Source organism: Vulpes lagopus, chromosome 19 (genome assembly GCF_018345385.1).
Source record: "Vulpes lagopus strain Blue_001 chromosome 19, ASM1834538v1, whole genome shotgun sequence".
Classification (NCBI taxonomy): Eukaryota; Metazoa; Chordata; class Mammalia; order Carnivora; family Canidae; genus Vulpes; species Vulpes lagopus.
Genome location: NC_054842.1, coordinates 27,465,103 through 27,684,972, shown reverse-complemented (window position 1 = coordinate 27,684,972; position 219,870 = coordinate 27,465,103). Strand labels below are relative to the sequence as shown.

Below are 219,870 nucleotides of genomic sequence, written 5' to 3'. Positions count from 1 at the left end.
CGGAAACTGTCCAGAGAGGGACAAGCTCAGTCAGCTGCTTGGATTCTCAGTGAAACTCGGAACTGCTCAAATACCCACTGGAACAAATGGTTTCTCAACAAAGTGGATATACATATGGCAAAACAAAACAAAACAAAAAAGCTTTAGTACGAAATACATAAAAAGGCTTAGATTTAAAACAAATGCTGATGTGACATGAAGATCTGTGAGCAGGACTGCTGTGGAGGCCTTTGGTCTTACTGCCATGTCTCCCTCCCTGTGTTAGTTGCCTATTCCCTCACAGCAAATCACCCCAAAATTTAGTGGCTTAACACAGTCACGAACATTTTTAGCTCACAGTTTCTGTGGGTCAGGAATCTGGGAGTGGCTTGGCTGGGTTGTTCTGGCTCAGGGTCCTGTGAGGCTGTAGTCAAGATGTGAACTGGGGCTCTAGTCAGCTGAAGGCTGCACTGGTGTTAGAGGATGTTATTGATAATTGTGTTCCCCAAAAAGATATGTTGAAGTCTTAATCCCCAGGAACTTGGAATGTAACCTTATTTGGAAATAGGGTCCTTGTGGATATGATTAAGATGAGGTCATAGCAGAGTAGGCTGGCCCCTTAATCCAATGTGACTGGTGTACTTGTAAGGAGAGAAGGTACAGACACACAGGGAGAGGACGGCCATGTGACAACAGAAGTGAAGATCAGAGGAATGCATCCATGAGCCAAGGAACACCAAGGATTGCTGGCAAACACCAGAAGCTAGAAGAGTCAAGGAAGGCTTCTCCCTTACAGGTCTCAGGAGGAGCATGGCCCTGTTAACACCCTGATATTAGATGTTGAGCCTCCAGAACTATTGAGGCCCCAGAATTGACTCCAGTCAATCTCTGTTTTTAGGCCCAATTGGTGGTACTTTTTAAAGGCAACCCTGGGGCAGCCCAGGTGGCCCAGTGGTTTAGCGCCGCCTTTGGCCCAGGGTGTGATCCTGGAGACCCGGGATCAAGACCCACATGGCGCTCCCTGCATGAAGCCTGCTTCTCCCTCTGCCTGTGTCTCTGCCTCTCTCTCTCTCTCTCTCTCTCTCTCTCTCTCTCATGAATAAATAAGTAAAATCTTAAAAAAAAAAAAATAAAGGCAACCCTGGCAAACAACTAACTACCCATCAGGTTGGTGCTGGTTACTGGCAGGAGGCTCTGTTCTTCAACACAGGGTCCTTTCTGTAGGGCTATTTGTCTGTCTAACTTGACAGCTGGCTTCCCCTGGAGCAAGTGGTCCAAGGGAGGGCAAGGTGGAAGCCACAATGTCTATTACGACCCACCCTCAGAAGTCACACTTTATCATTTCCATCCTATGTTTGCTGTTGGGTTACACAGATCAGCCTTGCTCACTGAGGGAGGGGACACTTCACACAGGTGAAGATCACTGGGCACCATCTTGGAGCTGGTTACCACTCTCCTTCGTCCAAATCCCACTTCTGCTTTGTACCTTCCTGAAGTTTATAGGCCTACCCAGCCTGCCCCCTGCCTGTGCTGAGCCCCATGCTGACCCCTCACTGTGAATCTAGCTCCCTGGTCCAGCCATAGCCAAATTCCCTCAACTCCACAATGTGCTGAGCATAATCTGGACTCAGCCCTGTTGTCTCTGCTTGAAATGGCCTCTTTTGAGGAGCAAACACTCTTAAAGTCCACTCCATCAGAAGCACTTTGTGAATCATCTCCCACTGAACTGACTTTTCCTGTTCCCAGAGCCCTTCCTCACTGGGCCATAATACTTATCCAGGTCCTCCTCTCTGCCAGAACATGAGCTGCACCAAGAGTGGCTGCTCCACGGTGAGTGACAGCTCTGTGCTGGATGTGGCACATAAATAGCTCCCTTAACCTTCTCCCTGAGCCTTAAAGAAGGCTTGATGCAATGGTGGGTTATCTTTGAGATTAGGTTATAAAAGATCCTGTGGCTTCTGTCTTGGTTTCCTACTTTCTATCTTGGATTACTTGCTCAGGGGAAAGCCAGCTGCCCTGTCCTACAAAGCCCTATGGAATGGTCCATTTAGTAAGAAACTGAAGCCTCCTGCCACCAGCCCCATAAAATGAGCCATGTTGGAAGTGGATCCTCCAGCCCCAATCCAGTCTTTAGATGACTGCCACCCTGGCCGATGTCCTACAGCAATCTCATGAGAGACCTTGAGGCAGAACAACCCAGCTATACCATTCTCAAATCCCTAACCCTCAGAAACTGTAAGATGATAAATGTTTGTTGTTTTGTAAGTTTCCAAGTTTGGGGTAATTTATTATACAGCACTAGATAACTAATGCAGTAATCTTCCTGACAGCACCTCAATCCCCTGCCAAAATTCAAATCCATCTGACACTCAGTCTTCCAACTGTCCTGACTGCCCCTTTATAGGTCTCTCCCATGATACATGATACAAGTACTACTAGCAATTATTTGTTGGACTACACGAGCTCAGAAGTAATCTTCTCTTTCTCACATTTTTGAAGAGTGAAGTACACCCAGGCAATATTCTCATATGGAGGAAGAAAGCCACACAGAAGGGTACACACTGAATAGACCTTGGTTGCTTTGAAATTGGAAGTTCTAGAGGAGGCATTCTGAGAGTGGCCAGGAAAATCTCCTGTCTCTAGAATTTACCTAACCCACCTCAGCCTGGCATGATAAAGATAATGATTTTCAAGGGTAGTCTCAATCCAACAACGGGCATTACTTGGAAACTTTTTGGGAACACAAATTCTTGGGATTCAGATCTTCTGGATCAGAAACTCTGGGGACAGGACCTTTCAACCTGTGTTTAGAAAGCCTTCAGGTGATCCTGATAAAATGTGTGACCACCACTCTAAAAATGTGCATTTTTCAAAGCATGTGTGCCAGCCTTAGTCATCAGCTCCCCACATCAATCCTCTGAAACAGGCAAGTGTGCCGATTTTACAGAAGAGGGAATTGAGGCTTGGATGGGAAATGCCCTACCCAAGACTCAATAGCACCCTAACATCACAGCTAGAGCCTGGAATCCCCACCCCAGGACCAAGCCATAACAAGTTTCTATATCACTGGCTCTCCTCCTGTTCTCATGCTAGTCTTCAACCCATTATTACTCTTTTTCTGGGACTCTTTGTCACTCAGATACATTACTTTTATTTGACCAAAGATAAATCAATGGGAGAAGACGACCTATAGTTAAGTAATTATTTTTTAACTGGTTCTGTGTAATTTTGAAATTTCACAAAAGGCTTCAAGGGAATGCAAAAATCTTGTTGAAACTATTTATCGGCAGGTATTTTTTTTTTCATTTTTTAATGGAAGTTCGATTTGCCAACATATTGTATAACACCCAGTGCTCATCCCATCCAATGCCCTCCTCAGTGCCAGTCACTCGGTTACCTCAACCCTCCGCCCATCTCCCCTTCCTCAACCTTTTGTTCATTTCCCAGAGTTAGGAGTCTCTCATGGTTTGTCTCCCTAATTTTTCCCACTCAGTTCCCCTCCTTTCCCTTACAATCCCTTCCACTATTTCTTATATTCCCTGTATGAGTGAAACCATATGATGATTGTCCTTCTCCAACTGACTTACTGCACTCAGCATAATACCCTCCAGTTCCATCCACGTTGAAGCAAATGGTGGGTATTCGTCGTTTCTAATGGCTAAGTAATATTCCATTGTATATATAGACCACATCTTCTTTATCCAGTCATCTGTCGAGGGACATTGAGGCTCCTTCCACAGTTTGCCTATTGTGGACATCGCTGCTATGAACATTGGGGTGCAGGTGTCCTGGCTTTTCATTACATCTGTATCTGGGGTAAATACCCTGTAGTATCTGCAGGTATTTTGAGTATAATCCCTTTATTTGGTTCCAATGGGAAAAAAATTGGCAAGGGATGCTTTTAAAAATCTTTTAATCTGGAGCTTCAACTTTAAAAAAAAATATTTTATTTATTTATTCATTCATGAGAGACAGAGAGAGAGAGAGAGAGAGAAGTAGAGACATAGGCAGAGAGAGAAGCAAGCTCCATGCAGGGAGCCTGACGTGGCACTCGATCCCGGGACTCCAGGATCACACCCTGGGCTGAAGGCAGCACTAAACCACTGAGCCACCAGGGCTGCCCAGCGCTTCAACGCTTTGAATAAAATACATAAAGTCGTTGCTTGTTATGCTTAGTGGACATGTCTGTACTGAACCTTCCATACAAGTCAGGTGATTGGTTTTATCAACAATACTTTCAGTGTATAAATTTTCTGAAATATTATCACCTAATTTGGCAGAATAAAATTTTTGATACTGTGCCTTTAACTTGGAGGCACAAAACTACTTGTTTTGTAGTTTATCTTATGAATGCTGAGTTTATTGCCATAGGGTCCTGATGTGATAAAGATACTACTATATTGAAAGTAAAAACACCACTTTTCTCATTTCCACACTCTAAATATTCCTACAGAACATGTATATGGTCAGCATTTTACATTTTCTCTGAGTATTGGAATGTAACAGTTGAAATCATACATACCATCAATCTGGAAGACATGTAGGGTTCTAAAATGATCCCAGAATAATCAATAAAGATAAAATTATGCACAATGTGATTTTAAGATAAGATATATTTGGGGGTTCTAATTCTTCAAAAATTATTGATTCATCTATGCATATTTTGCAGCTGTCAGAACATTAGGTATGAAATTTAAGTGTTAACTCCACGTAAAACACTGTGCTAGAAATCATACAGTTTGTAGTTACATAAGAAAACACTATTACTTTTAGAGAGAGCTTACCATCTAGGGCTCATTTTAACATAGGATTTATACACACACCCTAAAACAAATCCGTGAAAGATATTGTGGCAATTTATTTTTCAAAATTGGCTGCAACTACATTTCCAGTCGCACTTTTTTCCCCAAAACTTTCCCCATCAGAGAAGTGGGGTCTATGCTCCTTCCCTTGACCCTGAGCAGGACTTTGTGACTGCTTCCATGATGGCAGGCTGGCAGATGTGACACTGCATGACTTCCAAAGCTAGGTCATAAATGAAGATATGGCTCCTGTCTGCTTCTCTGTCTTGGGGATTTCGCTCTTGGAACCCAACTACACTCCAAGAAACACAAGCCACATGGGAAGATTTATGTGAAGAGAAATTAAGGTCCCTAACCCTTACAGCCCCTGTTGAGCTCCCAGCTGACAGTAGAGCCGGTTTCTCAACCGTCTGACAGAGTCCTTAGATCCAGTAGCCCTCAGATAACAGCCCCAGTGAGCCGAGCAGAGACAGGCCTCCTCCACCCTGCACTGACAAAGCTGCAGATTCACAAGTAAAATAAGTGAGTAAAGCCATTATATTTTGAGGTGGTTTGTTATTTATGATAGAATGATTTAAATCAACCATAGAAGTTTGCCAAACTTTAGAATGTACAGGCCTGCAGACTGTGGCAGGAGTTTGGGTTTATTTGGGAAGCAGTTAGGAGGTATTAAGAGGAGAATGGCATGGTCAATTAAATGACTCCTTCCTGAGCCAGTCACATCTCACGACCAGCCACGAGGACTCATCAAGGAATTATGATAAATGGCAATTTAATGGAAAAGTTACATTTAAAATTTATAATAAAACAAATAGCAATGTAAGGGGAAAAGTAATTCTTTGGGATTATCCATTTGGAGATTTTCTGATATAATCCTGCATCAGTTTTTAGAAGACTATTGTATATGTCAAAACAAAGCGGGAAAGAGGATCCCTACGTTTGCAGATAACAGAAAGGCATTTGCTTTTAGTAAAATACACATCTTTGAAGAATGGTTGTGGTCCAAATTTTTCAGCAACCATCAGAAAAACAAAGGATATGTCCTCTGAATCGTAACATGCTAAATACTGGGGGGGTGAATCATACAGGGAGTGTGAAATATATCAGGATAATTACTGGGTTGATGGAATACAGACACAAAAAGATATAATAAAAGCCACTCTTTTGGCACTACAAATGAATTTGAAAGGGTAAAGAATTCCACTGTTTGGCAATTAGTATACCACATTTGGCTCCTATATTACACAGGCCCTGATAAAATTCTGTTTCAGACCTTTCCTAGGACACAGGCAATGTATGCTGAATGTAAAATGGCTGTGTGTCACAAAACAGATTTGCTTTTGCAAGGGAGCACAACAAAAATGCAAATAATCAAGAAATAAAATTTTTAGAGTTCTGGCTTACAAGTGCAGAATTAGGCCCGCTAACTTGCTGCAAGACCTGGGGTACCTCCTCTCCCTCTTCAGATCTAAGGTCCTGTCCTCAAAAGGAGGTTAAACTAGATGATTTCAGCTCAAACCCACCTGGAAACTCTTTTTCCTGTATTCTTTCAAGTAGTAAATAAGGAAATAAACAGCAACCACATATGACAGGGAAGCTCTTATAGGATACTTTGTAAAACAAACAAAAATGAAGACTCAATTTGTAGTATGAATCATCTTTCCCCCAAGCTTCTTCCCAACCCGTTCATTTGTTTAGTGTTTAGCTTTTTATCATCAGTGTTGCTATTAACTATTGCTAAGTAATGGAACTACTCTGAAATGTAATAACTTGATATAACCATTTTAATTTGCTCATGGTTTTGTGTGTCAGGAATTTGGAAAGGACTTAGGTGTACAGCAACTTGTCTCTCTAGAGCTAGAGTGGGTGGGGCTAGAGACCCACTTCCAAGACAGTCCTTCCACTCACGTGTCTAGTATAGCGATGGGGGCAGCCGGCAGGCTCTGCTGGGTCTCTCCATGTCTACCTCCAGTGTGGTGGTCTTAGGGTAGTTCACAGGACATCTGTTAGAAGAGACAGGAAGGAGGAGTTGTCACTTTCTGAAGGCTGGGGCAGCAGCTCTTCCACCAAATCCTATTGCTAAAGTTGCTACAGAGCCCATCTACATTTAAGAAGAAATATAGACACCCCCCATTGGCGGGAACAGCATACAAGAATCTGTGGCTATTCTAAATCTACCTCAAAAGAGGTATGTTGGTATTTTAGTTTATTGAGTATTGTTGGGCATAGTGACTCATTTAATCCTTCCCGTAACTCCATGAAATAGAAATCTGTCATCCAAATATCATAGGTGAGGAAACTGGGACAAAGAGGTTAAACCACTGGCTAAGGCCACTCAGCTGTATGTGAGCCAGGTTTGCAATGCAGGCAGTGTATGCATGGTAGATTAATGAATTAACTAGGCTATTTCTTACCACAACTTCATGTAATTTTAACAGAAGTATAAGGTATATTGCAAGCGCTATGCAAGAGTGTGGACTTTCTATATTTCAGGTAAACACCCCTTCTCTGGTGTGGATGGTCCCAGTTGCCTTTTTGCTGGGGTTGGGGGGTGTCTATGGGTCTGGATGGTGTCTGGGGGTGAGAAAGGGGTTGCTAAAAGCCAACTCCTGCAGTAATCTTTCTTTCCCCACAGTATATGTTGGTACTCTTATTGAAATCTATTAGCCATAGATGAATGGATTTATTTCTAGACTAAATTCTATTCCATCTTTATCTGTCTATCCTTAAGCAAGTACCACATTGTCCTGATAACTGTAGCTTTGTAGTAGGTTTAGAAAGTAGGAAGGGAGTCCTCTTTGCTCTAGTTTATTAAAACTGTTTTGGTATTTGAGTCCTTTGCAGTCTCATATGAATTTTGGGGTCAGCTTGTCAATATGTCAAAAAGGCAATGGAATTTTCATAGGGACTGCATTTAAAATATTATTAAAATATCAATATTTCCTAAGTTGATCTACCATTTTTACAACTAAGTCTTCCAATTCATGAACACAGTATGTCTTCTCATTTATTTAGATATTATTTACTTTTTCAATGATGTTTTTTATAGTTTTCACTATAAATGTATAGTTTTATACATTTTTGTTGAATCTATTCTCAAGTGGTTTTTATTTTTCTGGATGTTATCATAAATTAAATAGTTTTAACCTCATTTTCGGAATGTTCATTGCAAGTGTAAAAAAATATAATTGATTTTTCTATCTAGGAACCTTGCTGAACTTAGCACTAGTGCTTTTTTGGTGGATTCTTTAGTATTTTCTACATACAAAATCATGTCATTTACAAATAGCTTAACTTCTTTCTTTTTTTTATTTAAAGATTTTATTTATTCATTTATTCATGAGAGACACAGAAAGAGCGAGTGAGAGAGGCAGAGACACAGGCAGAGGGAAAAGCAGGCTCCATGCAGGGAGCCTGATGTGGGACTCTATCCTGGGACTCCAGGATCACGCCCTCGGCTGAAGGCAGGCGCTAAACCGCTGAGCCATGGATCCCTCACTGAGGGATCCCTAACTTCTTCCTTTTCAATATGGATGTCTCTTTTTTTTTTCCTCTGTTGAATTGTTGTGGCCTGAACCTCTAGTACAATGTTCAATACATGTGATGAGAATGGACATCTTTAACTTGTTTCTGATCTTAGATGGTAAGTTTTCAGTTGTGCACCAATAAGGACTATGTTGGCTGTGGGTTTTTCTTTTTTAATTTTTTAAAAATATTTATTTATTTATTCATGAGAGACACACAGAGAGAGGCAGAGACATAGGCAGGAGAGAGAAGCAGGATCCATACAGGAAGTCTGATGTGGGACTCGATCCCGGGACTCAGGGATCATGCCCTGAGCCAAAGGCAGACGCTCAACCACTGAGCCACCCAGGCATGCGGCTGTGGGTTTTTCACAGATGCTCTGTATCAGGTTGAGAAAGTTGGCCTTATTTCTGTTGTTTTTATCATAAGTATGAGATTTTTGTCAAGTGTGTTTTCTCCATCAAAAGAGAAAATCTAGCGTCTCTTCCTCTTTATTGTATTGATCCTGTATTGTGTTTTACATTGATTTAGTTTTTGTGTTGAGATGTTTTATCTTGCATTCCTTGGATAAATCCCAATTGGTCATGGTGTGCAATGATTTAATGGGCTGATGGGATTCTATCTGGTAGTATGTTTTGACGATCTTCACATCTGTACTCATAAGGGAGATGTACGGTGTACAATCCTTTCTAGATACTGATGGATTTGGTTTGATAGAATTGTTAAAGATTTTTATGACTATAATCAGAAGAGATGTTGGTCCGGTGTATTCTTTTCTTGTGATAGTTTTGTTTAGTTTTAATACCAACGACGCAAGAGTGAGTTGTAAAAGTGTTCCTAAATTCTTAAAAAAAAAATGTTTGTGAAACAAGACCTGGCATTTTTTGTTGTTGTTGTTTTGGTTGGAAAAGGGAAGAATATTTTATTAGCTTTAGCATATTTTCTTTTTCAACTACATAAAATTCAGTATGTGGTAGTCTTTCCTTTCTTTCTTTAAATTCATTTAACATATAGTGTATTATTAGTTTCAGAGGTAGAGGTCAGTGACCCATCAGTCATATAAGAAATGAGTAGGAAATATCAGAAAGGGAGACAGAACATAAAGACTCCTAACTCTGGGAAACGAACTAGGGGTGGTGAAAGGGGAGGAGGGCGGGGGGTGGGGGTGAATGGGTGATGGGTACTGAGGGGGACACTTGATGGGATGAGCACTGGGTGTTATTCTGTATGTTGGCAAATTGAACACCAATAAAAAATAAATTATTAAAAAAAAAACACCCAGTGCTCATTACATCACGTTCCCTCTTAAATGTCCATCACCCAATTAACCCATTACTCCCGCCACCCCACCTGCCTCCAGCAACCTTGTTTGTTTCCTATAATTAAGAGTCTCTTATGGTTTGTCTCTCCCTGTCTTTATTTTTTCCTATTTTCCCCTATGATCCTGTTTTGTTTCTTAAATCCCACTTACATATGAGTAAGATCATATGACAACTGTCTTTCTCTGATTGACTTATTTCACTTGTTATAATACCCTCTAGTTACATCCATTTGTTGCAAATGGCAAGATTTTTTTGGATGGCTGAGTAGTATTTCATTTTGTACGTTTATCACATCTTTATCCATTCATCTGTTGATGACATCTGGACTCTTTCCATAGTTTGGCTATTGTGGACATTGCTGCTATACACATTAGGGTGCAGGTGCCCCTTCAGATCACTACATTTGTATCTTTAGGACAAACCCCCAGTAGTGCAATTGTTGGGTCATAGGGTAGCTCTATTTTCAACTTTTTGAGGAACCTCCATACTGTTTTCCAGAGTAGCTGCACCAGCTTTCAATCCCACCAGTAGCATAAGAGTGTTCCCCTTTCTCTGAATCCTTACCAACATCTGTCATTTCCTCACTTTTTATTTTAGCCATTCTGACTGGTATGAGGTGGTATCTCAGTGTGGTTTTGATTTGTGTTTCCCTGATGCTGAGTGATGGTGAGCATTTTTTCATGTGTCTATAGGCCATTTCTACATCTTCTTTGGAGAAATGTCTGTTCAAGTCTTCTGCCCATTTCTTGATTGGATTCTCTGTTCTTTGGGTGTTGAGTTTGATAAGTTGTTTATAGATTTGGGATACTAGTTTCTTATCTGATAAGGCATCTGTAAATATCTTCTCCCATTTTGTAGGTTGTCTTTTGGTTTTGTTGACTGTTTCCTTTGCTATGTAAAAGATTAAAAAAAATTTTTATTCATGAGAGATACAGAGAGAGACAGAGACACAGGCAGAGGGAGAAGCAGGCTTCCTATGGGGAACCCAATGCAGGATTGGCTCTCAGGACCCTAGGATCATGACCTAAGCCAAAGGCAGATGCTTAACCACCGAGCCACCCAGGTGCCCCTGTGTAAAAGCTTTTTATCTTGATGAAGTCCCAATGATTCATTTTTGCCTTTGTAGACATGTCCAACAAGAAGTTACTGCAGCCAAGGTCATAGAGTTTGCTGCTTATGTTCTCTAGGATTTTGATGGGTTCTTGTCTCACATTTAGGTCTTTCATCCATTTTGAGTCTATTTTTGTGTATGGTGTTAGAAAATGGTTGAGTTTCATTCTTCTGCATGTGGCTGTCCAATTTTCCCCAATACCATTTGTTGAAGAGATGGTCTTTTTTCCATTGGATATTTTTCCCTGCTTTGTCAAAGATTAGTTGACCATAAAATTGAGGATCCATTTCTGGGTTCTCTATTCTGTTCCACTGATCTGTGTGCCTGTTTTTGTGTCATACCATACTGTCTTGAGGATTACAGCTTTGTAACAGAGTTTGAAGTCCGGGATTGTGATGCCATCAGTTTTGGGGTTTCTTTCAACATTCCTTTGGCTATTCAGGGTCTTTTCTAGTTCCATACGAATTTTAGAATTATCTTTTCTAGTCCTTGAAAAAAGTTGATATTTTGATAGGGATTGCATTTAATATATAAGTTGCTTTGGGTAGCATAGATATTTTAACAATATTCTTCTGTGAGAATGTATCCTTTTTCCATTTCTTTGCATCTTCCTCAATTTCTCAGAGTACAGATCCTTGACCTCTTTGTTAGGTGTATTCCTAGTTATCTTATGATTTTTGGTGCAATTGTAAATGGGATCGACTCCTTAATTTCTCTTTCTTCAGTCTCATTGTTAGAGTATAGAAATGCTACCAACTTCTGTGTATTGATTTTATATCCTGCCATTTTGCTGAATTCCTGTAGGAGTTCTAGCAATTTTGTGGTGGAGTTTTTTTTGGGGTTTTCCACATAGTTTCATGTCATCTGTGAAGAGTGAGAGGTTGACTTTTTGCCAATTTTGATGCCTTTTATTTCTTTTTGTTGTCTGATTGCTGAGGCTAGGATTTCTAGTACTGTGTCGAACAACAGTGGTGAGTGGGCATTCCTACCATGTTTCTGACCTTAGGGGAAAAGCTCTCAGGTTTTCCCCACTGAGAATGATATTCACTGTGGGCTTTTCATATATGGGTTTTATGACAGTGAAGTATGTTCCTTCTATCCCTATACTGTGAAGGGTTTTAAACCAAAATGCTATACTTTGTTGAATGCTTTTTCTATATCTATTGAGAGGCTCAAAGGGTTCTTGTCCTTTCTTTTATTAATATAGTGTGTCACATTGATTTGCAGATGTTGAACCACCCAGGAATTATTATTATTGCAGCCCAGGAATAAATTCCACTTGGGCATGAATAATCCTTTTTACTGTTGGATCCTATTGGCTAGTATCTTGGTGAGAATTTTGCATCCATGTTCATCAGGGACGTTGGTCTGTAATTTTCCTTTTTGGTAGGGTCTTAGTCTAGTTTTGGGATCAAGGTAATGCTGGCCTCATAGAAAAAGTTTGGAAGCTTCCCTTCCATTTCTATTTTTTGAAACAGCTTCAGAAGAATAGGTATTAATTTTTCTTTAAATGTTTGGTAGAATTCCCCTGGGAAGCCATCCAGCCCTAGAGTCTTTGTTGGGAGATTTTGGATTACTGCTTCAATTTCCTTCCTTTCTTCCAAGTTATGGGTCTGTTCAGGTCTTCTATTTCTTCCTGTTTACTTTTGGTAGTTTAAGCATCCCCAAGAGGGCATTCGTTTCTTCCAGATTGCTTAATTTATTGACATATAATCACTCACAATATGTTCTTATAATTGTATTTCTTCAGTGTTGGTTGTGATCTCTCCTCTTTCATTCCTGATTTTGTTTGGGTCTTTTCTTTTTTTGATAAATCTGGCCAGTTTATTCATCTTAGTAATTCTTTCAAAGAACCAGCTCTTAGTTTCACTAATCTGTTCTACTGTTCTTCTGGTTTCTATTTCATTGATTTCTGCTCTATTCTTTATTATTTCTCTTCTTCTGCTGGGCTTAGGCTTTATTTGCTGTTCTTTCTCCAGCTCCTCCTGGTTAAGATTGGGTTGTGTATTTGAGATCCTTGTTTCTTGAAAGAGACTTCTGTCACTAAAATACTTCCCTCTTAGGATCGACTTCATTGCATCCCAAATATTTTTTTTTGTTTTTTAAGATTTTATTTATTTATTTATTCGAGAGAGAGAGAGAGAGAGAAAGAGAAAGAGAGAGAGAGAGAAAGAGAAAGAGAGAGAGAGAGAGAGAGAGAGAGGCAGAGACACAGGCAAAAGGAAAAGCAGGCTCCATGCAGGGAGCCCAATATGGGACTCGATCCCAGGTCTCCAGGATCACACCCTGGACTGAAGGCAGAGCTAAACCGCTGAGCCACCGGGGCTGCCCATCCCAAAGGTTTTGAACAATGAAAACTCAGTTTTCACTTTTATTTGTTTCCATGATTAAAAAAAAAACTTCTTTAATTTCCTAGTTAACCCATTCAGTCTTTAGTAGGATGCTCTTTAGCTTCCACCTAATTTGTGTTCTAAATTTCCTCTTGTGATTGAGTTCCAGTTTCAAATCATTGTGGTCTGAAAATATGCAGGGAATGATCCCAATCTTTTGGTACTAATTGAGACCTAGTATATGATCCATTCTGGAGAATGCTCCATGTGCACTCAAGAAGAATGTATATTGTTGCTTTAGGATGGAATGCTCTGAATATATCTGTGAAGTCTGTCTGATCCAATGTGTCATCCAAAGCCCTTTCCTTGCTGATCTTCTGTTTAGATGATTTGTTCAATGCAGTGAGTGGAATGTTAAAGTCCCCTGGTACTACTGTATTATTATCACTATATTTCTTTAATTTTCTTATTAACTAGTTTAAATAATTGGCTGTCCCCATGTTAGGGGCATAAATACTTAATGATTTTTACATCTTGTTGGATAGGACCCTTTAATTATGACATAGTATCCTTCCTCATCTTTTACTACAATCTTTGGTTTAAAATCTAATGTGTTTGATATAAGGATTGTCACCCCAGCTTTCTTTTGATGTCCATTAGCATGATAAATGGTTTTCCATGCTCCACTTAAAATCTAAATTTTTGTGTCTAAAATGAGTCTCTTGCAGACAGCATATTGGATCTTGCTTTTTTCTCCAATCTGATGCCCTATGTTTTTTCATTGGGGCATTTAGCCCATTTATTAATTATTGAAAGATATTAATTTAGTGCCATTATATTACCTATAAAGTCGTTTCTGAATACTGTCTGTGTTCCTTTCTGGTCTATTTACTTTTGAACTCTCTGTTTAAAGGATCTCTTTTAATTTCTCGCAGGGCTGGTTTAGTGATCACAAATTCTTTTGGTTTTTGTTTGTCCTGGAAGCTTTTTATCTCTATTTTGAATGACATCCTAGCTGGATAAAGTATTCTTGGCTGGATATTTTTCTCATTTAGCACCTGGAATATGTCATGCCAGTCCTTTCTGGCCTGCCAATTCTCTGTGGATAGGTTTGTTGCCAGCCTATGGTTTCTACTCTTCTAGGTTATAGAACTCTTGTTCCCAGCTGCTTTCAGGTTTTTTTCTCTGAGATTTGCAAATTTCATTATTATACGTTGGGGTGTTGACCTATTTTTATTGATTTCAAGGGGCTTCTGTTTCCTGGAGTTGGATGCCTAGTTCCTTCTTCAGATTGGGGAAGTTCCCCACTGTAATTTGCTCCAATATACCTTCTGTCCCTCTCTTCCCTCTTCTTCTGGGGTCCCAACTATTTTAACATTGTTCCGCTTTGTGGTATCATTTATCTCTTGAATTCTCCCCTGGTGATCCAGTAGTTTATCTTTTCCTCAGCTTCTTTATTCTCCATCATTCTGTTTTCACTATCTCTAATTCTTACTTCTGCCTCATTTATCCTAGCAGTTAGAGCCTCCATTTTTTTAATTGCATCTCATTAATAGCCTTTTTAAATTTCAAGCTGATTAGATTTTTCTTTTGTTTCTCCAAAAAGGGATTTTCTAGTGCCTTCTATGCTTTTTCTCAAGCTCCGCTAGTATCTTTGTTATTCTGAACTCTAGTTCCAACATCTTACTTATGTCCATACTGATTAGGTCCCTGACAATCAGTACTGCCTCTTGTTCTTTTTTTGAGGTGAGTTTTTGTCTTGTCATCCTGTCCAGAGAAGAATGAAGGAGAGAACAAAATACTAAAATAGCAACGACCCCAGAGAAATACACTAAACAAATCAGAAAAGACTCCAAAAAAAAAAAAAATATATATATATATAAAATCAGACAGGTGAACAGAACAGAGCAATACATTGAATCCTGTGTGTATTTTAGTTAGAAAACTAGATCCGTATTGTGGGAATAAAAACCATGAATTATGTATGCTATACTCTCTGGTGCTGAAGTTTTGCATTTCTCAGTGATCGGTAAACTTGGGTCTTAGCTGATGTTCTTGCTGATCATCTGGGGGGGGGGGGGGGCGGTGCCTATTGTACTGATTCTCAGGTGTCTTTGCTCTGGGCTGAACTGTACTGTCCTTTCCCCAGGGGCCAGGCTAAATGAGCTCCAGATTGTTCTATGTGGCTTTTATTCCCTGCAGGCCTTCTGAGCAGCTTTAGAGGAGGAGAGTAAAGATGGTGGCCTCATGATCTCCGGTCCCGAAGATGAAAGCTCAGGGCCCCACTCCTCAGTGTGCTCTCAGGGAAAAGCAGTCTATCACTCCTGTCTCCCTGGTCTCTGACTGCACTCTGTGCTCCCCTAGTCTGTGACTGAGAGATTCTATCTCAGGCACACAACCCTGCTTTGAGCCTCTAAATCCTGTAGACTCCTGTGGCTTGCCCCTGTGCCACTCCTCCTCCAGAGTTAGGTGAGAGTTTCATCAGGGTTCTGCTGCTTGCTGGGCCCCAGCTCCGAGAGCAGTCATGCTGACTGTGCTCTGGTTCAGTTTATGGCAACCCAGAGCTGAGAGCCCACTCCTGCGCTTGTTGATTGCAACTGGCTTCCCCACTCCAATGCCTGGGAACTCTGTTGCACTCAGGCATCCCTGGTCTTCCTGGGGATCCTGAGAACACACTGTCCCATTGAACACAATTCTGCCCCCACTTCACCACCTGAGTACCTTTCAGGCAGACTTCTAAAAGTTCCTTATTGTGCTCCGCTGCTCTATCACTTTCTCTGGTGCAGATTGCTGGGAGACTCCCTCCCTTCTCAAGGTCTATCTTCCCATATATTGCCTCAGATTTAATTTTTCGCACCTCCTACCTTGCAGAAAGTGGTCATTTTTCTATTTGTAGACTTGCAGCAATCCTTAGATCTCCAGTTGAGTTCGCAGCTGTTCAGAATTTGATAGCTATACTAGCTGAAATCCTGGAATCTCGATGAAACTAAGGTCTCCTACTCCACCATCTTGGACTCTTCTCATTTTAAAATATTTGAGAGAGAGCATACATGTGCACACACCAGCAAGGGGTGGGGGGGCAGAGGGAGAAAAGCGGACTCCCCACCGAGCAAGGAGCCTGATGCAGGACTTGATCCGAGGACCCGGATATCATGACCTGAGACGAAGGCAGATCTTTGATTGAAACACCCAGATGCCCCAGATTTTCTGTATCTTCTTGAAACAGTTATCATAGTTTGCCTAATAATTTGTCCCCTTCGTCTGGATTAGCAAGTGTATTGGTATATAATAATACATATTATTCTGATTCTTTTTATTTGTATGAAGTCAGTAGAATGTCCCCTCCCCTTTTCATTGATTTCAGTAATTTGAGTGTTCTCGTTTTTCTTGATTATTTGCACTACAGATTTATCAACCGTGTCAATCCTTTCAAAGGAACAACTTTTTTTCCTCTATGTTTTTGAATCTCTACTTCATTTCTGCTCCAATATTTATTATTTTCTTTCTTTTGCTTGCTTTAGGTTTAGTCTGTACTCCTTCAATCTACTTTTTCAAGGTCAAGGATTACATTATAGATTTAAGATCTTTCTTCCTTTTAACTGCTTACAGCTAGATTTCCCTCCAAGCATGGCTTTCACCTCATCTCGTAAGTTTTGGAATGTTCTAATTTTGTTTTCATTTATCTTGAAATATTTTTCTAATTTATTCCTTGATCCATTGGTTACTTAGAAGTGCAGCCGCCACAGGTCTCTTTTGGTTGCTGCTTACATGGTATTTATCATCTTGCTACTTTCAACTTCTGTTCTTGAATGTAAAGCATGTCTCTTGCAGACAGCATACAATTGGATGTTTTATATCCATTTGATTAATCTCTATCTTGTAATTAGAGTTTAACCTATTTGCATTTAATGTAATTACTGGTAAGGTAGCCATTGTGCTCTTAATTTTCTGTCTGTCTTGTGTCCTTTCTGTTTCTCTAGTCCACCATTCCTGCCTTATTCTGTGTTAGATATTTTCTAAGGTACCATTTAATTTTCTGGTCTTTTGTGTATTTTACAGTTATTTTCTTATTTTTTATTCTGGGGACTTACAACTAAGATCTTAATTTATAACAATTTAATTCAGATTAATAAAACAAAAGTACTACACAAACATTTTCTAAATAACTCTATTTCCTGTACTTTTGTGGTTTCACAAATTATATTTTTATGCAGTGTCCCTACCAACATAGATTTATAATTACAGCTTTATGCAGCTATCTTTTAAATCAGGTAAGAGTAAAAAAGAGTTACAAAAATACATTTACATATTGCCAGAGCTTTCCAAAGCTCCTATGGATGTGGTTTCCCTCAGCTTTTCCTGTTAAACTCTTTGGTTAGTCTATTGCTTGCTTCAGCTCTTATTAATCACCTAAAGCAAGTGCAACATTAAAACTCTTGCCTATAATTGTTTTCAACAAACACCTGTCCAGGGAGAATATTTTTCATACTGGGTCCACTCTGAGTTAGCCCAACTACAGATAGCTTTGTGAAGCATTCCAGGGAACCATTAGGCCAAATAATGGCAACTGTTTGGAAACGAGGCTTTAAAAGAGCTCTAGCTTTGTTTTGTTCTCTCTTGTGACTACTAGGCTGTACCAGGATTGTGGACTGTTAGCTGCCAACACTAGTGCAGAGCTGAAATGAGGAATGCCACTAAAGCAAGTTAAAATGCCACAAAGATCAGTGTTCTTACTGAGATTCAGAGGTTCTTTCTCTGCCATTTTCACTGAGATCAGTTGGTAAAAGCTATTGGACCACTTACAGTATCTATTCCTATTTGTGGCCTAACTGCAGGCAATTGATGGCCTTTTCTCCCATTCCCCTATACATATTGTTACCTACATGTGGATAAAGACAAAACTCTTTTCTAGATGTCCCTATACCTTAAATTGTCTTCATTCACATTTTCTTGGATTTTGCCATTTCTTCCTATGAATATCAGAACCACAAGCAACTTTTCTCTCATACATGCCAGGTCCTGCCACCTTTGTGGTGTAATACATAAAGGCTCAAAAGCAGGTTGCACAAGAAGCAGGCTATCAAGTAAAAAATTTACTATCAACATAAAAAATACATTTCGATTATTTCTACTAGGTTTCAAACAGTGTTACTTATAGCACCTGCTGTTATTTTGAGTATCAGAAATAAACCAACTTCCCATTGGGGGGGGGGGTAGCCAACTATTACATTAGCATGAAGCTCAAATATTAGAGCTTAGTGCTTACCTGTCCAATCCTAAGCATTGTACCATCTCCATTTCTAGCTAAAGATGAAGCAAGTTACATGTCATGGAATGGGGATGGCTGACCCAGCAGGCCTCTAAGAAACACTTTCCATCAACCTAGATCAAATGACAACTGATCCCTGGATGATACATGACATGGTTTTGGGTTAGGGTAACCTCAGCAAAAATCTTCAGGTTTGCCTTTGTGGATTAGTTCACCCTCTCAATCTATTCTTTCCTGCCTTTATTAGTTTGTTACTTCAACATTCTTCCACATTCTCAGCAAAGTATGTGTCTCCCATCAGAGTTTTGGTGTAATCCCCCTAGTGCACAGACAAGGTATTCTTTATCTTCAAGGACTTCTCCCAAATACCAAAATCTCAAATAGCTATCAAGTTATTCTCACAAATCTTTCTTTACAGAATAATCACCATTGTCTTCTTTCCTGTCTCCCCAACTAAAACATAAGCTTCCTTATGGCAGGAACCTCGCCAGGTTCATTGCTATAACTCTGGTGAAGTTCCAGTATTTACACAGTGCTTGTCACAGGATATGTACTCAATAAGTGTTTGCTCAAGGGCTAAATAGGTCTTATTATTATTTTTTTTTTTTTGCTAAATAGGTCTTAAAAGTAAAAATGCATTTTTTCTTAAAGTTTAGAGAAAGACAGGAAAATATATTTTAAGATTAAATTATGGACTTTTCTAATTAAGGAAATACTACTTCAGCCTGTATTTCAGTCCTAATTTCAGATAAGACCAATAAATATCTTAAGAAGGGCAAGAGGAGTAAAATAACCACAAAGAAATGAGAGCACAAAAAAGAGGAATTAAGTGGAGAAATGGAGACTTCTACAAATATGGGAGGGGACGCCTGGCTGGCTCAGTCAGTAGAATGTGTGATTTTTGATCTTCTGGTTGTGGGTTTAAGTCCCACATTGGATGTAGAGATTACTTAACGATAAATTTAAAAAGAGTGTTGGAGAGGGGGAGATGGAGAAATGATCTTGATAGAGTGGGGTGCTTTATGCATCAGTGTCTTTCTGTTTTAAAAGTAGTCACTAGCCAAGCTTTACTTTCCATCTTCTATTAGACTGAGCTCTGGTTTAAAAGGGATGGTCACAGTAAGACAGACACCAGAGGGGATTCCTGTTACATTCTTTTTTTTTTTTTTTTTAAGATTTTATTTATTAGGAGAAAAAAAGATTTTATTTATTCATTCATGAGAGACAGACAGGCAGAGACACAGGCAGAGGGAGAAGCAGGCTCCGTGCAGGCAGCCCGATGCCGAACTCGATCCCGGGCCTCCAGGATCAGGCCCTGGGCTGAAGGCGGCGCTAAACCGCTGAGCCACCTGGGCTGCCCTCCTGTTACATTCTTGTGGAGTTTTGGTAGGCAAAGGAAAGGGTTCTTTACCTTTGGAAAAGAGCAAATCCAACACCTATCCAATCAGTTCTACACTGTCAAAGAACTTTACAATTCAAGATATATTTTTGCTACTGTTTTACATCTGAACCACCTACACCAGAAGGGATACAAGAAAGGAATGAATAGGCAGAAAGCAAAGACTACTAAGAAAGTATGAACAAACTGAAAACAATGTCTGGTTGGTTCATCATTTCAGTGCTAAGTGAATTGTGGAAACTGAACTCAAAACTATTCTTCCCCATAGGCAGAGCCAAAATGGCCCCATCCCATTGAGGTTGGGCCTGGTCATATGATTTGCTCTAGCCAGGGGTATATTAGCAGATGTGATGCATGCAGAAGCATAAACTGTGTTTGTGTGAGTGGGCTTGCCTTCTTGTGCTTTTGTCATCATCACAGAGAATTTCCAGACAACTTCAGCAGTCTAGTCCAAGTCCGAAGAGGAATAGAGATGGCGCAGACCCAAGCCCAACTCATGGCAAATAGTTAAGCCCAGCCAGATCTCCAAGTGTGAAGCAGTCACCCAGCCAAGCCTGTCAGCCAACCTGCAAAAGCATGAGTGAGAATTATTAAATTATTTAAAGTTGAAGAGATTTGGTGCAACAACAGCAACTGAAACATAAGTATGCCTTTTTCTTAGACTCATTGTAAGGGTAAATCTTGTTTTTCCTTCACTGCTACATGCTCAGGACGTAGCAGTTTCTGGTAATTAGCAGATGTTCAATAAACATGTTGCAGTCATATTTATGTTTCTTCTAAAATTAGTGACTTAGAATAAAATTGAAAGGAACTTACATAGTTCAGTTGTCAAGCATGTGGTTGAACTTCAAAATCACCAATTTCAACAAGGATCAGAAAGCATATTAGAGGTCTTTAGGTGGTTAAGAGCACTGACTATAGAAATAACTGCCTGGATTTAAATCCAGGCTTTGTGAATTACTAGGCAGCCGATCTTGGGCAAGTTACTTCACCTTTTTTGCCTTACTCCTCATCTGTTACATGGTACTATTAATAGTACCTACCTCACAGGATAGTTGTATAGGTTGAGATGTAGTTCAATCACTTACAACCCTACCCAATACATGACAAATACTTATAGGCATTTTATTATTACCAGCATAAGAGGATTTTGAGCAAGGTTATGAAAATCCTCTTTGCTTGCTCCTCCAGTTCACCTATTTATATCTTTTTGTTCTCACTTTTGTTATCTCATCTCTGTACAAATGTATAATTAGCTCTTTTGTAGGTTCACATGGTCTTTTTGTGCTCTGGAGTGCTAAATGCTGACACCTATTCCACTCTCTCTCTTCCACCAGCCATTTTACAAACCACTGATTTTGTTCCTTTCACCTAGGATAGCATCTGCCCCTTCTTCACCTGCTCAAAGCATAGTTGTTCCTTAATGTCCAACCTAAATGTCATCTCTCCCAGAAAGTCTGTTCTTTCCAAAGTCATCTTTTGTTCTCTGACCTTCCTTAGCAGTTCATCTGTACCTCAATTATAATTTTATACTTTCTATTTTCAGGTATATGCATTTCCATGATGAGACTATAACTCCTAGAGGACACAGCTTCTAGGCTCACTTTCTGCCCATTCCCACCCTCAAGTATATGGTAGGCAAGCAATAAATATTTGTTGAACTAATACATTTGAGAAGCCCACTCAGGTTTCATCTAAAATCTAAAACAGCTTTGTCAAGAAGTCATCAAGTTTTTAAGAAAGGTAAAAATGAGTTAGAATACTAATTAGACATTAAAAGATAAAGAAGTTTATATGTAAAAAAGAAAGACACTTGATTTATTGCATTAAAAAAACCTTTATTTCATTTAAAAGGTCCAATATAAGCCAAATTAAACCCCAAAATGACAGCTACACTTAGAGATCTCCTGAACTAAATGGCACTGTTTGAGTTGAGTGTCTTGTTAAAGGAAGTCATTTGCTATTACGACCATTTCCCCCAAAGTAGTTCTAGAGCAGAAGCTGGTATTACTATAATACACATCAGATATTTCAGATGTCATCTTTCATGCAGAAGTTAAAAAAGCAAACAGGCTTTTCTATTCTGTATGAGGATAAAAACCACTACAGAGCAGGGCCTGAATGCTTTTGACATACAAGGTGTAACTATAAAGGAACTTACTGTGCTGCTGTGTTCATTCATTGAAGTTGTCCATGTACATACTCCAACAATACTAGGGCTGCTCAAATACTATTTGGACCAGCAGTTTGGGATTTCCCCTCATTAGGTGCAGACCAAATGAAGTGGCTGATCAAGCTGGGGACAGACTGTCACAAAATGCGATCACAAAGCAATGAAACAGATTTCCTAGTGGGCAAGCAATTGAAAGGACCATCTCACAAATATTTTCAGTAATAGCCTCATTTATATAGAGTGATACAAGATTTAAGTTCTGGCATGTGTGAGGATAAGTTAAAAACAGCTTGTTACTTTATAGCTACACCTTGGATTTCATTAGATGGGTAATCTAACTGTGTTTAATGAGTCCTTCTGGAAATCACTTCAGCAGATAAGTCAAACAGCCTGTAAAAGAGAAGACATGGCAGAGGGCGTGAGATTCATCCTTCCAACGTTCATGTTCTCTTGGAGGACAGACCCGGGCCCAAGGACAGAAGTTACCGGGAGGGAGGCTTCAACTCCATCTAAGGAAGACCTTTCTAACAGTTAGAGCTGCTCAACAATTGAATGGACTGCTTGGTGAGGTAGAGTCACTGGAAGTGTTCAAGGTGGAAAGATCACCCTTGTAGAAGGGACTCCTGTATTTGTTAAGAGGTTAGACTGGATGAACCTCAGGTCTCTTTCAATTCTGAGATTCTAGAAAATTCCCTCAGGGAATTCAGAAGAGAATTCCTAAAAGGAAAGAGAAAGCACACATATGTATACTTTTAGAATCCTCTTGAGTTTTTTTTTTTTTCAAAAGGTACAATAGAAAATGTAGTCCACTGTCTTTAAAATGCAAATTTCACCTTCCTACCATTAATAATTAGGAAGGGTCCATTATGACTTCTTTATATTATAAAGAAAAGATGAAGGATTACATTTATAATTTCTGTAAATATTTTAGAAAAAAATGCTTAAAATCTAGTAGTCAATGCCCTAGAAACTTTATAGATTTTTAGGTAATATGCACAGATACAAATACATTATTCATTAAATACAACTCACATCTGTGTTTTATTATACTCTAAAATATACAGGAATCTTGATGTACTGAAAGAGTGCAAGTAAATACAGTATTCAAGCAGTCACTATTTCTATGTACATGCTCATTAATTCTTCAAAAACCCCACAAAATTATCAAATAGATCAAAATACTGTTCTGTGTTTTCACACTTTATATTCAGAAAAACCAGCTGAAATTTACAATGTCATAAAGTTTCCAGTTTCACAATACAAAAAGATAAAATGAAATTGGGTATCATTTTGTGAAAATTTATGGAACTTGACCCAGATCTGTAAGACCCCCTACATATGTGAAATCATTCTTACTGGGAAAGTGACAGTTACAGTAAAAGCAGAACCATATAAATTGTTATTTAAAAGCCTAAAGATCAGCCTTTCTCCCTCTCTCTCTCTCTGTTATTTGAAAGGCAGTCTTCCAATTCGGCAGGCAATTGTTTTTTTCCTCAAGTAGTAGCATATTTAAATCTTGAATAAGACCCAGTAGAGAAATGCCTTCCAAGAGGCCTGATGATGCTAACTTACCAATAATAAGGGATTTTTTTCCTTTTGATTATTCACTAAACAGTGAAAACAAAATCCCCCAATTCATTGTGGAGGCACAAAAGTAACATAAGTGATGAAGGTGTACCATCCAAAGTAGTGAGGTCGAAAATTCCATTCCCCAGGACCACTTAGCTGCAATAGGGTGAAAATAATCTACTTTCTGATTTCATGAAATTTTCTTCTAGGAAATTCTTTACATTTTCAAACAAAAATAGTTCAATTTTAAACCTAAACCATTCAAAACTGGTCAACAACCACCCGACCCCAATCTAGCTCATGTCTACATCACAAGTATTTTCACCCTGACTGCACTCAGCCAGCTGGTTTTTAATTCTAATATTATAAAAGTTGGAATTTTTAAATTTTTATGTAAAAGAAAAAATGTAAAAATACATCTGCTTTCTCTCATGGTTTAATACAGTATTCGAAGGCTTTCAGATGTTTTCTTTAAAAAAAAATCAACATTTAAAACCAAATCTCAGCTTCATTTTCAGAAATATTAAAGTTTGGTTTAGATAATGTCTCATTTCACCTATTCTTGTTTCCACAAAATGGCATTCTATTAAAAAAACTTTTAAGTTACTTGGTCCTTTGGCAATTTGCTGTGCACATAATGCCTAATGTACCAAACTTTTATTGCCCTTAAACTTAGTTGTAGTTTTATTGGTAAAATTTAAATCTAGTGTCCTTATCTCTTCTTTTACAATAGTGTTGCTTGTATAAGCAGATTAGGGTGCAGTGTCTCAAATTATTCCTGGCACTGCAAAACCAAATTAAACAATTCCACAAAGTAATTTGACATCAAAGTGTTTTCCTCTGGTCAAGTCTATTTCAAGATTCTAGAAGTTCCTTTTGCAAAACTTGCCTTTAAAACTCTTCTTCCTAATGTCATCACATTTCTCATATTTGCTCACTCTGCGATCTTTCTTTCTTCTCATGTTGAATTTGTATGTGAATAAGAAAGTGCCTTTTTTCCTGAAAAAGCACAATCTGAAGCATTAGTGTCAGAACTCCTCATTTAGACCTCTGGCTCAGCCTCTTAGTAGGTCTCAGAATCAGAGTCATTGAGCTCGTCCACATCAGTGTATATGTACTCCTGTTCTCCGCCAATGTTGTTGAAACTGCAATAGGAGCTAGGTTCATTCCTCATGATGGGCAAGGCTTCAAAGCTGACTGTTTTTGAGGTGTTGGTGTAACGGTTAATGGCATTGAATGTCAGGGATGACAAAGGGCTACTTGATGAGACAGGCATCATGGTGGCCAAAATGAGAGCTAGGCAATCAGCCACATCCTTATTGGGAGCACAGGCCAAAGCTGGGGTATAGCCTAGAATTAAAAATAAAATTTAAATAATTAAACATCCTGAGATAAGGAAATAAGTCTAATGGTCTTCAATTTTAGACACACTTTAAATTACTTGGCTTATAATAAATTGGCTTAATTAGAATGATTCAGAAATTTCCCAACAGTAGAAAAAAGTTCTAGGGTGGGAGAATATATATATACACACACACACTGTATTATAGAAGAGGAAACTGAGGCCCAGAGATGGACGATTTCTCCAAGATCTCAAAACTTATCCATATACACCTGAATTCACAGAAGATATTGAGCTAGAATGGAAAAAATACAAGCAAACAAAAACCCTCAGACTGATCAAGCTTCCTTCAGAGTGGTGGAAGAATCTGTTAACTTGTAGTTATACTAAGTGCTTACATGCTGAGAAATCTAAATGTGTACAGTTTCATGAATGAGGCACAGAAGTGATCAAAGATGTTCACTGAATGAATGGCATCTGGCTGTTGACCAACTTTTCTCTAAGGGACACAGAACACTGATGAAAAACAGGAGTTTTTATTTTTATTATTTTTTTTTAATTTTTTAATTTATTTATGATAGTCACAGAGAGAGAGAGAGAGAGAGGCAGAGACACAGGCAGAGGGAGAAACAGGCTCCATGCACCGGGAGCCTGACGTGGGATTCGATCCTGGGTCTCCAGGATCGCGCCCTGGGTCAAAGGCAGGCGCCAAACCGCTGCGCCACCCAGGGATCCCAAAAACAGGAGTTTTTAAAGTTTACCTGTTTATTTCATAAGTCAAAACCCAATGTTTCCTTTTCAACTCTTCCTTTCTTTAGAAGCCTGATCTTACCATTAAGGTACCACAAAGTATCAACAAACTGAGTAAGTAAACATTTGTTACCTTGGCTGGTACAAGACCCTGTCTTGAGGATGAAGTGAAATAGAAGATGGTGAGAGCACACCATATGATGCCAAGTTTAGATCACCCCCAACTGGAATTCTAGCAGCAAATGTCTTAGAAGTTTTAACTTACAGCTTCATTTCTCCATTGCATATCTAGATACATTCTTCCCTATTGCTATATATATAAATGCTTTAGCTTTTACACTCATATATGTGACTCTTGAACAATGTAGGGGTGGGGGGACAGGGAGGGTGCCTAAAGGAATGAAACCCTGCATAGTCGAAAATGTGTGTATAACTTTTGACTCCCCAAAACTTAACTACTAATAGCCTACTGTTGACTGGAAGCCTTACCAATAACATAAAACAATATATATTTTGCATATTGTATGTATTATAAGCTGTATTCTTATAATAAAGCTAGAGACAAGTCATAAGAAAAAATACATTTATAGTACCATTAAAAAAAAATCCATGTATTAAATGACCCATGTAGTTCAAACCTGTGTTGTTCAAGGGAAAACTGTATGTATTTTATAATGTCACATTTTTTTTACATAGCTAAATGATTTATCAAAAAACAAACCTTCACGTAATCACTACTCAGATTAAGAAAGAATATTACCAGCATACCTTACTAATCACTATCCCTGTTCTCTTCCACAAAAGTAACCACTATCCTGACTTACGTGGTAATCATGGCTATGAGTTCCTTTCTAGTTATATTCATAAATGCTACGGTTCAGTGTTTTTTTGAACCAAATGTAAACGGAATCATATAGTATGTATTATTTTATATCTGGCTTCTTCTGCTTAACATTATGCTTGCAAGATTTACCCATGTTGTTGTATATAACTGTAGTCAATTCATTTTTATTGTTGTACATTCCATTACTGTGATTATACCATGGTTTGATTACCCATTCTAACTACTAGACCTTTAACTGTTTCCAGTTCTCCTATATATTTTTATCCATGCCATGTTATCCTTGAGAAAGAAGAAATGTTTTTTTTTTTTCCCTTCTTAAATCTCCCCCTTTTTTAGAGTCAAAGGGAACAGCTGATGCCCCTGAAAATTTGGCAGGAGTGACTGAAGGGTGTGCATTTTTAAAAATTAAACCTGTTTACTGAAAATGAGGAGAGTGCTTCAATGCCCACACTTCAAGAGATCTTCTGAAAGCCTGAGGGTGCCTGTTATACTCTGTAGGCAGAACAACCCCTTAGACAGGTCATGATGCCTGAATGAGAGTAAGGTAGGGGGAGAAGAGCATCGCAGGTGTGTTATATAGTTGGAATATGACAGAAAGCAGGCTCCTCTCTTCTGCATGGAGTTGATATGGTCAGCTAAAGATAAAAGAGAAGCAAATTGTCTGAAGACAAGGGTCTAATCTAACTCATGCAAGTATAAAATATTTTGCTTCCTCCAGAAAAATCCATGGAAATATATGGCTCTGACTTGTCAATTTTGGACCCTGATTACTCTCTCACATTGCAAAGTGTGTTAGAAGATACCCAGGTGGTCACAGATGACCTTCCTTATCTTGTTATATTATCCCTTCTGTTTATTTATAAGGAAAAATCTATATAAAATATTGAAAATGATCAACAAAATTTGAGTATTAGCTTATGATTCAGAGTCTCATAATGTGGCCAAACATCTAAGGTTAGCATTTTAGGCTGTTCATTTTAATCTATATGTAATAACTGTATCTCTAGAAATGTAATTTGCTGATAATGAAAATTTATTTTAAAGCTATATGAGGGGATCCCTGGGTGGCGCAGCGGTTTAGCGCCTGCCTTTGGCCCAGGGCGCGATCCTGGAGACCCGGGGTCGAATCCCACGTCGGGCTCCCGGTGCATGGAGCCTGCCTATGTCTCTGCCTCTCTATAGCTCTCTCTGTGTAACTACCGTAAAGAAGTAAAAAATTAAAAAAAAAAATCTCTAAAAAAAAAAAAAAAGCTATATGAGTCTGAACTTATAGATGCCATCATTTACTTCTTTGGATTTCATGACTTACACATTCTTATGGTTCCCAAATCTTTATATCCAACCTAGATCTTGCTTTTGGTCTCTAGGTCCGTATGTCCCATTATCCACTTGGGGTTTCCACTGAAATTTTCTCATGTCCCCAAATGAATCTAGCTCTTCCTCCTACATTCCAATTTTAAAAGCATTTCCATCATCCACACAGCACTCCAAGCCAGATGGTGTGAGATTTATTCCCATACAAAGTCTCACTGAGTTCCTTCATAAGATCTCTAGAAACATGTATCTTTTCATCTTCAGTGCTTCTACCATAATTCTAGTTACCACCTTCTCTCACCTGTAAATGTTACTTTGTTTTCCCATTCTAATCTTGCTCCCCTCAAACTGCTAGCTTCCTACTGCACCGATCCCTTGCCATTTGATTTAAGAGACTCTGGCACAACTCCAATATTTACAATATCCTGTGTTTTCTCTCTAAATATGCCACTCTCTGCTTAGAAAGCTCTCTCCCCACTTTTTTATTTGTCCTTTGGATTTTGGCTTATAAGCCACATTTTTGGGATGCCTTCCCTGATCCTGTAAGAAAGAGTTTGAACTCTCTTATGTGTTCTTACAGCATTTTAAGTTTTCTCCAAATGAACCACTTTCAGTGTGTTGTAGTAGCCTGTTTATACTCCTCTCCATTTAAGGAAGTAGATGGTCTTAGTCACATCCTATCTTCAGAACTGAGCATAGTGCTTGGCACAGTCACTCAACAAATAACCACTCATTATGTCCAGGCACTTTCCTAAGTACTTAGCATATAACAGTGAAAGCAACTGATAGAAAGTCCCTTTCTCCATGGAGCTTATATTCATTTACTGGGGGACATATGCAATCATAATAAAAAATTCAATTACATACAGAAGATAAGCTTTATGGAAAAGAAGAAAGAAGAAAGGAAAGAGCAGGTAACAAGGACTGAAAATGCCATAGTAGAGGTCAGTAGCAGGTTGTAGTATATATAATAGGCTTGAGAAGATAAAACCTGAGTAAAGATTTGAAACAGTTAAAGGATTTAGTCAAAGACTTGCTTGGGGACAGAGTGTTCCAGTCAGGGAAAAGAAGCCAGAACAAAGAATCACAATGCACATATACATTCCTAGTGAGCATGGGCTGGCATGGTAGAATGGAGAGAAGGAAGAGTAGAAGATGAGGTTAGAGAGGTAATAGGGCAACAGATTGTGTAGGGCCTTGAAGATCACTGTAAGTGAAGGGAGATTTAAATTAGTATCTTCTCATATTTTAAAAGGATCCAGGCCAGGGTGGTAAGAATAGAAAAAGTGGGTCTATTTTGGATATACTTTGGAGGTGCATCAGTTGTATATGAAGGATTATACACTGGATGTGAGAAAGACGAGTCAAGGACAACCCAGGTTTTTGTCCTGAGTAATTATAAGGATCGGAATTGTCATCAACTTAAGATCAGGAGGCTGTGGGGAGAACAGGCTTGGCAGGAAAAGAGACAGAGTCAGTTCAATTCTGGACAGGTTAGGTTTGAGCTTTATTAGATATTCATACAATACTGTCAATTAGGCAGCTGGATCTGTAAATGGATCACATCTCTATATAGACTCTGAGAGGTCTGGGCTGGAGATATAAATCCAGAAATTCTCAGCATATAGGTAGTATCAAAGAACCAAAGGACTACATATAGATAGGGAAAGCAAAAAGAACCAAAGATGGAGTCCTACAGCTCTCTAATATTAAGGATATGGGGAGAAGAGGGAGAAACTTCGCAGAAGAAACTAGGAAGGAGTAACTAGTAATATAGGGTGAAAAACCAAGAAAGTGTAAAGTCCTAAAAGTCAAGTAAACAAAGTTTAACAAAGAAAAAAGTATATACCTGAAACTTATCTAATGTTGCATGTCAATTATGCCTCAATTAAAAAAAATAAAATAAAAAACATATTTCAATTCCAGTGAATTTGGTTATTACTTAATCCAACCATTAAAATAGCACCCTACGGACCCTCCCCCAGTTATTAGTTGAAGGAACCAAGTATTTGTGAATGAAGGCAGATTGGATTCACCCATAGAAGGGTACTGTAATCAAACTCTTAAGACTCCTCTCTTACCCTGACCTAAAGTGATCTATACCTATTTATCTATGTAACAGTATGTAGCATAAAGAAAAATATAGAGATTGTTTGGGGAAATATTGGACACTTGCTATGCCACACTGCAACGTTCACATCCCCACTTACTCCCTTATTCCTGTATATTTTAAATTCTTTATTAAAACCCTTACTCCTACTTAAAAAAAGAAAAGAAAAAGGAATAATCAATTGTGCCAAATTCTGATACACGAGGTACAATGAGAACTAAGAACTGATTCAATATCATGAAGATCACTGGTGATCTTAAGGACAGTATAGCTGTGTGGTGGGAGCAAAAGTCTGACCAGAGGGGCCTCAGGAGAGAATGAAGGGGGGGGAAGAACTGGGGACAGCAGGAGAGCCAACACTTGAGTAATTATGCTAACAAAGGGGAAAATCAAGAAATATGGCAGTAGTTGCAGAAGTAGTTAGATTAATTGAAGATTTTAAGATGAGGGAAATAATGTTTATATATGCATGGGAATAATCTAGGAAGGTTCCTACAAAAAGTCCTTATTACAGGAAACAATGAAGAATTGTAAAGTGACAGTCTCAAGTAGGCAAAAGGGAATAGGATCCAAATAGTGGGAAGATTAACTTAGATAAGAACCTGGTTCTTAAGGGCCTTGGTAAGTATTTGCTGACAGAACAAATTCTTTGAATACTAAGATGAATGAAGGTGATAACACTAAACCAAAGTTAGTGAAATCAGAAGTTTATTTGTTACATAGATTTTTCTTATTTTTTTTTTTACCCTTATCCACTTTGCCAAAGTATGATTCAATGTTTATTTCAGTTCTCCTTTTTGACCAATATAAAATACCCACATTTCTTCACTTCAAATATGGATCAAAAGATAAAAGCCTCTAGTAAAATCCAGGTTAACGAAAGAAACTACAGAACTACTTACCATTTTCGTCTACTGCAAGCACACTTGCTCCTTTCCCCAAAAGTTCCTGAACCACCATTGTCAGCCCATTTCGGGCAGCAACATGCAGAGGTCTGAGGGGGGGAAAATATTATAAATGTACATGCACACAGGTATGTGGCTCTGAGTATATACATGTACACACACACACACACACACTTTCTCAATTCTGGTTAAAGAGCTTTTTTGGTAACTTGTGATGACCCAAAAATACAAAATTGAGGCATTCAGTCCTAAGAGCAATGAAGATAGACATGAGGGACAACAAAATCAATGTGCAGAGTATACTATCAAACCTTGCCAAGGTGCGTGACCATAGCATTGCCCCCGCCCAAGCAATTCACCTTCACCAATACCTTTTGTTTACTCCTAAGATTCAATGTTTAAAAAGATTTTAATAACTAAACTGCATTCTTATTTTAAGAAATGAGTTTGGCAAGTATATATATAATAAAAACCTTTAATTGCAATAGCACAAATTTCAATAAACTCTGAAAATAATTTACAGGTGACTAGTTTTGGGACCCTCAAGAAATCTGATTGATACATGAATGGGAACTGTTATAAAATTGTTTTTTTTTTTTAAGCCAAGACTCAAAGTAGAATAGCAAACAGAAATTGGGAGAGAAAAATGGGAGACTTTGATCTAAGAGGTCACTTGAAAGATGGCTGTCACACTAAGAACTTGATTCTTTCTGAACTCTCTCTAGTTTACAGACACATATCAAGCTTTTCATTTATTGCTAGAGTCAAATAACATATTATTCCAGTTGATTTCCATAAACACACAGAATAGTACTATCTTCTTACAAAAAATTATGTAATTAGATCAAGGAAAAAACACAGTATTTTCAATATAAAGTTTCAGTACAAAACCTTTTTAAATAATAAGCCTTTTAATTGTGATGAGTTTTGTCAATTATAAAAACAGTTCTTTACTTTTTAACTGCTTCTGTGGCTGAGACTGATTCCAATGGTCTCATGTTAGAAAAATAACTATGAATCATATTTATAATTATAGGTCACAAGATTTACACCAGACATGAAAATACTCACGTTTGCAAGGCTGCATTGGTTGCATTGATGAGGTTTCTATCTGTTATCTTTTCCAGTATTAACAAGGCACTAGTTTCATGACCCTAAAATTATGGCAAATAACTTTTAAAAACTTACATATCATTAAAGATAAATATATAAACTCAATAAACCTCAACTCTTATTCAAACAATATGTACATTACCATATATATGCCATGAATTTTCTTAGCTAATAATACCTTGAATATTTGTTCAAATGTGTTGGTAGAGTAGGGTCAGGGGAGAGGGAAGGAATATTTAAGACTGGAGAGATTAAAGGAAGACAAAAATTAAATTTAGGCTTACACTCCAAAACTTACTTAGCCCATTGGAGATTTTCATACATCATGGTGCCTAACATGTCAGTGTTTTTTTTTCCCCTCAAGAAATCTGATGTCAGTCATCATTAGAGAGGTTCTATCTCTAGCTGTGTTCATTTTAGTAAAGTAGAAAAACTTTACTAAGTTTGGGGAAAATGCCATTATTAATATAAACAATGAAAACATACCCTTAAAACGTGTACCTACCTTGCTACAAGCCAAATGGAGGGCGGTGTTTTTACTGTTATCTTGTAAAGTCAGATCTGCACTAGCACTGCTAACCAGCATCTCTGGGAGGAAAAATTACATCAGGTTTTATATTTATGAACACTCAGATTACTAATAAACTCACTGTAGAGAAATAAAGATATAAAGCAACAAGATCCCTCAAGTGATAGTTTAAGTACAAGAAAAATACTGTAACCTAAAATGTATATACACTATATCATCATATTATCCTGTAAGTCACAGACACAATGGCAACTAACATTTACGCTGTAAGAGCTTACTAAACTCCAAATACTGTGTTAAGTGCTCTGGATTCATACTCTCATAATAACCTTAACAAAGTAGGCATGGTTACTTTTCTCAATTTTAAAGGTGAAAAAAATTAAGGCATAAGGTCACTTAATCGGTAGATCTAGGACTCATATGCAGTCCATCTAACTCCAGAGCCAGTGTCTTTTTTTTTTTTTTTAAGATTTTATTTATTTATTCATGAGAGACATACAGAAAGAGAGAGAGAGAGAGAGAGAGAGAGAGAGAGAGAGAGAGAGAAAGGCAGAGGCACAGGCAGAGGGAGAAGCAGGCTCCACGCAGAGAGCCCGATGTAGGACTCGATCCCCAGTCTCCAGGATCACGCCCTGGGCTGAAGGCGGCGCTAAACTGCTGAGCCACCCGGGGCCCCCCAGAGCCAGTGTCTTAATCGCTATCCTATACTGCCTCGCTGTAGTAAGACTGTGCTATCAGTAAGAGCAAATGAAAACATTGTGTGGTCCTAGATAAAAATATGGGTTGAAAGCAGGCTAAGGGTTTTAAATCTTAGGACTAGGGAGATAACTGGCAAATTTTAGAGTCAGAAGTTTGGGGTCTAAGTTTTCCGTAAGTTAAACATATAGAAGCAATATAGCATTACAGTATTAGAATAATACAAGCCTTAACCAGTGTCTTTACCAACTGTATTTGTCTGTCCATTTTCTGCAGCCATCATGAGAGGTGTTTTCCCAGAAGAGTCAATAGAATTGACTTGAGCATTATGGCTGAGCAGCAGCTGTAAACACTCTACGTGGTCTGTGAAGGCGGCTGCATGGAGAGGGGTTCTGTAATAAAAAGAAATGGGAAGGCTTCACTAAATTTGTACATTGTATACTCTAGAAAAAATTATTCCTAAATTTATGACAAGCAATTTTCAAAGGTTTACATATTAGGCTATAAAATCATTGCCTGGATACAAATAGGTTTAATGATTTACTTATTTCTACCAGAGTAATTTGTATTTCTAATAAAAGGTCCTTAATTAAACTAATATAACATAAAATTGCTAAAAACAAATTACATCATTAAAGAAATTTTTGAAGAAATAAATCCTGACCCAATATTGGCACCTATTACAAAATGGCAGGCTCCCCTCTCCAGCCTTTACTGTTATTTAGAAAACTTTTAACAATAATCTTTGGGTAACAAACATACCTTTTAAAAGGGAGTGGAGGGACCTTTACATTTTACAAGTTTTAAAGAGGAAGACTAAATATCAAAATAATAAAGCTTTTTATAACGAGAACATAAAATTTTATAACAATTTATACTTGCAAATATAAAAATCAACTATTAATTAATAATGGGTTCTCTGTTAATTCTTCCACACTAGCCAGTAGTTAAAATTTTTTCCTATTGCAAGTTAAGCTATTTCCTACATAGTTGAATTCCTACCTTCCTTTTGAATCTGTGGCGTTCACAATGCTGGCACCTAAAGTATCAATTAACATTTCAGCAGCACCTTCGTTGTCATTTATCCTGTGTAAGGTAACAAAGTGATCACTCTTACAGCAATGGTGTATTTCTTAAATAGTCAACCAAATCTGATTCATCTGCCTTTACTTACACAGCACAATGCAAAGGACTGAATGCATTTCCTTCCGTTTTCTGGAAAACTTCCTGTTCTAAGAGAAGTTCTACACATGTCTCATGACCTAAATAAGTAAATGAGATCAGATATTAAAATCCAAAAAAAAAAGGATACTGAAATGCCCAATTACATCCACATATCCCTAACACAAATAAGAAGAAACTTTACGTGGATTAAAAATAACTAGAATGGGGGATCCCTGGGTGGCTCAGCAGTTTAGCGCCTGCCTTTGGCCCAGAGCGCGATCCTGGAGTCCTGGGATCGAGTCCCACGTCAGGCTCTTGGCATGGAGCCTGCCTCTCTATGTCTATCATAAATAAATAAATCTTTAAAAAAATAAACAAAAAAAAATAAAAATAGAATGTTATTCACTGAATGTATTAAACATCACATTTCTAGGAATTTTAATTAATTAATTAATTTTTATTTATTTTTCTAGGAGTTTTAAAATCCAAAGTATAACCTTAAGACCTGAAATTCAGAAGCCTCTTGTAATTTTATAGAAATTTATTATTGACACAATAAATATTTGTTTTGTGGGGAAAAAATTTAGTCTCTTTTTCATGATGATCAGTTAGAAATACCATTTTTTGAAAAGTCATTTATATAGCATACTATAAAGTATATTTATATAGCATAATTAACTTCAAAATGTAAATATTTTCTAATTTTAGTAATGAGGCAATGATAAAATCTCAAATACTATAGTAGTGTCTATAGGGAAAAAGTACACAACCCTGTCCCCACCACCATCTCCAGCCCTACTTTTTAGACTGTAACCACTATTAACTTAATAGTTCCAGGAAATTTGTAAGCATATATAACTGCATGCACAAACATGTACTTCCTTTTAAAATTTTTATGCAAATTTTAAATGCTACAACTTGTTTTTCATTTAATAAACTGTATACATCCTTCCACTATAGCATATATACAAATCTTATTCTTGAATGTTTAGAAAAACTTCACAGCATTAAAGTGTATCATAAATAATTTAATTTCTAATTATGTATTTCAAAGTGATTGCTAATTTGTTTCTTATATTACCAATATGCTGTAATGAAATATTCCAGTACTTTAAAAAGTTTTTGTTTTTCTAAGTCAATTTCCTAGAAATGAGATTGCTAGGTTGAAGGACAAGTATATAGATTACTGACAGGTATGGGGTGCACAGTTTGTATTTATTTATTAAGATTTTATGTATTTATTTGAGAGTATGCATGTGTGCACTGTGCACTCACAGGAGTCAGAGGAGGAGGGAGAGAAAATCTCAAGCAGAGTTGAGGCTCAGTGCAAAGCCCAATGTGGGGCCCAATACCACAACCCCAAGACTGTAACCTGTGTTGAAATCAAGACTTGGAAGCTCAACCGAATAAGCCACCCAGGAGTTTTTGAAGACAGGGAAAAGCCTAAACCTCAGATTTTCTTTACCTAATTTTCAAAGCCAAGATGTTAGTTAAAACGCCTCAACTGCCATACTAATTTCTGCAAATGAAATGTTCCATCTTTTATTTCATTAGTCATTTGGGACCTGCTTTAGGAAAAAATTAGATTCTTATTACAAGGTCTGCATTTATTTCCATGGCTTAATATTTGGCTAACAAAGTGATGCTATATTTCTTTTCTTTTTAATTACTCTAACATTTTCAAATACTAGCTCAACTTAATCCTTATTCCTTACTAGGAAAAGAAGGTAAGTTTTAGGAAAACCTTTAATTGTTCCATCTTCTGTTAGCTCTTTTCTTTAATCCAGTGGTTCCTAACTAGAGCAATTTTGCCTTTCAGTAGACATTCAGCCATATCTGGAGACATTTTTGCTCATCACAACTAGCCATGGGGTAAGAGAATGCTGTCATTTAGCAAGTAGAGATTAGGGATACTTCTAAACACCTTCAACCCACATAGCAGTGCCTCACAACAGAATTTTTGCCAAAATGTCAACAGTCCTGAGGTTGAGAAGCCTTGCTTTAATTCTCTCTAACTGTCAACTCATTAACAAGAAGTAGCCAGGGAAAGTTATCCAGTACAGATTTAAGAGTTTCCTATTTTCCTAGGATAGTTCTCAAGGTGTGGGTCTGGGGAACCTTGGGATGCCATTGCAAACTAGGCTTCTCCTAAAGTAGCCAGTAAAGAAATTTGCCATCCTTCTCACTAAAATTGTTATTTATATTAATATTTAATGATTATTATTTTAAGGTAAAGTAACAAATATCCTTAAATTTCTCAGTTCTCATTTCTAGTACCATAAATATTGACAGCTCTAAATCCCAGATCTTGAAACTGAAAGGTTTGAGAATTACTATCCGAGTAGACTGCATACTCCAAAAAGAGAGGTCTGGGCTACTGATTACCGCCAATAATTGTATCAAGCTGAAAACTTATCATTTTGCATCCTAGCTTATGAAAAGATGATAGAACTGGTCTCCTTCATGTTTCAGAGGGATATTTTGAGGACACTTATAGCTTCATAAAAATTTATCAGTTTTTAAAAGAAACAGGGATAATGTAAGTACTCTTAAGTTCTGTGATTGAATGATTACATAACTGAAAATGTGAACTTTAAAATTTAGTATTATAACCAATTCTCTTCTAAAACTTTGTCATCATTTCATCTTACTTTTGAGAGAAAGGTTGTTTTTTCTGGCTGGTTAAGAGTGCTTCCAATTTTGTTTTTGGCCATACACTAATTAGTAGTGGAAGCAAAACCATTTTACATCTTCTATTCTCAGAATGTCAAATTATAAAATAGTTTTGACTATAAATATGGTATTAGACTGCCTGTATAATCTCTTATTGCATATAGCCAACACACATCAAATTCTTTTCAGCTCAATTCAGAATCATCACAAATTTGCTATGTTCTGGAAGTTAGACATACCTGTTATGATCTTTAAATGGGAACCAGGCACGTAGTTCATGCAAAATTTTGTCTGTTTTGTCTCTTATACATATTGTGCTCAGAGAATCTAAATTTAGCAATAACCGAGTAGGAACTCATTTTAGAGAAACAGTGTTTTCCATAAAGACCTGATAAATTTTGTAATAGATAGCAACTCTCCAAAGGGCATGTACAACAGTAGTGTATTTACAACTAAATGCTCTGCTTGAAGAAAGATAGCTTAGTGTGTGATTTTTCTAATGGTTAACTCTTACTGACATATTAAAAAAAAAGAATCAAAGCAATAAAAGTCCGCTTAAAAATGGTTTCATTTCTTGGAGTGGCTAGGTGGCGCTCAGGCAGCATCCAATTCTTGATATTTGCTCAGGTTATGATCTCAGGGTCATGAGAATGGGTGTGGAACCTGCTTAAGATTCTCTCTCCTTCTCCCTGTGCTCCTCTCTCCCTCTCCTCTAAAAACAAAAACAAAAAGACAAAAACAAAACAAACCAATAAACCAAAAAACCCAGTTTCATTTCTTAAATAAAATTCACATCTGTACGTGTTTCCCTACAATATTAGACGGTTTTCGTTTTCCTCATACTTGTAAAATGCCAAGTTACATTATAAAAACAAATCAAATTCTAATGGTATAATACAGTATCTTTTTAAATTCAGGACTACTCTTTGGCCACTTCACTATATTCATTAAATACCAACTTTATTGAGTAGAAAAGGAGAAAAGAGAAGTTGAAATCCAAAGGTTTTTAATCTTCAAAACTGTTCTGGCTCAGGATCTCAGGTAGTAAAAATGAAACAGACTAAACTAAGCTTATGAATTAGCAATACATTTTACTGTTCAAGTTTTGATAGTACAATCAGTACTCAGAAATGATGGATGCCCAATCACAGAACAATTCTCAAGAAGAAACCAAAACTTCCTTATAGCAAAAGGTTAGAACTCAATTCTGACACAAGGATTAATATGAAAATCAAAATTCTGCATCTCGAAAATACTTATGAAAACATTTAATTAAATTATAATTTTGCAAGATTCAGGTTTCTTCCCTTTTACAGTAACTCAACAGTATTTGTCAAAATGGCTCCAGTCAAAGAACTACGAAGCAGCACATTACAGAAAGAAACCTCAACTCTCTGGTAAGGCAGTCAGCTGGATTTTAGAACAGATACTATATTTTTTAAGCAAGTCAATATTTATATCAAGAGGCAATTTAAATTTTCTTAATATTTTGAGGGAAAGTTGTCAGAATTGTGAACTAGTTTTCCAGGTATGCTCTCACAACTAACAGTAATCTAAATGCTACAATGAAATTCAAATCGAAAAAAAAAAAAAGAAAAAAAGAAATTCAAATCGAATTAAAAACCTCATATTCCTAAGATTCTAAACCTAAATTTTGACAAAGCTGTTTACAATGTATATAATGCACCTTAGCATTTTTCTTTTTAAAAAAGATTATTCATTCATTTATTCATGAGAGACACACACAGAGAGGTGCAGACAAAGACTGAGAGAAAAGCAGGCTCCTCAGGCTCAGGCCTGGAAAAAAGCAGTCCTGATGCAGGACTCCACCCATGGACCTGGGATATGTCCTGAGCCAAACGCAGACGCTCAACTGCTGAACCACCCAGGCGTTCCACCTTAACATTTTCTAACATGATAAAATCTGTGGTCTTACACAAGGAAAAAATCATTATCTCTCAACATGCCTCATTACTTAAATTATTTTAATTAGTGACATGTCATAAGCTGAACTTCATTTTGAACATTTATATCTTAAACATAGCTTTATATTTCTGAGTGACCGTTAGGGAGCCTACCTATAGATGGATTGACTAGCTGTAATCTTCTTGGAAGTCAATGGTCAGTATGTTCTAATCATGCAGCAAAGTTAACCATAAAAGTTTCTAAGTTTCTCAAATTTCTAGTTCTGTGATCTTCTAAGATTTTATTCCCTTAAAATGCTAAGCATACATGTTACAGTTGATATAAGGATCTACCTTACAATGTGCTCAGAAAATAGATTTCAGTTTAGAATGCGATGCGTTTTTATTTTCTGCTACCTGTCTTTTTTCCCCAATACAAATACACTTAGAAAGTAAAAGAACATAATCAAACTACAAGCATAGTATATTAAAGACATTGTAAACATTACAAAAGTATGTTAAAAATGCAAAAATTTCAAATTTAATGAAACCCTACCTCAAAAGATCTTTGGCAAACTAGTACCTTGGCTTTACCACGATAAGTGATAGGAGTAAGCTAAAATTATGTAGTACAGTATTTTTTAGCTTCCTACTGATCTTGTAGTTATCTAATAAATATTCACAAATATCAGAATGTGTTATAGTTTGTTGTCTCTACTTGGTACATTAACAACATCTAATGTAGATTTGTATCTGTATACTCAACCGTTGTAGCAAGCCCAGTGAAGTGCTGTATATCCATGATTGTCTGCTATGGCTGGATTTGCATCCACAGATGCTGCTGACTGCAAAAGGGCTCCAAGAACACCAATATGTCCGCAGGCAGCTGACAAGTGTATAGGTGTCCGGCCCCTGCTATCTCGAAATAAGCACTTAGCACCATGTTGAAGTAATGCATCTACACATTCTTCATGGCCTGTAACTGCCTGAAAGAAAAAGTATTTGCAAGTAGTTGAATATATTATCTTGGGTACTATCTGCCAATTTTAGCTAATTAAAAAAAATTTAAGCCTGTATTCCTCATATTTGTCCATCAAAGTATTTATCATTTTTTGAATAATTCAGTATTTTTATTGGAATTGGCTTAAAAACCCATGAGCAGTAACTCTGTCAAAATACAAGTATTATGAAAAACAGGAATAAAGAACTTATAAATCTGTGAAAATAAAAAAGAAAAAGGTGAAAGGTTTCAAAGGTGAAAGAAGGCAAAAATGTATAAGAAAACAGTTGTGATACTGAGAAAAAGTAAAACTGACATTAATTCTACTTAAGGTCTTACTTAGGGTTTTCAAATTTTGTTCCAACAGTATTGTTTCCTGGATTAAGTTGTGTTTCAGTAGTTTAAAATTATTATTCAAAAACTATTTGGTAAAAATCTGATGAAGAAACATAAACATAGCCTAGTTCAGTTTTAGGCAAAATGAGATCCTAAGAAATTTTTGAAAGGCAATGAGAATATTTTTACTTACCCCTCTATGCAATGCTGTCCTTCCCCATTTATCTTTGGCATCTACATTTGCTCCTTTGTTCAGCAATGAGTAAACACAGTCTGTGTGCCCGTTGAGAACAGAAAGCATCAAAGGAGTCCTGAGCAACAACAGAATAGGTTCAGTGTTACTACCTAAGACTCCACTTTATGAAAAACAAACAGTTGTGCTGGCCTGTTTTCTAAACATGCTTTTTTGTAATGCAACTTTAAAGTATAATTAAATGGGAAAACTAAACTTGCTGTTATTTAGTTACATACCATAAGAGACTTACTAGAATAGAGGCAAAAGTATGAAGATTAACACACATCTTAAAATTAATTTAAAAATTATTAAAACTTACTGTCCGTTTCCATCTTGAATGTCTACTGCATTCTGTGGTTCTGCATTTCCTATAAGTAGCCTCAAGCACTCTGAATGACCATTTGTTGCTGTAAAGTGATATTTTAATGTTTCAGAAATTACAATGGTAAAATAGAAAATTTCCATCTTAGGGCACATCTTCTAGATATAACTGTGGGATAGTTTCATTGAATTTAATAGTCAAAGAAAAAATACACACATACAAAGGTTTCTATTGCCTTTGTTGGTGAAACTGAATAGATATAAATTCCTCATGGTAAATTACAGCCATCTGCCCTGCTAATAGAATGCTCATTTTATTTGGCTCTCTGGGGGTGGCAGAGTGATCAAGGGAAGGTGGCCTGCCTTCAGCCAAGGGATGAAACTGTGATTAGGTAAGTCCATCACAATTCTGTTCTTTGCCAGTGACTGGTTTTAAGATGAGTGCTGGTCCAGTTCTGGCCACTGAGATGCTAAGAAGTTTGAGGGCTTGTGGGAAATATGTTTATCCCCAATAATGACAAATCCTTCTCATACTGTGCCATGACTGAAAAGGCAAAAGAACAGAGTGTTCTGACACCACTGCTTAATCAATCAATCGTGGAGCTGACTCTACCTCTGAACATCTTATGTGAGAGGGTAAACACTTGTCATTTAAGCTACCTTTTAGTTGGGTACTATGAAAGAATCTCAACTGATAACATGTATAATAAGAAGAAATGATCTACCTAAAGACGGCATTTATATGTCCAAACACATAAAAAATGGGCAAAGGTATAAAACAGAAGTAGCCTAAAGAAAACAGTAAGCTTTTAAGGTAAGTTAATCCTCTGCAAAATTCAGATACTTCCCATAATACAATAAAATTTGAAGTTTAAAGTAATAATAAGTCACATAATGATGCAGAAAGGAATATCTATCACTGTTCTTCCTAATTAAAATAAGACAAAATAAAAAAAAATAAAATAAATAAAATAAGACAAAATAATGAAAGCAAGCTAGGTGCCCTAATATGCCACAGTACCTTCTAACAGCTATATTAAATTCTAATAGTTATTAATTAAAACAAAATCACTCCTATCTATATGCTACACTTTGCCAGCAGCTCTCATAGTGATCAGTAACAGCTGTCACTGAAGCATCTCACTTGGGGATGCATGAAGGAAACTGTTTGTCCCGGCACTTCTTATTGGACCCATGTGTACTCAGTACATAGTAGCTCCTGAGGAGTTTTGTGTTTTCTAAACTCAATACCTAAAACATCATGTCTAATACCAATATAGGAGAAAACTTTTTTTCCCTTTTGGAAAAAAAAAATTGCAATGTCCTCTTCATGACTTATGAATAAAGTGCTCCATAACAATCTCCAAATTTAAAAGGTATCTATAAAACCAGGTTTGCATTTATTATATAGGTAGGCATCAATAATAACCTGTAGCAGCTAGCTTTTCCAGCAGATGAGATGTACAGACTATCTGACATTGGTCAGCCACTGAGGGACTGGCTAGCGTCTTGATTCAATACTGACCAATTAAGTGTGCACCACTCCACGAAAGCTTTATAAATCACCTCTGCAAATGATCTGTGGTTACAACATAATTTTTCAAGTTGCAGAATGATATATAAACTTCATTTTTTTCAGAATAAGATAATAGAAAATGATTGCTTTTTGACATAATTCTGAACATATAGTAGTTTTTTGGTTGTTTTGCTTTTTGAAAGATTTTATTGATTCATAAGAGACACAGAGAGAGAGGCAGAGACATAGGCAGAGGGAGAAGCAGGCTCCCTACAGGGAGCCCGATGCAGGACTTGATCCCAGGATCCTAACCTGAGCCAAAGGCAGAGGCTCAACCACTGAGCCATCCAGGCATCCCAACATATAACAGTTTATATATACACATTTATTAGGAATTTTAATCCATTTAAAAATTTTTTGGTTTTGAGCCCTGCTTGAATATCTAATAGTTTCTGAAAGGCTACTTTGGAGCAACAGCTGGTGTTACCTTTAGGAAAATGCAAGTTTCCTAAAGGAATAGAAGTCTAAGACCCATATTAAAATATGTCCTTAAAAATCACTCTATAAAAACAGACCAAGTGAAATGAATGTAATCATATAAAAGAGGCCTACTGGATGTGAAAAAAAATACTTAGCTAGGATTTCTTCCAGTATATCACAGTCTTAGATATTTAAGATAAATACTGATTTGCTAATTCTCGTATAGAGTTGTGAAACTGAAATACAGCAGTACCAAGTCATATAATGACATGGTTACATAATTTTGCATTTTCACATATTTACATCACAAAATCATATGGTAGAATAGATCTTGCATAAAGTAGGTGCTCTGTAACTCCTGTCTGACTACATGTTTAACATAGCACTCTGGTGCAATAAGCCAGCATGTTCACCAATTGTTCAATGAAAGCATGTACCAATCCAAAATAACTTCCATCAAAAAGTAGTAAAAAAATTTGCATTGTGTTGATAAAGTATTACAGAAGTCACACAACTATATAAATTTACTATATATAAATTTCTAAGGTAGATCATGATTTTTTAAAGCAATCATAATCTTGCTGTTGGCTTTTCTTTGAAAGAAGAATCATTTGATCTCTTTAATTTTTTAAGATTTCACTATTCATTCATTCATTTGAGAGAAAAAGAGAGAGAGAGAGAACACAAGAGAAGGGAGGAGCAGAGGCAGAGAGACAAGTAGACTCCGTGTTAAGTGCAGAGCCCAACACAGGGCTCAATCCAGGACCCTGATATCATGACCCAAGCCTAAATCAGAGTCAGGCACTTAACCAACTGAGCTATCCAGGCACCCCTCAATTGACCTTATAAAGTCAACATTATAAAAATAATTACCACAGGATGCCTGGGTGGCTTAGTGGTTGGGCGCCTGCCTTTGGCTCAGGTCATGGGATCGAGTCTTGCATCAGACTCCCTGCGAGAAGCCTGCTTCTCCCTCTGCCTAGGTCTCTGCCCCACCCCTCCTTAGTCTGTGTCTCTCATGAATAAATAAATAAATCTTTAAAACAAAATTAAAAAAATTAAAATAATTACCAGAGTATAATACACACAAAAACTGAAAAAGGCTAGAATATTAGATGGAAAGTGGTAACTAAATTCACGCATATTTGACATACCTGCTGCATGTATAGGTGTTCTTTTCAAAATGTAGTCTTTTACTAAAATTGAGGCTCCCTGATTAATGAGTACATCCACACATTCAACATGGCCCTTAAATGCTGCAAGATCTAAGGGTGTTCTTCCACTACTATTTCTCACATCAAGATCTAACAAAGACTGTACCAACACTTCCAGTGCTTGATGGTGACCATGATAGGCCTAGGAATAAATAAAAATATAAATTAAAAAAATATATATTTAGATTTACTTCTCATGCCTTATAAAACATAAAGGAAGCAAACTTGTCTTCACACTATTATTACATTTGAAATAAAAAACTTGCCTATGAAGAGTTCAGAAAAGTATAAATTTTTCTAATAAACAAATGTAGGCTATGGTGTTAGAGAATGTGTATTCTGCAAAGAATAAATGTTCAAATGACAGGTGACTTTATCACTAACATACAATGGTCTGGTTCCTGGCATTTAATGAATGTGTAACATAGATTCAGTTAAACCTGCCATTCTAAGTCTATGATGGTAAAGCCTGTGCTATTAATCACAGTTCAGTGCTCCACTTAACTCCCTGATAAAATTTTACTATACTTAAATTATAGAGCTAGCCAGCAACTGAAGTTAGTATTTGAGTCTTCTGGTTTTTCAATCTGAAATGACTATCTTCATTCCGTAACATGCTGTACCTAAGAAATAAACATCTTTTAGCACAAAAATACTTAAGACTGAGCCCAGCTTAAGTAACTGCTATGTGCTATACAACAGAGGACGAAAATTTAAATGTCTGTCAGACTGAAGTTCCCTTCTTTACCACAGCCTCTGATAAAAAGGCTTTCCAAACATAATTCATTTCAAAAACCAACATGTCAACTGAACATCTATTACTGTTGTTGGACTAGATGTGAACAAGACAAAGCAATCAACAAGACCCACTTGTGGCACACAAGGAATGTCCTCTCTAGTTCAAATTACCATTTTGTCGCTAAAAGGACTTTCATACGTCATTTCTGATACCATTCAGACCTACAGCTTAGCAGTTTGTTATTACATGTAAACTTTTCACCGGGAACTGAAAAATGTAAAATTATACCATTCTTGAGCTAAATCTGAAAAAAGATATATAGCTAGAAGAAGGCCCCACATTACAGCAAAGGGCTGTAAAGTTATTTCTTATAGAAAATGTCAGAAAGTACCAGGAAGACATAAAGTTGCTCTGGGCCTTACTGATGACCTCTGATGTTTCTGACTACCTACAGAGATTTTCAACCACCTTAAATATTAAAGTAACTTGAGATTATGGAACTCTACTGTCCTAGGATTATATTTAATCTTGTTCCTCAACACTGGGTCAATGAAATCATGCTACTAATAGAAAAAACTTTGAGAAAAACAGTATATGCAGAGGATAGTTTATAACAAGAAGACACAAAGTAAGGATGACAAGAAGCTGTAATGGTTTGCTAGAGAGGTCTGCCCCTCATGATATCCTTGTGTAGGACCAAGACAAGGAATTTGTACATGTACTATGTGCAAAGACAAGAACCAAGACCTCAAACTACCGTGTTTTCACAGCATCAAGGTGTCCTAGATTGGGAGAGTTTGGAAGGAAAAAAAATAATCACCTCAAGTTAATTTCTGGAAACCTCCTAGGAAGAGATACAAAATGTAAAAAGTAGTGGTATAATCAGTTCACCGAGCCTAATTACCAAGTTACAAAATTGTTTCCACTTCAGCTTAAAAACATTCAGCACAGCCAAGTTCATATAGAGCACTACTATTCAAAATGGCCATAGGAAAAAAAAAAAACAAACAAAAAAACAAAATGGCCATAGAGTAAAAAACTAGTAAAAAAAAAAAAAAAAAAAAAAAAAGTAAGTTTCTGAGATAACATGTTCAAGAACTAGTGTTTAAACAAGTGTTTAGCCTGGCACCTAGTAAGTGCTCAGGAAATGGCAGTGATAGTATAAGAACGATGGTGATGATATAAGAAAAGCTGTCTAGTCATCTGCTCAGATGATTTTATTTCTTACCACCAACAGTAAAATGGCTGTTTTCTCCATGCTGATTTTGCCCTTTCAGATGACTTATTTCCTATGCAAGTGTGGGAGAGTAGATAGCATTTCCAAAGACCCAAAGGGCAAGGAAGCAGGAAGCCGCAGCATACTTCCTTAGTTATTCAGAAAATGGTAGGAAGTATTAGTGGGGAGAAAGGGGCAGAAAATTCAATGCAGATGCATCAGTGTTAGAAGATATGCAGGATATGATAAAAAATAATAGCATACGTGAGAAGAAACAAAGGGATCACTGAACTTGTAGTGATCCCCTCATTAACTAAAAGTATATACCCTTATAAGCATTTACTTATTTTGGGAGAGAAATCTCCCAAATAGCTAGTGACTATATCTGAGTCTCCTGATTCTCAGTCTTCCTCTCAGCCTTAACAACTGTTAACATGCTCTGTTCCAAAAACAGATTCTTCTTTCAGCACAAAAAGAACAAGATTGGGCCCTGCTTGAAATTTCCTAAAGCAATTCATTCACACAACTGATTTAAAGAACTGTTATACTTCACTAACCTTCTCCTCTTAGTGACTGACATTACGAGGAAATATTTAGAGGCATCTTAAGCTAGAAGGGACATTACAGATCACAGAGCCAAATTCCACGGCATGAGCAACTGAGGGACCAGTAAACACATAGTGCTCCAAGATAAAAAGTTGTAGAAATACCTCAGAAAATATAGTTCTGCTCAGCAAGTTAAGGCTACTTCATTAGAGCAGTGCATTTTAAAATTCACATCACAGGTATATTCTCTTCCTTAGAGTAGTCTTTGGCGGAAACCCAAAGACCACTATTTGTGTTTTAAACGAAATAAAACATAACAAGTGCATTCAGGAAGTCTCTGAATGAAAAAAAGTTGTTATGAAGTTTAATTTTATGATCACACCCGGCCCAAAAGTTCTGGGTACTGTTTGAGTCAAACAACCATACAGATATTTTCAGTAAAGCAGCCATCAAGTTGGCTGTGAAGGCAGTACTCACGGCCAAATGTAAAGGGCTTATTGTTGCTCTATTGTCTGAATCATTCAGCATGTCTGTCCCAGAGGTTTCCATTAACTGGGAAAGAAAAGTATTTGAATGTCAGAAATGGTACTTCAGATATATTATAGCAGTTATTCCTGTTCCCCTTCTTCCAAGTTTAAATCCATTTTAGAATGAAAACTGATACTTGAATATGAATTTTTAAATCTCAGACCAAACTGCACTCAGCAAGCTTATACAACAGATCATCATGATAGGGTGGTGAGGACCACAGAATAAGAGCTCTGAGCCATGGCTGGCTATAAACTAGCTTGAGGGAAATGCTATTTATTCACCCCCAAGTAAAAACCACCAACCTCATCCCCTAAATATATGGTTTCTGTCACTGTCTTTGTTCCCAGGAATGCATATAACAGGTTTCAGCTCTAGTGAGAGCAAATAAATAATTAAAATACTCTGAATAGTAGGGGAGAAAATTGATTATTACTTACAACATCTAAAGGAGTTTCACTTGCAATCTGAAATAAAATTTAAAATAAGAATATTTAGCTTAGGAAGTATTCACATATATTAGAGATAAATATTAACTACAGGTCTCTATTTATAGAAGGCTCTGTTAAATCTTATTTTTAACTTGTGCTCTGACTCCAAAAGTTAAGTCTTTTAAATAAACAAGTGTACAATAGACCACAAATCTATACTCGTGGGTCTAAGATTTTAGTATACAACATATCACAATAACCTAAAGAAATATTATTTTTGATAGCAGAGTTTTAAGTTCCATATTAAATACGTCAATCTGCTTTTTCTATTTTTAATACTCACTCTCCTTTGAAAGGAAGCAAAGTTTAATATAATTTGTAAGGTAAGTCTAAATAAAAAAACCTTTAACTTGAATCATCTGTTACAGACGTGAGAATCTTTTAACTTGTCCCTTGCTTTCTCTTTGGTTTGGCAAAGTGGGGTGAAAGGCATGTATATTCAAGAATGAGATCACAGTTGAAATGAAAAGTTCCCTTGCAGAAGTACTGCCTCCTCTATGAGGGACTGTAAAAAGAATGGGCCTTTCAGAAATCTCTGAGTATATGGAAAAAACTCTCACAGGACATTTCTCATATAAGAAATGGATATAGTTCTTTAGAAATTTCTGGAAAACATTTATTTAAAGGAAAAGGAAAAGAAATGCTATATCAACATGGGGTATTATAAGGGAAGGACATTAAGTAGACCTCTCCAGAGATCTAATTGTCTTTCTCTTTTTGAAAGGGAAAAGAGAATGAGAGATATCTTACTGAGGCAAGTATGAATTTAAAAGGGGGTTTAGGGATCCCTGGGTGGCGCAGCGGTTTGGCGCCTGCCTTTGGCCCAGGGCGCGATCCTGGAGACCCGGGATCGAATCCCACATCGGGCTCTCGGTGCATGGAGCCTGCTTCTCCCTCCGCCTGTGTCTCTGCCTCTCTCTCTCTCTCTGTGACTATCATAAATAAATAAAAAATTTAAAAAAAAATAAAAAATAAAAAAAATTGGAGTTTTAAAAAAAAAGGGGGTTTATATATATATAGGTTCTAAAAATATTAAAAAGCAATAGTGTTTGTTTCTTGATTCATTTATTTCCATTTTCATTATGTTATTAGAATATAAAATCACTTAGTCTTTCCACAATTCAGGAATCTTACCAGCTGAAGACATAGACGGTGACCATAAGCAGCTGAATAATGAACTGCATTGTATCCCTGCTTGTCACGGATCCCTGGATTTGCATCATTTCTCAATAAGTACTCCAGGCACCTATATATAGTAATAACATTCAAAATTCTAAATCTTGCATTTTAACAAATGGCACAGACAGCCTGAAACTAAAAACTGACAATTTTTCTTACAATTTCTTGCAATTTTTTTTTTGAGTAACGTAAAAACCACAAACATATCTACACTATACAAATTTATCATTTAAATGACATTGACTGTAACTATCATATGAATACAAGCAAAATGTTCATAAGAGAATTTTCTTCATTCAAAGTGAGTATCTCCAAAGTCTGTCAATAAGCTAGGTATACCTGAGGGCTGTCTTTTACAGTCACTATGTATGGCACCACCTATTCCACTCAAACAATATTTGACAGGATTAAATTTAGTGGTGGTGAGCATCCAATGTTGGCAATATTACTGCTGACGTATCTGGAACACATAGTGAGTGTAATATCTCTTGAGGAAGCTGAAGAAAGAATATAAAAAAAAAACTCAAGATAACAAGGTCAGAATTCAATGATCTTGAAACAGAGGACTGAGAAGGGTGTAAATAAAATAAAATGGTATGTAGGTAACAAGAAAGATCTTCCCATAGATTTACTTCATTCCTGTGCTATCAAAATGTTAGAAAAATAATTTTAAAACATTTTGCTACTGCAGCAAAAAAAGAGCAACGAATTAGAAATTAAAAGTCTGTAGAACCAGTTTGATACCAGTGATTTTGAGCAAATCAAATCATTTTGCCTTTATGGTAAAATGGCCTCTGTTTATTCATTTGCTAGATGGAATGGGAGATAGAAATCCAACTAAGTATGCTAAACTCCACTCATGCTCAAATTCCAAGTCCATAATTATTTGTTGGTAATTTGTCTAATATTGTAATATGTCTAACTAAATATTAATTCAGCTACTAGGGAGAAAACTCATAATCAAATACACTTTGTTAAAAACTTAAGTTTCCTTATTAAGGAGTGCACTTGTGATGAACATTGGGTGACAGATATATGGAACTGTTGAAACACTATACTGTACACCTGAAACTACTCTAACACTATGTTTAACTATACTGGAACTAAAAAAAAAAAATAAAGACTATAAAGAAATTCTCAAGTTTCCAAAAGCATACTAAAGTTATATCAAAACAAACAAAAAGAACTCTAAAACAATGTAACTGATCTTTCAGGAACTGTATCACACATATATATAAAATTTATCATATATATAACTGTATCATTTATGTATCTGTATATTACCTATCAATCAATCAGATATCTACTTACCTATCTACCTATAAGGGCCATTCTTTTCAATACCAACACTTTTTTTTAACCTTTTTTAACCTATAAAGTTAATAAACTAAGATCACAGCAAAATTGATTAGAAAGTACAGAGAATTCCCATATACCCCGTCCCAACACAGGCCCAACTTCCCTATAAGTATTACACATCAAAGTTGTACATTTGTTACAATCAATAAAACTACATTAGCACAACATTATCAACAAAGTCCATAATACACATTAGGATTCACTCGCAGGCCAACACTTATTTCTTTAATGCTGAATTGCTTAACATCTTTTCAATCTCTTAGGAATTACTTGCAGAATCTATATTTATTATAATATCATCAATGGCAGCAAATGTCTATCCATTTAAGCAGGACTTTGATATTTATATACAGTTAAAATTATTAGTCAAACATGGTCAATCACTATGATGAAAAAAACCCCCAAATCACACTGAGAAGTGACAAAGCTGGTGTTTTTTAGTGTTCATTAACTAGCTCTGAGGGCCCTGTACAAAGTGTTCCAGACGGTATATAATTGTGTCCAGTTTTCTTTCCTAGGTGTTTAACTCAGAGGTCAATGCTCACTGGAATGCATAAAAGACCTGGAGGACAAACAGATTCATTGCTATGTAGGCACAAACATTTCACCCGAGGGCATATCTTTTTATCTTTAATCAAGTTCTCTAGATGAGAGAGATGAAGCAGAAATAGTTAAGACCTGAGGACAAGACAGATTCTATCAGTGGAACAAACTATTTTAAGATAACTTGCTGATACATGAGTACTGAAAAAAAGATTTATTTAAGGAAAGCAAAACAAGTAGGTAAGTTCATGTTTACTTTCTAAAGTAGGAGAGCACATCTCAATGCATTATTTATAGTGACTAGTCCAAGTGTACAGCAATAAATGATTTCAAATAATTTGTTATACATGCAGTTCTTATCAGATCATATTATTTTATATTTTTACATTCACATTATTCAGATAATTGGTCTCCTGCAACAAAACAAAGACTAAGAGTTGATTTGAAATGATAAAATTCCTTTTATTGGCCTGCCTTTTAGATTTTGCTAGGTAGGCAGTATCAACTTTTATAACTACTTTGTAAGATAAAGCATTATCTTTAACAAATGGAAAAAAATTACGGACTCTCAGGAAAATCAAATCACTTACTCAAAATCTTTTGCCTAGCATATGGCAAAGCAAGGACTAGACCTTAGGTCTCTTCTCGTCATCCAGTGTTCTTTTCATGCTACCAAATAACTTCAAGATAGGGATTAATGAGTTAGAGTGATACTTTATTTTATTGATTGATTGATTGCAGTTTTATACCTTTGACATTCAGCGATTACTTCTCATCCACATTAACAATCTGTAGATTTTTTAAAGTGGTAATAGGTACATAGCAGAGTGATACTTTAACCTGAGTACTTATAAAATACTGAACCACAAAATTACTTGATCTTGAATATCTGGACCTCACATTTAGTTTGCAAATAAGGTGGAGGAGAGAGACTCAATTCTTTTTTTTTTTTTTTTTCATTCTAAGTTGACATACACTGATTTTAATAAAAGTCAGAAAATTAAGATATGGATATTCTCTTTAATCTCTCCTTTCCCCTAAAATAAAATGTATGCAAAATCTGGAGGAATTATTCATGGCTAAATAGCTAAGTAATAAGCTATACTACTGTTATATTTAATGTGTTAGACAAATTAAGTATCATTCCAATTAAGCATATAAATTTAAATCAGAGTGCATTTCAAACTATTTAAATTTCACCTACTCCACGGGCAGCCCGGGTGGCTCAGCGGTTTAGTGCCGCCTTCAGCCCAGGGTGTGATCCTGGAGACCTGGGATCGGGGCCCGCGTTGGGCTCTCTGCATGGAGCCTGCTTCTCCTTCTGCCTGTGTCTCTGAGTCAGTCTCTCTCTCTCTCTCTCATGAATAAATAAAATATTTTTTAAAAAATAAATTTCACCTACTCTTCCCTACCACCCATGAGTCCCATGGCTGATCAGAGTTCTGGGTAAGGAACACCCAGCCCGGGTAGGGAATGTGGTATTGTTACCAGAGGCCTTCTTTCCTCTACTCTCTCTCATTTTAGTTTATAATAGTGTTTGTTCTTACCAAATAAAAAAAAAGAAAAAAAGAAAAAAAATACAGTTAATCCTTAAGATTATGGGTACTGTTCTAAGCAATTCAGATATCCTATAACTCATTTGGTTATATGAGTTAGGTTAGACTATTTTCCCCATTGCACAGACAAAATGAACACAGAGATGTAAACTATGCCCAAAGTGTTACAACAAGGGGCAGAGCCACTAAACCCAATGTTATATTATAGACATATCCAAATCAAGTTATAAAAGGCTGCTGAAAATAAAGTCATATACAAAAGTCCAATGTATTTCTCTGTATCACAACAAAAGGAAATTTAAAGATAGGTTTATTTTGGCAATAAAATATTAACCACATAGGAATAAATCTAAGGATTTTAAACCTCCAAACAAAAAATTGTTATGATTCCATTTATATCAAGTTCAAAACTGACAAAAATACACAATGCTATTTGAAGTCAAAATATGATCCCATTTTTGTGAAAAATGCCAACTATCACCATAAAAGTAGATCTAGGTGAAATATATCTATATACTCATAAATATATTTATGTATTCAATTACATGAACATAGAAAAGGCTATGGAAAGGCATATACCAAGTCATTCATTCTTTAATTCATTTGAGACACAGAGAGAGGCAGAGACATAGGCAACAGGAGAAGCAGGCTCCCTGGAGGGAGCCTCACGTGGGAGTCGATCCCGGACCCCGAGATCATGACCTGAGCTGAAGGTAGATGCTCAACCGCTGAGCCACCCAGGTGACTGGCATATACCAAGTCTTTAACTTTGATTAGACTATGACAGACGTGAAATGATCTATATACACGTACAGAAACAGCTATGTTTACAGTGGATATCTTAACAGAATAGGCATGAGAAGGATTTCTTCTTTACGTATAATCAGAAAAAAACCATCTCAGTCTTCTTCTCCTATACACACACATTGGTATGGGGAAGATCCTTAACCATCTTGCTCAAAGCCAGTCCTATTTCGTTTGAACTGGTGAAGAGAATTTTATTTATTAATATTTAGCGCATTAAACATGTTTCTTGTGACCATGTATTTGCTTGAGTCATGATTGTCTATAAAGAATGCAGCCACTGGGGTGTCTTTGACATTCAGCGAATGTCAAATAGAATAGAGCAATCTGTTAAGCACCTGACTCTTGGTTTCGGCTCAGGTTGTGATTCGTGGCTATGAGACTGAGACTGGTGGCAGGCTCAGCATGGAGTCTGCTTGAGATTCTCTCTCCCTCTCCCTCTGCCCCTCTGGCTCCTGCTGTCTCTCTCTAAAATATAAATGAATGAATGAATGAATGAAGGCATTAGGATAATTGGGGGGGGGGGACTAGAATGAGAATGAGTTAGGAAAGATTTCATGTATTTCTCCAATTACTCAAAGTGAAGACTGAGGGACACAAGGCAGAGGAGAGTTATAATTACTTATGTCACTCTTGAATAGCAGAAAAGCAATGTCAAAAATTAACATATAAACAACTTTCCCTGGGGATGCTGACATGGGATTAGTAAATGATCATTAAAAAAACAAACCAACAAATATACGTTATTGAATAATAGTAATTTGATACTACGGGGATTTTGTTTTCTTTTAGAAAATATTTCACACTTGTTTTGCCAGAAGTAGGAGTTAATCATGTGAGATTCTTTTATGATCCAACCTCTACCTGGGAATTAAATCAGTGTAACTTAGAAAAATAAATTGACATCTTAAAATTTTTTGTAGGGGGAAGAGGGGCAGAGGGACGGGGGAGAATCTTTTTTTTTTTAAGATTTTATTTATTTATTCATGGGAGACACACACACACACACACACACACACACACACACACACACACACAGAGGGGGTGGGGCAGAGACACAGGCAGAGGGAGAAGCAGGCTCCATGCAGGGAGCCTGATGTGGGACTTGATCCCGCGTCTCCAGGATCATGCCCTGGGCCAAAGGCAGGCACCAAACCACCGAGCCGCCCAGGGACTGACGGGGGAGAATCTTAAGCAGGCTCTGTACATAGCATGAAGCCCCAAACGGGGCTTAATCTCACAGCCCTGAGATCATGAGGTGAGTTGAAATCAAGAGTCAGATGCGTAAGCAACTGAGCCACCCGAGTGGCCCAATGTTTTATCAACATTTTAATGCTACTATTTAAGCCACCAAAACAATCATTTATTGAAAAGAAGCCTCTGGTATCCTAAAATGGTTACTGTAGCTTATAGCTTCCAGAAAGTTCTCAGGGAACATATCATTGAGTTAATAAGTGATGGCATTAGACATGACCTCTGGGATTCTGATTCTTTAAAGAAATAGGCTCTAAGAAACAGTGCTAGAGAGACGGGATCCCTGGGTGGCGCAGCGGTTTGGCGCCTGCCTTTGGCCCAGGGCGCGATCCTGGAGACCCGGGATCGAATCCCACGTCGGGCTCCCGGTGCATGGAGCCTGCTTCTCCCTCTGCCTATGTCTCTGCCTCTCTCTCTCTCTCTCTCTCTCTGTGACTATCATAAATAAATAAAATTAAAAAAAAAAAAAAAAAAAAAAGAGAGACACCTGGGTGGGTTAAGGTTAAGTATCCGACTCCTGGTTTCAGCTCAGGTCATGATCTCATCCTGAGATTGAACCCTGGGTCAGGGTCCATGCTCAGCAGGGAGTCTGCTTGAAGATTCTCTCCCTCTAAACCCACTCACTCACACTCTCTCTCTAAAATCTTAAAAAAAAAAAAAAAAAAAAAAAAAAAAAAAAAAAAAAAGGCAGTGCTAGATTGTTTTATACACCTAATTTCAGTTTTTCCCACAATTCTAAGTAGGTTTCTTTGCAAATTTACAGATAAAGAAGATTTTACTTGGCAATTACCTGCTCAGGCTCAAAAAGGTATAATATAAAACCCCCAAGATTTAAACTGGGTCTTTTGGGATCCCAAAGCTCATGTTTTTTTTTAGTACATCGGGTTGCTTTGTGTAGATCTGAGAATTAACTGTTTAAGTAATAAATATCACTAGCCTATTGCTCAAAACAGTTTATATTAGGTGAGAAAACTAATGATTTTATCTCTTTAGTACTAATATACTTCTACAAAAAATAGTAGGTTGGTTTAAAATAAAACCAAATCCCAAACAGAATGGGTTGAACACTGTTATTCTTCTGATTTTTGCATAAAAATTCAGGTTTAATATAATTGTCTAAGGGCAAGAGGATCTTGGGTAATCTCTATGTGCATGTATTATGTGTGTGATCTTTCAGTGGAATTTTTAAAGATTTTATTTATTTGACAGAGAGACCATGTTTAACTGCATGCACACAAATAGGCAGAATGGTAGGCAGAGGAAGACAGTGAGGCAGGCCCCACACTGAGCAGGTGGCCCGATGTAGGGCACAATTCCAGGACCCTAGGATCAAGACCTGAGCCCAAGGCAGATGCTTAACCAACTGAGCCACTCAGGTGTCCCACTCTCAGTGGAATTTATGTAGATCTGGCTGAACTACAGCTAATAATTAGTGTGTGGGAATAGTAGTAAAGGATTATTTGTGGTGATATACACATTTTGGGTATAACCTATTTTAAGAAAATCTATAAATCAAATCCTGAAGCTATAAAATTTATATATCAACAGATGATCTATTTAACTATTTACCAAAATATATATATATTTTTTACAAAGTCTTTACCACAGATTTTCTTTAAAGAACTACTATCTAAAAACATATTTCAAATAATTTAACTTCTCCCAAAATCTATCTGTACCTAACTATTCTGGGCATATATAAAATTCTACAAAGTGATAGATTCTTGTAAACAAAAAGTACATTTTACTAGTGCTTTCAAGATTAGAGTTTTAGCTATGAATCCAACATAACAAAATGCCACTGATAGAAATGGCTTTGGTATTAGTTATAGAATTTATAATACTCTCAAATTATGCATTTTATTTTGAGGGTAAAAAGCAAGTATTAAAAACCAAAGAAATAGTTCTATGTTAATTAAAACTTCTTGAAGTATATTTTATAAAATTCTCCCCTACAAACCACTCTTTGTTTTTCCTTAAAGGTATTTTTCCTCTTAACTGACCCAGACACATGGAAAATACCACAGACAAAGATCTCTGTCTCCAATGAATTTATTTTCTTTAGGAGCTATAAATGGTTCTGATCAACTTTAGGTGAATATTAATTATAAGAATAATTTATACATCTCTTATTCTTTTGTTCTTATTCAGGCATTCTTGGCCAATATTTAGTTATTCCATTATCTCATTTACTTATTTAAGCAATATTTGGTACCAAATAAGTGCCAGATTCTGTCATTTTGGTTATTCCCTTTTTGGAAACCAATTTATAAGGATCTCTTAGAAATATAAAATCTCTACCTCTGATGGATACTGGTGTCCAATCTCTGCCCACCTTCTATTGGCATCATCCACATCTCCTCTCGGACCCCTTCCCTATGACAAACTCAAGACTGCCGCCTCTGAGAAATCAGAGGGAGAAAACATGGAGAAGATACTAGGGTGTGCTTTTGGCAGGGAGGACAAGAAGAAGTCTTTGTTTCTTCTACCAGATCAGTCAGTAAGGCAGGTTGCTAAGTAGAAATAGGTAGTAAGAGGATTACGATTTAGGAATAATTATGAAACCAATTTATTTCCCACACTAGAGACTCAGGAAAAGACAACAAAAAGTACAAAAAGAAAATATAAATTTTCAATAAAAACAGCCATCCACATGGAAGATTCTAGTTTATAGAAATAATACTTTATTCTCACCACATGATACTTACTTGCCATCTGTGTCTGATGTGGCTGCATAGTGCAGGGGTGTGCATCCTCTTTCATCAAGGTCATTCACACTTGCTCCTGATCCCACAAGAGCAAACAGGCACTGGTAATTGCAGTTGGCAGCAGCATAGTGCAGCGGAGATCTTTTGTGCCCAAGTTAATATAAGAAAAATAAAAGCCAGGGACATACACCAGTAAACAAGAGCACAGCTGCCTCTTACTCGATCTAGTTACAAATACTGTATTAGTGAGCCTGACATTGAATTCTACCATATGCTATGTCCTTAGAGGGCCAGAGAGCTAGTAGGAGAAAGTAAGGTGGCAGAGAGCTTCTAAGAATAGAAAATAAGATAGAAACACAATTAAATTATCTCATGGACCCCACAGTAACAATTCTAGTCTTTTGAGTGAATTATAGATACTTTCATATTCTGCTCAGAAACTTTTGAAAATTTTTAACAAATCTCCCTTTATACGAATAAAAATGTTTCATTGTACAGAGGTAGAAGTTTTGGTCATATCTCAGAGGAATAAAGGATAAGAGAAATATAGAAGCCTTAAAAAGAATGCCCTATTCTATCAACTATGCAGTAAAGCTGCATAGTAATACCAAGTCTCTCAAGCAAAAACTGCAGTTTCGAAGATAGTTCACCAATCAGAAGAGATAGAGTATTTATTGTTCTTAATTTCTAAAGGGTGAATATTTGTAGCTGATTTCTTCCCAGTTACTGAAATGCAACAGAATGTTACTAAAATTAGGAGTCCCTAACTTTGAAATGCAACTCTATGATGATTCGAGTTTTCATTAAAAACAAAAACAAAACAAAAAAAGGAAAAGAAAACAGAAAAGTGAAGGTAAATTCAGTCCAGAGTCGTCATGTTATAATTTTTTCTAAAACATTTACCTAGTGAGACGATAGTAAAACATTATTTTACTTTACTGGATAACAGTATAGTACACAGTAATAGCATTTTAAGAAAGACAATTAACCCTGAATTACTTTCAAGCTTCTAAATTCAGAATATGCTTCAGAATCCCGTTCTGCTATGTACAGTAAAAAATGCTTCAAGTACTACAAATTAACTAATATACTGAACTACAATCGTAGGTAAAAAATAGTAAAAATGCTTCAAGTACTACAAATTAACTAATATACTGAACTACAATCGTAAAAGCCAATTAACTGTAAAAATATTGCACTGCAAAGCCAAATAAATTGATTTTTGATTTTGCAGGTCATTAGTTCCTTTTATTAGTAGGCTTATGAGAGCAGTCTATTCCTCTAACTAGTTATAGGGTCAAATAGCTTTTTTTCCCTATATGCATTTCTGATTCCCTACCATACATAATTCTATTTACTTCTGCACTGATCCCATCACATGCACTGAACATACACCCATACATTTCCTTCGGATACACACACACTTTCTTGTCATAGACTTTGAGATAATTCTCAAACTCCTGACCCATTATTTTGCTCACACTGCCACCTCTATTTTTTTTTTTTTTTTAACCTAATTCAAACTGCCTTCAATCCTTTCCTGTATGGTTGGTTTTAGCACATGCTGGGTTAATTCCTACTCTAAGTTAACATAATAGATACTGGTGGCTTTAAGTACTGCTACCATAAATGCTAGTCACAGTGAGAACAAAGATTGGCTAAAAGACTACAAAGGGACTCTGTCACTTCACAGGTGCTTTCCTATCAATCATATGAAGGGATGTATAATGATATGTTGTTATGTGTATATGTTTATGTGAGGAGTTTTAGGAGGGGAGAACAACAATTTCATATATATTTGTGATCTACTTCCTTCCTATTATATAGGCACCATGGGGTTTTACATTTCCATAGTATAATTATGGGAGGAAGAAGAAGAATGATATCAAGAGATACAGAGGTGCTTTTAAGGTAAAACTGTGGCTAGCAGCCTGGGGCCGTGGCAGGGACATAAGTGGAAGAAGACTGTGGGTAAAAATGAATATTTAGAAGTTACTGACTTATTTGAGCCTCTTTTGCATAATCATAATGCAAAAGATGCTGAATTGTTAATTCTCAGAAGCTAGTTAGAAGATCATGCAAATCACTAAGTAAAATAACATTAATTAGGTTCTATAGAGGAATGGTATCATAGCCTACCTCCCAAACTTGTCCTTTTTGTTGAAGTCTGCACCAGTATTCAGCAGAAGGTTTAGGCACTCCAAATTCCTATTCAGGGAAAATACAATTAAAAGACTTCATTGTTGGGCAGCCTGGGTGGCTCAGGGATTTAGTGCTGCCTTCGGCCTAGGATGTGATCCTGGAGACCCAGGATCAAGTCCCATGTCAGGCTCCCTGCGTAGAGCCTGCTTTCTCCCTCTGCCTGTGTCTCTGCCTCTCTCTCTCTCTGTGGAGACACAGGATCAAGTCCCATGTCAGGCTCCCTGCGTAGAGCCTGCTTCTCCCTCTGCCTATGTCTCTCTCTCTCTCTCTGTGTCTCTCATGAATAAATAAAATCTTTAAAAAAAAAAAAAAGACTTAATTGTCAATATTTCATAATAAAATTGGTAGTTTAAATAAGTTATCAAAGCATGTTTTCAAATGAAGGCAAAATGAATAAAATGGTGTGATTTATATTTTATAAAAAATAAAACATTATGGGATCCCTGGGTGGCGCAGCGGTTTGGCGCCTGCCTTTGGCCCAGGGCGCGATCCTGGAGACCCGGGATTGAATCCCATGTCGGGCTCCCGGTGCATGGAGCCTGCTTCTCCCTCTGCCTGTGTCTCTGCCTCTCTCTCTATCTCTCTGTGACTATCATAAAAAAAAAAAAAAAAAAAAAAAAAAAAAAAATTAAAAAAATAAAACATTAAAATTCATATTACCTAGAATTTTATTTTATTTATTTTTTTTTCATATTACTTAGAATTTTAAAAAGTTATGTATACACATATATTGGTATGTTGACAGGAAATAACAAATAAAGCGTGTTGTCACTACTTAAAAGAAAGCTCACATTTGTAAAAAGAGTTCCTGAGAGTCGGTTAAGCAGCTGTCTTCAGCTCAGGTCATGATCTCATGCGTCCTCAGATGGAGTCCACCCATGTTTGTTGGGCTCCCTGCTCAGCGGGGAGTCTGCTTTTCCCTTGGCCACCCCCCAACCCAGGCTGCACTATCTCAAATAAATTTTTAAAAATCTAAAAAAAAAAAAAAAAAAGAGTTCCCAAGAGTTTTTAGGAACCTTTAAAATAAACTCCAAACAACATCCTTTTAATAGAATGGTTTAAATTTAAATGGTTTTTAATATTAAATTAAATGAAAATGGGTTTAAAAAAAAATCAAACCTGGAAACCCAGATAATGTTCCAATTTGCTTTCTCTTATCTTCTCCTATACTATAATTGCTTAGATGTATCCTCAGTTAAAATTATAGGAGAGTACAGTACATGTGTATTTCTGTACTTTAGTTTTCAAAAACCTGAACATCATTATTATGTTACACTAGGAACTGTGACTGCCACCTACCCAGACAGTCATGTTGTCTTTTGTCTCTCTCTCTGGAGGCAATATGGAAGCTGGGTTTTAAGGAAGGTTTTTTGGTGACCTTGGAAGAACAAAAGGACCCAGGCATACATTCACAATCCATTTCTGCATCTGAGACTGGCCTAGTGGAAGTTCAGTACATTTGTCCTCTGAAAACACTGGGAATTTTTAAGGAATTATCAAGAATAAAGTTCTTGCAAATAATGGTTTTGGTAAGTCACCATGAATTAAATGGTGTATTTTAGATTTAGGATCTAACTAATCAGAAACATTAGATTAGCAGCAAGCTTCTGGGACCAAGAGTTTTAATTGAAAGTTGATGTTTATTCAAACCAATGGCCTAGTTTCCCCTAGCAGCAGTATTTAAAACCTTGTCCAAAATCCTTCAAACTCAAATATTTCTTCCTGTATATTAGTCCTGAGTAGAGGCAAGACATAAACAAACCATTGACACTTTTCCTTCTAAAATTATGATTAAAAAGCCCTATATACCCTCTCAAAGAATACTAGGATAACTCAGAACATCCTTAATGTTTTGTTGCTCTCATTTGAGGACATATATTCTTTTCATTTAACCAGAAATAATTTCTCTTACAGAAAGCAGCACTTCCTTTTACAGTTTTGCTCCATCTCTCCCACTCACAATTTATATGACTTAGGTGGAAGAAGATTTAGAAAAAGCAATTTCTACTACTACTCTGGACTATCTTCTCCCAAACCACTCCTATTATGGTTTTCTACTTTGAGGCAGCCCAGAACTAATAAAGAGAAACAAAGATAAGAGAAAAACTGACATGACCAGCTACTTTTTTCTGAAAAAGGTAAAAATTTTGTCAACATACCCTCCAGCTGCAGCTGCATGTAGACAGGTCCTGCCAAAATCATCTGGGGTATCTATATCAAATCCTAGAAAAATGGAATACATCTTATATAGCATCACAGATAGGTTACTTCATATAAAGTACTATGTCAAGAAATGTCAAGTATCACATGCCCCCCAATCTCAAACAAAACTGATTTACAAAAGGACACAAGATTATTGAAAATAGATTAATTATGTAAAATATTACCAAAAAAACTGCCTCTAAAGGAGTGGGGCTAGTTTTAGGATAAGTGCTGGAGTACTTGTTTAAAAGCCATAGGATAAAATGGAATATTATTCAACAACAAAAAAGAAACCAAATACTGATACATGTTATAATATGGATGATCCTTGAGAACATTTCACTATGTGAAAGAAAAGACCACATCTTGGGTGATTCCATTTCTATGAACTGTCCAGAACAGGCGAATCAAGAGACAGAAAGCAGAATAGTGGTTGCTTAGAGAGGGAAAAGGAAGAAATGAGGACTGACTGCTAACAGGAGGATGAGAATATTCTAAAACTGACTAAAGGGATGTGGCTTAGTGGGTTAAGTACTCGACTTCAACTGAAGTCATGATCTCAGGGTCCTGGGATGGAGCCCCATGCCTGGCTCCCTACTGAGCAAGGAGTCTGCTTGTCCCCTCTGCCCCTCTCCCTCCCACTGCTCTCTTTCTCTCTCAAAATAAATAAATCCTTGAAAAAAAACCCAACTGTAATGATGGTCCCATACTTTTGAATATACTAACACACATTGAACTATACATACTTTAAATGGATGAATTGCATGTTACATGAATTATCTCTTACTAAAGCTGTTTTTAGGGGTTCCTGGGTGGCTTAGTTGGTTAAGCATCTGTGTAAGCTCAGGTCATGATCTTGAGGCCCTGTGATGGATCCCCAGGTTGGCTCTCTGCTCAGTGAAGAGTCTGCTTCTCCTCTGCCCCTCCCCATTGCTTGTACTTTCTCCCTCTCAAATAAAAATCTTAAGAAAACAAATAAAGCTGTTTTTAAAAAGAAGCCATAGGTGCTTTGCTATCTGTGGATTATTACTAACGCTCGAGAAATTTTAGACTTCTCTTTCATAGATAAATGGGTCATGAATACTTGTGGACATACATATGCTTTTAAAAACTTAAGAAATAACTAAAAAAAAATCACTAAGAAAAACACAGAAGGGTCTGTCCCACACAATATATTAATTTTCACTGAAACTTACCCATCATTCTTTGACCAATTGTGAGTATTAACATACAAAATATGTCTAACTTTAACACTCTGAGAAACAGACTATCATTTAAAATCAATTAAATTATATATATTCAGTAATTCTATGCATTTAAAAAAGGACCACAGTTTGTAGTATTTATAGAAAGCTATAGTCATTTTATTTCAAAATGACTATGATTATGGTATAACACAGTAATTAGATATGGTATAAATAGTTTCACAAACCTAGAAGGTATTACAGAATGGCTATCAGTTCCTAAAAAGGAAGCATGCAACTGAAGATACTATTTCTAGACATAGGGAGATGATCCAAGAAAACTATCATTGAATGAATAGAAACTGCTCTAGAAACATTCCATATCTCATTCCCCAACTAACAGACAAAAGGAAATCCTGGAAAAATAAAAGCTTTCCCAGATTTGAAGAGAAAACTGAATCTTAAAATTAAACGGGGCTTAAATCTTAGAATCTTAAATCTAACGGGGCTTAATAAATGATTCACACTTGGACACATCATCTATAAGTAATTTTGGAAAAGCAAGATAAAGAAGTTGTATTAAAATTTGGGGGGCTTTGGGAAAAACAAAAAAAAAAAGAAGAATCAATCTGTAACAGTTCCACTTACCAGAAGAAAGAAGTTTCCTGCAGCAATCTGAAAAACCACTTAAGGCTGCCAAATGGAGGGGGAACATTCCATGTATGCCACGCCTAAAGTATAAGTAAGACAGTCACCTCATTACAATACAAGAATAAACAAAAATTTAATAAAATACAAAGAAACTATTAAAGTGAGAAGATAATTAGAGGAGTCAAAACCTTTAATATTTTGAAGAGCAATTTGGAAAAAGGGTTAAGGTAGTTATAGCTTATTTATTATCCAGCAGTTTTCCTCCAGGAGCACAATTTTTCAAACTTCGCACTACTGTCATGATGGACTTTGCAGGGGGAAAGGGTGGTGGTGCGCTACCCAGTGCATGCAGGATGTTCAGCAATGCCCCCTGGCTCTATCCAAACCAGATGCCAGTAACACTCTCCTCCAAAGTATAACAATGAAAAAGGTCCCTGGACATTTGCCTAGGGTGTGAAATCCATTCTTCCTGCCTCACCACTGAGAATCATTACAATACAAAATGTTCAAAAAGACACACTGTAGTAATTTTTGTAAAATTGGAAGCAACTTAGGTTTGCAAATAAGTAGAATAAATAAACTATGAAATCTCTATATAATAATTAAACTTTATAAAATGAATAAACTACCGGTATTTGTTGAGATGTGAAAAAAAAGTCCAAATTTTTATCTACATGGCTAAATCAAAGAAGTTGCAAGAGTGTTTGGTAGCATCCCATTTACAGAAAATTTCAAAGAAGGTTTAAAACAAGTTAATGAATATATATAAATGTAATAAAATATAATAAAAACATAAAGACACACATAGGAATGATAAACTTCAACTGAAGTAGGGTGTTTACTTCTGCGGAACATGCAAGAGAATCCATCTTTCAAGACACACATAGGAATGATAAACTTCAACTGAAGTAGGGTGTTTACTTGTGCGGAACATGAAAGAGAATCCATCTTTCAAACAAAATCTTTTTTTTTTCTGTTTTTTTTTTTTTTTTTAATTTATTTATGATAGTCACAGAGAGAGAGGCAGAGACACAGGCAGAGGGAGAAGCAGGCTCCATGCACCGGGAGCCTGATGTGGGATTCGATCCCGGGTCTCCAGGATCGCGCCCTGGGCCAAAGGCAGGCGCCAAACCGCTGCGCCACCCAGGGATCCCCAAACAAAATCTTTATATAAATGGATCACAACAATGAAAAGCTCTGACCAAAACTGCATGTAATTCATAATCACTGAGGTAAAAAAAAATATAAATAAAAATATACTATACTGGCTTACCAGACAAAATCACATTAAATATCTATTCTAGGACATCACCATCACAAAAAGGAAAAAGCTCAAGCAATTAGTACCATATTGGGCACAAAATCCACACTCCTACTTGAAATCTCTGGAAAACTGCAATTCACTTTTATCTGTTTCCCTGTCATCACAGCTATCAACATTATGGTAAGTACTTACTTTGCAGTGTCAGCACCACTTGTAATAAGAGTGTTGATTAGCAGCTCATGGCCATACCTTGCTGCTATGTGCAAAGGGGTGTTTCCATTCTTATCCTCACAGTCAATTACAGCTCCTACGATAAATAATGTACTATCAGATGCTGGATTATATTAAGATCAAGTCAAATATATTACATGGAAGTAACATAAAACACTTCAAGCATAAACTAACGGATATAGTAATTTAACTAGATTTCATTCTTAGGACATTTACTGAGCCAGGCACTAGAGTTACAGATCTTACACTTAAAAACACTTTTGTGAACTAAGCATAAGCTTTTAACAGATTTTAAAACGACAAAAGGGTTTTGGGGTCTAAAAAGTCTGAAAATCACTGTATTAAAATAAAATTAAACATATTTCGTTAAAGCAAGACTTCAGAGCTTTAATGCACTCTATGTGTCATCAAAATTGCATGCAATGCTTTAGGAATCATTTGATCATGAAACTACTACTACTTCCTTGCAAAACCGAAACAACTATTATCTCAACGACTACTAACAAACAAAACAATTCCTTTGAATATGGCTTGGGAAATACTAACATAATGTACCTAAGAGTTTTTATTTAAAGGTTTAGCTTGCCTCGTACTAATTCAAATGCAAAAGAAATAAGTTCTGAAAATAAATGAAAGTTCTAAAAATAGGTCAAAATATTCAAAAGGGGAAAAGATAAACGCAACAGAATTTTGTTAACGTATAATACAAACTGTGGTGTAAAGACAAAGTTTTCTATTTAGCAATGCTTAAAAAAAGCCCACAACAACTGCTAGAGAAATTGTATTTATAATTCAGGTGAAAACAAAACAAAACTAAATGAAAAATAAATTGTGAAAGATACACATACATGGCATTTTATACTTTTATTATTTGATTTTCATAAGACCTGAAATCAAATATTAAAAATTTATAGACAGCTACAACAATTCCTCAATACCATTCATTTTGTGGATGTTTTACTACATTTAAGAAAAAAAACAAACAGAAATACTTTTTACCACTCTGGATAATGGTTTGTGATCTGGAGAATCTACCGTGGAGGGCAGTCATGTGCAGTGGAGTTTTCCCATCCTTGCTCTGAAGTAAAAAAGATTTAAAATTATTGTTATTTGTCATATGTAACCCTTAGTTTTATTTTGAATATCTTCTTGCATCTTTATTTTGTAAAACTATTATTCAAGCATTATTTTTAGTTCAAGACTATGGAGGTAAAACAGCTGTTCAAAATTATAAATATTGTATTATATTATAAAGCACAAATATACAAAACAACAATAACAAACCCACACCAAAACCCCTCAATGCCTACATTTTACAAAAAGCTCTGCATGGTAGGTACAGTGTAATCTTAGTATCATTCCTATTACATAGGTGGGAAAACTGAAGCATAAGAATATTAACAATTCAATCACGGTCGCAGTCAGTAGTGGTACAGCTGGAATGTACTTCCCATCTTTTAAAAACTTGCTCACATTGTTATGATTCTTTCATTCTAAGAAATGCTGAATCCCTCCTTCAACCAAGGAAAAGTGAAAGAATTAACTTCAACCACTACAATTTACTTTAAAAGCTTCATAATTTTATAATAATCTGCAATAAATAGTTAGCTTTTTTCTCATATTACTTAAAATAAGTAACTAGACTAGCTGTGCATGTGTGTATTTAATGTACAAACTCTGAAATTCTAAAAGACTTCATCAAAACATATGTGACTATTACAAAGGAAGGAAAGAATCTATTCTGTAATTCCTAATCCTTCAGCAATATTCAGCATATCTTTCTGTGTGTATATATATATACTTAAAACTGAAATATGACCAATGTCCTAAGTTTACACTAGAACTGTATAATGCAGATCTCTTTAAGAAATTCTCATGTCATTATAATAGTGGAGTGCTAGATGAACTTTATAATATCTATCAACATTTGATTCCATAATTTGATATTAATTTTTTCAGGCAAACAAGCTATCCAATTGGCAATTTATCTCAAAGAATTTTCAAACCTTTGGAAGCAGTGTGTGCACAGGAGGGAAAACAAAACAAAATAAACCAAAGCCAGCAAACCTAAGTGAACAAACAAGGTAGGCCCTGGAGTCAGAATGGCCTGAGCTGAATCCCAGTTCTGCCAGTTACCACAGCAAGATTTAAGAGAAGCTATGTACCTTCTTGAGCCTTCACTTCTCAGCTGAAAATGGATATGATATTACCTGTACCTGATAGGTCTGTTGTACAGAATAAATACACTAATCTTTGTAAAACATCCATATAACATACCAGTATCTGTCATATATAGTCTATACTATATTTGGTGTTTTTATCTATGTACCTAGTTTTTATCTATGTACTAGTTATTCTTCCAATCAGAAAAAAAAAAGCACAAAAGTGTTTTAATAAAGGGATTCCAGGTTGTAATGTCTTTTCAAAATGTTCCCTATATAACATATCTTGATTTTTTAATGTTAGTCTTTTACCTACAGACAAAAAAAACCTAAACTGTGCTATAAATTTGAGTTCATTGAGTTCACAAAATGATGATATTTGAAATTACAGCTAACATTTATATACATATAGCAAGCACTATCTAGGCAGTTTTAAAACTAGTAAGTTCATACATACTAGTCATTTGCTTCTTAAAACCTTATGACATATGTAGTATTGAGCCTAGCTAACAGGCCACGGGGTTAAGAAATGTATCCAGGTCTCATAGCTAGTAAGTGGAGTCCTACAGGTGGCACTGGATTAGTATTTTTACTTTCTACGTGCTTACTGATATAAAAATATTCTAAATATACTAAAACAAACAAAACCCCCCAAAAGATTCAGGTTACCAACTGAAAAGTCCACTTTAAGACATGTTAGAAAGGAGGAGAGTACATTTATTTCTCTCTGAACTGGGGAGACAATGGGTAGATTTTTTTTTCAAGTCACCTTAATTAATTTTAGACCAAATTAAGAGTTCCCTTTTTTTTTTTTTTGAGTTCCCTTTTTTTTAAGATTTATTTATTTATTTATTCATGAGAGGGGGAGAGAGAGAGAGAGAGAGAGGGAGAGAGAGGGAGAGAGAGGGAGAGAGAGGGAGAGAGAGAGGCAGAGACACAGGCAGAGAGAGAGAAACAGGCTCCATGCAGGGAGCCCGATGTGGGACTCGATCCTGGTTCTCCAGGATCATGTCCTGGGCTGACGGCAGCGCTAAACCCTGAGCCACCCAGGCTGCCCAAATTAAGAGTTTGAAACAAAAAATAAAGATCAAAATTCTAAGAGTTGGTTTCACAGGTGACCATAAACAGCAGCAAGTAAGCCAAACATATTACTTTGTACATTTAAATTTTAAATCAAATTATTCGGGCTATTTTATCTCACCAAAATTTCTTCTTTTTTAAAAAAATTAAATTCAACTAATTAACATATAGTGTATTATCAGTTTCAGAGGTAGAGGTCAGTGATTCATCAGTCTTATAGCTAGTGTTCATTACATCACATGCCCTCCTTAATGTCCATTACCCAGTTACCCCGTGCCCTCTCCCCTCTAGCAACCCTGTTTCCTATGGTTAAGTCTCTTATGGTTTGCCTCCCTGATTTCTCCTTGTTTTATTTTTTTTCTCTCTTCCCCATGATCCTCTGTTTTGTTTCTTAAATTCCACATATGAGTGAGATCATATGACAATTGTCTTTCTCTGATTGACTTATTTGGCTTAGCATAGTACCCTCTAGTTCCATCCATGTTGTTGCAAATGGCAAGATGTCATTTTTTGAAGGCTAATATTGCAGTGTGTGTGTGTGTGTGTGTGTGTGTGTGTGTATACACACATATATATATTCCAGTAATAGTACTATTCCACCCGAATAGTAATATTCCAATGTGTGTGTATATATATATATACTGATAGACATCTGGGCTCTTTCCATAATTTGGCTATTATAAACATCGGGGCGCAGGTGCCCCTTCAGACTACTACATTTGTATCTTTGGAGTAAATATCCAGTAGTGCAATTGCTGGGTCAAGAGTAGCTCTATTTTCAACTTTTTGAGGAATCTCCATACTGTTTTCTAGAGTGGTTGCACCAGCTTGCACTCCTACCAAAATTTATTCTTATTCAGGCAAAGTAGGAAAAGATGTGCATTTAAGTGATACAACCAAAGCAGTAGGGCTCATGTTAATAAACGAGATTATAAAAACCAGACCTATATTGCTTTTTCATTCATTTTAACCCTATGTAGTAGTTTGTAAGATAGCCAATTTAAAAACCTATTAATAAATAATTGAATTATTTCAAGCCTAAATTCACATTCTAATTTCTAGTCATCCACAACTTGATCAGGGACAGAAACACCAAAAAGGAGAATGAGGTAGAAGGAAAAGATGAAGCAAGGAAAAAGAGATGACTTGATAAAGAGTACATGAGGGTTACAAGTATAATTTTTTATAATAAAAGGCAAGTGTCAAAGCCTTATTAGCTCCTTAATGAAGCAACGATTTTATAGGCATAGATTTGATAAATATTTATATATATAGATAAATTTTTTTGAAAAAAAAATCGGGAATGAAGAAATATTCTTGAGTGAATATACATTCTTACTGTTTATCTGTTAATTAATTTTAATTAATTAATAGCCATGTTTGAAAACACATGGCTATTAATAATTTTTATATAATTTCAGAGCTGGAAGGTATCTTAGAGGTCATTAACAACATGGAAACTGTGTTCTAAAGGCACTGGGCTATAAGATTATTGGACAATTGCATATAAATGGGAGGTCATACACCCCAGGCAAGATTAAGGCAACTTTTTAGGAAATCTATTTCTAAACAAACATCCTAGTCTTGTAGCCATCAAGTCTACTTAACCACTGGAGTCAGGTATGTATGCACTCACATATGAATCAAATGATCATCATTAAATTATATTAAATATTCATGATTAAATGGCACTGAATAAAAGAAATAAGCCCAATTTTTACCCCTTAAAGACAGCCCTATAGAAACTAAAACATAGGTTACAGTTAATGATATCAGTAAGCCATGATACTTAATATTTAACACACAATGATGATTTAACTACAGTCACTTGATCATAACAGGTCTCATACACACTAAAAAATTTGGTTGTGATCTTTTGAGAAATGTTAAGATCTAATCTTCATTAAAAGTTACTACTAGGCATTTGAGGAAACAAGTAACAAACTTCTTTCCTTCACAAGAGTTTAGATATTGTTCTAGTTCCCAATAATCCAAACAGCTGGAATTCTTCAAATTTAGTATCAATAAATTTTTCATAATTATTTAAAATCTTAAAACTTTAGTAGGTGATTTGACTAAGAACTGGAAGCTTTAAATGTATATTCTTAGAAGAGGCATTTTAAATGTAAGCATATAATAGGAGTTCTTTATGATACCTCAGGTCCTTTCCTTCCTTAGATGTGATATCTATGAATTCTTCCTATAGCTGAGAGATGGTAATTCAGATCAATGACCTAATTATAGATGGACCTGCTGCTACTGCAGCTATCAGATGAGGTCAGTGGCATCACTAAAGGTTTCTCTAAAATTAAGAAATATAAGAAAATGTGAATGACAATGTAAAAGACACTGGCTCATGATACTCAAAAAAAGAAGTTGAAATCTTAAGTAATTAAAGCTCTGAAAAAAACATTTTAAGTTTAAATGTTCTTACTAACCCTAAACAGTTCAATTTTATTTGTGGTTTTCTTTTCTTCATAACACAAGATATAGACTGGTAAATACTTAAAGAATGAATAAATGAATTAAAACAGAAACAATCAGGGAAGCATCTTGGAAAAACTAAGATGATGATTACACATTGTAAAATACTGTTGTTCAAAACTGTGGCTGAATGCGTGTGGTTTTGCACAGAATTATATAGTGAAAGTAAATTTATTTTGGCTCCAGAATTTTTACGTATTTCTAAAATTTAAATGCTCATTCCTGAAAGTGTTTGTAACCAAAAAAACAAAAAAAACCAACTATTCCTTATATATAACATTTTTTTTCCTTATACATAACATTGATAATGGTCTTTCAATTTTTTTTTTTTTTCAATTTATATAAAACTGGAAAAAACTTCAAAACAGAAAAGCTCAAAGATTACTGTGAACATCCATATCCTGGATTCTACCACTAAGATTTTACTATATGCATATCATCATATATCAATCTCTTAATCTACCCATCTACCCAATTATCTGATGTTTTTAAAAGTTGCAGATATGACTACATATTATCTCTAAACACTTTAGTATGTTTATCATTAACTATGGCTCAACATCAGTTTGGTTTGTTACCTCCTAAGGGAAAATCTACATGCAACAAAGTGTACAAATCTTAAGTGTGCCATTTCATAAGTTATGACAAACATTTATATAACACAAAGCCTATCAAAACACAATATTACCATCACCCCAGAAAGTTTTCATCAATCCCTCCTCACAGAGGCAACTGTTTTTTCTTTTTTTTCCAACTGTAGAATCTGGAATCCCATATAAATGGAGTTTCAATTGTTCTAGAACCTTATATAAGTGGGACTAGTATTTATATTCTTGTGTAAGGCTTTTTTAAGATTCACCTGTGTACCTGTGTCAATCAGTAATTTGTTCCTTTTTATTGCTGAACGGTATTTGCTACTGATACTGTTTTAAACAGCAAACTCCTAAATACTATAGTATAGATTCTGATTTTATTTCATACCTTCATATTGACATCAGCCCCATTGCCTACTAGAAGCTCTAAACACAATGCTCCATGTGTTGATGCAGCAGCAAAGTGTAAAGGAGTAAATCCTTTTTCATTCTTTTGATTCACATTAGCACCACAGTCTATAAGTTCATTCACTACAACATCTTGTCCATTGTAGCAGGCTACATGAAGAGGTGTATTTCCATAGGCATTTGGTTCATTCATCTATTAGAAGAAAAAAATCTCAAAGTTAAAATAGTTTTGCTACAAAAATGAGACCCATTTTGGCGATGTTGTGATTGCAATCAAGTTATTAAAATGAGAAAGACTAAATACACAGATAAAGTTTGTAATTCTGAAGTCCTTTTAAAATAATGAACATTAATAACAGCATTTTAGTGTCAAGTAGATTTTGTACATTCAAGAAATATAATTTACACATATAATGTTCTACTTCATGACAAAACTGAATGATCCCAAGAGAGAAATTTTAGGAAAATGAAAACAAAGTAACGTATTTTAAAAGTCTTCAAAGTAAGGTACAGTTATAAGAATTAACTCTAAGAATCATGACAAATGAACACAAACTGAAAATTCCGAGGTATACTGAATAACATGCTTATTTTCAGCCTTAACGTTTACATTGAGAAGAGATTAAAGTTGGTAACGAAGATCAGGTTTTAAAAAAAAATAAGTGACATCTTTTTCTATTTCATTTTTGCAAGAAAGTCGGGCTGTAGATATTTTCCAGCCTTACATGTTAACATTTTACCAGAATGAATGTGCTTAAATGAATATGCTCAATACTGAGAAGTAATCCTGGAGGAATTTTCTTTCTCATTGTTTCTCACAAAATAAAATTTACACAAAACTTTTGTGTAAAGAATTTGACCTTTGCCCAATGCACTGTCTGGCTCTCACCCTTGTCTTCTGGGAGGTAATCTATGGCATACTTGATAGGAGTGTCCTTGTTTAAGGTGGGAGCTAGCTATACTGGATCTTAGAGTAGGACTGGCCACAGACAACAGTCTGGGGGTAGGATGTGACCATACTGCATAAACCAAAGATGTGATTTAGGGTGCGGGCTTTGGAGCCCTCAGTTATCATAGTGCACTTGGAAACTGAAATCAACCATGTGGGCAAGTGATCAATCAATCACACCTTTCTCAAGAGCTCCAATAAAAACTCTGAAACAAAGCTCAAATGAGCTTTCCTGGTTGGCATTACTATGTGTATATTGTCACACACTGATGCTGGAAGATTAAGAAGTCCTAACTCTATTGGGGAGAGAACAATAAATGCTCTCTGTTTAGAATACTCTTGGACTGTGCCCTAAGTGTTTTTCCCTTTGGCTGATCTTAAATTGTACATTTTTTGTATAATAAATCATGAGTATAATATCTGTCAGTGAGCTATTATTAAAAGTAGGCTCCATGTCCAGCATGGGGCCAATTAAGAGCTTGAACTCACAACCCTGAGATCAAGACCTGAGCCAAAATCAAGAGTCAGACACTTAACTGACTGAACCACCGAGGGCCCTTCAGTGAGGTTTTTGAATCCTTCTAGTGATTTATCAAACCTGAAGGTGGTTTTGGGGCATGCCTCAACCTTGTAGTTGATCAGAAGTAAGGGTGGTCTTGTTTGGAGACTGTGCCCTCTAACTCTGAAGCTGGCCCCAACTTATCACAACTCTATTTAACATTTTCTTTTCTGACATCCCTGGTAACAGAAATTCAAGAAAGTGAAAAAAATTACACTTAACTTTACTCAAAGTACCTAGATTTCATCATCAATAGCTAGGAGACATAGACTAGATTCTCCCTCAAAGTCTCCAAAACTTTGAGAAATCAAATTTAAGTCACTCACATTATGATAATTCGTTATGGAAGCCTTGGGAAACTAGTAAATCATGCAATTGGAGGCCACCATGTCACTAAATAGCTCTAAGTCTGACCATGTATTCCAAAGAACGCCGTGTCACCAGTTTACAAATGTTATTTTACTGTTAATAAGCAAATTTTAAAAACTGCACCAGAATGAATGTGAAACAGTAGTCATAAACAAGGATGCCTCATTTATCTAGATGAGGGGTACTGTAAAGTATTATGCTAACTCTAGTGAACAGCTAGAGAAAATGCTGAGAAATAAAACATCTGTTTGTACTCTACAAGACCCTACCTAACAACATGTCTTGATTTTTTGCAGTATCTCATAATACTGACATTTTCAGTAACTACTTGTTTGCTTTAGGCAAAGTGCTTCATATAATCCTTAAATTAAGAGTCTTATATTTAGCTCTCCAATTCTGCCTTACATTCCTTATTCAACCAGACTACTACCTACCTTTTTCTTGTTTGTTTTGCAGCTGATCTAAAGCCCTCCCTCTAGCAGAGCCTAAAACTCTTCTCTTTCTAATTTGCTCTTTTTAATCTGTTTTGAAGAACCAGATGAGTTGGTCAGAACTGTACCTAAAATAAGAGTAAATATACTAAGAAGGGTATAAAAGCACAAGTGCTTAAAGGATGGCCTGTGAAAGTGACAGGTATTCTTAGTTATCTCAATTCAGGAATCAAAAAGTCAGAACCCTCCTAACCAAACAAATCTATATAGTAAGGAACACTTAGAGTTGATTGGCAAGAAGCCTCTGGTTTTCCTGCCAAGCTCTTGCCAATATCCTGTAATGTGCACTGCTAGAGTCATTTAAAGGGAGTATTAAACTGAGCAAATAAGACTACTAGTAACCTAGGGAGTATTAAACTGAGCAAATAAGACTACTAGTAACCTAGCCACTTAGGAAAATAACCCAACTGTATGATCTGCTGGTTTCCACAGCTAAAATGGAGCTACAGGGCTTGGATTGTGATGAAGAAGACAGATTTGTATTATTCATTTACCTTTGAAATGTCCTTTACCTTTTAATATACTTTGACCAATTACATGATCAGATATTAGTGCACTATATATTATATAAAGAACTACAAATATCTAATTAAAAGACAAAAATATTATTGCATAAAATTATCTGTAAAATTAGAAATAACTTCTGCCAAAAATGAAATCACAAACGTATAAAATGCCCCCTTCATTTATACTGCTCAATCTATAAACCTACATCAACTCCAAGATCCAGAAGGTACTTGACTACGCTGATCATCCCACTAGAGGCTGCCGCATGAAGAGGTGTATAAGACTTCTTATCCTTGCATGTCACTTCAGCTCCATGCGCCACAAGTAATTTCACTACTTCAATGTGACCTGAAAATGTATTTATGAGAAAAAAATGAGCATAGGAAAATATGAAATATAATCCTGAATAGCTTTTTTAAAAGGTAAAAATGCAAATTAAATAATGCAGAGATCACCAATAAATCAAGTTATAACCAGAAAAAGGATGGAAGAAAAAGATAAGAACTCAGATAATTTTGAAAAATGTTGATAGAGGTAACTAATTGAAAATATATTTGATTATTTTATCCAGTGACCACCTTTTGTCTAGATAATCCTCCTTTTGTCTGGATCTTGTTTTCAAGGTTGTTTAAATACGTTTTCAAGTTCTGAAGTTTCTTATGCCTAATGTTACACATTAGTTTATGTTTCTCTTTAACATTCCTTGGTGGAATCTTCTACTTGAAAATCTGGGAGTGGCTTGGGGATGTTTCTTAAAAATGTTAGGTCTTTAGTAAATGTAGTTAAAAACTTATTTTCCTCTATTATAATTTCTACAATGTCCTTAACCAACTTAGTTTGCTATCCATTTTTATTGGGATAGGGTTATATATGCTGTGGTTAATCAATTCCTCAATCTCAGTGGCTTAACTAGAGTTTTCTTCTTATCAACACTAAAATAGCTTGGCAAGAGGGGTCTGTTCAGTCACTCAAGGACGCAGGCTCATACAATTGACACCATCTTGAACATGGCCAGTCACTGTGCCAAAAGGAGGAATAGACTGTAAAATCTCAAATCAGCAATTAAGTGCTCTGGCCTAGAGGTGATGTTGCTTTCAATTCACTAGTCAAAAATAGTACCAGGCCCTACCATACAAATAGGCCAGGAAGGGAAACATGTATGCCAAGATGGGAGAACCACTATTCTCCTTTTATATTTTTTGGTCTTTGTAAGATTAGAAGATTAGAAGATTAGATTATACAGTGCTTTCTCCTTCTTCCACAATGCTTCCCACCTCTGTGCCTTTGTTTATGGGATTCCTTCATTGCATGAAATGTTTTGCTTGAATATCTCTTTCCAAGCATTGCTACTAATCCTTCAAGGCCTACATCAGTTCCCATCTTCCCCAATAAACCCAGTCATCTCTCTTTTCTAGAAACCATCTAAGCCAAAAGCACCACATATTTGTAAAATACTAATAAGTATATAATACCTTCTGATGGGTTTTTAAACTTGGAATCATTATTTAATGCCCCTAATTACTTTTATGTAGTAACTTCCCAAATATATTATCTTCAAAGGCAAATATTGTATGCTCTTATGTTCCACAGGGCTGAGAACAGTGTTGTATACAAAAGAAGTACCCAATAAATAAATTACATTGTTACATTAAATAAATTGCTCATGACATCATTTTTTAATATCCCTTCATAGGGAACAAGTATATAAAATTAATAACTGGGTGCCTGGGTGGCTCAGTTGGTTAAGTGTCTGCCTTCAGCTCAGGTCATGATCTCAGAGTCCTGGTACTGAGTTCCACATTGGACCCCCTGCTTGGCAGAGAGTCAGCTTTTTCCTGTACCCCTTGCCCCTGCTCATGCTCTGTCATTCTTCTCCCTCTCGCAAATTAAAAAAAAAAAAAAAAAATCTTAAAAAAATACAGTTAGTAACTAAAAAAATGAGGCTTTCAAACACAGGACTCACTCCCTGACAAAATTAAGGCAGGATACAAGATGCTCAATCAAGCAGATTTTGTCGTTTATATGTAAATTACCAATTAAAACGGATACTTTCAGTTATTTTTTCTCCCAATCTTATTAAGAAATATCTACTATATTTTTAGGAAAAAATCAAAGGAATATCTATGAAATACTAGGTGCCCAGGCAAGCATAATTATCAGATAAGATTATTAACTGGTATAAAAGATCACTCACTATACATTACTGATTATGACTCTATAAAGGATAACTACTTGCATTTATTATAATATAATCAAAATTAGTACCCAAGAGGCTCATACATAAATATAGCTTTTCAACTGGGCAATGTGTATTATTCACTAATATGCCAAAAGAAACAAAGCTTTCTTGATGTTTAAGACTAGAAGGCTCAGGGACCCCTGGGTGGCTCATCAGTTGAGTGTCTGCCTTTGGTTCAGGGCGTGATCCCGGAGTCCCAGGATCGAGTCCCATGTCAGGCTCCCTGTTACATGGAGCCTGCTTCTCTCTCTGCCTATGTCTCTGCTTTTTTCTCTTTCTCATGAATAAATAAATAAAATCTCAAAAAAAAAAAAAAAAAAAGACTAGAAGGCTCATAATACAAATATACTGGAAAACTGTTCAAAACCAATACATCACTCTAAGTAAATGACAGAGATCATATTAATTGTGTGTATAAACTAGTAGATTCTAGGAAGTATGAATTTTTCTTAATACCAATAAAACTTGTTTCTTTAAAGATTTTATTTATTTATTTGAGAGAGAGCAAGAGAGAACAGAGAAGGAGGGAGGCGCAGAGGGAGAAGAAGACTGCTGAGCAGGGAGCCCAACACGGGGCTGGATCCCAGAATCCTGGTATCATGACCCGAGCCAAAGGCAGAAACTTCACCGACTAAGCCACCCAGGTGCCCCCAAACCAATAAAACTTTATTTGGAAAGCAGCTATGCGTAGGCAAATTCACAATCTTAAAATTGACAAATATTTATTTAGTCACATTTCACAAATATGGATAAATTCCTTTATTGGACTACTGAAAATGAAAAAAGGTACTTCTCCACAGCCAGTTTGGGGTGACTTACTTAAAAGAAAAAAGGGAAGAGAGTTCCAGAATGAAATAAATGATATTGTTCTAGTAGGCAGACCCTTGGCAGAACAAGTATATGTCTTTCTTGTCAATTTATAGACTGATGCTACCAAAAGGACTAGATTTCATTTAATTCATTTAGGTGTAGTTTTAGAAAATGGCATCCATTAGATGTGCATGGTATATGTAATTTTACTTGGAAAATTCCCTAGATTTTTTCCTCATGAATGCGTAAAAAAAAGTAAAGTGAGCTATGTTCACAATTTGTAAGCTTTTACAAAAAGGAAAGGAGAGAAAAAAATACCATTTCACATTTATTCAAAATTATGCTCTACTTTAAAAAGAAGTAACATGAGTTGCTAATCAAGGTAATATTTATTCAGCACCTTCTATGTCAGAGTCAACACGGTAAGATGATTTTGAGGTAGAAGTTGGCTGAATATTGCTGAAAGTACTGAAACCAACAAAAAAGATAAATGTGCAAAAGGGATCTTAATAGAGGTTCATGGTCAGAGCAAACATGGGGTAGGGAGGAGGAAATGATCAACTCTTTGGGGATAGAGGTATTGCTGTGAAACACTAACAGATAATTCAGTAACAGCATAAGGATAAATGGTAATGCCTACCAGAAAAGTAAGGGGAACTTCAACTAAGGGATAGGAGACAAGGGCAAATAAGGAAGTTTGTGAGAAATAAAGTATAAGACTACATGAAATTTTACTATCTCTTACACTAATATTGACAGATTTTCTCAGTACAATCTAGAGGGGACAATGACTGGACTTCTGACTAGTCAATTGCTCCCTACTTAAACATGTTTAGTTAGCTCTGTTTAATCCTGAATGCCTGTGGAACAGTTTTAGAAGCTATGTGTCAATACTCCTCTTTTTGCGTGCTGAATGAGACAGGGAAAGAATCATAAATCCTCAGTGTCTATGTTCAAAATTTAATTAAGGTCCAAGAAACACAAAATATCTTTTTTAATCCACAACTGGCCTGAAAAGCAACACTGTGCATCAAGAAAAACAAAACCATTGGAGGAGGCCTCCTGATATATACACACACAGCTATTCTGGGAGTCCAATTAGAGATAACCCACAAAATCCTCTGGCCTTCAACTTCATGAAAACAGCTGCTTACTTAAATCTTAATTCTTTGGATGTAAAAGACCTGATGCATTCTGGTTTGTGTTTAACCCGTTTAATGTTAGATGTACAGTTTAAAATTATGCAGACTCGCTGCTCCTAAAGTGTTTAGAAGGATAAGCTACACTAGAATATTCAGAAAAGTCCCCAAGACTTAAACTATGAAAAATGTACAGACTGAGAGGAGGGGACTTGAGAATGCTACAGGAGACTTGCTTCTGGATGTTTTACCTCCAAGTAACAGAAGAAAACTGCCTATGATATAACTAGAGGCACAAATCTTTGGTGTGAGAACACCAGAAGCTCAAAATGCTCAGCTTTTGGGTTTCAAAACAGGATATCTGAATAGGATATTAACTTTCAGGAATTTTCACTTTTATATTCCTTTACACTCATGCTAAAGGTCAGACCTGTAATTCAATATGGATTCTAATGCTTTTGGTTTTTCTATTACAGGCAAAAAATTTCCTGGACCTTGGAGTTATCTACGTAACTGGTTTGAGTTCATTTATTTTCTTCCACTATCATATTTTATAATTTTATAGTTTTAAAAATTAATAATTTTCCATCATATCTTCCTTTAATCTTTTATTTTTATGTGAGAGACAGGAAAAGATAAAACCAAGCAAGAGCAGGGAGTACTCAGGATAAGTTATGCCTATGAGAAAGCTAGCTAGATGTCTTTCTAATCAGGTAGTATGATTGGTAAATCAGGGAATGACTGCAGTATTATCAAAAGAGATCGGTCCATATGTGATTTTTCTTAAGCCAGAGGAGCCAAAATAGCAGAAGCAGAATTATAATCTTTAGCAAGGAAGAGCATCCACAAGCCGATATTCTACTCTGCTCTTTGCGTGCTCTTAAAAATATCTTGAGGTATGCTCAAGATCTGCCTGCTCTCTGGCTTTCCAAGTTACCTCCAGAACCAATTAATGTTTTTGTTAGTGGTCTGGTCACAAAGTTGCATGGTTTTGGATGGACTAAAACCTTGGGGTGGAATACCCCAAGACTGTTTTCCCATGAGCTCTGTTAGTTTTTTTTTTTTTTTTTTAATTTTTTTTTTTTTTTTTTTTTTATTTATTTATGATAGTCACAGAGAGAGAGAGAGAGAGGCAGAGACATAGGCAGAGGGAGAAGCAGGCTCCATGCACCGGGAGCCTGATGTGGGATTCGATCCCGGGTCTCCAGGATCGCGCCCTGGGCCAAAGGCAAGCGCCAAACCACTGCGCCACCCAGGGATCCCGAGCTCTGTTAGTTTTAAAGTGCAATTTTACAAATCTTAAGATTTTTCAAGAATGTATGTATCATGTTACAGCAGAGAAACCTATACTCTAAGCCTTAATTTCTTTCTGTGAAATTACTGTTGAAGAAATCAAGCACGATGATGCCTATTCAACTCAACCCAGTGGTGGCCCAAAATAACAGGCTTTCTAAAGCACCTTTGTAACTTCAACCTTAATATTCCCATAAAAACAAGAATGGAGGACACCTGGGTGGCTCAGCGGTTGAGCATCTGCCTTTGGCTGAGGTCGGATCCCACAATCCCAGGATCGAGTCCCACATTGGGCTCCCTGCATGGAGCTGCTTCTCCGTCTGCCTGTGTCTCTGCCTCTCTTTCTGTGTCTCTCATGAATAAATAAATAAAATCTTAAAAAAAAACCCAAAAAACAAAACAAAACAAAAAAAAACAAGGATGGATAAAAGAATGGGCTTTTAGTAAACAACTTAAATTATGTTTCCCAGACTTGTATCTAGGGTGTCTCTCCCTTTAAAGATAAACAGAATTATTTTCAAATAGCCTTTAGAAGCAGACCCAACACACTCCTGGTTCTGGAAAACCTCTCCCATTACCAGGCTGGTTCCACTTAGGCAGCAAATTTAGATATGGTGTAACTTCCCACTATCCTAAAAAACAGATGTTATACCATATGCAAGAACTAAAATGTACTAATTTTCCTGAATATTATCGGGTCAGAAAATTAAATTTAAAACATACATACCCATATATGCTGCCCAATGAATAGCCCGTCTATCTTTCTTGTCAAAAGCATTAATATTGGCACCTCTAGACAAGAGTAGTTTGACCATCTGTAATAAAAATAAACAGCTTCATCAAAATTTAGAAGTAGAACTATTCATGTATATCTTTTTTTTTTTTTCATGTATATCTTTTATGATGACAACTCATCTCAATCTTTCTGGAACTGAATTTCTGCATTTGTAGAAAAGAAGGAGCTAGATTAAACCTTGAAGACCCTTTAACATAATTTAATAAATAATAGGACAAAATAATGAAAAAAAAGATTCACAACGCGTGCTTTTGAAGTCAGGTATCAGTATCTTTTAAAGATGCTACTTTGTGTCCTTTTTTATGAACAATGAAGTACAAATCTGGAAAGTCTAAAAATATTTATTTTTTTATTTCTTTTAATAGCCTAAGGTGTTTTTAAAATGCAAAGTGCATTCTTATCCCAGAAATGTCTTAAATTTAATTCAAACACAAATGTATTATCTATAATATGGTTAGATCTGAAGGTCACTACACAGTCTGCTTACCTCATAATACATCAAGAACAGTATTTCTATTTCGTTCTAATCATATTTACAATAGCTTCCCCAAAGGAAAGGGCATTCTATGTTTCAAAAAAGGAACACATCTGTGACCTTAATTGTAGTGAAAGCAAGGATTCTTTATGTTGCAAAAAAACCCAGAGAAACAGTAAAAACACTGCAGCCACTAGCTCTCAACCATGCAATCCTGGGAATGTCTCTTTATCTCTGAGTTTCTGTGTCTGCAACAAAAATGAAGGAATGGACAAGCTGTCCTCAAAAATTCTTATAACTCTGTGTTTTCTTCTTTCCTAAACCTTCTATGTACACATTAACCCAACTCTTTGCTGTGAAACCACCTAACATTAGGTAATGCTTGTTGTATAATTAAATATTAATTTTCTTACATTTTTTTCTTTTGATGGTCTCTTACCAAAGAATTTTTGACTAAATGTTGATAATAAACTGTAAGAAATCTTTTCTAAACTCTGCTTTCCTTTGTTACTATCTTTCTGGGAGCACTATGAAACTGCTCTATCTTTCTGGATTATTTTTTCTACAACAACAGAACATACTTTTCACGTTGTGTATAGTTGGCAGTGTTCTTTGTCTTTCCAGGTTGATCATGAAATTCAAGTGCACAGGCTATATCTGATAAGTAACCTTTTAAATTTGAGAAATTTATATCATGAAAAGAAATGTGAGGGTTTGCTAACGGCAAAATCAGGCAAAAATAAACAAGATGGTTTTTTTTTGTTTTGTTTTGCTATTACCATGGACTGAATGGCTAAAAAGGGTTAAATTCATTAATAATTGGGGTGGGGAGTGGCAGGATGAGGGGAGAGAGAATCATTGTCTTATTGGACACCACCTACCTCACCATGTCCACTAAAAGCTGCATGATGTAATGCAGTCCTCCCCGCTCTATCAGACACGTTTACATTACTTAGGAGAGGTACCAAAGCTTCAGCACACTTTACAGCTTTATTAGCAGCAGCTATGTGTAAAGGGGTTTGCCAATTTTTGTCTCGAGCGTTAACATCTGCAGAATGCTTCAAAAGTACCTGCACTGCTTCCTGAAAGATATGAAGATAAAAGTTACAAAAGACAAAGTTAACAGTTTTAGAAACTGTGTATATATTAAAAAACTAACATTCCCTGAGGAAATAAGAAGTCTGGTAGAACTTGCTATAATCAAGTGGGAATTTACTCAAGAAAACAAAATATTTTGAACTAAAGGCAGTACTACTCAGAGCCATTATAAGATATATTGAGACAAAATATTCCCTTTTATTTGTTCTCCAATGAAAGGCATAATATCAAAATGTCCAAGAAATAGTGACAAATATTCTTTAAAAACATTCTTTAAAGGGGCATCTGGGTGGGTCAGTCGGTTAAGCATCCCACTCTTGATTTTGACTCAAGTCATGATTTCAGGGTTGTGAGATCCAGATGAGTCTCGAGTCAGGCTCTGAGCTCACAGGGAGCTGAGGACTCTCTCTCTCTCTACTCCCACCCCACTCCACCACGCTCTCTTTAAATACACATACACACACACACACACACACACACAGAGAGAGAGAAAACATTATTCTCTTGTTTTTCTAGATAACATTAATTTATACTTTCAATAGTTTTAAGGAATAGCTTAAGTACTTTGCAATTAAATACATAAAAATTTAAAACATACTATTTCCCAAATTAGAATCCATTTTATTTTACAAATGGAAAAGTCATTAGCATCTAATTTATTAGAGAGAGAGAAAGACAGAGAAATAGATACTATCATGTGAACTGGTGAGAAAGTTGGTATTAACAAGGCAATTTAAAAGCCTAGTATCCAAAGGGATTTGTTTTCCTGTAAGCACAAGGAAATCTTCACAACACATCTATGAAATGGACTCATGGCTAGATAGATACTAAGAAATCCAGTATGCTACCTACATTAAGCAATATAATCAAAACTAAACCTGGCAAAAAATTTCTCCTTGCAGTGATAATCCTATCTTTGGCAGATAAATGAACTAAAGCCTAGTAATAATACTGACCTTTGGTTTTCTTTCCTTTTTTATTAAAAAAAATATTTTTATTTATTTATTTTAAGAGATAGAGAGAGCATGTGCAGGGGGAAGGGCAAAGGGAGATGGAGAGAGAGAATCCTCTGGTAGACTCCCAGCTGAGCTGGGAGACCAATGTGGGGCTCCTCCCAGGACCCTGAGATCAAGACCTGAGCCAAAACCAAGAGTTGGGACTCTCAACCACCCAGGTGCCCCAGTGACCCTTGGTTTTCTTTAAAAAAGAAAAAAAAAAAAAGCACGTGAAAAGTGTTCAAAGCAGGGATGCCGGGATGGCTCAGCAGTTGAGCGTCTGCCTTCGGCTCAGAATGTGATCCTGGAGTACCAGGATCTAGTCCCACATCAAGCTCCCTGCATGGAGCCTGTTTCTCCCTCTGCCTATGTCTCTGCCTCTCTCTCTCTCTCTCTCTCTCTCTCTCTCATGAATAAATAAAATCTTTTTTTTTTTTTTAAAAGAAGTGTTCAAAGCAAGAAGCAACTATCAATATGTAAAGTAGCAAGGAAGATTAAACAAAATACTATTATTTGTGATTCACACATAGTTTTTTAAGCAGTTCAAATAAAAATGATAACTGAAATATGGGAAGTAGCGTAAGTATTTAACAGGACAAAATATTGGAGAGATGCCCAGTAATCTACCAATCTGCTAAGGAAGTCAGGCACCAAATAAAGATAAATATATGGAGGCTTACTCTAGACCCCACAATTCCACTCTACTTATCTGCCCAGGAGAAATTTAAAAAAGACCCACCCATCCAAGAATGTCCACAGTCTTTTATTCATAAAAGCCAAAAACTAGAAGTGCAAGCTACTGTATATCTATACAATGAAATATTCCTCAGCAATGAAAGGAATGAACAATTAGGTGCACACAGTATGGAAGAATCTCAAAAGTATTGAGTTGAAAAAAAGAATTCAAGACGCAAGAGTACACACTGTACGATTCCATTAAGCAAAAATTATTCTACAGTGGAAGAAATCAGAATGGTGGTTGCCTCTGGGGAAAAGGAAGACTGACTGGAAAGGGACAGGACGTAACTTGTTGGAATGATGCAAATCTTCCATAACTTGATTGGGAAAAAAGTTGCATGGGTGGATACATGTTTTAAAACTTAAGACTACACACAACATTTTTGCATTTACTGTAAATTATACTTCAATTAAAAAAAGGAATATGGAGAAAAGAATACAGAGAGAAAGTGGCACAAACACACCATCAGCCTTCTTCAACTCAAGAAGTATATATTATGACTTGGGAGATAAAACTAACATTACACTGGGAAATGTTAGCCGGTATGTTGATAGACGAACTAGAAAATAATTGAAAACAAAATGAAGAATTTATAATTGGATAAATTAGGCAGACATAGCATACTATAGATGCTAGGCCTGCCTTATTCATTCCCATTCTGGAATTCACAATGCAGACATTAAATCTTATGAGAAATCTGGAGAATACTTATGTTCCATTAGTAAGAAAAAGAAAAATCAAAACTATTCTTTTGTTTCACTGAAAAGCAAAAATAATTCCAGTTAACGGTAGGTAAGGGAAGGTAAGATGGCACCTAAGAAAGGCTATACACACAGTTATTAAGACCCTAGAATTAACAAAGACCAAAGTGAGAACCATGGGTTCACTGCTATGGACCAAATTGTGCTCTCCTGCCATTTTGATCTTGAAGCCCAACCTCCCAGCGTACCTGTATTTGGAGATACAGAGTCTTTAGAAGGTAATTTAAGTTAAATGAGATGTAAGGGAGGCAACCTAATCTGGTAAGACTGGTAGCTTTTAAAGAAGAGGAAGAGAAAGACACTGCTTTCTCTTTACCACGTGAAAACACAGAAGTAGCAGTTGGCAACCCCAGAAGAGAGAGCCCTCATCAGAAATGGATGCTGCCAGGACTTGATCTAGGCCTTCTAGCCTCCAGACTATGAGAAAATAAATTTCTGTTCTTTAAGCCAGCCAGTCTATATTATTTTGTTATGGCAACCCAAGCTGACTAACATGTCCATCAGTTACTACTCAGAACAGTATGTCAGATCACAATAGCAGTGATATTTGAAAATTCAAAAAAAATATTTCTACAGATAAGCCAAATCAAACAGGTAAATTAATCAATTTTTCTTTCTTTCCTCTCTCTCTCTCTGACAGAAAGCATGAGAGAGTGGGGGAGTAGAGGGGTGGAGAGGGAAACAGAATCTTAAGCAGCCTCCACATCCAATGCAGACCCTGACCCATGGCTCTACCTCACTACCCTGAGATCATGACCTGAGCCAAAAGCAAGAGTCAGACACCTAACAGACTGAGCTATCCCAGGTGTCCCTAAACAGGCAAATTTCTGGAAATTACAAATCAATGAGCCTGATATCATAACCTAATAAAATTCTAGATCATATTACTAGCACATTATACGCATTGAAGAATGACATAGGGATAATAAAGGGTACACACAGTTTTACTAATAGTAAATAATCACCATAGTAACTGCAATCCCAATTTTTCCATTATTTCCAATAAGAAATGTTGCAGGTGTGCCCTGACTTTGAAAAAACAGCTAATATCCTATGACACTGATTTTAGTAAGATTATGAAACACTCAGGGTCAATCTGGAAAAGTATATAGCACTAGCTGTGGCTCTGCCTTTTTAGTAATTCTTACAACTGATTTGAAGTCAGGCACAGGAAAAAGAAGGGCTAACACATTTGCAAATAAACTTAATACTTGGAAGGGCTGTTAATATCTCATGTAATAATATAAAGCTCAGTGTCTTGACAGAACTGAAATGTAATTCCTAAAGTTGAGTTAAAAAAGTAAATGTAGATGTGCCACGTAATATGGCTTCTTTAAAAAACAAGGAAAGAAAACCAAAACACACACACACACATATACACACAAAGCCCTAATACTCAGAAATCAATTCATTCAGAAGAATACTCGGCATTTACAGAGAGCTGAATTGTCCACTCCACTAGAAGAATGGAATTCACAAATCACTGGTAGAGATGAAACAAGTTGGCCAGGTGATATGATGAGATGTGTGGAAGCCATGTCACAGAGTGAGAGTGAAGGAGCTTAAGACATGTAACTGGAAGCAGCCTTTCTCAATCTAGGTATAGTAAGGGGAATTAGCCCTAAGGCATCCTCTGTGTGAATTAATTTCTCCACAATGCTCTCCAATGGTGTGGAGCCTTAGAGGATTGAGAGAACGAACAGTCACTATGATCACCCTGTATAGGGTTTGATTCTCTCATGGTATCTCAAAAGCATAAACCAAAGCTGCCTAAAATTTTGTCTTTTCCATTCCTCTCTGTGACTATATTTTTTTATTACATGAAATGAAGTACAACTTTCTTTTGCTCTCAGGATGTTATAGGAAAGATAAAAAAAACATCATAAAACTGATAATCTTGAGTATGTTTCCTGCAAAAGAGTACTACATAGCCCAGTAATTTTTAGGTGGAAAGCAGACTTAAGAAACTTACTAAGATCACGGCTTTCTAACCTATAGCTTGCCCTCAAGTTCAGGCTATGTACACAGTTTTAAAATTTTCAGCTGTCAAGTCTTTGGGAGGAACCTGAAATCTTGCTCTAACATTAACTATTTTCTTTAAGAATTTTTGGTCTGTTTTGCAATCTTTACAAATATGCAAAGTGTTCCTTCTTAGGACTTAATTTGGGGGAAAAAAAAAAGGACTTAATTTGGCAAAACTCCACCAGTCTTAAAAATTATAATCCCAGGAGTTATACTAAAAAGTGGATAGGTCTGACTAATTTGTTAATAGGTTCCAAAGATACTAATGTTTATCTTCCTTAACTGCCCTGTTTACGGAAATTCTTTACAAGGGGGCTAATCACAAACTTAACATTACCATGGAATTTCAAACTATTTAGGTTAACGTCTTAGTTTTCATAATAATCCCCAGATCTGCCTCAAATCACATAGCCAGTTTCTCCAGATCCAAGCTCCACATTTCAACAGCTATAGCACACCACAAACTCAGATCCAAGGTAGGAGGTGTGCTCCAGTGTACTACCCACTGTTTCCTCTCTTCTCCTAGCTAGGATGCTACAGCTAACACTGCCTCTGTCACATCACAGGGTTTGAAATCCTTCCCAGCCACTCTGCCCCTACATCTCTTCACTTGTTCTGGGTTTGAGATGTAGTTCATAATGAGGAATACAAAGAAGAATGAATAGAAGAGTTCTTTGGGCACAATGCTTTTTAAAAATGTACTTAATATATTTTACAAAAAGAGTAAGATGACAGAAAATAAAAAAAAGGTCTAGGTTTTGATTCCATCTCTACTACTCAAAAATTGAGTGGTTTCTGGCAAATCATTAACTACAAATCCCTCAAAGTATCTATCCTTGCAAGGATCTCATGAGGCCTGGAAGATATGACAAATATAAAAATGAATGTTCTCCAAAAATGTCAGTTATCTTGAAGAACAAATAGTATACAGGGTTAGAAATAAGAAATTGTTCTTCCCCATAAAACACCTAACATTTTTAAGTTGTATATTTAGAACTGGCAAAATGTGAGATCACATCAGATTTTTGTAGCTCATTTCAGTGTTTACCTAAATAGTATTTCAATGATTTGTTACATACTGCTGACATTGTTTCTTGATCATGGTCAGCAGAACCTTTTGCAGCATGTCCAGGAGAGAAAAGACTGAGGAGGATTTTATAAGACAAAATAGTCTGTCTTGTAGGACATAGACAAGGAAGGTTTTCTATTCTCTGCACTTCAGACTCTCCAAGAGACCTTACTTAGTCACGAAAGAGAAATGGGAACACTTAACTTGGTTTGTACAAATTTTAAAGTAAAATAACCAGTCTAGGTACTTTCATTTGCTTTTTCCTTCTTTTGCAAACAGAATTTGAATATGGGCTCATAGGCAAACCTACTTAATGTTTTCATATACAGTATATTTACTAAGAGAAATTTCATACCTCACTACAAGATGCAACTGCTCTGTGTAAAGGTGTCAACCATTTGCTGTCTTTGGCATTAACTCTAGCTCCTGCAACAAGAAGAAAAAAATAAATTGAAATAATTTGCATAAAATATTTTAAATAAATCTCCTGAAATATTAATTATATAGTCCAAATTGGATAAGTAACAACTGAAAAAGTAGTACTTTATTTTTTATACTTCCTGCTAATAAATTACCATTACATTACAAAGTAAAACTATCCAATAAGGTATAATTAGCTTTTTATTAAAAACATTATTTTATATATAGATTAGAAAAGCACCTTTATACAGAGCATAGAGTAAAAATAAGACCCCATTTAAGAATGTGTCTTAAAAAACAAATACTTAAATAAGAATAATCCTATGTGAAATGCACACCATTACAAAGTCTTCATTACTTTTCTTTACTAATGAATGTATCATGTTATAAAGCAACAGAATATAAAAATATTTCTCCAATGAGGATTTAAAATGCATTAGTACTATGAAGTTATTGTGTAAAACAGATAGTGGCTATAGACTTAGGAAAAAAATTGAGAAAAAAAGAAATGAACAAACCACATGTCTTTTTGGGTTATATCTAAAGGTTTAAAGAATTTGGGCAGCCCGGTGGCTCAGTGGTTTAGTGCCGCCTTCAGCCCAGGGTATGGTCCTGGAGACCAGGGATCAAGTTCCACGTCAGGCACCCTGCATGGAGCCTGCTTCTCCCTCTGCCTGTGTCTCTGCCTCTCTCTCTCTCTCTCTGTCTCATGAATAAATAAATACAATCTTTTAAAAAAATAAATAAAGGTTTAAAGAATTTAAAAACACACCCAACTGTATACAGTTATTTAAAAATCACTGAGTCAATGGACAAGAATTGTCCTTAACAGAATATAAATACATTTAGTAAGACCAAAAAAAGTATACTATGTAATTGGGGTGTGTGTGTGTGTGTGTGTCTACTGCCTACATAAAATCCACTGATTTGGTACCTAAATTCCCAAGAGAAGCAGCAACCAAATTGTAGGATTAGTATATATTGAAATAGAGAGAAACAGTCACGGCTTTTAAAAGTATAGAGAAACAGGCGACAGGTTCTACACTATAAGCAACTAGATTTATATCTAGGATCATAACTAGAGCTAGTAAAAAGGGGCCTTAGATAGCTAGTTTAACCTTATTTTCTAGATGATGAAACACAGGTACAGAGAATAGCTTAACTTCTAAGTCCAGTATAGTAGAACCAAGGCTAGAATTCAGATGTCCTAATGTTTGCATTCCATGTTTTGAGTGTGAGGTTCCAGGGAATAATCAAGTACACTGACTAAGTTATACCTCTAATAACTACTAGGTATGGGTTCCTAGCTAGTTGTGTGATCCCTCTGACCTTAAGTTTCTTCATTTATAGAGATCTCCTAATGCCTCATTACAAAAGTTAAATAATAAACATACAGCACGGATAGGTTAAAAGTAGATTTAAAAGTCCTAAACATGAGAGAAAAATGAAATGAAATGCAGGTATATAAAATCATTCACAAATGAAGTAGCTGGAATTCTGAGAGCAACTGAACTCCTATTCAATGACAGTGAGGACACGAGGACACTTGACACTTGAAGAATTAAGAATCAATATGACAGTTCTCATGATTGCTCAATTAGGCTTTGGGAAAAACAAAGGGACTCAGCAAAATAAAGAAATAGCTAGAGAGAGTGATATATTCAACTATACCTGCGAACAACTATCTGCTAGGCTCTTGGGAGACCAAGATGCTTTAAAACATAGACTGCCTAACCACATTTGAGTAAGCATCTGTTCTGGGTAATAGGTAGAATGTAAAGAGTGCAAATATTTGAAATGCTTATAGGTCAGAAGGTTGGAGACCTTAGAGACAGTGAAGGGACAATATAGAAGCTAGGCTCTTTCATTCGCCCATTTATCTGCTTAGAACATCAAGGGTTCTCCATAATACTTGTACCTCTCTCTACAACTTTCTACTTATGTGCATAGTAGAAGGGCAAATCCTGGCATTATAGCCTGAAAGACAAGTACTCTGGATAGACAGAAGTAGAAAAGAATAAGGCCTGATAATAGGTCTTCAGCAAATGGGGAAAGTTCAATATAACTCTGATTCCAGGTGTTAACTAAGGAAATAGAATGTGGTTGTCACAAAAACAACAAAATCAAACAACCCCCCCCCCAAAAAAAAACCCAAAAACACAAAACCAAAACAAAAAAAGCCTCTATGTGCTCATAAAGATGTCAGAAATATGGGCAGCCCCGGTGGCTCAGCGGTTTACAGTGCCGTCTTCAGTCCAGGGCGTGCGTGATCCTGGAGACCTGGGATTGAGTCCCAGGCGGGGCTCACTGCATGGAGCCTGCTCCTCCCTCTGCCTGCGTCTCTGCCTCTCTGTGGGTCTCTCATGAATAAATAAATAAAATCTTTAAAAAAAAATGTGAGAAATAAGTGAAAAAAGCAGTGAGAACTGGATGAGTAATATTCTTTAATTTTATGCAGAAAATGGAAGGGTTAAGTATAAATATCTATATTTATATTTGCTTTCTATGCATAAAGAAATCCCTGGAAGAACACTAAGATACTGCATTTCTGTAGGTGGTAAGGTACAGTGAAAGCTGGGTGATAGGGGACTGGAGTAGAAAGGCAGCCTCACTATCACATACCTTTACATATATATACTCCAAATTTTTAAAATAAAATTGAAATATCACTTATTCAGAAAGAAAAGAAAGAAAAGAAAAAGAAAGAAAAGAAAAGAAGAAAAGAAAAGAAAAGAAAGAAAAGAGGGGAAGGAAGGAAGGAAGGAAGGAAGGAAGGAAAGAGAAAGAGAAAGAGAGAAAGAAAGAAGAAAGAGTAGGTAGGTAGGTATTTAAGGAGGAATAAAAGGAGTGGTCGTGCAATGAAAAAAACTGGAAAGTAACTAAGTAGAAAGTAAAGATAGTTTTGTTCTTTCTTTTAACCATGGGTTATCAGGCACACAGTTAAAGAAAGGAAATCTAATTTTGATAGCCATTTGGCAGCCTCAAATATAGACCTTGCTGGTTTCATTCTTCACTCTAAGTTATGATAATTAATTAATTAGTCTTTCTCTTCACTTTTAATAACAAATTTTAGTGACATATTTAAAGTTAATTTCCAAAAAACCATGAGTGACCTACCACAAAGAATCCACTTATGGTTTACTGAGTATACAAAATACTACTAGTTGGTACTAATACAACAGACTATGTGATAAAAAAAAAATTAGGCCTGTTCTTTTTAGATTCTAAAGATACTTATCTCCAGGAAGATCAACACCACTGGATTCTAGATATCTGATCATAATCTTTTTCAGAAGATGCTCATCTTATCTTTTGTTAAATCATGTGTTTCTTCTAATAACACTAATCAAATGTTTGAATTCCTTTGAAATGAAAGGTCAAGTATATGACAAATGGTTGAACTATTTCTTTTCTTTCTTTTTTTTTTTTTGGTTGAACTATTTCTAAGGACACCAACAGAATATCTCCCCTGCCCACATCTATTAATTAGTAACACTTTACATATTAACAAACAAATATGGCATAGCAATGTACATTACAAAAGTAGCAGCTGAGTATAAAGAGAAAAATGGCGTATGAGCAACAAACAAGACAGTGCACTTCAGTTGTCCAGGCTCCTAGAGCTCACTCATAGGAATTCTGAAGGTAACCAAACTTTTGTTATACACAGCTCCAAAATTAGTTGTATATTCATAAACATAAGCTACAAAGTCATTCCAGTGATGCAAAAGATATTTCCAGAGTAAAGTTTACCAGTCTAACAGCTGAAAACCAGGCACAAAGACTAAAAAAATGAAGATGAAAAAAGGGGGGGGAAATCATACAGATTTAAAATATAAAAGTCTTCGAAGAGAGAAAATGAAATGTTAACAGTTCTGGCGGAAACATCCATACTCTGTACGTAGCTGAGTATAATATTTGTGGCTTATAAGGATGACCTTAAGTCACCAAGAAAATATTAATTTCTTTCCTCTCTCCTAGTCATTAAAACAGAAGAGAATATAAAATAGCAGCCCCATCCCAATTGTTGAAGTTAGGTTACTAGGAGACTCTTGGGTAAGAGGAAGCATTGCTAAGAAATTTAAGACAATTGAGATAGCAATTTAGGGATATCACTGATAACTACTGCAAACCCACATTTACAGAAAACCTCTCAAGGGCTAGGAGCACATCTCATTAAATCCAAAATAGTTATGCCCCACCATGTATCAAATGCTTTCTTGACTAGGCTCTCTTTCCCCCACAAATCCACATGTAGGAGAAATCCATGAGCTTTCCCTTAAGATGATAAATAAGCAGCCAGCACATATGCCACATCAAATATCTGAATAGATTCATCTTCCAGAGTAGATGTGATTAGATTTCTGAAATGCTAAAAGCAAAAAAAAAAAAAAAAAGGCAAGCAAAGAACAATTGCAGGGTAACCCAAACAGGCTGTATGCATTTGATACCACCATTAGATTATAGAGAAAAATTCAGATAACCAGCTTCCTCTCACCCAGTCCTTTCATTTAATAATTCATACATATAAAAATTTACTCTAACAGTTTCTGAAAGAAAAAAATTAAGGTAAGATTTCCAGAATCAGGCCAATGTCTAGCTTATTTGAAGATAAACAAGAAAATAATTTTAAAAAATTAAAAATCTGGGGCGCCTTGGTGGTACAGTTTGTTAAGCATCCGACTCTTAGTTTCAGCTCAGGTTGTGATCTCAGGGTTGTGAGACTTAGTGCTGCATCTGGCTCCATGCTCAGTGCAGAATCTGCTTAAGACTCTCTTCCTCTCTCCCTCATCCCTGCTCGAGCACTAGTTCTCTCTCTCTCTCAAATAAATAATCAATCCAGTTTACTTAAATCTGTCTATTCTGGGCTCTAGACAACAATGCAGCTGAAGAGGAGTCTTGACTTATAAGGAGACAGGCATTAATGGAAGGAGCCCAGAAGCAGGACCTATGATCTAATAATGCCTCTGTAACAGCACACTGTGTGACCTGGGGTCCTTCCCCACAGCCTAGACCTTTATGTTGTTCATCATAATCTCTGCCCTCCTATACCTTGTGTGTGTATATGGGGGAGTGGGGGCAGAGGGTGAGGGAGGATGGGCCTTATGCTGAAACAACATAGGGAGCTCCTGTTTCTGCAAAGTGGATGTCACGAGTCAGGAACTCAAATCAGGAACACCCCATTTAACTCTAGGTCTCAACTCATCTGTTCTCTCCTTAATCTAATCAATCAACAAGATTTGCCAATTCCTTAAGTTTTGAAACTAATTTATCAGGAAAATAAGGGCTGTGCTAATAAGTGAGCTGTGTGATCCATTTCCCATTATAACATTCTAAATCCTACTTTGAAATAGGTACTGGGAATAAATTATTACATACTTAGGAAATACCTTGCCCTACTTTAAGTAGATAAGGCAGCATCTTTATAATCTATATCAGGGTGTCTTCGATTACAGCCCACCTATTTTGTAAATAAAGTTTTACTGCAATATCAGCTACACCTATTCACTTAACTATGTAGCTCTCACATTGTAGGAGTAGAATCAAGTAGTTACCAGTTATCTGTCTGGCCCTTCACATAAAGTCTTTTAACCTCTGATTTAGGCTAAGTATTTAATAGTAGATATTACTAAAGTTATTTCCATTTCCACAGGTGTTTATAATAATTATCAGTAGTCCACTAATAATTTTCTAAACTTCTCCTTGCAGAGAATAGTTCTCTTCTCTACTCCTAAGCCTCAGAGGAGACAGTCCATGTCCAGTGAACTGGGCCAGGAGCCAAACACTTTCATTACGCTTCTCAAACTGGAAATAATGCTTTCCTTTGGCAGCCTACCAAAAGCTTCAGATTCTGTTTTCAGGCTGGGAGTGGAATAAGCAAAGAGCAAATACATTTCCACTTTCCACCTGCAATGCTGAAAAAGAACCAGCTGCTGCACTGTATCATTTAAGATGGTGTTATGGACGCCAGATCCCCCTCACCCTTCCCAAATTCATATGCTGCAGTCCTAACCCCAACACCTCAGAATGTGATCTTATTTGGAAATAGGGTCTTTACAGAGGTAACTAAGTTAAAATGAGGTGATTAGGATGGGCCCTAATCTAGTATGACTGATATCCTTACAAGCAGAAGAAATATGGACACCGACATGTACAGATGGAAGACACAAAAAGAAGGTGGTCATCTATAAGCCAAGGAGAGAGGCCTAGAACAGATCCTTCCCTCACAGCCCTCAAAAGGAGTTGATGCTGCCAACATTTTGATCTCAGACTTCTAACCACTAGAATTGTGGAAAAAAATAAATTTCCGTTTATTTGTTTAAGTTACTCAACTTGTAGTACTTTGTTATGGAATCCCTAACAAACTAATATACCAGGACTGTCAGTTTTCAAGGATCATATCCTTTAGGTCTAATTCCTAATATATAATAGTAATATTTCCTTATTAAGGGCTATATTTTCTAAAACAGACTGATCAAATGAAGCTTTAACTAATGCCTTATACAACAGTCATTTAACCATTCAATCATACACTGGAAACAGTCTGAAGTACTGCTAAACCTATGGTTTTAAATATAAACATTAAATGAATAGCTCCCATAAAAGTATCTATACTTATGTAGCCAGAAAATTTAGCCCTCAAAACAGAAGTTCTTCTATAAAAGTAATTATCTATACAAATTTTGCTATGGGGGAGAGAGGTGGGGGTGTGTGAATAGAAGGGAGCAAGAGATTAAAATAGAGTAACTTCTGGCCAGTTATTAAATCTCTAAATGACTTAGTTTCCCTATCCATAATACCTTCACAGAGTTAAGAGTGAAAAAGTAAATTTAGCATAGTACTTGAGATCTTCGTAAGCATGGTTTCCTTTTATTATTTTACTTGAATAAATAACAATCATGAAATTACACTAGACTTTAGTGTTTCTATTGATTCTATGGAAGTATTCACTTGTTCAATCAGATATAACATGTCATAAATGATACCTCTCATCCAAAATTCTTGGAGCTTCATCATGTGTAAACATGATTTTCAATGAATTTAGTTCTGGACTGCAGGTTAAAGAAAGTGAGTAGCTTTACTCTTAAAAACAAACAAAAAAACCTCAACAAAAAACAATGTGAAGAAATACCACCCTAAGTGCAAGAAAACAGCTGTAACTGCAAACCAAACTATGAAAATTTCTACCAAATATAGTGAATTCTATACCAAAATGAGGAAGGATATAAAACCAAGTAAAGCTTCTTCCAATTCTGGGAAGGCTACTGAGTCTTCTAAAAGAGTCTGTTTGTGCATATAACTGCCCCTTTTCCTGTGTCCCAGAATCCCTTTCTCACAATCTTTTAGATGATCTAGAGCTGAGTGGGTAATTCACAGTACCCTAACTTCATAACATAGAAGAACAAAGTGGAGTAGTGCTGCAAGAGGAACCAACCAGGAATCTTTACTATTTTTCACCCAGCTGAAGATGGAGGGCAAGGGCCAAACACCAGTAGATCATTACCTAAAAATCTGTGATCTAAGGAGCTGCCAAGTGACACCAACTACATATAGTAGAGCAAGAGCTAAAGGAAACTACTCTCCTAGACTGAGAGAAAATCCATTTAGTTTGAGAGCTAGTGGAACAGACAAACCTAACTAATGCTCACTTTTTGCCATCCCCTACCGCGCCCCCCCCCCGCCCCCCGCCCCACACTCTACTCATTCATTAGTAAGTAAATGCTCTGGAGAAAAGCAAATTCTTCAAAGATGTGTAAGTATCCAGCACAGGACAAGAGGAAAAATATATGGGAGAAGAGAGACTGAGTAAAATATAGTTAATAGGTTCATCTGAAAGAAATTATCCCAGGAGAGGAAAGGATGAATTTGCAAACTACTCTCTGCACAACTTCAGAGAAAGTAAGCTCTGAAGAGAGACCTCAAAGAGTTCCAAGATAGATGCAAGACAATACAAAGAGTCTGAGAGCTGGCAGAGATCAAGAAGGACAAAAGGAAAAAACAATCACAGATAAAAACTTAGAAATAACAAAAAGCAGAATAAACACGATTTAAAACACAGCTAAGAATCTGAACCACAGCAAGAGTGAACCTTAAAAACCTAAGTAAGACCATGTCACTTGACTCAAAACTCCCCTTTGGTTTTCCTCGTCACTTTAAGGGCCAAATCAAGTCCTTGCCAAAGCCTACAAGGCCCACATGATCTGGAACCTGGCTACCTCTGCTACTTTATCTCCTACTGTTCTTTTCACTTGCCTCCAAACATGCTACCACATCATGGTGTTTGTTCTTGTTCTCTCAGTTTTCTCAAAATATCTGCCTGGTGTGCAAGGCTTGCTTCCTCATATCCTTCAGTTATCTGCTCAAATGTCTTATATCCCTGAATCCCTTCCTGATAACCTAACATAAAACAGCAACTGATCCCCATCCAACATGTATTTAATCTTCCCATACAAATTATCACTACAAGACAAGCTATGCATATTAACTTGTTATTATCTCCCCCACCAAAACAAACTCCATGAAGGCTGGGACTTCCATCCATTTAATTCATTGTTCTACCCACAGCACCTAGAATAGTACCTGATACAGACATGAATGAGTAACAGGTATAAGGCAATAACCCAAAACTAAATGGAAGAGACAAAATTACAATTAGAGAACCCCTCCCCCCAAAAAAAACATGGTAGAAAAATTTACTGACAGAAAAACATGGAAAATAAAATATTCAAAGATTTAATGGAAAATATACATGAAATAAAAATCTAAATTTTAGAACTAAAAATGCACACTCACATTATGTCTCAGCAAAAATAATCAACAGATTTAGCCTAAGTTAGTAATGAATTTTAGGGATAACGAATTGAATCCTACAGGCATCCAGGCAGAAGAGAAGTGACTATGGTGGTGGAGGGTGCTATGGGGGAATGGAAATGGCAAGCAGAGAAGAGCCTGATCCAAGACTTCCACTCAGTGCTAGAAGACACTGGAGCAGCATCTATAAAAATTGAGAGGAAAGAGCATCATGAATCAAGAATTTTAGAACTAGCCAATCTACTCTTCAATTAAAGAAAAAAAGGCAACAGTCCCAAATAAGAATATGACATCCATGAGCTCTTACTGAAAATTAAAAACAAAACTCCCTCCCCTCAAAAAAGCCAACCCTCCATGATGATGTCTATTCAACCAAGAGATACATACAAATAAAAAACCTAGGGCTAGAGAAGTTATGAATAAAGACTGGGGTGTGTGAAAACAGTGGGAATTCTGATTACAAAATAGAATGTAAAGTCATAATTCTTAACAATGAAAAGACAAGAATGAAACAAACTAGAGAACACAGTTTCCTAATTTCTCATCATAGGAAGTTAGAGAATAATCAAAACCTGAAACATTAACATGGAAGGACAGGACTCTACAGACTGATGTCAACCTTTTTATCTTCTTCATTTTTTATTTTAGAAAAATACTGTAGATGTGTAGTATCATATCACTGTGGTTGAAAAGATGCAGAATGGGATTTCAATCTTAATTATGAAAAGTTGTTTTGTGAACTAACATGATCCTGGAGAATCTTCCACATAAGCTTAGCCTTTGATTTCATTCCAGCTCATTTTATTCCAGATCCAAGTAAGTTTTTATTTATTTATTTTTCTTAGAGCCTGAGCTGCGTCCATAGGGAAAAAAATCATGTTTTTTTCCCTTTTTCACTTACCTGAACCCCTAACAATCCCACATTCCTACTGCATTCCCACCTCTCCCATTCTCACTTCCACTAAAGACGTGGGAAACTGAAACCAAAATGTAAACAAAGCCTAAACTTATATTGCTGGGGCACCTGGGTGGCTCAGCCAGTTAAGCATCTAACTCTGGATTTTGGCTCAGGTCATGATCTCGAGGTCATGAGATGGAGGCCGCCCACCCACCCATCCACATCAGGCTCCATGCTGTCATGTCAGCCTGATTAGACTCTCTCCCTTCCTCTGTCCCTCCTCCCTTGTCTTAGAAGTTTACATTCTAGTAAAGAGAGAATGACAGGAAATGACTAAGTAAAATTTTAAAAGGCTATCAGATAACATGAAGTAGTAGGAAAAATAACACAGTAGAGGGAAAAGATGGTGGCAGCGGTGGCAATGATCAGGGACTTCACCCAGGAGGTTAACATTTGAGCAAGGACATGAAAAAGGTAAGGGAACAAGTCATGTGGCTATCTGAAAAAAGAGTTTGAGGCTAAAGAAGCAGCTGTTCAAAGACTCAGAGACAGTAGCCAGTGGCGTTAGAGCAGAGTGTACAAATGTGAGACTAATAGAAATTAAAGTCAAAAGAAATTTGGAGCAAGGAAATAATACAGTTTGAGACCAATGTAAAAACTCAATTTTATTCTGAAAACTATAAATTAATTTGTGATTTTTATTACTCCATCTAAAAACAGCTACTTGAGACTGATAAAACAGTATAATACAAAAAGTATCCTTTTCTTTTTAAAGATTTTATTTATTTATTCATAGGAGACAATAGAGAGACAGAGACATAGGCAAAGGGGAGAGAGAGAGACAGAGACATAGGCAGAGGGGAGAAGCAGGCCGCCCATGGGACTCAATCCCAGTACCCCCGGGACCACGACCTGAGCTCAACCACTGAGCCACCCAGGTGCCCACTAAAATTATTTTTTAAAGTTGAAATAGCTTTTTTATACATGTATGGTGGCTAATTTTATATATTATTTCTCTTTGAGTTATTTAAAAGAAATTAAGAATTCTCTCAAATGTTCATATCAAAGCTGATATGATATTATCACATGTGAATTCATAAGGCTCATCTGACTATCATACTTACAAAGACCAGGAAGTCAACTTTCTATAAATCCTTGATGCAAACATTCACTTTAAAAGCCATGTAGTAAGTCAAATGGAGCATCTGAAAAGTTTTTCCTAGGTTAAAAATTAAAAATGAGAAAAAGAATCCTCCATTTTAAGTCATAAAATCTTTAAGTTAAAATGGAAGTAAATGAACAGAACTGTGTTAAAATAAAAAAATGTAGCAGTAGAGTTCTTATCCAAAGTCCTAGATATTAATTTAACTGGAATTGTACTGTTGTTAACATAGCCATGTCTTAAAGAAAAAAGAAACTGTTTCTTAGGCAATATTTGTAAAGAAAATTCCATATATAACCTATATCCCATCAATTCATGTTACTATAGTAGAAGCCTCAATTAAGAAGAAATATGATTTTTCTCTTGTATCTCCTCAGTTCTTATCTCTAATAAATTTAAGCTGGAAACTAGTGAGCTAGCATCCACAGAGGAACAGATATCTTCAAGAAAGTACATCTGTGATGAAGTTACTCATGAAGAAACTAGTATAAGAATATCAGCTGGGGCTGACATGAGCACTGAGTAATGTTTATGTTGTATACCTAAAACTAATAATAATACTTCAGTAAAAAAAGAATATTAGCTGATCAATATTTAAAAATGTATATGATCATGCAATTTGTAATAAAACCCAGATTTTAGAATTTTCATAAATGTAAAAATGGTAAAATTCTATTTAGGCTTTTTTTTTTTTTTTTTTTTTTAAAGACTGAGAGAGAAAGCGAGCACAAGCAGAGGGAGAGGGAGAGAGAGAATCTCAAGTACAATCCATGCCTGGCATGGAGACGGACGTAGGGCTTGATCTCATGACCCGAGATCATGACCTGAGCCTAAATCAGGTGTCAGACACTTAACTGACTGAGCTACCCAGGCACCCCTCTATTTAGGCTACTGAATGGGATCTTCATTCAAAAATTCCCTAAGTGCTCCTATTCCCAAATATTAAATGAATGATACTATTTCTTCAATTGCATTATGTGTATATCTACAATCTAGCAACAGAAGCAAAATTTAAGCACATTTGAATTTTCTAATAAATAAAATTTGTAATAATTTGGCTACAACAAAAATATTTCTAAGATCTGTTTGACTATAGGCAGTCTGATCACAATAGGAGTTATTCTATAAGAAAGAGTTCTACCATTACTTCATAGTAAAGTCTTAAACAGTTTAGGAGAAACTGAAAGATAAAAGTACAAGTTTCTAAAATGTATTTTATGGGCCCTCAAAAAGAGTTCGATAAAAGCTACTTAAAGACAGACACCTTGTTGGCAACAGTCATAAAATATATCACAATCATATCATTTCTCACTACCTCCACTACTGCACTTGGCCTGTGCCACATCACCTCCCCCTTGAAGACCCACAATTTTCTCAGAGTTACTCTGTGGTCAATCAGGCCTACTATGAATATTCTATATAATGCCTGAGCCTACATATTGTTCATCTCACCCTGTTATTCTGACATACTTTTTCATTTTTCTATGGTAATTATCATCTCCTAACATGCTATAACATTTATTTGTATTTACAGCCTGTTTTTCCTTATTGGAGTATATACCCCACCAAAGGCAAAAATCTTTGCTTTGCTCTCCAACATACTCTAAGTACTAGAGCAGTATCTGGGACGTGATACGAGATTAGCTACAGAATGAACAAACAAATTTCAGCTTATGAAACAAATATAAAGTCAACTAGCTTTGATAAATATTATGACAAAATATGCATGATGTGCTCTTATTAATTAGAGCTTTACCATACCAGATAAAATAAGCAGTTCAATGATTTCTGCATCTCCAAGATAGGCAGCAGCATGCAGTGGAGTTCTCTTTTCATTGTCCTGTAAGAAGAGGAAAGGTGGAACATAAGTTTTAACATAAAATTAATTTCAGTATATTTTTTTCCAGTATACTTTAAATGAAGAAAAATCATTAACTACCAACTTACTAATTCTATAACCCTAGTCTAAGTCAGTAAGTCGCAGTAACAGAATATTACCTTGCTAGGAGAAAAAAAGCCTGAAAAAAATATTTTGGCCTTAAAGGAATGGTTTTTTAAAGCACAGCAAAAATAAAATCTAAGGTGACAGAGAGATAGCTTTTTAGGCTTTCTTGAATAAAGATGCCTATGCTGCTGATATATACAGGCAAATTTCTTTTATTTCATCCTATTTTCCAATATACTTCCACAGTTTTACACAGTTTGGAATTGTTGACCTAAATAAAACAAACCTTAACAAACCAAATGGTTTGCCTATCAAAATGTTTCCACATGTACCCCAAAATATTTTTCTGGGGATTTAAACTTATCCCTTAAAACAATATTAAGGTTTTTCTTAAAATGCCTGTCAATTTTGTTTGTGGCTCTAAAATATTTCCTATCTTTGTAAATATATAAAATAAATACTCTTCCATTGTGAACAGTGAAAGAAACCATCAACAAAACAAAAAGGCAACCTATTGAATGGAAGGAGATACTTGCAAATATCCCCCATAATGGGTTAATATCCAAAATATATCAAGAATCTAAAGGACTCAATCTATATGACCAAAAAAACCCAAATAATCCAGTTAAAAAATGAACAGAGGACCTGAATAGACATTTTTCCAAAGAAGACTTACAGATAGCCAAAGAAGCTTAGAGACATATGAAAAGATGCTCAACATCACTAATCATCAGGGAAATGGAAATTAAAACCACAATAAGATATTATTTTATACGTGTCAGAATGACTAAAATCAAAAGGACAAGAAATAATCAGTGTTGGCAAGGATATGGAGAAAAAAGAACCCATCTGCATTGTTGGTGGGAATGCAAATTGGTGCAGCCACTCTGGAAAACAGTATGAAGGTTCCTCAAGAAGTTAAAAATAGAATTACCATATGATCCAGTAATTCCATTATTTACCCAAAGAAAACAAAAAACACTAATTCAAAAAAATATATCCACCCCTATGTTTATTCTTGCATTATTTACAATAGCTAAGCTATGAAGTGTCCATCCATAGATAACTGGATAAAGCCATAGATAACCGGATAAAGAAGATGTACTATACATACACACTGGACTATTAGCCATAAAAAAGAATAAAATCTTGCCATTTGCAACAACATGGATAGATCTAAAAGGTTTAACATTAAGTGAAATAAGTCAGTGAAAGAAAGATAAATACTATACAAATTTATGTGTGATTTATGAAACAAAACAAATGAACAAAGGAAAAAAGGGACAAACACTCTAAAATACAGAGAACTGGCAGTTGCCAGAGGGGAGGTGGGTTGGGAGATGGGTAAAATAGATAAAGGGGATTTAGAATACATTTATCTTCAGAAGCACTGAGAAATGTATAAAAAACTGTTGCTGTTGAATCACTACATTGTATACATGAAATTAATAAAATAGTAATGTATTTAATTATACTTCAACTGAAAAAAATATATATACTCTTCCAAATCTTCCTTCAAGAAAAGACACTATATCTAATGCAAGGCTTCATGTACCTCCTCCCCCCACCAAATACCAATGATCTCCAGTTTAAGAAACTTGAAGATCTTGAGGTAGAGTCACATTCATGGATTTTTAATTCCTATTTACACCTTATCTAAAGTTACAAGAGTGTTGTTTCTGTGAAAGCTATTTATTTAGATTTATTGTGAAATTTTTTGGATAGAGGTTTTGTGATACGCTGTTGTTTTCCATTATCTATCTTCCCCTTTGTCCACAGGAATAAAGTTGTAGCTGATACTTTACCCACACAGTGAGAGAATATATTCCTAAATCTGCCTGGAAGTTTTGTTACTTATTGTGGACCAGTGTGGTATGTGAGTTAGAAGTAGACACAACTTTCAGGTCATCTTCAACTTAAAAGACAATTACCTTACATCTGGATTACTGCTTTCCCATTTCCTACAGGCTGTAAAACAGATGTGAATGAAACTGAGCCAGCTCTGACCCTGCAGAGGTAGACCAATATCCTAGAAGACCACCGCAATCTTGAATAATCTTAGAGAACAAAGTTGCTCCACTAATCTGGACCACTAACTCATATACTACTAAGAGAAATAAATTTCTCATTTAAGTAAGTATTGTATTTTGGGGTCTTTTACCATATTAGAATATTATAGCTTTCAAGATTTAAGAAAATGAGATTTCACACTGTAATAATTTTCTCTTTTGGTAATACCCCAATTACTCTAAGAACGAATAGACAACTGAGAATAAATTATGCTAGTCAAAAGAGGGGTTAAAAATATTAATAGGCAATCCAAAAAAGGTTTAATAGTAGCATATAAATAGGTATTATAAAGATGTGTGGAACATACAATTATCACTGGCTCTTCACTGGCTTCTTTATATAATTTCAATATATTGTGATACTGTTTTCGTCCTTATAGTCATAACAGGTGCTTCAGTAAAAAGCAGCTGGTATAGGGGCTATTATAGTGTTGTTTATTAAGCTAAGAGCTCTTGTCTCTCCAACCTCAATTAATTTCCACAAGACCGTGTTTTTTTATTCCAATATTTACCTCAGCAAACAGAATGCTTTGCACAAAACTCACTAGTTGTTGAAAAAGCTAACAAAGAACCACCCGAAATCTCAGACTATATTCAGTCTTAGTCATTTTAATAAAAGGATCCTTGGTTTAAGGCTTTTCAGTGTTAATCATTAAGATATCAAATTCTCTAGTGTTTAAATATGATCAGACCTTCTCAAATTGAGAAACATGTCTACTACAAAGGATAAACCACACATACACAGTGCGTGCACAAATTGAGTCATTTATGTGTGAGAGATGTCTGGAATTCTATGACTCAATACCTTGAATACTATTCATGTATTCTATGACTCATGAGCATAGTTTTCCTCTCTACAAATCATATTGAAGGAAAAAAGGAACACTTTGGTTAATTTTACAAAAATAAATCTACCTATCACATTTTATTTTACTATAATTAAATACTGAAAATTACATAATAAAATATTTAAGATCTCCTTCAATAATTTTATTAACATAAAAAGACTATCCCCTTGTACATATTAATTTTATTTCAAAGAATTTGTTTTAGATAAAAATATTCTTATATATATGCAAACAAAATGACTAAGTGTACTAATTGATTATTGTAAGAAGGAAAATGCTGGAAATAACTTAAATGCCCACCAAGTGGAATGGTTATCTAAAATGAAACACAAGAAGTTCTTAACCAACCTTAATTTACCTGACTCACATGATTAATCAATATTCTCTGTTTCCTGAGTAAAACTAATGGTGACTTTGGCACACCATGTATTTTGACTATTAGGCTACTAATAAGCCCTTATACTTTCATTTCCACCACTGGGCGTCTATTTATCAAGGGTAAAATATGTTTGTTACCACAATTGTTTGTGCAAATTATACCTGCTATCCTAATTATATGATTTATTTAAATATTATTTAAACTGATAAAATGAAATGAAAAAAATTGTTTCTATGATCAGTAGGTTGAACACCACATAAAGACTCAATAATGGCAAGCTACTAAAAAAAGTACTATTGAATTGGGTGTGAACTCGAGAATTCAATCACTAAGGCAAACAGTAAACAGAGATATTTGATTCTTAAGTGGCTAAATTCTCCTATCACCTAAAGAAACCCAAAATGGGTTACAGAAAATGTACTGAGGGTAGGGTTCATACAAGGAAGATAACAATGAACAATGGACTCCACGCTGTCAACAAAAAAAGTCTCAGCTCAGTTAAAAAAAAAAGGCTGGCAAATATACATTGTTACAGTAAAATGCTTAAAGATCACTCTTTATGGCTCCCTCTGTCAGACTCTGATTAGCTTACTAACTACCAGTTATGAAAGCTATTAGATGAAAGGACTTCAGCTGTACATCCGTAAAATGAAATACTATGTATGGGTTCTACATCCAATCCCACTGTGTGGGTTTTTTCCCTCCACAGATCCAGGCAGTGCTCCAATACCAGCTTTACATAATACCAGCTGGTCTTACCATTCAACTCAATTCTGACACTATTAACTATGAGACAGCATCAGATCCCACAGGATATAGGTTCAGTCCTATAACCACCCCCCACCCCACCCTGCTTCAAATGCCCAAAGCAAGTCCAGGATGTGTACCTGTACTTCAACCAGCTATTTTTTTTTTATTTTTATTTATTTATGATAGTCACAGAGAGAGAGAGGCAGAGACATAGGCAGAGGGAGAAGCAGGCTCCATGCACCGGGAGCCCGACGTGGGATTCGATCCCGGGTCTCCAGGATCGCGCCCTGGGCCAAAGGCAGGCGCTAAACCGCTGCGCCACCCAGGGTTCCCTCAACCAGCTATTAATCAGGTTTCCCCGGCTCCCACCTAGCTACAGTGTTCACAGGGTTCATTCAGGAAAACAGTTTTCTCAGTAGGTTACCAGTTTATTACCAGGATATTACAAGATACAAATCAACAACCAGATGTTAGAGAAACAGAGATGCTTAACAAAGAACTTACAACCTGGTATCATTTGGAGGCCAGCACAGTAGTAAAAAGTGTGTTTCTGGTTACGCAACCCAGAAGCTCTCCAAACTCTTTCCTTTGGGGTTTTTATAGAAATTTCATTACATAGGCACGACTGATTAAAACACCATCCACTGGAAACTGAGCTTAATCTCCAGCTCCTCTACTCCTCAGAGGTGGTGGTACTAGGGCAAAAGGGAACAGAAAGTCCTCATCCTCAAATCACAAAGCTGGATCCAAAGGCATCTAAGCACCCATTCTATGCTTTCCCAAAGTCACTTCATTAACATAAAAAAGACATCCCTCATTGCGCTCTCTCAGGAAATTCCAAGGGTTTTTAGGAACTCAGTGCCAGAAGCAAGAATGAAGACCAAATATATACTTTATATATTATAAATCACAGTATCACACTATGCTTCCAATTTAAAATAACAAGCAGACCTCAATGTTCCTTGTCAATAGAAAAGTCTCTATATCACAGTGTTAAATGAAAAAAATGCAGGCTTCAAAACAATTGTATGATAGGCCTGAATATGCATAAAATAACTTTGAAAGGATACTCAAGAAACTAATACAGTGATTATCTCTGAGTAAACTGGCAGACTAGGGTTTAAAGTGTGAGAAAGAGTTATTTTTCACTATTGTGGCCTTTGGTATTGTTTGGAGTTATTACTATGTACATGTTTCAAAAAGTAAAACAAACAAAAAACCCTAAAAATAACATTTAAACCAACTGTAAAGCTATTTACTAAAAATTCTAAAAATAATTTACTATACCAGGTATTTCATAAATACTAGGTACTCATTACAAAAAGAATGTTTTTTAGATATTCAGTTTTTTAAGAAACTGTTGCATCTCAATGTAGTATTCCTAAAATAATCTCAACTAAAATTATAAATACACCAGACTCAACAAATGTTAAGTTGATCACAGTTTTTGATCATAAACTTTAAAGTACACTTTTCTTATAGTTCTTATATAAGTACTCAGAAAAGACATTTTTTGTGTATGATTAGGACAACAAAAAACTAACTCCTCACTCTCCCCAAATAAAAAACAAAAAACAGCTGGTCTACAATTTCTTCAAGCTAAAGTTTTTTTTAAAAAAGTATTACAAAAAATCTTGAATTATATTTTGGTTTGTATGTTGTGTTACAGTGAGCTCCAGAAGCAGTTTACAAAACACAGGCAAACAAGGTTGCACAACCTAGGGTATGAAGCTGTGAGAAAAAAGGGAATCCATGGTGGATCCCAAGCACAGGCCAGGAAAAGGGTTAGATGTAACTTAAGTAAATCTGGGAACTAAAAACTGCCCCTGTACATTCTCAATATTTTGTGTAAAACTTTTAACGTAAAACAGATTTTAGGATCAGGCTGGAATAAGAGGAAAGGAACTTTATAAGGGAGGAAAAGAGAAAAGTTAGAAATGATAAAGTGAAATAGAACATTTATATAGGGATAGAGACTGTGAGAATTCATTTACATATACGCATTCAACTATTACCTTCATAGCAAGTACTCAATTCTGTAATTCTGCCCCTGTCCAGGTACTGAAACTATTCACTTATATGAGCTGTAATTTAAGAATAGTAATCCTAGCAGTCACAACAATTAACACTTATCTAGGACTTACTTCATGCTAGCACTGCTCTAAGCACTTTATTTACTTTGCAGGGCTTAAGAACTAAATGTGTTTCCTTATTTAACAGATAAAGAAATAAGGCACAGAAAGATTTAAGGAACTTACTTACGATCATATGGCAGTGGCAGAATCAGTGTTCAAGTACAGGCACTTGGGCTCCAAGGTATGTGCTATTTTAACTTATCATACAGCCTCTATTTGTAATGCTCCATTATCCATTTAACCATGGTCTGCTTAAAACTAGTCATTCTCCGGGGCACCTGGGTGGCTCAGTGGTTGAGCGTCTGCCTTCCACTCAGGTCATAATCCTGGCGTCCTAGGATAGAGTCTCGCATCAGGCTCCCCACAGGGAGCCTGCTTCTCCCTCTGCCTGTGTCTGCCTCTATGTGTCTCTCATGAATAAATAAAATCTTTAAAAACAAAAACAACTAATCATTCTCCTTCAAAAAATTCTGTGGCCTGACTTCATTTTTCTTATGAACTTTTTATCATAATTTTCTTAATAATTTTTCCCTTTCTCTTTTATTTGTACTGCTATCAGACTGAAACCTTCATATGTAATATTCAGGGAGCTCAGTTTCAGGTCCACAGAGCTCAGCTGTACTTAACCTAGGTTTTACCAGATCCAATCCTGTCTTACCCCTTCATAAATAAGTTATGATGCCTGACTGTTCTCAAAACTGCACTCAAGGAAGCTTCATGGTAAATCTCGGCTTTGGGGATAATGGTTCTGTAGGGTACTGGTGGATGTCGATAGCTGCTTCAAGTAAGAGAATTCTAGTTACTTTGGTATAGAAGTAATGCTTTGTATACTTACAGCTATTTGGAAAAATCCTTAGATTGTGTTTTTAGGTAACTTCATTTTTAAATTCACTAACAGCCCTCCAACCTTATCCTCTCATCCTCAAAGCATATTAGAGATCCAACTGGTTTATATGCTAGCAGATCAAATTTGGAAGGCAATTTCACATTCATTAAACCATTAGCTTCCCTGCTCAATTGCCTTTAGTGGGTCATCACCACCAATCATCTCCACTCCACCCCCATAAATTGATATTCAAAAGCCACTAACTTGTAGCTGGAACCACAACAGCTAATCTCTACTAAAATAAGTTATTGCACACTTTCATCTTTCACCTTTGATCCGTTTGCCCAGAATGTCTTTCCCCTACTCAAATTCCTTCTACTCTTCACGGCCCAGTTCAAGTTCTAGTTCCTTCACCAAGTCTTCAGGCCAATGTTAGTACACTCATATCTCTCTACCCTTGACATTATCATCTGTAGCACACAACTGGCATTTTGGTAATTACTCAATTTTGGGTTTATGTCATAGCTTCATAATTGAGTAATAAATATCTAGAGAAAATAAACTAATTTTATGTCCATATAGCACCTGGCTCAAATGTATCTCATAGGCACTATAGAAGTTTAGACAAAATAAAATATTAATGAAGAAAACCTGCCATTAGTCATCATATTCTAATGGGTAGGTTTAGAAGACTTCTATAATTGACCTTCGGGTCCTAGAACAAAGATTCTAGAATTGCCTCTAACACACAGGCTATCCAAATTCCTAGGTACAGACAACTCTCCATAAAGGAATCAAAAGCCAGTTCTAAGATGTATGCTATGATTCTTTCCCAAGAAATACTTTGAAAACTTCTATGGAGGTTTTAGATTATAAGATGAAAAATCATCAGCATTTAACAAAGTAGCTTGGAGTAAAAAGTGTTTTAACTAAGTACATTAAATAGTCTACTTCTCTTAATAGTTACTATTTATTAAATACATATATTAGATATCATTACTGGGTACAAGTGACAGATGTCTAAATCAAACCAGTTCAGGAAAAATATACTTATTAAAAGTAGTAAAATACCTCCTGGGACTGAGTACCAAACAACCAAAATTTAGATAAGGAAGGGGATGGCTAGGCCACAAGAACAACCAAGAATCAAACCCTTGAAACATTCAGGACCATCTTTTATCTGTTTTTCCATGCATCAGCTTTCTTCTTTTTTTTAATCTTCACCAACAACACTTTTCTGCATAGTAGGAAACAAAGTCATCCATCATAGATCCTCAGGTTTACTCTTAGAACTTCAGCAGTCTGAAGAGAAGTCTTTTCATTCCAAAACCCTAAAATAGTGCTCTGATGGACTCAATTTTGCTTAGATTCTCAGGTACTAACCAGGTAAGAATAGGTTAAAAAAAAAAGTTATATTTTACGTACAAATACTGTATCAACATATTGTATCACAGTAACAGTGTGGAATGAGAAGAGTTTCTCAGAAAATGAGGGCAACCCTACAGATCTTTATTTTGTGGTAGACAATGCATAAAGCACTTGCAATAGCGGTTTTATTTTGCAGAATTATTGTAGAGTTTAACATATTATTTCTAAAGATGCTGAAACTGCCTCCAAACTCATGCTCTTCATCAAAATGCTCTACTGACAACTACAATTAAATGTAAGCAATCAGTTCCATCCCTATTTATTCAAAGCTAGGCCAGTTAGTGGCTTCTCTTGAGAATCTTGAGAGCAGCAGAACTGCTGGAAGTAAACTGCTCAGCAATTTGAGTTGGAGGCTTTGTTTCTGCACACCTTAGGAGGCTGAAATCTAGTTTATTCTGCAAATAGAACAGAACTATCACTATAGCCCATAAATGATGCATTTCTCTATTTCCTTTCTATAGTCAGAACGAAAAAGGAATGGCTAAGGAATAATTAGGTAATAAAGCATGCTATCTTTCTTCCCATCCCTTTAGAAAACCTGCATTAACTAGAGGGCAGGCTGGGTGGCTCAGCGGTTTAGCGCCGCCTTCCGCCTCAGGAGTGATCATGGAGACCCAAGATGCTTCTCCCTCTGCCTGTGTCTCTGCCTCTCTATGTCTCTCACAAATAAATAAATAAAATCTTAAAAAAAAAAAAAGAAAAGAAAACCTGCATTTCTGCATTAACTAGAGATCCAGGATTACATATATTTAAATACTAGCTAGAGACATTGAATAGGTACATATGTCTAAACTCCTAAGCTTCTGAAAACATGTAGCAAGAATATTTTACCACACAACTCACCAATGAATACATAACTTACAATCAGTTATATTTTAAACAATATTATTAGTTAATTCTGCTTGTTAAACTAAAAAACAAAAAACATTTCAATTCAAATAATGTATCTTACACATGGCAAGGGATGCTTTATAAAACCTAATCACTTCACTACAAATGCAATCCAAACTTTAAGAAGTCCAGAGCAATACAATGGATGCTCAATAATCTCCTGGCTTAAATTGACCAAACTCATGGACAAAATTCATAAGATAGATAAAAATTAAAGTCAAATAGAAGCACAATTCCAAATGCAAAGTAACTAGAAATGTTAAGTTTTTGCGAGTAACAATCATTTTGGATGAAAGTAGACAAGGAGATTTTTCATGCCCCTTAATCATCTTTTAAAAAAATACAATAATGAATATATTCTACGGAAGCTAGGGAAGGGGGAAAGGGAGGCAGGAAGAGAGAGAAAGTTATTCTCTTAATTCAATATATTATTAGTGAGATTTGTAAAGCAGCACTATCTTTCAGGACACAAAATTAATGTTTATAGTTAGTTCTTTAATTGTATCCTTTGTAGGTTTCAAGTATGGAAGAATACCAATTAAAAATGATTTAAAAAAATAAAAGATTTACACTTACCTAGGACAGGGATAAAGCTGGTTGATTTAGCAACTCAAAGACACCATCTAGGTGTCTCTCAAAAAATTCTACCTTTCTACTCTGCCAACCACAACTACATAACCAGAGTGGGTACTACATAACCACAGTGGGTATAGGTTCATCTCAAGCTAGTTCACCCCAAACAACAGCCAGCAGCAAGGAAAAAAGCCACCTCTTCCCCTCATTTTTAATATTTACAAAAAAATTTTTAAGACAATTGTTTTAGAGGTTTTGCGTTCACAGTAAAACTGAGGGCAAAGCAGAGATTTGCACTGTACTCCCTACTTCCACACAAGCATTGCCTTCACCATTATCAATAGCCCCCAACATTTGTTTTAAGTGATGAACCCATACAGACACTTCATGATCATCCAAAGTCCAAAGTTTACCTTGGGTTTCACTCCTGGTGATGTAAAGGCTATGGATTTGGACAAATGTATTATAATATGTATCCATCATTATGTTATTAGACCATTTTCAGTACCCTAAAAAATCCTCCGTGTTCTACCTATTCATCTCCATCCCCCACCAACTTTTCATCTTTATATGATCTCTATGGTTTTGCTTTTTCCATGTCATATAATTGGAATCATACAGCATGTAGCTTTTTCAGATTGGCTTCTTTCACTTAGCAATATGCATTTAAAGGTTTCTCCGTGTCTTTCCATAGCTTCATAGTTCATTTCTTTTTAGTGTTAAATAATATTCCATTGTCTAGCTCTGCCACAGTATGTTTATCCATTCACCTACTGAAGGATATCCTGGTTGCTTCCAAGTTTTGGAAATTATGAATAAGGTGGCTTTAAACATCTGTGTGCAGGTTTATGATGGAAATAAGTTTTCAAACTATTTGGATAGATACGATGACTGGATTATATGATTAAGAGTATGTTTAGTTTTTTAACAAACTGCCAAACTGTTTTCCAGAGTGGCTGTACCACTGTGCATTCCAACCAGCAATGAATGATGAGTTCCCTCTTTCTCTACATCCTAGATACAGTATTGTCAGTATTCCCAACTGTAGTCATTCTATTCAGTATGCAGTAGTATCTTCACTCTTGTGAGGGAATTTGCATTTCCTGATGACAGATGATGTGGAGCAGTTCTTCATAAGCTTGTTATCTCTGTATCTTCTTTAGAGAAGTGTCTGTTAAGGACTTTGGTGCATTTTAAAAAATCAGGCTATCTTATTTTTGAGTTTTAGGAACTTTTTATTAGATGGACCTTTGCAAATATATTTTCCCATTCTGGGGGCTTGTACTACCAACACTGTCTTTTCCAGAAAATTTTAATAAAAGCCCAGCTTATCAATTTGTTCACTGACTGTGCCTTTGGTGTGTATCTAGAAAGACAATGCTATACACAAGATCAGCTAGGTTTTCTCTGATATTATGTGCCAAGAACTTTATAGCTTTGTGTATAACATTTAGGTCTGTGATCCATTTTGACTTAAATTTGTGAATGGTGAAATATTAATCTATTTAGATTATTTAAAATATTATTATATATATAATTATTTAGAATATTAATCTACATAGATGGATGTCTACTTGTTCCACTGTTTATATAGCTAATCCTCCCTTTTGATTAGTTTTAGCATGGTATGTTTTCATCATCCATTTACTTTTAATCTTTAAGTTTCTTTTTATTTAAAATGGGTTTCTTGAAAACATATAATTGGGTCTTAATTTTTGATGCACTATGACAATCTCTACCTTTTAACTGGTACATTTTTAAAAAAAAAGATTTTATTTATTCATTCATGAGAATCACAGAGAGAGGCAGAGACCTAGGCAGAGGGAGAAGCAGGCTCCCTGCAGATAGTCTGATGCGGGATTTGTTCCCAGGGCCCTGGTATCAGGCCCTGAGCCGAACAGACAGACGCTCAACCACTGAGCCACCCAGCTGTCCCTAACTGGTACATTTAGAGCACTATTGATATAATTGGATTAATATCTATGATATTTGTAATAGTTTTCTATTTGTTTCCCTCATTTTTTGTTCCTGTTTTTATCTTCTATTCTTTTCCTGCCTTCCATTTTTTTTAAAAGATTTTATTTATTTATTCATGAGAGACACAGAGAGAGGAAGAAGCAGAGACACAGGCAGAGGGAGCAGCAGGCTCCATGTAGGGAGCTTGATGTGGGACTCGATCCCGGGACTCCAGGATAACGCCCTGGGTCAAAGACAGGCACCAAACCGCTGAGCCACCCACGGATCCCCTGCCTTCCATAGTTTTAACTGAGAATACATACAGTATGAACCCATTTTCTATTCTTTGTGTATTGGTTATACTTTAAAAACAAATTTTTCATGGTTGCCCTGGAGTTTTACAGTATATGTTTACAACTAATCCAAAACTATTTTCATTTTTTTTTAATTTTTATTTATTTATGATAGTCACAGAGAGAGAGAGAGAGGCAGAGACATAGGCAGAGAAAGAAGCAGGCTCCATGCACCGGGAGTCCGACGTGGGATTCGATCCTGGGTCTCCAGAATCGCGCCCTGGGCCAAAGGCAGGCGCTAAACCGCTGCGCCACCCAGGGATCCCCAAAACTATTTTCAAATATCACATACCACTTAATGAGTAGTGTACCTTTATAATGAAAAATTAATCCTAATTCCTTCTTCTCCTTTGTATCATGTTTTCATCCATTTTACTTACACAGAAGCGTAAATAAGCATATGTAAATATACACACACACACACACACACACACACAAGCACACATAACGGAATAAATTGTTCCTTTAAACAAGCTTATATATTAGATCATTTAGAAATAAATATTTTCATTTTACTTTGACATGTTCCTTCAACGCTTTTCCTAATGTAGGTTTCTGGGCTGTATTATTTTCCTTGCATATAAGAACTTCTTTTAACATTTCTTACAAGACAGGTCTACTAGTAACAAGTTCCTTTAATTTTTATTTGCTTGAGAAAGCCTTTATTCTCCTTTACCTTTTTAAACATTGCCCTCTACTCGCTTCTTGTTTGCATGGTTTCTGAGTTGTTGAATATAATTCTTACCTTTGCTCCTCTGCAGGTATTTTTTATCTTTTACTGTAGATTATAAAATGATATACATGTTTTTTGTTGTAGTTATTACATTTACACATTTATCTTGCTTAGTGTTCCTTGAACTGCCTGGATCTGTGCTTTGACACTAGTTTGGGGGAAATTCTCAGTCATTCCTGATGTGCATGTGTTTATCTCTAAATATCTGGACATATGTTAGTTTCTAGAAAAAAAATCTACCTTTAAAAATTATACCAGTACAAGGGATTCCTTTACTCTTCTATAACTGTAGAAGTATGATCCCACTCTAGAAAATTTTTCCACAATGTGACAATCTTAACATTCTTTTTTACAGCTTTCTATTTAGGTTAGTTACAAGTAGGTGATACTTTAAAGGAATAAAGTCTGTGAACAAGAGTGAGAGATTTTCATTTCTTAGAAAAGAATCACAGAACACAGGTGAACCTACCAAAAGACAAATCATTTGAGCATAAAAATATCACATTCTTATTTACAAGACTGTAGATGTAACTGAAAGATTTCTCCATTTAAACCAATTATTAAGAGTTTCAGTGTAAGGCTAGGAAACAAGGAAGATACATCTAACTACTACTCATACTTCTTGATCAAGCTTTTTTTGAAACTAAATCAGTGCCTTGGAGTGACTAGACAACCTATTCCATTTATAAACAAAGACCTGAACAAGGCTACCCAAAGGTGCCTTCACTCAACATTCAGTATTAATCTGTAGAACAAGGTAACATTTTATACAATAACAACCTGAGAAAAAAGAAAACTAGATTGTCACAAATATATGCACATATACTACCCACACCTATGATATTTAACTATTAAGCATATATTCCAAATTATTAATAAAGGTAATCTGAATATGCAATACTAGCAAATCCTATTTTATAACCTTAATTTAGAGTAGAACTGAAAAAGTATCAGATTATGCTGCTACTATCAAAGGGGGAAAAAAATCTTGAACTTGAAATATACCAGTTAAATCAATAGACACAGCCAAAAGATTTTATTTCAATTCCAAACTCTATGCACAAACTCCAAAATAGTGAGCATATACAAACATGGCTATTCATGGTTGGTAGACACCAGTGAAATCAATATAAGTACACCACACAGAGAAATCTTTTGGGGGGGTGGTGAACAAAATGATCCATCTTACTAAATTATAAAAATGTTTTAAAATCAAGTCTGTGTGGTGACTTCTTATAATTTTACATATTCTTTAAGTGATATATAATTTACATGCTGCTTTTCATTTAGCAGCTGAATTTAAAGCAGGTTTTGTCCCCCTTAGTTACCTATCAAACAGTTTTTAACACCTTTAAAAAAATTATCCTTTTATCCAGGAGGATCTTCAGTATGAAAATGTGTATTTAATACAATACTGACTGGGACAACATCAAAGGTCTTAACATTTGTGTCACTGGAGTCCCAGAAGGAGAAGAGAAAGAAAGTGCTGCAGAAGAAAAATGTTTTTGAAGAAATAATGGCTGCACAATCTCCCAAATTTTGGTAAAAGATATAAATTTACAGATTTAAGAAGCTTAGTGAACCACAAGTAGGATAAACACAAACAAAATCATGCAATACACATAAGCAAACTGTTAAAACTCAGAGATAAAGACAAAAATAGTTTTTCTTAGACTGTTTTAAAGACTAGCTACATATAAAAGAAAGATCTGAAAGACTATGGATTTCTCGTCAGAAACCATGGAGGCCAGAGGAGCCAAAAACAAAAACAAAACCCTATCAAACAAGAATTCTGCATCACATTAAAACATCCTTTAGAAGTGAAGGCAAGCTAAGAACATTCTAAGATGAAGGAAAAACAAATTTTATTTCTAGCAATCGTGGTCTAAAATGAAATGCCAAAGGAAGTTCTTCAAGCTGAAGGGAAATGATACCAGAGGGTAACAGATCTTCAACTATGAAGTAAGCACAATTTCTTGAAAGCAAAAATTTTTAATGTTTTCTGGGAGGGAGTTCAATGTATTACATATATTACATGGCAACTTTAACATAAAGTGGGGAAAGTAAGGGCTTTGGGTTTGTTATTTTTTTTTTTTTTTAACTTGAAGTGGTAAAATATTAACTCTGTGTACACTGTGGAAAGATATAATCCCTAGACAACTACTAAAGAAAATAATAAGCAGAGATATGGTCAAAATGCCAATGAAGAACATAAAAATAGTTCTAAATAAATCCAAATAATCCAAAAGAAGGAAAGAAAGAGGAAAGAGGAGCAAAAATTAGAAGGTACAAATAAAAGCAGCAGACCTAAATCCAGCCAAAGCAATAAATACGTCAAATGTAAAGATCTAAACACGCCAATTATAAGATACATATTGTCATTTTGGATATAAAAATAATACCTAATTATACACTATCTATAAGCAATCATTTAAAATGTAATGATATAGATATGTTTAATGTTAACAAGACGTTAAAAGGTATACCATATAAACAGTAATGTAAAGACAGTTAATATGGCTACATCAATAATATCACTTAGGGGATGCCTGGGTGGCTCAGTGGTTGAGCATCTGCCTTTGGCTCAGGGTGTGATCCCAGGGTTCTGGGATTGAGGCCCGCATCAAACTCCCTGCAGGGAGCCTGCTTCTCTCTCTGCCTGTGTCTCTGCCTCTCTCTCTCTCTCATGAATAAATAAAATCTTTAAAAATAATCACTTAGAATGCAGAACCAAAAAAAATTACCAGAGACAAAGAGGGACATTATGTAATGGCAAAAGGGTTATTAATTTATCAAAAGGACATCACAATCTTAATATACATACAATAACAGAGCTTTATAGTATACAAAAGCAAAAACTAATAAAAATAATGGGAGAGATAGGTAATCCACAATGATAAGAAACCTCACCGGGATCCCTGGGTGGCGCAGCAGTTTGGCACCTGCCTTTGGCCCAGGGCGCGATCCTGGAGACCCGGGATCGAATCCCACGTCAGGCTCCCAGTGCATGGAGCCTGCTTCTCCCTCTGCCTATGTCTCTGCCTCTCTCTCTCTCTCTGTGACTATCATAAATAAAAAAAAAAAAAAAAAAAAAAAAAAGAAACCTCACCATGTCTCCCCCAATAACCAACAGAACATATAACAGATAAAATCAGCAAAGATAGAGTTGACCTGAACAACACTACCAACTAAACCCAACTGATATTTATAGAACACTCTACCTAATAATAAAATACACTTTATTTTCAACTGCATTTGAAACATTCATCAAAACAGATTATATTCTGAGTTCCAAACCACACCTTAAGATATTAAAATAAACTGAAAACATACAAGCATATACTTCTGGCCAGAACATAATTAAACTAGAAAGCAGTAACAGAAAGATGCTTGGAATATCCTAAGTATTTGGAAATCAAAGATGAGATGGAGTACTTCCAAATTCGTTCTATGAGGCCAGCATCACCTTAATTCCGAAACCAGACAAAGACCCCACCAAAAAGGAGAATTACAGACCAATATCCCTGATGAACATGGATGCAAAAATTCTCAACAAGATACTAGCCAATAGGATCCAACAACACATTAAGAAAATTATTCACCATGACCAAGTAGGATTTATCCCTGGGACACAAGGCTGGTTCAACACTCGTAAAACCATCAATGTGATTCATCATATCAGCAAGAGAAAAACCAAGAACCATATGATACTCTCATTAGATGCAGAGAAAGCATTTGACAAAATACAGCATCCATTCCTGATCAAAACCCTTCAGAGTGTTGGGATAGAGGGAACTTTCCTCGACATCTTAAAAGCCATTTACGAAAAGCCCACAGCAAATATCATTCTCAATGGGGAAGCACTGGGAGCCTTTCCCCTAAGATCAGGAACAAGACAGGGATGTCCACTCTCACCACTGCTGTTCAACATCGTTCTGGAAGTCCTCGCCTCAGCAATCAGACAACAAAAAGACATTAAAGGCATTCAAATTGGCAAAGAAGAAGTCAAACTCTCCCTCTTCGCCGATGACATGATACTCTACATAGAAAACCCAAAAGCCTCCACCCCAAGATTGCTAGAACTCATACAGCAATTTGGTAGCGTGGCAGGATACAAAATCAATGCCCAGAAATCAATGGCATTTCTATACACTAACAATGAGACTGAAGAAAGAGAAATTAAGGAGTCAATCCCATTTACAATTGCACCCAAAAGCATAAGATACCTAGGAATAAACCTAACCAAAGAGGTAAAAGATCTATACCCTAAAAACTATAGAACACTTCTGAAAGAAATTGAGGAAGACACAAAGAGATGGAAAAATATTCCATGCTCATGGATTGGCAGAATTAATATTGTAAAAATGTCAATGTTACCCAGGGCAATTTATACGTTTAATGCAATCCCTATCAAAATACCATGGACTTTCTTCAGAGAGTTAGAACAAATTATTTTAAGATTTGTGTGGAATCAGAAAAGACCCCGAATAGCCAGGGGAATTTTAAAAAAGAAAACCATATCTGGGGGCATCACAATGCCAGATTTCAGGTTGTACTACAAAGCTGTGGTCATCAAGACAGTGTGGTACTGGCACAAAAACAGACACATAGATCAATGGAACAGAATAGAGAACCCAGAAGTGGACCCTGAAATGTACGGTCATCTAATATTCGATAAAGGAGGAAAGACTATCCATTGGAAGAAAGACAGTCTCTTCAATAAATGGTGCTGGGAAAATTGGACATCCACATGCAGAAGAATGAAACTGGACCACTCTCTTTCACCATACACAAAGATAAACTCAAAATGGATGAAAGATCTAAATGTGAGACAAGATTCCATCAAAATCCTAGAGGAGAACACAGGCAACACCCTTTTTGAACTTGGCCACAGTAACTTCTTGCAAGATACATCCACAAAGGCAAAAGAAACAAAAGCAAAAATGAACTATTGGGACTTTATCAAGATAAGAAGCTTTTGCACAGCAAAGGATACAGTCAACAAAACTAAAAGACAACCTACAGAATGGGAGAAGATATTTGCAAATGACATATCAGATAAAGGGCTAGTTTCCAAAATCTATAAAGAACTTATTAAACTCAACACCAAAGAAACAAACAATCCAATCATGAAATGGGCAAAAGACATGAAGAGAAATCTCACAGAGGAAGACATAGACATGGCCAACATGCACATGAGAAAATGCTCTGCATCACTTGCCGTCAGGGAAATACAAATCAAAACCACAATGAGATACCACCTCACACCAGTGAGAATGGGGAAAATTAACAAGGCAGGAAACCACAAATGTTGGAGAGGATGTGGAGAAAAGGGAACCCTCTTACACTGTTGGTGGGAATGTGAACTGGTGCAGCCACTCTGGAAAACTGTGTGGAGGTTCCTCAAAGAGTTAAAAATAGACCTGCCCTACGACCCAGCAATTGCACTGTTGGGGATTTACCCCAAAGATTCAGATGCAATGAAACGTCGGGACACCTGCACCCCGATGTTTCTATCAGCAATGGCCACAATAGCCAAACTGTGGAAGGAGCCTCGGTGTCCATCGAAAGATGAATGGATAAAGAAGATGTGGTTTATGTATACAATGGAATATTACTCAGCAATTAGAAACGACAAATACCCACCATTTGCTTCAACGTGGATGGAACTGGAGGGTATTATGCTGAGTGAAATAAGTCAATCGGAGAGGGACAAACAGTGTATGTTCTCATTCATTTGGGGAATATGAATAATGGTGAAAGGGAATATAAAGGAAGGGAGAAGAAATGTTGGGAAATATCAGGAAGGGAGACAGAACATAAAGACTCCTAACTCGGGGAAACGAACTAGGGGTGGTGGAAGGGGAGGAGGGCGGGTGTTGGAGGGGAAGGGGTGACGGGCACTGAGGTGGACACTTGATGGGATGAGCACTGGGTGTTTTTCTGTATGTTGGTAAATTGAACACCAATAAAAATTAATTAAAAAAAAAAAAAAGGGAAATCAAAGATGATACTCTAATAGTAGAGAAAAAAAGAAAACTAATTCTAAATAACCCATGTAAAGAGGAAATTTCCCTGGGCATCAGAAAATATTCTGAACTAAATGAAAATTAAAATACAGTATGTCAAAAAATTTTTTTTAAGATTTTATTTATTTATTCATGAGAGACACAGAGAGAAAGGCAGAGACACAGGCAGAGGCAGAGGGAGAAGCAGGCTCCCTGTGAAAACCCCAACGTGGGACTTGATCCCAGGATCCCAGGGATCATGTCCTGAGCCAAAGGCAAACGCTAAACCACTGAGGCACACAGGCATCCCAATAGTAAGTCAAAATTTTAAGGATGAAGTTATAAGCAGTATTTAGAGGGTAATTTCTCTACCAACTGTTTCTATCACAAAAAAGTTCTCAAATTAATAATTTAAGCTTTCATTTAAGAAACCAGAAAAAGAACAAAGTACCACAGAGCAAGCAGAAGGCTAGAAAAGATAAAGGCCAGAAATCAACAAAGGTGAAAACAGAAAAACTACAGAAAATTAATGAATCTCAAAGTTAATCTTTGAAAAGATCAATGAAATTGATAACCAGAACCACAAAAGAAAAAAAGACAGAATCAGTATCAGGAATGAAAGGGGGGATTCCTCAAAGCCATTAAAAAGACTAAGCAGATATTATGAACAACATTATGCATACAAATTCTACAATTTGGATGAAAAGACTAAGTCCTTCAAAGATACATGTTACTTATGGAAAAACAAAAAAGTAGTCCTACAGCTATTAAATTAAACTCACAGGTAAAAACATTCCGAGAAAGAAAATTCCAAACCCAGATAGTTTCAATGATAAATTCTATTAGACATTTAAGAAATAATACCAGTCTGCACATCTGGAAAGCAGAAGAGGGACTACATCCCACTTTATGAAACCAACATGATATTAATTTTAATACCAAAACTAGACAAAGATATTACAAGAAAACTATAGACAGTATCATTCATCACCATAGACATAAATATTCTTAACTAAATATAAGCAAAGTGAATCCAGTAATACATGAAAAGAATAATGTATCATAATCAAGTGGGGTTTATTCTAAGATCATAACTCTAGAATCAACCAATGTAATTTAACATATTAACAGACTAAATAAAATACCCACATCATCAGTACATTTAACAAAATAACACCTTTTCATGATTGAAGGGGGGAAAAAAACCCTCTTATCAGATTAGGAATAGAAGGAAACTAATCTGTTCAAGGTTATTTATAAAAGCTACAAACAATATCCTATTTAATGGTGAAAGAGTGAAATAAATCACTCCTACTCATTCTCAGACTGGTAGTCCTAGTCAGTAAAAAGAAAAGGCATATAGATTGGGAAAGAACACCTAATTGTCTCTATTCATAGATGGCATGTTGGTTTTTTTTTTTTTTTTTTTTTTTAGATGGCATGTTGTTTACGGAGAAAATGTATTTAAAAAAATCCAAGAATGAGTTTAGAAAAGTTGCTGAATGCAAGGTCAATATACAAAAAGCAAGTATACTTCCATGTAATAACAATTTACTGGAAATAAAATTTTTCTAAAGACTATATTTATTTGACAGAGAAAGAGAGAGAGAGTGAGCGAGCGAGCGCATGCACACACAAGCAGGGGGAGTGGTAGGCAGAGGGAGAAGCAGGTTTCCTGCTGAGCAGAGAGCCTGACATGGGGCTTGATCCCAGACGGTGGGATAATGACAGACCCTAGGATCATGACCTGAGCAAAAGGCAGACACTTAACCAACTGAGTGTCCCAAGCACCCCTGAAAAAAATTTTAAAGACTGTGCATTTACAAAATGAAAGAATCAAAGAATGAAAGTGGGAAAAAAAAAAAACCACAACAGAAGAATGCTTGATTATAAACCTAAAATGCAGCATTTGTACGCTGAAAACTAACATTCATGAAAGACTTAAAACCTATATGAACAGAAACAACATGCTCATGAATTTTAAGACTCATTATTGCTAAAACATCAATTTTATCTATAGATTCATGTAATTCCAATCAAAATCCCAGCAGGATTCCTTGTATATATTAAGGACCTAAAATTTACATGGAAAGGCAAATATATTAGAATAGCCAGAGCAATTCTGAGTGAATAGAACATAGTTGGGGATCTCAGACTGTGATTTCAATAACTACTATAAAGCTGCAGTAATCAAGCAGTGTAATATGAGAAAAAAAGACATACCTAGAATAAAGAGTCCAGAAATAAACCCATGCAAATTTAATCAATTGATTTTAAACAAATGTACAAAGCCAATTAAATGGAGATATAACCTTTCCAGCAAATGGTCCTGGATATCTACATGCCAAAAAATGGACGCCAATCTATATTAACACTAAATAGAAAAATTAACTCAAAAAGAATTGTAGATCTGTCAAATCTAAGATTTTTAAATGTCTAGAGGAAAAGATACGAGAAAATGGGTAGGTTGGGCAAAGAGTTCTTGCACAGAACACCAAAAGGACAATCCACAAAGTTGAAGTCAAACTTCATCAAAGTGAAAAACCTTTGCTCTGAGGAAAACATGTTAAGATAAAAACACAAGGCATACTCTAGAAGAAAACATCTGCAAATCATATACCTGACAGAGAACTTGCATTCATATACTAAGAACTCTCAAAACTCAAAAAATGAGGAACAGCTCAACAAAATATGAGTAATTACATTGTCTTGGGACAACTTGGTACCCATTTGGAAAAGGAAAAAAACAAAAAACAGAAACACTACCTCTCATTATGATATGCCTAATTTAACTGCAACTATATTATAAAGCTAAATGTAAAGAGCAAAATGATAAAGTTCTCAGAAACAAAAGAAGGATATTATCTTTAATACTCAGGTTAGGGCAAGACCTTGTAAGATATCAAAAGCTCAAAGCTTTAACCATGAAGGAAAATACTGAAAAATTTGACTACATTAAGACTGGGGTTCAATGACCCAAGAAAGAGCGCAAAGTCAGTTTGAAATGGGAGAAGACATCTGCAACATACACAACTCACAAAAGGTTTATTTCTAGGATGTATAAAGAATGGTAAATTAATGAGAAAACTCAAAAGAAAAATGGACAAGAGATTTAATAGGAACTTCATAAAAAGACTATATAAATGTCTAACAAACATCTCAAAAGTTACTTGACACTGTCACCAAAAACCTCAAACTTTACAAATAATGAGATAACAAATACATAACAGAATGGCTAAATAAAGAAGTCTGACAAACACCAAAAACCAAGAATGTGTCCGAAACTTTGGAGCAACAAGAAATCTCATAGGGTTCTCATGGGAGTATAAGTTGTTTAATAATATGGCATTCTCTGCAAGCTGAATATATGCATACACTATACACCAGAAATCCTATGCCTAAGTCTATACCCTAGAGAAATGCTCATGTGCAACAGAGGCGTGTTTATGAGTAGCTGCATTGTTCATAACAGGCAAAACTGGAAACAACCCAACCACCCATCAATAGCAAAATATGGATAAACTGTGGTGTATGCATTTGGTGGGATATTACAAATAACACATAACACAGGTAAATTTTTGAAATAAGATGGTGTCATGCAAAAGAATCCAGGACCAAAAGAATACATGTTGTAAGATTCATTTAAAAACATGCAAAATTAAATTGTACTGGTTAGAGAGGAATAATTAAGTTGCAAAATTATAAAAGAAAACAGAGAGAGACTATTATAAAAGTCAGATAAATGGCTACACAGCAGGGCGGGAATAAACAGTTCTGATCATAAGCTGGGCACCAAGGGCACTTTGTGGCAAAACCAGTGTTTCTCAATCTGGGTAGTGATTACATTTGAATAACTCATAATAGTCTACTTGTTTTATGTATTTTGAGTGTGTTATACGTAACAATTTTTTAAAAGATTAAAAGAAAGAAGGAGAAAAACAAACACTGGACAATCGTTCTTCTAAAATATCAATTAAGGGGCACCTGGGTGGCTCAGTGGGTTAACTGTCTGCCTTAGGCTGAGGTCATGATTCCAGGGTCCTGGGATCGAGCCCCATGTTGGGCTCCCTGCTCAGAGGGGAGTCAGCTTTTCCCTGTCCCTGCTTCTGGGCATTCTCTCTCTAATAACTAAATAAAATCTTTAAAATAAAACAAAATATGAATTAAAATACAACTGAACTAAAAGGAAAAGCATATAAAAAAATTGGCAGAAGACACAGGCTCTGACATGATATTCCAGCTTAAGAATAAGAACAGTAGCTTCCTTTCTTGGTTTGGCCACGTTTGTTCTCCCGAATTAACATTCAAAATGAAATTTAAAAACTCACCTGAAAATTGAAAAAGGAAGCTACTCACCCCCTGCACCTATGCCCTTCCCCAACCACCAATTTGGTTTTAAAAAGGAATTAATAAAAAGAGAAATTATGTTACAGAAATTTGTGTAAGACAATCTTAAAAAAACTAAACAATTAATGTAATCTAGTTTCTATGTAAACAGAAACCAAAATACTGTACACATTCATCTTCCAAACTAATGATAAAAACTTGACATAAAGCACTTTTTCTCAGATACAAAAATACATGTATCTTAAAATGATTAACTTATTTATTATCAATTTATTGAGCTTGTACAAGAGAACACGCTTTAAATCACTTTGGTAAGTAATATTCAAATCCTTAATTGTGTATAAAAACTACCAAAGAAAACAATGGTACATTAGTTTAAAATATTTATATAATTTACATGTTTTACTCAATAAGTAATTCTAAGATTGGAAAAATGTATCTCAAGGTTTTGTCACTGTAATTTTATGGAAAATATTTACTAATTAATCTATTAATTAAATCATTCCCTTTAATAGTAGATGATTTATAATTATGTAATTCAAATAAAAGATATTCTCTTTGTAAATACATGATTTGGGGTGGGATGGAACAAGAAGTTTCCTTTCCCAAATCTGACCCTGGCTATTACGGGTACTTTGGATTACACACAATTACCAATATATCAGCTATTCAGACTTGTTTATAGTATATATGTTCCACTGTTCTGGTAGCATGAAAAGTGAACCCCAGGTCATCAAAAACTATACACTTCGCTTATTAGGCAGTTCTTACCAATGAGTGACAGCTCCCAGCATCCCCTCTTCACCTGTGAAGTTTCCATTTTTTCCTGTGTTGCTTTGTGCTATGTGTTCAGCAATCCTGCAAACTTTACTTTTATTTACTGATAATGATTTAGATGTTAATATAATAATAGTAGAGCTGCTTTGTAGTTTGTCAGGGAAACTCATTTATTAAATGCCTTCCCTAGAACCAACTTCTATTCCTGAGCATTGCAGGCAAGATGGAATTTAGTCCCCTTGGCAAAGAATTGTGTAGAATAGGTCTGTCTCCCACCCCACTGTCCCGTTAAAGTCAATGCTCTTGACAGATCATCAACAGAATCCTGCAAATGATAAAGTTATTTCTTAAGAGTGCCTTTGTCCACATGCATTTTAAGTGAACATGCTTTTTTCTTTCTCTTTTTCTTTTTCTCAAGGAGCTTACCCTTCCTATGTCAAGTGATTTAAATGGTCTAAACAAGTACTAAAGGGGATGCAAGGCAAAATGACCATGGAAAGAAGAAGCCAGTTTAAAACTTCATTTGTACTTGGGCAACTGATAGCAGACTGCTGCCACCCACCAAAACCCAAACACATCCCATAGACAAAAACAAGAATACCCAAACACAACATAGCCAAACACCTTTAGATATAAACTTGTTTAAGTCAGGGAGTATATCTTATTTTTATTTATTCACTTCTAACACTTTTTAAATGCTTATTATTTACGATAGGCTGGGTATAAATACAGGGAATAATCCAAACCAGGTCCCTATATCCAGAGAGCTAAAGGTACTAAACAAGACACAGGTTAATTAATATGAGTGCTACAAACATCTAGAGAGCTATGGACATTAGGCTGCCATAATGTTACCTGGAGGACCAAGAAAGGTGTTCCAGAAAAAAAGAGATATTTCAGACTTATACTGGTTCTCTACTGCTGCATAACAAAGTACCACAGACTTAGTAGCTTAAGACAGCAGTCACTTATTAATTCACAGTTCTGTATGGCAGAAGTCCAGGCATGGTGTGGCTGCTCAGGATCTCTTCTAAAGCTAAAATCAGAGTGTCAGGGAGTTCTGTTCTCATCAAAAGACCTAAGGAAGAATCTACTTTTAGGTTCATTTAGGTAAAATTGAGTTACTTGTGGTTGTGAGATTGAGTTTCCAGTTTTCCTTCTTGACAGCCAGCCTTCTCTGCACCTAAAGACTGCCCAATCCTTACCTGTGCTCCCCCTTCAAAGTCAGCAAGAGACAATCTGTCTCACATCAAAACCCTTAATGCCTTTGTTTCTGACTCTAGATACACAATTAAAGAGTTCATGCAATTAGGTCAGGCCCACCCAGATAATCTCACTTTCCTAGTCAACTGTGCCAGATGTCACAAACTAATCACAGGAGTGCTATCTTATCATATTTATAGTACAGAAGATTATACAGAAATGCACATGGTGTGGGGGGAAGGTGACATTCCTGTAGACCATCTTAGGAATTCTGCCTACCATTAGGGGCAACCTAAAGAATGAACAGAAACTGAAGATGAGGCAAGGGAGGTGGAGACCATGAGGGCACAACTGATATCCTGAGTCAGGAAAGAGCATGGAAAAGTAGAGGAAAATAGTATGTCTCACTGGACTTGTCTTCCCAGTACCCAGCACAACTGGGACTAATTTGTCAAGGGAATGAACTAACATACCAAGTTATACCAAATCAAGCTAGCAAGTACTTACTAAGAGCTTATGTACTTATAGCTATGAGAAAAGCCAAGAAATTTCTTGTAAAATACTAAGCCAAAAGGCAGAACTGAAGGGTGATAAACCAGAGGAGACAACATTAACAGAGAAAACTGGACATTAAGAAAACTGGGCCCATATCTCTTCTAAATATAAGTGACCAAATCAAACTCCAAGGGCTTTGGCTTTGCTTCATCTTTAACAGAGATGATTTAACTACTTGATTTCTAAGATCCCTTTCCAATACTAACTGTACTACAAAAGGGAAGGCACTGGTTCTTGCCCTGAGGCAAATTCTATTTAGGAAGTTTATTTTTTAAAATATTTTATTAATTATTCATGAGAGACACACAGAGAGAGGCAGAGACATAGGCAGAGGGAGAAATAGGCTCCCTGTGGGGAGACTGATATGGGACTCAATCCCAGGACCCTGGGATCACGACCTGAGCCAAAGACAGATGCTCAACCACTGAGCCACCCAGGTGCCCTAGGAAGTTTAGAATCTAGTATTAATTTATGTCATAATCTACTGCTCTAACAGTAGTAATATTAAAAAGACAAATTCACACAAAATCCTATTTTAAACACTGAATTTGCTCTCTTCTACAAATTTAGCAGTAATCAGACACTTGCTTTACACAGTAAAAAAATTAAACCCCGAAATCACATATCTTCGTTTTTTGTTTTTTGTTTTTAAGTAGGCTCCATGTCCAGTGTGGGGCTTGAACTCATAACTCGGAGATCAAGAGTCATATGCTCTACTGACTGAGCCTGCCAGGTACCCCCAAAAGTAAGTATCAATACCAGGTCCTTTTAGAATAAGAGAAGGTAAGGTAATGCAATCTATGATTGGGCAATTTAATTATCCAATATAATACTATTGTTTAGAAAACTAATACACAGAATTTCTATTTCAAAAATACTGCTACACTAGAACAGAAAACTCCATTTCACAAATACATAAGTAAGGTGTAAATGTGAAAAATCCAGTGGAATGTCAGTCAGTTGTTTCAATCAATAAAGTTATTTTCAATGGCTTACAGAGCTATGTATATTTTAATAGGCATATAGGTCTGAGTTAAGGAGACAGAGCTGACAGTCTGGGAATACAAGGGTTAGAATTCTCAAGACAGTAACAGAGAGAGGGTGGTACAGCTAGGAAATCCCACAGATCTGCAGATTATCCCCTTGTGTACTCAGCTAAGTACTAAGCAGCACATGTGTATAAAAATACCGAGTCTAGTGAAAAGAAGCATCCAAAGTAATTAAAGTAATAATTTTCAACCTTTTTCTTATCACCCTGACCCAGGAGGTTTCAGAGACTCCCCCCCGCCCCCAACTACCCTCATGAAATTTTAATACCACTGTGTACCTAATCTCTCCAGTTTGGCCCTTTGGGGGGGCCATACATAAATCATTGTAATAATGTGACTGATCGATCTCTCTCTCTCACACACACACACATACACATGCTCACAACCAAAATATAGATTTTGCCAAGCTGGAGGTGATATCACCCCCAGTGAAAATATATGGATTATGAAGGAACAGTGCTTCGGATGCGAACAAGGAAGTGTCCTGTTCCTATCAGCTAGGGTGAAAACCTCCTATTTCCTAGAGCACTAGACAGAGTACTCAAAAACAAACAAACAAAAAAAAAACCCAACAACAAAAAAAAACCAAAAAAACCCTCAGTACAGAATATTTAGCATATTTTGAAATTAAATATTTATAGCAGAAACAAATTTATAAAATATAGGTAAATCTGACAAAATATATAAAAGGCCATCCACAGTGAAATTATGAAATTTGCTGAGAAAAAAATGTCCTAAATAAAAGAGCTATAACTTGTTCATGGGTCAGAAGACTCAATATTGTTAAGATGTTAATTTTTGCTTAGGTGACCTACAGATCAACATAATCCAGTTTTTCCCCTAGAAATTAACAAGCTGAATCTAAAATTTATATAAAAACAAAAGGTTCTACTCAAAACAACTTTTAAAAAGTTGGTGATCGGGATCCCTGGGTGGCGCAGCGGTTTGGCGCCTGCCTTTGGCCCAGGGCGCGATCCTGGAGACCCGGGATCGAATCCCACATCGGGCTCCCGGTGCATGGAGCCTGCTTCTCCCTCCGCCTGTGTCTCTGCCTCTCTCTCTCTCTCTCTCTCTGTGACTATTATAAATAAATAAAAAATTAAAAATAAATAAATAAATAAATAAAAGTTGGTGATCAAGACTTATTAAAAAGCTATAGCATCACAACAGTTATGGTACAGGCATTATCAACGGATTTTTCATAAAGATACAAAGACAATTCAGTGAAGAAGTAGTCTTTTCAAAAAATATTTTAACTGAATATCTGTGGTATATATCATGCATAGTATGTAAATATTAACTCAAAACAGATTATAGATCTAAATGTGAAATTTAAAACTATAAAACCTCTAGGAAGATACAAGAACACCTCAGTAGATATCTTTTTAGATACAACACCAAAACCAAGATCCATAAAAGAATAAATTGATAAATTCAACACATCAAAATTTAAAACTTCTGCTCTTCAGATAAACTCTTAAGAGAATGAAAACACAAACACAGATTGAGTACTTGTATCCAGAACATAAAAAGAACTCTCAAAACTCAAGAGCAAGAAAAACAATTAAGAAAAAAAAAAAACCTAGCAAAAACATTTGAAAAGACATTTTACCAAAGAGAATATACAGATTGCCAAGAGGCATATGAAAAGATATTCAATATCATTAGTCACCACAGAAATGCAAATTAAAACTACAATGAGATACACTGTGGGATGGGTAACCTTGTATCCATTCTATCAGAATTTTTAACATTAGAAAAGACCGATCATACCAAATTTTGGTGGAAAACAGATTTTCATATCTTGGTGAGAATATATAATGATACAACAAATTTGGAAACATTTGGCAATTTTTTTTAGAAGTTAACCAGATGGCTTGACCTTACCACTAGATATTTACCCAAGAGAACAGAAAGCCTATTTTCATACAAAGCCTTGTATAGAAAGGTTCATAGCCGATTTATTTTTAATGGATTAAAAAAAGAAACTCAAGTGTCTATCAATAGTTGAGTGGATAAACAAATTGTTTTTATAGATACAATGGAATACTACACTCAGCAAGAGAAACGCATAAACTGTTAATACATGCCAGAGCGTGGATGAACTTCAAAATAATTGTTGAGTGAAAAGAAAAGCTATACAAAAGGAGGACATATTGTATGATTTCATTTATATAAAACTCTAGAAAATAAAAATTAACCTATTGTGACACAAAACAGACCAGAGGTTAGGGGCAAATTAAATCTTTTGAGAGTGATGGAAATGTTGGCTACCTTGATTATGGTGATGGTTTTATAGGTATATACATATGCCAAAACTTAAGAAATAGTACAATTCAAGTATATGTAATTTATTGTATGTCAATTATGTATCTCATTCAAACTTAGGGGGAAAAAAGGCTAACATGCTAGCTAAGACCTAAGAGACCAATTAATAACTTCAGCTCCATCTGAAATTTAGGACAGCATTTACAAAATTTTGCTATACTATATAACTTCATTTATTTATATGTGATTATAAGTATAAAAAAATCAGCTTTATTTCTGAGTATACAAGATACTTCATCTCTATTAAAAATATCATTGTTTACCCAACACCTACTTATATATACATGTCCACTAAAATTCCTTCAAAGAACTTAGAAGACATTTAGTCTATCTGGAAAGACAATAATTTGTTTAATAATTCATTACAAATACAAACATTCTATAATTTTTGCATGTCCACTGAAGCAGAATTTTTGTTTTCTTGGATCCCAATTTATTTTCTATTAGCAAGATTAAAAATAATCCAAATGTTATATAAAAGGGGAACTGGTAAAATAAATTACATTATAAACAATGCAAAACTATATGACTATCAAGAAAAATGAGAAAGCTTTCATTACTAATATGGATTAATATACTACATTCCCAATACATATTCTTCAAATGTATTAGGGCTAAAAAATGAAAGATGAGAAAAATATATATATATGCTAAATAAAAAAACAATACATGACTGGAACATAAAAAATAAGTCACCACCAGTTTCTAGCTGCACAAATAGCTGGTTTCATTTAGACAGTATCTTCTTTGTTTCAGAACACCCAAAAGCCATTTAAGTCACAATGACATTTAGTACATACATTCATTTATAGATCTTCAAGGAAAACTGAATAATGGTGAAGCAAACTTAAAAATCTGAGGCTGAAATCTAAAAGCACTGCCAAGAACAAAAGAGAGGTGCCATTTCTAGGCATGGAGAAACTATAGAGGAATTCTCTCCTGAGTGTTTACTGAGTTGGTTTTTCTCTCTTCTTCACTCCCCTATTTCTATTCCAAGTTGCATGGAAGCCAGCTGGAAGTTGGGTGGGTATACTTGAGATGGGGCTGAGAGTTATGGGTTCCAACACTAGTAACTGTGAGTACCTACGGATGACCATACATGTGCGTACAGTGTGTACATGTGCACTGTTTTACGATAGAGAGTATATATGACCTCAAATAACTCAGAGAAGTTTTAAGAGTGTAGAAACATCAACAGCTTGGAATACTGACACCAGAACAAATGACATGGGATCATAAAAAAGATTGGTTGAAGATTAGAGCATTTCTTCCATATTTCCAGAAAAGACTAAAAAGCATGGTAAAGAATGGGGGTGGGAGGAATTCAGGCAACCTGTACAAACTTAAGAGTTTACTACTTTGGGTTAACTGCCAACAATATTATTACAATAATCATGAAACCTAATAATCTGTGTGATATGTATATGTATATACTTGCTGACCACTTCATCATCAAAGTAAAATCAACATCATTTTAATGATCCCAGAAGGTATTTTTGAAAGCTTAAAAGATGTTAATAATTTCAAAGGCAATCTGGCAAACCAATCCCCAAATATTTTGAATGACAAAGCTAAATTCACAATCTAATAAAATATATAAGAAAGCATTTTCAAAAATATTAAGTTATGTGATAAGATATAGGAAAGATCTACTTATTGACTAGTTCTTAAATCAACTCTTTTGTGTTTAAAAGGTGTCACTCATAATCCAAGTCTTCCTCTGTTTTAAACACTAAAAACAGCATTGGCTAGATTATAATTTCCCCTAGTTTGATATTACTTTGAATGACATTTTTTATCCAGCCAAAAAATTAGATACCAGAGAGGCTTATGTATTCATTCATTTGCAATGCTAACACTTAATAGCACTTAATAACACTCAATAACATTTAATAGTACCATGAAAATTAGGATCGTAGTTGTGTTACAGTTTAAAAGGTAGGAATCCATAGAACATGGACATAACTTTTAGGGGGAGAAATCCATATGTGAAGCATTACACTTTAATGCACTATTTGATAAAAGAGAAAGATTTCTCTTTCTCCAATTTACTTTATTTACCCAGTTACTATCAAGTCTGACATGGGTTCAAATCCCTGTTTTGCTATATTTACTGATCCTGGAAATGTTTAACCTTTCTGAGTTCTAAGTTTTGTTAACTACTGGTGGAATGGAAATGTTATTCTACCAACTTTATGAGATTGTTGTATGAACTGAATCATGTAACATAGGCTTACACCTATCACTGTCTCTGAAATAAAATTCTATAATTAACACCAATTTCTATCACTTTGGATGGAAGAAAACAACTTCTTTGTGTAGAAAATAATTTTCTTACAAAGTTAGGCTTTTCCTTTGAAATGTGTTATTAATAGTTCAGACTTCATTATTTGGGCTCCACAACATGCCATTAAGGTTTCTAGTAAATCCTAGGGAAAGTAAGTAATAATTATGATATTGGCTACATATATTTAGAAATACAAATGAAACCCTTTGGGGAAAAGCAGGTCATTCAGGATTATTCTGAATTTTTAGAGCATCTGAAATTTGGAGTGGAAAAAGGACTGAAGGCCATTATTGTAAACCCACACATTTTACAATAAAAGAAAGTGAGTCCCAAAGAACTTAAATCGATTTGCTCAAGTTATGTATATAAATAAGGTAAGAAAATATGAGTACTTAGGTCTAATAACTTATATTCCAATCATTCTTTACACTATATATACATACCACTCTGCCTTTATAAATTTTTGACTGTGTTTCACTTTTTCGATTAACAGTGCTTCTTCCAGGTCCAAGTGACTTTTAGGTCACCTATCCAAACTATTTCCCCCTTTATGTCTTCCTAAAGAAATGCTGATTTTCTCCATATATGGAATGGCAATATAACCAGATGTTAAGCCTCTATTCTTGCTCCAGGGGATGAATCAGGTAATAAACAATGACTGACCTAAGGAAAAAATTAATCCCATTCTACCTTTGGTGGTGGGCTTGTTTAGAATAAGCCAGTATCCAACAGAACCAGGTTCTGGGGAGTTTTGAGGAGATTTTGGAAAAGGTGCTTTTGCTTGATTAAAAAAAGAAACAGGGACACCTAGGTGGCTCAGTGGCTGAGCGTCTGCCTTCGGCGCAGGTCATGATCCTGGTGTCCTGGAATAAAGTCCCACATTGGGCTCTCCACAGGGAGTCTACTTTTCCTCTGCCTGTATCTCTGTCTCTCTGTGTCTCTCATGAATAAATAAACTTTTTTAAAAAAATTTAATAAAAAACGAAAAAAGAAAACTTGTAGTGTGTGGCCCCTTTCCACTTTATTTGGTTGTTTCTCATACGCACATAAGGCAGCAGTCATAAATACTGTAAGAAAACAGACTCTCACAGAGAAGCTCATCCAGAGCTTGACATTATTGTCTTAACTAACCCTAAAATCACCTTGCTCTGGATTAAATTATTATATAAGCAATAAATCTTTATTTAATTAGGCACTCAATTACTTGTGGTCTAAAGCTTCCAAATATGAAACGCTAGTACTTTCTAGTGAAATCATCTTACCTACTTTCTACAATAGAGGACTTCCTTCTCAGACCAAATAATATAAAAGCATTGTAAATTTAAAGTTTTGTTAAAAATTAATTAGATGTGTTAATAAAATGATGCCATTTGGTGGTCCATAGTAACCAAAACTTCAGGACATTACTGAAAAAAGTAAAAATAATAAATCCAAAATAATACAATATTTAACAGTACAGAAACAAATCTAAATTTGCATATCTGTTCTAAAAATTTATAAACAAGAACTTGAAAAACCTTAAGTTTCAAAAAGACGTTATTCTCAATTACTTTATTTTTTAAAAACACCATTGTTACAGACATGAAGCTTAAACATATACCTATCAAGAGTCATTCTATATGACACAAAACATTGTTTTACTAAACAAATGTATACATTGCCTCTTAAAAGAAAAAACTTACTATCTTGAATTAGAAAAATGGCCACAGATTTAACACATTGTAAATTATGACAAGGCTCTTAACTATGAAGTCACATGAGAAAAGACCAAAAAGCAGCTGTAAAAAAAACTTGTCAAAACCCCATGAATCACAAAAGATAACAGAAGAGTCATCCACTCTCAAGAAGGACCTACTGATTTGAAATACTAACCTCGCTTTTAGTTTCAGAGTAAGGGCACAAGTTAGGAGATGTTAAGAAATGATGCTTAAAAGTAAAGAAAGGAAACTGTAAGTAGAGGCTAAAATTCATAAATGTTTTTTGGGGGGAAGGGAGGGAGTCACACACTAGTTACACATATGCAATAGTTCCCAAGGATATCATACCAGAATAAACTGATGCACAAAAAGATTAATTTTTAAAATTTAAAATAATTTGATTACTATAGCAGAAAGCAGAATTGGCTATGAGACTTTGTAGTAATGGAAAGTAATCATGGTAAATAGCATTACAGTGCAAACTTTCTCACCAAGATAAGATTTGTTAGTACTATTAAGAAAACAAGCAAACAAACAAACCCAAAAAACTAGAGTTAAACAGAACAAAAAGCCATTTTCATCCTTTTCATAAGTCTATACACCATCACTATTTTCTGTCCTAAGAAAAGTAAACTCTTCAGGACACCTCAATTAGGTAAAGTAACTAGGCACTCCATTTAAAATATGTACTGGGGCGCCTGAGCCACAGTCAGTTAAACATCTGCCTTCGGCTGAGGCATGGGGAAATTCCTGCTCACTGGGGACCCTGCTTCTCCCTCTCCCTCTGAGCCACTCCGACTTGTGTTCTTGCTAACTCTGCTCTCTCTCTAATAAATCTGTAAGTTATATTTTTAAAAAATATACATAAATAAATACATCCTGAATTAGGTACATGTATCCAATAAATATAAACTTAAAGGCAATTCACTTAGGAAGGTTTTTAAAAAATGTAATGATAGCACTTTGTTTGATTACTACCTAATGTGAGAATGAACCACTTTAGCTAAAGATCAAATTTATTTGGATAATCCAACTTTTATTTTTTTAAGATTTATTTATTCACTCATTCATTCATGATAGATGTAGAGAGAGAGAGAGAGAGAGAGGGGCAGAGACACAGGAGGAAGGAGAAGCAGGCTCCATGCTGGGAGCCCAACGCAGGACTTGATCCCGGGACTCCAGGATCACACCCTGGGCCAAAGGCAGGTGCTAAACTGCTGAGCCACCCAGGGATCCCCTGGATACTCCAACTTTTAAAAGATAAATACTTTTTTTTATATCTACTTAATATTATCACAGTAGTATTTTATGAAAGAATGAAGGAAAGAGGAGAGTTTGAGATGACCTTGCAGACTTGTAGAATTACACCTATCATTTCAGGTCATCTGTCTTGGTGTTGCTATAGCAACTTTATGACTCAAGACCCCCTCAACCCCAATAATTCAGAGGACTGAATTATGTATGGAAAATGTTGTCAGTGTGTTTCCAGTAATAGTAACACACATTTATGTGTCTGATTTTTTTATAGTAAATTATGTATTTTTAGCCTCAATTTAGTAAATTAACTACTGGCCACTAGAGAAACACAGAGGAAATTATCCATATACCCAATCTTTATAAAACTGTCATGTCAGTCCTGAATGTTAAATCACTATATCTTTCAGATTGGAGACTTCTCAAATATGTCTTTCTTTACTGACAGACTCAAACAGATGAGTCTGTATATAATGCTTACAATGCTTATTTACAGAAAACAAATTTGATCTCAAACTATATATATTGTATAAAATTAGATATATTATAAACTTAATAGAAATGTCTTTTATTTAAAGTTCGTTCACAAAAAAGAATGCTCACCTAAAATGCATACAAGTATTTAACAGTGAAGTGTCATGACATCTACAACTTACTTTCAATGAGATTCATCAAAAGATAATGGAAAACCATACATGTATGTATGTATGTATGTGTGTGTGTGTGTGTGTGTATATATATATATATATATGTGATATGTGTAAATGTAAGAGGGAAAGTAAATGTGGCAAACTGTTATCACTGCAGGATCTTTGTGGAGGGTATATGGGTAGTCAGAATATTTATTCAAACTTTTCTGTGAAAAATTTCCAAGTAAAAAGCTGGGGAAATGACCCTCACTGGATCCTCATTTATTTGGGTTATAGTTTCTACACTGACTGTATGTCTAGTTTTTTCTTTTGAGGTAATTAATTCAAGACCCTTTTGCCTTCATTTAAAACACCTGTTACAGAAATGTGTTATATCTTTTTAACAAAATCTTAATTCCTACAGTTTTTACAAGTAGATTTAAAGGCCAGTATCAGTGAATTAACTGTTTTACCTGAAAGTTAACATCTTCTTTCTTAAATATTAGTGCTCGAACTTCATCAGGATCTCCATTAAATATAGCTTGCACCAGTGATGGCTAAAATACAAGAGAGTAATAAAAATATTAATCACACTGCATGGATGATTCTAAAGATATTCCCACATAACTTTTAAACCTAATTTTTTTCTTTCCTTTACCAACGATAATCAATTTGGTTTTTGACATTAACCAAAAGTTTCATGAAGTTAAATCATAGGAAAGTATAGGATTCCTGCCTGAATAAAAAAGGCCTAATTAAAAAAAAAAAAAATCAACTCAGTATGACCAAAATTACATAGATAATAAACACAATAAAACTTCATTTTTTGCGAGTAGAAGCCTTTTGTGTATATATACATATATATGATAAAAACAAATTTTCTTCCAAATACAAGTGTGGTATCTCAACATCTGCTTGTGAGACATAACTTGTCAGACAAGTCATTCCTAGGCCACACTGAGGCCCAGGAAGGTGGGCCTTTTTGAAAGTTCTGTTTGGGGTGTTAAATAACTTGCATGGGTTAGCATTATATGTTATACAGATATAAATCCAAAGAAATAAAATCTGACGATTGATGAAAATCACTACTATTCAAAGATCAAAAAATATCATACACCTGAATAACATGAAAAGGCAAACACGTGCATGGCTAAATATAACAATTTCTTAACACCACAGCCTCTCTGATAAGGTATCATATTATACTAGACAAATAAGAAACCAATTGACAACAACTATAAAGTAGGGTTAAAGATGATTCTTTTTTAAATAAAAGTGCTACCTGTAAATACATAAAATTCATTACAGAAAAGGTTGTGCCTCAGTATTGCTAGCAGCAGTCAACCTTTCCTAAAACATACAGTTCCTCATTCTTGCTACAGCAGTTTTTAAAACCACAAAATGAAAATAGAAACGTGGTTGCCAGAACTACAATTCTCAAATTATTTTTAAAAAGTCTTTTTAAGAGAGTAAGAGATAGTAAGTAAAGTCTGAAATGTTATCTAAACATCTGAAGAAGTAAAAATCAGAAATGTGTGCATTTTATACACAAGTGATACTCTATCATATTTACACATCTATATTGCTTTAATTTGGGTTTTTAATGAAACTAGCGGAAACCAACTTATGTTTATTCTTAACAGATAAAATTTACCCTGCTAGTTCAGTAGAAGATAGTAAACATAAACTCTAATATCTTACCAATACACTTCCAGAAGATGATGAATGTAGGGATTTATTTTCCTGTGGCAATTTAGAAATGAATGCAGGAGATTCATCTTCTACCTCCTCCAAAACAACAATACACACACGACTCATTCGCTCTTTTAAAATACTAAATTCTAAGCTATGTGATAAAAGTCACAGTTGGAAGAGCACAAGTAGTTTTTCCTCCTCTTCTGTACAACAGTTACGATCATTCTCTGAACAGCGCAGCTGGTTTTTTAAAGTTAATAAGTACTATCAGAAAAACTGAAGTTTAAAATTATGACTATGTAACATAACTTCCTAAAATCAACAAAATTCTACTATTTTCTGTTGGGTTACTGCAATACTTAAAAGATATTTCATATCAACATGTCGATAACTAAAACAGAGTCCAATATAAGCTCATTTAAAAATATTTTTCTCCTAACAAAATAGTCATTGCTCTCTGTCTCACAGAAATTTACTTGCATAAAAAGATCATTGTTTGGAGTGACAACACCACACAATGCAAAATGAAATGAGAAACAATTACTGTGACAGAGATGATTACAGCTATACCCACTCTTGCCTGCAAGGTCATACAGTTACCAGTAGCTGACTTGCTTATAATTGAGAAAAAAAAAAATCTCACTATTCTGTTTCCACTTCTAATTTGTCTTCATTTCTTCAGCTTCTGATTTAATGCAGATACTATCCAGAAAAAAATATCTAGAGCTCAGCACAAATTCTTAAAATAAGGCTCAGAGGTTGACAATTCTTTCTGTGTTTGGGAAAGAAAAAAAAAAAAAAAAACAACAACACTGCATTAATAGCAAAGCTGCAGTACATTTACATGCGATGAGTCAGACCACAAGAGACAATAGGACTCTTGGTACTAGAATACAGCTTGATTAATCCAGATATCCCATATAATAGAAGAAACACAGATAGCTTTATTCCCATCGATAGCATAAGCAAGGGAGAGCGTTCATTCTTTCTCCATCAGGCAGTTGTCTGTGGCTGCTCCAGCAAAAGGGCACAGCACCAGGCAGAAATAGTGTTAGCAGTGGATCCTAATGGTACAGGCAGGCTGCGAAGAAATTAGAAGGCATTTGAGCTCAAATTACTGCTTCAGGCTTTTCATTTAAAAAAAGAAAGGAAAAAAGCCCAGTAGTTTATCATTCCAGTGTTTCCTTTGATCTCCACATGAATACAGCTTCCATTAAATAGTCTTCATTCACAGGAAAAAACAGCAGACTGTGCATCTTCTTTGAGCCAACTACTTTATTCAATCATCTGCTCTGTGCCAATATAGTTTCCTTCCACTGTGAAAACCGCTACAGTTATCCTTTTCAGTAGATTTCAGATGCTTTCCTGTTTCTCAGATGATCTTGCAAATCGCCACGGATACCTCCAAATGAGTAGGTCCTTAAAAAATATCTACCGAACATCAGGATCAGCCCCACAGAAGCATTCCAACTGAGCAACAGTCTGAATAGCAAAGACTGCAGAACCGCAGGATGAAATGCCTAGTAATGCTCACATGTTACACTTACCAGAGATCTGAGCTACTGCTCGGGATGTAACTTCCTCTAGCAGGAGAAAAAAATAGTGCATTTGGACAGCCTTCACAATTAGAAGGTTCATGCCAGTTCTGTGACTAATCCAGATCAAACTGAAAAATTCTATAACTGAAAAATGAGTGCGCTTTTAACATTTTCCACTAAAAGCCACAAGGAAATCTGGTGTACTGCCTCTGCTGACTAACACTGGTTTTAGCAAGTAAACAATTCCAAACAGCTTAACTGCTTTCGTATGTTACAATATAGCAAATGTTTAACCCTATAATGACAGCTGCAATAAGAGTGTCTGCAGTGAACCCATAAAAAGAGATGGACAAATATTTTGAGAATATAAAAACACAAATCTAAGATTTTATTCTTTTTGTACGAAGATAATTTTTAATAAACCAAGTGTATTTAGTTTCAAAAATGCAAAGAAGTTCAAACAAAGAAATTTAAGATTTACTAACAATTTGTAGGTTGTTGAATTTAATCAATCAGGTCATATTTTTTAAAGAGAAAAGACAAAAATTTCACAATGTAAAAATCCTAGCTCAAAATGTCTACGGATCATTTCAATTTTACTGAAGAAATTAAATAATTCTACCTTCCCATCTGGAAATGGAATAAAGCCTTAAAATCTTTTAAATAGCTGCATAAAACTATTGTTTAAAATTCTTAGATTAATATTCTGTAAGTCAAAAAGACATAGGGTAACATAAAGAAAGTAAGATTTTAGGGAAAATTAATTTCCTCAAAGCTACAAAGAAGTGTCAAAGAAGTGTCAATTTATAGTTAGGTTTCCCCTTCTTTCTCTACTAAATAAGTCAGATAGTTCCCAACAGAAAAAAATAAAGAAAATATCGTGGTTTCCCTTCAATCTTTGTTCTTTCTCCTATCATCTAGCATTTTTATTCATAAACATAACAGTTATTTTTGAACATTCATAATGTGCTAAGTGTTGTACATTCTCATTTAATAGAATAACCTTGGTATGTTCCCATACGATAGAGGGAAAAAAGACACAAAAACTAAGTATTTTATCCAAAGGCATATAAATTAGTAAAGTTGTGCCTAATTCTAAACACATGCTCTTTCAAATCTACTCTGCTTCCACTGAGCACATGCACTTATGAATGGTATCCCTCACCCTTCCATTCTCTCAAGATCTTTGCTACCTATATAATACTAGAGTGTAAAAGTAATCTTAAAAATAGGTAACTTATAATGGTTGTGAAGAGTTTAGGTAACAAAAGAATATACTATTTATTGCCATATTATTCCTAAACAAGTTATTTTTAAATAGGTATTTCAGGGCTAGTGTTATTACATGTGTTTAAGCCTATTTACCAGAACATAAAAAGAAAAACAAAAACTCAGAAGATACAGATAATATAAGAATGCCAGAATTTAAGAACAAAAAACACTGGACATCAATATATGAAAAAGCCTGTAATCATAACTGTACCAAGATACTAAAATATGCTATTAATTCACATAGTTGTACTTTAAAACATAAAATATAAACTAGTTTTAAGCCAAATTAAAGATATGCAAATATTTTGACATACAAAATTATGTTAACTATCTCCACATGGATACATAAAAAATACCATCTTGATATTCGAAACAAATGAAAATGAAACCACTATGGTAACAGTATCCTATATTCTATCTTCAGGGTTTTTTTTTCCCACCCCAAACAAATTCCTCTTTTTAATATAGGCAATTTTAACTTGTTCCAAAGTATCCAGTGTATAAATTCACCTACTTAAGACTTAAACAGGTACATCCTCTTTCTTGTTCTAAGTAAACTTCCATACTTAGGTCTTTCCCAGCTAGAACACAAGCTCCTTGAAGGCACGGACTATGTTTTTATTATATACATCATGTGCGTGCACACACTTTCCTTCCACTTATAAACAATTTCAATGAAAAGAATCTCATGTCACAAGACTCTGGAATTGAGAATTAAAATTATAAAAGACAACAGGGAATTCATATGTATATACAAATATGTATACATTAAAAGTATACATACAGGGGCGCCTGGGAGGCACAGTCAGTCAAGCTTCTGACTCTTGATTTCGGCTCAGGTCATGATCTCAGGATCGGGAGATTGAGCCCCACTCGATGGCTCCACACTCAGCCCAGAGTCTACTTGAGAGTCTCTATCCCTCTCCCTCTGCCCCTCCCGCTCATGCTCTAAAATAAATAAACTAAAAATTTTTAGAAAGAGAACATATTATATATACACACATACTTTAATCAGGAAACACAAGCGGCATTAAAGTGCAGTAAAATGAGTTTTGTACCTCTAGTACGTAAGCAAGTTAAAATGCAGAAATTGACAGGATATAAAATAATGATAGAGGATGACAAAAATTAAGGCCTCAAGAAGTCAGCCTACTTGGAATTCAAATTCTGATTCTGTTACTTATTAGCTGTGTTCTTGGACAAGCTACTTAAATTCCTGGAGCCTAAATTTCTTTACACTTATAACCTAAGAAAAATAATCTCCAGAGATTCTTATCTAGGAAAAATACAGTAATAGCACCATGACTGACTGAGAATGAAGGCTTTGCAGCCAAACTGTATGTATTCTAATCCAGTTTCCTACCAACAAACCTAACCATGACCTTGAGCAAATTACCTAACCCCTCTGTGTTTCATTTCAATATCTATCAAAGGACATTAACAGAATCTGGTTTAAAATGAAATGAAGACAGTCTTATTATTATGGATATTTAGGGTAGTAGAAGAATATCCCCTGGTTAAGGCAGTAGTAAAGAGAGGACTACTACCATTTTCTCCCCCTACTGGTGAGGTGGTTCAGACTGGTGTCAGGAGATCGCAATTCAGTTGCTAAGTACAGCCTCCCCACCCTCTTCAGGCGTTTTAGGAGACTGCAAAAAGTTTGTCATACACTCCAGTAAACCAAACTGAGCAGTTACTGAGAAGAGGAAGTAGTAAACTTAAGCAAGAAGTAGGACTACGGGTATTACCATTCTTCCACATTCACTGTATTTTACAGTCTAAGGAAAGAGGGTAAAAATTACTGGCCCATAATATACTATACTATACACAGATAAATAATTCACTATTTTTTTTATTATTTAAGCTAACAGGATCATCTGGCACTATTTTATAATCTTGTACTGAGTTAAGACAGGCCCCTATTCTCAAAGAATTCATAGCTTAAAGGAAAAGGAGATAGGTCTGTAACTAAGAAAATAGGAGTGTATGAAATATTAATGATGAAAAATTAACAAAGACTGTGCAAACTTAGGTTCAACAACTTCTTTTGTCAGTTGAACAATGGCAAGGGGATGTGATTTTTTTTTTTCTTGAGGCACTTACTTTTTAGGCCAAGTTAGATTAAATTTTAATAAGCCAACTTATTTCAAGTCTGACAACTTCATAATCTTTCCATTTTTTTTAAGATTTTATTTATTCATTCATGAGAGACACACAGAGAAAGAGGGAGAGAGGCAGAGACAGACAGAGGGTGAAGCAGGCCTCCCACAAGGAGCCCGATATGGGACTCGATCCTGGATCCTGGGATCACGCCCTGAGCGGAAGGCAGACGCTCAACCACTGAGCCACTCAGGCATCCCACGTTCCTAATTTTGTTACACTACCTTTCTTCTTCTGACACAAATGATTTTTTTCTTTATGTACAGAGACTGAATCCAAAGCTCATCTTATTCCTTGCAAATCTGTGACCTCCATATTATCATAGAAAAGTAATTTTACTCAGGGTATATATAGTGGCTACTCTGTGCCAAGCTAGTCTGAGTATTAAAAAATAAAAAGCTTGTGGTGAAAGATGGTAAGGAAGTGAGTTTAAACCATGTTTAAGAAACATTTCTCATAGTTCAAGAATCCTGAACAATCTTCTTGAGCTAGACCTCATCTGCCCATATAGTTAAGAAAAAGCCTTATAAACAGATTTAAAAGAAAATGGGGCAGGAAGGAGAGGGAAGGGAAAAAAGTTGTTAAATAGCTGTTCTTCAGGTTATCAGATTTCCCAGTTCTTCATACAACCAGTATAAAAATGACCTCACATATTTTAAAAATGATGGATTCAAAATCCTTATATGCAAATTAAATATGCACATAATATATTTACAAACTAAGCTATTTTTTAAATGTTTACCCATCCACACTTCCAAAATGGCTGACAACCACTGATATCCAATAATCTCAAGTGGTTTGATCCCACTGGTATTATGGTAATAATGAATTGTTAACTCTTCCATTATTAATATTATTTTTTATGATTTATTTATTCATGAGAGAGAGAGAGAGAGAGAGAGAAAGGGGGGATAGAGACACAGAGGTAGAAGCAGGCTCCATGCAAGCAGCCCAATGTGGGTTTGGATCCTGGGATCACGCCCTGAGCCTAAGGCAGACACTCAACCGCTGAGCCACTCAGGTGTCCCCGTTATTAATATTATTATACTCCGCATGTTAACATATATTAATACTACCTATTATTAATCTGGTGGGTTTTTTACAAAGACCTCTATATTCTGCATCCATTCTTCCCATCTTATTCAACTAGAACATTCAATTTTTAGGTAGTAGAGAGTCTCACAAAACAAAGTCTATACTTCTCAGCCTCCCCTGTAGCTGGGAACCACAAGACAAAGTTCCAACCAATATTTTAATAGAAGTGTTAAGTGGTTGCCAGAAAATCTCCTATTCCTAACAAGGACAAATGGTATATCCACCCTACTTCTTGGAACATGGCTGACATGCCACCATCTTAAACCAAACAAGGACCAGAGTCTAAGGTGGTGAAGAGTAGGCTAGAGGGAATCTGGGTCCCTTGAAGACTTTGTGGAACAGAACTGCCAAAAAAGCCCTAGAATACCCACTTCCCAACTCTTATGTTACAAAGAAACAGAAATTCTACCTTAAGTCAATGTGATTTTGAGTCTCTTTTACTGGGAGCTGAAGCTATCAGTATCACTAAGTGATAACCTTACCCTTCCTTTAGTAAGTGATCCACATTTTAGAACAGTATACTTAAATTTTTCAATAAATAAAATGGATTATAAACATTAGCTGCAACAAATTACAGTAGAAACAATAACTAACCAGAAAACTAACCAAAGAATTAATCTACTATATTATTTATACTGGGTAAGCAAAAAACAAACAAACAAACAAAACTCAGCGGAGGGGGTGGGAGAAGAAAACAAATATTTATCACAATTTTCTCACTGTGGTGTGCGTTGGTGGCTCAGTCAGGCATCCAACTCCTGATTTCAGCTCAGGTCATGATCTCAGGGTTGTGGGACTGGGAACTGAGTCAGGCTCCATGCTCTGGCAGGGAGTCTGCTTGCGATTCTCTCTCCCTCTCCCTCTGTCCCTCCTCCTGCTCTCTCTCAATAAGTAAATAAATAAAATCTTTAAAAAATATATTCTCATTGAATCCTCATCATGTCTTGTGGATACTACTATTCAAGTCATATATGGGAAGGAAGGTTCAGTAACATCCATTCAGTCAATGACCTAACCATTTATCTATATTTATTCATCATCTACTATGTGCCAGGCTTTCTGTTATGCTAAAGAAACAAAATTATGAATAAACAGTCAAATCCTTAATCTAACGGAGCTTACATACAAATAAATACTATATAATTGCAAACTACGATAAACTGTAGAAGGAAAAATTTCTTGAAAGGTAAAAAACTAGAGGAAGGTCAGTGTGGCTAGAGCAATCATGAGGAACAGTAACAGATGGGAGCTGGGAGAAATAGGTAAACTCAGACTATATAGGGCTTTGTAAAGCAAATTATAAAGTTTGTATTTTCTGATTGAGAAGTCATGAGAAATTTTAAAACAAGGTAGTCATACTTTGCTTTAAAAAGATTATGTGGCTTCCGTGTAGAGAACAAATTTGAGAAGAATGGAGCCAAAGGACTAGTTAAGAGACTGTTGCGATAATCCAAAGAGTAGGTACTTTTAACAAGGATGTTGAGCATGTAAATGCAGAGACGGAGATATATTTTAGAAATAGGATTTATAGTACCTGCCAGTAGATGGCCATACCCATGAGGGAGAAGGTGGTAATCACGAACAATTCCTAGGTTTTTTACATAAGCATCTAGTGCTTACAAGAGCTAAAGCAATCTAGGCCTTCTTCCATTTCCAAATTTATTAAAATGAGTAATAGGACTTGTCACATCATATCCAAGGACCCTGGACTCTCTAGGTCAGGTCCAAATCTTAATTTAAAATCTATATCTTGAACATCTACTCTTATGATTTGAAAATGAAGTGTTAGCAATTCTGTACTTGTCTAATTCTAAGATGAGTATAAAAAAGTTCCTAAAGGACAGTGAGATTTGGTTCCATCCTACTCAAAATTCAGAACATTGCAACAATCTAAAAACCTTTTGGCAAGAATATTTTTAATACATTCAAAATTACAATAGCAGCAATGTCCACAATAGCCAAACTGTGGAAGGAGCCTCGGTGTCCATCGAAAGATGAATGGATGAAGAAGATGTGGTATATGTATACAATGGAATATTACTCAGCCATTAGAAACGACAAATACCCACCATTTGCTTCAACGTGGATGGAACTGGAGGGTATTATGCTGAGTGAAATAAGTCAATCGGAGAAGGACAAACATTATATGGTCTCATTCATTTGGGGAATATAAAAAATAGTGGAAGGGAATAAAGGGGAAAGGAGAAAAAATGAGTAGGAAATATCAGAAAGGGAGACAGAACATGAGAGACTACTAACTCTGGAAAACAAACTAGGGGTGGTAGAAGGGGAGGTGGGCAGGGGGTGAGGATGACTGGGTGACGGGCACTGAGGTGGACACTTGACGAGATGAGCACTGGGTGTTATTCTATATGTTGGCACACCAATAAAAATAAATTTATAAAAAAATTACAATCGCAAATGATTAAACAAATATTCCATATTATCATTTCCACTCTACTATACACATAGGACATTATAAAATGTCATATATCATCTCCGCCTTCAAAGACCTGATGCAATCTAAGGATTTTTTGGTATTACACCAGAAGCACAGGCAACAAAGGCAAACATAAACATGTGGGACTACATCAAACTAAAAAGCTTTTGCACAGCAAAAAAAAAAAAGTATCAACAAAATGAAGAGACAACCAATGAGATAGGAGAAAATAACTATAACCCATATATATCCAATAACAAATTAATATCCAAAATATATAAGGAACTCATATGACTCAATAGCAAAAAAACAAAAACACAAAAAAACCTGATTTTTAAAAACAGGTAAGGATTGGGGCATGTGAGTATCTCAGTCAGTTAAGTGTCTGCCTTCACCTCAGGTCACGATACCAGGGTTCTGGAATGGAGGCCTGCATCGCACTCTCTGATCAACGGGGAGCTGCTTCTCCCTCTGTGTCTCTGCCTCTCTCTCTCTCTCTCACTCATAAATAAAATCTTTTTTTTTAAACCCTATTAAATAAAAATAAAAGTAGGCAAAGGATCTAAATAAATATTTTTCTAAAAAAGACATACTAATGGCCACAGGTAAATGAAAAGGTACTCAATCATTAGGGAAATACAAAGCAAAAAAAAAAAAAAACAAATCACAATGAGTTTTCACCTCACACCTGGTATGACATCTAGTATCAAAAAGAGATAACATGTTAGCAAAGATATGGAGAAAAGGGAACACTGATTATAAATTGGTACAGCCACCATGGAAAACAGTATGAAGGTTCCTCAAAAAGTTAAATATAAAACTACTATAGGATCTTGCAATCTCACTTCTGGGTATATATCCAAAGAAAATGAAATCATTATCTCAAAGAGCCATCTACATTGCCAAGTTCACTTCAACAGTATTAACAAAGACAAGATATAGAAACAAGTGTCAACGACAAATGGATTTTTTTTTAAAGTGCATATACACACACACACAGGAGTATTATTCAGCCGTAAAAATGAAGGATCCTGCCCGCCATTTCCAACAACACAGATGAAACTGGAGGGCATTTAAGTTAATAAAATAAGCATGGGGGCAGTTCCGGTAGCTCAGCAGTTCAGCGGTCCAGGCTGTGATCCTGGAGACCCAAGATAGAGTCCCGCTTCAGGCTCCCTACATGGAGCCTGCTTCTCCCTCTGCCTGTGTCTCTGCCCCTCCCTCCCTCTCATAAATAAATAAAATCTTTAAAAAAATAAAATAAGCATAAATAAGCCAGACACAAAAGGACAAATACTATATTCCACTTATACATGGAATCTAAAAAACTGAACTCATAGAAGCAGACAGTAGAATGGGGGTTGCCAGGGGCATGGGGGGTAGGGGAAAGGGGAAACTTTGGTCAGAAGGTACAAACTTTCATTTTTTTTTTTTTTTTTTTTTTTTACAAACTTTCATTTTTAAGAACAGTAACTTTTGGGGATCTCAACACACAGCATGATGGCTACAGTTCATAATACTGAACTACATACTTGAAACTTGCTGAGAGTAGATATTGTGTTCTTACTGCAAAAGAAAAAAAAGATAACTATGAGAGGTGGGTGATGTGTTAACATACTTTTAGCTTGATAGTGGTAACCTTTTCACAAAGGATATGTACTTCAAATCATCACATTGTACACTTTAAGTAATAAAATTTTTGTCAATTATACCTCAGTAAACAGGGGGAGAAAGACCTTGTGCAGCCTAAATGAGGTACATGAAAAAACTATCCAGTACAAGATAAGAATACAAATGATAGTAAAGTGCAGTAAATACAGAAGACCTAAACAAAAGGTACAAGACAAATATGCCACTTTAATTAAATTAAGTCACTGGCAGGAGTACAGCATATGAATTTATTAATTGTAATTAGTATATAAAGATATCTTCTAATTGTTCATTCTCTTAAAAAACGATGGCTTTTATAAAGCTATTCATAAACTTCACTGTTGCTGTTTTTCCTCTGATTTATTGAAAGGGTGCCTTCTCAAACCAATGGTCAACTAACTAGAACATCTAGTATCAAAACTTCCTCTTGATCACATTTCTGAGAAAATGGTTAAAAACATTTTATTTATTTTTTTAGGTTTAACATTAAAAGTATTTACAATCAATCAATAAATATAAAACTATTTACAGTGCCAGAGTTTAATCACCCAAAGTGTAGACAAGTGCCATACAACAGAAATGAAAAACGAGCCACATAATTTAAATTCTTCTAGCGAACACATTTAATTTTTAAAAAGATTTTGAGAGAGAGAGAGTAGCATGAGCATGAACAGGGAAGAGAGTGAGAATCTGTAAAATTTAATATTAGTATTTCAGCTTATAATAAATATAACATAGTGGATATGTTACATTCTTTTTATTTTCTTCAAAATTTGTTGTATATTTTATACTTAAAGCATATATCAATGTGAACATTAAATTTTCCTTAGAAATTATGGATTTGGGGTGGGGAGATAGGGTAACTGGCTGATGGGCATGTGATGTGATGAGAACTAGGTGTTATACTGTATGTTGGCAAAATGAATTATTTTTTATAGATTTTATCTATTCATCTCAGAGAGAGGGCATGAGTGGTGAGAAGGGGGAGGGAGAAGCAGACATGGAGCTGAGCAGGGAGGCTGACATGGAGCTCCATCCCAGGACCCTGGGATCATGACCCAAGCCAAAGGCAAATGCTTAACTGACTGAGCCAACCAAGCATCCCAGCAAAATGAATTTAAATAATAAAAAAGAAGTAACAGGTTTGTATTTAGATCTCAAACCATTTACAGTTGAGGATGCAAATAAAGGTGTTTGAGTTGTTGCAAACATATTTTAACGTTCTAACAACTAAATCAAGTATTTTTAAAAATTTACATTAAACTAAATCAAGAATTCAGTTCCTTAGTTACTTTAACCAGCCATATCTGGCTAGTGATGATCATTACACTACACTGGTTTAGACCTATAAAGACTAACTTTTTAAAAGTTTAACTGTTCTACTACACAGAAATCTAATAAATATGCTACCTACATTACTGTCTTAAGGAAAAGAACATAGTTTAGATTTTTATGATAGATCAGTCAATAATATGAATATACATTGCTGGATTATTGCTAGCCACAATAGGAGCTAGCAGCCTTAGTTGACTTTTCCTAGATATCTGTCATAACTTGAACAGCTCACTAGTTCTTTTACCTTTTGTTTTTTCCCAGATAACATATACACATCTCTCTAATTTTATCACAATATTAAGCCTGGTTTGAAGGCAACATTATTTTCTTTGAAACAAAGCATATGAACATCATAGGTGACATTTTCTTCAGTAATCAAAGGCCTCTTCACATACATAGGGTTCCATATAAAATTTGTATGATGAAGTTAACAAAAATTGACTAGCTGTCAGCACATTACTTCATTTCTCTTAGCACCTTCATTTTACTGTTGAAGCAAATGAATCTGATTAAATGATTTTTACAGCTGTTTTCAGTTCTAGCATTTTATGACTTTATGTCCCTTTTCAGAGAAAAATAATGAAAGGTACCGAAAGTAGTGGTAGCAATCATAGATTAAATTTTTTCAATAAATTTGACTCTGAGAAAATAATAAATTGAGTAGTATTAACCCATAAAGAGTTATGGAAGAGAAGGCAATGATCAAGATAAACATGTTGAAGGCTAAAGAACTTGATTTCAAAAAAGAACTAACCAATCAAAAGACACAGAATGACTGGACGGATTTAAAAAAAAAAAAAAAAGAAAACATAAGTTCCAACTATACATTGTCTACAAGAGACTCATTTTAGTTTTAAGGGCACATATAGGCTGGAAGCAAAGGGTTGGAAAAGATATTCTATGCAAATGTTACCAAAAATAGAGTAGGGTGGCTAAACTTGTATCAGACAAATTAAACCTTCAGTCAAAAAGTGTCACATGAGACAAAGAAAGACATATAAGGACAAAACTAGAGAGATGTAACAATTATACACACCCAACATCAGAACATCTAAATATATGATGCAAACATTGACAGACTGAAGGAAAAATTTGACAGCAATATAATAATAGTAGCAGACTTCAATATCCTACTTTCAGTAATGGATAGTAATGGATACATCCAAACAAATAGTCAACAAGTAAACAGTAGACTTGAACACTATAGGCCAAATGGACCTAACAGAAACATAAAGAACATTCCACCCAACAGGAGCAGCATATACACTGTCCTTAATCACACACAAAACATTCTCCAGGATAGATGACATCTTCGGTCACAAAACAAATTTTAACACATTTAAGACTGAAATCACACCAAATCTCTTTTCTGACCAAAACAGAATGAAACTAGTAATCCACAACAAAAGCAATATTGGAAAAGTAATAAATATATGGAAATTAACACTCTTGAATAACCAATGGATCAAAGAAGGAATCAAAAGGGAAGTTAGAAATATTTCAGTATCTTGAAAGAAAAACGAAACACAATATCCCAAAATTTATGGGATATAGCAAAAGCAGTACTAAGCGGCAAGTTTACTGTAACAAACACTATGTTAAAAAAGAAAGATCTCAAATAATCTAACTTTACACCTGAAGTAGTTAGAAAAAGAACAAACTAAGCCCAAAGTTAGCAGAAGGAAGAAAATAATATAAAACCAGAACTAAAGAAAACAATAAGGAAAAAGAAAATCAACAAAACTGAGTTGGTTATTTGAAAATATTAAATTGACAAAACTTTAGCTAGACCAAGAAAAATAGAGAACTCAAATGAAATCAGAAATTTAAGAGGAGACACTAAAACTGATGTCATGGGAAGAGGGAAGGAGGGAGGATAAGAGACTACTGTGAACAATTATAATGCCAAGCAACCAAGTAACCTAGAATAAATGGGTAAGTTCCTAGAAACATACAACCTACCAAAGACTACATCATGAATACAGAAAGACTGAAGCAGTAATCAAGAATCTCCAATAAACAAAAGCCCAGGACCAGATGGCTTTACTGGTAAATTCTACCAGACATTTAAAAAAAATCAATGCCAATCTTTCTCAAACTCTTCCAAAAAAACCCAAAAACCAAAACCAAAACAAACAACAACAACAACTCAAGAGGAAGGAACACTTATGAACTGATTGTATGGGCCAGCATTACCCTGATACCAAAACCAAACAAAGACACTATACAAAAAACAAAATTAGAGATGAATATAAAATTCCTGACGAACACTGATAAAACTGTCAACAAAATACTAGCAAACCAAATTCAATAGTACATTAAAAGGATCATTTGAGGGACGCCTGGGTGGCTCAGTTGGCTAATAAGCATCTACCTCCAGCTCAGGTCAAGATCCCAGGGTCCCAGGGTCCCAAGATGGAGCCCCAGGACAGACTCGCTGCTCAGCAGGGAACTTGCTTCTCCCTCTGTACCCCAACCCAAACTCTCAAATAATAAAAAATAAGTAAAATAAATAAGTGGATCATACACCATGGCAAAATAGGACTTATGTCTGACATGCAACCATGGTTAATCATACAAAAATCAATTAATATAACCCATGACATTACCACAATAAAGGGTAAAAAAATGTGTATATATGATCATCTCAATATATACAGAAGAAAACATTTGAAAAATTCAACACCCTTTCATGATAAAAACTTACAACAAACTAGGAAAAGAAGGAAATTATACAGACCTTATATGAAAAGCCTACACATGCAGTGATAAAAAAAAAAAAAAAAAGTGAAAGCTTTCGCTCTATTTAATAAAGTACTGGATTTCCTAAAGTGATTAGGCAAGAAAAAAATAAATGATATTCAAATCAGAAAGAAAGTAAAAATAGCTCTGCGTGCAGAAGACACGATCTTATTATGTACAAAACCCTTAAGACTCCACAAAAAAAAAATCTTAGAATTAATTAGTTCAGTAAAGGTACAGGATACAAAAAAAAAAAAAAAAATCAACCAAATCACTTGCCTTTCTATACACTAAGAATAAACTATCTGAAAAGGAAATTAAGAAAATAACCTTATATACCAAGCATCATAAACAATACTAATAAACGTAATTAAGGAGGTAAAAGACTTGTACATTAAAAATTACAAAGCATAGATGAAAGAAATTAAAGTGACAAATAAATGGAAACATATCCTGTGTTCATGAATTAGAAGACTTGGTATTGTCAAAAAGGGGTCACTGGGTGATGGACCTTAAGAACAGCATGTGATGTAATGAACACTGGATATTATAGAAGACTGATGAATCACTGAACCCTACCTCTGAAACTAATAATACATTATATGTTAATTTAATTTAAATTTTAAAAATAAGTAAAATTTAATGCTAAAAAATCTTTTAAAAAGATTAGAAAGGGGGAATAACAAAAAAAAGTAACTGAGGAAGGTAGATTTCACAGATACAGAAAAAAGGGAGTTCTATATGGAAGTGGAAAGTCATCTTGAGTTATGAAGAGATCTCTTTTGACACAGGAAGGAAGGTTGATGTGGGTAAGGTAAGTGGAAGAGAAAGTATGAAGTTGAAAAGGAGTAAGTGTGAGCATTTAGCTGGCAGTTGAAAGTAATGGGTCATAGGGTCTAGGATGGTTAACAACAAAAATACAGAAGTGAAGGTAGTACAAGAAAAATTGTGGGATGTGGTTATTGGAGTATGTGGTAAGAGCCAAGTAGAGAAGATTACTGATGTAGAACTGTGAAGTATGATATATAAAATGTCATCTACAAAGAAATGAAATCATATAGATGACTGATACAACTCTGATCCAGATGTATAACTAGGAGTGAGATTCAACAGACAATAGCAACAAAAAAACAGAAGAGTCACTTAGCCAGATGGTATGTGCCTCAAAAGAAGATTTTTTTTTCTTATGGTTAGGCAGGCTAGTAACATTTTAATAGCTATAATGGATGACTAGAAGAATGCTAACTCTACTCCTCTCCCTCTCTCCAAGAGGATGCACACATACACACACAAAGCCATTCCTAAGATATACTGGCTATGAGCAAAGGAACAATACTTGAGACCTCTAGAGAAGCATATACTTATGAAAACAGAGTTTCAGTTCAGACAGGAAATGGAATAGGCTTCCTGGAAAGAGTGTAGATTAAAGATTTATTTATGAGAACTTAAGACCTAAATCAACATTTAAATGATTGTTTTTAGACTGGAGTCTCAAAAGAATTAGTTATTTCCTTCAAAAAGTATGCAAGCAAAAAAAATTAACAAGTCAAATATAACAACATAGGTAGTTTTCCAGAATACACCCAATATGCCAAAACTAACAGAGAAAGGGGAGGAAAACATTCTGTTGTCAAGTATATAGCATTGCATTTAAGCAATATTTTTAAAAGTTGGATTATTTTCTTCATAGTTTTGATTATCTCAAGAAGTAGTTTGAAATTAAGCAAAAGTATTTATCATTTAGACTGAATTGAAGGCCAGACTGAAGTAGTTATTTAAGCTGTATTACTTTTAAATACTCTATGTGATATGTCTCTTATTAGTATAGTTTTTGGCTGGGACTTATGCTAATTAGCAAAATCTCTGGCATTTGACTTCTGTCTTTCCAGGCCCAGGATAAGTACATTCTCTGAAATATAATCTTACATTATTATTAATGTAATTATGATCTCTCAGTAACTGCATCAAATACAACTTAAGTCCAATATTACAAATTAGAGTGTAAAACTTTTAAACAGGCTGAACTTCAGCTTTGCTTTAAAAAAAAAAAAACAGGTGAGATTATCTGCAATTCATTATGGTTTGTACAATGTGGTGACACTGGATATAATGTAATATCAAATTACTGCACTTTAAAAATTAGGGCAATTTTTCAACTTAAAAGTAAGTTGCGAGCAACCCCGGTGGCTCAGTGGTTTAGTGCCACCTTCATCCCAGGGCGTGATCCTGGATGTATGGAAATTGGATGTATGGAAAAGTGAACTGCCTATCCAGGGCCTCAACTGATACAAAGTTATACTGATTCATGTATTCAAAATACCATGTAATTCAAAGTAACTCCATTTTCCCTGCCAAATAAATTTATAAATAAGATATTTATAAAGGTGGGCAGCCTGGGTGGCGCAGCGGTTTAGCGCCTGCCTTTGGCCCAGGGCGCGATCCTGGAGACCCGGGATCGAATCCCACATCGGGCTCCCTGCATGGAGCCTACTTCTTTCTCCCTCTGCCTGTGTCTCTGCCTCTCTCTCTCTCTGTGACTATCATAAATAAATAAAAAATTAAAAAAAAAATTAAAAAAAAAAAGTTGCTATGGTTACCCAATGTTTACCTTTATAAGCAATAATTACATGAGACATCCAAGGGAATCCCACAAAGTGCAGTTAAAATCAGGAACTGAAGTGTACACTAGTTATTTCACACACAAATTGGAACCACATATACCACTTCCCTTTCAAAGTAGCTATCATTTGGGAAATACTAAAGAAAATGATTCACATCTTTCTAAACTGTAGAAGGGTGGAGACAAAAATACTGAAACTTGTAACTATTTTAAAGTCCAAGTGATGACTCAGATAATTAGAACATTTTTCATATTCTTCAGCTCCTTTTATTAAAGAGTGCTATCTAAAACGTTATAGAACAGCTTCTATTGTTAAAGAAAAAAAAAAGGAAAGGGTGTTTCTAATGTGTACCAGGCATGGAATTTTTTTTGCATAAATAGATTTGATACCGTTGATAAACCTGTAAAAAGCCATGCTTATAACTTAATGTTATAAATAAAATAAAGTCAATTCCTTTACATGTGGTCAATTTTGAACTTCTTAAATGGAAAGGGGCCCTTCAGAATTGATAAATAGCTCATTCTTGGCTATCTGGGTAATTAAATCTGTATCAGTTATTGCAGTACAGAAATGTTTTTGTCTGTTTCGTTCAACAGCAGAACATTTAGTATGCTAGAATACCCCTGAAGGTTTTCACCTAAATAGGCTTCTAATGTGATCTTAAAATTAGGAGACTCATCATTACATTTTAATGGACCTCCCACAAAGTGTCTACTGTTCTACTGGAACAGTCCAGCAGACTTTCAAAAACATTTGTTCCCTACATTAGGGCTATCCTAAACTAAACTAAAAATAGCATATTACACTCAACTGGCTTAAACAATAAAGAGACTTAGCATAAATAACAGTGAAATTAAGGTGGCTCTAAGGTACTTAACTGACACCAGGCTCCAGCTAAGTCTTCTGTCTCAGTATGGACCTTAGGATAATTCCCTTCATAGTCATGGATACCTGCCATACTTCAAAGCATCATATCAGACACATATTGTCCCCCAGAAAGGTAAGTTTCCTGCTGTTTTTCCCTTTATAGGTATGAAAACTTTCCTAGAAGCTACCTAAACTGACTTTTCCAGACATTTGACCAGTCCTGGCCTCTTATGTTCCTTCCTAAAGAAATCACTACTAGGTAAGAGTAAGATTACCATGATTAGCTTACACTATTAAAGACTTCTTCAAGTCATGTAGGTGAGCAGTGAGCAACCAAACAAAACTGGGGGCCTGCAAGGAAGGAAGTGGGTAATGACTGATGAGCAAACAACCAAAAGTATGCTATGTACAACACTAAAAATTTGAATCTTGCATCTTATTTCAATAGTGTACTTTTCCCACCTTCATTAATGAATCACAACACACTAGGTACTAGATGATATTGAAGGCTCTAGGGATTTTTATTTTTATTTAAATAATTTATTTATTGAGACGGGGGTGGGGGGGGCAGAGACACAAGCAGAGGGAGAAGCAGGCTCCATGCAGGGAGCCAACGTGGAACTCAATCCCGGGTCTCCAGGATCACACCCCGGACTGCAGGTGGCGCTAAACCGCTGCACCATCAGGGCTGTCCTCTAGGGATTTTTAAAAGGGGGTAAAAAAAAAATCAGTCATCAGTAACTTATCTTAAAACAGAATAAAGGCAATCACTTTATAAATGCCATTGACAAGAGTACACTTTAGAATATGAAATAGTAAAATTACACTTTATTTTTGACCAATTAAAATGAAAATTTTATCTCAAAAATATGGTTTTTTAAAAAAAGATTTTATTTATTCATGAGAGACACACAGAGAGAGGTAGAGACATAGACAGAGGGAGAAGCAGACTCCTCGCAGGGAGCCCGATGGGGGACTCTATCCTCAGACCCCGGATCACACCCTGAGCCGAAGGCATCCCTCAAAAAATATTTCCTATTAATCTCACCTTTCTCCTTTAGTAAAAGTATGCTATTTCCTAGACATAGATCAAACCACATCTAAAGTAATGAGACTAGAACATACCCAAAGCCAGCACAATGTGGATCTAAAAACCATGTCATGTCAATGAAGCTACAGGGATTTTGTCTGAAAAGGAGTCAGGGAGAATAGGACAGCTTTAAAATATTTAAAGTGAAGGTCATTATAAAAAGACATCAAATTGTATAAGTCTAGAGATAAGAACTAGATCAATGAATAACAACAAGCAGCAAGATAAAATCTGGTTAAATATAAGATAGTACTTTTATCTAGCATTATTTTATGTGAAGATAGAACAAGGTTGGCTGCTCATATGGGGCTGGGATGAACATCCCAGGTAATATGAATGCATGATGATACTAGGCACTTTATGTGTACTCATTTTTAACTTGCCTACAAAGTAGTTTCTACTTCCAATTTCACAGATAAAAATCTGAAATGGAAAAGTTAAACACTGGAAATCATATGGCTGACAAGTGGAGAAAAACAGACCCTAACCCAGGACCATCTGTCTCCAAAGCCTAGCTCTTCTTACAAATCACACATCCAAGAGAAGTTAAATTAACAGTTAAGGAAGCAAATGGGATTCCTGAGTTGGTGAGAACCAAACAGCATCTGACTTGAAGTCCTGATTTCAAAATTAAGATGCCAGAAATGAAAAGTATTACTCCATTTGTGTCAGTACCTCTTAGTTTAAGAATACTCTCAAATCTATTCTTGCTTTGAGGTAAGCAAGCTGGGGAAACACTTTCTTGGCATTCTACCTCAGAGAGAAAGAGAACAGGGATGAATTCCTTCAACTCCCTTCTGGTTTACCTTCAAACATACTGTATCTTCAAGTTCCCTCTCTGATCTTTCATTCATTCAGTAGTCATTTATTTAAACACTTCTTGCAAGGCAGGTACCCATACCTCAGTGACTTTGCAATCAATGGGAAGGAGCTTAAAAGCACAGAAGAAACAATAATTTTATTCAAAAATATTTCCATCTTTTTATAAATTTTGTCAATCTTGATTCCTTTATCACTTTGATTTATCCCTTATTACTGTCTCTATCGCTTCCTCTTGACCTCCACAAAACTCCTTTGCTTCCTTCATGAGCTAACTTTCCATTTTCTACTTGTTTCCCCCTGCTATAATCTGACTTCTATACTCACCATTCAATTGAAATTGGTCTAAGATCAGCAACAGTAATATATTGCAAAATCTTCATTTTTCTCAAACTACAATTATAGATACCAATGATTTTTTAAAAACTTTTAAAGATTTATTTTTTTTATTCATGAGAGACACCCAAAGGCAGAGACTTAAGCAGTGGGAGAAGTAGGAGCCCAATGCAGGACTCCAATCCCAGGACTCCGGGATCACGACCTGACCTGAAAGCAGACACTCAACCACTGAGCCACCCAGGCGTCCCACCAATGCTCTTTATTAAAACTCTCTTCCAGAACTATTTCACCTATATTTCTAAACCTTCTTTTTTGGCCCCTCCCACTTGGATTTTCTTGCACCACCCATACTTAAATACTGGCTTTTCTTTCAGCCTACTCTTCTGTCTACTACCTCTTCCTGGACAATTTCATTTGTAATACCAGCCATCACATGTGATTCTTTCAAGTCCTAACCTCCAGACACAACTTCCAAATGCACATTTTATCTGCGTATTCCAAATTATCTCAGACTCAGCAAGTGAAAATCAACTTATCTCTAGTCCGTTCCCCCAAAGTGTTCTTTTTCTAAACCTCCTGATTAATAGTAATGGCATCACCATATACACGGTAGCCCAGAACACAAAGAATTTCCTAGAAGCCTAACCTTACTTTATCTCCCATTTCTCATTAGTCACCCACTTCTAGGTATTTTACCTTAAATCCTCCTGAACTTTCTTTCCTCAGAGCGATCTATTTCAGAACCCACTTCAGTCCTCCCCTGAGTTATCAAAACCACCTCTTAATTGGTCTCTCAATTCTTGGTTCTCCTTTCACTGGTTCTATCCATCTTTGCAGTAAACATATTCTTTCAAAAGAATCCCTTCCTTTCAGTTCACCTGGTACAAAGGTATAGGAGAGACACAGGACTGGCCAGAGTACCACCTACTCGTAGTCACATGTCTAATTCAGGGATGAACAAATGATCAAAATCAGGCAGTCTCTTCCCTAGGACTTTGCTTTCTTGCCAAGGCTATCAGGAAAGAGACTTTCTTTTCTTTTAGGATTACAGATAAGGACAATGTAAGCTAAACTGCCTGCAGAAGAGGGGAAAAAAAAGGACAAAATTTAAAAAGGGTGGGAAGTGATGGGGAATCTATTGTCACCAAGTCCTATTATCTTGCTCCGCTTGACCATTCAGCTACTGCCTGGCCAATACATTTCCTTTTGAATTTAAATCATTTTGAGTTGGGATTTCTGTCCCTGTAACGAAGAGTCTTGATTCATACTTCTCTGTATCACTGCTTACTTTCTAAATCATAGATAAAATGCTATTTGCCTCCTTTGATTTAGTCAACTTTTATTTTTTATTTTAAAGATTTTATTTATTTATTCATGAGACAGAGAGAAAGAGGCAGAGACACAGGGAGAGAAGCAGGCTCCATGCAGGGACTCAATCCAGGACTTCAGGACCACACCCTGGGCCAAAAGCAGATGCCCAACCACTGAGCCATCCAGGGATCCCCTAGTCAACTGTCTTATTAAAGTACACTAAAAACTACCACTACTTTAAGTTTCACATATATAAATGTACTTGTTGCAATTTAAATGTACCATATTGTTTCCTGCAGCTGTGCCTCTGAATAGGTTTCCCCTGTCTACAATATTCCCTTCCTACTTGCCTATCAACAAAATATATAGTAGGGTTGCATTAAAATAAGGCTGGAAAAATCAGACAGGGGCTAAATTATGAAGGGTCTTGAATGCCACATTAAATATATACATTTTAACCTGCAGAATAATGGGGAAACCACCAAAAAATTTTAAGTCAAAGAATGAGATGATCAGATTTGTATCTTAGAAGTCTCACAGTGGATGCTCACGGTGGATGCAGTGTAAAAGATGGCCTAAAAATGAGGTGATACTAAACACAGAAAACAACAGCAGGCTACTGCATGCAACTGTCCAAGCCAGAGGGATGATAAAAGAAGTAAACTGTGATTTTTCTGGGGAAAAAGTTTGCCAACTGCTGTCAATAGCATTCACTGTAAGTCTTTCACAGCTTTTAAACTAGCATTTCTTACAAGAATGTAGATAGAAAAAAAAAAAAAGAATGTAGATAGAAGAAAAAGTGAGGCCTACAAAACTTTGCATATCATGATTTAACTGAAGCATCTTTTATAACAAAACATTAAAAACAACCTAAATGTTGAACAATAAAACAATGTAACATATAGCATATATCATACAATAAAATTGAATGACATTTAAAGATTACTTATTCATTTGAGAGAGCATGAGTGCAAAAGCAGGGGAGGGGGCAGAGGGAGAAGGAGCAGTAGACTCTGCTGGGCAGGGAGTCAAACTGGGGCTCCATCCCAGGACCCCTCTAGGACCCCAGGACTTATGACCTGAGTGGGCCTGAACAGAGCTGAAGGCAGCCCCTTAGCCAATGGAACCACCCAGGCGCCCAAACTGAATATTTAGAAACAAAATTTTTAAACAATTTTCTAAAAACACAGGACAAACAATATGGAACAAAACAATATATAAAATAAGATTCTAATTATGTTAAATATTAACATTAATTAACTAAATATTAACATAATTTTAACAAAATCTTGTTAAATAATAATCAGAAGGGTTTTTTTTTTAAAGCAACAACGGATTTTTATTTTTAAAGCAACAACAGATTAGTTAACTTAGTGGCAGGATTGCAGGTACTTTGTTCTTTCCTTCCTATGTGCACATATTTTTTTCTGAGTAACACTACTTCTTAATCATGATTCTTATTTGCTAAACTCAATCACCACTTTATAGGCAAGAAAAATAACCTCTACAAGGGTTAAATGACAAAAGTTCACATTCCAGTAACTAATAAAATTTAGGACCAAAATGTGAATACTGCTAGGTGAAGATTCACTGTTAAGAAGCAAATCTGTCAGGCCAAAGCCATTTAGCAGCTCCATACTCAGCCCAAGGGACGAAATAGCTAGGCACTGATCACAGAGCAAAGCGACTAAGACTTGAAACTTGCTGGGCTATAACGGTCTCCTCATTCATACCTCAAAAGCTATCAAATAGCTAGTGAAGAGCAGAATACAAGAAGGGGTAATTTCAGATGCTTGTTTTTATATAAATAATCCTCTAAAGAACAGAAAAAGAAACAAAAGACTGAACTGGAGAAAGAAGGTCTCAGAGAAAGCTGTGTAGACACTGATGTTCTAGAGTTTCTGTTTTTCTTGTTAAAGAACATAAGTGAATGCTTTCTTACTTGAAATTATTTTCTTGAATTACCACCTCCACAACTTTGTTACGATCCGAATAAACTCATGCTTTGTTTGTTATAATCCTAAATAAACCCAAATTGCCCAAGCAGGATAACTATCAAAAAGTCCCTTGGCAGCTCACAAAAGATAATTTGAATATAGGATTTGTGAAAGAAAAGGCTTCAATTGATGACTTCCAGATAGAAACAAGGTGATTATTAAAAACATTTTTAGGGACGCCTGATCATAGGGGTCCCTGTGGGGAGCCTGTTTCTCCTCCCTCTCTCTGTGTCTCTCATGAATAAATAAGATCTTTAAAAAACAAACAACAATTTTAAAAGCCTGAGCTATCTGCATATATATTTTAACATTACAAATCAAACTGTTTTATTTAAGTGCCATTTAAATTATAGTATCACCTACAAAATCAAAACACCTAAAATATTTCTAAGGTGGTAGACTGAAGACTGTATTAGAAAATACGGTCAGGTACAGCTCTTAACGCTTAACCATTTCATGCACAAGGGTTTTATCTTTTTAAAACTACAGTATGTATCACAAATAATAGTTATATTTTAATGTTTATGTGACCAACTATATCACTATCAAATTTTAATTTCATTGTTCTTTACGATGAAGTTTTTAATGTTCCTTATGCAAATTTAGACTGTCTGCAGAAACCAATGCAAAAGCACCATCCAGTGGTAAAAGATAAAAATTACAATTTATACAGTGATCATGTAGCAAAAGTAGTTAAATTTGTGACTCTACATTACCAGGAAAGAAAAAATAAGTGAGCCAGATAACACTGATGGTGTCTGCTGTTTATTGCCATTTTCCCCAACAAATCGTATCCTTACTTTTTTAAGTTTGACATTTTTTTCTTTTTCTGTCTTGCCTATCCATTATTCAAATCCTTGACTGAATTAGGAATATTTCAAGACTCATCCAAAGCTTTTACTGAGTCAAGAGCTAGACAATGATTTGTTTATATCATTTTATTTTAAATTTTTTTTAAGATTTTATTTTTATTTGGGAGTGAGTGAGAGCACATGAAGGGGGCGTGGGGTACAGATGGAAAAGCAGACTCCCAGGACCCTGAAATCATGGCCTGAGTCAACGTCAGACACTTAACCAATTGAGTCAGCCAGGTGTCCCTAGAAAATGACTTACAAAGAACAGAAATAAGGTATATGAGGAAATGAGCTTCCAGTGGGGTTCTGTTCAGTAAAAGAAATCCAGGTAACAACGAGAAGCATCCTGTGTGGGCTGTTTTTTTTTAAAGTGGTAATTTAATAGACAAAACTGAAAGGTCAGGTAAAGAGTCACAACTGGTTAATTCACACAGAATTCAAAATTTCTCAAGAGAATATAAATCTTCAATGTCACCAAAATTATTCCAAACTGGAAGAACACAACGTAATAAATGTTTCCCAATAATCTGCTCCCCTCCTACTAGAATACAGATGGACAAAATCTTTTAGTTTTCAACATAATAGTAGCGTTCTAATCATCTTCTCTTCTTTTAAAAAAAAAAAAACAGGAAAAGTTTAACCAAGAACAAATTACAACAAAACCCAATAAGGGTGATTTGTTTTGCTGCAAAACAACTTTGCTCAAGTCTACTTAGTATCAAATGGTATTACCATTTAGGATCAAAAATATTTAACAGAAAGTACAGCAAGTGGAAACTTGATAATGGTAAAGAAGTCAGTTACAAAGCCATAGGTTTTTCTTTTCTACAGAACCTTTCAATATGTTTGAATTTCAAATAAGACGCCTAGCAAACAATGTCAATGGTATCAAACTAGATTATATTGTCTTCACAAACATCTTCAGTCTAATACCCCTAGATTTTGAGATTTTTTAACTACTTTCTAGAAACAGGAGTCACTCATGTTATTGAGGTTCCCCAATGATTAGTGAATGGCTGATAATGTTCACAGAATGTACCACAAACATACAACATGTAAGAGAATGAGCTATGAGCAAGGTGATATATACAATTTAAGAATGAAAACATCTAGTAATTTACTAGTTAAAAAAAAACTAATTGCAGTACCATAATTTTCAGCTGTTTCAAACTCTCTTCTCCAAACTACAACAGAAAAATCACAGAAATCTTAAATCAGATTTTTAAGTTCCTTCCCTAAAAATCTATTTGAATTAAATTGTTATAATTAAGTTTTCCAGAAATACAGGGACCACCACACATAAACAAAAAGTCTACAAGACAGGATTTTGACTGACACAAAGGATTCACACATATAGTTATATAGAAAAGCTATGCTTAATTTATGAGAAGGCATAAATACCAACAAACTAATGAATTACAAGAGCTGCCTATATTATTGCAGAGACTACTGGAAAATAACCTACCATAATAGGAATTCCCATACTATTTTCCTCTGGTGGAAGCAGTAGTTGTATTGCTTCAATTCCAATCTCAGGCCTGTGGCAGAAAACAGATATCAAAAGCAAGAATATGCTGACCCTAAAAATGAAGGGCTAGGTTATAAATATAACTAGTACCTTAACAAAGCACTAAATAATTAGATAATATTCAAAATCTTACTAATTCAGAAGTTTCATCCTTCTGCTAAAGAGAAAATTATTAATCTGTGTAACAAAGAGTTTTTGTAAAGGTTTTTTTTTAATATGAACCAATCAGAAGAGACTCAAAAAGTGAAGCCTGAGTCAGAATTGCTTGCAATAAGACGTTCTCATTATTCAAAAACAAAGAAAAGAAAACAAAACCAAAAAACTGCTTGAATATATTTCCTATAATAAAATGCTGCCATGGGGATGTGTCTACAAAGTATAAAATATTCAATCTACATAATTTCTGAACATTTAAGACATGTTCATTTTAGAAATACATATATTTAAGAAATCACAATACCTCCCATAAACACAATTATTTTCTATAAATGTACTTTTTAATTAACTGTGATACTATAATGTTTTGTAATTTGCTTCTCCTCATCTCCCTCCATTTACTAATGTGGACTTTTATCCATATCCTTAAGTATTCCTCTATTACACTTTCAGTAACTATATAACATTAAAAGTAATATCTTATTGTATTTAACCAACTTCCTAAAAACTGAACATTTGGGTTGTTTCTGTTTTGTTTTGTTTTTTTACACTTATAATAATTTTTCCAGGATAATATCCCAGTAATTTTAATAAAATGGCTTATCTTAAAATAAATAAAAGTAGACCTAAAATATTCTGGAGCCATCAATCTCAGGTACAATAACCTAGACAAAATAAATGTCAGAAATTCCCGTATAAAAGTATTTTCTCAAATACTTTACTTATTAAGGCTGAGTTATCAGTTTTTATCATCTTTGGCATAGTGATTTGCACTATGTCTTTCCTGTATGTTAAAGAAGATAGAAACCAGCCTATCTACTCTGGTAGAAGGTCAGGTAGAGTTCTAAACATATTAAAATTTGTTTTTTCTTCTCTTGTCAAAATTCTTTATGAACGAATTAACCTTGTCAGAACAATACTAAAGGGACATTACCTTTAGAATGTCTTCTTACAGTATTAATTTAATAGATATAGTAATATTATTAATTTGCCATTTGGTGGCAGTAAATACAAAAAAGTAAATTTCCTGGGTACTTCTATCCATTGATTATTACTAACACAAAGATAATCTTTTCTGAATCATGTATTTTAAACAAGAGTTTCAAATGAATACATGGTACTTTATAGGTTTTAATGGTATATTTTAATCTTGTTAATAGTCAAGCACAAAATGATACCATAAGCAAATTCCTGAATAAATGATTAAAAGTCTCTGTTACTATAAATTTACCAATACAATTTAACTGCCTAAACTACAACTCTCCTGATGCTTATCAAGCACCATGTGATTATAATAACTTTCATCTGCACTAAAATCAACATATTTCATGTAAAAATTACATTTTCTTACTGTAATCAAATCCAACTAGCTTGGCCTCCTCCCCACCAGGAATAATAATAATCATTTGTTAATAACTACTTATGTGCTAACTGCAAAGAATACAACAGTGAACAAGAGAAAACAGTTTCTGACTTCATGAAGCTTACATACAGTCTCTTATATATTCCTTTTTCCAGACTTGGAATACAAAGTAGTGAAAGACCAGCTTAAGAGTCTAGGTATTATACAAATATATAATACAAAAATATTATAGTTCCCCTCCACATATAATATACCCAAACACAAAAAATTGGAGTAGGGAAATTCAATAGTTTTATTTTTTATATTATGATTTCTTTAATGTCTTTCTTCTTTTAAAACATCAAGTTATGGGATCCCTGGGTGGCGCAGCGGTTTGGCGCCTGCCTTTGGCCCAGGGCGCGATCCTGGAGACCCGGGATCGAATCCCACGTCAGGCTCCCGGTGCATGGAGCCTGCTTCTCTCCCTCTGCCTGTGTCTCTGCCTCTCTCTCTCTCTGTGACTATAATAAATAAATAAAAATTAAAAAAAAAAAAAAAAACATCAAGTTATTTCAAAAGGAAATCTACAAGATACCAGGTGATTGAAGTAATGTCACATTAAACTGAACAATGTACAGAGTATTTTTTCACACAAAATCATCACATACAAAAGTGTGTTAGCCTTCTCAGTAACTTACACAAATCACCACCATAGTCTTTTGTAGTCCAAGATACTGAGACACATGGAGCTAAGATTACAAGTAGATTCCAACTGAGATTAAATTTGTGCATATATTGACAGATCCATCACAGAATTAAACATATCTAAATGTTGTAAAGATCCTGTCTTCCAGAGAGAATCTCCTTCAAGGGCAGTGGTTGTATCCCATTTACACCAGTATATCCAGTTCCATGGCTTCACTTATAAGCACACAACAGTGATGAACAACTTCTCATGCACGAACATTTCTCACACTGATAATTAGGCCTTGTAAGCAGAACACAGTTTTCATTTTCTTTTCTTGTTTTTCTGTATTGGTCCCAAGTTGATATAAGATTTTACAGGCTAGAAATTAATACTGGCAGGCACCTGGGTGGATTAGTTGGTTAAGCGTCTGGCTTTCACCTCAGGTCATGCTGCCAGGGTCCTGGGATGGAGCCCCCTGTTGAGCTCCCTAACCCTAACCCTAACCCTAACCCTAACCCTGATCAGCAGGAAGCCTGCTTCTCCCTCTGCCTCTGCCCCCCTCCCCCTACTTGTGCGCTCTCACATGCACACTCTAAGTATAATCTTTTATTTTTTCTAAGTAAAATCTTTAAAAAATAATAATATTGGCAATTTCAAATGGTCCAATATAATACCAATTATTCACAAGATACGATCCTTGAGGGTAGGCACCATTTTTTATTCCCCCAAAATGTTCATCTTCTATTAAGAAAGAAAAAGAAGTAAAAAGTAAACAGCAAAGCAATGCAGTAAAGTGCTCTGATTAAAGTTCATGTGTTGAGGCACAGACATACATACATATGGTATATTTAGTTAATGAATGATATTAGGAAAACTGGAAGCCATCTGAAAAAAAGTAATAGGATTCCTTTGCTATGCCATCACTATATTGAAATGTTTGTGTTAAAAGAACTATAAAAGTACTAGGAAACTACTGACTGATTTCTCTAAGGGGAAACAAGGCAGGTATGTCTGCTCTCACCAATTCTACTCAATATCATACTGGAAGTCCTAGCCACTGCAATAGGGCCATGAGAAGAAATAATAAGGCATACACCTTAGAAAGAAAGAAAACTGCCTGTATTAGCACACAACATGATTATCTATGTGGAAAATGCCACAGAATCTCTGAAAACGTTTTCGTATTTAGTAATTTTAGCAAAGTTGTGAAATACAATTATATTTGTACATACTATCAGTGAACTGTAAATAAAAACTTTATAAGTATAGCATTTGTAGCAGCACCCCAGAAACTGACATACTGATATAAACTTAACAAAATATATGCAGAGTATCTATGCTAAAAACTATAGAATATTGCTGAAGGAAATCAAAGCCCTAAATGGAGGTATCACGTTCATGCATTCAAAGGCTCAATATTGTTAAGATGTCAATTTTTCCGTATTTAATTCACAGACTCAATGCAATCCCAATCAAAGTACCTTTGGCATTTGCAGAAAAGAATACACTGATCTAAAAATTTATATGGAAAAGTAAAATTTATAAAGAAGAACCAAAACAATATTTAAAGTTGGAGGATTCACACTACTAGAAAGCTACAGTAATCAAGACAGTGCAAGAGAGACATATAGATCTGATGAAATGGAATAGAAAAGTCCAGAAATAGATGACATGATCAAGTGATCTTTGAGAAAGGTGCAAAAGCAAGTCAACAGAGAAAAAATAATCTTCCCAATAAATGGTCTGGAACAACCTGAAAATCCACTGACAAGGAAAAAAAAACAACAAACTTACACTTCTAGCTAATATCAAACACAATAAATGACTGAAAAATAGATCACAGATCTAAACATACAATCTGAACCTACAGAATTTCTAGAAGAAAACACAGGACAAAAGATGCAAAGAGGGGATCCCTGGGTGGTGCAGCGGTTTGGCGCCTGCCTTTGGCCCAGGGCACAATCCTGGAGACCCGGGATCGAATCCCATGTCAGGCTCCCGGAGCATGGAGCCTGCTTTTCCCTCTGCCTGTGTCTCTGCCTCTCTCTCTCTCTCTGTGACTATCATAAATAAATAAAAATTTAAAAAAATATTAAAAAAAAAACAAAAGATGCAAAGATGTCTTAGAGACAATATCAAAAGTACAATCCAGAGATAAAATATGGATTTATTACAATTCATCAAAATAAAGGATTTCTGCTCTTTGAAAAAGATCATTAAAAGAATGAAAATATAAACCACATTCTAAGAAAATACTTACAAATCAGATCTATAACAAAGGCTTCTATCCAAAATAAAGAACTCCTATAATAAGTAATAGAAAAGCCCAATTTTTCAAATGGGCAAAAGATGTAAACAGTTTGATAGTTCAAGAAAGCCAATATACAGACATTACTCACTAGGAAAATGCAAATTAAAGCACAATGAGGTACTATAACACACCTAGTAAAACGACTTTTTTTTATTTAAAAAAAACTGACAATACTGAATGCTGGAGAAGACGCAGAGTAATTCTCATACATTACTGGTGGGAATGCAAAATGGTACAGCCATTTTGAAAAATGATTTGCCAGTTGCTTATAGTCATATATATAATTAACATGTAATTTAGCAATTCTATTCCTAGGTATGAACCCAATAAAATAAAAATTTATGCTCACAAAAAGTCTTGTACATGAACAGTTATATTGGTTTTATTCATAACCTCTAAAACTTGGAAATAAGCCAAACATTCCTCAACTAGAGAATGGATAAATAAGCTGTGGTAAATTCATATACTGGAAAATGATTCAGTAATAAAAAAGGAACCAACTGATGACTTGAATACACCAACAACATGGGTAAATCTTAAATGCATTATGCCAAGTGAAAGGCTGCATACTGAATGATTCAATTTCTTATGACATTCTGCAAATGCAAAATCTTAAGGACAGAGAAGAGATAAGTAGTCAGGAGCTGGGTACCTCAGGAGGAGATGAATACAAAAGAGCACAAATGAATTTTTAGGGATGATGGAAGTGTTTTAAATCTCGATTGTGGTAGTCATTAAATGCATTTGTTAAGATATCACAAAAAAGGATAAATTTTACCACAGCTAAATTATACATTTTTAAAAAGATTTTATTTATTTAGAGAGACAGAGCCTGAACAGGGTGCAGGGGCAGAGGGAGAAGGACAAGCAGACTCCCCACTGAACAGGGAGCTTAATCCCAGGACCCTGGGATCATGACCTAAGCCAAAGGCAGACGGTTAACCAACTGAGTCACCCAGGCACACTGCTAAATTACATCTTAGTAAAAATAGAGAAAAAGTATAAAAGTACTAAAACAAAACAAAACAAAACAAAACGTTTTATTAAAATCATCTAAAAGGGAAGACACAAAAACTTAGAAAGCCATAAAAATTCATAAATCTAACCATTTAAAACCATTAAATTTCTGCACTGAAAAAAATGTAGCCACAAAGTAAAACAAATGACAAACATAAGAAAAAGGAAAAAAATTCCACTAATAAATAGGCAAAGAATAGAAACAATTCGTAGAAAAGGAGCACAAATGTGAAAACATACAGATGCTCAACTTTGTAAGAGAAATTCATATTAAAGCTACACGTATAAACCACTGTTCATCTCTCAAACTGGCAAAGATCAAGAAGTCTGAAACTATCAGGTTCTAGACTGAAATAATGTATTAATACAATCTCTGTGGGAGAGCAATCTGTCAATATTCTAGCCAAACTGTGAATGCATATTCATTCTACTGATATATTTTGGATATGTATTTCCTTATTTTTAAGTGAAAAAAAGTGACACTGGAGTCTCTATATGTAGGCTGTCTATAAGGAAAAAGACATTTGCACAGAGAAATATGAAGGATACGGAGAAAAGCATGGTTATTTGTTGGGAGTGGGTTGCACAAGTTTTATTCATGGAACTCAAAGTGGGAGAAAAACCTCTCAAGAAAAACTTAATTTGGTTTTGATTATTAAATCATGTGAAGGTCGGGGAGAAGAGGGGGAAGAGGAAGAAAAATTTCCCTTTTAGTTGATATATTTGCACATGAACAGAGATATATGTAAACTGCTAAATAATAAAAAATTTGTCTTGTCTTTTGTCCTGGGTACCAGAGAGCTTATAAAACCTATCAATTTCCTGGGTGATACAAGTGTCCTTGTTATTCACAGTGAGCCCCTCAGACCGTATCTGGGTTTATGCTAATAAGGTAACTCATGGTGGACCACTGAATTGTTTGACTGAGGTTGACCAGAAAGAACAATCGTGTGCTAAGAGGGTTGAGGCTATTAGCCAAATCATATTAACCGGACCACCTGACCTCTAGGTAGAGGAACAGGGCTAAAAATTGAGTTTAATCATATTAAAAATGATTCAACCTATCATACCTATCAACTGAATCCTCAATAAAAAATCTTGACACTGAAATTTGGTTAAGCATCAACATGCTAGGAGGGTGACATGTCCTGAGGATATAGAAACTTTTGAGTTTGGGACCCTCTCAGGCCTCATCTTAAACGTCTCTCCCTTTTTCAGGTTCAGATTTCTATAAGAAGACTATAATTATAAGTACAGCATTCTCCTGCATTCTGAAAATCGTTCTAGCAAATTATTAAACCGGAGGGGGTGGTGGGAAGCCCCAAATTTATAGCCAGTTGGTTAGAAGCCATGGGTAGCCTGGGAAACCTAGAGTTTTAAGTAGTGTCTGTGAAGTCAAGAGTCTTTTGGAGGACCAAGTGAACCTGTGAAGTCTACAGAATTGCACTGTAGTAGGTGGTTATTCACTGTAGCATTGTTTGCATTAGCAGAAGATGAGAAATGACCTAGATGTCAACAGGGATCTCGGTATTGGATAGTAAAATACTAGGACAACCAGAGTAATGAAAAAACTCTAAGTACTAACGGGAAATGAACTCTATACTGGAGATAGAATAACTATGATACACAACAGTTTTTCTAGTATACTACTGTATACATGTGGGGAGTAAGAGAGATTCTTGGTTATATAATCATAAAATCTACAGGAGTAAGGAAGAAAATAACATTGACCTATAATAAAGGAATACAACTACAGTAAGGGAATTGAGGGAAGAAACAAACTCTAAACAGACTTACTAAACACACAGAGATTGTATCAGTAACCAAAAACCCTCCAACAAAGAAAAGCCCAGGACTACAAGGCTTCCCTGATTAAGCTTACCAAACATTTAAAGAATTAACATGGATCCTTCTCAAATAGAAGGGTAGGGAACACATGCATACTTTCTTCAACACACAGACAACTGGGTATCCACATTCATTGAGGCATTACCATGACACCAAAGCTAGAAAAAGACATAACAAGGAAAAACAAACTATAAGCCAATATTTCTTATGAATATAGATACAAAAATCTTCAACAAAATACTAGCAAACCAAATCCAGGAGCATATTAAAAGGACTCTAAACAAAAAAAAAAAAAAAAAAAAAAAAAAAGGAAAAAGAAAAAAGAAAATAAAAGGACTCTAAACCAAGACCAAATGTAATCTATCCCAAGACTGTAAGCATGGTAAACATCAAAAAGAAAAAAAATCTATGAATATACCAAATTAACAGATGAAGGGAAAAAGCCACACAATAATCTCAACTTACCCAGAGAAAAAGTATTTGACAAAATCCCAACATGCTTTCATGATAAAATTACTCAACAAACTGCAAATTGGAAGGGAACTTCCCTGACATGATAAAGAGTGCTTATGAAAAAGCCACAACTAACATCATAGTTAATGCTGAAAGACTCAATGCTTTTCTCCTAAGATCAGGAACAAGAGAGGGACACCCACTTTTGCCACCTATATTTAACCCTACACTGGAAGTTCTAGCCAGATTAACTCAACAGAAAAAGTAATAAAAAGCATACAAATTGAAAAGAAGTAAAACTATCTCTTATTTGTAGAGGGTATGATCTTAGATATACAAAATCCTAAAGAATCTCAAAAAAAGAAAGAAACCAACACCTGTCAAAACTATGAACAAATTCAGCAAAGTCAGAGAATATAAGATGAACTCACAAAAATCAGTTCTTTCCATACACTAGCAATGAACAATCCAAAATTAAAAACATAATTTCATTTACAATAGCATCAAAAGCAAAATACTTTAAAATAAATTTAAAGTGTATGCAAAACAGTGTTGAAAAAAATTAAAGAAATCTTAAATAAATGGGAATACTTCTGTGTTAATGGACTGGAAGACTTAATACCTTAAGTGATCTACAGACTCAATGCCGTTACTATCAAACTCACAACAGCTTTTTTTCTTTTTGCAGAAATAGAAAAGCTGATTATAAAGTTCACATAGAAATACAAGAGACCAGAATAATCAAAACATTCTTGGTGCACAAGACCACAAAAAATTCATAGCTCACAGTTTCAAATCTTATTACAAAACTACAGTAATCAAAATAGTATGGTACTAACATAAGGACAAATACATAGGTCAATAGAATTTAATTGAGAGTGTGAAACAAACCCATATATCTGTGGTCTGGTAATTTGGATAAGGTATGCTAAGCCTATTCAATGGAAAAGAATAGTTTCTTCAAAACTCAGTGTTGAGACAACTGGATCCACATGCAGAGGACTGAAATTGGACCCTTAACTCATGACATTCAAAAAAGATCAAAGACCTAAATGTAAGAGCTAATACTATAAAACTCCTAGAGAAAATTTTATTTTTTAAAAATTTTATTTAAATTCTAGTTAGTTAACATAGAGTGCAATATTGGTTTTAGGAGAATTTAGTAACTCATAATTTACATACAACAGTCAGTGCTCATAAGTGCCCTTCTGAATACTGATCACCCATCTAGCTCATCCTCCACCCACTTCCCTCCATCAACCGTGTTTGTTCTCCATCGTTAGAGGTCTCTATTATGGTTTGTTTCCCTCTCTCTCTTTTAATCTTCTTCCCTTCTTACCATATGTTTATCTATTTTGTTTCTTAAATTCCACATGAGTGAGATCATATGGTATTTATCTTTCTCTAGCTGACTTATTTCACTTAATCTAATACACTAGCTCCATCCACATCATTGCAAATAGCAAGATTTCATTCTTTTTGATGACTGAGTAATATTCCACTGTTTGTATACATATTTTATTTACTTATATACCACTTCTTCTTTACTCATTCATCAGTCAGTGGACATTCGGGCTCTCTTCATAGTTTGGCTATTGTTGATAATGCTGCTATCAGGGTGCATATAGCCCTTTGAATCTATTTCTTTATCCTTTGGGTAAATACCTAAGTAGTACAATTGCTGGATAGTAGGGGAGTTCTATTTTTAATTTTTGAGGAACCTCTAAACAGTTCTGCAGAGTGGCTGTATCAGTTTGCATTCTCATCAACAGTGCAAGAGGGTTCCCCTTTCTCTGCATGCTCACCAACACCTGTTGTTTCTTGTGTTGTTAATTTTAGCCATTCTGACATAGGTGAGGTGGTTACCATAGGTAACCATCTTACTATGGTTTTGAATTTCCCTGATGATGAGTGATGATGAGCATCTTTTCATGTGTCTGTTAGCCATCTGGATGTCTTCTCTGGAAAAGTGTCTATTCAGGTATTCTGCCCATTTCTTAAGTGGATTATTTATTTTTGGGGTGTTGAGCTTGATAAGTTCTTCATAGATTTTGGACACAAATGCTATCAGATATGTTGTGTGCAATATCTTCTCCCATTCCATATGCTGCTTTTTAGTTTTGTTGACTGTTTCCTTTGCTGTGCAGAAGCTTTTATCTTGATGAAGTTCCAAAAGTTCATTTTTACTTTTGCTCCCCTTGCCTTTAGTGATGTGTCTAGTAAGAGGCTGCCACTGAGGTCAAAGAGGTTGTTACCTTATTCTCCTCTAGGATTTTGATGGCTTCCTGTTTCATATTTAGGTCTTTCATCCACTTTGAATTTATTTTTGTGTATGGTATAAGAAAGTGGTCCAGTTTCATTCTTCTGCATGTTGGTGTCCAGTTTGCCCAACACCATTTGTTAAGGAGACTGTCTTTTTCCCATTAGATATTCCTTCCTGCTCCATCAAAGAATAGTTGACTATTGTGGGTCAATTTCTGGATTTCCCATTCTGTTCTACTGATCTATGTGACTATTTCTGTGCCAGCACCATACTGTCTTGATGACTACAGCTCTGTAATATAGCTTGAAATCCAGAATTGTGATGCCTCCAGTTTTTTCTTTTTCAGGATTGCTCTGGCTATTTGGGGTCTTTTGTGGTTCTATACAAATTTTAGGATCGTTTGTTCTGTGAAATGCTGATGGTATTTAGATAGGGATTGCGTTAAATGTGTAGATTGCTTTGGGCAGTAGAGACATTTTAACCACGTTTGTTCTTCCAATCTATGAGCATGGAATGTTTTTCCATTTTTGAGGGGTCCTCTTCAATTTCTTTCATAAGTGTTCTATACTTTGGAGTACAGATCTTTTTACCTCTTTGGTTACGTTTATTACTAGCTATCTTATGGTTTTGGGTACCACTGCAAATGGGACTGATTCCTTGATTTCTTTTTCTGTTGCTTTGTTATTGGTGTATAGAAGTGCAAAAGATTCCTGTACACTGACTGATTTTATATCCTGCAACTCTGCTGAATTCATGTATTAGTGCTAGTAATTTCTTGATGGAATCTTTCAGGTTTTCTACAGAATATCATGTCATCTGCAAATAGTAACAGTTTGACTTCTTCCTTGCCAATCTGGACACCATTTATTTCTTTTTGTTGTCTGATTGCCGAGGCTAAGACTTCTAGTACTATGTTAAATAGTAATGGTAAGAGTAGACATCCTTGACTTGTCCTTGACTATAGCAGAAAAGCTCCCAGTTTTTCCCCACATGGTCTTTACGATGTTGAGGTATGTTCTAGCTATCCCTATTTGTTGAGGGTTTTTGTCAAGAATGGATGCTTTGTCAAATGCGTTCTCTGCATTTATAGAGAGGATCCTATGGCTCTTAGCCTTTCTTTTGTTACTGTAGTGTATTACATTATTAATTTGTGAATATTGAACCTGTATTGCAATATACTTCCATCTTAGGTCTGCCTTTACTGCAGCCCAGAGGTTTTGGACTTCATATTTTCATTTTCATTTGCTTCCATGTAGGTTTTCTAATTTCTTCTTTAATTTCCCAATTAACCCATTCATTCTTCTGTAGAATGTTCTTAAACCTTCATGTATTTGTAGTCTTTCCAAAATTTTTGTGGTGGACTTCAAGTTTCATAGCACTGTGGTCTGAAAATATGCATGGTCTGATCTCAATCTTTTTGTACTTTTTTTTTTTAATTTTATTTTATTATTTATTTATGATAGTCATACAGAGAGAGAGAGGCAGAGACACAGGCAGAGGGAGAAGCAGGCTCCATGCACCGGGAGCCTGACGTGGGATTCGATCCCAGGTCTCCAGGATCGCGCCCTGGGCCAAAGGCAGGCACCAAACCGCTGCGCCACCCAGGGATCCCTCTTTTTGTACTTTTTGAGGACTGATGTGTGACCCAGTATGTGATCTATTCTGGAGAATGTTCCATGTGCATTTAGGCAAAATTTTCAAGTAAATTACATCACCTTGGATTTGGCAAGGATTTCTTAGATATGACACCAAGAGCTAGGCAACAATGAAAAACTGACAAATTGGACTTTACCAAAATTAAAACTTTTGTGCATCAAAGGACACTATTTAAGAATTGAGAAAATGTCCCCAAAGAATGAAAAATTATTTTCAAATTATATATGAGTCTAGTACCCAGAATATATAAAATATTCATACAACTCAATAGCAAGAAGATTAAACAATGGTTTTAATGAGTTATGTTCATGTATGTAAAGCATCTAGTATAATATACTGTGCTAAATACAAAAAGGTCATTAAGCTGCATATACCCTCTGTTTAGAATTATGTATTATTCATTCCAGTAGTTACTGAATTGTTACTATGTGCTAGATGCTGCCAACAAAGAAATAACACAGCATTGTTCTAAAGGGCTACAGTTTAGTACAGGAGACAAACACATATCCAATATGTTTAGGATAAAAGGATATACAATTATAACTAAAAAAAAGGCTATGTCTACAAATGGGCACAGAGAAAATTTTTATAAAAAATGAAATATCACATTTATCACAGAGAAAGCACAAATATCCTAATATAATAGAGTAAGATGAACTGAGTATGTACACGTACATGCATACCATCAGATTATCACTTCTGCCAGGAAGACTTCACAGTGTTGTTGTTTTTTTTAAAGATTTTATTTATTTATTCATGAGAGACACACACAGAGACAGGCAGTGACACAGGCAGAGGGAGAAGCAGGCTCCATGCAGGGGGCCTGATGTGGGACTCGATCCCAGAACTCCAGGATCAGGCCCTGAGCCGAAAGCAGGCACTAAACCGCTGAGCCACCCAGGGATCCCCCAACTTCACAGTGTTTAAACAATAAGGAGTTTACCAAATGAAGGTAAAACAATATTTTTAATAGGAGAGCAGGATGCAAAATAGAAAGTGACAAACTATGGGTAGAAATAGAAATTCATACAACCTCAGCAGACAGCAGCAGACAATAGCTAGCAAAATTATAAATGTACATCCCATTGAAATAGATCTCCAAAACAAGTCAGTTGCGGGGGTAGGGGGGCAGTATACAACAATCAAAACCCCCTTGTATGTCAAGAGGAGGAGAGAAATAAGAACACATTTATTTATGCTTGCTTGGCTTGTGTACTGTAAAATCTGCATCATCAATACCCCCTTCTATAGTCTCCTATGCATCACAGGACATAAATCTGGAACTACGTTTCCCAGAATCCCTTTCCCCCAAATGATTTAAGGATAGCATCTGCCAATGAGGAACACTCATGCAAGATTTAGTGAAGAGAAGGAAGAGCTATTATTGTTTGATGGCAACTGTGAAAATATGCTTGGGCAGACAATAGGCAAAGGTTTGAGTAGCTGCTACATGAGAATCATCTACTTTTTTCAGACTCAGTATTGTACAATGTCAATTTTCCAAATTAAATCCATAATTTCAATGGAATATAGATTAAACTCAATTTTCATGGGGTCTTGAAATTTTTTAAAATGTATATAGAAAACCAAAGGGTAAGGAAAAGTCTATTTTGGAAAAAAAATGGAATCTTATAACATACACAAAAGTAATATTCCAGGTGGGTCAGAAAACTAAGTGGGTAAAGAAACTGCAAACTTTTTTTTTTAAAGATTTTATTTAAATAAATAAAATCAATCTCTCTTCATGATAGACAGAGAAGCAGACACACAGGCAGACGGAGAAGCAGGCTCCACGCAGGGAGCCTGACGTGGGACTCGATCCCGGGACTCCAGGATCACTCCCCAGGCGAATGCGGTGCTAAACTGCTGAGCCACCAGGGCTACCCCAGAAACTGCAAATTTTAATAAGAAACTAAATACTTTTAGGACCTTGATGAGTTTCTTATACAAGAAAGGAGAAAACGAACATAAAATATTGGTAAGTAGGATTATACTGCAATTTAGAAGCTCTGAATAAGACCTCGTAAACGAAGTGAAAAGTCTAGCAATATTATCTGGATGTTTATAGAGTGAAACCAATAAAATTCATAGTGAACATACACACACACGACTGCATTGTGAAAAAAAAAAAAACAAAATGGGCAACTCATGCAAAAAATTCCAATTGGTCAAAAATGTGAACATGTATTCAATCTTACTATGAACTTGAGAAATATAAATTAAAACAAAATATTACTTTACACCCATCAAGCTGTAAAAACAAAATTGAAACAACTATTAAAAATTTGAGGGGTGCCTAGGTGGTTCAGTCAGTTAAGTGTCTGCCTTCGTCTCAGGTCATGATCCTAGCATCCTGCTTCTCCCTCTCCCTCTGCCCCTGCACTCTGCTCATGCTCACTCTCTTGCACACTGTCTCTTTCTCTCTCTCTCTCAAATAAGTAGAAACTTTTTTAAAAGGTTTGAGAGTAAAGAGACAATATAATTGGTATAACCACTTGGGAGAAAATAAAAATCACACAGTAAAGGTGAACATTTATATATGCTATGGTCCAGTAAGTCTACTTCCCCACATCAATCTCAGAGAAACTTTGATATGTACACAAGTAAGGAGACATACCAGAACATCTAGTGTAGCACTATTTTTTTTTGCTCAAAACTGGAAACTACCTAATGGCAGAATTAAGGAAATAGACTATTTATTTGTATGAGGAATACAGTGATTATAACAAAAGTATCAACACATAAAGTTTTTAAAGAGTGTTGCAAAGGACACACATACCATTTCAAAGTTTAGAAAACACAAAAATGATAGCATATAGTTTATGGATATGTAAACACAGTATAAATGTTAAACTTTCAAGCAAATATCCAGGGAAAAATGGGAATGGGGCTCCTGCTATATATATACTTACAAATCAGCCTTAAAGAGACATATAGGAAATACGGTAAAGTATTAATATCTGTTTATTCCTTGTGGTAGGTATTTAAATTTCTATTTAATTTTATTTTATACTGTGTCTGAAAATTACATTCAAATTAAAAATATTGTCTAATTCTAAAATCTAATTTAAAAATTATCAAGAAAAATCATTCTCGGGATCCCTGGGTGGCTCAGCGGTTTGGCACCTGCCTTTGGCCCAGGGTGCAATCCTGGAGACCTGGGATCGAATCCCACATCGGGCTCCTGGTGCATGGAGCCTGCTTCTCCCTCTGCCTGTGTCTCTGCCTCTCTCTCTCTCTCTCTCTCTCTCTCTGTGTGCGTGACTATCATAAATAAATAAAAAGAGAAAAAAGAAAAAAAAAGAAAGATCATTCTCACAAATCAATGAAACCAGGAGCTAATTTACTGAAAAGACCAACAAAACTGATAAATCATTAGCCAGACATATCAGAAGGGGGGGGGGGGGAGGAAATCAAAGTCAGAAATGAAACAACTGACACCACAGAAATATAAAGGATTATAATATTATGAAAAATTATATCCAACAAACTGTACAATCTAGAAAAATGGATAAATTTCTAGAAGCATATAACCTCCCAAAACTGAAAAATAAACAGAAAATTTAAAAATTACCAGCAATGAAATTGAATAATCAAAAAATTCCCAATAAACAGAAGTCTAGGACCAGGTGGCTTCACAGGTGAATTCTACCAAACATTTAAGAAAGACTCATTACTATTCTTCTCAAACTTTTCCAAAAATAAAAGTTTCCAAACTCATTCTGTGAGGCCAGCATTACTCTGATACCAAAACCAGAGAGACACCACAAAATAAATCTGTAGGCCAGTATCTCTGATGAACACAGATGCAAAGGCATCAATAAAATATAACCATACTGAATCCCACGATACATCAAAAAAATCATTCACCATGATTAAGTAGGATTTATTACTGGGATGCAAGGGTGGTTCAATATTCACAAATCAAATCAATCAATCTGATACATCATATCAACAAGAGAAAGGATAAAAACCATATGATCATTTCAACAGATGCAGAAAAAGCATTTGACAAAGTACAACATCCATTTGTGACAGAAACTCTCAAAAGCAGATTTAGAGGAGACATAGCTCAACATAAGAAAGGCCATATATGGAAAACCCCACAGCTAACATTATCCTCAATGATGAAAAATTGAGAGCTTCTCCCCTAAGATCAAGAATAAGACAAGGATGTCCACTCTCAACACCTTTATTCAATATAGTACTGGAAGTTCTAACCACAGTAATCAGACAACTAAAAAGAAATGAAAGGCATCCAAATTGGTAAGGAAAAAGTAAAACTTTCACTATTTGCAAATGACATGACACTATAGATAAAAAACCTAAACTCCACCAAAAAACTAGAACTGATCAATGAATTTGGTAAAGTTGGAGGATACAAAATCAGTATACAGAAATCCACTGCATTCTATATACTAACAATGAAGTAGCAGAAAGAGAAATTAAGAAAACAAACTCATTTACATTTGTACCAAAAATAATAACATACCTAGGAATATACTTATCCAAAGAGGTGAAAGATCTATACTCTGAAAACTATAAAACAATGCTAAAAGAAAATCAAGGCAACACAAACAAATGGAAAGATACTTCATGCTCATGTCCATACTACCCAAAGCAATCTACAGATTTAAAGCAATCCCTATCAAAATACCAACAGCATTTTTCACAGAACTAGAACAAATAATCCTAAAATTTGTACGGAACCACCAAAGACCCCAAATAGCCAAAGCAGTCTTGAACAAAACAACAGAGGTGTCACAATCCCAGACTTCAAGACATACTACAAACCTGTAGTAATCAAAACAGTACGCATGGATGGTACTGACACAAAAACAGATCAAAAGAACAAAACAGAAAGCCCAGAAATAAACCCATGATTATAAAGGTCAATTCATCCTCAACAAAGGAGACAAGAATACAAAGTGGGAGAAAGACGGTCTCTTCAAAAAAATGGTGTTGAGAAAACTGGACAGCTACATGTAAAAGAATGAAACTGGACCACTTTCCAACTACACAAAAATAAACTCAAAATGGATTAAGGCCCTAAATGTGAGACCTGAAACCATAAAAATCCTAGAAGAGAGCACAAGCAATAATCTCTCTGACACTGGCCATAGCAACATTTTTTTAGGGATGTCTCCTGAAGCAAGGAAAACAAAAGCACAAATAGACTGGGACTACATAAAAAAAATTAAAAAAAAAAAAAAAAAGGCAGCAGCAGCTTCTTTCTGCACAGCCTAGAATCAATTAAATTAAAAGGTAACCTACTGAGAAGATATTTGCAAATGACATATCTAATAAAGGTTTAGCATCCAAAATATACGAAGAACTTATGTAACCACACACCAAAAAACCTCAAATAATCCAATTAAAACCTCAGCAGAAAACATAAACATTCATTTCTCCAAAGAAAACATACAGATGGACAGCAGACATATGAATAGATGCTCAACATCACTCATCACCAGGGTAATGGAAACCAAAGCTACAATGAGATATCACTTCACACCTGTCAGAATGGCTAAAATCAAAAACACAAGAAACAAGTGTTGGTGAGGATATAGAGAAAAAGGAACCCTCGTAGTTTGTTGATGGGAATGCAAACTGGTGTACCCACTGTGGAAAACAGTATGGAAGGTCCTCAAAAAATTAAAAATAGAACTGCCTATGATCCAGTGATTGCACTACTGGGTGTTTAACCCCCAAATAAAAAACACTAATTCAAAAGGATGCACATGCACCCCTATGTTTACTGCAGCATTATTTACAACAAACTTTGGAAGCAGCCCACTGATAGATAAATGAATAAAGATGTGGTATATGTACATAATGGAATACTATTCAGCCATAAAAAGGAATAAAATGTCATTTGCAACAACATGGATGGATCAGAGAGTATAACACTAAGTGAAGTACAACATTCAGAGAATGACAAATACCTCAGGATTTCTTTCACTCATGTGGAACTTAAGAAACAAAACAAAGAAAAAACTGAACTGAAAATGGATAAGACTCGAAAAGGGTACACTGGTCAGAGAACTACTATATCAATCCAAATAAGATAGGACAGAAGCATGAGCTAAGAGCATGAACATGGAAGGAAAGAAATCTATGTCCTGTGAATTAGGACCAGAGGGTTCTTCACAGTTATGAAAGACTGGTATGCCTTTAAGTCATTTCGCTGGATCTCCTATACTACACTAAACCAAAGGCAGAAAATAAAAGAGGCCCCTGATAGGAGCTTGATTTTTAGACTGTCTTATAAATTCAAGTTCAATTACATCACCTTGTAGTTAGGAACTTATGTTGCCTTTCTATAAAATTATTTAGTAAAAATCAAAGCATAAGGAACCTCTATTCAGAAGCTCTGCATTTCTATTATTAAATCTGATTCACAGTATTATTACTATGTCTGTATTACTAACACAATGTACTAAAGACATCCCTGTCAACCTGCACCAAACTTGTCATTTTTACTGTCTGTGTATCACACAAAGCTAGGAGCTTATAAACAAAGTCTAAAATTCATCATCTCTAATCGTTAACTGAAAATAATTCCAGACACAGGCTTCAATAGTCATTAACGTTGGATCCAAACAGAATTATAGGCAAAAATATTGTAAATTCCAAAAAGACATGTAAGAATACAAGATAATGAGTTAAGTTTACTATAACAGCAATGTTCTGATATATATAACTTGAATCTGAGAGTATCCTTTCACCGAAATTAAGATTTCAGATGATTTCATCTAAAATACGTGTGTATGCCTATGCCTTCACACATATTCATGAGAATGTATAGAATGACAACAAGTCAAACAGACCCAACTCTGGTTAAGAGAATGCAGCCCTAGAGGTCCACCAGGTCACCACTCCAATTCCAATCACAAAGCACTGCAGCAAGACCCTAGGACCCAGAACAAACACCATATGAAATTGCCAAAAACATGCTAAGCCCCAGCAGCCATTTATATGTACAGGGGTTTTTTGTTTGTTTAAATAGTAAGGTAATGAAAGTTTTAGAGCTGAACACTAGTTTCTCTCAGGATTGTCTGCTATCAGCATCAACTACCTAAGAGAGACTTACTCCAAAAAACCAAAAAAAAAAAAAAAAAAAAAAAAAGGAAGGAAGAAGGAAGAAAACAATGTACTTTCTTTACCCTCAGCTCTACTTAATGCTTATAGAGTTCCTTTTCAGTTTGTAATGCCAAGGTCATCCCCCTTCAGAAACTCCACACATGTCTTTTAAATCCACTTGGGAAAAGGAAAGACAGTTTGTTCCTGTAACTCTGAAGTGGAGAAAAATTCGCACTTTTTGAAAATCATTCATTTTTAAAGGCAAAGATGTAGGTATTATAACTTTGATACAGCACTTTGTTCAGTGGTAGAATGGAGCTATATATACCTTTTCTGGGTATCACTGAACATAATCCAGTTAGTTATCAATATTGTCTATCATCAATTTTTGTGTTTCTTCTCATTAGTCCCATATAGAACCATTTTTCCTCAGTTAGTTATCAATATTGCCTATCATCAATTTTTGTGTTTCTTCTTGTTAGTCCTTTATAGAACCATTTTTCCTCTTTTGTTCCTGCTCCTAACTTTGCCCTGCCTTCATCTTTTATTAGATGAAGTCAGATGCAACTAACTCTGATCTTTGACTTACACACATGAACGACTGCACAACTACTCACTCTCTAACAGTTACATGAAATGGTCAAATTTTAGAGTTAGAATAGATCTAGGATTAGCCCTATGACCTTGGTACAGTCATGCAACCTCTTTGGGCCTGAATGCCCCTAAACATAATAGGAATAATATCACTTGCCCCAAATTCATATAAAGTACTCACTACACTTTAAGTACTCAATAAACATAAATAAATCCTTTCCCCATCTTCCTTTACTTCCTTCACCAATCCCTACAATAGCCGCTGTGTTCCTCGTCTTTAAGAACCAATATGGAAAAGTAGACTTTGGGAGGTAAAAAAAAAAATCTTTCTGGATCATATCAAAGTTGAGATATGAGTAGCCATAAAGGGGACAGAAAAGAGGAAGGGGCCAGGACTCCAAATACTACTCACCTAGGAGAGCTCTGCCTTTGTTGTAAGATTTCAGTATACCACAGGCTACATTTGGTTAAATGGCTTTTAACAAATTAATTCTGAAAAAAATCACCATTGTTAACAATCCGTTTCCTCAACATATACATAATATACAAGAACTGCATCTTCAAGAGCCACTCATGTGACTGTCTTCTTCAATGGTTAATTCCTTCCCTGTCAGGTTTCCCCAGCACAAAGCCACCCCCAGAGCCACATCTCATCTGTCAAAAGTAACCAGTACTGTTCAAGGTCCTACTCAATCCTTTCTACTCCTGCAAAAGAGGAATTGTTTAAAGCTACTAGGGATTTCTCACGTAGTTGAGAAGGGTGGAATAACTAAATCACGGCAAGGAAAGGAACGCAGATGGCCATTGGGAACAACTGGAACCACACACACAGCCACAACACTAGCTTGTCAGGCAGTAGACCTCATTCTCTCAGTGCAGTCCAGCTTGCTTTAAACAGTGGCAACCACAGACATGGTAAGCACTCAAGTACTATATCTTTCTACATCTATCACCACACAAGGATGATTCTCTTCCCTGGTTTCAGTTAAAAATTCCCAGGGAATGCTGACTGGCCTATGTGAAGGGAGGTAGGGGGTGACCAAGTAGTGGAGACCTCTAGGAAGTCCCATTAGAACCATGTGGAGAAGTACAGATGGAGTAATAGAATTAGATGGAGTAATAGAATTCAAAAGTAAGGAAGCACTGGTCCCCCTAGACATAAACATGGTAGATATGGACAACAAGGTAACTACTGCAGTGGGATAGTGAAAAAGCAGTTTTGGAAATCAAGGAGATCTTTGGTTAAAATTCTTAATCAACTAGCCAGCAATAAACGTGCACAAGTTATAATCTCTGAATTAGTTTCCTCATCTATATAAAATGAGACTGAAGGCTTAGAAAAAATTCATAAAGTTCCTAGTATAGTTCCAATATGTAATAAGGCATAAAGGTAGAAATGTTTTATTAGCTAATTTACTAAATTTTACTTTTTTTCACCAGCAAAGTTACAAATAATTACCTAAACATTTACCCACTCATTGAATTAATAATGTTTATGAAAGTTCTTGGCATATAACAGGCATTCTTCCATCATTAAGCATCACAGAAATTCAGGAGAATCAATCTGATGCTTATCTCTAGGAAGGAGTATCCTATGCTATCTTTAAACTAGGAAAATTCTTCTTTACACTGAGCTGAAATCTCTTCCAGTAGCTTTCACCCACTATTCTTAGTCTGACATATGATAAAAGTTCTCCTGCATACCTCCAAATATTTGAGGCAGTCATGATGTCCCCCATTTCCCCATCTAGGATAGGATAGTTTTCCCAGTTATGCACTATTTGCCTTATTCATATATTCAATTTTCAGTGTATTCAAATTCAGTGCATTTCCCCTCTGAACATACACCTATTGCCATAAATGTGATAATTCAGGTGCAGAATAGTCAGAATTGAGGCCTCCGTGTCATTTTCCTTGCACCAACCACTATACTTTTCCGTCACGTGTGCTGATAAGCCAGCAACATGTACCCACCACATCCCACCCTCCATCAAAAATATGTTATTGGAATTAGTTTTTTGGATAGACAGACAGGATCTTACATTTCTCCCTATTCAATTTCCCTTTGATTTACCTATTCACATTAGCCTATCACAATCAACCCATTTAGCTCCTTAATCTGTCATCGAAAATCTTCATTCACCTTAGTCAATACTGACGTTCAGCCGTTATTTCTGGGTCTCCTCCTTCCAACTGATGTTAGAATTACATTTCCCTACTGACCCAATATCCAAATTAGATATAGTCATATAACTTGTTTGGATCAATTAAATATGAGTTGAAGTGATAAGACAGAAGGCTTTGAGGGCTGATAAGTAATTCATCAGGTTCCCTTTCTCCTACCACAAATATAAGTAATGTTCCGGAAGTTAAAAACTCCAGCCTGGGTTCCTGAATGAGGACAACACAAAGCAGGGTACCCTGCTGACATGAGAATGGACATGTACTATAAGCAATAAATAAATCTCTTATTTTTAAGCTACTGAGATTTGGGCATTACTACAGCAAAATCTAGTCCATCCCTGCTAATGCACTATCCCTCCCGTATCTATCAGCAAATTTGATGAGTATGCTTTAAATCTCTTGTAATCCATTTAAGACAGCAAGTTTCATATACAACTAGAAAGAGACTCAATGAATTTAGGCTAATTTTTAATAATTAGTGCTTCACCTTCCCTGAAAACAAGTAACTCTTTAAATAATTTATTCTAGAATCTCACTTGAAAGCCACATCAAGCTCTATAATCTTCTTTCTTCTGCTTAGCGAAAAATGGAGTAACCTTTCCTTGTCTCTCGTCTTTAGGCACTTCTGTCCTAACTCCGTAAGACCTGAAAACATTAAGTCAGATAATTTTCAAATTCTTAAAATCCAATGATACAATTCATGTAAGTCAAGAACAAATATTTGCTATTTTAAGATTTTATTCATTTATTTGAGAGAGAGCACCAGAGTGAGTACACATGAGCGGGGGGGAGGGGGGGGGGCGGGTAGGAGGGATCAGCAGACTCCCCAATGAGCTAGGGAGCCTGACATGGGGCTAGATACAAGAACCCTGGGATCATGACCTGAGCTGAAGGCAGATGCTTAACTGACTGAGCCATCCAGGTGCCCAAATACTTGCTACTTTTAATCATCTCCCTGGATTTCAATTCCCTCATTCTGTTACCTCTCACAATTTCACTTTAATCCCAGAATGACCTTTGATGCACACGGTCAATCAGAGGAATCTTTTCCTTCCAAGGTAATATTTCTGTCTTCCTACATTGGGCTATTTTCACTCTCCTGTGCTGTTCACTCATTGCTTAAAATCTATTCAACATTAACCAATTACCTACTATGTATTATGCAACTGCTTGGTCTGGGACATGATCTCCGCCCTCAAGGAACTTACAGTTAAAAAATGTCAACCATGGGGCACCTGGGTGGCTCAGAGACTGAGCGTCTGCCTTTGGCTCAGGTTGTGATCCTGGCGCCCTGGGATTGAATTCCAAATCGGGCTCCCCACAGGAAGCCTGCTTCTCCCTCTGCCTATGTCTCTGCCTCTCTCTGTGCCTCTCTTGAATAAATAAATAAGTAAATCTTAAAAAAAAAAAATGACAACCAAACACTAGAAAAGTGGTTAAGAATCACAATACAAAACACCTTGAACATCCTACGTAAGTAGCAGAATATAGTGCCTAGGAACATAAACTTTGAAATCAGACAATCCTGCATTTAGGTCCTGGTCTCAGTTTCTTCATCTATAAAACTAGAATAATTAATAGCAAAGGACTATTTAAAGAATTAAATCAGACAACACATATAATAGACTAACACATGTAATAGTTGTATTTAATGCTAATATTATCCTGAAGATAATGGCTAGTAAGTGAAAAATACACACTGACATGACTAATCAAATATTTATATTTTAGAAACATGCTCTGGATCCAGTAGCCAAAATAAATTGAAGGAAGAGTCTAAAGTCCAGAAAGACGGTTAAAGGCTGTTGCAGTAATCAAAGGTTCTGGTAGACAGAATGAGAGAAAAATCACCAAAAAGCTTTTAGTCCTAGCACTATATAACTGTACAAACTTGTGCAAGTTAACATCATCTCCAGGCCTCAGTTCTCTTATCTAAGATTTTACCTAGATGATTAAAGTTTATTTCCAGTGTACTATGTGTTTTTAATAACTTCACATTTTATATATCTATAATGTCAGTTACAGGCATCTCTTACACAAATATCTTTAACAACACAAAAAAATCCAAAGAATAATTAGATGATAATTAGTTATCTTTAAAAGCAAGCAAAAAACACAAAAGATGTGTGCAAGGTCAAGAGCTAGAAGAAAACAATCTGTGATTAGGCTTTCTTTGAGACAGCAAAACAAAGCAAAACAAAACCAAAATTAAACCCCATTTTAAATCTACAGAGTTAATTTTCTTGGCAATATAGATGGTCTTTATCACTTTGTAAATAAAAGCCCCACACCTTTCCATGGAACAACATGTAAAAGTTTCAAGGTACATTTTCCATAGTAAGTCTTTGGATAAATAAACTTCTAAATCAACTAATACCATTTCTCACTTAATTTCTCCATCAGTTAAAACTAATAAACAAGAAAAAGAAAAAGCATCCCAATTGGAAAGGAAGTAAAATTAGCTCTGTTCACACACAACACGACCCTACAGGTAGAAAAACCCAAAGATTACACACACACACACACACACACACACACACACACACACACACACACGGTTATTAGAACTGATAAATGAATTCAGCAAAGTTGCAGGATGCAAAATCAAAATGCAAAAATTAGTTATTTTTTACACACAACAACAAACAATCCAAAAAGGAAATGAAAAGAACAATTCCATTTACAGCAGCATCGAAAGAATGAAATACTTGGGAATAGGGCAGCCCGGGTGGCTCAGCGGTTTAGTGCACCTTCAGTCCAGGGCATGATTCCAGAGACCCAGGATCGAGTCCCACGTCAGGCTCCCTGCATGGGAGCCTGCCTGTGTGTGTGTGTGTGTGTCTCTCTGTCTCTATGAATAAATAAAATCTTTAAAAAAAAAAAAAAAAAAAGAAACACTTGGGAATAAACTAGAGGCAAAAGATCTGTACACTGAAAACTAACACTGCTGAAAAAAATTAAAGACAACACAAATAAATATTCTGTGTTCATGGACTGGAATACTTAATACTGTTAAAATGCCCTTACCTGCAGAGAGCAATCTATAGATTCAATATAATACCTATCAAAATCCCAACACTGTTTTTTACAAATTAAAAACATCCATTCTAAAATTCATATGGATTCACGAGGGACTCTGAATAGCCAAAATAATCTTGAAAAAAAGAACAAATTTGGAGGTTTCACATTTCCTGATTTCAAAACTTACAAAGCCACAGTAATCAAAACTGCATGGAACTGGCCATAAAGACAGACACACAGACCAATAGAACAGAGCCCAGAAATAAACCCTTCCATACATATGTGATCAAATGATTTCAACAAGGGTGCCAATGCCAAGAGCATTCAATAGAGAAAAGAATAGTCTTTTTTCAACAAATGATGTTGGGAAAACTGCATAACCACAAGTAAAAGAATGAAGTTGGACCCATACCTCACACCATACACAAAAATTAATTCAAAATAGATCAAAGACCTAAACACAGGAGCTAATTTTTTTTTTAATCAAAAAAAAAAAAAAAACACCTCTTAGAAGAAAACAAGGGAAAAACTTCATGATGTTGGATTTGGCAATGACAAAAGTACACGTAACAAAAGAAAAAATAAACTCAATCAAACTTTTGTGCATGAAAAGACACTATTAATGGAGTGAAAAAGCAATCTACTGAATGGAAGAATGTATTTCCAAATTATGTATCTGATAAGGAGTTAATATCCAGAATACATTAGATGCTGACAAGGATGCAGAGAAACAAACTCTTGGGCATTGCTGGTAAGAATGTTAAATGGCACAGCCATTAATATATAAATTATGGTGTTTCCTCAAATATTAAGAGAATTTCCATATAATATAGCAATTACAGTTCTGTGGATATACCCAAAAAGAACTGAAGGCAGGAAATGAAACATCTTTATACGCACAAGTTCATACCAGTATTATTTACAAGAGCCAAAAGAACACTTGGGAAGCAACCAAGGTGTCCAGATGGACTAATTGATAAGCAATGTGGCACATATATACACTAAAATATTGTTCAGCCTTAAAAAATAAAGATATTTCAACACATTCTACAACATGGATGGGCCTTGAAGATATGATACTAAATGAAATAAGTCAATCAGAAAAGAATAGAGAATTTTTTGACAAACTTCTATTTGTCAGGGGTTGGGGGATGAAGGGGATGAAAAGTTAACATTCAATGTGTATGGAGTTTCATTTAGTAAAGATTTTAAAAAGTGGAAATAGATGGTGATGATGGCTGCACAACAATGTGAAAGTATTTGATGTCAATGGATTGTACACCTTAAAATGGTTAAAATAATTTTTATGTATGTACATTTTACCACAATAAAAACTAATAAAAATATTTTTTTGTTTTTATATAGTCTAGATTTAGAATTACATATTTATATATGTGTGTACATAAATATTTTTTTCATTTAGAAGAGAGAGGAGGGGCACAAGAGTGGGGGGGGAGAGGGAGAAAGAGAACCCAAGCAGGCTCCACCCCCAGCACAGAGCCTGGAGCCTGGGTGATCACATGACCCTGAGACCATGACCTAAGCCAAAATCAAGAGTCAGATACCCAACTGACTGAGCCACCCAGGCATCCCAGGATAATATATATACTTTTTTACTTTTAGAGTGATAATTTTTTTTAAAGATTTTATTTATTCATGAGAGACAGAGAGAGAGAGAGAGAGGCAGAGACACAGGCAGAGGAAGAAGCAGGCTCCATGCAGGGAGCCCAATGGGGGACTCAATCCCAGGACTCCATGATCACACCCGGAGCTGAAGGTGGCGCTAAACCGCTAAGCCACCCAGGGATCCCCTAGAGTGATAATTTTTTAACACCTGAGGTAATAAAACAGTATTCTGATGGGTTCTATCACACAAACACACAAAATTTATGAAGATCTGTGGCCCTAAATATCTCATGTCTCTATTTAGATAGAATAGGAAATGTAAGTATAAGTCAGTTGATTTAAAATGAGAACAGTAGAGTATAAAATGTTAACATGGAATTTAAAAAGATAAGTGTATCTACTGTTTCCCAAAAAGTACACTGGTGATTAGAAAAAAAATCTTTTCTAAAGGCAAGATTTTCTAAAGATAGAACTTCCTCACACTTAGTGAAAAACATCCAAGTATACAAATATCAATGCTAAGTATTATTTGTACTAGGACTTGAGAAAAAAAAATTATGGTCTTTTCCTAATATTCTAGTTCTTAATCCCCTCTATGAAGTGATTAGGGGTCATAAATCCACCATAGATGAAAGCTATATATAAAAATTATATTTATAAAATCAGCTTAACAAAAATATTTCTATCTAGGGGGAAGAATGCATTGCCTTTATGTTTTTAACTTGACTCCTGACAAATTTTCCTAATTTCTTCTGAATCTTCTACAGCTTTGCACACCTCACTGTCTACATAACTTTGCAGATATTTCTCAAAGCCTTACCTAAAGACAAGCAAAATGCTCTCTACAAAGGTTTAATTAAGACCAGGAATCCAAATCAAGGTAATCTTGATTAATGTTGTATAGGTTAAAAAATATCTGTGGAAAGTCTCTTTCCCTCTAAATCACTTTTAAAGTTCTCCTAAATGTTGCCTGAAATTACATCCAAAGTAACTACCAACAATTCACTCAACCCAGAGCTATTTTCAGTGTTTATAAAAAACAGAAATCCTATTTTTTCTTTAGGGTTAGATAAAGCTACAGTGCACGTCAATAATTAAAATTACCCTATCATTACCCCTTTTTATGGGTATGTAAAGCGTTTGTTAAATGCATCTGATTCTCTAAGACTCTCATACAATAATGCTTTTTCATTTGCCCAGAAACTTCTAGAAAATAATTTATTTACCACTGCCTGCAATTCTTGTCATTCTTCCAGATATAATTCTCTACATGTTCAATCTAGAAATAATACTTCAGCCATAAGTAGTCAAAATTTAACCACTATAAATTCTATGTATTTTATACATTAAAAAATATACTCAGATCAAAATAAAAAGCCAGAACTTTCCACTGAGCCCAAGGAATTTAAATCTTCTAGCCTCTGGTCGCCTAATCCTACAAGAGACACAAATTTAGGTCCAACGATATCTGTGGGATGAATCTCAGGAAGCCATGTTTTCAAAAAATTTTGGTCTCTGGACCCCTTTACAGTTTTAAATTGTTGAGGACCCCCAAAGAGTTTTGTTCGTGATGGTTATTTATGTTGATGTCTACTATACTCAAAATTAAAACTGAGAAACTGTTTACATCTTATTTTAATTCACTTAATATATTACATATCAATATAAAAAGCTTTATGAAAACAAGTTTTATTTGTTTTTAAGATTTATTTACTTATTCATGAGAGACACACAGAGAGAGAGAAAGAGAGAGAGAGAGAGAGAGAAAGAGAGAGAGAGAGAGAAAGGCAGAGACACAGGCAGAGGGAGAAGCAGGCTCCACACAGGGAGCATGACGTGGGACTTGATCCGGGGACTCCAGGATCACACCCTGGGCTGAAGGTGGCGCTAAACCGCTGAGCCACACGGGCTGCCCTGAAAACAAGTTTCAAAAATCAGTGGGAGGGGTGGCACTGTTTTACATTTTTACAAATCACTTTAATGACTAACTTAATAGAAAGTAGCTGGAGTCTCATAGCTGCTTCTGCATTCAATCTGCTATGATAAATTATACTGATCCACGCATATGAAAAAATCTGTACGCATAACTATGTTTCTCATAGACAGAAAATAGCAGCATATTTTAAAAGCCTTTTCAGATAATTGTGGATATCTTCCTTCAATACTACATCAAAACTTGTCAAGTGGTATCTCTCAAAGACTAGTTGCAATGTGGAATACAAAACTATCAATAAACTTTTCATACTTTTTCACACGGAAATCTATGCACTTTGAATGTATCACTTATCCATGAGTGTTTTTATAACATTGTGAATCAGTCCTTAAGAAAATACTGGTTCGTGTAGTTATTCAGGTCTTCCAACACATTTCATCATATACAATATCAAAAAAGTCCACACTTAACTAATATCACTACAAATATTGTCACAAGTCTTGTAAGCACTGTGATGCTGCTAAACTCAAGGTAAACAACACAGATTTTCTCAAATTCTGATTTCCTTCTGGATATTTCAAATTTTATAATTAGTAACAAATATTGACAGCTGCTTTCCTCAAAATGACAAGTTATTTTGTTCCTTTTCAAGAAAATATTTGCCAAATATCCAAGTCTGAAAAACCATAGTTTATCAGTTGCTCTTTCAAGTAAAAAGTCTTTCATTGAAAAAAAAATAAAAATAAAAAGCCTAGTTCAGCTGGCAACTTCCTCACGAAATGCTTTTCCTGTGCAGTACATACTCACTTTATCATACAAATGCTCAGGATTCAAATTCATAATAAAATTTATACTTAAAAACATTCTTAAGGGAAATGGGAACTTTTTTTTTTTTTTTTTTACTGCGAGCGCACCTCAGTTAAGGATACAGACTGCTAGCCAGTCCACTGCCACTGCTGAGATTCCTAAAAAGGTATCAGTTTTACTCATTACTCTTTTTTTTACTCATTACTTTTGTACCATTAGTGCAAATATTAACAAAATAAAGGGGCATACAGTATTTTACTGTTATTTTGAGAATAGCTTTGATCTCACAGACTCTCAAGGGCTCACAAAGCACACTTGGAGAACCACTGATTTATTTGTACCAAAAGGTCTCTAAGATACAAGATTTGGGTATAAACTATTGATCAATAACAGAACATCCTAAACTAGCCTATAAGAATCACTCAGATAATGGTTTCCAAGAAAGAAAAAAACAGCAGGCCCAATATGTACAGTCAAGGCTTAACCTTGCAAAGAAAGATTTGGCCTTTCTCCAGCTTCTAGAAGGTAACCTCTAAGTCTTTGAAATGTTCTGCTTGGCAAAAATGTCTCTATTTACCTGGGGACCTTCGGACACATAGATTAATAATGTGATTTATTGTGAAGGCTTTAGGCCATGCAGTATCAGCTTGTCCTCTTAAAGGACTGGAGACTATGTGACTGACCCCCAATAAAAGCCCTGGGCCACAAGGCTCAGATGGGATGACAGTACTCCTAATTGGCAATACTCCACATAGGTTGTCATACACTCTTCTGGGAGAAATAAACACTGTCTGCTTAACTTCCCTGGGAGAGAACAACCGCAAGTTTTTATCTGGAACTCTTCTGGATTCTGCTCTACAGACCTCTTCCCATTCCTGGTTTTAACCTGTATCCTTTCACTGTAATAAACCATTACCATGAATATAAGAGGCTCTGCTGAGTTCTAGGAGTCTTTTTTTTTTTAAATATTTTATTTATTTATTCATGAGCAACACAGAGAGAGAGGCAGAGACACAGGCAGAGGGAGAAGCAGGCTCCATGCAGGGAGCCCGACGTGGGATTCGATCCTGGGTCTCCAGGATCATGCCCCGGGCTGCAGGCGGCGCCAAACCGCTGCGCCACCGGGGCTGCCCTCTATGAGTCTTTCTAGAAAATTACAGAATCTAAGAGTGGTCTTAGGGACCTCTCAAACTAGGTTAGTTACAATCAAACTCCTAAGTAAATAGAAGCCAATTCCACACCTATAAATTTCTCTACACAAGACTTTCAGTTTTGTCCAGAGCCAAAACCTGGTATGCACATGTGGGTGTATACACATGCAGGCTCCATGGATCCCTAACTGCCAAACTCCAAGTTAACTACCAATGCTTTCTCCAAACAGCCTGTTAAGAGAATGGCTTCTCAAACTCTGCTATACTGACATTTCAGAATAGATGATTCTTTGTTGGGGGGTAGACACTTGGCAGTACTCTGGCCTCTATCCAATAGATGCCATGAGTATCCTTTCCTCTCCCCTATTATAACAACCAAAAATGTCTCCAATCATTGTAATATCCCCACCCTGCCACTGAGAATCACTGTTTTAGAGAAAAATCACCTAGGAAACCAGTCCTTGCCTTTCCCCTCCATTTTTGTACTATCTTCTCACCTTTCCTAAACTAAATTACTTGATGATGGAAAGCAACTGTCCATTCTGAGTCTTACCTACAAACAATACTTTGAAAATAATACTGAACTAAATTCTTCCTTCTAGGGGAACTCAACCACAGGTTTCTGATTTCAAGAGTGAAGGAAGCCTCTAACAATGATCTTTCAGTCAAGATACATATGTACCTTACACACATGACTGCACTCAGAGAAGGAAGACATGCTAGTATTTCTCAACTTTGGGACGCTCTCTTTCAAAATACAGGTACCAGCATCCCATTTCCAATACACCTAATTAGAATCCAGCAATTATCTGAACGCCCACCACATGTAGGCATGATTACAGGTGATGGGGATACCACAATAAATGAGACATGATTCTTACCCTTCTTTGAGCTCATATTCCAGTAGAGAGAGACAGACCATAAATGTAGACAAATAGAATTACTTCAGAAAGTGCTATAGGGAAATCAAACTGTATAATGGGACCAATTTCCTGTATTCTCACCAGTATTAGTAGAGATATTACCAAAGTACTGAATGTGCTAGGTAAACATGGTTGTTTTTGCATGCTAGTATTTAGAAAGCTTATGACATAATATGCCTAAATTCCTTGTTATGTGATTGGCGCCGGGCATTTCTGTGGCCCTTACTCTTTGGGAAATTTTAAGCTCAAGACTAAACAGACAAGTTTCCTCACACCTTCAATTCTAACTTCCATCAGTTAAGTGAAAGCACTATGTTAAACCCTTGAAAATTGAAGAGTTTAATGGTTTTATGAATAAGGAAAAAATAAGGAAAAAAAATGAGTTCCTGCATTCATAAAACCAACTGCAGGCACTTACTGAGAGTAGTCGAGGAACAAGGTCATTTCCCACAGAAATTACTCAAAGGTAAAAACACTGACAAGTTGACAATCACAAGGACAGTTTACAATAGAATCTGACAAGACTGGAGATGGACATATTTTTCCTTTTATTTTATACTTCTGGAAAGAGCTGGTAGCAAAAACCTAGAATAAATAAGTTTTCTGCTCTTTAGTTTTTCCTAACAAGTATAAAATAAAACCATATATATTGAAGTTGTGTGTGTGTAGCCTTCCTATGTTAAAAAAAAAAGTACCAAACAAGAAAAAGATCAAACACTTCTCTGTCATATGAAAACTAGTAAGAAGTCGGCTTACATACACCCAGCCTTTAAGAATAAAAAGAGGAAAAAAAAAAAAAAGGTTAGATGGGGCCAGATGTTTGCATGTTTCAATATACACTCCATTCCATATACACAAGTGGTAAGCAATCTGTTCATCCTGCAACAGTGGTTCTCAAACTGTTTCACAAACTTCATAGGCCACTGGCATGGTTTCCACTCTACAAACTATATATCACTCTATCACAAATCCATAAATATTTTATGCCTGCAAGGAAGTAACTATTCGAATATAAACAGCTTTTAATTGCTCAAAAGAACGAAGAAGGAATTCCAGAGGAAAAGGCAGATTTACCTTCCTCTTAGAGCCTGGAGTATGTCAGTGCTATCTCTAACAAGCATTCAGAGTCCAGTCTTTGCAAAGTCCTTTCCTCAAGGCTCAAATTTGATGACAGAACTCTGTATAAAATCTTCCAGTGGTTGCTCCCCACAGCTATAAAGTTCAAATACCATGACTAAGAACACAAAATACTCTAGGAATTGGCCCTGACAAACTACCCACCCCAGCCCCATTTCCTGCAAATCCTCAATCCTCACTCAACTAACAACAATGTGTAAGAATCATAAGGCATGTGAATTCCCAATTGAAAAGATGGGAGAGGGCTCACTAATCCTAACATGTATTCTTTGAAAAATACAGATGTAAGCCAAATACTAAAGGAAGTTATTCAGGATGAAAAGAAGCAATAAGAGTAACTGGAATTTATATGAAAAAATAATACTGGCAAAGATAATTATAACAGAAAAATGCCAATAAAGAAATTTTTTTTGCACTTCTCTTTATTTAAAAGTAATTGCATAAAACACTTATAAAATTGTATTGTTAGGCTTATAACAAAAAGACAGAATATAAATGACAATAATAGCACAAAAAAAGGAAAGAGGGAATGAAATTACACTGGAGGAAGGAAATGATGACACCAGAAGGTAACTCAAATCCACAAGAAGAATCAGAGATTGGAAATGAGAAACACATTGGGTTTATACAAAAAACTGTTTTCTCCTTTCTTCTCTTTTTTAAAAGACATACATTGTTGGGGTGCCTGGGTGGCTCAGTCAGTTAAGCATCCAACTCTTGATTTCAGCTCAGGTCATGATCTCAGGGTTGTGGGACTGAACTCAATGTTGGCTCCTTGCTGGGCATGGAGCCTGCATAACATTCTCTCTCTCCCTTTCCCCCTGCCTCGGCCCCTCCCTCAACCCTCACCTCACACTTGCACCACTCCCTCTCTCAAAAAATAAATAAATAAAAATAAAAAGACACGCACTGTTTAAGCAATGTAAAGCGGTGTTTGTTTAAAGCAATAATTAAAATACTATACTGTTGGGTTTATTACACAAATGAATATACATAAAAATAATAGCACAAAGGAGAGAGAAAGAAATAGAGCTCTACTGGAGCATTATTAGTATTAATATGGACTAGACCATGATAAATTCTGATGGATAATGTAATCCCTAGAGCAAACACAAAGCATAATTTTAAAAAGTTGAAGATTTTAAATGGTAAAAAGAAAATACAAAAGGTAAAAAAAAGAACAGAGGAACAAAAAAGACATGAGATGTACAAAAACCAAAAAGCAAATGGGAGATGCAAACTTAACCATTTCAAAAATAGTATGAAACAGGAAAAGATTAAAGAGTCCATCAAAGAGACCTATTTGTTGGACTGGATAAAAAAGCATACCCAACTATGTGCTATCTACAAGAGACACTTTAAATTCAAAGGCACAAACTGGTTGAAACGATGGAAAAAGATATAACATGTAAACAATAACATCAGAGAACTGAAGTAGTTTTATAAATATCTGACAAAATAGACTTTAAGTAAAAAAAAAAATTACTCAAGACAAAGAGGGTATTAAAAACATCAATTCAACAGGAAGATATAATGAATAAAAACATACTCACCTAACAAAACCACCCAAAATAAGGGAAGCAATAAATGAAAGAAATGAAGGGAAAAACAGGCAATTATATATTAATAAGAGACTTCAACATGCCACCCTCAATAATGGATAGAACAAAGTAAACAGGAAATCAGTCACAATACTGAATTTAAACATTACCCAACTTGATCTCACTGACACATGTGGAAGATTTTACCCAGCAACAGCAAAATTCACATTTTCTCAAGTATGCATGGAGTATTCTCTACAATACAACATATGCGAGGCCATAAAACAAATCTTAAAAGAACTGAAATGAAAATTAAAACCACAATGAGATATCATCTCATAACAGTCAGAATGGCTAGTATCAAAAAGACAAGAAACAGCAAGTATTGTCAAGGATGTGGGAAAAAAGGGAACCGTCATGCACTACCAGTAGAAATGTAAATTGGTACAGCCACTGTGGAAAAGAGGATGGAGATTTCTCAAAAATTAAAATAGAAATACCGTAGGATTCCATTACTCCAAAAATGAAATATTAATCTGAAAAGAAATATGCACCCCTGTGTTTATTGCTGCTTTATAATAGCCAAGATATGGAAGTAACCTAAGTGTCTACTGATAGAAGAATGGATAAAGATATAATGTATACATAAAATGGAGTGTTATTCAGCCATAAAAAAGAATGAGATCTAGATCTTGTCATTTCCAACAACACAGACCAGACCTAGAGTGTGTTAACTAAGTCAAATAAATCAGAGAAAGCTATAATTTCATTGTATGTGGAATCTCAAACAAAAAAACAAAAATAGATTCATGAATATAGAGAACTGGTGGATGCCAAAGGTGAAGGGAATGGGGGGATGGGCAAAATTGGCAAAAAGGATTAAGAGCTACCAACTTCTAGTTATAAAAGAAGTCACAAAGATGAGAAAAATACAGTACAGGGAATATAGTCAGTAACACTGTAATAATGTTGTATGGTGACAGATGGGTGGCCACACTGCACATGGTAAGCATGGAGTTATGTATAGAACTCTTAAGTCACAATGCTGTGTATCTGAAACTAATAAAACACTATATGTCAACTATGCTTCAATAATAATTTTTTTTTAATAAAAGTATATCTTACTCATTCTGGTACAGATAATAATTCAAAAAACAATGCTGAATTTCTTAAGCTAAATTGTTATTAAAATGCAGGGAAGGGGTGCATGGGTAGCTCAGTCAGTTAAGCACCTGACTTTGGCTCAGGTTATGATCACTGGACCTGGGATCCCATATCAGGCTCTATGCCCAACAGGGAGTTTGCTTCTCCCTCTCCCTCTGCCCTTCCTCCTGCTCATGTTCTCTCTCTTTCTCTCTCTCATATGAATAAGTAGAATCTTTTTTAAAAAATGCTCCTGGGTGGCTCAGTTGTTAAGCATCTGCCTTGGGCTCAGGTCATGATCCTGGAGTCCCAGGATGGAGCTCTGTATCAGGCACCCTGCTCAACAGGGAGTCTGCTTCTCCCTCTTTCTGACTTCCCCCTGCTCTGCTCTCGCAGGTTCGCTTTCTCTCAAATGCATTAAAAAAAATTTTTTTTAATGTGGAGAAAAAAAAGAAAAATGAAATGACAGATATGATACAAAGAATACAAGAAATGTTCCTCAATAACAATGGAATTAAATTTTTTAAAAATTGGGAAATCCACAAATGTCTGGATATTAAAGACACTTCTAAATAACCTATAGGTCAAAGACAAAATATCAAGAGAACTTAGAATATATTCTAAGTTGAATGAAAACAAAAATAAAACACATCAAAACTTAGAGGATAGCTAACACAGTGCTTAAAGGGAAATTTATGGTTGCACGCAGCAATATAAGAAAGACCTTGAGTAAGCTTCTATCTTAAGAAGTTAAAAAAAGGAACACTAAACCCAAAGCAAGCAGAAGGAAATAAGTTATAAATATTAGAGGGGAATCAATATCATTAAAAAAAGAAAAATAGGGAAAAATCAAGACTAAAACTTCGTTCTTTGAAAAGACCAACAAAATGGTCTTTGAGGGAAAAAAAGAATGAAGACAAATTTCCAAAATTGGAAATGAAAAGGGGTACATCACTATCAACCTTAGAGAAATTAAAAGTTTTATAAAGGAATACTATGAACATCTTTATGCCAACAAATCAGATTAAATGAACAAATTCCTTAAAAGACACAATTACTAAAACTCAAAAGAAAATTAAAAATTTGAATAGACCTATAACAAGTGAAAACACTGAATTAGCAATTTAAAAGCTTACCACAAAGAAAAGTCCTTGCCTACGTAGCTTCACAGCTCAATTCTATCAAATATTTAAAGAAGAAACAATACTAATCCTTCACACTCTTCTAAAAAATAGAACACTTAATTCATTTTATGAGGCCAACATTATCCTCATATCAACGAATAAAATTATAAAAACTCTCAACAAAATATTAGCAAGCCAAATCCAGCAATATGCAATAGGGATTATACAGTTTGACTCTTCTTAAAACATTAAACATAAACTTTACAATATGACCCACAATTCCACTTCTATAAATCTTCCCCAAAAATGGAAACATATGTCTATACAAAGATTTACATATGAATATTCATTGCAACTTTATTCATAATAGCCAGAAACTGAAAACAATTCAAATTTCTAACTGGTAATTGGATAAACAAAATATTGTAGTATAGCCATACAATGAATTACTACTGAGCAATAAAGAATATACATGCTACAACATGGATGAACCTCAAAATGAAAGATGCCAGACAAAATGATCATACAATTCTGTTTACATAAAAGGTCTAAAAGCCACATCATGGAAACAGACTATTATTACCTGGAGCAAATGAGAAGTGACTGCAAAATGGGCATGAGGTATTGAGATATTGTGATTTTTAATAAGAAATATATATTTGGGGACACCTGGGTGACTCACGGTTGAGCGGCTGCCTTCAGCTGGGGGCGTGATCCTAGAGTCTCACCGGCATGGGGCTCCCTGCATGGAGCCTGCTTCTCCCTCTGACTATGTCTCTGCCTCTCTCTCTCTGTGTGTGTCTTTCATGAATAAATAAATAAAAAACATTTAAAATATATAAACATATTTTTAATATATATATATATATATATATATATATATATATATATTTGGTCTTCATTCTCCTTTTCTAGCACAGAGCTCCTAAAATCCTTAGAACTTCTTAGGAACTGAGCCATTAAGTGTCTTTTGTTAAGTTAATGAGCTAACTTTTGGGACCCCCCCACCCACCCAAAGTTAACCATCCAAGGTGATTAGACAGTTGTAACGTTCAGTCCCACCCCCATCCCCACCCCTACTCTTGACTTCAGGGTCTGGAAATTGAGTTCAACCACCAATGACCAATGATTTAATCAGTTGTGCCCATGTAATGAAACCTCCACAGAAACCCAAAAGAATGGGGTTCAGAAAGCTTCTATGTTGGTAAAGACAGGAAGATTTGGGGAAAGTGGCACACCCTGAGAGCATGAAGGCTCCATACCATGCCCTATGCATCTCTTCCATCTGGCTGTTCCCTAGTTACATCCTTTTGTACTAAACTAGTAATATAGTTAATAAAATGTTTGAGTTCTGTGAGCCATTCTAGCAAATTATTTGGGAACTTCTGATTTACAGCCAGTCAGAAGCACCTGGACATGCAACTGGCATCTACAGAGAAGGGGGGGAGGAGGCATTCTCATAGGACTAAGCCCTTAACCTATGGGATTTGATGCTATTGCCAGGTCAACATGTCATAATTGAATTGAATTGTAGGATACCCATCTGGTGTAGAAGTGTGATGAGTATGGTAGTAATGTGACAATAAGAGAGCAACACATAGGGGATCCCTGGGTGGCGCAGCGGTTTGGCGCCTGCCTTTGGCCCAGGGCGCGATCCTGGAGACCCGGGATCGAATCCCACATCAGGCTCCCGGCGCATGGAGCCTGCTTCTCCCTCTGCCTGTGTCTCTGCCTCTCTCTCTTTCTCTCTGTATGACTATCATAAATAAATAAAATTTAAAAAAAAAAAAAAAAAAAAAAAAAGAGAGCAACACATAGGAGGAGAACTGAGGTTTTCCCAAATAGGTATCTTTTTAGGTGACTGAAATCTTCTAAAACCGGAGGGTGGTGCTGCTGGGAGCCAAACCCTTTAAATTTACTAAAATAATTGAAGTGTGCTCTTAGAACAGATGAATTTTATGGTATGTAAATTATACCTTAATAAACCATTAAAGAAAAGAAGGCACCACTGCTCTAATCAAGTACTAGCTCCCTGGGGATCCCTGGGTGGCGCAGCGGTTTGGCGCCTGCCTTTGGCCCAGGGCGCGATCCTGGAGACCCAGGATCGAATCCCACGTCGGGCTCCCGGTGCATGGAGCCTGCTTCTCCCTCTGCCTGTGTCTCTGCCTCTCTCTCTCTGTGTGTGTGACTATCATAAATAAATAAAAATTAAAAAAAAAAAAAAAAAGTACTAGCTCCCTGAATCCAAGTTGAAAGGTTGATCAACTATACAGGATCCTTACTGTAGACAAAGCAATGGAAAGTGACTGAATTATAGGGCAGCCCTGGTGGCTCAGCGAGTTTAGCGCCGCCTCCAGCCCAGGGCGTGATCCCAGAGATCTGGGAGAAAAATACAGTACAGGGAATATAGTCAGTAACACTGTAATAATGTTGATGGTGACAGATGGGCGATCCCGATCCGTGGGATCTCGTGGGATCGAGTCCCACATCGGGTTCCCTGCATGGAGCCTGCTTCTCCCTCTGCCTGTGTCTCTGCCTCTCTCTCTCTCTCTGTGTCTCTATAAATAAATAAATAAAATGTTTAAAAAAAATGAATTATAGCTGGAGAGAACTGAACTGGATCAAAAGAAAGATCATCTGACAGGATGGACACAGGAATGTAAAACCAATGATAACTAACTATACAAACTCAGCATATTTTAGAATCAATTTAGTTCAGAGAGAAGACTACCTGAAGCGTGAATCAGATTTCTGTCTCCAGGAATAATAATAAAAGGATACTTTTTTTTTAAATATTACATATTCTTAGCCTTAACATAACACGACAAAAAAGAAAATGTTTTTTCTATTCTAATGAAAAAAATTCAACTCAAATGAACTTGATTTACTACTTTACACTAAAGTAAGCAATATTTTAAAAGTTATATTGTAATATATGCATACCCAAACCAAAATAAGCCTTGTTAAGGTTGAGTCCTACAGGGGGTGTTGCTTACCTGGTTTCGCCCACTCTGAGTATTAGAATCTTGATTAATAAGTAGTGTCCATCCAGACACCAATATATAACAATGTGTGAGAGCAGGAATAGAAAAGCAAAAACATGAGAAAATAAAAATAAGAAATACATCTAAATCTCAGATGAAACTATGATTAGGATTATAGCAGAAAATGCTCTAAGAAAACATATATTATTTCTCGGGCAGCCTGGGTGGCTCAGTGGTTTAGTGCTGCCTTCAGCCCAGGGCATGATCCTGGAGACCGGAGATCAAGTCCCGCATCGGGCTCCCTGCATGAAGCCTGTTTCTCCCTCTGCCTGTGTCTCTGTCTCTCATGAGTAAATAAATAAAATCTTTAAAAATATACACATATATATATATTTTATATATCTATTCATATATATATGAATAGATATATATATTCATTTCTCTCAATCAAAATAAAAAAAGATCAAGGAAAAAAGCAAAGTGTAGAAATAAATTATCTGCAATAAGGAAGGAGATCAATAAGAAAGCTTAATGGGTAGGTAGACTTCTCTTTTTCAGTCAATTAGGAGATACAACTACCTGTTAAAATAGAGAAGGCAGAAATTAAAGATTAATAGATACAGAAGAGGAATGATAAGGATTAAGTAGCCTTGAGGGTGCAAGTTAGACATCAAAAAAATGAAGTATATTCAACTTGGTTTCATTCCTTCCTTCACCAATTTCCAGTGGTCCCAGAGCTGAAACAGGAGAATAAATATTGTAGAAGTAATCCATAGGTTGACTGAGAAAGTCAAGGGAATATAGGAGTTTAAACTGTTTGACTGAGTGAGTGATCATTTATTGAACAGCTACTACATAATAGGCACTTTATCAACATTCTCACAATTCAATGAAGATATCTCTATGCCCATTTTATTTTATTCAGAAAGTGGAAATAACCCAATATAGCAATAAAAAGAAATGAAGTTCTGATACCTACTACAGAATAAATGAACCTCTGAAGAAGCCCTGTAAGTCAAAGAAGCCAGTCATAAGAGATTACATATTTTATGATTCCATTTATTTGAAGTGTCCACAATAAGCAAATGCATAGAAACAGATTAGTGGTTGCCTAAGGCTGAGGGAAAGGCAGGATGGTGGAGTTGGATTTAGGAGGAATGAGGTGACTGTTGGATATGGGACTTCTTTCTCAGTGACAAAAATGTAAAAAAAAAAAAAAAAAAATAGACTGTAGTGATGGCTGCACAACTCTGTGAATTTACTTTAAAAAAGAAACTCCTTTGTTTATTTAAAATGGGTATATTTTGTGCTATGTTAATTATATCTTTAAAAAGATGTTAAAACCAACCAACCAACCTCAGGCTCAGATTTAGTTTCTTTGTCCAAGATCACACAGTAAGACAGTGGTAGATTTAGTAGCTGCTGAGATCTCTCAAGCCAGTCATTTTCAGTACAATAATAGTTACCATTTAACAAGGGCTAACTATGTATAAGAGGTTTTATACACTCATTTAATTCATCAAATCTGTGAGATAGACACTATTATTTCCCTTTCTGAGAAATCTCAAACTTAAGTGAGGTAACTGGCCCAAAGTCACAAAGGTGATCAATCAATGAGCCACAATTACAAGCACATACTTGGGAGGCCTGGGTGGCTCAGTGGTTGAGCTTTTCTGCCTTTGGCTCAGGGCATGATCCCCGGGGCCAAGGGATCAAGTTCCACATCAGGCTCCCCACAGGGAGCCTGCTTCTCCCTCTGCCTATGTCTCTGCTTCTCTGTGTCTCCCATGAATACATAAATAAAATATAAACACATGCTCTACAATTTCAGACATTCAATTAAGATTATCATAACTGTTTGCCATATTCATATATGGTGATATCCACTCTTATTTACTTAAGATTTTTCTTTGAGTCATTTGCTTCTCTTGCCTGACAAAACTGCAGAAAAGTCTGGAGCTATAAGCTTAAAGGGTAGTGTCAGGGCTAAAGATAAGAGTAGAAAGCAGAGAGGATAGGATATAAGACTGACATAAGAGCGCTAAGGGAAGGACCTGCAGGGGAAAGTTTCCACTAAAAAAACCAGGCTTGCTGAGGAGAAAAAGGGTCCAGCCTGAGAAGCGTGTGAGAGTGGGAAAATGGACAAGTAGCAAAAGGCAGAAGATTGAGAAGAAGGAGAAGAGATTGTGTAAGACAGGAGCAGAGGCTCAAGAGGTTGGATCAAAGCACTAAAAGAAAGCAGATAGCTAGGTGGAAAAGCAGAAATGAAAGCTTAAATACCGAGTTCTACTCAGGAGTCTGGACTGGAGGCAAGGAAGTAACATCTAGTGATAGGTCACCCACAAAAAAAATCTCAAGAAAAACACCAGTAGTAAAAGTTGTCCCATGCTTCACAAAATACCACCCTAACCAGTAATGCTCAAATCGGAAGGTCAAGGCTTCTCAAGAGGCCAGTTTGTGGCCAAATTGGACCTAGCAGACTACATAAAGTTGGTTCCAATACAGCAAAGCTCAGGTTCACTGTGGGTGAGAAAGCGGGAGAACTAGCAATGAAAGAAGCTGTGGTCAGAGAAAAATTTCATGTTCAAAACTGTAGCTCCGGGCAGCCGGGTGGCTCAGCAGTTTAGTGCCACCTTCGATCCAGGGGGTGATCCTGGAGACCCAAGATCAAGTCCCACATTGGGCTCCTTGCACGGAGCCTGCTTCTCCCTCTGCCTGTCTCTGCCTTTCTCTCTCTCTCTCTCTCTCTCTCTGTCTCTCATAAATAAATCAATAAAATATTTAAAAATAAAAAAATAAACTGTAGCTCCAAGATGCTGAAGAAACTACAAGGTGAGTAGGTAAAAGTTCATGTGATTTCATAATAGAATCTTATAGTCCAAGAGAAGTCTTAGAAGCTAGAAATTGCTAGTTAAGGAAAAGAAAATACAAACAAGGCAATTAGTGACATTTCAAAAGCATTAATTCCATAGCCAAAACATAAGAGCTTCTAAAACCAGTATTGCACCAAGACATCCAAAATAATCCGTGTTACTGACCATCTATAATAGTTAAGCAGTTATCTAAACTTAAGTGAAGGTGTTATGTAGAAATTCAGCTTTATAGTAAAAGAACGATAACTTGTTTTACTAATAGACTATATTTAAAACAATTTATTGTCTTTCATTAAAATAGAGAAGCTATTCATTGTTAAATGAGTTGGATTAACACAAAATCTTCCAAAACCTTTCTATAGTACATCTATACTGTATTTCATTTACACTTCTTAACTAGTTTATAAAATGGGAAATATTCCAACCAGGTTCCTTCTCACTGTCCCTGCTATGGTGTCAAATGAGAAGGTCTGAAAGGTTACAGCCCCTTGACCTCATCTATTCAAGTCTCTCTCTTCTTTTAAGATTTTATTTATTTATTCATAAGAGACACAGAGAGAGGCAGAGACATAGACAGAAGGAGAAGCAGGCTCCTCGCAGGGAGCCCGATCCTGGACTCGATCCCCTGGATCCCCAGACTGGGATCACACCCTGAGCTGAAGGCAGATGCTCAACAGCTGACCCACCCAGGCATCCCTAAAGTCTCTTGATTCCAGATATGTTCTCTATACAAATCATTCAAGCCCTCAAAGACACGCTAGTTTCTAACTACCTGCCTATATCCTGGATTAGGCTACTTACTGGATCTACCTGACAAACACTACACTTGCTAATCTGACCTATTCACCTGGTTTCAACTCCACTGCTCACTCCTGATGCTGCAGTTTGCTTTTACATCCCTTGAAAGCCAGCTGTTTTCAACCATCAAATTCAACTCCTTTCCTTCAGGATGTGGTTATTGCTTGCCTAACTGTCTTTAGTTCTCCTAGGGACACACTCCTCACTCTTGGCAAGACCCAATGTGACACTCTGGAACTACACACTGACCAGCCTGTAAGCTTTTAAAAAGTGGAGGAAGCCTCTCACCATTCAGAGAACTAGTCAATATAGAAGACTATTGTTTACCTATTAACACACACACACACACACACACACACACACACACAGTCTTTCAAAGTCCTGTTGAATTATCTGACTTTTTCCTAATTTACACTAGTAAGAATACGATACTAATAGTAGGCAGGTCCATTCTGCCTTTCACCATTTCTAATCAGAAAATTCAATTCTCATTCATTTGGGGAATATAAATAATAGTGAAAGGGAATATAAAGGAAGGGAGAAGAAATGTGTGGGAAATATCAGGAAGGGAGACAAATATCATATCCTAACTCTGGAAAACGAACTAGGGGTGGCAGAAGGGGAGGAGGGCGGGGGATGGGGGGGAATGGGTGACGGGCACTGAGGGGGACACTTGACGATCGGATGAGCACTGGGTGTTTTTCTGTATGTTGGTAAATTGAACACCAATAAAAATTAATTTATTAAAAAAAAAAAGAAAATTCAATTCCCTCGAAAGGAAAAAAGAGAACATTTAAAAACAAAACAAACAACAAAAGACTTTAATGAAAGTAAATGTTTAACAATATAATCTGCATTAGGACTAAGATCTGCAAATTCTTCTAAATAAAGCATTCTATTCTTTCTTGGTAGTAGAGATTAAGAAAAAATATACACTCAAACAAAATACCCACATGTACACAAATCTACAAGAAATGCACTTGTACTTTTTGCTCCTCTAAAAATATTTTATAGAGACTATGTATGGCTCTTATACATCGAGGAGGAAAGAAAACCAAATTATAAAAGGAACATGGGTAGATAAAATCCCATTAAAATAAACTTCAAAAAATAAAATAAAATAAAAAAATTTCAAGGACCCCCCCCAATTCCACCATTGGGTTCAATCAGCCATTTCTCCCTTGATGCTCTCAAAGCACACATAAGATAACTGCCCTTATCTAATTCCATCTTTCCCACACTAGAAGACAGTGATCATGTTTTATACACAGGTATACCCCTAGTATTGAGGACCAGCAGGTAGCAGGCACATAAGTGTTATATAATAAAATAATCAGGATGTTAATTATAATCATTTCCATGAAAATTTTTACAAAGAAAACACATTATTTAGGTATAAGGTCTGGAAGTTAACAGCTGAAGACTAACTTACCATATAAATGAGTTTTAAAATATAAATAGTAGAAACCACAGGCAATGGATGATCCCAAAACAGAATTTGGACAATAAGCTAAGGAGCTATGTGGATTAAAGTAACAATAGATGTTATAATAGATATATCCCAAAGTGTGACATAATAATTTATTTTTATTTCATGCTTACATGAAGTCCAAAAATCCATGTTAATGATCAGCTGTGGGCATGAAGAGGCTGGAGACCCAGGCTGACAGAAGTTCAGCTCTCTTGGACCCATCATTTCCAAAGTTGCTTTGGCAGACAACACCCAGCCAGCAGGAGAGAGGAGAAGAGAGAAGAAAGGATTGTTCAAGGAAGGTTTGTATTTGCCAGGGCTGAAGAAACACTCAACACTTCTGCTTAATTTCCTATAGCCAGATCTCAATCATATGGGCCATCCCCAAATGCAAGAGGGGCTGGAAAATAAGTTAGCTGGGATCCAAGAAAAAAAGTAAACAAGCTTGGTAAAGAGCAAACCACTCTTTACCTTAGGTTTTCAAATACACAAATTACCTGGGACACTACCCCAGGTAATCCTCATTCAGCATATCTAATAGGACCCCAAAATCCTGTATTAAAGCTGGCCAACTGATTTCAATGTATGCCCAACTTAGGAATTACTGGCTTAGAAAATAAAGAAATTGGGGCAAGGAAAAACATTTTCACAGAAAGTTTTTAACAGTGTGCTGGATAAAAAGAAAGCTAAAAGGTGATGAAAAACTTGAGCCTTTGTGTCTAGAAGAGCACAGTATAGGTAGAACTTGGGAAATTCTTCAGTCTACTGGCCTGTGATAGTAGTCTCCCCATGCTTTTTTCTTAACTCTGGTAGTTTCTCATGCTTCCTTTCCTCCACCCATTCCATATTCTCCATTATATTCTCCTTGGCCAAGAACTTATCTCATTAAATGACCTCATTCACCTCAATTACCATGAAAAACACATTTCTCTAAGCCCAGCCTCTCATTTAACTGCCTCCTGTAATAATTTTTCCAATTAACTGTCCCACTGGGACCTCAGTATTTCCAAAACTGAATTTATCTCATTCTCATGTCAACTCCTCTTCTTGCATGCCCTATCCACCTAGCCCCCCTAGTCAAAACCCTATGAGTCACTGACAAATTGGAATCCATAATTAAAAGTTTTGTCCTTCAAAGAATACTAACAAGAAGGTAGGGGGGGATCCCTGAGTGGCTCAGCCGGTTTAGCGCCTGCCTTAGCGCCTGCCTTCAGCCCAGGGTGTGATCCTGGAATCCCGGGATAGAGTCCCACATTGGGCTTCCTGCATGGAGCCTGCTTCTCCCCCGACACCCCTCCTCGTGAATAAATAAAATCTTTAAAAAAAAAAAAAAAGGTAGAAAGACAACCTACAGAATGGAATAAATTTTTTGCAAATCATGTATCTTGTAAGAGACTGGCATTTAAAATATATAAAGCACTACAACCCAATAATGAAAAGACAAAGAGCCCAATTTAAAAAATAGGCAAAGGATCTGATAAAAAGATGCTGAACACTATTAGTCATCAGGGAAATGCAAATCAAAAGCACAAGGAGATACCACTTTACTAGGATGACAACAATGAAAAAAAAAGAGAGTGTTACTGAGGATGTGGAGAAACTGGAACCTTCATGTACCGCCAGTGGGGATGTAAAATAATACAGCCACTCTGGAAAACTGACTGGCAGTTCCTTAAAAAGCTAAATAAAGAGTTTCCATATAACCCAACTAGTCCACTCCTAAGTACCCAAGAGAAATGAAAACTTATGTCCACACAAAAACTTTTACACAAATGTTCATAGCAGCATTATTTGGAGTAGCCAAAAAGTCAAAATAATCCAAATGCCTATAAACTGTTGAATGAACAGATAAAATGTGGTATGATACAATGTAATATTATTCATCAATAAAAATATTGATACACACTATAGTACAAATGAGCCTTGCAAACATACTGCATAAAACAGGCAAAAAAATAGAAACAAAATAAATTAGTAGTTGTTTAGGGCTAGGAATGATGAGGGTTTGGGGGAATGATAGTTTAGGGGTAAGAGGTTTCTTTTCACCATGATAAAATGATCTAAAATTGATTGAGGTGACACACATCTCTATGAATATACTAAAAACCATTGAACTGTATAACTTAAATTGGTCTGTTAATTAGATCACAGCAAAGCTCTTTAAAAAAGAAACAGCTATCAAACTTTTTAATCCAGAAACTTATACAAGAGAAAAGGTTGCCTCTACAGACTAATTTATACTTCCTATTACAAGATACAAAGTTGGCGGGTGGGGGGTTGGTAACTTAGGTAACAAGAAATAAAGTTAAATGTAGTACTGCATCATAATAACTCTCACTCTAGGCTCTGGAACAAGTATATGTTTCATAAGCAACTGCTTCCTGATTTTCCTTAAGTATTTTAACTGTCCCATGCCGTATGTTTTAATATTATCTGTGGCCTTCAATCCTTAAGAGTAGAAAAGACATACCTTTATGTCTATAATAAATAAGAAAACCATCACCAATTAAGAATTTGAATTTAAATTTACTAGGCAAAAGTGAACTTTCCACTAAAGTTGTGGGAGTAATTCTATTCAGACTTAGTTTTGCATGCCAATCAGTATACACACAGAAGAATCCTTTTTTAAAAAATCAGTACCACATAAAGAAAGTGGATGAATCACTTAACTAAGAACTGGGACTGGAGAGTAGGAGTAGAAATTAAACTTTTTTTTTTTTTAATTTTTTTTTTTAATTTTTATTTATTTATGATAGTCACAGAGAGAGAGAGAGAGAGGCAGAGACACAGGCAGAGGGAGAAGCAGGCTCCATGCACTGGGAGCCTGATGTGGGATTCGATCCCGGGTCTCCAGGATCGCGCCCTGGGCCAAAGGCAGGCGCCAAACCGCTGCGCCACCCAGGGATCCCAGAAATTAAACTTGAAGTCCTTGAGAACTTTAATCATTATGTACAATGTACTGTTACACTTTAAAACATTACTGGTTTAGTAATGAATATTTCATTAATTTTTGCTTTGAATGAGAAGTACTATATAATTCTATGATTATCACTGTGTATGTTTAATGTAAATTATCCACAGAATACATTGTCCAGAACAAAAAGACTTAACCCTAAACTATTCTCTCCAGGCACAAAACTTTCTCCAGGAGTATCTCACTTCAACCCACAGGAGGTGCATTCACTGAATATAAATTTTACATTAGAATGAAAAATAAAAAGGAAATAAGATAAAATGCTGGAAAACCTAATACAACCCAAATCTAACTACTTGAATTATCAATGTTTAATTGTATTCTCATATTTAATTTACCCTACTGCGGGGATCCCTGGGTGGCTCAGCAGTTTAGAGCCTGCCTTCGGCCCAGGGCTGATCCTGGAGTCCCAGGATCAAGTTCCGTGTCAGGCTCCCTGCATGGAGCCTGCTTCTCCCTCTGCCTGTGTCTCTGCCTCTCTCTCCCTTTGTGTCTCTCATGAATAAATAAATAAAATATTAAAAAATAATAATAATAATTTACCCTACTGGGACTATGCAACAACAACAAAAAAAAAACTGTCAATTGTCAGTAGATATGACACTTAGTTTTACACTTAAGTGAGCCATTAATATAGCTTTGTGGATCCTTTAGAGATGTACTCATTCCCATTCAAACTTCTGCTTAGAAATAATGTACTTGGCTTGCACTAAAATGTTTTACATATGTTCTGAATTATAGCAGTAGCCACCTAACTGGTCTCAGGTGTTCCTGTTTGTCCTCTGTAATTCACTCTTCTAAAACTATAATGTAGTGGTTATTTAACTTTTAAGTATCATCGACTTGTCAGAGGACCTAGTAGAAATTATGAGGCCTCTTAAGTACACATGTATGCACTTTCCTTCAGAAAGCCCTTCACAGACCCTAGATTAAGAAAGCCCACCTATGACAACTTCCCAACACCTTCCAATCAAATCCAAACTTCTAAGCCTTATATTCAAAGTACTTCAAAATGTAGTCACTGTTAATTTTGCTAATCTCCCAACCTTTCCAACTACACACACCAATGAGGTGTGCCCACAGTCTACAGCACAAAGCAAGGGGACTCAATATACAGTAACTGAATATCTGAGCATAAGTGTTTTTCAGGCATTTCATATATATATTTCACATATTCTGTGTCCCTGATTTTAAGATTTTTCAAGGATCATCTATTTTTCTCCTGAAAAGTCAAATGACACTCTATCCTTACTGGACACTTAATCAAGTGACAGCTTACTAACTATCCAAAATAGTCAAATTATTGTCACCTATTCAATAGCTACTTGTTGATATACGCTAACCCTGTCCAAAAAAAAAAAAAAAATTATTCAACATATCAAGAATCCTTACCCAATGACCCCAGAAGAGAACACAAAGGCAGCTCCTATACAAAAATGACCCAAATGTAAAAACTATCCTCTAGTACTAATGCAAAGTCTAACTTCAGTTTTAAAACAAACTCAGAGGGACACCTGGGTGGCTCAGCAGTTGAGCATCTGCCTTTGGCCCAGGCCGTGATCCCAGAGTCCGTGGATCAAGTCCCACATTGGGCTCCCTGCATGGAGCCTGCTTCTCCCTCTGCCTGTGTCTGCCTCTCTCTCTCTCTCTCTCTCATGAGTAAATAAATAAAATCTTTAAAAATAAATAAATAAATAAACTCAGAAAGTAGGGGCAGAAATAGATTATACATTTGCACACTACAAAAAGCAATGAAACAGCATAAAAGTATAGAAATTTCTTTAAAAGAAACTCTTAAACATGATATAAAGTTTATGACCAACTGATTAATTCATGCTACAGGAATATATGAACCTTAACAATATTACACTAAGTGAAAGAAGTCAGATGTAAAAAGTCACATATTGAATAATTCTATTTATATGAATATCCAAAATAGGCAATTTCATAGAGACAGAGGATGATCAGTACTTTCCAGGGGCTGGGTGGGGAGAGGGAAAATGGGGAGTGACTGCTAATTGCTTTTTGAAAGGATAGAAATGTTTTGGAATTACATAGTTATAATGGTTGCACAAGTCTGTGAATATACTAACTACTGAACTGCACATTTCTGGAGGTGTTATTTATTGAACTTTTTTAAGACCAAAGTATAGGGGATCCCTGGGTGGCTCAGCGGTTTAGCGCCTACCTTTGGTCCAGGGTGAGATCCTGGAGTCCCGGGATCAAGTTCCACGTCAGGCTCCCAGCATGGAGCCTGCTTCTCCCTCTGCCTGTGTCTCTGCCCCTCTCTCTCTGTCTATCATAAACAAATAAATAAATCCTTAAAAAAAAAGTATAGCTGACACACAATGTTACACTGATTTCAGGTGTACAACACAGCAATTCAACAACTCTATCCATTATGCTACAATTACAAGTGTAGCTACCACCTGTCATCATACGCTGCTATTACAATACTCCTGACTATATACCTTATGCTGAAACAAAATCCCTGTGATTTATTCATTCCATAAGTGGAAGTTTGGTCCTCTTCCTTCCTTCATCCCCTTGCCCATCCTCCACTCCCCTCCCTTCAGGCAACCAACAGTTATTTATGGGACTGTTTCAGCTTTTTTGGGTTGGTTGCTTTAGATTCCACATGTAAGTGAAATCATACGGTATTTGTCTTCTGTTGACTTATTTTATTTAGCATAATACCTTCTAAGGCATGTCCATGTTGTCAAAAGTGGCAAGATCTTGTCCTTTTCATGGCTGATGAATATTCCAGTGTGTGCATGTGTGCGCGTGCGAGAGAGAGAGAGAGAGAGAGAGACACACACATCTTTATTCACCTACTGATAGTTGCTTCAATATCTCAGCTATTGTAAATACTGCTGAAATAAATAGTGCATATTCCCTTTTGAATTAGCATTTTCATTTTCTTTGGGTAAACATTCAGTAGCATTACTGGATTGTATGGTTTTCCTATTTTTAATTTTTTGAAGAACCTATATACTGTTTCTCACAGTGGCTGCACCAATTTATATTCCCACCAACAGTACACCAGGGTTCCTTTTTCTCCACGTCCTCACCAACACTTATTTCTTTTCTTTTTGATTCTAGCCATTCTGACAGGTGTTAGGTGATATCTCACTGTTTTTTGTTGCATGTCCCTGATGATGAGTGATACCGAGCATCTTTTCATGTGTCTGTTGGCCATCTGTATGCCTTATTCGGAAAATGTCTTCTGCCTATCTTTTAATCAGATTATTAACCCCAGCCCCCCAGTGCCGAGTTGTGTAAATTCTTCACATACTTTAGGTACTAACCCCTTATCAGATCATTTGAAAATATTTTCTCTTACTCAGTAGACTGTCTTTTTTGTTGATGGCTTCCTTCACTGTGCAAAAGCTTTCTATTTTGGGGTAATCCCAATATTTTACTTTTGTTTTTGTTTCCTTTGCTTAAGGAGACATATCTAGAAAAATATACTATGCCTATGTTGTCTTCTAGTTTTACAGTTTCAGGTCTCACATTTACGTCTTTAATCTATTGAGTTTATTTTTGCATATGGTGTTACAGAATGGTCAAGTTTCACTCTTCTGCATATACTGAATCTAGTTTTTCCAGTACCATTTACTGAACAGATGGTCTTTTCCCCATTGTATATTCTTGCCTCTTTTGTCATTAATTGACCAAATAAACATGTGTTTATTACTGGGCTCTCTATTCTGTTCCATTGATCTATATGTCTACTGTTGTGCCAGTACCATACTGTTTTGATTTTTATAGCTCTGTAGTATAATTTGAAATCTGGGATTGTGATACCTCTAGCTTTGCTCTTCTTTCTCAAGTTTGCTTTGGCTTGAATTGTACACTTTAAAAAGATTACTTTTATGGTATATAAATTATATCTTAATTTTTTATATCTCAATTTTTTAAAGTTTATGACCATTTGACTATCTGAAAGAAAAGTGTTCTTTTAAGATAGGAATTTTGGAATGTCTGGGTGGCTCAGTCAGGTAGGCCTCTGACTCTTGATTTCAGCTCAGGGTCCTGAGATTGAGCCCTTTGTAGAGCTCAGTGGGGAGTCTGCTTGAGACTCTTTCCCTCTGTGCATCCCCCTAACTCACACATGAGCATTCTCTATCTCTATCTCTCTCTCAAATAAATATCTTTAAAAAAAAAAAAAGACAAAATAGAAATCTTATTTTGCAGTTTGTTTTCTGAAGCTGAGCTATACTTGTGATTACAAACTGGTCCCCTACCAAACCCTTTGTAAAATTATAGCTTTAAGTTTTTATCAATGGTTTAACTCCCAACTTGCCAAATCTCCCAATTTATAGAGAGATTTCTCATTACTATCTGGATCTCTAGCTTCCTAAAAAAAAAAAAAAAAACAAAACTGGAATTCTAAAAATACTAGGCACACCTGCACAGCAACAATATCCTGGAGCTAAGCAGCAACTAACAAATCTGCTCCTATCTGCCACAATCTCCATTACTCCCTACTGTCTTCTAGATACTAAAGCCAAGTGTCAGTTGCCATTCCACTTCCCAGTTGTGAGTTCGTTACTTACACATCCTAAACACTCTTTCTAAACAGTCTTCTCTTTCTTATTAGAGCATACTATGAATCACTGCTGATAAATTAAAATGTAATTATGCAACTGGCCAAAAGTTACAAATTTCCAGCTATGAATAAGTTCCAGGGATCTAATGTACAGCATGCTAACTATAATTAGTAATACTGAATTATATATATATATATATATATATATATATACACACACACACACACACACACACTTCAAAGTTGTTAAAAAAAAAGATTTTAAATGTTATCTACACACACACACACACACACACACAGTAATGGTGTGAGGGATGGTAGTGTCAACTTTTTTTTTTTTTTAAGATTTTATTTATTTTAGAAACAGAGAGCGCCTGCATGCAGGTAAGCAGGGGGAGATGCTGAAGGAAAAGGACAAGCAGACTCTGCACTAAGCACAGAGCCCAATGCAGGGCTCAATCCCACAAACCTGAGATCACGACCTGAGCCAAAATCAAGAGTTGGACACAAACACGTAAGTTACCCAGGTGCCCCTGGTAGTGTCAATTAACCTTAGTGTGATTATCATTTTGTATTATATACATGAATCAAATCATCATTATACTTACACCTTATACTTACATATGTTCTATGTCAATATCTCAATAAAACTAGAAAATAAATAAAATTTAAAAAATTTAAATGTAATCACATATGACATTTTCACTAAATGCAAGGACAAAAGTCTGCACAGTGATACCTACTGAATAAAACCTACACTTGTCAGAGATCCATGCTGTCTAGACACTTTATTGTGGGGGAAAATTTGAGGGAAAAGTTCATGTTTCTAGTCCTACAAATAGAAAACAAATTATTTTCACTTCATTTACAATTAAAAATTATTTTCATCTACTAACAAAAAGTAGTGCCCTAGTCAGAGTCCTTGTCCAAGTGTCCTCAAGTTTACAGATGACATTTCACATTATTACCACTACATTGAGTACTGATAGTATATCAAATCAGAGCAGCATCACGATTACACCCCTAATTCATGAATGCAAAGGTGCAATTAGATTTATTTCCAATTGAAAACTCAATCTTGTCCTTACCCCCTTATTAAGGTGTTGCCACAAAAAGGGGGAAAGCTGCCTTCCCAGATTATTGGATATGAAAACAAATTGCTTTATTTATTCACTGATTTCATGTTTAAACCACTTAGAACCCACCTGATGCTTATGTGCACAAAGAACTACTCCTACCCATTAGTAGGTTCTACGTATTAGGCTATATTTACAGAGCTAAAAGAAAACAAAATACAATCTGAATATAGCAATAACAGAAAAAAAAGTAGCTTGAACTATTTCTTATCCCAATTGTAAAATGAAGATTGAATTAAATGCTACATCGAGGACCTTCTAGCTTTAAAATTCTGTATCTTTATCCTTCTCCTCCTTTCCTCCAAATAAAATAAATCACCTTGCTGAAGTCCTTTTTCTGTAGATAGGAAAGATTAAAATAGTATTTGTATTCCGTTTCATTTTTACTATCATTTCAAATAGCCAATAAAATATCAACATACAAGACTTCTAAACCAGCTAATCCCTCTGAAATAGGCAAACCAAATTCATTTCTCAAAGTCTTCCAAAAGAGAGACCAGACGAGTCAATTAGTAGTTTAGAGGTAAGCTTCAATGTTTTTCCCCCTCTGAGCCATGCCACTTAACTTGCCCAAGTATCCTTAAGTTTACAGGTGACATTTTATAGATCACCACCACCGGAGTATTAATAGGTACTACATAAAACTGGAGTAGCATCCCAATTGCTTTATAATTGCAATTCCTAAATACACAAATGCAAAGGTGCAACTGGATTTTATGTCCAAGAAAAACATAATCTTGTTTCTGTTTAAACCTGGTGGTGAATAAAATGGGATAGTCTCCAGAAAGTTCACCAAATTCCTAATGCACACTATGATCCAAATTGCAAAAATTACTTTTTTCAAATGTGCAGGACTAGAAACAAAACAAAAATCAACCATTACCTCAACTGTGACTTCTGGAAACGCAAAGTGCCATTAGTTTGGTAAAGATTAAAGACTTGATCTTGAGTTTTACACCTTTAAGAGTATAAAGTGAGTTGGCTATACAGGAATAGCTATGTTAGCAAGAATTAGCTATATTCTACTTGTTTTTTAACAGTCCTGTCCCACAGAACTTTCTGATATAAACGTTCTGTATTTGTACTAATACCATAGTCAATAACACGTGGCTACCAAGCACTTGAAATGTGGCTACAAGACTCAATTAAAAAAAAAAAAAAAAAAAAAGACTAAGTGAACTTTTTATTTAATTTTAATTGTTAAAATTTAAGTTGCCACATGTAAGCTAGTGGCTATCATACTGAACAATGCGGTTCTATCATTTGAAATACAATGTATAAACTTCAGTGAACAGTAGGGTTTTTCAAAGTATCATTCCTGAGGATGTTAACAGCTAAAACTTTCTTGATAACTAATGATAAACAAGTCAAGCCAATGGCCTAAACATCAAACATAAAATTCACTCATGAAATGAGAGAATTGATGATACCAAGATTCACAATTTAAGGCACCATATTCACTAACAGACGATGTTTAAAAAAAAAAAAAAGACATCTCAAGTTTTTCCCCAGTTTTTGCAAAAGGGGTATTCGCTTTAAGAATAGTTTCCCCAATATATGCCAATGCCCTCAAATCTGCCCGATTTTTTTAAACAGATTTTAAATCTGTTTAAAAAAAAATGGCAAAAATAAATTCTCAGCACTGTAACACCGCCACTCGGTAAATTCCACACGTTGATTTCCCTTTCCTTAAAGGAGGGATTCAAATTTCTGAAAGCCTCTGCATCGCCCGAAAGCCTTGTTATCCATCTTTCCACGTACAAATCATTCTGATACAGCCGCGGTTTCGTTCCTAGACACAATTATTTTCAGTCCAAAAGAGACAACTGGCACTCTTTTCGGCACTTCAGGTATTCTCTGACCAGCTCCTCCAAAGTCAAGAAAAGTAACCAAAATGGTGCACGAGAAAGCAACAGAAAACAAGTCTGGGAACTTGCAGGTTGAATCAACTAGTCCCGAAGCAGAAGCAACCGCCTTTAACCCGGTGAGAGCGCGCCTCGAACCACCCGGCGAGCAAGGTCGTGACCTAAGGTCACGGCCGCCAGCACCGCTCCCGCCCAGCAGCGGGAAGCCACCTGTTAGGCCCGAGCCTCACCTGGCAGGAGAGAGGAGGCGCCGACCCGGCAGGGCGCCGGCCGCGGGCGCCCAGGCGGCCAGCGCGGGACCCGCCCCTCAGGCGGCGGCGACCGGAGACGCCGGCGAGCCCCCGGCCGCACGTGGGCTTCCCCCGGCGGCGGCTCCGCTGACAGGCGGGTCGCGCGCGGGCCCCCGCCCGGCCTCCGCGCGCCCGTGCCCGGGGCAGCACCCCGCCGAGCGGGCGCCCAGGCGGCCCACAGCGCTGGCCCGCCGCCCTCCCTCCCTTCCTTCCTCCCTCCCCGGGCGGCGCGATCCCGCCCCGCCGCCCCGCCGCCCCGCCGCCCCTCACCTACCTGGTCACGGAGTTTGAGGAACGCCATGGCGGTCGCCTGCACCGCCGCCCCGGCCCACCGCTTCCGCCCCCGTAGCTTCGGCCGCTGCCCCGGGGGGGGGGGGGGCAGCGAGCGGGTCGGCGGCCGGCTGCGCCGAGGAGTCCGCGGGCAGGGGGCGGTGCCGCCTCCCCGCCGCCCGCCGCCGCCGCCGCCGCCGCCGCCGAGAGGTGAGGAGCCCGGCCGGTCCCGCCTCCTCCGGAGCACTCCCCCGCCCTCTCCTTCCCTTTCTTTCTCTTTCTCTCTCAGCTGCCTCCGCACGCCGCCGCCGCCGCCGCCGCAGCCGCCGCCTCCTCCTCACGCCCCCTTCCCGAAATACCCTGGCAGCCCCCGCGGCCGCGCCGCTCCAGCCCGCGGCAGCCGCGGCATCCAAACTCCACTCCACAATATTACCACCACCGCCCGCCGCGATTGGCGGCCGCGCGGGGGAGAGGCCAGAGTAAGCCGAGCGCCCATTGGCCACGCCGCCGCGCTCGTTCGCGCCCCCCGCCCTCCTGGAGAGGGAGGGGGCGGAGAGAAGGAAGCGGCGAGGGGTGGGCTGCGAGCTGGCGCGCGCCGGGCGGGGGAGGCGGGCGGGAGCGGAGCCCGGCAGGGGGAGGGGCGGCCAGGTAGTGCTGGGCGCGCGCCCGGGGCGCGGGGGGCGGAGCCCGGGCGGGGGGGGCGTCGGGACGCGGGGTAGCGGCCCCGGGTGCGCACGTGGAGGCGCAGCGCGGACTCTCCTCAGAGCGCGACGAGGATGGAAGAGCCGGGTGAGGGCCGGAGGGGCGTGAGAGGTGGGCACCTGGGGGCCGCCGCCTTCCAGGGAGCGGCGAGGGGACCGGGCGAACCCGGCGCGCACGTGCAGGGAGAGTGAGAACGCGCCCGTGGGCCGGGGGAGGATGAAGGAGCCCGGGAAGGAGGGGGAGGGGGAGAGGCGGGGGCCGCGGGCGAGGCCGGGGGGAGGGGGCACGGGGGGCGCGGACTGCCCGGGCCGCGCGCGTCCTCCCCAGCGCACGCCCCCCCCCCCCCGGACTCGGTTGGACTCGCCGCCGCAGGGTGTGAGAGGTGACGCGTGGGGCCGCTGCCCTCCCGGGGGCAGCCACCGGGCGGGGGGGGGGCGGGAGGCGAGGAGGGGGGAGCGATGCTGCACTCGGGGCGGACCGGCGGCATCTTTGCAGCCAAACAGGTTGTGGACGCCGGAGTCTTTCTCTTGCCTGTAGTCCCAATCCGAAGCACGGCTGCAATTCTCCAAAATCCTCCTGCCCGACTTGCTTTTTTTTTTTTTTTTCCCCCTTTCTTCTTTCGCATCTGAAGGGTTTTGCCTCCCACTCGAGAGAAATCAATTTAAAAAAA

The 219,870-nt window shown here is 36.1% G+C and overlaps 1 protein-coding gene across 14 annotated transcripts; it reads right to left on the bottom strand.

The window, feature by feature from the left end:
• Nucleotides 1-21,554: 21,554 nt before the first annotated feature.
• Nucleotides 21,555-218,927, bottom strand: ANKRD28 (ankyrin repeat domain 28). 14 transcript variants are annotated; one of them, XM_041733790.1, is made up of 32 exons: nt 218,503-218,927; nt 215,559-215,587; nt 213,083-213,136; nt 207,543-207,647; nt 163,222-163,294; nt 136,405-136,488; nt 100,673-100,751; nt 87,976-88,046; nt 81,818-82,018; nt 80,393-80,480; nt 74,390-74,532; nt 71,290-71,502; nt 65,582-65,660; nt 64,544-64,658; nt 63,085-63,167; nt 61,210-61,273; nt 58,988-59,056; nt 56,849-56,989; nt 48,580-48,691; nt 47,395-47,421; nt 46,904-46,978; nt 43,866-44,067; nt 40,714-40,801; nt 40,353-40,470; nt 39,590-39,809; nt 34,257-34,344; nt 34,085-34,168; nt 33,329-33,474; nt 32,363-32,445; nt 31,816-31,898; nt 30,742-30,833; nt 21,555-24,829 (listed from the first exon to the last, which is right to left on the bottom strand). In XM_041733790.1, coding segments are annotated over exons 4-32 (3,210 nt in total). In that variant the 5' UTR covers nt 207,545-207,647; nt 213,083-213,136; nt 215,559-215,587; nt 218,503-218,927; the 3' UTR covers nt 21,555-24,542. The 14 variants fall into 14 exon arrangements, with proteins under 14 accessions (XP_041589724.1, XP_041589723.1, XP_041589725.1 ...); XM_041733789.1 differs by lacking the exon at nt 213,083-213,136; XM_041733791.1 differs by lacking the exon at nt 215,559-215,587.
• Nucleotides 218,928-219,870: the final 943 nt, after the last annotated feature.

What these genes read in the sequence shown, in the direction of transcription:
- ANKRD28 (XM_041733787.1), bottom strand. Translation starts at nt 137,749, where the DNA reads ATGAGTCGTGTGTGTATTGTTGTTTTGGAGGAGGTAGAAGATGAATCT. An exon ending in TGAACTGCTTATTTTATCTG is followed by an intron (nt 88,047 to 100,672) that starts GTATGGTAAAGC and finishes TTCTTGTTGCAG; the next exon opens with GAGCTAGAGTTAATGCCAAA. An exon ending in GTGAAACTCCTTTAGATGTT is followed by an intron (nt 46,979 to 47,394) that starts GTAAGTAATAAT and finishes TTTCTTTCCCAG; the next exon opens with TTAATGGAAACCTCTGGGAC.